At 41.6% G+C, this 287,273-nt stretch overlaps 10 protein-coding genes across 22 annotated transcripts in view; 7 read left to right on the forward strand and 3 right to left on the reverse strand.

Annotated features, from left to right (window-relative positions):
* The first annotated feature begins 28,034 nt into the window (after window positions 1–28,034).
* Window positions 28,035–80,924, forward strand: KCNG2 (potassium voltage-gated channel modifier subfamily G member 2). Of its 4 annotated transcripts, none has more exons than XM_088056583.1 (3): window positions 28,035–28,071; window positions 57,389–58,212; window positions 78,621–80,924. In XM_088056583.1, the coding sequence occupies exons 2-3, from the start codon at window positions 57,457–57,459 to the stop codon at window positions 79,413–79,415; spliced, it is 1,551 nt and encodes a 516-aa protein (XP_087912709.1). In that variant the 5' UTR covers window positions 28,035–28,071; window positions 57,389–57,456; the 3' UTR covers window positions 79,416–80,924. The 4 variants fall into 4 exon arrangements, with proteins under 4 accessions (XP_087912709.1, XP_005525393.1, XP_087912704.1 ...); XM_005525336.3 differs by lacking the exon at window positions 28,035–28,071 and adding an exon at window positions 28,353–28,450; XM_088056578.1 differs by lacking the exon at window positions 28,035–28,071 and adding an exon at window positions 28,662–28,731.
* Window positions 80,925–84,749: 3,825 nt separating this feature from the next.
* On the reverse strand, window positions 84,750–149,152 carry SLC66A2 (solute carrier family 66 member 2). Of its 2 annotated transcripts, XM_005525237.3 has the most exons (6): window positions 149,087–149,152; window positions 148,395–148,751; window positions 139,366–139,499; window positions 135,063–135,116; window positions 106,959–107,175; window positions 84,750–87,490 (listed from the first exon to the last, which is right to left on the reverse strand). In XM_005525237.3, the coding sequence occupies exons 2-6, from the start codon at window positions 148,595–148,597 to the stop codon at window positions 87,283–87,285; spliced, it is 816 nt and encodes a 271-aa protein (XP_005525294.1). In that variant the 5' UTR covers window positions 148,598–148,751; window positions 149,087–149,152; the 3' UTR covers window positions 84,750–87,282. The 2 variants fall into 2 exon arrangements, with proteins under 2 accessions (XP_005525294.1, XP_014110051.1); XM_014254576.2 differs by lacking the exon at window positions 135,063–135,116.
* Window positions 149,153–160,364: 11,212 nt separating this feature from the next.
* Window positions 160,365–162,969, forward strand: HSBP1L1 (heat shock factor binding protein 1 like 1). The gene is made up of 4 exons (XM_014254510.2): window positions 160,365–160,460; window positions 160,568–160,634; window positions 161,521–161,677; window positions 162,530–162,969. The coding sequence occupies exons 1-3, from the start codon at window positions 160,416–160,418 to the stop codon at window positions 161,631–161,633; spliced, it is 225 nt and encodes a 74-aa protein (XP_014109985.1). The 5' UTR covers window positions 160,365–160,415; the 3' UTR covers window positions 161,634–161,677; window positions 162,530–162,969.
* Window positions 162,970–164,600: 1,631 nt separating this feature from the next.
* Window positions 164,601–174,333, reverse strand: TXNL4A (thioredoxin like 4A). Of its 2 annotated transcripts, XM_005525235.3 has the most exons (4): window positions 174,205–174,333; window positions 173,898–174,071; window positions 165,608–165,711; window positions 164,601–164,883 (listed from the first exon to the last, which is right to left on the reverse strand). In XM_005525235.3, exons 2-4 carry the CDS (start codon window positions 174,048–174,050, stop codon window positions 164,712–164,714), a joined length of 429 nt encoding a protein of 142 aa, XP_005525292.1. In that variant the 5' UTR covers window positions 174,051–174,071; window positions 174,205–174,333; the 3' UTR covers window positions 164,601–164,711. The 2 variants fall into 2 exon arrangements, with proteins under 2 accessions (XP_005525292.1, XP_014109976.1); XM_014254501.2 differs by lacking the exons at window positions 173,898–174,071; window positions 174,205–174,333 and adding an exon at window positions 172,514–172,588.
* A 12-nt stretch (window positions 174,334–174,345) lies between these two features.
* LOC102112249 (uncharacterized) lies at window positions 174,346–182,637 on the forward strand. 2 transcript variants are annotated; one of them, XM_005525234.3, is made up of 7 exons: window positions 174,360–174,454; window positions 176,038–176,279; window positions 178,345–178,729; window positions 179,949–180,120; window positions 180,886–181,064; window positions 181,802–181,898; window positions 182,279–182,637. In XM_005525234.3, exons 2-7 carry the CDS (start codon window positions 176,085–176,087, stop codon window positions 182,433–182,435), a joined length of 1,185 nt encoding a protein of 394 aa, XP_005525291.3. In that variant the 5' UTR covers window positions 174,360–174,454; window positions 176,038–176,084; the 3' UTR covers window positions 182,436–182,637. The 2 variants fall into 2 exon arrangements, with proteins under 2 accessions (XP_087918493.1, XP_005525291.3); XM_088062367.1 differs by lacking the exon at window positions 176,038–176,279 and having other exon boundaries at window positions 174,346–174,454.
* A 1,835-nt stretch (window positions 182,638–184,472) lies between these two features.
* LOC102113754 (uncharacterized) lies at window positions 184,473–190,849 on the forward strand. Of its 2 annotated transcripts, none has more exons than XM_005525334.2 (6): window positions 184,473–184,583; window positions 184,898–185,282; window positions 186,726–186,897; window positions 189,157–189,335; window positions 189,543–189,639; window positions 190,479–190,849. In XM_005525334.2, the coding sequence occupies exons 2-6, from the start codon at window positions 184,901–184,903 to the stop codon at window positions 190,633–190,635; spliced, it is 987 nt and encodes a 328-aa protein (XP_005525391.1). In that variant the 5' UTR covers window positions 184,473–184,583; window positions 184,898–184,900; the 3' UTR covers window positions 190,636–190,849. The 2 variants fall into 2 exon arrangements, with proteins under 2 accessions (XP_005525391.1, XP_087916272.1); XM_088060146.1 differs by having other exon boundaries at window positions 184,514–184,571.
* A 3,809-nt stretch (window positions 190,850–194,658) lies between these two features.
* On the forward strand, window positions 194,659–199,317 carry LOC102113571 (uncharacterized). Of its 2 annotated transcripts, XM_014254507.2 has the most exons (7): window positions 194,659–194,688; window positions 195,063–195,116; window positions 195,618–196,002; window positions 196,734–196,905; window positions 197,914–198,092; window positions 198,596–198,692; window positions 199,068–199,317. In XM_014254507.2, the coding sequence occupies exons 3-7, from the start codon at window positions 195,621–195,623 to the stop codon at window positions 199,219–199,221; spliced, it is 984 nt and encodes a 327-aa protein (XP_014109982.1). In that variant the 5' UTR covers window positions 194,659–194,688; window positions 195,063–195,116; window positions 195,618–195,620; the 3' UTR covers window positions 199,222–199,317. The 2 variants fall into 2 exon arrangements, with proteins under 2 accessions (XP_014109982.1, XP_087915787.1); XM_088059661.1 differs by lacking the exon at window positions 195,063–195,116 and having other exon boundaries at window positions 194,667–194,688.
* Window positions 199,318–199,825: 508 nt separating this feature from the next.
* Window positions 199,826–207,970, forward strand: RBFA (ribosome binding factor A). The gene is made up of 7 exons (XM_005525233.3): window positions 199,826–199,979; window positions 201,014–201,056; window positions 201,660–201,836; window positions 203,118–203,230; window positions 204,417–204,501; window positions 206,156–206,226; window positions 207,266–207,970. Exons 1-7 carry the CDS (start codon window positions 199,870–199,872, stop codon window positions 207,681–207,683), a joined length of 1,017 nt encoding a protein of 338 aa, XP_005525290.1. The 5' UTR covers window positions 199,826–199,869; the 3' UTR covers window positions 207,684–207,970.
* A 14,180-nt stretch (window positions 207,971–222,150) lies between these two features.
* Window positions 222,151–251,107, forward strand: ADNP2 (ADNP homeobox 2). Of its 4 annotated transcripts, XM_005525232.3 has the most exons (6): window positions 222,151–222,222; window positions 227,778–227,938; window positions 228,123–228,242; window positions 232,736–232,825; window positions 236,099–238,529; window positions 249,223–251,107. In XM_005525232.3, exons 3-6 carry the CDS (start codon window positions 228,135–228,137, stop codon window positions 249,249–249,251), a joined length of 2,658 nt encoding a protein of 885 aa, XP_005525289.2. In that variant the 5' UTR covers window positions 222,151–222,222; window positions 227,778–227,938; window positions 228,123–228,134; the 3' UTR covers window positions 249,252–251,107. The 4 variants fall into 4 exon arrangements, with proteins under 4 accessions (XP_005525289.2, XP_014110045.2, XP_087915373.1 ...); XM_014254570.2 differs by lacking the exon at window positions 249,223–251,107 and having other exon boundaries at window positions 236,099–242,290; XM_088059247.1 differs by lacking the exon at window positions 249,223–251,107 and having other exon boundaries at window positions 227,778–227,934; window positions 236,099–242,290.
* Window positions 251,108–254,924: 3,817 nt separating this feature from the next.
* The window catches only part of RECK (reversion inducing cysteine rich protein with kazal motifs), a 46,076-nt gene continuing 13,727 nt past the window's right edge, over window positions 254,925–287,273 (reverse strand). For both annotated transcript variants that reach the window (XM_014254571.2, XM_014254572.2), the window contains 17 exons: window positions 285,650–285,735; window positions 283,951–283,998; window positions 274,939–274,972; window positions 273,873–274,070; window positions 273,245–273,512; window positions 271,621–271,800; window positions 270,519–270,731; window positions 269,622–269,758; window positions 269,010–269,150; window positions 266,902–267,090; window positions 263,357–263,479; window positions 262,720–262,891; window positions 260,734–260,926; window positions 259,343–259,553; window positions 258,002–258,075; window positions 257,140–257,295; window positions 254,925–256,171 (listed from right to left, as the gene is read on the reverse strand). In XM_014254571.2, the coding sequence (XP_014110046.1) occupies window positions 255,962–256,171; window positions 257,140–257,295; window positions 258,002–258,075; window positions 259,343–259,553; window positions 260,734–260,926; window positions 262,720–262,891; window positions 263,357–263,479; window positions 266,902–267,090; window positions 269,010–269,150; window positions 269,622–269,758; window positions 270,519–270,731; window positions 271,621–271,800; window positions 273,245–273,512; window positions 273,873–274,070; window positions 274,939–274,972; window positions 283,951–283,998; window positions 285,650–285,735 (2,633 nt within the window). In that variant the 3' untranslated portion in view covers window positions 254,925–255,961. The remainder of the gene's footprint in view (window positions 256,172–257,139; window positions 257,296–258,001; window positions 258,076–259,342; window positions 259,554–260,733; window positions 260,927–262,719; window positions 262,892–263,356; window positions 263,480–266,901; window positions 267,091–269,009; window positions 269,151–269,621; window positions 269,759–270,518; window positions 270,732–271,620; window positions 271,801–273,244; window positions 273,513–273,872; window positions 274,071–274,938; window positions 274,973–283,950; window positions 283,999–285,649; window positions 285,736–287,273) is intronic.

The raw sequence follows: 287,273 nt of genomic DNA on the forward strand, positions 1-287,273 counted from the left end.
GCTGTAGCTCTCCATGAAAACAAGCAGGATGTCTCCAAGTGATTTTTCATCACATAACAGAAGAAAAAGACTAATGCTTGTAAAATAGCAAGTCAAAATACTTCATTTTTTTTTAAGCAACCTGAATGCAGCATCCCGAGCTACCAGAGGATGACTGCTTGCAATTAAATACAAAAATGCCAGGGGTTGTGGGGCATGTTTTGTGTTTTCTTAAAACCCCACTTGAAATAATGTGAAATAACATCAGCTTTCTGGGTCACTGTGATGCTGCAAATCACTTGACAGCACAGATTTCAGCAGAGACTTGTTCTGGCTGATGGTCTTTGCCAGTCACGCACCTCTGGGGCAGCATTTAAGCTCTGAATGTAAACACAGCCAGTGAGCAAAGCTGGGCTTTGCTGGGTGCTGCATCCCTGGCACCAAAGCTGCCTCACAGTGCTCATGGAGGGATCCTCTGTTGGGGAGCTCTGGTGAGAAAAGCTGTATCTTCCTCCCAGCGTTACTTTGTGGATGATGGTTTAAGTGGTGGGAGGGAGTGGTCTGGGCAGGAGTCCTGAAAGCCATCAGCACTTCAGTATCTCTTAGCAATCCCTGCCACTCTCCAGTCCTTGGAGTTGGGGAGACCTAGCATAGGGAGGGTTGAGAGCCACCAGCACAGTGCTCACTGCCAGAGCAGCCCAGAAAGCATCAAGCCTGCTCTCTGCTGAAAAGTAGCCTTCTGCTCAGTCAGGTGGCTGTGCTGAGTGTACTGGTCACCAGTCTCTGCACAGGTGGGAGAGAAATGAAAACTGAAGATTTAATAGATGGTAAGTTATATGCCCATTCTAACGTGCCAGCAAGAAGTCTCTGGATGTATGAAGTTGTCACTCACTCCCACTAGCTTACACTTTTCTGAAGGTGCAGGAGCATCCTAGGAAAAGCAACAAATGTGCTTTGTGAAATGAGTTTAACGCTTCATTAAGTGACCTAGATATTTTGACTGGGTGTTTTATCCTGCCTTCTTGCCCTACTTCTGTACATTAGGTCACTAGCAGGGACCTGCTGCCAGTGAGGGCACTCTGACAGCTGAAGCAGACACCAGATTCCCAGTGAGGCTGTTGAACTCACTGGGCAGTACTGGTGTCTGAGAGGGTAGCAGGTGTGGAAATGAGCACAGAAAGGGCAACTTGCTTCATCAAGCCTTCTAAGCATGTCCTATCACTGCTGGCTAGGAAAGATGGCTCCTAAGGGCTCATGGTTGTTTAAGAACTAGCAAGAGCCATCATTTTGATTTAAAGACCAAGGGTTTTACTTTCTCCTTGACTTGCCCTCACCAGTTCTTAAGAGAATGAGAAGACATCACAGCTCTGATGAGGATCATAGAATAGTTTGGGTTGGAAGGGACCTTTAAAGGTCACATAGTCTATTCTCCCTACAATGACCAGGGACATCTTTAACTAGACCAGGTTGCTCAGAGCTTGGTCCACACTTTCCAGGGACAGGGATGTAGTGGGACCTGTGATAGAAGCAAAAAGCATTGTGTAGTGGCCAAGCTTTTCTCTTGTGCCTGTGTTGGGGACAGGAGAAGACGAGGGAACTGTTGCTTAGCACTGAGAAGCAAAAGCTTCAAGCATGCAGATACTTTCACATTTGTGCATATGTGAAGTAGGCCTTGAGTTTTCTCAGTGTTAGATAGTAACATCCTCTGTGAAGGGTGGGAAGTCTCAATTTTCCTTCTTGGCACTACTGCCTGCAGAATAGGTGACTGTCTTACAAGTGTGAAAATACACATACACAAACCTGGAGCTGTACCTAAAGATTTCTCAGCTCTGCCTAATTTTACTACAGTGAACACTGCAGTAGGTGACAAGTCAAAGAATAAATACATAATGGTCTTGTTAAGGAAGTGTATCTCATGTAGCTGAAAACTCAGCATGAGAAGACTGCCAGTTCTCACGACCTGCAGGCAAGCTTTTTATACATTTGTTTTTCCTATCCAATCCCACCTTCTGTTGTCGTTTCAGAAGTGTTTGGAGCCCAGCACCCAGCTTAGCCTCCTCTCCCTTCCCACTCCCAGAAATAGGAGGCAGCAGTATCCAATCCCTCAGGCAGTATCACCTACAGCCTGCATACATACCTGTACTGATAGGCTGCAGCTGCATGTCCTGTGCTCCTTCTGCTGACCTGGCTTTGAGAGAGAGAGAGAGAGAGACAGAGAAAATGACCTGTAGTAGCATCAGCAGTAACAAATAGTACAGATAAGTGAAAATACTACCTTTTTGTAGGCTGGGTGAGTACTTCCATGTGGAAAAAAAAACATCTTTCTTCTAGGAATTTATTCCTCATTGTCATACAGTGCTCATAACTATAAATGGAAAAACCTTTGCTTCTGGTCTTGCCTCCCATGAATTTCAACTCAGTCATTCCCAGAAGCTGTCAAGTCATTGTCCCCAAGAACCAGGCCATCTGCTTTCCTGGATCTCATCAGGGCCCACATGAATCCTGTTGTCTTTCTCCTCCAAGGCAAGAGCAAGTCTTGTCATCAATATATGCATGACAGAATGGCTGAGGTCAGAGCGGACCTCTGGAGGTCATCTGGTCTAATCCCCTGCTCAAGCAGGGAGGGTCATCTGTTCAGGTCCATGTCAGTGTCTGGATGTCTCCAAGGATGGGCTGCATGATTCCAGAAGCTTGTTTTCTTTCAAGTCCAGAACCAGGCACTGTAGTGGAGAATCAATCCCCTACCACACGTTAACGAGAGTGTGGATTTTAATAAATATGTGATGGGATTTTGAGCCACTTGAGATTTTTTTTGGGAACAGGATTTGAGAAGGATGTTAGGCACCTGGAACACGGGATTGCTAGAACCGTGGAGAAACAGACATGAACTATAAACCAAGCCCTCTTTTGTGCAAACTCTATTTCTGGTACAGCAAATTATTCCTTTCACTCCTCTCATTCTTCGTGACTTTCTCTTTTTGTTGGAGAGTGGCAGAAATGTCCTGTGACCTGATCCCAGGGGAGGTGGGGTTGGCATAGACCCCAACCCCAGAGCACTCAGATCATTTACTTGGTGAGATGGGGGCTGATTTTGACTCAGATTCTGTCGTGTGCACTGAGCAGAGGGTGGGTTTGATGCGTTTGCAGTACTTGACATCGCTGACTTTCACAGGCCCTTTTAAACCCCCTGGAGTTCTCAGCCCTGCAGGTCTCATGCCCACAGAGCCTGTGCTGCCACCCCATGAGTCAGAGCTCCCTTGGCAGAGGATGATTAATTCTCTTCTTTCTACACTCCATCCTAACTCTGTTCCCTGAAAAGACAAGGAGCCATATCTGGTAGATGGAAGTATGTATGACACTTCTAAAGATCTCCATCCCAAGATGAAGCTGGACTGATTTAGCCATTGGGTGGGTTTAGAGCCACTTTAAAGGTAGAGCAGTGAAACAACAGAGGTAAAAGTGCATTTTGTTGCCCTATCCTTGGGATGGACAGCTGTGTCCATGTGCTATCCTCTTCCACTGAGCAGTCCTCCATGAGTCTGCGTGTCTCACCAGGAGACTGGAAGCAGACTAGAGACAGACCTTCCTCCTGAGGCACCACTGCCATCCTTCCTGAGACGCAAACTCTCACCAGAGCTGGCAGACAGTAACCACATTGCAAAGCCATGTAGGTTTAATAGGCGATGACAAAACACCCATCCTTCTCTAAGTCTGCTCTTAGAGCAGTGCAGTTCTCCTCTGTCCCTTCTACATCTGCCAGGGGAAGCCTTGAAAAAGTGCATTGCAGTGACAGGTATTACTGACAGTAATCATGAGGAGAAACTTTGACCAAGGAGTGTCAGAAGAGCTGGGTCCTCCTTCCTTTCCCGTCTCTACAGGAGACTAACATCTCTAAGTCCCCAAGACTGTTTGCCTGTCAGATTTTGAATGTTGTTGCTCCTTCACAACAATCAAGCTGTTCTTGCTGTAGCACAAACTGTCACTGCTATCGATCAGTTGTAAGGGGCAAAGCCCATAGGCAACAGCTCCTCCCCATGCTGTCTTCAGGCCAGGCACTGGTGCTTTTCTGGCAGAGAGCACAGCAAGTCAGAAAAGCTTATCTTTTCAGACCTACCACTATGGATATGTATGACCCTTTCAGGACATAAGTATTAAATATGTCACTTAGTTCCAATACAAATAGTGCTTGGGAGATTCTCTGTTTTAATTAAGTGGATGGGTTTGGTCCTCAGAGAGCTCAACATGTCCTTGAGTGAATAAATGTTTTAATAATTCTACTTTGTCTCTCACAATCTTATAGCTGCAACCCACAGAAAAGCTTTCTTTTCCTTGACACTGAATACCAAATGAAAAACACTCCATCTGATTCCTCTGCTTTTTGCTTTCTGTCCTTGGATCCAAGCTCTCAGGCAGCCTCTCAGACCAGGGGAGAACCCCACCATATGACTCATGTGCACAGCAGCCCTGTGCTGAGTCCTCAGGACAGACAGAGCCATCAGCTGCATCCTCCTTGAGTCTCCTCCCTCCAGGGGCTCCCTGTGGAAGCTGGGTCACCTCTGAGCCTACCTCACAATAGCAGCTGTGCATCTTCCAGCATTCATCTACTTCACTGACCATCGCTTTTCCCTCGATGGTGGAAAAGGCTTTCAAAAGGATTGCTAGCACAAAGGACATCTTCCCCTGCAGCTGGCTCAGCAGCAGCCCAAGACACTTTTCAGTCCTTTGGGTTTGGGCATTTTAAATCTCTCTTCTTTTTTTAAATTCCTAAAACAGCTAAGGAGGTGAAAGCAGACCCCTGGTGGGCTGTGGGATGGAAAATAAATTCAAGAGTCTGAAAGTTGTGCATTACCAGAAGAACTCCTCTCACTACAGGGGCTATGCTTGGTGTGCATCCCTCTGAACATACCAATCAGGCAAGGAAAGGTGAACAAAGGCCAGATGCTGTTTCCTTACATGAGAGGGCCCTCAGTCTGTAAGGGGAAAGAAGCAAGGTTCCTTAGGTTAGAAATTCTCCTCTACAGAACGTGTCCAGGGCAGTATCAGCCCAACACCTACTGCTGTCCTTGTAGCTTGAACCCCATGCACAGGGCACCGAGCAGAGCCCCTGGGCTGCTCCATTACAGCAGGGGGCCCATAGGTGCAGACTGGGGCACAGCAGGGCTTAATTTCAGCTGTGGCCTTACATAACTTTTAATTGCCTGCATTTGACATCTGCGAGGCACTAACAGCCACGGTGGACGTGCTGAGGAATAAGTCCGTGAGTAATTCCTGTTTTATCCCCAGCTTATATCGTTTGCCTCATTACGGGACTGCCTGCAGCCTTCAGCTGCCTCCCCAGAGTTAATAGATTTCACACACCCCTGTGCCACGCTGAGCTCTCCACACAGACACAGCACAGCCTCACCTCGGCCCACCGAGCTGGTGCGAGGACAACCGAGTGCTTTTGACAATAACAAGAGTGCTGGGGAGGGACAGATTGCAAATCTGCTGCAGCTCACTCACCTCGGACTGCAACCGCCCTGGAGCAGCCCGGAGCAGGACATTTCGGGGCCCTCACTACAGCACCGTCATTGAGACGCTGGAGCATGTCCAGAGAAGGGAAAAGAAGCTGGGGAAGGGTCACAAGGAGCACAAGTCCAATGAGGAGCAGCTGAGGGAGCTGGGGGTGTTCAGTCTGGAGGAAAGGAAGCTCAGAGGGGACCATATCCCTCTCAACAACTGCCTGAGAGGAGATTGTAGCCAGGCGGGGGGTGGTTTCTTTTCCCAAGTAGCAAGGGGTCGGGCAAGAGTAATGTACTTCAAGTTGTGCCAGAGGTTTACTCGGATCTTAGGAAAAAATTCTTTACTGAAAGGATGCTCAGGCATTGGAACAGGTTGTCCAGAGAGAAGTGTCCAAAAAGCACGTGGATGTGGCACCAGAAAGCATGGTTCAGTGGTGGACTTGGCAGTGCTGGGTTAACAGGTTCAATGAGCTAAGAGGCCTTTTCCAACCTAAACTATTCTATAATTGTATGAGACAGCTCCTGTGTGCAGGTCTCTGCCTGGCTTTGGGTGAAGAAGGTCCTTGCAGTCAACATGAGCTCCATCCCCCAGCAGCCTCATCTGGAATCCAGGTCTTGGTATTAGGGGCACAAAATGTGTTGTTTTTCTTATATCCCCCCATTGCTTGTCTTTGTGCTGCAAAGAGCTGTGGGACACCACGGAGCTCCCAGAGAAACAGGTCCTGCCTGGTTGAAACTGCTGTGTCTCCCTTGATGGAAACCCTGGAGCCCTCCAAGGAGCTCACGAGGGCTGAGGACGTGCTCTCTGGCATCTCTGGAAGTTATTATGGACCACTTTTCAGATCAGAAATAAGAATGTAATTCAGGATCCTCTTCTGGGTCATTGTGGAAGTATTTGGAAACCTAGAGAGCACAAAGGAAGAGCTGCTTTCATCGTGCAGGGTTTCCTAACATGACACTGAAGGCTTGCTGCTCATAGCTCTCATGCTATGATGTTCGCTTGGCTTTCTTGAGAGATATTTAGCTGATCATTATCACTTAATACCTTTGTAACTGTAGATACTGCTGCAGCACTCCTGTGACACATTTCTGCTACTGGCTGTTACCAATTCTCTTTTCATTTAAAGCAGTGGGGTCTGTGAACTCCAGGAACTTCAATTGGTACTTTAAGAAAATGTGAATTTTCTTCTCTACTCCTTCAGGTTGTGAAGCAAACTTTGAAATCATGTCCTGGCTACACTGTGAAAAAGCGCAGCAGCTCAGACACAAGTATAACTGATGATTTTTAAACTAAGCTCACAGCTTCGTGGGGGTCTACACGCAATTTTGAATGTGAGGGGATATGAATAATAATAGTAGTCTTGAGGCAGCGAGGTATAATGAGGTAAACAATATGAGACTTTCCCACTGAGTTGAAATGAGACTCCTTCAAATCTTTTGTGAATTTTTGACACAGCTGAAAGAAATGTTTTCTGAGGAACACGTGGGCTGCAATGCTGGGAACAGGTTCTTCCAGTGGTAACAAGGATATTGCCTCAGAAATAATATCCAAGCATTTTCAGATTTGAATATCTTATAAATATATTCTTTATGTTCTGATGTGTGAGATTGGGCATGGGAGGGTGCATCTGTTTTCCAGCAGAGAGGATCTGAATGATGCAGTTTGAAGAGAGGAGCTACAGCTCAAAGATGAAATCTTGCTATGAAGTATCCTACAAAACAAGAAAACTAGACCAAGATTCAGAATATTTGGGGTGAGAGGGATGCAAATCATGCCACACACAAGTGACTTCAATGCAGTGGCGTGAATACGAGTCCCTCACAAAACTCATGAGTATCCTTTATTTTAGACAGTTCTTGCCCCCATAAAGACTACCTGAGATTCAGGCTCTCAGTGGAAATCATCTAGGGCAATCAGCAGAATTTCCATTTGCTGTTCCCATTATCTTGGCATTTTGGGCCAAATGTTTTAAAATATTTCTAATGTCCCATCTTGAGACTATCAACATGCAGTTCTTCATCGGTGCCTTCAAGAGGCCCAAGTTCAGCTGGCTGCCTGTGTGCACACAGACTGACTGATTAAAACAAAAGTATACTATTCTTGTTTGCATCTGCTCCTCCTCTGTCTTTTCACACTTTAAGCTAGAAGCCTAACCCACGTTAAAAATTTTGTGAGGTGCTGCACCTGCGTGAGGGCAAACCCCAGTACCAACACAGGCTGGGGGATGAAGAGATGGAGAGCAGCCCTGCCAAGAAGAACTTTGGGGTGCTGGTGGAGGAGAGGCTGGACATGACCCAGCAATGTGCACTTGCAGCCTAGAAAACAAATGCTGTCCTGGGCTGCATCAAAAGCAGTGTGGGCAGCAGGGCAAGGAAGTGGATTCTGCCCTTCTGCTCTGCTCAGGTGAGAGCCCAGCTGGAGTGATGCACCCAGCTCTGGGGTCCTCAGCACCTGTTGGAGCAAGTCCAGAAGAGAGCTGCAAACATGGAACATCTCTCCTGTGGAGACAGACTGAGAGAGCTGGCATTGTTCAGCCTGGAGACGGGAAGGCTTCAGGGAGACCTCATTGCAACCTTCCAATACTTAAAGGGGGCTTATGAAAAGGGTGAGAACTGACTTTTTATCAGGGCCTGCTGGGATAGGACAAAGGGTAGTGGTTGTAAACTAAAAGAGGGTAAATTCAGACTAGATATAAGGAAGAAATTTTTTTATGGAGAGAGAGGTGAAACATTGGAACAGGTTGCCCAAAGAAGCTGTGGATTTCACAGCCTGGGGGACATTCAAGGACAGGCTGAGCAGGGCTCTGAGCAACCTGGTCTAGCTGAAGATGTCCCTGCTCAATGCAGGGAGGGTATTAGACTAGATGGGCTTTCAAGGTCCCTTCCAACTCAGACTATTCTATCATTCTATGAAAAACATCAAGGCCCTGAAGCTGAGCTTCTGCACCAAGTTGATTTGAAGAATAAATTGTGAAAATATAAAAATAGGTTTTTAGCAGCCTGCCTGACAGAGGCAGAGACATTGTGTGGGCAAACTGTTCCAGAACACAGCTGTGCAATGGTTATTAAGAGCTGTACTTCCATAATAACAGTGCTGGGAGCTTTCCTCAGTAAAGAACGATAAGCAAGTTTCAACTTCATCCTTGCTGAGACCTGGAGGCAGCACTGTGCTTGGTTAGCTCTGGTGCATTAGCCTGTAATAGCTAAGCAATATACTTTGAGTGAAGGTTGAATAATAGAGTGTTTTCTCTCCCCTCTCCCCCCTCCCACTCCCCCACTTTACTTTCAGAATAGCATCTTCCATTGTTGGTTATTGTCATTATCAACTGATTTCCCCAACGACTGCTCTAACCATCATTTCTGGCTTCTGGGCATTAAGCAAAGATTGCTGCACCATAATTGGATTAATTTAGAGACTGACTTTGAACAGCGTAATTGATTTGAATTTTATTCTGTTTTCTCTAGCCACTTTTTTCACTGAGAATCTCAACGCCTGTAAGTCCAGGCATGGACTTGAGTCTTCTATAAGAAAAGCCTCCATAGTGGGAGCCCCTCCTTGCTAAGTGAGTACCTTCACCTGTGCTCCATGCATCCCTCCACTGGGGAGCAGTTCCCGCTGGGCTTCATGCCCCTTCTTTCTGCCACCTTTTGCAAGGGTGCCAGAGGAGTCATGGACTGTCTCACTTCTCCACCATCACTGCAGGGGCTGCTTCGTGCTGCAGGAGGTGTTTTGTTCTCTGACACGGAGTCTGTCACTGCTGTGACACGTGGGGACCAGCCTGCCCAGCTGTCCCCACATGGACCCTGCTTCACGGATGCTCTGCGGCACGCTTGCTTCTAACATCACAGGGGCCTTTCCAGGCATTTAGCTGCGTTGCTGCCATACCCAGCACAGCAAACCTTGTGTCCTGCCATGGTTTCTGACTGGGTTTTGATTGTGCATCTCACAGATGTGGGTGTGGAGTGGGGGAGTGCCCTGTGGATGCTGCAGCATCCTTTTCCTTAGAGTAATGTTTTGCTGGAATAACATCCAGCAAACTGATGCCCAGGAAGCTTTTCCTTGCAATATCTGAGCAATAATTCTTAGGGTTCCGCTTTGCCAGCTTCCACTAACCTTGCTGTTTGTACTCTTCATATGCCCAGATTGTCACAAACACTTCAATCTTTTGTGCTCTTCACTCTCAGGCTTTTGTAGGAGACACACCTTTAATTGGTTGCCTCTTGGGTTTTGCTTCCAGCTTTCCAGGTTCTCCCTGGTAGCACAAAGCCAAGAAAAGAAAACAGGACTCCAGTAGTGATGCTGTTGGGCACATGCAGTGCCCCACAAAAACTTCTCTTCCCAGTGCCTGGAAAACTTTATCCCTTGCCCATATTCACCTATTCCTCCTTTTCTGTCTCAGTTAGTCATGCTCCCCTCCTTACAAGCACACCATGCAGATGTTGAAATTGTGCAGGCTGTAACGCACTGGAAGATTTCTTCTCCCTCTTCTCCCTCCTCCACAAACATCTAAACTTATCCCAAACTACCTAGCTAATCTGTCTGTAAGATCCAAATGTCTCCAACATTTGGGGGTGTTTGAGTTTGGGATTCTGATTCAGGCTTATCTAGAGAAAACATTGAAAGGTCACTGTGTTTTAATTCATCCAGCAAATGAAGCTTGAAGGCGCTGAGTGCTACTGTAGGCATGTGCTGCCTGAAACCATTATCTACTTGCAAACCTGGTGGGACTAATTCAGGTCTGACAGAGTTTTATATAAGTATTGTTTCACTTTTAGTGTTCTCTTTACGTCTCATCACTTCTTCAAATCCCACCAAAGACAAGTTTTCTCACAAGATGATGCCTTGGCACATTCACTCAATGATATTGACTTCCCAGTGGCAGCAGGGGAATAAACCATGAGATTAAACTATCCAATCAATTGTGCTCCTGCCTGTGTTGTGTGCATTATTGCCCACCATGCACATCCAGCATTACACTCTGTGACCATTAACGCAGTGGGTGCTGTTAGACAATGAAATGTTAGACAGCAGCACACTAATAAAAGGTTTAATGAATAACATGATATCCTTACCAGCAGCTACAGAAGAGCTGGTCTGGGGAAACAGGGCCTGTGTGCTGGGGAATGTTGTACATGAAATTTGGATGTCCATGCTAATAAGCAAATGCTCCTTTATCACAGGGCTGGTGTGGAAACATCGACCTGGAGAGAAAACTGAGTTTGAGGAAAATATCTCCCTGTATTAGAGAGGTGGACAGAGCAGGCATTACCTCCCAACAACTCGCTTTTTGATGCCATATGGCTTAACATCTCAGCAGGACATTAATGCCAAGAAATTTAACATCAATTTTTCTTCACTGACGGGTTGCCAAGTGTTACTCCTTGCTCCCCAAATCTGACATTCAAATCTTACCTGCTGCTCTCTTCTGCTTTGTGAAACATGACACAAAACTGCACTTCCTCCCAAGGAGAGGTTTCAGCTTTGCAGCTGCCCTGTTAGGGTTTCTCACTCCCAGCTGACACCTTTCCCACCGATGCTCTTGTACTTGCCAGGCTAGAAAGCTCTCATGGACATCTTCTGGACAGGTCAGATTTGGCAAAGCTGGATTTGTGAAACAAGCAGCACCATTCTTCTGGCACAGACTCATTGCTTGTCCAGGAAAGACTGGAACCAAGCAAGGGAAAGACTGACTTCTGATGGGATGGGAGCTCATTCAAGCCCAAAAGAGCCTCACAGGGAGTGAGAAGCAATTACCCAGCCATGGACAGGGCAGGGGCATAGGGATGCCACCAGCCAGGCTCTACACATACAACTGGCTCGCTACTGCCTTGTGATGTCTCTGGAGAGAAGTGAAAGGCTGAGGAAGGGCAAGGGGACATCAGCCCCTTCCAGCTGGGCAGCTGAAGCTGCCCACTCCCAGCTGTCCTCTCTTGCACATTTTTTCTCAGGTTTTCAATGGGCCAAGTGGAGTTTCTTCCATTGTGTCTCTTGCAAGATCACTGTGCAAGTTAATGGTGTGCTGTTAGGAAAGGGGCTGTTGACATATAGTCTGACCTCCTCTTTACTTAAACCATTTATGTTTGCTTTGAATTAGGTTGTGAAGTCACTTTATCAACATTATTTATAGGTTTTATGCATTTCAAGACTGCTGCTTTGTTCCTAGGCTGTACTTGTCTCTTAATCTAACTAATCATTTAATACATTTTAAAATCTCTTCATTCTTTCTCATAAATCAAATCTTGGACCTTGATGAATCCATTTGCTGTGCTGATCTGAATTCTCTGTCTTTCATCAGATCTTCCTCATCTCATAAAGAAGTGAACAGGCTATTCCAGGTGTGCCTGTGAAAAGATTTCATCTATATATTCTAGTCTCATTATACATTTCTCTGTCTATTTTACCTTGTTATCCTGCATTGAAAGTGCAGCCACCTAAGATTCTTTCCATGTTGTTTCTTTGCAGTTTTATCTGATAGCACGTCTTAGATTTTTCTATCCCCTTGTGAATTAGAATAGCTTTTCATTTTGATTGCATTTTAATCCATAAATAGTATCTAATTTTCTCACTTTGTCCCTGTATTTTTTATCTGGGTGAGCTCCATCCTAATTTTTTCATGTCTTCTTTGTATTAGTAATTTCCCTCAATTTAATATATATGTGACTTCAATTAATATATTCTTTATTCTCTTCTCTAGACAATTAGTAAAAGCGTAAAAGAATGCATGTTATTTAACAAATGTCTCTTCTAGTGTCCCTGCCAACCTGCAAGTGGTTACTTCCACCATTTGTTTATAATGTTTAAATTTATTTATAAAAGATGTGTGATCATCCCTTAACCCTAGTAAATGATGTTGAGATGAAGATTCAGTGGACATTCTCATATAATATTCTACAAATAACTCCAAATATAATAGCAGAAGGAGTTCATATGAGATGACCATTTCAGTCTGCTTTGTCTGAATAATCTGTATTACACGTTTTCCCAGAGCTGTTTGTTTTGTAATGTTGCTGTTATCTATTAACCTTGACAAAAAGGGGTACTCAGAAAGGCATGGCATCTCTGTACTTTGCATTATTGACTGTTTTATTCTTAAGTTAAATTCTGTGGCTCTGAAAGAACATTGCATTTCAAAGGAAAAATAGATGGTCTTCCTTCTGTGACAAAATTACACCAAAATACTGGAAATAAAAATTACTTTTTCTAGCTTCAGAAGCTTCACAAAGTCTTCCCATGACTGTTTGTATTTACAGTTGTTGTGGTTTAGGAATTTAAACCAAGCCCCACTCGTGCCCCTCTCTCACTTCCCATTACCCCTCCAACTCTCCCCTGTGTCGTCTGGGGAAAGCAGGCCTGGAGACACAAAAGGCAAAGATCATGGCTTGAAATGAGAACAATTTACTGGAAACAGCAATGAGAGAAGCAAATGAACAGTAATGGCAACAATATTAATAACAAAAAGTGTACAAGTGAGAGACAGTTATTTACATGCCAAATGTTCACCACGGAATCCGACCCAACCACTCCATGCTTCCCCAATATGGAAAACGAGGTGAGGCAATGTAGAATAATCTCCAGGTCCTAGCCAAGCCCTCTCCTGCCTACTGCAGAAATCAACCCTGTCCTGGCCAGAACCAGGACAGCAGTGAAATTCATCAAAATTCTGTTACATCTGCTATGGAAGTCACCACCTCCATGGAAGGTAAAATACTGGGTTTTACAACACAAATCTGTGTCTTGTTTTTTGAAACATGGTTCAGTTCTTCCAATAAGTTCTTGAAAAATTATTGAATCCCTCTGTAGTTTTCCTTTTCACAAACTGTTATGTACAAGAATAAAAAAAAAAAAATTGGAATGAACTGTAAGCATACTGTCCCAGAACTGCAAAAAAAGGTCATTTTTCTGCTTCAAGAGGAACAAATTATCCCTTTTTCTTCATTTATCTTTGTATAAGCAACAAACTGGTGGATAAGCAGTTACTCATATTGCTTTAGCTTATCTCCTCCTGTTTTTTTGGCACTCCCTGCTTACAATATCCCAGACTTCACACTATCAGAAGTGATCTCAAGGCTTTCAAAGATGTGCATGTTTGTACAGAGAGCACCTTTTCCTCTCTTGTTCCTGGCTAGTGCAGCAAATCTGAAGATCCTGAACAATTTTTACTGATCTTTCACCTTCTAGAAAGCCTTGGACCTTGCCAAATTTCTAAGGTTTGCATCTGTGACATGGTTTCTTAGCCCATACTACCAGAGACCAGTTGGGTTTCACTGATTCTCACCAACTAGTGGTGATAGGAGGATACTTTCAGGTCCCTAGGACACACCTCCCATCCTGATACCAAAGAACTTCTGCAAAATAAGTCTAAGTGCTTGCAAAACAATTCCTTATCAATATTTCCTTTAATAATGGGGGGTGAGGTGGGGTGGGGGTGTTCCTGTTCAATTAGAAACAGACAAAAACAGCCCACACATTTCACATTACTATTATTTGCTTATTTAAAGATCACACCTGCATTTTGTGGAAGCAGTGCAAAGGAAGGATATGACACATTCCCTTTGCCCCTTTTTCTTTGTTACAGAAAATTTTTCTACACACCTATTCAGCATCACAGCTATTCTCCATTCATCATTCATTTCACTTCCTTTGTAACTGGTAGATTGAATTCTCACACAAATACTGTAAAAAAAGATGATTCAAAGTGCATAAAGGTCTCAGCTGAGTATTTCCTGTCTGTACAGACAGTTGTGCTGAGGGTAGTTTTGTAGGACCTGAAAAAGCATCAAATGTTTCCAAATGTTTATTTCTGCAAAATCAAACTCACAGCAAAAAACACAGTGTCAGAAATGCCTTGAATTAATGTAAAATAAACAATGAGACTGAAAAAAATGTTACTGTGGCACATGACTGTCAGTACACAGCCAAAGCAGTCCACAGGTACTGAGAGGCTGTCAGGGTACACACATTTGTTTTAGACTTTAATTACACAGACCAAGTGGATTGATCTGACAGAAAATAAAAAACAATTGTCTTCACTCAGTTCAGTGAGTATTTCCCACTGAAGTGATATTACTAAGTGATAGTACATAATTTTGCTAGGGCAACTTGACCTTTTTGCTTGTTTCTTCCTGGTAATAAGCAAAGCCAATTAATCCCACGTGTTGAGCTGATGAGTAATGGCTCCTTGTAGAAACAATGGTGTCACATGCCAGTACATACATCAGCATTAATCTCTATTAATCACACAGAGAACAATAATTTACTGAATTTTGTTGTTCAGTAAGCTCCACACCAAACCCCTAGACTGCTGAAACATTTTTCAGGAAACAGAACTACACTGTAAATTGGAGAATTGGAGAAGTGGATGGAAAATCTGTCATATTGCACACAGACCTGCTTAAACCTGTGCTGAGCTTCACTTCCAGCTCCACACAGCATAGAGACTGCTTTGATTGGAAACCTGTATCCCTCTTCCTCTGAGGTGCCATCTCACCTGTCTGCAGGCTGTCTTGTAAATGCAAGTGCACCCCTTGGCACACATTTTTTTTTTTTATGCTCACATGCATTCCTTTTTACAAATAGTAAAATATTTAAGCTAGAAGAAAGAAAATAAATGGAAACACATTCCCTAAAACTCCAGGAGCTGACCTGCTCCCCTTGCACATTGGCAGACATTTCTTACCTCCTCTGCAGGGAGCTACTTTTAAATGTGAAATCCTCTTCTGGGTGCAGGGTGCAACTACTGGCTAGTGCTCACTTGGATGGCTCTGTCAGACAGCTGGCTGCCAGGGGCTTCAAACACCAAGCCAGAAACACACACAAGACCTTGGCTTCTTCTTTAGAACACAGGGCATGGGAAAGCCCTCTGCTAACCCAGAGTCAGGGAAAGGAGAGTGATGGTCCCAAAAGGAGGGACATGCCAGATGCAGTTGGTAACTTTGCAATGCTCTGTCTCTCTCCACTCTCAAAAACAGCTGGTAAGTCTCTCTTTTCCCCAAGGGATGTTGTGATCTGCTCCAGGCACGCTGCCCAAAGCTGCTGCTTCCCAGATCTCCTGCGTTAACTCTGTAAGACCAGCAGTGAGCATCTTTGGAAGTGAACAGACAATTTTCTGTATCAGTTGCCCTGGCAGTCTGATAATTGCAATGGTGAAAACTGAACCAGGGGATCCAGAAGGGTTTTTGGAACAGGCTTTCAGGAGGTTTCTGACTCCTGTTGTGGAGCACCTTCAACATTCACAAAAGAGCAGTGACCTAATTGTGAAAAACTGCTCTCAAAGGCTCTGTCTCCTGTTTGCTGTTTCATGTCATTTTGGTGAATTCTTCTTTAAAGGCATTTTCTTTCCATTTTCTTGAAGCACTACTCTGGCTTTGTATTTGCGCCAACAGCCTTTGGGCTTTGTCTGCACTGAGTCTGGAAATCTTTCATTCCCCTCTCCCCAAGCCAACCATGTTCAAACAGCGCTTGTAGAGAGGTGCTAATGTGCTTTCCCAGGCCTCTTCAGACATGATTTAAAAGCTGGTACTTAAAAGCATAACACAGAGAAATGCATTTGCAAAAGGATACATTTTTCTTCTACTTGGAGCAGAACTATCTAATTTTCTCTGAGAAAGTGAGCCAGAAGTCATTTGACTTTGTGCATACTAGCTGAGTTATAACTTAATTGAGGATGCATTTTATCTTTGGGGGTTTTTTTAATCTTCTTTTTTTTTCACTGCTTCAAGTTCTGTGATGGCTCTCCTTCAGACTTTACCAGGCTCACCTCACGTCCTCTCCACCTGCAGATCAGGAATGTCAGTAACGTGTGATATACACTGAAACTGGATTAGTTTAGGATCCATTTGGAAGACAGTGCCTTCCATTTTAGAAATAAAACTTTATCCTAGTTTTTCACTGTCAGCTCCAGATTTTCTGTAATATTCAGCTCTTTGGATATTTCTTTCTTTCCTCTGAATAACTCTTTCAGACAATAAATTTTTCTGTCCGTAACTGTACATTCCTGTTTAATACCTTAATATTCAATCTTCTGCAGAAAAATGCAGAAGTGCATGTCAAGTTTTCAGCTTCCAGGGATTAAATAATCCATTCTTCCTTGCCTTGCAGAAGGCTTGGTACTTACTGAACTCCTTTCTTTGCTTCTACACCTTTGAACGTGCCGACACTTTTTTTGGGCTGAAGCTGTTCTCTTGCACTCCCCCAGACACAGCTGCCCTTCCTCTCTCCAGCTCCTTGATACACTGTGCTGAGAGGTCAAGCCAAGTGGCCACTTTGTGCCATTTGTTTTGGTGACCTTTATTATTTTCTCACCTGCCTTCAGCCTTTGGAGATAGACCACTGGTTCCTCTCATGTTCAGCCACTCGAGTCAATGTTTTGGTGACATTCTACTGTCTCATTATGGCACATCCAGTAGACTGAATACAGTTTAGCCTGTGCTGGAGCTTGAGGTACTGCCTGTTAGATAACAAGAGACTTGTGATGCCACAAGCAAATCACTTATGGAGAAAATAAGACACCTTTATGTTTAGGTGTCTAAATTCCAACATGAAATCAATCAGCTTGGATCCTCATCTCAACCCTCACTGAAACTCTTCTGGCAAGGAGCAGATATGAAGATACCTTCAAGGGTCTGTGCTGAAATGTTAAGCTGCAAATGTTGCTCTAACACTTTCCCTGAGACTGGTTTTCTTCAGGTTCTGGAGTACGTTGAGCCTGGAATAGAATAGGTTGAAGTTCCATACTAAACACTTTGTAACGCAAAGTGAAACAGTTTGGAGAAAATGCCATCTGTACAGCCTAGCCTGAGAAGCGATGGAGAAGCACCTGCCTGCAGCCCCCCTCTCTGTAAACTTGTTAATCAGAGCTGCCTGACTGCATGAATTTCCCAGGATGACCTCATTAGGCAGGTGCTTGCACTGTCCCTTTTAAGGTGCATTCACACCATGTGTGTGAGCAGATGTTGCTTATTTGGGAGCTAATGACCCATAATTTGTATGTAAGAAAAAGCTACTACTAAATACTTGCAGATAGAAATAATCTTCCCTGCTGTAATAAACTTCATGTGTTCGTGTCACAAATAGTGTAGTACCAGGGGGAGTGTCTCAAGTGCAAGCTTTTAATACAGGTATCTTTTGTTTGATAATGGATAGGGAGGATGCTGTTCTCAAAGAAAAAAAAAAAATATTTGTTTGGTTTAGTCAGAAATTTACTGAGTTAATTTACTTCCCATATATGAACACGTTCACACTCCTGGGCAATTGCTACATTATTATAAATTGAATTAAGTAGTAGGATAGGAAAAAAGATTTGGATGAATGCTGCTTTATATGTGTAGAACATACAAGAATCTTGAGCTTTATTGTGCTGCATCTTTTTAATTGCTGTCTCCTCTGAATGTTTTGGGTTTTTTTCCGCACTGACAAGCTAGTTGCTAGATGCTGTAGTAGCACAAGGTCAAGTCTGCCCAGCAATGGGGCTCTGGTACACAACATTCTTTAGATTTAACAAGGTGGTGTCTCCTAGGACTTTGGGTCAGTGAGAAGATAAACAGCTGACAGACTGACAGTGACATGAATTTCCAGTCAGATGGCTTGGACCCTCTCCTCCAGCTGTGGAAGGTCCTTTTCTCTCCCACAGTCATGTCCTAGGCAGAATGGCACAATGAGAAACACACAGAAAATTGGTATCATGCCTAGGTGTAAGCTGAGAAAAACCTGTTGGCTTCAATGGGTTTATAGAAGAGCACAGCATTTGTCTCAAAAAACAGAAGACTAAATAAGGAATAGTATCTTTGTTAATATCATAAATGGAGGGGGGAAACGTCAATATATTTCTCTTAAGCAGAAATCATCATTAACTGTGGACCTTTTTTAAATAAACCTGGAAAAGATGGGTAGGAGGAAATTGTAACCCTGCAGGGTGACTGTGTTGAGACTGTCACCTGATGGCCAACCGAAAACCAGCTATTGTAGCTACTTCAGCCCTTTCCAGGAACAAAGTCTGAAACTCAAATTATCATGGTAAATTGCTGAGCCACTCCAACTCCCCTGCAGCTGAAGGATGAAGAGCAAAGGGTGTCTTTTTTCCTGTGCTGCATTGGGGTAGCTCTTTATCATAGCAAGAGTTAAATGCCTTGTTTTCTCAGTATTTCAGCTTCAAAGTTAGGGGGTGCCAAGAGATGGAAATGCAACTGTTTGCTGTTCAGTATGAAAATAAAAAAGAAAAATAAGTAGATGAAGCTAATTGATCTACAACCTCCTTGCTTACAGTTTAGGAACCCCTTGGAGAATAAGATAAGGGGATCTGAGTAGTAGTGCTTTGAGAAAATAAATAATGCACCCAATGAGTAGTCACAGAAATTACAAATATTTGGAGGATGGATGTAGAAAGAAAAACATTGTCCTTACCTCACTGCACTGACTTCCCTAACAACACAGGAGAAGTTTCCAGCACCTTAGATGGCTTTTTGTTCTGCACTGGAACAAGATTAATAGTCTCTCAAAATCACCAGGGACAAGGCTGCCGACCCAATGGTGCCTGCCACCCACCTGCAAGGCATTGATTCTCTCTACAGCTCTGACCTGAGTGCTCCAACCATCCAGTTTCATGTGTAACACAGCTTTGAAGCCTGCTGAAACTTCCCAGTCAGCATCTTTGTAAACCAGGACATCCTTCTCTGAACTTTCTTCTGGGTAGAGAACATGTCAAAATTTTTACAATAGCATCTCTAATTTCTGAAACTACTCATGCTCAGTTTTCACACAACTTTAAGCAGTCTATTGGGTGTTTAATCGATTTTAATTTCTAGTTAGGCTTTGAAAAGATGTTTTGCAATATGTGCTGTAAGGAACCAATGGCACCATCAGGCTAAAATAGGGAAATAGGATTTTACAGCAAATTTATTATAATAAAGATTAAACTTATGCATCTGCTGAGTCACTTCAAGAGACATTAACTAAAAGGAAAAGTGCAAAGGTTCTCGCTGACATTTAATCTGTCACCTTAGTTTTAATGAAGACAGATAAGGACAGGGAAAAAGAAGACCGGCTACAGGTGAGGGTCTCCAGCCATGCAAACTCCGAGCTGTCTCAGCTGGAACTCATTTGAATGTTTCATGCATGCTCTTGGGCTCTAAAAGAGCTGCTACTTCTCCATTAAAACAAAAATGCTCAAAAAGAAAAAAACAATATAAAAAGGATTGCTGGGTTCTGTTTAACAAAACTGCATGGCCAAAGTATCTGAAAGAGGGCAGTGGAAAATGAGTGAAATTTTTTCCCTGAGGTTCTCATCTTATGAAAGCCCCAGCATGAAGCATCGTTAGATCTGCCTGGTATGAATGCAGTCAGGTTATAATGCGGAAAAGTAAGTCAATTTTGCACTCCCAAGCACTTCCGTCTCTGTCATGACCATTGTATGACAAAAAGCATTTTGCCAAGAAGCAGCCTTATCTTCTGGCTCAGGTAACTAATTACTGGTCAAGGAGGAGAAGCCTGTCAGCTCCCAAGCAGCACAGTGCCTTCTTTTCACTGAGCTTCTTTCATCATGAAACTGGCTGCACTTCAGAAAACAAGCTGAAAGCACCCAAGGAGATGGCTGCTCCTTGAAAAACTGCCTCCCTCCTCCTCCTTGCTTGTCCACACTTCTGGCCTGAAACAGTTTCCCCACTGTGGAAGTGAGAAGGCTCCTTCATCACAGTGAAGGAAAAGGAGCTGAAGGCAAACAGCTCTTCTGTGACCCCTCCTGTTGATGCAGCCCCCACCGGTGCTTCTGAGGGATCACCTCAGTTCTGCGAATTCTGAAAATCGTTTTGTTTTGGTTAGGTTTCTTTGTTGCCAAAAACATAACTGACAACTCTGGGCATTCATTTGGTGGTAATTCAATCACTCAACTTTCCTGACAATTTTTTGTTTGCTTGCTGTCAGCAGCTCCATTGCTATTAAGCAGTAAATGTGATAAGCAGTGTAGATAAGACATCAGTCTTGTTCTTATCAAGACTAAACACTGAGAAAAGCCCCAGTTATCACACAAATCTGCTTAAATAATTCTGCAGGTCCCATCGCTGAAATTACTCATGTTCTTCACTGCAGTGTCTTTGCTCAGCTTTGTGCTATAGCTCAGCCAGTGGCATTTAAAAGAAACCCCTATGGTTTAGAAATCATTCTATTTTACAACTGATGTAACGTACACCAGAGCTCCCTTTACATTCTTAGCAGCATCCTATTTTGATTTTAAAGACACACTGCTAATGTGAGCCATGATGGAATTAATGAGGTAACCACATTTACTCCCCTCCAAACCATCCTCCTCTGGCTGTCAGCACTGGCACTGTGATCTGTAAATTCTAACTCTCACATTTAAAAAGATCCACAGCTGACAGAGTTCACAGGTGACATTGACCATATTGCTGCCCTAAACTCTTTCCATCAGCTGGTCCCACCTCTCTCACATGCTGTTTTCATAGGTAGGATCAGGTTAGCATCCATCTGAATAATTTACAAACAGCCCACTGGTTGTTCAACCTGAATCCCAGAAGGTGACTGTGGATATTTGAGGTTTGTGTACAGCTGCTTGAGACCCACCTGTGGCCATCTGTTTTTCTCTCAAGCTTAATTGCTATGTAAAGAGCAAAAGCACTTTGGCAAACCTCACAGTTTTCTCCAATCCATGTTGTAAGCTGCTGGAATGGTATCTCTGTTGTTTTTTTATGAAAAAAAATGCCATACATACCAGCAACATGATACTAATGGCAACATGAGCAAATCATTTACCTGATTCCTGTCTGTTGAGTGGCTAAGTGGAAGCCAGAAATAGCACATCCTTTCCTGACCCCTGAAATTTGTTTCAAAAGCTCTGCAGCAATTCCAGCTCCCACTAAGAAGCAGGAAATAAAAAGACTTTAATAATATAAAGTCTTTAAAAAGAGCCAGTCAAATCCACTAAGCCCACTGACATCTTGCTTAGAGAATTCTGTGGACTGCATGCTCATTACATGTAAGAGTCTGGTGTTTCAATGTTATTTAATTTACTGTTTCTCACAGCGAACAGACTGGGGCAAGAAAAGCTTCAGGGCTAGCTCTCAATACAGTCTTTATATTGTGGCCTTGGCCACAGAGTGCTGTGCATAGTTAGTTCTGCATCAAATGCCATGACAGACTGAATGGTGCCATAGGCATCAATCTGATGAGTGCTTTTCCGCATCCTTTTTTCCATAAAATGAAAAATACCAACCCCTCTGCTAACTCAGGGAGTCCCACAGCCACTCTCTACCAGGTCCCCAGGACACTGATCACCCCAGAATCACAGCACACACAGGCTGCCATCAGACTAGCCCTTCTGTGGAGCCCTGCTCTGCTTCAGAATATCTACACTAGCATTGAAGTTCAGATTATTCTTGATTCTCCCCACTTAGTGTGTGTTGCTCAATAGGGCCCAGCCAGGGCCTTTCTGCAGGAGCTAAACTGAAAGATGTGCTTCAGCCACTAATGGGCTCTGAGGTCCCTTTGAGGAACACGCTGCAGCTACTCTGAAGAAAAAGCTCCTGAAAGACAAACATTGGACCCTTGGCACCCTTTTGCTCCTAATGCAGACACAGCCATCCTTCACTGTTTGGGCTCTGATCCACTTGGTAGCCAAAGTGCTGCGGTATGTGCACAGCAAGATTAACAGTGCAAAAATTCCACCCACCTGCATGCATGTCTGCAGAGGAAGTTACTGGGAAGTTAGTGAGTGGGGCTGGGAAATTCCTGTACACAAACTCTCCCTTGTACACCACTCGTAGTGATAATTCACTCTTCCCTGAAAACGGCATTTTCTCCTCCAACAAAAATTTAAATGATACTTTGTAGCACATTAAGATTCCCATGTTTATAAGCCTCCAGACAACGGGAATGCTGGATAATTAAACATTAATCTAAATGAACTTTCAGAGTGATTTTGTTAAACTTTTTCAAAATTCTGTGTAATGACATTTGGAATTAAAGGAGATGAATTTTTTTTCAAAATAAACTACAGTTTACTGTTGAAATCTGAATCAAAGAGCCAATACAAGAGCTTACCTTGGTTTAATGATCCATTTCAAGAATCTGAAACTAGTGAATTTGGCTTAATTTTTTTTTCTGAGAACAGCAGTGCAAATAAATCCCATAGAAATAATTTTGATATTATTTCCCTCTAACTGTCCTTGATTTTCAGCCAAATGGATTAGGATAACCTTTCAGAACACAAAACCTGTATTGAAGCAAATATAATACTTTGAGGTGAGATGTTAAATTTACACAATGAAATGTATTTAAGGAACAATCTTTCCCAAAGCAAGGCAGGATCAAGCTTAACACCATTGGATTTATTTTCCGTTTGTTTGGCTGCCTGACCACATCTTTATTCAGTAAGTGTGGTTTTGTTTGGTTTGAGAGGAAAAACATAATTTTCAAAATGCTTCCACTTTATGCTCTGTATTTCTTCCCATTTATAGAATGTTTTCTGCCTTGGTGTTTAGAGTGGGCAAACCCCCACTGTCTTTTCAGCTTGAGCATGGCTGCTGGGATTTGTTATACCAACAAGGAGGCGGACATATGTTGATTTTTACCTCCAAACCCTTTGTAGACAAGCAATTTTTCAGTGTGTGGTGTGACCTGAAGTCAGCGCCAGCCCCTGGGTTTGGCAGCTGGGTCAGATCCCTGCACAGTGACAGTTTTCAGCAAAAGTTTACATCTGACCTGGAAAAAGTTGAAACCTCTACACATTGTTGTCATAAGGCTCCTGTTTTGCTAAGTGTTAATATGTATATTAACACTTGTGTCTCATCTGCAAATCAAAGAGCCAAGTAACCAAGAGTTTCTTGTTTAGCAGAGTTACTTTCCCCTACACCAGCCCCATGACTCTGGCAATAAACAGACCCAGAAGAACATCAACACCCTTGTACATAACAAGCTTTCTGTTTCAGGGTAGGTTTGCATATACTACCTTAAAATTTAGTTTAGCTATAATTTGAAGGTGACTTGTATGCTGTTTGTTACGACTGTGTTCTTGCGACTTGATGCAAAAGATTACAGAGATATAAATTCACTGCTGTGACTCTCAGCAAAACTACAAAAACACAACCTGATGTCTAGCAGAAGAGGAAATACCAGAGCTGCCTGTTGCTGTAACTCACAACAATATTATTCCCACACAAAAAGGATATGGAGTGTTCACAAGCCATCACCACAGTAGCTCTATTACATCCTCCGTGACCTTCTTGATTTCCTTTTTCTTATTTTTTAATTTAACTCTTGTGATTTTCCAAAAACTGAGTAGTTTCCCCTGAAATAATTTTAAAAATCGACATTAATATAAAAGTATATCTGGCTTGCAACATGTTATATAATTTATATAAACAGTTTGCAGAAAACTCTAAATTCTCCTTTTGATACCTTTTTATACAGAAGAAGTACACAGAAAATATTATATTTATGTAACACATACACATGGCCATATTTATATAAAAGTATATGCAAGTTTACTGTTCTAATAGATCACTAATATTTTGCACATGCACACAACCACTTTAGTCACAAATAACTTGGGGGAAAAACTGCTGCATCTGCTGTCATTGATACAATTATATTATCCTTCCCTTCTGCACTGTTACTTGAAGTATAATTTCTTAGCTCTGAGAACCTTGTTCTGATCAACTGCCCCAAATGGAATCAGTTGCAGTCATGTAAATAGAAGTTCAGCTTAATTATTCTCCTGTTTGAAAAATCACTTTTACCTGAAGCAAGTGATGCTTCATTTCTCTCTCTTGTTTTCCCACCATCCCCTTCCCTCCCTTCAGCTACAGAAATAATTATCTCCATGACAGGTACCAAAATTCTGCTATCTGCCTCTCTCTCCCTTCAAAAACACACTCAGCAGCACTTTGTGACAATTGATCAAAAGTACTACGATAATAGTGTTCAACACAGTCTCCACAGACATATTCACTTACCCATCTCTGGGATTTCTGTCTGCTAGGAGAGCTGAAGAGTGGGAGTCAGGCTTCCAGGAGCTTCCTTTAGTTCTTGCCACTGTCTCCAAGGAGGAAGTTTCTATAACCATCTCCACAGTCTACACACACCCTAGGTGGCCAAAGTTCAGGTCACCATCACCTTTCTTTCCCTTTTTGTGACACCTTCTTTTAGGTAGACTCCTCTTTTTAACACATAGAATTCACCTCCTACCTGATGCCACATTTTTTAGGCACATGCTCTGCAAAAGCTTCCAATTCTCCACTTGGTCCCTTCCAGGTAGATGGGGATGGCTTTTTGTACGAGTTTGCAGCTAAAACAACTTGACTGACTGGGACACCAGAGTGAAACTGTAAAATTACAGCTTTAATGCAGGTTCTCACTGCCTCTGGCCATAGACTGTTTCTTTGGTCATTGATGAACTAATTTAACAGCTTCTCCATCTGTGAAACACATGTACTAATTCATGCATAAACTCTTATTCCTAAATACTACTTACTCCAAACAAGTGCTGAGAAGCTGAATGTATTTGAAGAGTGCTTACTTACAGTCAGCTGAAGCATTTTATTGACCTATAAAATCCCTTCTGGATTAGATGACACAAATCCTAAACCAAATTCATCATGGCAGTGCAACAACCGGGATGTTAAAATAACAAAAACAAATCAACAACAATAGCAACAACACAGTTCTAGGAGTTATTCTGTTGTGAGTCCAAAGGAAAAAGTATATCCTTTCCCTCTTCACAGCTCTGGGATATTATTCCGCCTTTTCTCAGATTTCAGATTTTAAAAAAACCCTGAAGTATTGCACTTAAATCTACTTTTTTTGCTTTATGAAGGTAGGTCTTGGTGAGCAGTGCAAGCAAGTGGCTTTAACCTTATTACTTTTTAAAAACATTTAAACATATTTAAGAAATTTTAAACTAATTGAAGAAGTGAAACAGAGGTGTGCTGTGTCTTCTGTGTTTGCCATGTCACTGCCACTGAAGCTGCCATCTGTGGAACAGAAGTAACAGCAGCACTGGTGGGATGGATTGGAAATAAATGGCTAAACACACCTGCAAAGCATTTAATCACACTCCTCTGAAATTGTTGGGACTTCAGATGGTGATTTCATTTGAAGCAGGACCAGGTCCAAGCAGAAAATGAAATTTTTTAACTGGAAGACTGATGAGGCTGCACCCACACACCTGTGTAAAGAGAGCTCCTCACAGAAAACCATATAAATGTGTTTTTAATTGAAGCAGAAAGGCTTGATTGTAAACCAAACTCAGTTGTATTTACCCCAAGCAAGCCCAGGAGGAAGAGTAAGAAGGAATGGTTGCTGTACCGCACTTCCATAGGCATGGACATGAAACAAAGCTTCAAATTTAGCTTTTGTGGCACACTTCTAGAGGCAAGGGTCTTCAGGAGGATTGGAACAGTGCCTGTAGCCTCCCTGGTGGAGCTGTGGGTGCTGTGTGAGTCGGGAATGGCACACATGATGACCTGGCCTTCAAGGAACAGGAGCACAAAGCAGCACAAAAGCAAGAGTACTGAGAGAAAAAGGATGGAGCCACAGACCCAGTTTTCAACATCAGATCTGCCAAAACTGCACTATTCTGGTCCTGTCCAAACCAGTTAACTGTTCCATGCAACCTTTTCCCCATCTGTTTAGAAAACTGGAACTGCATTATTTTTAATGGTAAGTGCCATGGACCCCATAAATAACATTATGCTATCGATCTTCAATATTACTCTTCACTATCATCAGTGAAGTAAAGAAACTGCAACTTAGTGGAGCTGGGGAGTGGGGGAGATGGAATACTGTTTAATATTTTGGAATTATTAAAAGTGGAATTACACCTGTTCAGTCATGCTCACTCTGCACTTCTGGAGGTGTCCAACCAATCTCCAGTGCAAGCTGAAAGGTAACCTCTGAAGACAGTAGTACCACCCCAGTTTGTGAATAGAAGTGAGATCCTAATCTCCATAGCCTTGTCAAATTACTTATTAGGAATTAGAGGAGGGGGGGGGCGAAGAAAGAAATAAATACCTCTGTGTATTTTAACACAGATTATTTTGAGGAAATATAAGCCATATGCAGGTGGGATAAATCCATGCTAAATAAATAAACAGAACTGGCACAGAAAAGTAACTGCATGAAAATCTCATGCCAGGGGAATTATGTTTCAGGCTATCTGTGCTGTCAAGCAGCAAAAAATGAAAATAAAAAGGTCTTGCTGTATGAGAAAGACAAGTGGTTTAAAATAGTTCTTTAACACTGATACAAACAAGGTCAGATATTGTGATGCCTGTCTCGCTTCCAGACTTCAGTGGGAAAGCAGAGGGGAGTGATTCATGGAGAGCATGCAAGAAGCAGTGCCAAAATGGAGCTGAGAAGGACATGAGCAAGGTCCTGTTTGTTTGTCTTTTCATAATGCAAGACAAACAGAATATGAAATGAAATTAGAAGGCAACGTACTTAAATTGGCAATTACTTCTCCACTGCTACCTTGAAAACCAAGTATTTTGAGAGCAATGAATTGTTCCCTTGAAATCTGATAGATTTTGTAGTGGATGTAAGCAATAATTAGTAAAAACCATATACATGTACAAAGAGAATCTCTCTAATAGCTACAGATACTACAGGCAGAACTATGTCCTGCTTTCTCTGAGACAGAGCTGACTCCTTGCAGAGACAAGGGGCTGCCTGGGACTGACAGTTTTTATCAAGTTTGACCTAACAAATTCTTGCACTTGATTCACTAACTGAGGAAAGAAACTAATTAATACACACGTAAGCTTTGCTTCAGTATTAAGAGGCAGAAATCAGGACAGATGCCAGAACTAGACAGAAATTTCCCCAAGAGGACAGGAAGGAAATATTAAAAAAACTCACTAAAATTAAAATCAATGAATGCCAGAATCCAAATAAAATAAGATAAAATAAGTTAAGACTGAAAAACATCTGGAGTAAGGTACTAGCTACAGAGGCATTTTGAAAAAAAGCAGGTGATAAAAGGAGACACCTCAGGAAATGCATTTCGATCCTTACAAATAGGCTGTAACTTGGGGGTTAACCGCTGGGGATTGAGGGGGGAGAGGGAGGAGTCGGGGTAGAGCATCCTCTTTACTAAAACCATGAAAGTTCCGAGTGTGGTGTGTTTTTTCTTTGCCCGGCGGAGCGGCATGCTGCGGCGGTGTACGTGCGGTGTAAACGCGGGCAGAGCCTGACCGCTCACACCGGCACCCAAAGGCTCGCAGATCGGAGACATCAGGCAGGGTAATGATGTCTCTGCCCGGCCGTCTGTGAACGCCGCTCCCCACCTGGCCCCCCGAGTGGTCCTGGCAGCCCCGGCACACACGGCAGGCTCCGAGCTAAGCCGCGCTCTGCCGCGGTCCCGTCCCTGCGCTCCGCGGGCTGCCGGCACCGCTCTGCCTCCCCGACGGGCTCCGGCTGCGCCGGGCTGGGGCAGAAACTCGGGGAAAGGGGCTCTCCCCGCCTTGGGAAGCGCCTGGCACGCCCCACGGGCTCTCTGACAGCGCTCACCTGCCGGCTGCACGGAGCCACCCGCGGGCTGGGAGCGGAGCTGGAAACTGAGCCGGGAGCGCAGCGCAGCCAGCCCAGGTCCGGCGCCCGGGGGAGCGAGTTCGCCGCCTCAGAGCGGCTCGGGCTCGGGCTGAGCCCTCGGGCAGCGGGACCCGCGCTGCCCCGGCGAGGGGAGGGGGCTGCTGGTTAAAGACATGAATGAAAGATGAACGCCGCTGCCCGGCCAGGACGGTGCCCGGCTGAGGCTCGCAGGGCGGCTGGGGCAGCGCCGGCCCGGGGCTGGCGGGGGCGGGGGCCGTGCCCCAGCGGCAGGCGGGGCTCCGGGGCCGGCGCTGGGGCTGCGGCGGCGGCGAGCGGGCCCGCGCCAGCCGGAGCGAGCAGGGAGCAGGGAGAGGCGATGGAGCGGGGAGCAGCCGGCTCCGGCCCCGGCCCCGGCGGGGAGGAGGCAGTGCCTGAGGTGAGAGGGGCTGCGGCGGGCGGGCCGGGGCACCCGCTGGGCGAGGGAATGGAGCTGGGTGGCCGCAACTTCGCCGCTGGCCGGCGGCACCGTGCGCCGAGGCACCGGGTCCCGTCCGTGCCCGGGCCGTGCGCGGAGCGAGGGGCGCTGCCGGAGCCGGGGAGAAGCGCGGCCGCCCCGCCCCGTCCCTGCCGCCTGCCCCGGGCTGGAGCCCTGCTCTGCCCTGCCCTGCGCTGCCCTGAGGAGCGGAGCGAGCGCGGCCGGCCCTGCCCGGTAAGAAGGTAACCGAGCCGTGCCGGGAGCCGAGCCGGGGCGCAGCCGCTGCCCTGCCCGGACTGCCCCGGAGAGCTGCTTTGTTCACTTGCCTGCTTGGGGATTTGGGGTGGCGATTCGCTTTCCTTACTGAAACGGGGCTTGCGGAGCTGTCACTGGGATGACAGTGGTGTGCCCGTGCGTGGAGCTGCACAGGGGCCCCAGGTCCTGTAGTTTTTGCTTAGGCAGAGCTCCCGCTGCTTTCCCGGGTCTTCCTCAAGGTTTACACAGAATTAAGTCTTCAGTCAGGCTGCATCATCTCCTAAATAATGTGTTTATCTAAAGCGATTAGGAGTTTCCGTTTGGATCCTAGGCAAAATTTGCTCTGAATAGGCATGGCAGTCATACTTAATGTTTGCTAAATGCATTGCTATCAATTTGAGTGCATATTATATCTATGATCAGACCATAAATTCTGAAGGAATATGAAGGGGCTGTCTTGATTCTGATCTACACGGTATGGTTTGAATGAATATTCCAGTTTTGGCACTGACCCTGAAAACAGCAGTTAAGGTTTGTCCCAAAGAAGAAGGTACCGGAACCATAAGACCCTTGACAAGCCTGATCCCTTTTCTTTTTGAAAAGGGAGTCTCTCCTTTCTTTGAAGCACTTGTGCAGCAGATACTTTTGCAAGAACTTCTTACTCAATCTTTCTCCCCAGGGTAAAATTGGATAGGTCCATAAAAAGTGGCAAACCTGAGGGCATTTTTTTGGTTCAGCCTGAAGCACAAAAGTTACTTGAGAAGAAAAGCTGTCTATTGAGTCTGCTTATCCCTCCCCTGGCTATTTCCTTGGTTCTGAAATGGCTTGAGGGTGACCTTCAGAGAAAGAAGTCAGCTTTGCTCAGAGGATTCCAAACCTTTTATTTGCCCTTCTTAAGGCTTCTCTAAAGCAAACAAGCAGAGCATTTGGAAGGAAACCTATGATTGAATATTCAGCAATTCATTTCCCTTGGGTAAAAGCTGATAGATGTTTTCACTTGTTTTGGAAAGGTTTTTAGCCGAGCAAGAAAGATCTGGTTTGACACTGCTAAAGTAAGGCATGAGGGAAGGCAAAGGAAGGTAGTATTTTTTCGGTACATCACTCCTGATGTGGGGAAACAGGGGTTAGAAACTGGGTGGACTGTTGCAGGGCTTTTTCCATTATACTTTTATTCTGGTGGGTTAATCAGTGTATCAGTTTCTGTGAAAACTCGAGACTCCTGCCTTTTAAAAAACATTAGCGATATCACCGGATATTTTCAGGCAGTGCATATCTGAGACAGTATGGCACTCACCAAGAGATTAACAGCACTTGGCCTTGTGCCTCTGGGCTTGTGCCTAATAATACATCGCAGGAGCGCTGCATTAACTGTCAATAAATGTTTGCCATCACTTCGCACTTAAGTACGGAGTGGCTTTAAAACAGCACAGAGAGAAAAGTTTCAGCTCAGTTTTAAAATGTGACACAGCCCTTTGTATGACTAACTCTCGTGGTGCCTGGTTCTATTGCCAGGGTCCCCATTAATATAGCCCAGCTTTGTTTATGTGGCTTTGGTTTTGAAGACCTAAAACACATGAGTTTATTTCTTTAATTTCCCCTTCATAACTCCATGTTGATAAAACAGGTGAGAGAAGAGTTTCATTAGAATTGCATGTCTTTGCTGAACTTAGGCAGGACTGTGATGGTCTTCAGATGCTTCTTCTTTGCCATTGTGTTTGATTCTGGGAGAAATCCTTTCAAATGCCTAACTATGATTTCAGAACACTGTAAGAGATTACCCCCCAGGTATTCAGACTGCACCTTGCGCAGAGCCCAGCACTGCCTGCAGTCAGACAGGATCAGTGATCAAGCCAGTGTTGGATGGATTTTCAGACACCGTGAAAACCCTTGGACTTCTCCAGCAGGAGACCAGTCTAACTGGAGAAGCTAGAGCCAGAAAAGCTGGTGGGAACTGATGATGCTGTAGCTGTACCTGTGCTAATATTGTGCACTGGTACTCTTGGTACTGGGTGAGTACCCAGGTGGGGAATCATTCCAGAGTATTGTCTTCTGAATGCTCGGCATAGCTTTTAGCTTGTGAACTTGCATGCACACAGCTATTTGATTGCTTGTTTTGAACAGCTGGGGGAAAGCCTGAGGTGGATTTGATCCCTGTGTCCTCAGATTGTTTGCAAGAAAGAAAAGGAGGCAACATTCTAAGACTGAATTAATGATAAAATAAATGTTCAATTTAAATGGTATTAAGAGAAGAAACAGGAAGCTGGAGATGGTGAAAACTCCTATATTTTAATGTCTGAGTGATTGAGGAGCCTTTGACTTATTTTAAAAATTACATGAGGAGTCAAGGACCAGAGTGTTAAACCTATGATACAGATGGGTTTCAGTAGAGGGTTCAAAAACTTTCAAATGCATGTAGGTGATAAGGATTGAGATTATTTCTTTTCAAACGTTTTGCAGCTCTGCTAAAATAATGAAGAAACCTATCAGCTCTGGTGCAGTACCTCTTTAAATACTCAGTGTGCCTTTAATTGCATGGAGTAACTTACTTGGTCAGTTAAGACGTTAGTTTTGAGTTACTCGACTTGCCAGTTTCCCTACTCAGATGAATGTCTTCGTCAGATTATAAGAGGTGTAATAATCAGTCTAGGGACTTTAATGGTTTGTTTGCATCAAGCATTTTTAAGAAACAATTAATTAAACATGACAACTTTAAGTTACTTGGTACTGCTTCCCTGGTGTATGCTGCCTCTGCACCACACGCCGGTTCCATTTCAAGAGGCAGTTTAGCCCCGCAGAAAATTAGGGTCTGTTGCTTCTGTTCCTCTTGTGAAGTGTTTTGCCTGTGGGAGACTTCTTCCTTGCTCCTCACTTAGTTTTGTTCTTCACTAGACTAAGATACAAATGCAAATTAAGATCCTGTGCACTGTGTGTAAACGATGAGCTGAGTGAAAAAAACAATGTTTGTGAAAGCTCTGGTGCTGGTCACAGTGCCTGATGAAAGACCAGTGGCTTTTCCCTGACTTCCCAGCAGAGAGGATGGACACTCCCTATGTTATTTAAGATGAGAGAGGGGCTAGAGTCCCTCTGCTTTCTTAATATTGTCCTTCTGCCCTCGCCAACTCAAAAATCATCCTGTGATAGTTTTCTGAATGCTGATGTGCTTTAGGATGAGTGCTTTATATCTTCAAACTTCCAGTGCTTTCATTAGCCTTAGGTGCATGAAGAGCAATTTATGGAGCATTTTTCTAATTATTAAATATTTAAAATCTCTTTGTTTTTTCACCCAGGAATTAAGATAAGAAGTATGCAGTCTCCCAGCTTCTTAACATGAACTGGCATCTCTGATAATTGTTCAGGTTCTACCAAAACAAATTTACCATTTTACAATCATTAAATGATAAAATCTAAATCTTTAAGGCAAGTCAGGGTCTTGTGGTATTTTTCCAAGTGACAAAAAGCTAAGGGAGGAATTTCAATTACTGTAATTGAATTAAGCCACTCTAGTCTATTCCTATTCCTGAGCAGAAAAGGTCCCAAATGATTTCCTTCTTCTTCTCTTTCAGGGTTCTAAATAAGTACTTTAAAAATAAGGATAATTAAGACTGTGAACTGTGATGCCAGGTATTGGTCAAAATAAATGTAAATCCACTATATTTGCAGGAGGTTTGCACAAACAATGGTTCTCCATGCTCTGTGCTTGGTTAACCAGTGTCTTTCTGTGCTCTCAGTAGAATTTGTGATGCTTGTTGAAAACAAGAGATCCAACTAAAGTGTGTTAAATTAGAGTTCTGCACAAGTTGCAGGAGGTAAATCAATGTTTGACAAATGGTAAGGGTATGAGCATTTAAAAGAAAAAATGTACTCAAGATCCCAGGAATATTAAAGCAACCTAGATGAAACAGAAATAAAACATTAAGAATGTGTCCTTTCAGTGTTGTTTCAAGAAGAAGAATTATACGTGTTGGTGTTTATGGAGATTATTCTCATCTTCTTATTCAGAGCTTTGTGTTTCTTGAAGATACAAATAATATTTAGACTAAAATGGTACCCACAAGAAGCACTTTGTAAATATTAATGTTGTGGGGGATTTTTGGCAATTGAGTTAGAGCTGTTTGTCTCAGCCATCTATAAATGGTTCTCTGAACAAAATAAATAGACAGATACCAGCTGGGCAGGGAGTAATGGGTAAGATCCATCTTAGTCTGTGTGCAGAGTAGTGCCAGGATGCCCACTGCTCATCCTTCGTGAATGGGAGCAGCTGGGGCCATGCTGGTGATGCCCTTCTCTGCCTGAACTCCATCATTCCTTTGGAGGGGGAAAAGAGTGCTGACACCCAGCAGGATCACAGAAGCATTTAGGTTGAAAAAGACCTTTAAGATCATGAAGTCTGACTCTTGCCATTACCAAGCCCACCACTACATTGGCTTTGTTTGGTACACTTGGGATTCGAGCATGGTCCTCCGGGAACTTTGGAGAGGATTTATAAACATGTTTACTTGTTTATGATATATCTTTTGCCATATTGCAATGTTTGTTGGGGTTTCTTTTAATGTTTTTAGTCACACACCTTCTTGGGATGGGCTGACAATGAGGTTTGCTAGATGTACTGTGAAGCAGTTGTGTGTTGGGCTGTGAACCAGATTCCTCACATCATCATTTTGTGCACATTTGCCCCACTGTCTGAGTTACAAGACATCTGTGATTTTGGAATGTTTAAGGATAAACTGGACAGATTAAGTAAAAAGGAGGAGAAGTAAACCAGATTTAGGATAAACCATCCTCCAGGGATTTGGCACAGCTGTGAGGATAATTTTTTTGTGCCTAGCCCTGTATCCCTGAAAACTATACCTAACTTCTTCAAGTCTAGCACTTTTCTGAGACCTTGGTATTTTATCTGTCCAGGGTGTTGAACAGAACTGAATCCTGAAATGGAAGCTTGTTTCCATTTACTTTTTAATTTCTAGAATTGGACCTACACTACTGCTTTTAAATGTTTGTCACATGAAACCAGCTTTGAATCAAGGAAAATACTGTTTGGATTTGAAATACCCATTTGTTTGAAAACTAGTATTTCTTAGTGCAGATCTACTTACTATGGTGACTTTGAGGGTGTCAACATTTGCATCCTTTCAGAGTCTTTTTCCCTTTTGCCTTCTCTTCCCCCTCAGTCCCTCCCTTGCTATGGCAGTGCAGGGATTGTGAGCCCTGGTTTCTGTGCTGTGTCCCATTCCTGGTTCAGGTGGCTTTGGCATTACTGGGGTATTGCTGGCCTGAGCTGGAAGGAGTTCATTCACAGTTAAACTCTGTGTTTGTTTACAGCTGAAGCAACACTGAACTGCATGAGCAATAACATAAGAACATCACATTCAGAGTCAACAACAATGGGAATGTGCTCGTTTAACCACACAAGTGATGGAGATTAATGAAGGGACCAATATGTGATTCCCGTTAATGGGTCTTGGCACAAGTAGTGTAAGGCAGTGGCAGTGTCTCACTCTCTGAAGGTGGTTGTCATAATGATGGACAGATTTTTGCAGTGTACAAAAAAAAAAATCTCTAGAGTTTTGTTTGGTTTTGGACTTCAGGGTGTTTTTTTTTAGCATGAGGGGTTGGTATGTTTCTAAGAATAAGAACATCCTGCTTTGGAAATGAGGTGGGAACAATTGCTAGAGAAAGTGCATTGTCAACACTGTGAGTCATTGAGTGTTCTAAATAGTAGGATGAAGGATAGACAGAGCTTGAGGGAAGATGAGGGGTTTTTGAAATTCTCAGAGTGAAGTGTGAGAATCCTAGGTACTCCATGCTGAATAAATTGTAACAGACATGAGGAAAAACAGGTGTTTTCCTTCAGATTATCGGTGCAATTTTTTTCAGCTGGTAAAGCCAGGAGCCCAGAGCCTCTATGGAGACTGCAATCACAATATAAATTAATTCTACAAAACTCTGAGTGAAACTCAAGCCTCTTTAGAGCTTTTCAAACATTATCCCAAGGCTAAAATCTGTATGGGTTAGAATTCTACTTTATTCTGACCTGTCGGGATGAAATTTTTACTTGGTTCTCAAAAATTAATTCTCTTCCCTCACAAACTGCCTTTGATAATGTTCCAAAGTTAAGGAAGAAATACTTGAAAAAGCAGATATTTCCCAGGACATGGAGCACATCTCATAAATTTTAGTGTCTAATTCTGACATCAGAAATGATTGCTTTTGGAGATCACTATAATGTGCTTCTAGTTAATGATGATTGTGGTACACCATCCAGACTGATTCTTGCAGTGAAATTGCAGTTATACTTTGATGGCAGAGGCCTGCTATGTGTCTCCATGGGCAGTCTAGCACCACTTTGTTACCATTACTGGACCTTTTTCCATCTTTTCAGACTGCAAGACCTTGTTGTTCAGTTGAGCTGTTAAATTTGATTACAATAATGCACGCTGATGTGCACTAATGCATGTTGATTGCAGTAATGCATGTTGACATATTTCTGAACTTACCTCCGTGCTCAGAATAATGACCAGCCTTACCTGCCAGGCTTAAGCAGTCAGTGAAGCCACAAGAGGCTTGTCTGTGGTTTCTATTGATGTGCATGAGTATGCTAACTTTGAATGGTATCATTTATATGATGGCTTTCACTGTACAGGAGCACACAGTAAAATCGTGACCCTGTGACGTTTAATCAGACATAGTTTCTGTGGCAGAACTCAAATTATTACATTCAGTCTAAGTTCCCAGCTAAGTTTTAGGGCTTTTTCCAGATTGCATTCAGTTGAACTTGTGTTCATTGTTTAAGGGAAAGTCATATCAGTTCCTTACGAAAGTCTCCTCTATTCAGCCTACAAGAAAGCACTAACAACTCTAGTCACACCAGCTCTAGTTCAGATAAAGTTGATTTGTTTTAATTTCTGTACCTAGAATAATTTTATTGCTGTGTTTTTGTCTATTGTGTTTTTCCAGGTCATTTAGTCAGACTTTGAGGAGTAGTTTTGAATGTCATTATATACTGTAAAGTCATCAAAGGTGTTTCAGGAAGGACTTTTCTGAGTATGACTTTAAAGCCTGCAAAAACTTTTGCAAATATATATGGATTAAGGAAGAGGATCAGAGTTATTTATAAAAGAGAGAGAAAAAAGAGAGAAATTTTGAAAAGTCTTTTCATGACAAGTTTAAGTAGTTTAGAAGGCTTCATTTCATAACTACTGATTTAGAAACAAAAGGTGGAGTCCTGTGAGACTGGGAAATGCACAGCATACACAACCTTTTCTTTATCCACCAGAAGCAGAAGCAGCATACTCTCCAGGCTTTAGAGAGTCCCAGCACTTTGTGATTGTAATTGTGAATATCCTCTTTCGTGTGTATATTCTTCAATGTAAATGTCGCTAAAATATTTCTCAGTTTAATATTGCATTTAGTGTTTCTCTAAAAGCCCGATTCTGAGCTCAGCCTCTCCTGGTGGTTGTATGAGGCTTCACACCATGAAGGCTTCCTCTGGCAGCAGAGGGACTGGAATTTGTTCTGCAGACTGCTGTTCAGGGCTCTTAATTAGAAGCAATTGGCTGTATGGCAGGGAAATGTTCTTTTTGACATGCTGAGATAAATCAAAAGAACCCATCCAGACCAACCTTTATGTAAGTGAGAGCCTGCCTCAGTCCTAGGTGTTTGTGCTTGTACAATGGTCTAGAGTTAAAACCCTCAGAGTTATGGATGAATAATACCAGATCACTCTTGGACTAAGCAAGAGTAAAACTTATGATTTTATTTCTTTTCCATCTTTAAAATAAAAAATTGTGAAAAGAGCTTACATTCAATGTCTAATCCTGACAGACTTCACCCTTAGGATCATAGAATCACAGAATATCTTGAGTTGGAAGGAATTCACAAGGATTAGTGAGTCCATGGAAACAATTTGTTCTATGGCTTCTCAATTTCCACTGCAATCTGCTAGTGTTCTTGCCTAATTACTTTTCAATTAAAATATGTGATTCTCACTTGGCTTTCTTCCTCCACTCTGAGTTCCAAGACGATGGTTCCCCATTTGGGTCAAGTGAGAGCAGCCTCAGGACTGGCCAGCTTGGTCTGTTTGTAGACACATATGATCAGGGATGCACTTTCCATCTGGAAGTCACTTTGGCAAGCTCTGCTTTTCTCCTGCAAGAAGGGAATCAGCTTAAATACGTTCAAGACATGCACTGACTTGGACTTGGCACAGCAATACTGTGTTTTCTGTAGGTGAAAATTTTAACTGAGCAATTGCAATCAAAGATTGGCTGCTTCTCTGCACTATCCCAGTGGCAATGGATAATAGAATAGTATGAGCTGGAAGGGACCCTTCATGAGTAATTCACACAAACAAACTCCTGGGTACGTTGGTGTCCTGAAGCTCACAAAAACCAAGGGGTTTCAAGAGTGGGTCCTTATAGAACATTGAAAAGCCTTTTATTTATTAAATCTCATACATTCTCTTTTATTTATCAAACCTCATTCATTCTAATGACTAGTTCACGGTTCTTGTGCTTTGTCATGTTAATAAGTGTGGTGAATCATTTTTAATAACCATTGCTTTTCTCTGTAAGCTCTGATAGCATCTGTGGGAGACTGTGACAAATAATACCTGTTCAAATGCTGCACATGTGGATATGCATGCTTTTTTGTTTCATATCAAACATGGCTTCTTGTTCAACAACCTACTACAATTCTAAATACTGGGATTTTTTTTTTAATTTTGTTTTTTAAAGATTATATAGAATTTAATTATTCCTCAAATGAAGGGATTCACCTTTAGCTTAAGTGAGAGAAGACTGGTGTATGATCCAAAACTCATACTTTGATACTTTTTAATAAACTGGCTTAATTGAGCTTATATATTTATTGAGTGTTATAATTATATATGAGTGTTACATAGTATAATATATATTATATAATAACACCATATATGCTATATAATAAAATATAATGAGTGTTATATTAGTTGAGTTTATATATTGAGTGTTATAAGGTGGGGGCACATTGCTCCATTCATGCATCAGCGTGAGGAACCAAAGTCAGATGAGGATTTGTCATGCTTAGTGGCAGCACCCGATTCTTTTCTGAAGCCTTGAGTCAGCATTTCTCTGGGGTCTTCTTGCTTCCTTCTTGGTCAAGAAGATTTTTCAAGCACATTCAGACTATCAAAGTTTAGTGACATGATTCCCTTTTGCTTCCTTGGCATCCTTTATACCACTCTTGGCATTCTCAAAAGTGGACCATTATTAAGGAGAAAATGTAATTGTACCACCAAAAGATCCTACTCTACAATTTTTTTAATTATTCTATGCATCACTGGAGATTTCCAGAGAAAATCTTGAAGCAAGAGACACAGCTAACGTTAAATTCAATAGCATAAGAAAGGTATAAAAGAAATCAGACCCTTTGTTTTCAGAATGTAAATGAAAATGCAGCATTGGGGTTTAGGGGTAAACTGCTCCCAAGAGCAGGATGCATCATGAAGGCACAGTATGAGGTTCTTTCTTCACACAATGAAGTGTTCTATTAACTACTGATTTTGTCATCTTATTTCCACCTATGAAAGCTAGTAGGCATGGTCCAACCTTGAGCCACCCCTTGCTGGAATTTCAGCTGAATGTATTCAGGTAGTCATAACATAATGATCCACTTTCACTTAAAATAAGTTAGTGTAAAATTACCACAGACTGGTGTTTTGATTTAAAATAGTGCCAGGTCAAAGTAGAACAAGAGTGTCCAGGCTGTTTATCTGAACAGTTTGCATTATTTTCTGTCCTCTGTTGTAACTAGCAAGAGTTTTCTCCTTTCATTTTGTGCATTCACCTACCCATTCACAGAGATAAGAGGTGTCACCTAAAGTGGTTTCAGAGTCACCCGCCGCATACTCATGGGACTGTCTCTGAATAAAGGTGTGGATCCTTGCCAGCTAGGATTGACAACTCCAGGTTTCTGAATGAACCCCTCAGCCCCATGTAGGGGCTGGATGAAGGGCAAAGGCAGGAGGGAGCATGACATTGTGCCCTACGCTGGTGGTGTCACGGAGCTTGTGTCTTGTACAGTAATAGTGAGGGTGGAAGATAATGAATGAGTGTGATAAGGAAAAGAGTGTCCCTCTGCCTTTTCCATAATTTCATCTGAGCCAGCTGGTAAATGCTGGAGTGCCAGGAAACAACATGTGGGTTTCCAGGGATCCAGTGATGGATTTTAACACATTTTTGTGTTGCTTATTTGCCGGTGTTACATTTTTGCTATACCAGTGGGTTCTCAACAGCACAGGAAGAAGTATATTAGCACAGTTATGATTAGGGCTTTGTAGTTATGTAAAGGCAGTCTCATTTATCAGGTTTTACTTCCCACCCACATTCCCTCCTTTGGTTTTTTATTATTTTCTTGAGTCAAGTGGCAGGCATGAACGTGAGAGTCAAGGCCTTTGCAACTTCGCAAAGGCAAAACGTGTGGAAAGTGATGCCAAAGTCCCTTTGGAGAGGAGGACAAGGCAGGCAGCCAGGGGATTAGGAATGCCTGCTATGAGCTGGCATGCAGGATGTGGCTGGAGAGAAGGCTTAGGTGAGACTGCAAGAGGGAGGTCTTGGCTGGAGCTTCATTTCAAAGCTTTTTGAGAGCGGGAAGGGCTGGAAATGGTTGTGTGTGTGTGTGGCTGTAAGAGCTCCACTATTGCACCAGACAGTCCTGACTCCTGATGGGCACTGGTGTCACAGAATGCTTCCTGGAGTCTCTCTTTGTACAGAAGAGAGCCCCAAAGGCACGTAGAAAACTTCTTTTCTCTTTAACATGTTACAGGGATAGATTTAGGCTGGGCCTAGCAGAGCCTATCCCCCTGCTCCCTTGATGCAGTGCAAGGGAATCAGAACATCAGGGTGACTTTCCTCCACCTCCTGAACCCTGTGTGCTCCTCACAAGAAACCAGAAACAAAAAGAATGTCACACACGGAGAAAGTCTGTCACTTCCCTCCACCAATCGCTTTGTGTCTGTGACACAGCCTGCCACGGACCCTCAAGGGACCATGGGTCCCCATCTCCTCACCTGGTGCAAGGTGTCTGCAAGAGAAGCACCTGCTCCTTTGAAGGGTGCCTAAGGCACCAAAAACGTATTTCAGTGCCTTGGGGTGGGGCGAGAAGACATTAACCTGCAGCTAAGTGAAGTGCACACCATTTTGGGGAAGGCTGAGCCAGTGGACTGAAGCGCACAGAGCTGGTTTCCTCCAGAGAGGATGTGAGTGCAGGAGGGATAGGCAGCAGCATATGGCAGTTCAGCTCTGAAAAGGCGCTGTGCAAAACGGCAGCTCCTTATTTAGCAGATCTGCTTCCTCTCTGGGTGCCCTGACTGGATTTTGTAGAAGACCTAATTCTTTCCTCGATAACTGAATGGGTTTGGTTTGGAAATAGAGAATCTCATGGTGCCTCTAACTGAAGATTTCTCCTGAAGTGGAAAGACACTATCAACTTCAAGGCAAATAACATATGTTTGAGAAGAATTTTAGGAGGCAGCATATCAAGATCTTAGGCCAAACCCTGAGAAAACATTTGGAAAGCATTTCAGAAGTAAGTAAATGCAAAAGATAGAATCATGGAGGGGAAAAGAAATGTCCATTTACTCTCTGCTCTTTAGCTGGACAAGATGCAAAAAAGGAAAATCTTTGCTTAATCATGAACACATCTTGGAAACACCTGCAGGCTGATGTTTCAAATAACCTCCTTCCTCCTGCTCTGAGTGTTCTGGAATGGGAAGCACAGGTGGGATGAGACTGGGGCTTAGGAGAAAGAGAAATGGTGTTTCTTCTGGCAAGTTGCACATTTTATTGTCATTTGAAGGACCGTAAGGTCGATCTCATGCCCTGTGAGTCACCTAGAAGTGATCAGGGAGCACTGCCAGGAGCTGGCAAGCAACTGATAGTAAGTCACTGACTTAACTAGAGTGATATAGTTGGAATAGACCCAGAAGGTCAGATATGACAAAAATAGCTCAGTGTAATTCACAGATTTTGTTTTCCTGTGCACTTTTATGGCCACACAGTTATTTTTCATGTTTCAAATCAACATAAGAAGTACTCATTTTCAAAGCAAAAATTAGAGCAGGAGGCATGCAGAGTATTTCTTTGGATTTCACAGCATGTTGCTAGTCTAGTATAAAATTTGCTGGCCTCGCCCTCCAGAAGGAAAAAAGAAAACAAAGAGATGCTGAAATAATCTACATCCATTTGCCTTAGGCAAAGCAGTCAGGTAATGTAATTTCACTAAGGGTAGTTGAAAAAGTGATGAGGAGAACTGTTCAGGAAATGGAAAGCAGTATATATTTTTCTAGGGAAAGAATGCACTTCTGGCTTTAGGGTTTGTATTGTGCACCCAAATTCTACTTCTAGGCATTGAATGACAGATGAAGAAAGACTGGGCAAGGCTAACTAGAGAGGTGTGCTCAAAAGTTGTAGTTATCTCTTGTCAGGGTGAACCTTATTTCCTCTTGCATTAGAATTGAGTTTCAGCAGACCAAAATTTTAAAGGTTTTAGAACTGCCAAGGATAATGAAATGAGATAAATTTGTGAAGGGAGAAGAAGCTGAGGGATCATAAAAAGTGCTGACAGTAAATTTAGTACACTGAAAGCCTAAGGGGTACACGTGCTACCTAGCACCAGGAAAGAAGCCTAATCAAAAGAAAGTTTGATACCAGTCCTTGTCCTAGAAGGTAAACAATTGTATGAGAAAGAGCATATGGAAGGTTAAATGTAACTATTGCAGATAGTCATTGTAAGTTTCAAGCAGTAAAATATTCAGAATCAAACAGAAAGAAATGAGAGATTTGAGATAGCCTTTGTTGGAACATAAATCAACTCATTGGAGAAGGTTTTTAGAAGAATAGATAGATGTCAGCAAAACAGAGTGAAATAAATTATGAATGTACCAATTACACAAGTTTGCTTGTTCTGTTTGCGGAAGCACATTCTGCATTTTATAATAGCCTCTGACCAGATTTATTTCCAGTGGATCAAATGTGATTCTTTTCATGAAGGAGCTGAAAATGTATAAAGGGATAGCAATAATTTACATTGTTGTAACTTAGAATATGTGTCTAAATATGCCATATCCTCTAGATCAAACAGTCAGATCTTGATTTGGCTTCTGGTTTGTTTATTCACAGCCATTCAGGTATAAAAAATCTGCATTTGTCCGTGTACAGATGCATTTGAAAAGCATTTTTGCATTTGAATAGCGGCACTGTTAATTAGCTAATATAGTTATATGGACATATTTTGTATGTACAAATAAGGAGGTGGTGAAAATGTAACCTTAAATATAATTTATTTTTGCCACTGTTTTGATAATTTAAAGAGCTGTTAGTCACTGCTTATTGAAAGCATCAGGAAGGCTTCATTTGTTGCCCTGTGTTTTAATAGTTACTCACCAGCCCTGCTGGGCTGGCACACGCAGCAGAGAATGGGGAGCAGGTGACACCAGTGCCCAGACCCAGACAGGAAAACTCAGGGTCAATCTCAGCTTCTGAACCAAGCACCAAAGAAAGCTTGCCAGGTAGGAAGGTAATTAAAATGTTGTTTCAAAAATCAATTTAAAGGCCTGTGGGGATGAGATAACAATGGCTTTGAAAGTAGGACCTTCAGTAAATAAATTGCAAATTATTGTTTCCAAATGCAGCTTCAGTAATCCATATTCAGTCAATTTATGACTTTATGGCTTAGATTTGATGGCTAAAATTGAGATGGAGTTTTGCAGTAGATAACAATTGCAGGTCAATTCTTTAGAACATACGACAATGACTGCTGATTTATATAAGCTACTTCACATAATGTAATTATGCAGGTGTCTGCAGAAGGAAAAATGGACCTGGTAATGAGGAGCTGGAACTGATGCACGATGGGTTGATGCGGCAAGACATTTATTTGGGGTGAAAGGGTCCTTAATAGGAGGAAAAGTATGTTGCTCTAGCAAAGAATAGCTTGGAGAGAGAGAGTAAAGAAACTGCTCAAAAGGAGAAGAGATCTGCCAGATTATGGGAAGTAAGAAAAGATCCCACAAGTGACTCCTTCACCTTTTCAGTATTAGTAAAGCAGCAGAAACCAGGCTAATGGGTAAAGGTGTTTTATTCATGCTTTAGAAAAAAAATTGAGATCAAGATTTGATTGAGGGGATCACTCATTAAAAAGTGGCATGGACGTAAGAGCAGATGTCTGTAAGGGAGGTGCTCAGCAGCAATGATGGCACTCTCAGGAGAATTTGGAATGAATATGTCTGTAACTTGTATAAAATTCCTCCCCACTGTCTGGGATGGCTTGACAGAGGTTGAGGAGTCTTCATTGCTCCTGTCTTTCTGGGTTGGAAATAAAGATGTTAAGGAGTGTGAAACAAGGTGGAAATGAAGCTACATGTTGTCTACTCTCTCGCCTTGTCCCCATCTTGCCCCTATAATCTGAGACTCAGTGCTCAAGAAGGCTCCTTCATAGTGGTTTCCATATTGCTTTCTCTTCTCTCTTTTGGTGGAACCACGCAGAATCCAGCAGGTGTTGCTGAATCTGAGGAACCATTGGTTCTCTGTGTGCAAAATCACTGGAGTCTGAAAATCTTAACAGGTTTACATGCAAAAAGACATTCTGCATCTTTCTGTATGGAAAATTAAAATACCTTCTTAATTTCGGTGTGTGTAGCCTGTCTGTACTGCAAGACTTCATCTGCAGTTTGTAGCTGTGTATTCATAAATCTTGATGACAGTCTGACAAACACACAATACCCAGGCATTCCAACACAGTGAGTGCTCACATAGTGCCTGTACATACATTATGAAAAGTAGATCGCTTTACTCTCATGGACTGGTGAATTAAGTGGTCCCGATTTTTCTGTCACTGTAACAAATTCCCAGTTTTGTCAAGTCAGTGAGAGTGCAATCTTTGCATAAAACAGAGGCAGGAGGCCAAAACCATGAGATTTCATGAAAAGGATATTTAGATGGTTAGGTTTAATTTATTTTTCATAGCTGGGCTTTGGTTTTGTATAAATACGATGAGTAGTAGAAATTCTAGGGTTTGGAGGAAACAGGAGCTTTTTTACTGTGGTTCACAGAGGATGCATTTTAGTTTAAAATCCTTCTGCTTTACCAGTCCAGGATCAGGAAGACTATTTGCTATTTTTAGAAAACAGCATTTATCCAGCAGCAGAAGAGGTAACACCAAATGACATTAACCCTTTCACTGGCTTCTCTTTTTCCATTTGGCTCTTGGGTGTGTGTATGTGCTTTGGAAGGGCAAGGACCATCATGTTTTCCATAATGACATTGTGTGACCAAGGTATCTCCCCTCCAAAAATAAGGAATAATGTGCTCTGTTTTTTAATCTGTACACACGTTCATACACACATTATAACTATGCCCAGACTTATTTCCAGCTGCTCCCCATCACAAGTACCTTTGTATAAGCAGACATCTGATCAAGCTACAGACACTGGAAATTCACATGCACAGGCTGGGTACGTGCAAAACCAGCATCTGCAGTGGTCACATTTAACTTGAGAATTAGGGAGTTATATTTATTTTATATATATTATTATGCTCTGTAATGCAAATTGCTGAATATGTTCAGCTTGGGTAAAACAGGAAACATTTAGTAATAAATATAGCTGCCTAATGTGAATCCTATGGAAACTTCTTCCAGGACAGTGTTTAACTTTAATTACAGACATTTTCAGGTTTACATGCATGGTAGAAATCCACTATTTTTTTTTTAACAGCACTTCTGCTGTTTCAGTGAGTATCTCACCTGCAGGAAGAGATCAGTTGATCTGCAGCACTGACTTTTGATGTAAGAGTGCCACACTTTAAAAAGCTATGAATATGGAGGATCTCTTGTCTCTGCCAAGAGATTAAAAATAAACCCCCAAAGGCAAAGATTCTCAAAGGACCTGTTTACCTAGGATACTTCTGGTTGCCCAAAGATGGCTTTTTACTAGCACATCATTCTTGGCATCCAGCTGTTGCTGTTGTGCCACATCTGCTATCCTCAGATATCCCAAGGTGTCTCAGAGTGCACTGGGTGCCTCTGTGCAGGCACCAGATTAAAGCTGCTTGTTTCCACTGGAAGCCAGTGGGAGCTGATGACTGCTTTGACCCTTCTTGGTGCTTCCTGACCTTGTGGTCTTGAGGGCTGGTTTTGGAGACCCACATGCATTTAGTGTCATAGATCTCATGTCTGTCATTTCCCTGCTTGTTGAGGGGAATGTATGGATATCTGTGTAGATATGCATATATATGGGGGAAATACAACATTTTCTATGGGTGTGTTTGTATATGTTTAAGCATGGGCTTAGTACCTGTTATGCATTTACTTAGTAATGGTTTTCTTTGGTGATATAGCAGACTGTGATCCTGATTCTGAGACAGAGAGAGAGCTTCTTACAAGCTGCTTGGCACTTGCTAACTTACATGAGAAGTGCAGAGGTTCAACATATGCTTGAATTAGGTTCTAAAATAATGAAGTATCTCCTTTATACCATATTGATCTCTATCCTTTCATCCTTCTCCTCTTCCTTCACACTGTAAATTACATGTTTCTTTTTTATTTAACAGTTGTAAACACAAAACCATCAAGTGATTTTAGTTTATGATCATATTTTATCTCAAAACAGTACCATTTACATTTCTTAGCTGACCACTAGAAGTTTAGGTAAGTGCTTTCTCTCTCCCACTCTTTTTCTGTAAACCCATCTGTGTTTGCTCATGTCTCATATTTATTTCACACTTTGTTTCCTTTCCAGATCATGAAGCTATCCTTTACAGCCACAAAAACATGTCTATAATGATGACAGAGACACAGAAATTCATCTTATGAACGGGGTTTACTGTGTAGCACTTGTAGGATCTTTCCAGTTCCGTCCAGCAATCCTTCCCAGGGGCACCTTCCACTCCAGCTCCTCAAAAGTCTGAGGACCTCTCTAGAACCCAAGTCCATAGCCCATTTAATTCCTGTTGATTCAGTTAAAGCTAGGCTTTGTAGAGTATGATGATACACTTCAGGACAAGGTTTCTTAGACCAAATGGGGTCTCAGGTTCCTGGCAGCATATAGAAGTATTCACCAGCCAAATAAAACTTTGCTGTTGAGAAGGGGACTGATTGAACTGGAGAGCAGCTGCTTAATCAGAGTTTAAATGATTCTGTATCAGTAAGCTACTGAGACTGAATACATTAAATAAAATAAGGTCATTTAAAGTGTAAAATAAAAAATACAAAAACAATTATGCAGTACAAATCAGATTACATGCATTCCTTTTGAGCATCTTCATTAAGTAGCTGTTAGCTACTTATTTGCTGATCTTTATTCAGATTTTTAGATGCTGATATCTGTGCTTACTTTTTATTTGATGAGCAGGCAACTTGGATATGAATTCATATTTTATGAGTTGTCTTTTAATAAAAAGTTTTCAGGAGGAGAATGAAAGTTATTTTGTTGCTTATTTCTTCGGTGTGTCTTTTTTGATAACAGTAAAAGTTGGCTGTTAGCAAAAAAAACCCAATAATGAAGTTTTGTTTGGAACAAATGCCCTAGGATAAGTAAAACTGAGGTAGATATATCTGGGGTGTTCTGCTGTATTGCATGATACAGGTATAGAGAGATGCTGATCACATAAGCCTTGTGCCTGATAATCACTTCTATTCACTGCTGTCGCTGTGGAGGGAGACAAAAGAGTTTTTGTAGAGACCATGCTCCAGATTCTTCAGTGTAGTAGATAAACCTTATATTTACCAAAGTACAGGCTTGGAATAGAGCTGGAGCCCAGCTTTTTTGTTAGTACCTGTGAAACGACTCCATTCTGTGATTTTTCTCATTTAGCTGAACATTTAGCTGGACAACATCCATCTTTTTTCCCCAGTACTGCAGTGCCCTAGCAAACACAACCTGATGAGTTAGACCAGCTTATTCATCTGCAGAGCACCTTCCAGGGAGCCTCCTTTGGCAGTCAGGGAGCATAGCTGGAAAGAAAAAGAGGTGCAAAATTATTCATACACTTGCCAGTCTCCAGCTTCTTTGAGACCCCGTCAGATCTTCTGGCAACACAAGGAAGTGAGAGCAGCTTTCCATTGCTCAAAGTGAAATAGTCATGGCTATCCTCTTAGCTGCACAATGAACTAGCCAGTCAGATAAAGGTGGAATGAAGAAGTAACTTCCTTAACTCTGCTGGCCCAGTTCACCATTTTGGTCTCGTTCCTGCTTTCCTTTGGCAATGGGATTGCCAGAGCCCATTGCCCTGTGTAGGCCTAGTTCTGAGCAAAGCCACCACAGCACACACAGATCTCTGGCATAATCCAAATTTGGGGTAAATTGATCTGCCTAGTCATACTGCTTTTTCTGATGTAAAGCCTGTTTCTGTGTCTCCATAGCAGCCCCTCTCACAAAGTGCTGCAGGGGGAACCTGCAGGGGGAAGTTAAAACCAATGAGGCAACCATGAATGGGGCCTGAAGTCCTAAACACCTCCTGAGCAAGGCCCGTGGGATAATGACCTCCTGAGTCTTTAATGTGAGCACCACAGACTGTGCAGCTCATGGAGCCTTCCTCATGGAAGGGCAAGGCCAGCTGGCAGTGAAGTAACTGGAAATCCCTCATCATCTCTCTGACCATAATAAGATTTAAAGCACGGCAACACAGGGGAAGAAACCAGCAGCTTTGGAGTGTTCCAGAGATACTGGGATCTGGCAGTGATTTATTGTTTGTCTCACTTGCAGAATAATATATGCCTTATGAGTAACAACATGTCCTTTTGCTGCATGAAAATAACTGTTCAGAAACAAAATCGTATCAGTAGTGGCAATGCTGTAAAATGAATTCCTTAGTGGTATTTTATCCCAATGTTTCTGTGTATTTGCTGGTATTGCAAGTGGAATGGTGGTGAGCAATCTGGCAGACACTGAAGGAATTCTGAACAGAGGAGAGCTTTCTCAGGGAGAACAGGAATTGTTCATTTGCTAGCCCAACTGCATAAAAAATTAGTGAATAAATAGCCACCCTGAGTATCCTTTAAAGGTCTGGATTGTTGTCATAGTGTTGATGTTACTGCCTGCTTTCACTGCCCTGAGAGCTCACCTTATTCAGTGGTTCATATAAACCTATTGGGTCAAAAACCTCCAGATTGAGCAGCTGGTCTTAGAATGGAGCTTCTCACACATCTGTCACTATAGCAGTTCTCTGGAAATGTTACATCAGAGTGTGTCTGTATGACATTGATTTACCAGGGTTCTCCAGCAAGATATCAGTGAAATATTTTCATCTATTGCATACATGAATAATTAGCCTGTCAGCTTTCCTCTTGTATCTGTTCCAGTGTTTTTGAAAGGAGAGCTGATTTAGGAAAGATTCACTATGATTGCTGAAGATACTGCACATAACTGGATCAGTCATATCTTACCTGATTTTAAAGCCATCATCTTCACAGTGGAATCCACTCATTCCCGCTGCATCGAGTAGATAAGTCCACTGAAATTTTATAGAGAACAAGGTCTTAATGCTCACATCCTCAGTCTGTGAGCTGACTGAAATAATTGCATTAGAGAAAGTGCAAAGTTTTCTAATCATTTTGGCTCTTTATGAAACATTAAAACTGGTAACATTATCAGATGATCCTTTAAGTGAGTGAATGTGTTTAGTGAATTTAAGTGTTTCTCTACTGTGTACAGCAGTGGCAATTCAGTGGATGGGAAAATGGGTTGCTGGTGAGAGAAATTAGAGATGCCTTAGATTATTACAGGTCATTTTCATCCTCTTCAATAGCAGGGTAAGAATGTGGAAATACATCTGTAAAGCCAAACTGCAAAAGACCTCTCTCTACCTGTTTGAGAGGGAAAAAACATAAACTGTGTCCCGCCTTTTCAGGAATGAAAAGAATCAGTGCTTCTACACAGGTGCTGTGCCTTTGTCCTGTCAGCTTTTGTCAGGAAAGTTGATGTTGCTACCACATTTGTCTAGGAGGAATCCAGGACTCAAGATGTAATGAAATTGACATTTTGAAACAGAATTTTGTGTTGAATTTATATAAATACACCTGGGGTCCTTTGTTAGCAATAGTATTAGTTTTCCTATTTATTTGAGCACAAATTTTTATTTTTTAATTTACTTCAAGCTGCTGCAGTATTTCCAGTTCACCACAACTGAAAGCTGCAAAATGTAGATATTACTGGGTAAAGACTGCACAGAATAGAAGTGAAGGGCTTTGGGAACTTCCTGCTCCAGGCAGTGGCGGTCATTCCTTGTGGAAATGCAAGTTGTGTACAGAGCAAGATCTGGAACACCTTCTCATTTGAAAACACATCTGGAGAACAGGATTCCTGAATTCTGTCCACAGCAGGGAGGGCAGGTAATTCTTGCTGCACCAAGCAGCAATTATTAGCACTCTGTCAGTATTCGCAGTGCTCACTGTGGGCATTATGTCAAGAACCTCCCTCTGTTTAGAAGTCACCTTATCCAAGGGCTCTGGAACCACAGCCATATTAATCTCATTCAAAAGATGTGTGTCCCTGTGAGTGTGGGTAGGGATATTGGGACACACAAGGCAGAACAAGCTGTGGGGACACCAGATGTGCACAAAGAGAGTGATGAGCTAAAGTGAACAGACTTTAGGCCAGGAGCTATCCTTTAACCAGTGTGTCTCTGAGAGAGAGCTTATTCTATTGCATGTGGACCTTTGTTTGATCCAGTTCCTGTTAACTCCAATCCGTGGATTAAAATTTACAATCTTAATGAGTCTAAATTTAAAAGGTCTTCTATGCAATGATGTTAATAATTAACTACAATCATGTTAAATTCAGAGGCAGAATTGTGTTTAAGTAGAGATGGGAATATTTTTGAGGTCAGTGCACAATTGATTTATGAAACACACATGAGAATAAGAACATCATCTGCAAAACAAACATGAAAACACATAAAATCCAGTGTTCACTAATTCAAGCTAACAAGAGAAGCAAGATGCATCTGTATACAATTTACCTTTCCTGTAAAGGATTTCATGTGGAAATTAAAAAGGCTGGATCTGTATCTGAAATCTGTGAGCAGTTAATGAGAGCATTTATTCATGGAATCATTTAGGTTTCTTCCTGGAGAAGACCCTCAGGATCACCGAGTCCAGCCATTAACCTGGCACCACCAAGTTCACCACTAAAACCATGTCCCTAGGTGCCGTGTCTGCAAGATCTCCAGGGGTGTCGACTCAACCACTTCCCTCAGCAGCCTGTTCCAATGCTTGATAAGTCTTCCAGTGAAGAAATTTTTCCTAATATCCAGTCTAAACTTCTCCTGGCACAATTTGAGGCTGTTGCCTCTCATCCTTTCACGTTCAATCATATGTATCTAACAACCATTCATACAAACCTGTGAATGGCCATGAAAGAGACCCAAGGACAGGTATAGTTATTAGGAAAAATGCCCCAGCAAATCTTTATGAACTTCTGAATGCTAAACTGGGACAAGAGTGACATCACACAGTCAAACCTTCTTATTTCTAGTCAGAAATCTAGTTGGTATATTCTGTACAAAATCAAGCCTATTAATCATGTGGGTGGGAAGCTGCTAAGTATAGAATTGCAAAAACCAGAAGGATGGATCAGAAAGAAAAGATCAGTGTTAAGAGCAGAGCTTGTGTTAAAAACTGCTTTTTACCTCAGCAGTGATCTGTAAACCAACTGGAACGCTTAACTGATAATTCTATGATTTTCACAGACACCAAAATTTGTTTGGATTTTTGTGCTTCCCAAATTTTGGCAACAGAAATGAGACAATCTGTTTAATTTCCTGGGTGAGAGGGATAAACAATGCTGTTTTAAAACACTACACAGTCTGTCACTTTTGCATTTGAAAGTACCATTCATATTGTATCTTAGGCCAGCTGTGGGTATGTAATCATGACTGGAGCAAATGCTTTAAAAACTGGATTTTGATGGGTTTTTTTTATTCTGAAATACAGCAATCTAGGAACAGGGAAAGAAATGTTTCAGATTGGCAACTAACTCATAGTACCTTATCTGACTAGCTGATTAAATGGGATACTAACAGGATTAATCAGTAAGGCTCTTAAAATAAACTTGTGTGTGATTCATGGAAGAGTAAAAGCTTCACCATCTACTGACTGCCAGTAAGGGTCAAAGGTGCTGTGTTCACAGGGCTCAATCTCTGTCCAAGCAAGTGCAGACAGAACATATTTTAATTTCAGGCTCTTGACACTTAATCCAAGGTTGCAGTTAACAGGAACTGGATCAAACAAATCTCCGCATCCAATCTAATCTTCCCAGAATCTGGGAGATACAGCTCTGCTCTGAAGTCCCTTCCCTTTAGCACATCATCCACTTGGCGCATATTTCGAGTCTGTTTAGTTGTTCAGGAAATATGAACTAAGGATAAAAGCACATTTTACAAACCTGTTTTTTTGCTAACCAGTTGAGGGTTAATTCACCTAAACAAATACAGAATGGTTTGAACACAATGCTCTGTTTTATTTTAAGTAGTAGTAATTCTGTGGGGAAAAGCTTTTCTGCCTAATCCTTGCAGTCTCTGCTTGTTTTTTATTTATAGTTCTGTTTAAGTGAAAAACATGTTTTAGGACCTTTGTGAAATCTTGAAGCTTGCTAGCCTGAACAGAATTCTGTAATTCTGGGTAGAATGCAAAAATAAGCAGTGCTTGCTCTGTCTGTATTTTACCTAGCATGTCTGCCTTTTGTCTGCTATGCCACTGAAGCAAATAGCTTCCTAGAAATAATAGTTTGATGCTATTTAGGGTACAAAGACAAATGGGCACCAAAAGCTTGTGGAAGTCCAGAGTAAGATTGGGTTTAGCTATGAAGATATGGGTGAAAATTCCATACCTTCACATAGGTAGTTGACCCAGATCCCTGATTTCTTAAAGATGTCACAATGTTCATACTTTCACTATAGAACTCTGGGAAGTACAGTGACACAAGATAACTCATAATCTGTCTAATGGAGACAAGCAGCTATGGGCGCATGTCAGAATAATTAATGTTGAGTCAAGTTAATTTTTTCATTTAACAAATTGAATTGTTTCAGCTAATTGTGTAGTGCAGGTTAAATGTGATGAGGGATGTTCAGAGAAGAAAATTATTACTTTTTTCCTCCACTGAATTAATGAAAATATTAAGGAAAATGTACACTCCTTGTATGTTATTGCATGTTATTGCATATTGTTACTCCATGTTAATGCAACAATGTCCAGCTTCACATGCTGAATTTTGCAGCCTTCATTACAGCAGGAGTCTCTTGGGCTTCTTGGACTGACTAATGCAGCATCCTCCTCAAGGCCCCCAAAACACTCTCTGGAGGAGAGTATCTTGGCTATTGAGCTCCATTCCTGTACAAGACCTGTACAACCTTTCTTTCTCTTTTAGATGGGGACATCTCAGCTAGGTGTGTAAGGTGTAGGTGTGTTCCTGTTACTCTGATGAGGAAGCAGACAAAATGAAGGGCTGTTGAAAATCCTGGTAGCTTTTCACCTTCTTGAGCTATTGCCCTCCCTAAGCAGGGGCTTAGGAGGTTAGGAATATTAAAGTTTACTGATAATAAATACAGAAATATGTAAAATTTGACTGTGTCCAAGTTGCAGTTCCCCTGAAAAGAGCAAGGTGTGGTTCAATCTCTTCTCCCAAATACCAAGAGATTGGACAGGAGGCAATGGCCTCAAGCTGTGCCAGAGGAGGTTTAGATTGGATATTTAGAAGCATTTCTTCCTAATGATAAGGTGGGCAGGCATTGGAACAGGCTGCCCAGGGAAGTGTGTGAGTCACCATTCCTGGAGGTATTTAAAAGACCATAGATGTGGCACTTTGGGACTTGGTTTAGTGGTGGACTTGGCAGTGTCAGGGTAGTGGTTGGACTCAGAGATCCCTTAAGGGTCTTTTCCAACATAAATGATTCTACGATTCTGTGATAATGAGTACACAGGGAGGCATAATCCCGTTCAGTGTGGACAAACTCAGAAGCTAATTCCCCAGATCCCACAGAGTCTGCCTTCTAGGCTAAGCTGCATCTGTTTTACTGTATCCTCCCAGTCTCCTTTTCAGTTTTGTTTTGTTGGGGGTTGTTTTGTTTTGTTTTTAAATGTGTGTATTTCTCACACCCCATCTGTTTTGCATTTTGGAAGCCTCAGGGGCAGGTGCTCTCTTCTCCATCTTTCCACAGTGACTGGCAAGGACTCAGGGGGAGTCCAAGTTCTGCTGCTTTACAATAAGCATAAAAGTAACCTGGATCCCCTAAGCCTCTTCGTCCATACTCTTAGCTGTAATATCACCAAATGTATGGTCAATTGTATGTGTAAGATTTAGTATTAAAGTGATTGTGTGTGCTGTGATTTATAAATCACATCACAGTAAGAAGTGGGAACTGCTGTGGTCCCAGGCAGCAATGCCAGGTTTCAGCACATCCCTGACTAGAAATGGCTGAGCACTGCAGAACTGATTCACTGACTCAACTCTCATTGGAATTGAGAGAAAAGTCTTGCGGTCACCCTAATATATGTTTCATGTTTGTGGCTTTAAATTATGACACAATTACCTGTTCTCTGTCAAATGTGTTTCATTTCACAAAGGAAATCTTAAAACATTAATTACTAAAAAATCTCATGCTTCCTCTTGATACTGTAGCACAAATGTAAACTTTCAATACTTTGTAATTTACAGCAGCAGTTAAAAGGAGACTGTTCCCAAAATCACAGAGTAGTTCAAGTAGAAAGGGACCCCCAGAGTTCATCTGATTTATCTGCCACTGCTCAAAGTGGCATCAGCTAGAACAGGTTACTTGGGACTGTGGCCAGATGGGTTTTGAATATTCCCAAGGATAGAGCCTCCCCCACCTCTCAGCATTCTCTTTCAGCCTTCTTCTGTGCACAAAGACCTCTGAATTCTCCCTGTTTTTCCCCCTGGCCACCTGCTTTAGTGTACAGGCACTTCAGAGCTGCCTGGTCAGGCTGGTTTCTCAGAAGAGGTGTGAGTGCTCTGCCCATGACACTTTCCCGTACCCTCGTTTATGTGCACACACTTCATGTGGCCTCCCTTCCTCACGAGGTCTCTCCTGCCATGGCATCCTGCAGTCATTGCTCCACCACTGCCTCCCTTCCATCACTGTTGCCAAGCTCTCCTTGCCAGACCTCTTGGTAGGGATGATTTTGCCCCATTTTTCGTTCTTATCCAGGGCAACTTGAGACCAGGGAAGCTGCATGCAGAATCACACATGACTTAGCTGCTGCCACACTGATAGAATGGGATAATGAGGAATGTTTGTGTGAGGAGCAGTTCTGGGAACAGGCAAAGTGAAAAGGCAGCAAGCAGGGAAATAGCCCTCTCTCCACTGAGGAAATAATTCAAGAAAAAGAGGAATAAGAGGCAGGTGTGTGCTTCTGACATTTATTGAGTCTTTAAAATCTTAGAAATACTTGTATTGTGAAGGTCTCAGCTGTCTGCTGCTGACAAAACGTGGCTGAACTTGTGTGTGTGTGTGTAGACATATTACATGTGCATACACAGATGGCCAAAGAAAGTACTTCTTAGTGAATAAAAATTGTTTGACTATACTTTAAAAAAAAAAAGAATCCACACAATGTATGACCCACCCTGTATATGATCATCAAACTGAAATATTCATACAGCATTTCTCCTACAGCACTTCAAAATTATGAACAACAAATATAGAGTCAAATTCTGTCCTTCATCCCTGTGATGGGCAGCTTATTCCAGACTGTTTTAATAGTCTTTCCTGCTCCCATGTGTTAGATTAAATAGTAGAAATGCCAACTGGATGATAATGTAGTATCATTTCTGGAAGTATTGGCTTTTAATGTTAATCTTCAATGGGATGCTTTACTGCAGGCATGTGCATATATTAGATAACCCTGGCACGCAGAGAGTATTTTAAGACCTACATAATTTTGAAACACCCTTTAATATTTAGTGAAAGTGATGATACATTCCATGCACATAAGATCAGAAGCAGACCTTCCAGGCTTGTTTTACTTCTCAGGATAGATGCCAAATTGGGAGCCCACAGTATTTTGGTTTCCTATAGGACAGTTAAAATGGCACCACAAGCTGTTCCACTGACATCTGAGCCTGGTCTTGGGCAGTCAGCTCACAAAGTAGAAGTGCCAAAGGGAATAAGAAATACAACTGTCTTCACATGCTTATCTTTTAATCTGAGATTAAATAGGAGATTTCCAAAACAAATGCTAACAACTATTATGGATTCTGGGATGTTGAACTGTGATGTGAGAAAATTCATTTTAGTGACTGAAGTCCATCATCTGGTGCTATCTGCGCTGTCCAGAATCAGCCTGTCAAATCACAGGCAACTTTAATTTGTAACCACTTCTCTCTCACTTTCTGTTTATCCACAAATGATAAAATAAAATAAAATAAAATAAAATAAAATAAAATAAAATAAGCTGTGTTCTTAAGTTTTAGATTTAAGCAACATTATTTTATATCCACAAAATAAAAGATGAACCCTCTGTAATTAATAGATTTTGTAGGAAGCAATATTCTTACAGATTTTCACATTGTGTTAGCTGCTGTTTAGAAGAAGGAAGAAGTGTGTGTAAGATTAGATTCAAAGCATTTCTGTGAAATTTATCTGGCCCCTTTTGGAGCAACCTGCTACATGGGGGAGAGGAAAAAAACAAATCCTGGCCTTGATGTCAAAACAATGTAAACTCCTCTTAGTATGTTGACTTGTGGAACAAGTGAGGCATGAAAACAAAAGTGCAGAGCCCTCAGTAGTGACAGTGAATATTTTATCTTACCAAGAGAAAGCAACAAGAGACCAAATCCTTAAAGCATATGCCGTGCTGACAGTGCGCTCTCGCTGTGACAGTAATGGTATTTGCAATCCCAGCTGCACTCAAGCCTGTGCTGTAAAAGCACCCATTCCTCAGAGTGCGTGTTGCCCTTTACTGGCCCTTAGCCAGATGAAGGAGCTTTTCTCTGTTGCTTATGTTGCCCTGTAGAAATGGATGCTTAAACAATTATTTCTCTTCCCTGAAGTGAAATTGGAGAGATTTTGGGATCACTAGCTCTTCCAAAATTTTCACGGTGCTGAAAAGTACCTTTAGGTGACTGTAGCTTTTTGCACATGAAGCAACCATTCTCTGGCTTTTTACAAATATCTGATGTAAATGTTGGTCTGAAATTCAGGGACTGGATCCTCACAGAAATGTTGAAGCCAAAGTACCACTGTTACTGCAGTGTGGTTGTTTGAGAGTGGTTGGCAAGAATGTTTAGAGGGTGATCCAGGGCTGTGACTAAAAGTATTCACCAGTCTCTGTCAGAGATAGTTTTGACCACGTCTAAAGTCTAGGAGTTGGTGAGCCGATTAAAGGTAAAGGAAGTTGCTCCTCTGGGAATGTGTTTGAATGTGTATGCTCTCCAGTTTTTTCTAGCACCCATTTGTTTGTTGTTCTCTCCTGGCTGAGGCATGAGATTCAGAGGGAATTAGAGAATGCTGCTTATAAATTATGGAGTTTCTGCCTCATGATTACCATTCTGTCATCAAAAATGTCAGTTTATCCTTCACTAGTCAGCTCTTTCTCAGTTTCTCCATCCTCTGCTTTAAATTGTTCCCCATCACTGCATCCATTCCCAGCCCAGGCCTTTGTGTGGAGACCCAGTCATCCTACACTGACTCCTAGTTTCTACTTCATATTTGAGCAATTCAGGAAGTTTTGGGTGATTCAAAAATGCAATTACATGGTAGCATTTCAAGACATCTTGGTATTGCTTCAGAGAGACAGCTTTGAAGAATGCATGCGATGACCTTTACAGAAAGTAAGGAAGCAATGTGGATTGTGGTGTGGTAAAAGAGGGATAAGCAGGAGGCACAAATTAAATCCTGGAATTATACGTAATTCCTTCTAAATGTGACCAGTTGGGTTCTGTGCTATCCAGAAGAACAGCAACCGGGTCACTTCCAGCTCAGCTTCACTCTGAAGTGTGATGTCCTGTTTTAGAGCTGCTGACAGGCAGCTTGGAACCTTGTCCACAACTGCAGCCAAGCCCACAGCAGAGCTTCCAGCAGTTCCAGGCTCCCAGGCAAGCTCTGGTTTCAGAGCATGCCCTCAGCTCCCACATATTCACTGCTATTGCTACCTAGGCTTGGTGAATTTAGGTTGGGAATTACCCACATTTCTGACTGTACTGTAAGTATCCATTTTTTCCTCACCCTATAGGCTTTTTGTAATAGGAACATAATGTAGATGGGCCAAAATAATCAAAAAACCATTCGCAACTAAGTTTTTTTATTAAGTTGCTAAACTGTAAATTGCAATTTATCTAAATGACTAGATTTCTCTTCTGATATGCATTGATGTCTGGGATATAGCTTAAACCTCTAAAAATTTATAAAAATGATAATTCACTGGTTTTATTTCCATTCAATCACTAACTAAACCCTCTAACAAGTAACAGCATGGCTTCTGACCTGATTGTAGTGTAAGCTTTTTCCCCAAGTGACTGTCAACCAAAGATAGCCCTAAAATAATGGGGGGAAAAAGGATGCCATAGAGAAGAGTTTCTAGGGAGAGGATAGGATAGGATTGTTATAATTTAAGAGTGCCCTGCTTTTCTTGTAATTTTAAAATTCTGTTTTACAGATAGACTTTCTGGTCAAGCTCCAGATGCTTTTGTTTGAGTAGCCTCAACCTCCCTATGGACTCAACAGATGTATCACGAAATGGCATTGCTCACTGGGAATGCAGACCCTGAGTTCAGCTCCCGCTCCTTCAACAACTTGGAAAACCTGTGTGAAGTGCAAACCAAGAAAGGATTCTTCTACAAAAAGGCCAAACTTCTGCATGCTGGAGAAGACCTGTGCTGCTTAGCCCGCTTGGATGACCGGTCCAGGTTTGTGATCATCAACGTAGGTGGTATTAAGTATAAAATTCCCTGGACCACCTTGGAGAACTGCCCCTTGACCAGGCTTGGGAAGCTAAAATCTTGCAACAATTATGATGAGATCATGGACATCTGCGATGATTATGATGTTAGCTGCAATGAATTTTTTTTTGACCGTAATCCTAGTGCCTTCAGAACCATCATGACATTCCTGACAGCCGGGAAGCTGAGGCTTCTCAGGGAGATGTGTGCTCTTTCGTTCCAGGAGGAGCTTGTGTACTGGGGGATAGAAGAGGACCACCTGGAGTGGTGCTGTAAAAAGAGATTGCGACAGAAAGAGGAAGAGGCAGCTGAGGCCAGGCTGTTTGAAAGGGAGATGGTATTTAATGAAGCTACGCAATGTGCCTTCCAGGACAGCAGCCGACTGAGTTTGTGCATGAGGAAGCTCAGGGATATGGTGGAGAACCCCCACTCAGGGATCCCAGGAAAGATCTTTGCTTGTATTTCAATATCCTTTGTTGCCATCACTGCTGTCAGCCTCTGCATCAGCACCATGCCAGATGTCAGAGAAGAAGAGGATCGGGTAAGTGCAGCTTTTCTTGAGGTAGAGGGTGTTTTGCATTGTTGTCTCCTGAGGAAATGTGACAGGCAAAATCACTCCAGCAGATATGCAGGTATTGTGTTCAGTATATATGAAGTGGAAGGCTGGCTGGGTAGAGCACAGAAAGCATTATGTCACTCAAAACTGAGGGAAGATTGGGTCAAACTCTGCCCTGCCAGCCCAGCTTAGGCAGTTCACACCAGCAGATAGCCTTACCCACCAGATTTGTTTCCTGACACGTCTAACCAGATGACAAACTAGCTACTCTGGGGATAAAAACCAGCCTTTCTTGTGGTTTAGTGTTTTGAGGTTAGGTTTAGAGCTAACAGATCAATTTTCCCTAAAGGTACTTTAACAATGTGAATGAACTCTCAGTGCGCCAGTGTAAAAACCACATCTAAAGTATTTTTGATGCTACAGGGTAATGTAAAGGCCAGGGAAGCTGAGGCAGCAACTTAACAGCAGAAACAGAGCAATTGTCCCAATTTTCAGACCTGCTTAGTATTCTCAAGCGTAAGCTGTGGATGATTCATGCCCTTGAAAATCAAGTCTTACAGATATTTTGTTTATTCTTTAGTTCATCAAATTTCCTAGGGGTTTAGTCCCTTCTCTGTGCAAGCAGTTCACTTCTCTAGGATTAATTGTATGTAGGCCAGTGAGAGCTCATCTGAAAAATGGTAGAGCAGAACATTCACATTTTCTTCACATGCATGCTGAAATGCAATCTGAGGAGTTAGCAGTGGGGACGTTTTGAAGAATTCATGCCCTCTCTAGTTTTACCCAAGTCCAAGCTTGACACTAAATGTTTGGGCTTATTTCCCAGCCCCCGTGGTCATTAAATGTGGTTGTGAAGTACTAAGACAGTACTTCATGCCATGAAGTGCAGCCTCTGAGATGAAGGCTGAGCTATCCTGGAAGCAGCTCCTCCCGTGTGCTGTCACCCAGGGGCTGGATGGCTTGTGCCCCACTGCCACGAGCAGAAAAGAGAGTGATCATCCCCAGACCAGAAACATTTAGTGTTATGCCACCTTGGCAGTAAAATGCATGCTGATGGAAAATGGATCCAGCTGCTCCAGAGAGACCCCCTGAGATCTCAGTCAGAGATCTGACTGAGCACCCTGTGTACAGTTAAAGCCACCCTTTGCTTGTGACGTCTGCTCAGGTTACATCTCAGCTGAGTAGTTTGATTTGGAATCAGACTCATTCAGGAGCAGACAGGAAAACAGATAAACCATTTGGTATGTTGACTGATAATATGATCTATTATCAGATCTTTATTTTAAGGGCTTTTTCTGATTCAAAATTTGAGGATGGCAGTACTGGGTACTAGTTTAACACTATTTTGTCCTGATAATGTTTTTTAAGATATAATTTCCAAGACATATGTCTTTTACTGTAATTAACCATCAGGGCTCCAGTATCCTGAATTCTAAGCACAAGGGATATTTTACTGTTGAAAACTGAGATGTATTTAGTGTTTAACTGTTCTCAGGTTTAAGTGAGAGCTGAACAATTCCTTTAAGAATCATGAGAGTTTAGGAACCTTATGTTTTTACTGTTGGTCTCAGCATAAATAAGGGCTCATGATAAAGGTTAATAATGTTTCTTGGGTGGAGCAGGATAATAATGAGGATAGAGCAAGCATATGAGAGAAGCCTGGATGTCTTAGTAAGCTGGAACCAGTACAAGAAGCACATTTTCATAGTCTAATGCAAGATTTTGCAATAAAGATGAATGCAGGCTTGCTCGTGTAAAGATGAATGCTCGTGCTTGCTCTGGTTCCCAAAATGAAGGATAAATAATAAATAATAAATAATATTTAGGGTACAAGCAACCATAAATTCCTACTGCAACATAAAGTCAGAAGGGTTAATGCCATCCTTGAATATCTAAGCTGGGGAGTATTAATAAGAAGCTGGAAGATTTTTTGTGCCTGTATGCAGTATTGGTGAGTCTGACACTAGAATACTGCAATTGGTTCTCACATTCATATTTTTAATGGTGTTTTGAAAAATTGGGAGAGGGCTAAAAACCTGTAAATCTTAGACACCTGGAGAAAATGCCATACAATAAGAAATTTGAACATTTCAGTTGATATAAATTATTGGAAGGAAGGGGATTGGATTAGGCACATAGGTGGGTTTTTTATGAGGGGAGAAGAACTGTATCTTTAAAAGACCTTTAAATTAAGCAGGGGGAGGATGCATGGATAAAAGCTGAATCCTTATAAATTAATATGGGAAACTATATGCCAGTATTTAATACCAAGGTGATTCATTACTGGAAGAGAATTACTAGGAAGAGACTTAGTGGATTTTGTGCTTCTAGATATTTTCAGTTAAAAGCTCAGTACCCTTTTGTTTAGCCCTCAGCTAAACAGATTCTACTTCAATCAAAAGAAAAACATCAATTGCAGATCAAGTTACAAAGGTGAAATTCCTGCAATACAGAGAAGATCAGAATAAATTATCCAATGTTCTTCTGCGCCCTTAAATTCTAAAAGCACAGAGGTCCTGCAAATAATCTTTGTTCTATGCTTTGCACAGGGAAGGTCTGTGGACAGACTGGAAATGGTTATTTTGTTTGAGACAAAGGTGGCTCTTTTGTCCAGGGGACTGGTAAAGGATCACTTCTGGCAAGGCAAGGAGTAGGCACCTGCCCACTTGGGATCACCTGTAGGGTCTGGAGCTGTGGCTGCAGACTCCCTGCATGTACTCCCTATGTGCCTTAGCAAGCCAAGGCAGCTCTGCAAGTAACAGGTGTGGAGACAAGAGAGCTTATGTGAATTCAAATTCATGGTAATTATCCTGAGCTGTATCCCCAGTATCTAGATTAAAATTTGTGCTCAGGGATAGTTCTTTGGTCTGGCTTTGCAGTCTCTTAACAAGCAGAAAAAAGATATGCATTCCTCCTGACTAAGGAACAAATAAATAGTAAATACTATTTCAAAGACACACCATACTAAGTGTGCACATTTTTCAGGTTTTCTGGCTGGCATTGTTGTTGTTTTGGTTCCATGTCAGGGCTGTCATGGGTGCTCTGGCTAGCAAAGAATGGCCTTTTCCTTGAGCTGGCATTACTACAGAAGACAAAAGCTCTTTGTGCCATCTATCTGTCCTGTTATTGCTTCAGGGAAAGACAGAGAAGCCAATCATGAAAAACCCATGCTGGAGAGCAATTTTCCATACCCTGATCCTCTAACACCATCTGAATGGACCAGCTGTTACACCCAGTAATGTCCTGCAGGGGTGTAAGCGACCTCACACAAGACGTAAGTGTGGGACCTTAAAAGTTAGAAGTAATTAGCAGGTGGGTGAGGAAATTATTTTAGGTACCTGCCTATCTCTTTTAAAATAGAGCAGAAGACTCAATCATACATTTTGTTAACTTTATTAGCTGCTCCAGGTGTTCTGGATGACAGTGGCAATCCCTGGTGATTTAACAAGAGTGGGAGGGCTCATGCTCCCCCTGTACTGTAGATTCTTGTTCTTACTAAAGGTCACCTTGATTCACCTCGAGTGTTACTCTTTTTTGGAAGCAGTATCATGTATTTCAGATGCTGCACAATTGTCAGCAGAGTTAACAGAATCAGATCCTGAACTACTTTTCACTTACCAAAGTAGGATATATATATTTTGTCAATTTTTTTCTCATTTAGCTTTTATTTACTGATTAAATTAAATAAAATCCAACAATCCAATAATAATATATATTATACTATATAATTATTATACTTATTATATTATTATAAATAATATAATTATTATATATATTATACTATGTATAATAGCTCCTTCTGGAAATTTCAGGAAAGGGACACTTCAAGTACGTGAAGAAAACAAACATGTGAAGGCAGTCAGGTTCTCCCATGTAAAGTAACAAGAGAATGATAAACTTTTTATTTCAAAATTTTCAGAATGGGAGATTTCAATGCAAGATTTAGATTTAATGGTGAAAAGTCTCCTCTAACGGCAAAATCTGCTGAGACAAAATCATAGCAGGAGCTCCCAGGCACCAGGCCCTTTCAAGACCACCACAAAAGTCACCTCCAAGACATAAAAATAGCCAGAATGAGTATCCTCAAGGCATTTTAGGCATATCCTACCTTTAAGTGGACTTATCACCTCTCTAAACAAATGGCAGGCATCGAGTGACTCAAAAAAAGCAGCTAATGCATCACTGAAGTCTTAAACTAGTTGGGGATACATTACAACAAAAGCTTTAAACACACAATAAGAGCTAAACAACCAAAAGACATTCAGAGAAATTCAGCTGAAAGCCAGATGATCATCATACTAAATTCTTAATTTTTTTCTTGGTGAAAATAGAAATGTCAACTATCTGAAGACAAATCTCTTTTTTGTTAGACAGCAAAGAAGACATCACAGAAGAAAAGGTGGAACTTTGAGATTAGTATCAAACATTCTGTCCTGATTCCAAAAACCATTTATAGGCCTGAGACCCCTGAGCTCAGTCAGTTGTAGCAGCACAGTGCAAAACAGGAGAAGCAGATCAGAGAGTTCCTTCTTCAGCGTGCTTCGTAACATGTTGGGAAAAGCTAGCCTAATGAAAGATGCTGTGATAGGAAGTTACAGTTCAATAACCTTCAGCTGAAGAACATTACAACAAAGAGACTTATAAATAATGAAGTTAATAATAGCTCGTAAAGAAGCCAAAACTATTTAACCTTCTAAGCTCAATTTACACACTGTGCTTCAACTTCCATAATGTTGAGGATGGGGAATAGGTAAATTGTGAATGTGCATTTTAAACGATCTTGTGACTAAAGGTTTCATTTCACAAAGGTACACACAAAAGTAATCTCAGACAAGGTTAAGAGAGTCTTGTATAATGATTCTCAATAGCTTTTCATAGACAAAGTGTTCTGTAAGAAGCTGGGTGAGCAGTTGACTGAAAACTGAACAGCTTGAATGTCTGAGCATTCTGGTCAGTGACACAGAGTCTAATTGGAGGCCAGTAACTATCAGTGTGCTCTGGGGGTTTGTACTGGGTCCAGTCCTGTTAGACTTTTTTATTAGCAGCCTGGAGGATGAAGCAGAGTGTACCTGCAGCAAGTCTGCTGGTGACACAAGCCTTGGACAAGTGACTGAATGGCTAGACAATTGTGCCTTGACAGGCTGGAGAAGCAGGCTCAGGAGGCCTGTGGACCTCAGCAAGCTCAGCAAGGAGAAATGCAGAGTCCTGCATTCCTGGTGAGGAACAGCCCCACACAGCAGGACATGTTGGGGACCACCCAGATGGAAAGGAGATAGGTAGAAAAGGACCTGGGCATCCTGGTGGACACCAAGCCAGCACTGTGCCCTTGCTGCAAAGAAAGGAATCGGTGTCCTGGGCTGCATCAGGCAAAGTGCTGCCAGCACGTCAAGGGAGGAGATTGATTTTTCCCCACAGCTCAGCACTGGGGAGGCCACACCTGGAGCAGTGTGTCCAGTGCAAGAGAGATACACACATGCTGGACAAAGCCCAGTGGTGCTTGCTATCCTAAGATGGCACTCTGCTTCAGACTCTGGAATTAGTCATTTTTATGACTTTATCTCTTTTCTGACTGTTCAGTTGTTGTTCTGAATGTGATACTGAGACCTTAATTTTTACTTAGAGCCACATGTGATGCATAAATAGTTTGTTTTCATGAATGAAAGTATTAATAAAATTGCAGCTTGTGTTTTTACTTTCATTGTGGATAAACTGTTCTAGAAATTACAGCACAGTCAACAAAAAACACGTATTTAAAAAAAAACCAACTCCCTGCTGGTGTTACAGATAACTATTTATAGTGTATAGGCACAGAGGGTGACTTTTTATAAAAAGAATCTTGGGAAATTGGGCTAACTAATTTCCCTGGGGATCATCTGAGAATTTGCTATACCAGTCTCAGCTCTGCTGTTTAAATGCGAAAATTATAAGCTGTAACAGTATCACCAATTTTGGCATCTGAACTGATGCACTCTACTTGTACCCTATATTGTTAATTTGCATTTTGTGTCTGCTCCAGACTCCTCAGGCCATAGCTGGCTGGAGACCAGGGAAAAACCAAATGAGTCAGTAGTAATGGTCACCTGCCTTTTCTATATTGCACATATTAAACTTCTTGCACAAAGAAGTTCCTGTAGGCACATGAGATACATATTCAGTTTAACATTCACATGCCCTTGCTTAAGGGATGTGGGATTCAGAGCACTGCAGAACTCTATTTTAACTAAAAGTAAGGTGTTTTCTTATTTTTTTTTTCCTTTCATAAGCCAAAGTAGGTTTTCTCCTCAGATAGTACTTAAATCAAAGTGGTAACACACTCCAAATTGCAATCTTTGAGAGCACCCTTTACTCACAGTTTCAGTTATCAGCAATAAGCAAATGTTTGCTGCCTTGTCAAAGTTCTCAGTTGGCCTCATGTAGTTCCATCAGCTGTTCTGCATAGTCCTGCCTTTAGATTGTGAATGCTTTGGGACAGAATGTCTTAAACACAACGTCTATGGCCATCACAATAACAGAAATAAAAACTACATCTACCTGCTGTTCAGGTACATTACACCTTCCTCATGCCTCACTTGCAAGGTATGTGTCCAGGCAAGGAAATTCTTTTTGCAAGTGAGACCAACTTAGTCCATGCTGAATCCAAACTGAGGTGTGACTGCAAAGTTCTCAAGTCTGAGTCACACTAGTGTGGTCTCCCAACTCCTTTCTGACAGTCAGAGACATTTGCTAGGCAAGTTGCCTTTCAGACAGCTCAGGTGTGTCTGAAAGCAGTGGGAAGTGATGAGGTTTGTTTTTGGGAAGTGATGTTGCTTCTGTGTATCACATAGACAGTGTTAAAATCATGGAGCTGAGAACCTCTGCACTGCTCCATCTAAACCGTAAGTGTCAGGTTCTGTGGGGCTTTCTGAGTGGTGTGCATCTTTTATCCGACTGCCATGGAATTTATGAGTGTGAGACCAATGGCAAAATGGGTTTTTTTTGCAAATATCAAGAAATGGTGATGTCCTTTGATCATTTTCCTGGGAGCTGTCTGTGAGCCATCTGTATGATACAGTCCCTAATGTAAAACAATACATTTATTTGATTTTGCTTTGTGGATCTGAATCTAAATCCCTCCTTTCCTGTCTGTCTAAATCCAGCTGTTATATGGAGCATATCTCAGCATCAGTTTATTTTGCTGAGTTCAGGATTGCTCTGTTCACACTCTGAGGTACTGGAGTCCCCAGCATCACTGCTGCACAGCTCACTGCCCTCTGCACCAGCTCTGCCAGCCACTGCCCAGGATCCCTGCTGCCTGCAAAGCCCCTGGAGAAATAGCACACCATGTGCCAGCTTTGTGAGCTCTTTCACGAGACAGTCCTTCCCCTTTGCAAGGCTGCCTTAAGCTGCTAACAAATAGTAAATGTTTGAAGGAATGACTGGCTGTCCTTGCTATTGGTTGTGTGGAGAGAGTGCTGGGTTACAACAGGCTGTACATAGTCATGACTACGATAGAAGAGTTCTCACCATTTCTTCTCCTTGGCTTATTTGCTCCTCTTGGGAAAAAAAGAAATTGCTTTCTGCAGTCCTCCCACCCCCCAAAAAAAAAACCCAAAAATCCAGCCTTTTTGCTTCATCAAAGCTCTCTAAACTTTGGCAGACATACCTGGTTGTTCTGTCACTGCAGCTGCCTCAAGAGCAGCTAAAGGAGCCATGGTCCCAGTAAGAGAATCATCCTCCATTGTATCAGGAGGGTTAGGAGGAATGTTGTATTTTCTTTCTCTACGAATTGCCCTTAGATTGGGGGTAGGGACACAGCACGGTGTGACAGGTTTACACAGAGTCCCTTAGTGAGCCTGCAGACCTGCTCAAAGCTCCCCCTCTCAGCAAAGTGACCGCCTGAGCTCTCCATGCCTGGCTCTCCCCAGCCGTGGGGCTCACTGCAGCCCCTGCTATTGGGCTGCTTTTCCCTGGTAAAGAGAGAAATCCTTACGGGTCAAGGAGCTGCCCTGGAAGACTTTGAGGACAGTACAATTAGATTGCAATTGCACATTTAGATACAATTACAATTTAGACTTTGGGAGCCACCTGAGATTCTCTGCAGTGTTTTAGGTTTAGAAGTAAAAAAAATGGAGAGAGTTTCTCTGCACTGCCTGGGAACAAGACAAGAGTTGACTAAGATAAAATCGCTTTTGACTTGTTAATAACTTTATTCTGTGCCAGTGAACTCTTTCAGTCTGCAGGATATCTTCTCATGAATAAATAGCAAGCTTAGGTCTTCTTTTAAATATTATATAAATATGCTGCAATGTAACATTAGTGATAAATAATTAAACAGCTAAAACTATTTCATAAAAGCATTGGTAACTTTGTCACATTGTTAACTGGTTTACATATGGTGCAGTGTGGCTCACCCAGCAAAATATGTTCCATGTTTAATTTCTTTTAGTATCTATCTGGTTCCACCACTATAAGATTCTATCCCTACCAGTGGGTTTATTCTCCAAACTTCCAGGCAAATCATTCAGGGAGTGTCTGAAGTAAACTCACAATAATAGACACTTGGCCTTCAGACATGTTTGTAAAATTACTGCAGCTACTCATCACAGCCCAAATATCCTGGGGGCACAGCACAGCTCCTCTATTCCACAGATTGCTCCACTGCCTTTTGCAGGAGAGCTTGGGTGCTGTGGGTTTATTGAGTACTGTCCAGTGTTCTGAAAAAGACAGCTCTTTCATTTATTTGAAATGACAATATAATCTGGAAATTTCATCTCAGAGCTCCAGGATACGTTGCTATCAATTCTGGAGGTTTGGAATGAAAGAAGGCAGGAAGATTTACATTTGGCTACACCTCATATAGCTGGCTAGGCTGAGGTAATGAGCTGATTCATGTGTGTGACACTTAGAAGAATTGCATTAAATCATTCAGCATTATAAATGCTTACATTTTCATTGCCTAGAGTGTGGCAATGGAGATGAAATATAGAAGTTTTTGAAATTGGGGTTTTTTTGCAGTATCCATGGAGATATTTATATTCAAGACAAATTGAGTGGTATACAGATGGGGGGAAAAAGTGGTTACAAGATTTTTTTGCAAAAGCTTTTAAACAAAGGTTTGAGAAAGGACCAGGAAGAAAACTATAAAGTTGTTGGATTTTCTAACAGTAAGCATGATATTAGTTCAAGTAAAAACATCAAAAACATGGTACTGAGTACAATCAGTCACGTTTTGATCTAGTCTGTGTAGCCCACTCAGTCATCAAATTTAATATATTTTATTTGAGGTTAAGAAGTTTTCAGAAGAAAGTAACTTCTGATGTAGGTACTCCTCTAAGACATTTGAATTAGTGCCATACAACATTCTTCCTTAATAAAAAGGCATTTTTCAAAAATTAGCTTCCTTATTGTTTAAAAAAATTCTCTTAGATCTCATAACAGCAGAAAACCAACATGAGACATCAAATGAGGCTTGAGATACTGTGTCCAGATTGATATCCATTTGGTAGGCAAACTGAAAAAAAAAGGTTTTTAAAATGGTTTAAAATCTGAAAGTTCTGCTTTATAGTGAGGCACTAGAAGTGCTTTTAATGCAGTGGGAATCATAATAAGAGAATGTCTGTGGGCAGCAGTGAACTGAAATAACTGAAAGCTGTGGCTGGACAAACCCATGCTCTGAATTAAAGTGCGTTACAGTGTGGGTAATTAACAATGGAAACCATTTATCTAGACATGCCTGCGTGCATCTCACAGAGTTTTTAAATACATTCTGTCAGTCCTTCTGAACATTACAGCTCAGCTCAGCTGAAGCCATGCATATGATTCATGAGCAACTTGGCAAGATCCTCTGCTCCACAGGGGATCAGCTCAAGAGCCTCTTCTGCCCTTCCAGGGCGGTGAGCCATTTCCATCCTGTCCCTGACTCACTGGTGCAGGAGGTGCCAGCAAGGATGCTGTACATCTTCTTGCTGTCTGGGGCTTCCTTGGCCCTCGTGAATATTCAGACCTGAAGGCATCATTAAGATGAAATGAGCAGTGACAGTTCATAATTGTGATTAAAGGCAAGGGCAGCCAGAAAAAGCTCAGAAGCCCAGAAGCTCTCTGAAGAGTGACGTGGCATAAATCTGGTCCCATGAAGGCAGCATCCTAACCCAGGTGTGTTGTCCAGCACTGACTGTGTTTGTAGGGGGTGCCACAGGGGCTGGGACATGCTACTGGAGGGGCCGAGGCTGTTCACCGGGACGTGTGCCAGCCCACCCCTCTGGCCATTCACTGGCTCTACCCTCAGCCTTCCATAAGTCACACACACGCAAACAATCCCTTTCCCTCTGCCCCATCTCATTTCCTGAGCCTGGATTCAAATAGGAAATACGGAGAATAATGTGAAGGTCCCAGCCATCCAATACATCCTGAGCTATGCTGGGAATTTGGCACCTGGTACACTGGGTAGAGATGATGACAAAAGAAATTGCAGCGCTCTTCCCAAAAAGTCCCTGCAGTGACTGTCTGTGAGCAGATGCTGCAGAGATTTTCTCCCAGTCTGCAGCTCATTGCCTTCACACACAGTAGAAATGTTGGGTGTTTTAAGGTAAGCTCCTGTATGCTGCACTGCTGTCACAGAAAGCCCTGTTTTTACTGTTGCCTTGAGCAGAAAGAGAGAATACGAAAGCAAGTGTGGTTTCGCCGTGGTCACATCCACCTTGTAAAAATCCATCACAACTTAGAGCACTTCAGTGCAAGGGCACTGTGGGAGCTCCCTGCCAGCTGTGCCTGAGCTGCTACCAGCAGGGAGGCAAATCTTCCCACAGGCAACACACGCAAATCCTTCCCTTGCTCTCAGATAAGAGGATAAAGGGAGGCTGACGGGGGAGAGATACAGGTTTGGAAAAAAATGTCAAAGGAAAACAGTAAGCTTGACTCTGTCCTCCTTTCCTCCAAGGAATTAAAACAGACACCCCCAGATCTTACAGCAGGTTACAGGGTTGCAGCAACCAGTAAAATTAATATGGGTCAGTAAAACAGAACTAGCAGTGAGTGGGAGGCAGAAGCAGAAGAGCTTCAAAAAAATGATTGAAAGAAGGGAGAAACTGGGGTAAATAAGAGGGAAAATACACTTTAAAATGCTAATAATCAGAATCAGTTGATATTTTAGTATAATTAGTAAGTGAAAGAGAGAGGAAGAACAAGACTGAGATTCTTTTTTAGTGTGAGACAAGCTTGAGGAGAAGATGGAAGGAGGATGCCAGGTTTAGGAAGACCACAGTTCTAGGCAGTGTGCATCTGTGAGCGCAGCCAAGTATCACCACAACATCTTTTCCCAGGTATTAGGTAGATGTGAAAGCATTGGGAATGTCACTGATTTGTCACACAGCTCCATCTCTTTTGAGCTGATTCTTTTGGAGGGGTGTGCAAGTGTTCCCATTCCCTGGGGAAACTGTTCAAACTGCACCTTGGCAAGAATTCAGCCCTGCTCTGATTCTGCAGTTTTATGTTGGTTTGGGAGATAGCCCTCATCTTTATTTCTGCAATCCTGCCCTGTCTGTGAGGATCAGGTGTGCTACACTTGCCAAGTGCCATCGTTCAAGCTTTTCCAAGTGACAACTGAGTCTGTCTCATTTTCAGAGCACTGGGATAGAAAATACAATTTTTCAGAAATCAGATTTGCTAAGCTGCAGTGTAGCTGGGCTTCTTCACGTGAAAGCTCAGGATCAAGCAATTGCTTAGATTTACAGATACTGGATTTTTTTATTTTTAAAGGCATTGTAAACTTCCAAGTCTCCAGTGCCTCTATCAGAGCTAGAAAAAAGAGGGGGCTGAGGAGAAAAATTTCTATTCATGTAAAACCAGGGGAAGAGGGGGACACTTGTCAGCAAAGACGCTCCTGGTGCTTCATTATTCTCTTGGGGAATTTTACTTTCAATTTCAGTGAAAAAGTGGGCCAAACCCAAGAAAAACATTCTGGAAATCTGGAAATAGAAAATTACAAGCTAATTTTAGTCAGAAATACTAAGAACATTGGTGTTTCTAAATTGAAACTGTTCTTTGGTGGACACCTTGTATTGGTGAAATCATCATTCCTTTTCCTGCCTTCCTGTCTCTGTTGGTGGCAGTGACTGATAACCAAATCCTCTGTGCTGAGCCTGAGGCCAGGCTGGGCAGGTCGTGCCTGGTCCAAGCACAGCGGGCTGTGCAGAAATCGTGGGCACACCTGCACCCTTGTGTGACCCATGGGTGTTTCCCACAGAGGGGTCAGCTGCAGGGCAAAGACAGGCAAGTCATATGGGCTGTGCTCTGTGAAATCCTGCCTTGAATGCCATGGGATTGAAGAATTTCAAATACAGCATCTTGTTTTCCTGGACCTGTGTCTTCCTGTGTAGCTTTTTGTCTTCAGACAGTTTCCCAATGGCACTGAATGGCTGTAAAATTGCCAAAGCATACCCCAGGTACAAAAGCAGTGTTTTGAGTTAAAATATTTGTTCAAGCAAATGGCAGTAAATCTATTCTTGTACATATAGATTGCAGTTCTCTAAATATTACAAACAGCTTGCTTATGTCTTACATTCATGCACAGACAAAAGCTGTGGACCAGCCAGGTGGGGACTTCAGACCCTGAGGGCCAACTCAAGCAGCACCAAGAGATCATTTCCTTTGCCAGCCAAACCTTATGGGCAGGCAGGACTTGGAGGGGTTCTCTGAGGTGCAGTTCCTTATGGGAACTACATCACACCACCAACCCTCAAAACTGAGAAGCTTCATGTTAAAGGTCTTCCCTGTTCTTGCAGGGGGTCTTTTTCAAAACTTCTTATGTCTTCTAGAGTCCAGGTTCTGAAAGCTGGTGTAGCTATCTCTTCTCTGGCCAGCACTGTCCTGTCAATTAGCAACGGGTTCCCTTTGCATGTAGCCAGCACAGACTGAGCATGTAAGGTCCGTTTCCTTCACCCTCCTACCTCCCCTGCTGGCTGCAGTTAATCAGCTGATGGTGTTGCCCTTCCCAGCCACTCCTGGACCACTTCTCCATAAAATGTTACGCAGGGTATATCGCTCCTCCTTATGTTATAGTATAGCCCCTCACTCGTGGGGTGTCAGAGTGGGAGACAGGAGCAGCTGGATACTGGAGCTCATATTGTCTCCTTAAGCTGCTCCCAGCCACGGTCACAGAGTCTGAGGAGCTTTAAGACATTGGATGTCTTGACACTTCCCCCAGCCTCTCTGGATGAGGTGCTGTGCTTGTTCCTGATAGGCCTCTGAAAATCAGGCAAGTTGACTGTGTTCTGTTTCATAGCTATTTCATGGTCTGTTTTATTCTTTCTGTGTTTCCTGCTTCTTGCTGATTTTAGGTTTTGGTTGCTTTCCATAAGGTAGAGCCAGAGAGCATTTTTTCCCTCTGACAAATACTGTTGCTTTTGGAGAAGTGTGTGCTAAAAATGGGAGCAGGGAGAGCTAGTTCAGAAGAAGGTATTAATGAGAGGGCATTTTGTGCATCTGTAGTGCTACTTTCTATTCTTCTCAACAACTCTACTGGGGCAAAAAGAGGGAGGAGAGTGGACCAAAGAATATATCTGCATGTGTCTGGGACAGTACACGAAGGAGGCAGGGAAATGGAAGAAAGCCTTAGGGTCACAGTAAGTCTTGCCTGGTAGGTAGGTGATTGAATCCCTTGTGTCTGTGTCTTTCTCCACAATTCAGATGTATATACCAAATCCATGCAGTCAGCTGTTAAGACATCTGTAGCATTTCCAGGGAAAAAGGTGTCAGTTTAACAGGTCACAAAGCTCAGTATTTGCATGGCTTAGGAAGCCAGGCCCTACTTAGAGTGTCTAATTTTGGTTGTACAGTTTGGGGCTGAGATGGCCCAAAGCAGCAGCTGCTTGTGGATGGGGCAGAGTAACTTAAGGAAGCACAGCTGGTTCCCTCTGCAGCCTCCTGGATCAGGAGTGCCATCCGTGTCTCCTGTCTCTTTAGTCTGCAAGAGTAGTCATTGGTAAAGTCCTCACGTGGTCTTCTCTTCCCTCTCATTGACTCCCAGACCCTTTTCCAAGATTTTCATGAACACAGCCATCTGGCTTCACAGTTATGGGTCAGAGGAGCAATTTGAGACAGATGAGAGGTACGTGCAGGTACCTCAGTAACCCTTGGCTGCATGGCTGCAAGTGAACAGCACAGCATGCAATTCCACAAGCTGATTAGACTCTGACTGGGTATTTTAGCACACCCTGCAGTTGCCTTCTAGCAGCTGCCATAGTCTTTTGGCATCTCCTTTGCTCCTGTTGGTGTTCCATGTTTATTTCCAGCTCCACTGGCAGGTTAAAAGTGGCAGGCTGAGGGGTCCTGAGAAGTGGTGATTTGGGGCTGTGCTGACTCAGGATCAAAGGAAATACAGAGGCATAAGCTGGTGTAGCTCCTGCCCACCTCCTTGCCCTTTCTCCTCAACAAAGACAGGTTGTAAAAGAGCTATCTTGTGTCCATAACAGGGCTGCACAAAGTTAGCAACAATCATCCCCTCAGAAGGCACAGGTTACCTTTGCTGGCAGCTGGGCTGAAGATGAAGCACGAACTAAGCGCGAGATATGGATCAAAGTGTGGATAGCAAGAAGCAGAGGACTCTTTCATGGCCCTTTGCTAACTTTAAAAACAGCAACTTTGACTTCATAGCCAGCCAGCTTTGAGGACAGGCTGTGCAGTTATCTGAATCATCTTTGTTCGGGAGCAGAAGGAAGTATTCGGAGCAGGCTGACTGCAAGTTCAGCCTGACCCCAGCGTTAATGGCAGAAGCACTGAGTTACAATCACTGTGACTGTGGGTGGTCAGAGCCAGGAGAGCTCCCTGTGCCCCAGAGGACAGGGTGGGATGCTGCCCTTCCAAGGTAGGTCACATCGCAGAAGTCGTGCGCTCAGTCCCTGCTGTGAAAATTATCTGGATGCTTTCACCAGAAAATCACTTTTCATCAGAAAATTGCCTTTCATCAGAAAGTGCCAGCGTGAGCAATACCTTTGAATTTTGTTATTGAGGCATGCTTCTGGGAATGTTGCTCTTTTGCTGGAATTTTTCTCAGGGTAGGCTTCTTCATTTTACAATGACAAGAGAGGGCAAATGACCCAATGCTCCAGGCGCTCCCACACTCTTGGGATGGAGCCAGATGCAAGCTTCCACCCTGCTCCCATAGGAGTAGAAGCTGGCTCTCTCCAAAGCCCAGCAAAGGCTCCAAGTGTTGGGCTGCTGAATAATTGGTAGTGGAGGTGTGTCTGTCCTCTGAGTCACCCTGCAGATGTTCATGGACACAGGTGGCTCAGCCTCCCACCCAAATCCAAGGGGAACACCCTAAGCCTCCGGACTGGGGACTGTAGGCAGACTTGTCAGCAGCCTCAGGGCTACAGGTTTCTTTGTCTGCAGGTCTCTTAACATGGATCTCTGATACCAAGATCTCGGTTGCATCAGAATTTCAAGTTCCACACTGTTGTTAAAAAAGAGTTTGATCTGATGTGCACAGAGAAACATTTGAAACGTGTGACCTGAAAGGTTCAAGTAACAAGGGGCAAGTGAACATGAACAAAAATATCATTTTAGAAATGTCATGATTTTTCAAGCTTATGTAAGTACTTTTGTATGCAATGCCTCTCATGTTGGGGTTTCTTTTTTTTCTTAACATATAGATTTGACAGTAAGGGAAATCTCACTATAGGGTCAAAGTGGGTTACATTGAAACTTCTTCCTTCAAAGTGCTGCGGAGCTGCTGACCTTACAAAAAAGTGCATGGAAAGCAACACAAGAACTGGGGCAGTTAGAGGTGATCTGGCTTTTGACATCTTCTAATGCAGAGGGATTAGAAGATGGTGTCAAAGCCTGCAAGAATCTAAGGAGGAGTCACAACTTCTTCTCAGGAGACCAGAGGACAAAGGCAGGGCCAAGAAGTCACACAACACACAGTGGAGAATTTTTCTGAGGTTCAGTACAGCGAAGTACAAATGAAATGGAACCTGTAAGTCAAATCAAAATGTTTCTGAAAGATGGGTGCCTCTTTTAGACAGGCCATACAGAACAATGAATACAGATGGATTTGAACTCCAGAGACACCATTTTTCCTTTTTGTAATTTTCCTCTTGCCAAAGAAACTTTTGGCAAAGAAAACATTTCTCCAGAAGAAAGATGCTGTGGTTGGCTTTTTGACAGCAAATTTCTATAGATCCTAATGAAGGAGACTCACTTAAATTTGACTGCACAGAATTACTCACCGATGCCTTTCTAACTTTCTTTCCTTGTGCCGTGTTGACATTAGTATATAGCCCCCAAATCCTGTGCAACTGCAGGTAATGTCCCACACTCAAGAAATTTCTGCAGGGAAAAAAACCCACCAAAACTAACAACTCACGGTTTGAAAGAAACAAATGGACACAGATAAATAAATATACACACTTTGTGAAGAACAGCTCTTTTCCCTGTGGTTCAATTTCATCAGTCTAAATATGAAAAAGTAGTGATAAAAATGTATCCATTAGATTCCAGGGTGAAGAAATTCTGTTACTTGGTATGAGGGCGAGCTGTTTTGCTTATAAAAAGTAAAAAGCAGTGTGTAGTTGTTAATGGACATGTTTATGGCCACAAGTTGCTATAGCTCGATCTTTTTTCAGAACATACAGATTTGATGAAGACCTATTTTGGGCAGGATGCCTTGTTCTGTTAGGACTTGTTTTTCTTGTATTCCAATGGCTGATTAATTCCTGTTTTTTTTTTTTTTTTTCCATCTGTGTGTGTGCCTTTCTGAGAATTTTTGCTTTGTTTTCTTGAACAGAAAAACCTCAAAAGCCCAAGCAGAATTACAGCATCCAGTCAGACTGGAACACATATTTAGAAGTTTTAGAAAGAAAAAAATTGCCTTTTTCTTCTTTTTTAACCAATGCTGTTGTCAAGCAGGAAAAAAAACAGCAAGGAAAAGCAGCTGCAACTGAAAGAAATGAAGTGCAAAGAGCATGAAATACAATTTTGCATTGCTGTTTTTGGTGATATGTGGGGATAATAATAGATCACACCTAGACTATATTAAAACATGGTCCAAGGGATAGGAAGACATTTAATTAGTGGAGAAAAGAGACCTCTGGCAGGTTGATTGACACACAGATCTGTTTTCTAAAAGCATGTTCAGACCCTCTTATTCTTAGGACAGCCTTTGGACAGGGCCTGGCTTGTTCAGATTGTGGTAGGTTAATAAGGATACTGAGCAAGTTGCTGGAGATAATTATGCATTAGCTGGAAGGGGGGGATTGTTTCATCCTGTTGAAGTGAACTCTGTGTAGTAGAACATCACTCCACTGTACTGAAAGTAAACATTTTGACTTTCATATTATTTGTCAGCTGTGGAGAGTGGGAAAAATGGAAGAAAGCCAGGGCCCAGCATCGGCTCTGGATAGAGGAAATTTTGGCTCCTCATTATCTTGATGGGAAAAGATGCAGCTTGGTTCTGCAGTGTTGGATTATCTGAGCTCCATATTCCACCAAGCTTCTTGAGCTTGGCTGAGCAAAGGCTGCCAGGCTGCTCCTGCACTTGTGTTTGGGATGTTGTTCTGCAGGAAGATTGAAGACATAAATAGCAGGGCTTTGGGTCTGTGAACCTACACAGGACTGACATGTCAGAGGTGTGGGAGAGCAAACAGAGTCTTCCAAAAGCCATCTTTCCTGGCAGCCCGTTAGTGAGGAACAGCCTTCACTCCTGTTTTCTCCTGCACCAAAACTCACACACAGAAGCACTTTGGAGAGGCTCCTTTCCATACGCAGCTAATAGAAAGTGCTGGCGGAATTAGGTGCCAAATTAGCTATTAATCACCTTAGTGACTTTGTAGGTTTGTTTTAAGGCTAAATTCTCCATAGGCTTTACTGACTTCCCTAAAACTTTTAGTGGCTTGAGAAGTCTATACATGTTCATCAGAATCCAGAACACTTCCTGCCAGACCTTGCCTTAAGGCAAGGTGTATCTGAGTTTCCAAGTAATGATGCACCTGCCAGAGAAAGCAAATTTGCACATTTGGATATTTATCTTGTCAGTGCTGTTGTTTTGCTCAAGACATAGCTATTCTTCTCTGAGTTGTCATCCTAACACCTCAATCTGATCCTTTTGAACACCTGCAAGGTTAGGATGAAGAGCCATTGCCCTTAGGTGGGAGATCAAGCACATCCTGATGAGAGATTCCCAGGCAGCAGAGCTCTGAGACAATATTGGTCTGAGGGCTGGTTTCTGGGTCATAAGGAGAGAAATTACAGTGGTACAGGCAGAGTCCTTCCACTGACTTTGTGAGCTTTGTCTCTGGCTCACAGAGGCAGATTTGTATTGTGGCGTGGAAGCATTTTGATTCTGTATTTGATAGGAGAGCCTGACAGCATAATTATGCTGTGATAGGAGGAAAGCTCCTAGAAACAAAATCTTGTATCCTATGTATTATGATTGTGACAAAAATACTTACTTATGACCAAATTAGTTTGGTGAGGCAGATATAAATTAAGCTCCTTCTAGTGTTCACACATATCAAAATTTGGAATTTAAAGACAGGCCATCTGAGCTACTATACTGGTAAAATAAGATTATCATTCCTCCCTGCAATATGCTTAAAATCTTGACAGTAATGGGACAAGTAATTTTTCTCTCCATATCAGCATGACCCCCTGGGAAACAGTAGGAGGTACATCATGTGCCAATTGAGAGTGGAATATAAAACAAAAATCTATAAACACAAGGCATTACCATTTTTTTATTGTGGTTACTACAAGGACCATAAATGCTGGCTCTGAGGATTCCTTTTCACATCTGTTTTTCTCGTTGACATCTCTTCAGTTATTGTCTCAATCTCCTTTTAAGTGTAAGATGTGCAGGGTGCCTCAGCATTTTGGTTATCATATTGAGGTAACCCAAGGCTTTGCATTCAGTGTGAGGACACTGCTGGCAGTGCAACATCCCTTGAAACATATCCAGTCCCACCACATTTTGGGAAAGGCTGCACTTAGTGAAGAGGGCAAATGCCTCATCAGTCTTTTGCTGCTTTCTTTCCAAACAGGGAAAAAACCTGTGCATACACACTTCAAGAGGGATGAAGTTAGGATGTGGTGCTGTGCATTAAAAATTTCCTTGGCTCGCTGGAGCAAAAGACTCCTGTGGCTGAGTATGTGGGCAGAACTGTTAATACATGTGCCAGGTTCTCAGCTTCTCCAGTGGTGAAATGGGGACCAGCTTGACACAGCCTCACCATTCTCAACTGATGTTTTATTGTTATAATTTGGCATAGGCAAGTAAAATAAGGTTGGGCATTGGGACCTAATACCTGCTGCATCCAGTGGGAGCCACACACCCCACGAGCCTGGATGGACTCCTTACAACAAACTGTTTCACAAACTGCTCAAACTGGCACACTGAATAAATATACACTTCCCTTAAATGAGTATACACTTGCTTTCCACACAAAGCCCCCAGAGCATTCACACTTTTCTATGAGCATTTACAGAGGAAACAGCACTAGCCCTATAATTGTCCACATCAAAATCTGTTTATTTAGTGAAGTTGTTTATTATTCAGCTGGAGGTACCAGGAGTGATATAGCAGAGAATTGCCACAGTATTAACAACCCAGGAGTGGCCATCACCACCAGCATTATTGTTTATTGCCTTTCCTGTGCACTGAGGCTGACTTGTTTACAAGCATAGTAACTAAAGAGCCAGAGCTCTCTTTATTTGCCACCAAGTGAGCCTGCAGGGAAGAGCAGGGGAAGAAAGCTTGGAGAAGGCATTGTGGTCACTAGTTGTTACAGGTGCAGTAACTAAAAACACTTGTCTCTCCATACCCTGCTCTATCCTGTGGTATTTTTTCTGTAAGACATGCCTTCATTTCTCAGTACTTTATATAAGCTTTTGACTGTAGGGGTAGTATGTTAATAAATGTTCACTGGAATATAAAATATGTACTTGTATTTAGTGAATAATAGATTATAGATCCAAGCATATCACTTAAAATGCTGTAGGTGTTTATGAGCTATTAGTAGGCAATTTATTATTGATCAAGAAGGGAAGGAAGGATCACAATTTTATTACAATCCATGAATCCTGTATTAATCCTTTTTAAAAGGTGTTCAAGTCTTGGTTAAAAATGGAGTGTGAGCCACTGGCCCTTTAGCAGTAGGCTCTCTGCCTGACAGTTGATAAGATCACACCAGGTTCTCAGCAGCTTTGGGACACTCCAGAGCACTGCTGACCTTTCCCACACTCAAACATGTATCCTCTGGTTTTAGTACCTCTCAGAAGCCATGATTTTGCTTTGGTACATCACGATTTGTATCAATTCCACGTGGTGCTTCCCTTTAAGAACTGACACTCTCTTTGTTTCACTCCCTGGCTAAATCTGCTTCTCCCCTCTTTTATGTGTCTCCCGCTCCTCTTCTCTGCAGGGTGAATGCTCACAAAAGTGCTACGACATCTTTGTGCTGGAGACGGTGTGTGTGGCGTGGTTTTCCTTTGAGTTCCTGCTGCGATCCATCCAGGCAGAAAACAAGTGTGCTTTCCTGAAAACCCCGCTCAACATCATCGACATCCTGGCCATTCTGCCTTTCTACGTCTCTCTCATTGTGGATGTGGTTTCCACAAAAAACAGCAGCAAGCCTGGCGGGGGAGCTGGGAACAAGTACCTGGAGCGCGTGGGGCTGGTGCTGCGCTTCCTGCGGGCGCTGCGCATCCTGTACGTGATGAGGCTGGCGCGGCACTCGCTGGGGCTGCAGACGCTGGGGCTCACCGTGCGCCGCTGCACGCGCGAGTTCGGGCTGCTCCTGCTCTTCCTCTGTGTCGCCATGGCCCTCTTCTCGCCGCTGGTCTACTTGGCTGAGAGCGAACTGGGAGCCAAGCAAGAGTTCACCAGCGTCCCCACCAGCTACTGGTGGGCTGTGATCTCCATGACAACTGTTGGCTACGGGGACATGGTGCCCCGTAGCATCCCCGGACAGGTGGTAGCCCTGAGCAGTATCTTGAGTGGGATTTTGCTGATGGCTTTCCCAGTCACGTCCATCTTTCATACCTTTTCCCGTTCCTACAGCGAGCTGAAGGAGCAGCAGCAGCGAGTAGCCAGCAGGCAGGTGCGCCAGTGGCAAGAGAACACTGAGTTCTCAGGTGGTGACAGTACAAGGGGGCTCAGTGCCACATTCCCACCAAGTGCTGGTGAGCAGGAGGGTCTGCCCTTGGCAGGCCAGTAAGCCAAGAGAAGTTCTTGACCCTGAAGACCTGAGGATATACATTGGCAGCACAAGATGCAGTGGACAGGGGAGGTCAGTTCTGCAAGAATACCTTGAACTGCATAAATGAGGGGCAGACACACGCAAGGTTTCTCCAAAGACCAACTTCTGATCTTAAGGGACCTCTGAAAAGTACCCCTAGAAATTCTACCAAGTCTACAGCTCTGCTCCATTGCTTTTCTTAGAGCTTTTCTATCGAGCAAGTATTTTTGGGTACGCCCAAGGAGCAGCCATTGAACACAGCCAGCCAGCAGAATGTAATGTGAAGCACAGCCTGTGCCAGGTGCCGTATGGCAGAGCAACCAGCGTGCCACCTCGTCCCTACCCTGCTCAGTGGCACTCCCTGGGCGAGGGGCTGCTCAAGGGGCTCCCCGTGCTGCAACGCCCCACAGCATGTTTGTTTTGGCAGCACCACCAAGGAACACAACCTCAGATAAGCCAAGGGGCGAGGGCAAGAGAAGGGCAGAAGCAGCCCTTCAGCTTTACCAGGGGCTTGCTTTTGTCTTCTACAGATGAGGCAGCACAGCCAGCTCTGAATTGTGTGTGACCAGTTTGCATTATTTAGTGGAGATGCATATTTACCATCCTAAGCTTTGTATCTTTGTCCCATGGCAGAAATATACATACAAAAAATCTTCCTGACTATGGTACTGATTAACCTGTTTTTTTTTCCTTTGCTAACAGTCAAACATAAAAAATACCATTACAAATGATGATGTTTCTCCACTTTCTGTTAACTATTTCCATCTCTCATGTATTGAGAAATGTGTTTAACAGGCCACTGAACCAGTCTGAACTACATGTAGCTGAAGAAGGCGAGGGTGATGTTAAACCAGCTGGTGATGTTAAGCCACCAGTTCCTCAGTGGTGGTGGCTGCACCGAGTGCAGTCACATGCAAACAGGAGTAGGGGAGCAGTACAGACCCGGTGAAGCCAGCGATACACCTTCAGTGGGCTCTGGCCTGAGCTGCAGTGCAGCAGCTGTGCTCTGTGTTAGGAGTAGCCTTTTGGTTTTGACCTCCTGCTAAGAAAAATACAATCCTGTCATTAGAACAAGTGTTCTGGCTCTTCCTGATTTTCCAAGGATTTAAGTCAGTTTAAAGGGAAAATGAATCATATGGTGACATCTGCATGTTTGCTTATTGATGCCAGCCCCATGCATGAGCTTTCCAGCCCCCACCCTGGAGGAGCTGTGTCCAAGTCAGGATGCTGTGTGGGTCTTTCCATGCTCCTACAGGTGGGATGTGATCAGGGAATGGAGGGAGAAGGAACCCAACAGTCTCCTGTACCTACACTCCTGTTTGTACTAAAGCCATGCAGTGTCACCCTCCATATCCTCCACCCACCAGGAAGGGAACAAAACCTGATATATTGAAGATGGGATTTGTCTGGTGTGTTGCTTTTTTGTTGTTGGGAATTTTTTGCCTCAGAATATGTTGTAAAACCAATCCTACATTAGCAAACTGTTGTATTAAACCATTCCTTATAGGAATGAAGCAAGGGAAATGGAAAAGTAACATTTTATTTTAATAAATTTTAAAAGCTTTGTGGCTGACTCTGCGTCTGGTGATTTGGGTGTGGGGGGAGGTGGTGTTTCCCCATGCTGATGTGACATAACACTTGTTACTTGCTGCTGAGCACTGCAGGAGATGGAGGCAGCAAAACTGAGCCCCCCCTACTGTGCAGGATGCACCTGGGTCAGCAAAGCCCCAGCTGTATTGAACTGCAGGCAAACCACACACAGGTGCCCATCCTTCATGGTCCAGCAGCACTGGGAACACAGCTGCTCCTTGTGCTGGAGAGGAGGGCCAAGGGCTGGTGGCTGGGCTGACTCAGACTCTCAGCAAAGCAAGGCCAGCCAGCACTGGGTTGCTATGACTCATGAAAGATTTTGGTTTTTTTATTCCCGGTGCGGGCATTTCTTTCATTAAGGATTATTAAGGTCTGACATCAGGGATGCAGCTTTGCAGCCAGCTTATTGCAAACCAGCAAAGGGAGCAGTGGTGGGGGGACAGTGTGGCCTGGTGCTGAGGGGCAGCACTGCATCTTCTGGTGGCATTCAGATGCTCAGTCTTAAGGTGGCACCCGACAGACTCACTAGGTGGACTCACAAGTTCACTGCTCATGGTGATTTGGTTCATGCACACCAGGTGTGTTTCATGCTCCTTCTCCAGTGTGAATGAAGTGACCACGGCTAGTGCACATGGAGGGTGCAGGATGCATGTCCTCAAGGTAGTGAAACCCAACAAACTGAAAGCACCCTTACCTTACTACTAGAAAAGCCATGTTGGAGTGGACATTCTTGCAGAATGAAGTTTCACACTTGCAGTGCTAGCAAATAACCATGAATCAATGCAGCTTTTGCCCTTGCAGCATGACAAAAACAGTGCTGGGACAGCAAACTGCAGCTCAGCAGCTGTGTAGAAAAAGACTGATGACACACACTGTATTATTGCTGTTCTCCATCAAGTTGCTATTGTCCTACAACAGTGAGTTCTTTGTATTTTTCAAAAGGCACATAATTAATTCCAGCACGCACAGAGTTTTAATAAAGTGACAAAACCCACTCATTATGTCTCCTAGTCAAAGCCTGTATTTTAATAAAGTTTCATTTCATCTATTGGGATGACAGATGAGGAAACAAATATAAACCAGGAACCTTTTAAACAAATTATTTTTGGAAGCTTCATAAAGTTGTGATGTGCACATTGCCAGACATAAAAGACACTCGGAGGAGAAAAAATTTCACCCAGGGCAGCTGTTGTTATGGGTGATGCTTATTACTTTTGATCAGCTGTGGGAGAATGTTGGTTTTGTTGTGTATGGTGGTTGGGTTTTTTTGACACACCACACAGATGATTTTAAGGCCATTTATCTCTAACTATAATATAAATGCCACACTGCTGACTGCAGGCACACCAGTGCCAGCAGGTAGTTATACCTGTTTCTTTGAACAACTAAGTGCTTCCCAGTCGTAGCACACTAGCTTTGCCTCAAGGAAAAAGAAAAAAAAGGAAACAAATATTCCTCTCTCTCATATGGGACAAAGATTTCAAATGTGAGCAAAGCCACCTCTTCTACATGTCAACCATGCTGGCAGCACGTGTGGATCTGGACCTACAAATTTTGGCAGCTGGCAACACTAGTCATGAAAACCATAACTCAGGAGAGTTAAGGATGTGTTAACTGGTAAAGGGACAGAGTTGATGGGAACATCATGAAGTCAAACACAACTTCAGCTCATACAGCGCATGTGCACAGCCACCTCCTACCACACAGCAGCCTCAGTTAAGAAAAAGCAATAATGCAAAGAAAAATGTGATGCTGGTGTCATCTCAACTGTAAACGGGACAGAGGCTGCTGTCCCACACTGCTGAGGCCAGAACAGGCACAGGCTATGGCATCCTCACAGCGGATGCTTCAGGGGGCATAGCATCCTTGGCCTTCCCTTTGCACCTACAAAGCACAGCCCTAGAGGACTGTGAAGCCTTGGCATGGAAGAGGACAGAGGCACGTGGAAGGGGTGATGGGTAGAGAAATCCAGCGTGGTGCTGCTGGCCCATCTGTGGCTGAGCAAAGCCCCTCACTCTCAGCTAGCACCTACCAGAGCCAAGTGCACGTAAGCCGGGACACGGAAGGGCAAGAGGGGGGGTCTGAAATGCTGTGTTTGCTGTCGGTGCATTTCTAGATGCTGACATCCACTTGGGACTGGCTGCTTTACAAGGCTGTTTACAGGAAGACCTGCCCCTGCCCCGGGGTGAACCTCACATTATGTTCTAGTTCCTGTCTTTTAATTACTGCTGTTGGCACAGGTATCCAGGCAATGTTTTATTTATTGGCACACTGTTGACTTACATATTGATGTCTTCTTTCTTACAGAAAGCCTCCAACAAAGCTACGATTGTCAGTCAGGTCCTTGAAGTCTGCTTGGCCCTCGAGCCTAAGGATCACAATCACATTTAACAAACAGATCATGTGGGCCAATTTTTGCTTAATACCCAGTACCAAATGTGAGCTTTATTTTATGTCTTAGAATGTTTTTAATTGCACCTAACTGCAATTAAACATCTAACTAACTGCAATCTCAAACATCTAACCATGACATTTCTCCCTCCCTGGAGCCGAAGTGCAGACCACTGCCTGCCATGCACAGCAGAGGGAGAGATTTGCCCTGAGGGAGGCCTGGTGCAGCACTGCATCAGCCAGCAGGGCCAGGCTGCTGCCCTGGCTGCTGCAGCACCCAGAGATGGGTTTCCCCATTGTTTCTTTTGGGGCCAGCCCCACCACTGCTTTCCCCTCAGTGAATGCCAAAGCAGCAGCCAGTAACACCAGCACTGTCTGGGAGAGAAGGTGCAGGCACTGCAAGTGTTGAGCAGGCTTGACTGCTCTAAGAACTGCTTGGGTCTCCACTGCCAGCAGACTGCAACAAAGCAGGCAGGGTTTCCTCCCTGCCCTCACATCCCTCCTCCTTCCCCCCCACTTCACTGGTTTACCTATCTTTACCTTCATGTTTTTGTTTTCCTTCTTTCCCTTCCCTTCAGGAATATCACCCTTCAGCCCTTTATTTGAGCAAGCTCAGTCTCCCCCACATCTCTCCTCCCGCCCTTCCCAACCCTCTCTCCTATGCCTCTAGCCCTCCCTCCTCCCCAGCTCCCCTTCTGCAGCTCCTGCAGTCATTGCACAGACCAGTACCAAACCACCTCTCCATGCCAGAGCAGCCCAACATCCTGGATCAGCAGCCTGGCAGGATCCAGGAGGTGCATAGCGGCTTCAACGCTGCTCCAGAACAGTCTTGGCTTATTTTCCCATCCAGAATGAACAGGGAGGGTGGCCAAGACTTCTCTTGGGGCAGCAGTTGGCCATGAGATGACAGACTCGGTGTTCTTCTGTGCAGAGGCTGCCAAGAGCACATCCCTCATCTGTGTCCCATCTTCAACCTCATTCTGCAGTCTGCACAACTGACAGTTCTTTTAAAGCTACATAATAATCTGTTAGTAATTTGTTTTTTACTGTGAGCTTTGCAAACACAAATAACTTCTGTGGTCTCAATGGTTAAGTTTACACTGGTATGCATGGAAGAGCAGGGGACAGAAATCCAGAATCCCTGCTGTGCATCATGACTTCAGGACAATTTATGCCTTGTGCTTACTCACTCATCAGAAGGAAAAACCACACTAGTTATTCATATCAACAATGCTCCTGACAAGATGATTAATAGTAAGAGTTAAGAAGCACACATTTTGTACCTGAACAAAACAAAGCAACACAGCATTTTATATATAATAGGTAATTTTTATTAAAAAAAAAACATTGCAACTGACAGAAAAAATAAAGTCCATTAAATGTGCCATACATTCAAAGAGATGTATTTAAAGTAAGCGATTTCTTACTCTCTGAGGTGATCATTGAAACAGATACTTCCTGACAATCAGAGAACAAAACAAAAGTTCTGTAACACTTTGTCCCTAAAGTACCTTGCAAGAAGTTCTAGAGTTCCTGGCCAAGAGTCATACTTGCTAAATGCCACATACAGAAGATGATTTGGACGTGGTTTCACTGGCTTCTCTTCCAGCATTTGCTGCTCTGGTGTAAATGAGACTGGTCTGCAGAGCTCGCTGGTTTAGGTACAGATGACAGACTCAAGAATCCACCCAAGGAAGAATTCCAAAAGGAAAAAAACAGAAATTGTTTTATCCTCAGTAATATCTGTAGTTCAAAGCCAAAGAGGTGGCCAAAAGTGTGCACTCCCAGGTGAAGCTATAACATACAAAAAAGTATGTTTCTTACGAACCATTAATTTCTTACATCCCTCTTTTGCAGAGTATTAGAAAAAGACCACCAAATACAAAAATCTTACCATTACAAGTTATTAAAAAAAAACCCCTTCAGACCATTAAAACACACAAGAAAGTGTTTGTTTTCAAACAGTAGAAATACAATCCTCATTAAAGCAGCATACCGGAGAAGCCAGTTGTTAAGTTTTCAATTAAAAAAGACAAAAGCCCAGATGTTCTTGTAACACAACCAGAACATTGGAGAAAAGAGGAACAAAACATTCACAGTCTGCCATGCTGAGTACATTGTCTTTGTAAGGTCACTTCAGGCCTAGAAGGGTATGGTATCGAACAAAGAGCATGGAGTCAGTGCCTGGGTACAGTGTGATTCCTGTCCACTGCACAGTCTGCCACCAATGAAGACAGTCCAGACTCAAATCATGAGGTTCCCAAAGAAAGTGTGGTAAAGGTCTGATTTACACACTGAAGTTATCAAGCCTCAGACTTGCTGCCACTGCTAAGAAAACATAAGCTCTTGGGCTATTCTTAGAGAAAAAAATTATTCTGAAAAATCTGTTGTCCACCTTGCCTGAGGCCAGACAGGACTCACGCAGCAGACGGAGAAAGCCATATGAAGGAAGCAGCACAGGCATAGCTGTTCCTGGGACCAAGGGCCTTGCTACGGCCTCCTCACATCACCTGGGACAGTTTCATGACAGCAGTGTCACAAAAGGAGCCCAGGGGCTTGGTCACAGCCCCCAGGGGTCCACACCACCAGCACCTGCACATCACAGACAGAGCACAGTGACCTATGCTGGCTAATAGCCTTTAGAGACAACATCTACATAAACTGCTTTTTCAGCTTTCTCATTCCCTCTCAGTACAAGGTGCTGAGTCTTCTAAAAGAGAAGAATCTCTTCTTTAAGTGCCTAAAAGTTCACAACAGTTAAAGGAAAACATGGACTCCTTCCTTGTTGGGCCAATGCAGGAAACACACCAAAACATAAACAGGTTTGGCATTGAACAATGAACACAAATCTCAGCCTCCACAAATCAAGCTGTCAGATGCTGGTCCTACTCCAGGGGATACAGCTTTTTCTCTGTCTCAAACTTCTTCATCTCTGTGACAATGAAAGTGGACCTGCTTCTATCTTTGTGGCTCAATCACCATCTATAAATACTTGCCTGGCAACACTGTCAACACTCATCTGCTGGCCCCTTGGTTTGGGAAAGACACCCTACAGCCCAGCTCTGTCCTGTGCACAGCTGCAGGGGCAGTGCTGCTCCCCCAGGTGCAGGGCAGGCTATTCCCACACCCCATAGTTTCAAAGCATGACCAGCTAAGTTCCCTACAGTCTCCTGCTGGCTCCTCCTTTTACCTGGACGCCTGACTGGCTGTGCCAGCTCTAAATGCGACTCCAGCACCATCAGACCCCCTCCATCATCTCCTCCATGTGTCCTCCTGCAGCGGGGATGAACACCTGCTCACTTTTAGCTTTAGAGCATCTGTGGCTGCTCACTGCTTTGCAGGGCCTCCCACCCCCACCTTCTCTCACCAGACACCCTTATAGAGAAAAGAGAAAGCTCCTGGATTTGCTCTTCAATACTTCTTCCTCCATCATGGAGATACTGAATGCTAGTAATATGCCACAAACTTCCCGCCAATATACAGACTTTATATTATATAAATAGGTAGAGGTTTCTGACAAAATATCCTATAATTTCTGTGGTGTAACATTTTTAAATAGCATTAAAAACACAAACCATCCAGCCCTTGTGATTAAATATACAAACATTTGTGAAGTAATAAGGCTCATAGGTACATATGCAAAAATAAAGTGCCCCTCCCCCCACCAAGAAACAGTTCTGTACAGCTAAGTCTGAAAACAGAGGAAGTTATGTAACCCAGAACCTCCCGAGCTGGATGTGCAGCCGTATTTTCCATCCTTGCTCTCATTTCTGCTTTCAACTTGGCAACACAGGAGTATTTACAAGTGGAAGAAGAGATGCCATGGCTGACTCCACTGACCTGGCAGCCTGCATAGCCAAGTTCTTCACAGGGCCTTGGTGCTGGCTGGGTGTGCAGTGTGGGACACGGGCTTCTGGGGGTAGTGGCTGTACAAGTAAACCTGCAACAGGATAGCGATGTCCACAAATACCTGCAGGAGTCCACAGATGGAGAACTGGAAAGGGGCCTGATTCAGGATGAAGTAAACAGTCTTGAACGTGTCCCCACTGGTCCACATGAGCACCATCTTGATGCTAAAAGACAGAAAAAAGGGAAGAGTAATTACTGAGTAGAACTTAGCTTTGGATGAGATCTGCTGTGCCAGAGGATCCCACCTACTGCAGCTAGGATTTATACCCAACGGTGGGTTGGGACTCCCCTTGACAGGGGCAGACAGCATGCCCAGTTGAGACAGGCAGCACTGTACTTGGAAAAGAGGATCAAATTCTCTGCTCCACAAACTGCAGGACTCTTATCTCAGCAATTACAGCTCCAAATACCTGTGGCTATGAAGGTATCCAACATTTTAAAATATCCAGCTAGAATATTTGCCTCAGTGGTGCTCTGTAAACATGACTGCCACATGCTGACAGCATTGACCATAAACTGAAGTAGAACAGCGCATGGAAAAGAACAGCAATTCATCCCAGCAGGTACTTCTTGTGTGTGCCATTCTGTGCTCATGCAAAGCAAAGTAACACACAGATTGCTCTCTCATGCATGCACACGTTTAGCATCTGCTGAAACAAACAAAATAGATAGAAGAAACCACTCCTTACTGCAGAAAATGCGTAACCAAAGAAAGCAGACAGACAGATTGTCCAGTAATACAGAAAGAGGAGAAATTACATGCCTGCAGCTGTTACTGGAAGAACAGCAGTAGGGATTTTTATCAAGGACACAGATCAAGAGCAATGCTCAGAGTTCCTTTTAATAACCAAACTTGCTTTCATCTTGTTCTTCTGCTAAGCATTCCCTGTCCTGTAGTCCAGCTCCTGCTCCCCCACATCAGGAGAAACTCTGAGGAATAGAAGCAAGTTCTTCAAACAGACCAAATTATTTTCAGTGTCCTCAACAAAATGTGAACAACCAAACCTGGAAGGCTGTTTCTGAGCTTCCTGCACTTTATCAGGAGAGCTTTTTAAGCAGCTGGAGAAGCAGCAGTGGACAAAAGCTTTGTAGTTCACAGTATGAGCACTGTACATGATTTGTCATAATTGCAAGCAATTTACGTTTTGCAGCACAGACTCCAATTCATCACACACACAGTCAAGCCCATGCAGCAGGGCAGGACTTAATCTTCATTTTTCAAACACTCAAACACAGGCAGGAGCTCACAGGATTTGTGCTTTGGGCACAAGCGCACAATGCCATTACAAGCCAAATGCTGCAGCCCATTCTTTCCCCACATGGGAAAGGTGACCAAGAGCATCAGTTTGTACAGCCCCATCACACTATGGAAACAGGAGCCTTTTGTAACTCGGGTCACGTAGCCCAGAGCACAAAACAGGTCTACAATCAGGACCTTCCACAGAATCTGTGTGGAACTGCAAGCAAGGATATGGGGTTGAGTTAGTAGTCACTCCCCAGCCAAGGTCATTCTAAAAGCGTAAATAAGTAAATCAGAGAAAGAAAACAACTGCTGAACTCTACACATGATTTATGCTTGGTGCAAACAGCCTGCACCACCTGCACTGTGCATGTTCCCAGTCACACCAAGTCACCTTACATCACAATTTACAGGACATTTATAGATGCAGGCAGTGGTCAGAATTGATGGAAATTTTAATTAGGAGAGCAGCAAACTCTGAGGGTAATAAAAACTGTCACCTTACTTGCTGGCAGTCAGTATTTCTCCTTCAATTTTAAGTGTATCAGTGTTTCCTGGACAACTGATTACTATTTAATTGTGAATCTGTCCTAGCATGGCAAGGGGCCCTCACTAAAAACACATGCTCAACCATGTTCAAACTAACTGCTCACTGTTGACAGCAGGGCAATACCATGAGATAACTAAATAGGAATTTAACAAATATCCTAAATACAAAGGATAATTGCCACTTATTCCCAATGGAGAAAGCCAGCTGGGTTTTTAAAGTGACCTTACAGTGCAGTGCAGTTGCAGAGGAGAAGATATAGAGTCAGAAGATGTACAACCTACAGAAGAGTTAACCCCCTCAAAGAAAGAATAATCAATTACTGAGGGAAAACTTAAGGACACCCACAGCTCAGCAGCACCACAGGAGCCAAGCACACCTCTAGCTGTGTCACATGCTGTGTCAAGTTTGCCAGAGCAAGTCTGTGTTTTGCTAGGAAGCCACCTGTGAACTCAGTCTGCAATACCGGCTGGAAAACCTGGTGCATGTTCTGACAGCCTTTGCATGTTCCAGAGCCCGCACTTCAGCTCATACATCTGACACTCAAGGACATCATCAACATGCCTGGAATTCTCACTAGGACATGACCACGCTCCACACACATGAAAATCTCAACCTGTCCTTGTCAAAAATTATCTTAAAAAAATGCTACAGGGAGTTTAAAGAGCTAATGCCACTGGTCTGTGGACCAAAAAACCATACCTTTCTCTGCTTGGACAAAGCACCAGCAAAAACCTGCAAATCACCAAGGTACAATGAAAATAAAATACAGAAAACACTTGTCATCCCACAACACTCAGCCCTGCAGCTGCACCAAAGTTCTCAGGCCTGATGCAAAATAATGACTGTGGGAGTGCTGGCTGCCCTCCCAGAGGAGAGGCTGGGACTGGACAAAAGGTGCATGGGGTAAGCACAAAGAACTCAGCAAGGAAATGGGGACAGTGTCATGTAAGAGGTAAGAAAAGGCAATGAAGGGCCACAGAGGAAAGCAAAGGAGACAGCAGAGGAGGCAAGAGGTTGGTCAGATGAGAAGAGTATAGAAAAAAGAGACTGGAACAGGACAGGGAATGACAGGAACAAAAATAGAACTGGAAACTTGGTACATAAGTCCTTGAAAATGACCTGAATTTGGGGTAGACAGTTTGTGTGGCAAGGTTTTGGTAGCAGGGGCCAGGGAGGCAGGCTACAAAGTGACTTCTGTGAGAAGCTGCCAGAAGCTTCCCCTAAGTCCAAGAGAGCCAATGCCAGCTGGCTCCAAGATGGACTTGCCACTGGCAAAGGCTGAGCTCATCAATGACAGTGGTAGCACCTCTGGGATAACATATTTAAGAAGGGGGAAAAAACTGTTGAACTACACAGCAGACAGGTGAGCAAAGTGAGAACATACAAGTGGAACAGCCCTGCAGACACCAAGGTCAATACAGAAGGAGGAGGAAGAGGTGCCCCAGGCACTGGAACAGAGATTCCTCTGCAGCCTATGATGAAGACCATGGTAAAGCAGCTGTGCCCCTGCAGCCCATGGAGGTCCACTGGGGAGCAGAGATCCACCCTGGAGTAGGTGGATACCCAAAGGAGGTTGTGACCCCATGGGAAGCCTGTAATGGAGCAGGTCCCTGGCAGGATCATGTAGGTCCATGGAAAGTGTGGCCCAAAGCAGCAAAGCTGGATCAGCTTCAGGACTTGTGACCCTTGTGAAGACCGATGATGGAGCAATCTGTTCCCGAAGGACTGCACCCCATGGAAAAGACACAGGGAAAAGACCCACACTGGAGCAGTTCATGAGGAACTGCATTCCATGGGAAGGAACCACACTGAAAAAGTTCATGAAGCACTGTCTCCCTGGGAGGAACCTCAAATGGAGTGGGGAAAGAACATGAAGAGCATGGAGAATTAAACAATGTGTGATGAACTGACTGCAACCCTCATTCCCTGTCCCTCTGGGCCATTTGTGTGAGAATGTAGAGAAGATAAAATAAAATTGAGCTTGGGAAGAAGAGAGAGGTCTGGGGAAGCTGTTTCAAGATTTGGGTTTATTTCTCATTACTGTACTCTGATTTTGATTTGCAATAAATTAAATCAATTTCCTTGAGTGGAGTCTGTTTTGCCTGTGATGGTAACTGGTGAGTGATCTCCCTCTCCTTATCTTGACCCATGCGCTTTTTGTTGCAATTTTCTCTCCCCTGTCAGCCAAGAAGCAGGAGCAGTATGAGTGCTCCTTGGTGAGTGCACAGTGAGCACCTGGCATCATCCAACATCAACCCACAATAAGGGTAAAGCTAGGGAATGAACAAAGAGGTGCGTACTGGTCCAGGACCCTCATCTCACCACTCCAATTACCCTGGAAAGCCCCCAGTACCCTCTCCAAGTCAGTACGTGTCTCACTCCTCCAGTGCCCACTCCAGGGAGAGGAAAAGCTACAACTGCTGTTGGCTCTCATCTCAACCTGCACCTGTTTGCACACACAGCCTCAAAGGTTCAGCTTGCTGAGAAACCTGTCGAGTGTCTGTGTGGCACCTTGGGGGAAACAGAACTGGCCCTGCCCCGACTACCACATCACAGGCCTGAGAAAGACTGGATGAAGCTTACACCATCAACACAGCTTCTGTCAAGTCCTAGTTTCCAGATTCTCAGTGCAATAGTAATGGCACTCCCCCCAGTTTGGGATTTGCAATTGATCTGTCCTTGCTGCATATGCAGATGTCACTTGCAATGCTGCAGCAGTGCGTGTGTGACTATGAGGGATGGATGGCATGGATACACTGACACTGTTCTCATACTTTGCAGCTATTGTGTCACTTCAGGATGCCACACTGCACAGAAGAGCCAGTTTTTGTCTGCAGCTTCTCAACTTTACCCAGTCACCTGGGGAAGAGAGGTAATTCTTATATTTGTTCTTACTTTTGAGATAGACAAGAAAGACACCATTCTACCTCAGGCAGATAGCTGCCTCTTACCTGCCCTGGTGGAGAAAAGAGCAGTGTCTGTGAAAAAGGGAACATTTTATCGCCTAGAAGAAATGGGAATTTTCAGCTGGTTGTGGACAAGAGGGGAGAGCACACCTAAGCCCTTGCTCCACTGCTCTATAGTAACCCGGTATTTGCTGAGTGAGTCATAGAACCATTAGGTTGGAAAAGATCTATAAGATCACTGAGCTCAACCATTAACCTAAACTCACCCAACCATGCCAAGTCCACCTCTAAGCCACACTCCTATATGGCGCATCTGCACATCTTTTGAGTATCTCCATATTCAGGTGGATGTCAACCAGCACTCCCAGGTCCTTTTCTGCTGAGGACCTCTCCAGCCACTCTTTCCCAAGCCTGTAGCTTGGGCTTGTTGCAACCCAAGTGCAGGACCTGGCATTTGGTCTTGGTGATGCTCAACCAACCTCAGCCCATGGATCTGCACCTTTGTCATGTGCCAGGTGTTGAAGGCTGGTAGATCACAGACTCTGGCGCACCAAAGTCTTACCCTTGGCTCCACAGTGAAAGAGAAAATGCTGCACTGCTAATGCAGAGGAGGCTTTGCTACAGTAGGCAATCAGGGCCCATCATCAACACTGCCTGAGACTGGAGAGCATGGCATAAAGAGGCTGTGTGCAGCAAAAAATTTCCAAGACTATCTCACAAAGACCAACTTCACACTCTATCTTCCTGCTTTCTGCAAAGTCACACAAGCCAAGCTGTTCTGTGCAGCACTGGCTACAAAACAAAGCAGGACTTAGGAGTAAATATTTCTTTCCCTAAATAGCCCCAAGCTAAGCTGGGAGATGCGGAAGGCAGGAAATGCTCACCTTGTCGATATGGAGGATATGCTCTAGGAGGACAGCACAACTGCTCTTAGCACAAATGAGAAAGCAGGTTAGGGGTGAGCAGTGCCAGAAAGCAACCTGGGGATGCAGAAATAAACAAATGGCAGTATTTGTCTGTGTAACAACAGAGATGCCAACTGGAGAGGCAGGAACTGCATTCAAATAGTTGGTATTGCCAGAGGCTGAGGCAGACTTGTGGTAAAAATAGCACTTCCCAGTAATGTACATCAGCACCGCAGTATCCAATGACAACAAACCTCCTAAAAAGCAAGCACCTTCCTCACAGCTGAGCTGGATAGAAGGAGTTGTTAATGTAGTAAGAGCCAGTGCCAAGTCTGTGTAAATTGCAAATGACCACAAAGAGGAAAAGCTGGTATTATTTCAACTATTTTTAAAATCTGAAAGAGCACTTATTTATTCTGCTGCTAGAATAAATTCTCAGAGAGACACCAGCCCTTCTGATCAGACACTAGGCTAGGGGTGGGTTGCTAAATGATGGTTTTTAATATGGTAATATGAAAATGCCCTATGGTGCTGCTCTTCTCTACCACTGATAGCAGATTTCATAAACAAGCTGCACCCGTCTTCATTTGCTAAATAAATTACATGCTGGAAAACAGTATTCACTTTTCTCATGGAATAACTTGTTTCATTCAGGTTTCCTGTATGCTGTATATTAATCATCAAGTGACAGGAACTAGAGGTAAAAAACAGCTACCAGTAACAGAGTATCTGCAGTCAGTCAACAAAACTTAATTTTTATAGATTTCTGAAATTATTTAGATGTAGAAAGAGCTACATTCAAAAGAGGAAAAAACCTCAAACCATATTCTGTTGCTTCTTTCTGTGGAACTATACTAGAGGCTGAGTAATTTACAAAACGATTATATCTGCCAGATATTCAGGTTCAATCTGCCTTATCCAGCACTAATACTATTCTAATCAAAGTTTTCAGCATCTTCATCCCTTCTGCACAAAACCTGGCTGCAATGGTGTCAAGTCTCTGATTTTCCCTCAGAATCTTTGCACACTCTGCTCAACATTAATCACTTGTAGATCATCACACCTTTCTTCTTTTTTCATCTGAAAGAACAGAACTTTTGTACCAAAAAGAAGGATCTTGTAAAAGAACATGAAATGTGAAGCCCCCTCTTCCACTTCCCTGGTGAACCAGTCTGCCTTAAGCCTGTTGCAACCATCCATCCAAACAGCAGCAGGGCTGCAGAGCAGCAGTTTGCAGAACACAAGCTGGGACTGAGCACAAAACATGCAGAAGAAAAAAGACACTTGCTTCCTGTTTGCACTGCAGATATTCTCACACTGTTGTGATGTTATGACTCTGCATGTTTGTAGCTTAACACACAAACCCAAAAATACCCTGCACGCTGGAAGACACTGAGAGAATCAGATATTAGACGGTGACTTCCATTGAAAAATCCTGTAGTGGTCTGAGCAGACATTTCAGCACAAACAGCAACAGGAGGTACATGTTGCCCTGATGTAATTACATCCTGCTACAGTCAAAAACTTAGGGCTAACTGTGCTCAGACACTTGATGAACTCAAAACTTCTAAGTTATGCTTGATAAGAGAAAAAAACACTATAGTTTATTGACCTTTACCTACATAAAGAAGATAATTAGCCTGGAGTCTTTGTTCAAGAATCAGTGGAAGTCCACAACTTCCACACATCTTGGCCATGACACAGGTTCTGCCAAATCAGGAAATCTGATTAGACTGACACAGTTTCACACATTTCTTCATATATTAGCACTTGACTTTCATACATGTTAAAACACAGTGACGAATCTTTGAATGATGGGATACAAAAACAGAATAAGGTAATTCAAAAGCTGACAATATAGTATTTTGTTCAGGAATTAAGTTCACACAGAAGCAGCCTGTCAGTGACTATTTTCAACACTGCATTTGGTTTTGGGAAATGAGAAAGAAGGTACAGAAGGTATCTTTCCAGCAACCTTTTAAGCTGCTACCTCCCACAAGTCATTTGCACAGGAATGTCTGGAAGACGAAGCAGATTCAGTTGTAACATCCTGACTTTGGAAAACTTTCAGCTCCCATTTGCAGCTCCAAAATAGTCTGCTTAGAAAAGACAGCAAGCATCCCTAACACTGCACTTCAATCAGAGGCTGGTCTGCCAACAGCAGTGAAACACAGACCAGAAAACATGAAACACGAATGCCATGTTATTTTTAACACTGCACAAAACAAACGAAAATTAATAGAGTATTTGTTTCTGACAAAATGCCATATGGCTTAACAAAAAAAGGAGTCCTCATACTAACCAAACTGCTTAGCCTGCCAAAAACTATTAAAAGGAAAAGAAGAAAAAGAAAACACACGGATCAGATATCCAAAGTGTCTGAAGTTTGAAAACATGGAAACTAAGTGTGCATACCCTAAGACAGGTCCTTCTGTGTGAATGAGCAAAGATCTTGTTTTAAATATTGCACAGCCAGCTGGGAATCCAAGCATGAAACTGTTCACTAGTCCTACGTGCCCTGCTTGGTGTGGGTGCCTTACCTCACTTCTCAGCAATTCCTCTGAGGCTGAAGCAGCACTGACCATCTCCAGAGAAAGACATTTGTATAGCCCCACAATACTAGCAGGAATTAAGAGGAGCATGCAGCAAGAGAGATCCAGCATTTATTTTGGACCTCTGTAACCAAGCTGAAGCAGTTGAGTTAAAGCCATATCCACAAGCAATTGATACCACAGTCAGCTGTAATCCAAGAGCAAATTTTCTAAAAGTTCCTGTTATTTTCAGGGACTGTACTCATCAATGAGGAAAGATGAAATGCGCTATTTCACTCTGAAACACCATCAGGCCAACAAACCCAGAAAGGTGCACCTAAACAAAAAAGTTTCACAGAAAAACAGGGTAAATGGGTATTTGTCAATATTTTTTTCATTAATATCTGTTTTCTAAACTCCCAAGAATGGCAGTGTTAGGCATTTTGATCCCATGTTGCATATCCACCCAAAAGCCAGTATTTATTAGAGCATGCCTATGAAAACACAGTCAAGGGGAAACTACAAGACATGCTGCACGGGGCCGGTAGACAGTCCAGGATCACTAATATGGCCTCCAACTATGCCAAGCATCTGTACCTAAAGTTCAGTCTGTAGGGGTGCAGAAACTGGTAACCCTTAACAGACACAAAGTACTTCGAGTACTCTACAACTTGTGTTGCAGAAAGAAGAGCAGCAGGTCTTAAACAGGACAAAAACCCCCGAGTTTTGTGAAGCAGCATGAAAATAAACCTCTTCTGTGGGTCAGAGGAGTGATTTGAGCCACAATTCACACCAGTGCCCTTTCTGCAGGAGACACATATGGATGCCAGCCAGACTGCAAAGCTCAGGTCTGCTTAGGCATGTGGTATGAACACAGATCAGACAGGCTCTGCTTCTGCTGCTGGTGAACTGGGAAGCTTGAGACCTACTGCCATGGCAGGGACCAGGCTTCCTCTGGTGCCAGGGCACAAAACCATGTCCTGCACCTCTCACAATAACTGCTGTCAGCTGCCAACACACGATACTGTCAACGTAATGAGGATGGTGTAGAGCACACCTAAATCACACCATCCTTCAACATCTCACTTGTGAAGCTGTCCTCGAGGATCTGTCCCTGCTTCCCTGTCTCTCACCTCCCACTAACAGCACTGCAGTTGGTGGAGCTGCAGGCACAGCTGCTGGCTCATGCTGCTCTAGATGCTCTCCTGCTGCCCATCTTCTCTCCAGCCACTTGGCACAGCCCACCCTGGGGCCCCACATCATGCACTGAAAGGTGGGTGATAAAAGGACTTGCTGCCATGCAAGGGCACAGGGAAACAAATCCCAGGAAGCAGCATTCCTTCCCATGGCTTGCTTCCTGCAGGGTGAGTTGGCATGCCACATCCCAGTAGTTGCAGCCTGCCCACTGCCAGGAGGGACATCCCTGCTATGTCCTGCAAGGCCAATGCCAAGAAGTAGTAACGTAATGTCCCTGTGCAACACCATTCAGTGTATTTCCTGCTCTAAATAACTTGGGACAAATTCAATTTGAAAGGTAATAAAAAGACATGAGGGAATACAGGTTTGCTTCAGCATAGCTATATATACCAAGGCTCAAAGCAATGCTTTTAAATCTTCCTTTCTTCCTGCCCTAGACAACCAAGAGATCATCAGACCCTTCATCCAACTCGAGGTAATATGAGCACATTTTCCTTCATCTTCATATGGTAACAAGAACATAGCTTGAGCACACTTCTAGTATTCTACTTTAATAACTGCAATTACCTCTTTGGTCAACATACACAAAGTAACAGTCCCACCTCTAGTGCTTTCCTTGTTCTAGATGACTGGAGTTCACTTGTCTTCAAAGCCAGCTTCCACAAGGACAAAACCTAATGATGTTGCAGTCATTACTTTTCATGAATAATTACATCCCTCAGTTAGTAAAAATGCTTCTCACATTCTAGGAAAACACTGGGGAAATTAAAATCCCAAACACACAAGTGGGTAAAAGAAGAGTGATCACTCAGGGACAAAGTCCAGATTACTGTCTGGAAAGAAATTATAGATATTTGCAAGAACAAAGCTTGCATTCTCCTCCATAACACCTTAGCACTGTAAGGAAATAATGGCAGACCTGGCAGTGTTAGGTCAATGGCTGTAATCAAATAATGTTAAGACAAGGTCAGTAATCTTAGAGGTTTCTTCCAACCTTATTGATTCTGTGAAATAACCCCTTGCAAGCTCTGTATGAAGGTATGTCACCACCTAATTCTTTATCTGGAATGCCAGGTTTCTCCCTTTGCTTCCACATGCTCATGTGCACACAGAGGTGCAGAAGTGAAGTTACTGGTGACAGTGACACACCATACACCTCTTTGCTTCTCAAAGCAAAGCCCAGTGGGAAGGCTGTGCTTTGTCAGTACAAAACAACCCTTTCTGAGCCACCTTCCACATTGCCACTGACCCATGGTGGCTGCAGAGCTTTGAAGCCCTGCTGTAGGCAGAAATTAATGCTGTAGGGAGGAAATAAAAGCATCATGATCACATCCCAAACACACTAGCATGAAACAAATCTTAAAATTTCAGCCCAAGTAGGATTTTTGCAGTTCAACAAGGATGGACATCCCCTAGCCTATCTTCATTACCAAAGTCTTGCCATCTGCTGCCTTCTACGCTGTAAGTCCTGTTTCAGGAAGTTCTCTAGTACAAGACCTAGTATCTTACAGGACAAGGCTTCCACAACTACCCTGAAAGCTTGCCTAACAATACCAGGACATCTGCCTAGGGATGTAATTCCCTTACATGATGTAGACATATATCATTCCTAGCCATCCTCCCCAAAACAAACTAAAACCCTACCTACCTTTTGGACTTGTTCAAACATGTTTTTCTGATATCAAGATTTTTTTTTCTTTCTACATTCCACTCAAGAATACTATGAGCACTTCCTCCCAATCTCAGCTTTTGGGAACATCATTCAGTATGTCAGTCTCTGTACTTCCCACTTTTCTTCTGTTTGCTTGTCCCCCTGTATCTGAGGAGCAGGGGACCAAACACACCACTACAGGTCAAATGTGAAAATCTCTGTAGCTGACCCACGCGCATCTGCCTGACTCCCATCACTCTCTACCCAATTCTTCCCAGCAGTCTTTCTGGACCACCCTGCAAAGTCACTTCCTGAGCTAAGGTTCCTTGCTCTCTTTTTTCCGCTGTTCTGGCTCATCTGTACTCAAATTACCACTCTGCTGACTTTACAGATCTTCATCACAGTCAGTATATTACCATTATGGCTGTTTGCATCCTTGCATCTCAACCTACATTTCTTCAAACTCAAATCTCAGTTTACTTCCATTCCATATTTCTAATCCCACTCACTCCTACTGCACTGAGGCAGACAGCTCTGCAACAACTAAGCAGGTAACTTAACCCACTTACACAACCGGCTGTGGTGAACTCTCACAAAACAATACAGGTGCTGGAATGTCAAGAACAGAGGCACTTTTGTTTCCGAATTTGTTAGGTAACAGGGGAAGACAACATTTTTAGAAAACTTTAATCTCTCCAGTATCTTCATGACAGGCTCAATTCACACCTTTTGTGCCTTGACCTGACCTTATCTATGCAAAATACCTTGCATGACACTTCCTTGCCAGAGGAAGATGAAGTACCTAAACTTAATGGAATGGTTTTGTAACAGAAGTACAATAAATTTTCTCTTGTAATTCAAATTCTCAGGGAACAGAGAAAAGCACCTACTGAGAGAGCACTCATTAAACATACCAGCAGAGCTTTATTCCTATTACTGTACAGAAGCCTTGAACTATTTGTAAAAGATGAATGCTTTTGGTTAGAAGTAATTTGCTTTGAATTTACTTTTTCAACTGAGGAGATGAGGTGCCAGGGGAAGAGAAATGAGGAAGAGGTTCAATATGGGCAAGAACTTTAGCAGTCCACACTGTGCTACAACCTTAGAGATGCTTAAGGGAAGTGGATACTGCTGCTCACACTGACAGAAGTGCTGGGAGGCTGAGGGAAGGAAGGTCTCCCTCCTGGATTTTTCCACCTGTCCCTTTCCTCAGCTCCTGAAGTTCTCAGATGTGTTGAGTGTACAGGGCACAAAGAACTATCTTTGGAGCCTCATACTGTGCTGCTGCAGGTCTTGAGAGAATAACTCTGGGGAGACACAGCAGGCAAGCACAGAGGTGACTGCAGTGCTGGCCCAGCTCAGAAATCCACAGGCCATAGATCTGCAGAGAGTCAAGCAGCAAGTGCAGGTCCTTGAACCTGGGTCTGCTCCAAGTGAAAAGAGGGTCTGGAGGAGAGAATCTACTTAATTCCTAGGATCAGAACAAAATAGTTTCAGTCCATCTGTTCACATGCTGACAGGACTCTGCCCTCATCCTGAGTGCATTGAGACCAAGCATGCCTATCTTCCTTGATGTAGTAACACTTTCAAGGAGGAAGAAATTAGAAATCTTCTGAGGACTACAGACTACTTTTCTTTAAACTCTTAGCCTTAAAACAGGCAGATTTGGGAACAGAATCTGATGTTCCTTTTGCCTACTAGAACTATTACAAATAAAAAGGTTAAGAGAGAAGACAAGCTGTTTGTAGTAAGCTTTACAGTTGTACAAAAACCTTGTCCATCTAGTCATGAAAATTGTTCACTGACTATTATGCAAACCTGGATGTGTATGCAAAGTCCAGAAATGAAAAACCTTGGAATATTTTACATAAAAGCCACAATAAAGGACAATAGCAAGCAGCTGATCAGTGCTAGAAGCAGAAGAGGAAATGTCATCAAAGATAAACAATCCCCAGAAACTACAAATGCTGGCTGGAGCCACAGAAGTAATGACAACAATTTTGTCGGCGCACAAAAAAACTAAGGAACTGAGTAGACAAAGGACAGATAATCACAGAACTACAGTAAATTGTATATATAGTTTAAAATAGGCAATTTGTAAGCACAGTGACAGTTCTGATTAGTGCAATAGGAAAGGCAGCAGAACTAAGGAATGGGCTATACAGCCCTAAGTACGAACAACTTTTAAGTAGAGCTACTAATTTCACATTTACCCAATGTAGCTCATGCTTGATTTCTCTATTTGCCAGGGTCCCATATTTAACTTCTAGGTCTTAACTAGTCCCTTGAGAAGTACTTTCTCTTTCATAACTTAGTCCCTATTACTGTCTGCACAATGAATTATGCAGTGAAAACTTGCTTCTTAGTTGGGTCAGATGATTTGAATCCACAAAACTGTATTGGGGGAGGTTTTGTTTGTTTGTTTGTTTGTTTGAACTAAATGGCCCTCACCTCTCACACCCTATTCCATGTTCTTTGTTCAATATATAAAGCAGCTGCTATTTTAAGAGTAACAGAAGAACTGCTTAATCAGTACCTGGAGGGTACAATGCCAAAGCCTGTGGGAAACAGTTCTCTCTCTACTCAGCATCTTCCTTGGTGTTAGTTCTGGACTGGACACAACTTACTCCTAACTCAGGTCTCCACTGTACTGGTCAGTGTCTGCTTTGTGTATGTGGCATACTCAGGAAAGGAAATCTCTCGCATAAGCATCCATTATCCCTACTCCTATTTCTTTGATTCTGTTCTCATACATGCAATTTCTGACACTGAGAAACAGGAGCTGAAAAGAAAAAAACCCGTAACATTCAATATGGCCATTGCCTGCATCATTCTCTTTTTACTTCCCTTCTTTCTAGACCTTTTTAAAGCTCTTTTCCAGTTAATTTCTCTTACTTCTTTATGGAGCCTCCCAAAAAAAAGCACAGACGTGTAACAAAGTCACCAGAACAGATGAGAATTGCCTCCCTTTTTAATCAAACTAAATTTATTCTGAGAAAGCTAATACATAGTTGGTCCTTGAGCAGAAACATGTACAAGTCTTGCCACTCCCCTCTAGCACAGGGGTTTGTTTTCTTTTAAATAGAATAAAAGAAGGAACTCAAAAGTTACTCCAAAGGAAGTAATTCACTGAAGCTGTTTCACTTATTCACAAATAAAAAATTCCCTCAGGCTAAAATATCCCAAGAAACCACAGTATTTTTAGACCACTTGCCCAATCTCCTTAAATCTAAAATCTCACTGAAGGAGATGGCCAGACCAGACATTGGTTAGCCAGTCCTGAAAAAAGCCTTCTACATCTGTTTATCACAGCAACTGGTTAACACAATACAGGCATTCACTGACATCATTCACAATACAGCTTTCATTAATCATCACAGCATTTGAATAAATCCAGGATTTGTCTCTGGGACAAACTGTTCTCAGAAGTCAAAAGTTACTCCTGAAAAATTATATAAAGAGCTGCACATCTCATAAAGAAAAAAAGTTATAGAGTAGTATTCAATAAAAGCAACCAACAATAAAATTTATCTCTCTAAGAAACATTGTCTTCTGGTGTTTTTAATATTATCTATAGAGGAGAAAAGTAAATAATATATTAAATATATATACATATTAGAATCATTTAATAGAATGTGTTTCTTTCATATGTCTTTATACCATACTCATTTCACTGGATAAATTTCAGATAAACACTTGCTGATAACAAGCTCACAGCTGCAGCACACCTTATAAAACATTTCTGAATGAAAAAGCTCCTTATAATTTGCAGCTCTTGACTCCAGCAGCTTCCGAGACAATAAATGCCAATTGTTTCTTCTTCAGTGATTTTTGCTTTTTAAAATAGGATAATCACTGTGACTGATCCAGCATTGCCACAGGAGGGACTAAATTAATATTTTTCTTTCATAGCACAATAACCCAATTGAATGAAATCCTGAGATTATCCTCATTCAGCCTTTTCAGACTAGATTTCTGAAGACAGTCTCCTATCAACACATAAGCAGAGTCACTGATTGTGTTGGCTGTCTCCAGGCAGTGAAATTCTGCGCCCCCGACCCAATGTCAGCCAAACACAGCAGTCAAAGTCATGCAGAAAGGAGGCTCCTTCCAAGCAGACTGAAAGCAGTCCATGAGCAAGGAGACAGACCTGGGAAACTACCTGCAGAGGGATGACACAGATTTTCCCTGGTTGTGTCCTTCCGACCCTGGAGCTGCAAGTGCATCCCTGAGCCAGGTACAGCAAGGGCCATCCCATGCCCAGGGTGCAGTCAAGGAAGAGACAACAGTGCATATCAGGATCTCAACTACTGCTGCAAAAAGACCTTGCTTTTTTGAACCCATATGTTTCCAAACTAACAACTGACGGGCACATTTGGGTAGCCAATGGGCTGTGGCTTCTGAGATTTCAAGATATGCAGCCCAGTCCTACTGCCAGACCTTTCTTGGACCTGGGAAGATTGTGCCATGCAGCAGCTCTGACTGAAAAGAAATGCTTCTCCATGGGGTTTGAGCAGCAGCTGGCAGTGAAAAAGGCTTACTGCCAGGTGATTTTTGAGAAGCCCTTGCAAAAGGCCCCCCTACAGGAATTCCACAAAAGCTGCTGTCCACACAAGGATGTAATTCTCCCAATGCACTGAACTCTGTGTGCAGCAATGCCAGATCTAGAGTCAACCTTCCTACCCTTTCCACTACCTCCTGTTGAACATCACCTTTTCTCACAAATGCACTTAATTAGAAAGAGAAAGTGACTGGGAGACAACTATCCTAGAAGGAGTGGGGACACAAAGATAAATTACAAAGTTCCTGTCTGTATGTTTTTTGTCCCAAAACAAAAGCAGTTAATAATACAAGGAGCATCAGATCCTGACTGTAGCATTCAGAAGCTCTGACTCCTAACAGGTGATAGAGGTGTTCTGGGTGTCAAATCTTGAAATATTTTACCATATAATATAAAGAAAATTTACAAGTGATGAATAATCTTTTAATGTCATAGCACCTTTTTTTTCTCAAACACTCTAAAGCTCTTTAACTTTGAGGCAGCTTTTCTCTTTTTGCTAACATAATCACTTATAATTCTAATCCACCCCAGTAATTAAAGTAATTAAACTAGTCTTTTACTAGGTGACCTGACAGAACTAGTTTAGTTCTTGAAAAGAATGGAGATTAAGTGAGTATTTCTTTGATAGGTATTAACACAATTCATTACAAAGCACTTCTGTCAAGTTTAGTACCATAATTTATATAACTACTACTGTACTATTTAGGTTTGCAACCATTCAGAAGTACCTAAGCAGGGCTCCAAGTTTTCATAAAGTACTCATTCCAAAAGTAATCAGGTGAATTGTCAAAGAGAACATGACGAAAATTTCTGCTGCTTTGACTAGCTTAGCTGTTTACTTAATTATAGGAAAATTTCCACCCATCAATCATCAACTCACAAGGACATACTACAGTAACTTCACAAAAGCTGTTACTCAGCATGCATCTCCTTTCTACTTTTATTGTTACCATTTCTTTCCAACTTCTCCTTTGGTCTCTGCTTTGTCAGAACAGAGGAGGAAGCTACAGGACCTAGTGGTAATAATCCTACAAAAAGAAGGAAAATGAGAGAGGAAGGGAAAAATGAAAACTTAAAAATAAGATGTGAGGAGCTCTATCTAGCATAACAGAGATATTAAAGAACCAGACTCATTCTCTAGGAGTAGGAGCACTACACGGCACGTAAGTGATTCCTTCACTCCAGCCATGCTCTATTACAATAAACATAATTGTCTAAGCTGCAAATGCCCTCTGGACATTTACCTCAGACACAGAGGACATTATCAGTAAGGGACTTTTCAGGCAGCAGCAAATGGAAATACAGAGGTGAGATGATAGGACCCTTTCCACAACAGGCTCCTAAATGGTATCCCAGCTGCCACTGCAGTCACCTCTCCCATTTAGCTATCTCATGGCCCCTGATCTCCAAGTTTGTTTATCAGAAAATGACTGCTAGCTCAAGTGTGAGATGTCCTCAACCTCTCACTTAAACAGGTGTTACTGGGGGGAAGGGTTGTGGGTTGTGTGGCCTTTTTTCAGAAATAAGAGTATCAGAGGAGTCTGGCAGGATACTCTGATCAGATAGGGCCACATACTGAGACCTTATCTCCATTTCTTTTTCAACAGTTAACCTTTATGGAAGCACTTGTTTGCCTAACAGCGTTAATGTATCAGCTGCTCTGTCCCAGTTCAGAGACAGATGCATGTTACAGCTTTTCTCAGCCAACCCATGAGGACCTGTGAACAACCACTTCTCTGGCAGTAGTAAAGGCTGTGATCTTTATCAGGGACACAGACTGCACTCCTGCACTGGGTGACAGAATTACTGTGGTTTAAGAAGTTACCACCTCCAACCAGTGTGGTGATTGACAAAAAGGTCACTATATAGAACAGCTTAATACTCATTGCTCTCCCCACTAAGCTTAAAGTCATAGAGACACTCAAAACTCATCTCTTTTTTCTTGCCACTGAGGCTTGCTAAGAGCATGGCTGGCAGACAGACATTTTGGCCCAGATCCCCAGTGCAATTGCTTCCGACAGTGTAACCATCCACACACGTGGTTATTTCTGCCTTGAGCTGTAAATAACTGCACAGAGCATGGGAATCAGCTAACCTGGGCATCAGCCAGCCCTCACCTGGTAAATACCCATGCAAGTAGGCTGACCACACTGTTACACGCTCCCTTCAGTGTTTCCATGACTGGGGTATCTTGATATGCTCTTAGAGAAGCAGGCACAGGAAATGAAGTTCAGAGGAAGTATTTCCAACAGCTCCTTCAACAGAAGGCAATACACTGGCAAAAGTCACTCACTCTCATAGGAGGAACAGCCCAGTAATGCTTAGAGAACATCCAATCAGTTTAGGATTGCATGGTACTACAAAGTGTGTGTGGTACCTGCAACATATATAAAACCACAGTTTAACCTGAAAAAAAAAAAGAGCACCAACATGTGAAGGAAAATGTGCTGCATGTGCTGCAGTTCAGCAGCACAAAGGTGTGCATTACCTCATCAGTGCCTAGACCCATCAATGTCCAATGCCACACAGAGTACTGCTTCAAGAGTGGAACCAGAGAGGAGAATGCATTCTGGAACCATGGGCACAAGTGATATGGAGCGTGGCTCTGCTTGACCTGGTTCTGTTCCACGGCAAGGAAACATGAGCTTTTATGCTATCTTCTCTTGACTAAATACAGCACTCTTTTGCCAAGCACTTTCAGATGAGAATTCTGCAATTCTATGCTTAGCAGTTTACAAAGAGCAAAGGGGTTTTTTTAAATCCTTTTGCTAATAGCACATACAAGAAATAGGAAAACTGAAACATCCTCAAGAAGGAGTTAAGGAAAAGCAAAATACTACCAGTGGCCATCATTAATATGGCATTATGATTCACAGATGAAAAAAAAAAAAGAAAAAGTCAAACCAGGGCACAAAAAAGGTCTAGTAGATAAGTTGCCTTCTGGATATCACAGGTACAGAATTTTCTAAGACAGTGGGTGCATGAAAAATACCCCAGTATTTTGGAAGCAATTCCTGACTCAGTCTGTACAAAAGGGACTCCAAATCAGAAAATGCCTGAAGCATCAAGGCAAATTTCTGAACATTTTAAGTTTAAAAAGATCTCAAAGTAGCTAGTATAAGCATGCTCAAGCCAAACAAGCACAGGGAACAATGTGAAAAGAGGAGAGAATTGCTTTGGTTTGGGGATAGCATAGTTAATTGTTTTGACCAAAGTAAAAATTGTCCCAGGAAATTTTAAAAGGAATGCACAGAAATCATAATGAAACAATGAAAGAGAAGACAGAGTCACAAATGATCACAGAACTCTACGAACTGAATCTGCTGCTGTATTGTTTCTCCAGACCAGTGTACTGATGCACCACAGTGAAGGTTTTCTCTCTCAAAAAAGCTCCACAAGTTGCCTTTGTAATCTTAATGCTACCACCTGAGTTATCCAATAAACAGTGTGAAAAGATAATCTGATTTAATGACTCAAGAGTGGGCACAAGATTAAAGTTTTCTGTCCCATATTTTTACAGTCATGACTGTAAAAGTCCTATTGGAGCTTTTGTAAATGTCAGTTTCAATCTTTGACACAAAAATAAATACTGATGTCATTCCCTACAAATGTAATGGAGTATGAAGAAGTGATGAGCAGACATGTGAGAAAAAGTTAATTATGTGAGTTACACTTACAGTTATAGGCTGCAGGCTCAAAACACTTTCATCCCCTTCATTACTTTTGATATGCAAGATCTCTTTAGACCATTTCTAATTACCAGTGTAGCACAGCTTGAGTAGAACTACAACATGTTGCTAATGGCAACAGCAGTGGTTTCACATGTTTACTTCACTAGAACATGTTTCACATTGGAACTCTCCAGCTGGATTTGGATAAAGGGTCAGACTTCAGAGGTGCTGTGGAACTCCCACTACCCTCAGCAGTGCTGCACTGGCACCTACTGAGAGAAAGTCTACTCTGATTGCTGCTGTGTTTTCAAGTAAAAATGGTAGAGATGACATTTCCTTCCCTGGAAAAGCATTCCCACACTGCAGAGACAGCACACACGAAGGCGCACACACGTGTTTGATGTGGGACAAGCACTGTACCTCATTCCTTCTGTCGATCTGTTCTGATAGTTGCGGTACAGCTGGGGGACGCCCAGCATGGCCTCAGTGAACACAGCAAGGAAGCCCAGCGTTTCCACAAAGAGGGAGGAGTCCAGCCACAGGTAAGTGATGTAACCAGTCACACCAGTGAAGGTGAGGACGCACTGCACATAGTCTGTAAACTTGCTCCAATGCCAAAAATAGTTCAAGTCAAAATCTGCAACAGAACAGGAATGCAAGAAGAATTAAATATGTTTTCCCACCAACTCAAAAGTTAATCAGGGTGGAACTGAGAACTGGGAAGCATAAGGGAGCCACAGTCTTTGGTGGAAGGGGTTAATAGAAAATGGAAATTTTCTATTTAAAATAAAAAATATTAGATTAAAAAAAATAAACACAAACCAATCAAACAAACACACACAATCACCCCCAACCTCCTCAAAAAAAAACCCCACGGAAACAACAAGAAAAATAATGAATAATAGTCCTGATTTCAAAAACATTTTTTGTGGGGTGTTTGAAAAAGAAACAAGAAAACAAAGGATTGCAAGCCAACAAAGTATTCACAGAGATAACTTTTCAAAAGAAAGGATTTCAAAAATACCTTCCTATATCAAACATGAAGGACTCTGGATACAGCTCTAATGGAGCTGGCATAGGAAATGTTTTACAGAAACCTTCCACTGTTAATAAGAGGCCCCAAGCACTGCAGTGCAAGCATTCTTTCTCTTAGGTGATATTATCGTTGCCTTCCAAGTGCCTCAATCCTACATACTTAGAAGGTCACCTGAAGTCCACAGCTCTGTTCTGTGGTGCAGTGCATCTGCCGTGGTGAAGGGCAAGATGCCAGTGCAACATCTACAGTTTTACTGAGACAGGTACAAGACTGAGGCAAGATTTTTCCTAGAAAAAACCTCTCACAGACATCACCACTTTCACTCCTAGGACAAAACTTTCCTCTTGCCTTTGCCAGCACCAATGAGTGCAGGTTGAGCACCCATTTCTGCATCCATCACAACAAAATGCTCAGCCACAAAACACAATATCCCCTCATGAGAGAAGGAGAGAAGGAACAAACCAACCATGGCATTTGCTTGGCACATTAACAGTGTATCACTGGAAGATATGTAGTTGTCTTATTGATGAATAATAAAATACACAGCCCTATAGCAATTGACTGTATAGCAATATATAACTTCATTTTTAACAAAAATGCTACAATAACTATTCGTTAGCAGGTGTTGTCCCTGCCTTCCTTTCTCAGAAGGGCCTACTTCAGACCAACTGGACTCTCTGAATTACCAACGTGATGAACTACTGTCCTAACAGGGATGTTACAACTAGCCCAAATCTGTGCAACACACAGCACATCACTAGAAGATTTCTGTTGCTGCTACTTCAGAAGTAGTTAAGAAAGCTACAGAAATAGTCCCACTGCTAACTCAAGCAGGGAAGACATCAACCTCCATTGACTAATGCTATAATAAAATTCAGTGAGATGGGAATACAGACACTTAGCTGCCTCAGGATACACAGACACACCAAGTATTACTTTTATTTTCTGCATCTCTTCATACCTTCATATCAATATCAGTCCGACCCTCAGACACCCTTTATTAACTATTCTCTTTTTAGTACCTGGCAAACCCACACCTCAGGACACCTTCAGACTGCACCCAGCCGAATCATTTTATTTTGCCACCCCAAGAGGAAGGACAACTGGCCAGGAGCTATACCCAACCTGCAGCATTGTCAGCCATCACCAAGAATTGAATGAAATTACCTGGGGCAAAACCACTGTCAACGTAAATGTTGACTTTCAGTATTTTATAGTAGTGGCCCCTCAGCCTCAGAATTCACAGACACAAGAATAGAATAAATTGATAGAGCTTTGTGAAGGCTTTCCTTTTTGAAGATGAAGGGCCCATGGCCCTTCACTCATTAAACCTTCCTACCAGCTGTCACATCTGCCCTGCATACACTGTTTTTCCTCCTGTGTTCTCTATGTGCTCAAGGATCCTTTTTGAAATACCCATCCCAAAATCCAAATCCTAGTTTCCCCAGTTCATTTTTATAATAGACACCAAGGAACTAAAACTACATGGAAAGAGCGGAAGCTTATGAAGTTCATGAAACCAAAAAAGCCAACATTCCCACAACTAATGTGAGGCAAGCTACAAAATCCATGGATCCATGCAAACACTTGAGCACAGAAGAGAAAACTGTGAAACAGGATTTCAGCTGAAGCAGAACTAATTACTTGCACAGAGATTCGCTTTTGCTCAACTATCATGATGCTATTAATCTCCATTTCACTGTAGTTTTTAAGTTCTGATTTCTGCTATAAATTTTGCTTGGTAATATAGTTAAGAAGGAAGGGAAGACAAAAGAGGTAAGAGCAATCATAACCTTGGTAATAGTTTTGCAGAAAAACATCTGAGTTATTGTAAAAACAACCCAATATATAATCACTAATTTCTCTACTTAACAGATGTATTCTCCAGATGCAGAAGTCTATTTTAGGATGCTACACATCACCACACTCTGCATTGCCCAAAAAAAAAAAAAAAAAAAGGCTGAGAATGACACACCTGACTTTCTGTAAGGGTTGCAGTTTCTTAGACCTTATTTGAAATGCTAAAATGTTTTGCCACACAGCCTTTTTAACCAAGTCTAAAGTTCATTTTCTTTGAGAAATGGTTTCAAAAATTCTGAGGGAAAAATGTCACATACCCATCACTTCAAGGTCCAGAAATAAACTGTGACTCATTTTTCCAAGTGTCTCCCTTCTCAAGGGGGTCCAAACACATTAGTTCTGTAATGGGAGTGATATTTTTTTAAAGAAAAAATGTTGATACTGCTGAATACAGTGACAGGTATATGCAAAAAAATTTCTTTTGAATGCTTAAAAAAAGTAGCTTTAAAAACAGAACAAAATTCATGTGTGTGCAATCCAGTCCTATCCCAAGAAGACAGGCAGAGGACACCAATCAGTGCCCCAGACTATGTCATCTGAGAACTGAACAAGGTTATATATATTATTGCACACATTATTCATGTTTGAAGAAAAGTATGAATAATAAATATCATATTAGGATTTTTGCCCCCCATCATATCTTTTCCTTAAAAGGACAAAAAAAGAAATCCAACTGTACCACCATTTATTTCTAGCAAACATCTTAAAAACTAAGTTAAATGTGGATGCATATCTTTCTACTCCCTGAAATGGGAAGGCACTGCCTGCACAGCTCACTCCATTCTGGCCAGCAAGAAATCCCTGATGTGGGTTTGTAACCACACTCAGCTGACACAGTTCAAGCAGCAACTCCTAGTAACTCTGATCCTGTGTGGATCAGAATTGGCATTACTGTGGTGAAAGGTACTGTATTTCATTACCCATGGCTGAGCTTTTTAAACTACTCAGTGAGTTACATTTCAAGCATGTTAATCCATTGATAGATGAGAGATTTATGTTGGAAAATCCTATTAATGCTGGGGGAAGGAGCAGCTCAGTAGGTTTTTTGTGCACTGACTGGAGAAAACTCTACACAGCTGGAGGGTTAAGAAGGATGAGATTAAAAGACCTCCTCTGGGAGGCACTTTGCATGTCAGATATGAAAAATGTAAAGCAGGCAGAGACAGCATTGTAAATAACAATCGTTATTACCAGTCGGGCCAAAATGCAAGTAGTAAATTCAAGATTCTGGTGTGGGATAGATGCCAAGTGACACAAAGAAGAGTCCACAGTATCAACTTTCAAGTGAGGATGACACAGAGGTCCAAACAGTTACATTATTTTTAGTCAAGAAACATTTTATACCAAGCCAGCTACCATGCTAGTTCCTTTAGGGAAAGTGAAGCAAAGACTTTGACATCCTAAAAATTATTTACTGTAGCTCTCAATTTCTCTTACTAGCATCTTATTTTGTGCCTTGACCTTTCTAATTCTGAACCTACATCCTTGCACTAGTCACTTACATTTGTCCTTAGACATTTGACCTGGTTCCTTCTTTTTGGTTGGTTCCTTCCTAGTTTTGAGGTCAAGGAAAAGCTTGCAATTCCCACTGCCTGTCCTTGCAAGGTGGGAGAGTTTGCATTTGAGGCCTTTGTACAGTTTTGACAAGGAAATAAACTCTTCTTAGGAAAGCTGCTGGTTTTACCCTCTCTCCCACTCTTCGTGAACACCACTACACCACAGTCACTCATGCAAACTGCTGTCCGTAATTAAACTCTTGACCTCCTGTATGAAAAACACTGCTCACTAACTCCTAAGAGCACGCTGAGCAGTCAGTCTCTACCCCTGAGTGCCCTTCTAAACAGATGAATCGGTAGTTAATCCTCCTACCCCTTGATACACAGTTAATTCTTATATTTTGTTAGACTGTGGTGCTGTTCAAAGGACATCCAATTTTCATCATCTGGCTGTGGAGCACAGTGCCTCCCACCTGACCTGCTCCTGCCACACTATCAAAGGAGTCCAGCCCGAGCAGTCAGATGTCCAACACCTCCCTCAACAACACTGCAATCCAAAACCTGGCTCAGATGCTATGAGAGAGTCTGATAACAGTAATATATCCAACCTGGAACAGTTACAAAATGCAGTGATGGCTGGGAATTATTTCAGGTTATTATCCATGGTCTGTTTCCTGTAAAATGTACACACTTTGAAGATGCAGGAGCCACAACCTGCAACTCTTTGCTGCCTGTAGGTCTCAGCCACTGGGCTACAGTACAACACTCTCACCCTCATCTGCTCTTCTGCTGGTCTCCAGAACTCGTGGTCTCTGCTGTAAAAGGGGTTCAGCTCTGAGCTGCAGGCAAATATGATGCAGCTCCTCATCCCAGCCCAGCAACAAGGGCAACTCTTTGGACAGCTGGAAGATGCAGACTTGTATCCCCAGGCTGACAAGAGAAACTAACTCAGATCTCTCATACTTCCAGTGAGTGCTCTAAGCTGTACACAGGTCCTGCACTCAGCTGTGGCATCTTAAAAATAAATTTTGCCACATTCTCTAAAGAGGACTTGCAAGGCACCTGCCACAAGAGGTTGGGTCCAGGCAGTGGATTCTGAAAAGGAGACTTTTACACTTACAGTTCTTCAGCTCCAGCAAATCCTCAGACATTTGCCTCAGGCATTATCTGTCTCCCTAGCAATCCTGATTTCAGCTGTCTCATCTAAAAACAGCAGCAGGATTGAAGAGAAACATGCTGGCTGTTTCTGACTAGCACTCCTCACCTTACTCATTCTGAGCAGCTCCCAGTAAGAACCTGGGCTTCTCTGATGCTCTGTTCTGAAATTCCTGAGTACCCCACAGCACACACAGGAAATAACTGGGGTGACAAGGGCAGTAAGACAATGCATGACTGTTACTGGGTGATCCAAAACTTTTTCTCTTACTCTCATCATCCACATATCCAGCTAGGCACGTTTCCCTTCCAGAAAGAATAAAGGAAGCAGCATTACGGACAGACAGTGAGAACTGATACATTTAGATTTTCTTTCCTCCTTTTTTAAGAACTGACAGAAACCTGCAAATGCTACATCTGAAGCCAGCATTTCTTTTACATTCACTGAGACTGAGAAGGGACTTGTTATCTTTCACTCATGGTACAAAAGAGAAGAAAGAAGAGCTTAGCAAAAAACTTCTGGCTCTAATCCAAACCACTGTATTTTTGAAAGGACATTGTCTATAAACAGACAATGCTCTTCATTCCTCAAACTCTGAGTTACTTTTACGTATCTGCTCAGCCCTGTCACTATACTACTTCAGCATCTCGCAAACATTCCCTCCTATCTGGTCTTCACACTGACCTGAACCCGAACATTGCCACTTTTTCCTCTCTAGCCCATGCAAGATGGGAGCAAAACATTCTGGAGGGTCTCAAACCTCTTCTGAAAATACCACCCAGCCTATACCAAACAAATTACTGTCTTCCAATGAAATCAATTTTTGACATCTCCTGACATGCAGTGGCTTCTCTTGGCCACATCTAGACTAATATCAGTTCATTAAAGCCACTCCTCTTAGTATCTGGTTCTCCCTAAGACTCAGCATGAGCCCTAGTCAACAAAAAGTAAACATCAGATTTTCATTTGAAAGGGGGAAAATGTCAAATTTTAATCGCATAGAAAAAGGATGAAAGACTGACCCACACAAACCTTGAAGATTCACACACAGAATCTTTGTTTTTAAAAGCTCAGTGGAGTTTTCAGTACTTGATGGGAGACAGAATACTTGAGATTAGAAGTTCAAGTCTGATGAAACCTCCTCTACATCAACATTATCCCTATCTCCCATCAGTCATCTTCTCTAGTTTGAAAGCAGGCACTTGCCTTGGTTTTCTTTGCCTTATTTTATGTAGTTTCACAAGCTTCTAAAATCCTCTGTGCTGGGTCTCTGTTTTGTCACATCAGGTTCAAGTTTTTTCCCTCCCATCAGGATTATTACCCATTCTTCTTTCTCCTTCTCAAAAACACTACACATAAGTGGGCTGACATTTTTTCAGCGCTATCCTGCCCATCCAGGGCTTCTCACTCATATTCCACACTGTCCTCCAGCACACACCTACAAGCATCAGCAACTCCTCTATCCTTCCCCTTTGGGCTCTGCTGGGTCCACTCTACCTCCTCACCAAAGGTAATTAGCAATTACATTTTACATGTGGTTAAGACACACATGTGAGTTACAACTACTTCAGAAAAATCTGACACGAATGCACTAGTACATATGAAAAAGTCAAATAATCCACACTCCATTTCTTAATACCTTGCCTTACCCATTAATGTGCTATTTCCCTCGTTTTACAGCCTTTGCTTTAAGGGAACCTTTGAATACCACTTAGCACAGTGGTCCTCACCAAAGATAATTAGCAATAACAGCTATCTTGACCATTTTGTGACCATTAAAGAGCAGCATTTTAAATGTTACAATTTATTCTGAAAGTTTTATTCCTGCTGCTAACAACACACATGACAATAGGAATGAAAAGCTAAATAAAAATATTCATACCCTGGGCACTTTCTGTGCAGCTGACAGCCTTCGCTGTGCTATCTGCAGTGTAATTTGCTCTGTACACAGCTTCAGCTTATGGGAGTCTCACAGAGAAGAAGAAAAAAAATTTAGAGAAAAATGCAGTTATATAAACCCACAAAATTAGGTTGACCTTTACCTCATCTTTGAGAATTTCCACTGTCTTACAAAAGGATGCAGAATTGTTTACATCAGTTGTGCTGCACCGATACCAGCCCTGTCAACATTTTAATTTGTCCGTTTATATCTAAATATGCATGTAGACACATACATGCCTCTTCCCCACAGCACTGATGATGCTGTAAGCATGAAAAAGAAACCAAAATCATAAAAACAAGCAGGGGAGAACAAAGTTTTGTTTTTGTTTTATTGTGGTTTTTTGTTTGTTTGTTTTTTGGTTTTTTTTGTTCTAATATAGAGGAAGTTTTAGCAAGTATGGTATCTGTGAACAAGGTTCCAACTGCTGGGCTTCGAAACTGCTGTTGAATAGCAGCTGAGCTGGCCAATCCTCATGGAGCAGTACAGCTCAGCTCAGCCATCTCTGAACATCACTGCAGAATGAGTGTAACCAACCTGGGGGCAGCCAGAAGCAAACCCTACCCCAGTCCCTCAAAACAAAAAGCGTACAGAAAAATACTCTGGACTTCTCTTCCAAAGCAAGGACATTTCTTGGGGTTCTCCAGATGGAAGATGCTTTTGAGGCAATCTTGCAGCAGGTACATATGCAACCCTCATACCACTGGACCTTGTGCAACATATGCTAACCAAATTCTTTGCTTCCCAAGTCCAGCTGAGAGGAAGAACTGGGTCTCTACTCCTGTTGTACTAGCAGGCCAATAAGATTAGGAGAAGAAAAAAAAGACAACCACTACACACACGCTAATACTGCTACAAGAGCTGGGCACTTAAGGCTAGATACAGCTAAATCAAGGTACTTACAGCGCTATATTTGCCCTGTAAAGACTGGCTTCTCCAGTAGCATCACTACTGCAACTCCCTACTGTGTTACTTCTACTCTTGCCTGTTCAGTATAGAAGTCTCTCTCCTTTCCATTCCAGTGTACTGACTGTTCTTCTTAGTCACTGTGTCCATGAGATTGTCTCAACAGCAGGCAAAAGCAGCAATTAGCTGACTTATGACCAATGAAGGAAAACAACCTAATAACTAGGCAGATAATGGGGCTTGAAAATCCACTGGAATAAGACAGCTGTGGCCCAAAGGATCCAGTGCTACAGAAATAAGCTCTGTATTTGAAAGGTGGAGTGAAAGCAGCATGAACAGCTTTAGAAGCCATGTGACTCAGAATGAGCATGGACCTCAGGAGGAAATCCTCCTCTAAAGTTGCAGCAGTGGCAGTGAAATGGGAAGCCCAGGGAATGCCCCATTTTGATGACTCTGGGCAGCCTCTGCTTTCACCACAAGTACTCCTGATTCTGGTCACCTCCTACACCAGGAACATCAAAAACCCCAGAGCAAGTCAAACTAAAGAAGTGCCCCAACCGTTCATGCGCAAGCAGAGCTGTGAAGTCAAGCCTTTGCTCCCAACTGTGCCAATGATGGAGGCGGCAGATAAGAGATAAGCTCACTCTTCTTTTGGCCAGATACGCCTTCCTATGCTAACTATAGAAAGAGACTTCTTTTTCTGACAGCAAGATAAGCAGGGATGATGAGAAAGTCATAGCAAGAAGAACATGTAGTACCAAGTTTCTATTTTTACAATAATTTTAACAATATTTTACACTATCATCTGCATAGTTTATCGAAGATATCACCCACAGTCCTAGCAGGCAGTACACAAAGGCCTCCAAAAAAGACTAAAATGGAGTAAGTTAAGCATTGCAGAGCAGGCAGCCTTGACTCTAAAATTCTTTTAGTTGGGAGTTATAAACTCTATATAAAACCAGTTTAATTTATTTTGAATAGTACTGAAACTTATTCTTTGCAGTTTAAGTCTCAGAAGATATCAAGACTACTATAATATTAGAAACAATATCCTCTTTCTCATTTAAAGACTGTAATTAAAGAAATGAATAAAAGTTCTTCTAAACATTACAAAACTAAGCTGTGCATTAGCCCAGATGCAGTTTGACTCAGATTCTAGTGTGCCAGAGATTACAATGCCAGGTTGCATGTATAATGCAGCAAGTTACTCCTAGAAATTCTGGAAGTAACTACCAGGTAAGACTTTACCACCCTTTGAACTGCAGATTTCTGAGAAAAATTCTGATAAGTGATCCCTCTTCTTCAGCCTTGTCTGAGCTTGACTTACCTGAGATCCTATCTCCTCTATTGTGAAGACACCACAAAAAGAAGGCATTTGTGAATTTTTTTTTCAGACATCAAAGTCAGACATGCATAAATGCATGTGTAAGTATGTACACAACACAAAGCTAAACACTCTTCATAAAAATACAAATTCATCTCCTCATTTAGGATTTTTGGGGGCAAGTTCAATCCTTGTTTTATAGGTAATCCACCACCAGCAAAGACAAATTCTAGCCCCAAAACTGGCCCTAATAATTTAGCATCCAAACAGAAGAATGCCTTGTGCAGCTGCCTTCTCTACTAAAACAATGTGATATGGCCTGCTAAACATCTCTTGGCCACTACCTCATTTAACCTCAGAATAACCCATTTTAGTGTCATAGTCGAATACTTTTAAGTTATCACAAGCATAGAGAAAACTGTAGGAAGCTTTCACCTCTTTTTTTCACTGACCTCTCTCCTCTGCCCAGTCCCTGTTACACATAGGAAAATGTCAGACAAGTTTTCTTTCATTATCTGAACTGCATTACAAAGATGCTAATATCTCAAAATGATGGCACAGTCTACTCCATTTCATAGAGCTTCCTTTCAAATATCTATTTCAGTTAATAATAATAATAGGGTAGGCTGGTGAAAAAGAATCCTTTTTTCAAAAAAATAAAAACTTATTTCTTGATTTTTGCTCTATGCTGGAATAAAAAGAAAGACTTCGGGAAATCTGAGGGAGGATGAAGAGAGAGGCAAACATACAGATGGGATTTGGGAAATCAGTTTAAACTTTTAATGTCTCTGGTTCAAAGTAAGGACCTTCCACTAAGTTCTTCCATGTCCTATGGCAGTGGGTCATGAAGCTATTATCCACTCAGATCTGGAAGCATCTCCTGCATTCTGACTAATTTTGACCAAATTCATTAAAATAATTTATGTATCTGTTTTTCTGAAAATGTGACCATTCACTGGTGACAACCTTTATCACCAACAATCAATTCACAAAGTTCTGGCCATCAGTAGCAAAAAAATCTCAACTTATAACTTTTTGTTTGCTACCATAAGTATCATTTAAGCATACTGAAACTTAAAAATGTAAAGGTGACTATGGAAATTCATCTGCTATTTAAAAAAAAAAAAAGAAAAAAATATATATATAGGTGAAGTTGGCAGTAATTCCAATCTCCATGCAACTTTCTAGGAAAAAGGGAATAAAAGGATTTCTGATAGCAGTTTTTCCAGAACCTCTGTGCCTGCAGTGTCCCCTCACAACAGTTAAACCAAAACTCATTCTATTTACAAGTCTGCACAGATCTAAATTACTGTACACGGACACCAAACAGCAGGAATTTCCACTGCACTAGCAGAAAGAATTTACAAGACAAGAGACCAGTAGAGAGTTTCACTTGAGTGCTTGCAGACTGCCTTACTGATTACAGCACTTGTAACTGGAGGAGCCAAGCGAGACAGATCTTCCCTGAAACAGAATTTCCCCTTCAACTTCCCAGCTGTTTAGTTTGACCAGAGATAAATCCCTGTTTTGACAAGAGCACTGTTTTTTATGTAAGGTGCACTTCTGAATATCATATTTTCTGAACACCTTGTGCCTGCAGCTCAAAGCTCCAAAGCTAACAAACCTTCAAGACACAGATCAAAAGGCAGTTGATTTAAATAAGTGGCTCTGTCATGATGAGTTTGCTGGTGACACAGGTGTGCACTCACAAATTGTTCACATTTCCCAGCAGAAGTTTAAGCTCCTCTTATCCCCTTCAATCTCTAACAGGACAACTCTTTAGCTCCCTGAAGCATTTCCCACTGAAGCCACAAAATGTGTGCTTTTTTCTTTCTTTTTTTAAGATTTTACACACACACAAAAAAAGAACAAGCCTGCATTTTAAGCAAGATTGATTCACTTATTTGGCTCAAAACATAATCCCTGTTCTGTCAGTACAAGTGGGGGGGCAAGAACGAGTGGGGGTAAAAGAGGATCAAGAATATCTTCAGTATTGCTGCTAAGCATCCTGGCACCCAGCCATTGCTAGAGGCAAAAGACTTTCGCTATTATGCCCCTTTACAAATATTTTACTTATATTTTTACTTTTAAACAGGACAACAAAAGACCTCCAAACCAAAACAAGCAGAAGAGAGTGCACTGGAAGTGTTCACCAGAGAGATGACTTCGCTACCACAGGGCACCAACCTTTTATCCCTGTGCAAGTGATTCTGGGATTTGCCCTCCACTGCTGTTGTCCCTTTCACATTTTGTACTCAGGAGCACAAGGGATGTGAAGAATGATGACAGGTGAACCATAAACAATGAGCTGCAAACAACAACCCTATCAACAAAACCCTCATTACATTTCTGAGTTCTGCCGTGAAGAAATAGTGAATTTCTTTAAAGAATGATCAGTTCTTTAACATCTACTGTACACAAAAATTAAATGAGGAACTTATGTACGAGACTATTTTAAGCCATTTTCATATTAAGTTTGCTCTATTCCCTAAGTGCAGCTACTTGTTCTACTACAACCTACTCTCAACAGGGGGTAAAGAAAGGCATTAGGGAGTAAATACCATCTCTGAAGACACAGTAAAAAATCTAATGTAAAAGACATTTTCTTAAAATAACTGCTCCTGATTTTTACATGCCAAGGGGTGCAAAGACAAGAAAGGGCAGCAGTGGAAAACACTGACATAAGCAAGGAGTCACTGCAAGTTTGTCATGGTTTGTATAAATGAACAAAAAAAATAGGGGTGATGGGAAGCAGAGAATTTCAAGACCAGCAACTAGTTTTTTTCCAAAGGCTATGCAAACTGGAGATAAGGAGGGGAAAAAATTTACCTAGCAACAACTGCAGTTTGTGACACTTATAAAGCAACCTACTAAAAAGCCACTTTAAGAAAGGAGAGGATGGCATAATTTTTATTATCATAGAGACAAATGTCAAGTTTTAAAGATTAGCTACGCACACATGCACACACAAAAAAAACGCAGCAAACTTGCAAGGGCTACTGAAGTGTGTGTAACACCAAAGCAGTCTATGTATTTTAAAAACAGCAGCACTGGTCCAGATTTTGATGGGAAAAAATCCTGACACTCATACCCTACACAAAGAAACAGAGATGTTCTGAATATTTAAAATGTTCCATCTCCTAAATTCTCTTCAGACTTCTGAGCTGCAATGGGTAATAGTAAAAAAACCAGTTTTAAGCAGCTTTTAAAAATAAAAAAATATGTCCATAAAATACTCAAGATCTGTCTTCTTTTCACAGATTTCAGTTTCTCCATGGAATCGGTCAGGATGAACAAGACACTTTTTTGCAAACGTACAATGCAAGTAAAAATAAATCTGTCAGAACTGAATTCTGGGATTTGGATTCTTTCCCCCACCCATGGGAGGGGACATAGGATCCTGATGCAGATATGTAATGCATACTGATCACAGAGCAGAGCAAAGAGAAAGTAGGGCACATAATAAATGCATCTGAAAGGAGACCTTTATAACTTCAGGAATAATGGTGCTATAGTTGTCCCCTCCACAAGGAGAGAAACACGCTGTTTACTAGTAATCCAAGTGTTTGGAGGGAGACTGTGTACACCCTGCCCCTCACCATAAATTCACAATTCACCAAAAAATAACACCTTTTCTGCTGCTGATTTGAGATGACACAGGAAGCAGAGTTTTTCATGAAGAGCTAAGTTACATCCTTCCTTCCCAACCTTGCTCAGTGTTATGTCACCTCCTCCTACAGATAGACTGCACACCATTCTCTTAGCTACAAGATAACATTCTGAAGCTAAAAACATTTGCTCTGAAGCATAAAACAAAATCAAATTTTGAAATGTGATTATGCACCCTTCTAAGGAGGACTATATTTGCCAACCTATTAACATCATTTAAATCACTACTGCATAGCTTTAATGAGTCAAATACTACATCTGAAGAATTACTGCCTGGTGCATTGGAGCCAGAGCTTAGAAGGCTTTGTCTGCTTCTGCAAGTACCGCTTTTCTATTTATTCAGCTCTGCTTAGTAAAAATATCTCATTTATTCCAACAACAAGAAACTGATTGGAGCTGAGTAACATCTGCTTTGTTCTTGTGTCTTTGAATAATGACTGAGAGTAAAAAAGAATAAGAAAAAAAGAGTAAATTATTTTTACTAAAAATCTATCTGAAAATAATATCCACTTCATTTGTTTTTTAAGAAGAAACATTTCCACAAAATGAAACTTCAGAACAAACACTGCAGTTCATTTAACTTTATAATTTAAATTAAGTCATTTTGCACTTCTATTTTAAATCAATTTTCAACCCAGCTTGTTACAAGTTACGAGTAAAACTAATGCAATATTTGACCATTTAATTAATTTTTTAAGATGATAAAAAATGTAATTTAACTGGATCATTACTAAAATATAGTTATTCCATTTACACATATCACCACATGAACCAAACTTTCTTCAATAAAGACACAAAATAATGTATTTTATTCCCATATTTCTTCCTTGGTAATTTAAATCATTATTTGAAAAGGCAGCTCCAACACTAACTTTTCTTTGCACAAAGAGAAAAGAAACTTTTACACTGTAAGATTTTTTCATCAGATTTAATGAAGTAGTGTGTTTGGAAGTGAAAGGGAGATGCTTTGGGAGATACATCCTCCACCTAAATTCTGTCTGTTCCTTGACACAATGTCCTGTACAACCCTCCAGCAGTCCTGGTTGCAATCTGGAATGTGGCTATAAGCCAGCACTGTTCTACACTGTGCTGTCACACCATTAAATATCTAAATATGCCCCAATATCTAATGCAATCTGAAATAATCTAAATCAGGTACATGCAACAGTAAAAAAGTATCAAGCTGGAAGGCAAGGGGAAGACGACGTACTGCCTGTCTCTGAAAACGGTCACATCTCAGCACAGATGAGCACAGTTGACACATAGGCCAAATCTGCTCCATCGCAGCATTCCCATCAAACATCCTTACTACCATTTCCCATAACAATGACCACCTCCCCAACACACAGGAAAAGAACTGACAAATAATTTGTAAACAAGTTACTTCTCTTCAGCATTTGTAAGTCACTCTTTGGGCATCTGTTAACTGCCAAACATCAGAAGTGACAACTTAGCATACACACCAGAAGGGTCGTTTGGTGTTTGTTCTTCAACACACCTTGGTTCATAAAAAATGATTCAAAAAATAAAAATAGATAAAGCTAGCTGTGAAGTTACTATTGCAAAAGAAAATCAGTAAGTAAATAAAACTTCACGAGGCAGGCAGCTTTCCCTGACACAGTGCTGATGTCAGCACCACAGAAGGCACTATTCATCTCATCAGACTTGAGATCTGAAGTCCAACCCACCAGACTGAGCCTCAGATTCAGGCCCTTTGCAATTCATGGGGAGACACTGGCTTGCCTTCAGCTTCTGCAGGCCACTCAGCAAGCTGTGGATGGAACCAGACAGGATGCCTTTTTTTGTTATGGAAAATACTGAGATTTCAGATGTTTCTCCATCCCAAGTCAGGAAAAAAAATCACACTAACATTAGAAGATGGGGAACCAGCAGTACCTAAAGAGCCTAAGGGTTGGTATGCGGGCTTCAGGCTCCCACTGAGGGCTCTCCCTCTCCTGTCTGCAGCCTGGCTTACCAAGAAACCATCAGGGCCATTTTGCTCGCACTAATACACTCTGTGATACCTGTGCAAGCAGGAGCCTCCACCTCAGTCTCTCGTACCTCGTCCAAGTGCCATGATAACTGCTTTGCAGCCGGTATAACTGGTGCGCTCAGCTCCAGTTTTCACAGGGCTAAAAACACTCAGGGGCAAAGACAGACACAAATTAAATGGGCAATGAGGGCTAAACAGAGCCAACTGCATGCACCTTTCTTGTGGTGGCAACAGGCAATCAAGAACACACAGGAAAGCAGGAGCACCTAAGCCCCCTGCCCGAATTCATCCTTGCTCAGGATTCACATGGGATATGGAATACCTGGGTTCTACTGCTCCATTTTCCTGCTTCAGAGATGAGACACAAAACAGAATTTCCTCTGTCATCTCTCAAACCAAACAAACAAGGGAGAGTGGCTAATATTTCTCTTCTCTGTCACTTCCTCCTAAAGTAAAATCCTGTTTCCATGAACCTTTGGTGCATCACCGCTTGCAAGTGGGAGTGTGGAGAAAATGGGAATCTTTTCAGAAAATAAAGCTATTACAAATTGTTCAGTCCAGGATGGCCGGTGTACTGCATTACAGGCTAAAAGCATGACATTTGTGTCAAAATAGAAAAGGGCTTATTTTGCTTTCCGTTTATACCGCAATGAAAATGGCAAAGCACTCATGTTTCAGTGAAAAGTTTTTTCAATCTCCAGCATAAGGAAATGCCTTGTTAAAATGGCATTATTTATAAGACCTTCAGAAGCACTGATTTATTAAATATATTCCCTATTTCTAGCTTACTAGAAACTAGAAACTTCATATTCCCAGTGATTTTTAAATAAATAAAGCTATTAAAACATATAGGACACAAAATGTAGTGAAAAAATACATCAGACTGTGTACAATAATCATGCTGTACCTTAAGCATGACCTCCACATAAAGCTCACAGAGCAAATTATGACAGCTTAGACATCCAATATCACACACCTGCCTCGTGCAGCATTTTAATTGGGACCAAATGAGTGCTACCACCTAGCTCAGCACTTCAGGTCACCTCACTGTCCATTCCTCCCACTGCATACAGCAGTGGGTATGGTTATCTCAACAGGCTCATTTCCAACAGAAGGCCCTAACATATCAATTGAGCAGCTTTCCCAAGTGACATCTGCCTTTCCTAAGGAATATGGTTAGAGAGTCAGCACTAGAAAGTGACTGCAAGCTATGCCCCATCTCCTGAACATGGCAGAACTTTAATACTGGCAGATGTTGACTCTGATGATGTGCTCATTTGTTGAACTGTTGATTCCATACCACTTACCTAAATGCAAAGGTAAGGTCCTTTAAAAACTCATGAAATCTACAAAATCTGGGTGTTCCAGAATCTATAACAAGATTGTAAAAATATGCTGCAACCAGAAGTTTTCTCCCGAGCAAACTGTCTAGACAATCCATTATGTCTGAGCAGGTAGCACTGGGCAACAGTGCTTCTTTAAGCACACACCATGCCAGCCAGTACTACAAGCCACTTAGGAAACTAAAAAAGCAAGCTATCATGTATCTGTACGAACAATTAAAATCCCCTCAGCCTGAAAATTTATTCTGAAGTCAGTGGGGAGCTGAGTCACACTATAAAAATTTTTTCACTTATATCTTTTGCACTGACCTGGCAACTTGGCCATCATCTAGAAAATCATAATTTCTCACTTTTTTGCTTACAGAAACTGAAAGAGAGCTGGCAGGCAGCAAAGCAGGACATCACCATGAAAGCCAAATAATTAATTGTCATCATGGCTCTAAACTCACCTCTTGCCTTCTTGCGTTAATAATGCTTTAATGTGCTTTCACTGGTGATGTCTGCCCCCTACAGCTCCTCAGCCCTGCTAGCAAAGCTGCGGGAGTGAAGCAGTACCCAGGAACAGGAAAGCAGGAGTTTGGGAATATCTAAATTTAGACAAATGACACAGGTAGGATGCGTGTCAGGGTGTTGAGGTTGCAGGCTGATGTCTTTGCAAGACTAGTACATTGTCTCTGAAAGATCATGGTAGTGGGAGATATTTTTTATTACTGGAGACAGGGGGAAGGGAAGGTAAAAAAAAATCACACCTATCTGCAAGGAGGGGACCAGGGAACTACAGGCCAGTCAGGACAATCTCATCCCTGGGATGGTAATGGAAGAAGTCCTCATGGAAGTCACTTCAAAACACAGGAAGGGTAAGAAAGTGACTGGGACAGCCTGTGTGGCTTTACCAAGCGCCAACTGCAACTGACCAACCTGACCTATGGGATGACAACCTTCCAGTATCTGAAGAGAGCCTACCAGGAACTGGAGAGGGACTCTTCAGCAGCTGTAGTGATAGGACAAGGAGTAATGGGTACAAATTGAAAGAAGGGAAATTTATGGTAGGTATTAGGAAGACATTTTTTACTGTGGGGGTGGTGAGATGCTGAACAGTTTGCTCAGGCAGATCCAACCCAGGCAAGTGTTGAAGGCCAGGCTGGATAACGCCTTGAGCAACTTGCTGTAGTGGGACACATCCTGCCCACAGCAGCAGGATTGGGACTAGATGGTCTTTGAGGTCCATTCCAACCCCTTAACATTCTATGAATTCATGGTTTTAAGAGCAAGAGGAAAGCAGTAAGTGTTGTTTACAGTGCCTTGAATAAGGCTGCTGACAGTCTCCTGCAGTAACTTTATTAACAAATTACCAATTGGTTAGTGGACAATAAAAAAGGCAGAAAATTGTCTGGATGATCAGGCTCAAAGAATTTCTCCTCTCAAAGGAAAAACATACAATTTACAACTAGTTACAAGGCAGGCAGCCAACAGTGATTAATACTAGGACTCTTTAATATCTTTTATTAACAACCTGGATTGTGAGTTTATGAATGCCAAATTAGGGAGAGTAAGCAATAAACAACTTCATCCCAATGGGAAGCAGAAGTGCAGATGCTGATCTTTTCCTTCTGCTGACCAGTGTCAGGACTTCAGGAAACAGCATGAAGTTGTGTCAGGGGAGGTTTAGCTTTGATATTAGGAAAAGGTTCTTCATTCAAAGGGTGGTTGGGATCCCCTGCAAAGAGGTCACAACACCAAGCCTGACAGAGTACAAGAAGCGTCTGGATAACATCCTCACAATCACAGTGTGATTCTTGGGGCTATCCTCTACAGGGCCAGGAGTTGAACTTCAATGATCCTTTTGGATCCCTTCCAGCCCAGGATACTGTATGATTCTATGAACTGACGACTGCACTGCTATTCAAAGGGATCTTAATCTGAGGATATACAGGCTGACAGGAATACCATGAAGTTCAGGGTTACTGTGCAGCTGGGAAGGAGTAACCACACACCACAGTACCAGTGCAGAGGGCTGATTCACTAGAGAACAGCTTCACAAAATAGCAGAGGATAGCCTGGCAGGCAATTTGAGCATGAGTCAAAGTGTACACCCATAGTAAAGGCAATCAATCACTTTCCAGGCTGTATAGTTGGGCAAAGGTGTGGCAAGCAGATGGATGGACATGTTTATTCCTCTCAATGCCCACAAGATACATTATCTGGAGTAATGCATTCAGGGTTTCCAAGTACAAGAAAGACGCTGGCCTACTGGAGTTACCTACTGGAGTGTACTCTCAGCAAGTTCTCAGAGGACATCAAGTTGGGTGGGAGTGTTGATGTGCAGGAGGGAAGGAAGGCTCTGCAGAGGGATCTGAACAGGCTGGATCAATAGGCTGAGGCCAAGTGCCTTCAGTCACAACGACCCCATGCAGAGCTACAGGATGGGGCAGAGTGGCTGGAAAGCTGCCTGGTGGAAAAGGACCTGGGGGTGCCTGCCGGCTGTCAGTTGCTGAACGTGAGCCAACATGTGCCCAGGTTGGGGCCAAGAAGACAAATGACCCTGGCCTGCATCAGCAATAGTGCAGCAAGCAGGAGCAGGGAAGTGTTTGACCCTCTGTACTTGGCACTGCTGAGGTCACGTCTAAAGTCCTGTGTCCAGTTCTGGGCCCCTCACTACTAGAAAGACACTGAGGTGCTGGAGCATATGCAGAGAAGGGCAATGGACCTGGGGAAGGGCCTGGAACCAAGTCTGACCAGGAGCAGCTGAGGGAGCTGGGAGTGTTTAGCCTGAAGAAAAAGGAGGCTCGGGAGGACCTTATCACTGTCTGTGACTGTCTGAAAGGAAGTTGTAGCCAGACAGGAGTCAGTCTCTTTTCCAAAGTAACAAGCAGTAGGATGAATGAAAATGGACTCAGGTTGGATCAGAGGAGGTTTGGATCGGATATTAGGAAAAAAATCTTTACAGAAAGGATTGTCAAGCACAGGAACATGCTGCCCAGGGTGGCAGCTGCGTGATCACATGTGAAGGAATGTAAAAGATTAGGTGTGGTGATTAGGGACATGGTTTAGTGGTGGACTTGGCAGTGCTGGGTTAACTTCCAGACCTAATGATCTTAAGGACCTTTTCCAACCTATATAATTTTATATATTCTATAAATAGATTTATAGATTCTATAAATAGAGGCCACCAAGATGATTAAAGGGCTCAGGTATAAGATGTACATGAAGAGGCTAATAGGACCCATTCAGCTCTAAGAGAAGGGTTCTTGCTGCCTACAGCTATCTAAGGGGGAAGTGTACAGATCATGGAGACAGGTTCTACTTGAAGGCACTTGAAGACAGGACAGGAGATAACAGACATGAGTTACAAGGGAAATTCCAATTAGATGGAAGAAAAACTTTATCACCATGAAGACAGACACTGGCAGAGGTGTCAAAGAGGTTGTGTAATCTCCATCTCTGGAGATACTCATAACTCACCCAGACAACAAGGCCCTGAGCAACCTCATCTAACTGGACCTCCTTCACACAGGGAACTAGGTCAAATAACTTCAGAACTCACTTCCAGGCCAAATTTAAAGAATGAAGCTCACCATTCGGATCTAGATATGATCAAGTATACAACAGCATGTGACAAGCTCAAGAAGTAGGCACCTTCAAAATCTCACCTCTACCAAACCAAAGCAGCACCTTCACTGCACACATGCTCCCTGTTGTGAAGGGTGACCAGACAAACCAGCTGTTTAAACATTTAGATGTTTCATCGCTGATATCATTAAAGCACCTAATTATTCTGGCTCCCACCAAGAAGGAAAATATTTTTTCAATATCTTTGTTTATTCACTATTTTCATAGCCCTGGAAGTGAGCTCAGCCTCCTCTCTGAAGTTCCAGTTCAGTGGCTCAGCAGACAAGTTTTGGAAACCCCAGAGCACCCTCATGTGGCTAGATGTTGTTACGAGTGCTTCCTCCATCTGAATTGTGTGAGGCACAACCAAAATACACATTTTATTCACAGGTTTATCTCCCCACCACACCATCAACTGCGCATGGTTCTTATGCCATAAATAATATTTCTGCTGCCACACAACTCTTCCAACAGACCCTGTTTCAAGTGTCTTCTTCCCACCAGAGTAGAGCTGGATGATTGGCCTGCCAGGTGGCTTGTCAGGGGCACCAGCAGCAGCAGCGGGCACCCCAAGCAGCACATTCCAGAAATATGGCACTAACCTTGCTCCTGTGAAGCCTCTAGGTATTACTGCTCATGCCAGGCTCGAGACCAACCTTCACCACCTCTCTCTTTTCTCCCCAGACTGAACAACTGTTTCCCCTCCACTTATGGTGAAATTTCTTGATAGTAGATAAAGGTTTTTTCTTTTCTGCCAGTCACTTTTCTTTTCTTTTTTTAAATAAAGGCAAGCTGGGTGAACAACAGTTGCACTACTTCTTTCCAGCTCTCCCAACCAATGCAGTGTGCTCCTTATGCTGCACGGCAAAGGAAAGGCCCCGACATTGCATACACCTCCGTCACACCACCTAACCCATGCCTGCCTGTCCATCCCCTTCCTCCTTGCAGCAGATAGGCTTTTGCAGTAGGCACGGGCCCTTCACATGCTACATTTAGCCTGGCAGATCCTCTTAAACTAGAAACATTATAAACACCAAATACACTATGAACAGTAAACTGCATTAAGAAGTTCATAAAACAACAGCCTACCCACATTTTCATGTCAAAGCCATTCAAAAGCAACAACAAGGCTGGTGCAAAGAAGCAGTCAAAAGGCTTAGGTCCAAACATACTGCTCTACCACCAAATAACATCTTACTGAAACAACTCTAACTCAGCAGAGATTGTACAAGACTGTGGTTGGCTATTTCCCTACTGTCTGTAAGCTGAAAACTTAAAGGGAGCTAATTTAAAAATGTGGTAGCAGCAAAACCAGAACACTGTCCTTCAGGTTCCCTGGCCTGATAACAAGTAAACACAAGTAATACCTTCTCAACTCCCTGTTTTAGGGACAGAGAAAATGTGTATTGTTTGATTACCATCAATGACAGAAGCCAAATGAATTAACATGTTATACAAAACATTACAAAGCTAATACAGTTGACAGAGGAAATTACAAATATTTTATTTATAAACCCACAATAGTTTGGATCAGAAAAGCCTTCTGCAGGACATCTAGTCCACTCTGTTCAATAACATGTTAAAAATTTAAAAACCAAGGACATTTTACTTTACAAAGTGGTACTTTGAACCTTGCTGATTAAGAATGGGTAAATTTTTAAACTGTAAAGAAGAACCAGTTTGACCACAACTTACTGTATGCGCTACAATAAAATAGAAGCAAAATGTTACCGTCCACACGACAAGAGATCAGAATAATCCCTTCAGTCCCTAAGACTTCAGAGGATTCTGTTTAATAACTAAAAGAAGTTGCAGGTGGCAGTTCCAATTTCTCAAGTGTTTTGAAAGAGTATTTTTTCCAATACAGCTCTCAAAGCACAGGAATGCTACTGCATTTATCACTGAATGAAAATATATTATACTTCGCATAGTGTAACAAGTCTGCTGGTACAAGAAGTGTGGCTAATATGAAACAACCACTAGTCACCATCTCCCACATACAAACTAAGGAGAGAAACATTAACGGTTAGATAACGTTTTCATTGTCAAAGGCACCACCTCTGATCTCTGAGTGAAGCCCAAAAGATTAAAATTTTTTTGTAAAGTTGCCAAACAAGAAGTTTAGAAACTAAAATTAATCAATGGTTATCAAAAATTACACACTCTAGAACCGTTGGCTTCATTGCCCACTAAAATAGAACCTGAAATGCAACTCACCCATCCACATTCCATGGTGGGCATTCATTCCATTCTCCATCCCACAGGCGACCATGACCTGACAGGTGGCAACTAGTCTTCCTGCTTAACTGTTTTAGCTGATACATAAGCTAAACTTGGAGAAAAGCAGTTTACAAACTGAAAGGAGCTTGGAGTTCACTGCTTCTATTTCAGACTTGCACAAGAACTTGCACAGCTGAAAACACTTTTTCCCCCAAGACGTCTGCTGAAGGATATTACCTCTCTGCCTACTAATTCTACTTTTATCTTAAATTAAGGTAAAATATCTAAGTTCCAAACAAACCCCAAAATCAGTAGGAACCTGTTCAACCATCATTGTGCTAACCAAAATTCTGGAAAAAAGGATTAAGTGCTACCACCCAAGAAGAGTGCTACAACCAGAAGAGACCTCTCTTCTGAGTTATGCTACATACAAAAGGAAAACAGCAGGTCAGCAGCCAAAAAAGCTATTTATCTGGCAGATACATGTCATTCCATTTTCAGATAACTGGCAGACCCAGTAAGAATCCACTATGAAGCATGCTGACTAAGAACGTAAGCCTTCAACTTGAGAAGGAGGACCCACGTGCTAGCATGAAGTAACAGGTGCTCCACAGCTCTCATACACTACTTAACTAGAAAGCAGAATTAAGACAGAAGTCCTTGGCATTTCCTGGACTCTGAAAAAATGCTACGTGTTTTTTTGGAAAGAAACCACATTTCACCACCTTACCTTTCTCCAAGAGGCAACTCAAGCATCTGTGTTTAGGTAACATAGGCCTGTGATAGCAGGCACCCTATCAAACATTCCTGAGATTACTGCCCTGTTCTGGAGATAATCAAATCACAGCAGAGCCTGTCTGTGCTGGCTCGAACATTCATCAAGTGATCACAGAAAGTGTAAGCAGCATGCTCAGGAGGAAGAAGCAGGGATGTCTGAAATTATGGATTTTGTCTCCATCATGCCTCATGATGAATTCCTACTTCCCTAGAAATGAAGATTTGCTGATGGGAAGTAGAGAATTAAATCTTTGCTTTGCCTGTATGCACAGCTTTTGCTTCACCTATTAAAGTATCTTTACCTCAACCCAGTAGTTTTTTCACTTCTAGCCTTCTCCCCTCCCACCCACTGCAGGGGAGTGAGTAGGTGGCTCTGCAGGGAAGAGCTGCCTGCTGTGGTGAGCCCCTAACACAGGATTATTCCCTACAGCTTAACTACAACTACTACTAAGTCTGCAGTTCACGAATGGAACAATACATCTGAGATCAGTTTAATACTTGGAATCTCTTGCCTCATAATTTACATATCACTCATGCAAGTAGTGTCAGGCTCTTCCACTTCTATTGCCCAGTTTATCCATGCATCCCTTGAAAAGAAATACCCTTAGGTTTTCTAAAGGTGTCCACCTTAACTCTCATGCAAAGCTGCCACCTGTCCCTCAGGCCTAAACCTGCTACACACCATGCATTACAAGAGTGACTTGTCCACCTGGATTCCTCACCACTTCATCTGTAAGTCTGTGGATTTATTCCAATTCTCCCTCTCCCCTTGTTCCTCCCTCCAGAGAACCACGTAAGACAATTGCCTCCAGCATAGGGAAATGGGAAAGTAAAAGAGTATTAATTCCTGACCACTGTGATCAGGAATGTGCTTTCATAGCACTCAGGTAGGCAGGAAACAGATTGGCCTCGTGCCAATGAGGCAATGCACATTACTGCAGAGGGTGTGTATATTTCTGGATCTCTCTCCTTAAGGAAAATACGAACTGACGTAGGCAGGGATCACAGATGCTCAGAGGCCTTAACGATCATTCTTTGGGTTTCTCCCTTCCCAGCTGTCTTTTCTGAAAGGAAAAGGTCTCTCTGGAATAAAGAATTTAAACTTATTCTTCCTTTTTATACCTTCTGAATAATACCAGATAAGCCTGTAAAAAGGTATGCCCTCCTACTGAACCACTTCCAACATTTTCAACAGATCAGAAAAGGCCACAGAACTTTTATTATGAGGCCCATTAGCCTGAGGGGCTGAATAAAGATTTACACTGAATGGAACTTCAAAGTCTGAAAGATACTATCTACTTGGAAACATAAAACTGACCCCAGAAAACAGACTGATCCAAACCCATTTTTATCATATTTTCTGAAAGAAAATTATTTTAATGTTGAACTTGCAATGGTTCGGGACAAATTTCTTATGAAGATAAAGGAAAAACTTTTTTAAATGAAACTATTCCCTCTCTCTGTGTCTGTAATTAAAAAAAAAAAAAAAAGTTATTTGTTCAACCCGTTCAGTATGCCAACAATTTCTAAGCTCCTTTTAAAAAACAAACAGTAGTGTTCTATTTGGACTGAATTATTCTGAAATGCTTAAATAATAAGTAACTTAGACCTCCAGCACAAACCCATACCTATAAAGAAAAACTATTTGCCAGATTTATGTTGGCCTCATTTGCAACATCTATTACAAAAAAACCAAAATTACGTATTAAAATATACATCAGTCTTCATCACTTAAATATTTACTTAAAACAAATTTAAAATTGCCCCTACATCCTTATAATCTCCATGTCTTACTCTCTTTTGTCTCCTGAAAGGCCTAAAAATTGATGCAGAGAAAGACATGGGGAAATAACTGTTCCCATCATACACAGAATTACAACCAAAGTGTCCATGCAGAAAAGTGCCATTTTCTCAGGCAAAGTAAAGCTGAATTCTTCAACTAGAACTTCATTAATATTTTTTTAAATCCTTTTTTTTTTAATGTAAAAAAACCCATCAAACCACAAAACTGAACAAAGCAAAATAAGCAAAAAAAATATGTTCTTTTGGCATCCTATTTTCTCACAGAATGCCATTAAAATCCCTTCTTCTGGACATCCTCTCCAAAATACTAACAAAAGCACTCTGAAATTAGTATAACAAGGATACATATAATCCTGAGTAGGAGGGATCAAAATCCTTCCAAGAGCACTTTCATGTTCAGTTACACACAGAGAGGTGGTGACAGCCCAGCAACAACCCTGCTCTTGTTGTTCCAGCTGTACAGGGAATTCAACTACTAGACAGCACAGCGCAAAAGTCAAGCACTTTCAATAAAACCCAGGTGTTGCCCACAGCCAGCAAGGAAATCTGCCTCTGCTGTGTCTCCAGGCATCAGCTCAGGAGCTGGACAGAGAAGCACATTGTGCATGCTACTTACAGAGCACCCCTGGAAAGACACTGTGCTCGCCTGCAAGCTGTGCAGGATGCCCCACTGAACCCAAATAGACCTAACACTGAACAGAAGAAGTCAGAGAGCTGATTAAATAAAGTTTACATCCTTCATGGCACATGTAATGTAGTTGTGCTGTTCTAGAATATGTCAACACTGTGATGGTGTTGTTGAACAACACAAGCCAACTGATGCCCTGAGCTAAGTAAAGAGCACAGACAAAAGGAGAGGTGGAAGTGTGAGTTATTCACCAGGCTGTCACACTGCCAGTGGAAACCATGCACCAGATGCCTGCACCTGCTAAATTCACATTAATATTTTCTCCTTGTTATTATGCAGATGTAAGCCTGCAAAGTCACATTACATATACACACAATTTACATGTTTTCCCCCCTAAAAAGCATTTAGTAGTTTAAAATATTTTGCAACAGGCATTCAATGAATCTAAGTTTTTGTGGTTTCATTAGCACTAGTTTTTATTACTAGTGTTTTAAAATTTAATGTTATTTGATGAGATTCTGTTGAGTTAAAACCAAGGTTGAGGATTCAGTAATACAGCAAGTTTTAAAACCATCTTCAGAGAGGGAAGGAAATACCAGAAATGTCCTTCAAAATGTTCAGCTGTCTACCTAGAAAGAAAAAAAAAAATTCAACAAGTCCCATCCACTTTGAGGGTCACCTGCCACACACTGAAACCACTATAAGCAACTTTAAACAATATGGGCTCTTTGGAGTAACGGTAATGCTTTGTTAATTATTTAGCAATTTTGTTACCCCAACAGTCTCCAACACTCACAGGACTCAAAATATATCTATGGAATTCATATTTTAGCAAAACAGCTTAATACACTTATTCACATTTGTTCTATCTCATCATGAAACAAGAAACAAGCAAAAAACACAAATTTCAACTCAACTGCAGCTTGCTCAGTCTCAGCAGTTGCCATGCTACCAGGCATTAGGTAAAACTACATACCTGAATTAGAAAACAAAGGAAATAAAGCATTAATCCTTCAGAACTGGAGATACTTCTTTTTAATCTTTCCTTTGCCAAGAAAAAAAAGGGAAATAATTTTATTTCTGTGTGGAATCAGAAAACCCTACATTCCTGGGGACCACCTTACTGTCAATTTTTTAGGTCACTCAAACTGCAGTAACCTTCCTGCACACCCTCAACGCTCTCTCAGTACTGACTGATAGAAAATCACTTTTCAGAGTCATGTGACAGAGATAAAGGCTTTTTCAGATAACATGGAAAAACAGTGGCATTAAGAGGTTTCTTGAACTACTGACAACAAAACAAACCTAAAAGCAATCTCAGGGAGCTCAGCAGGAGTTCAGTTCTTATTCAAGGAGAGGCACTAAACAAATGCCTCTGTATTTATCTAACAAGTTCACCTAAAATTCGTTGCTAGCCCAGTACATTTTTAGATTAATTGTTCAACAGCTCTACAACAAAATAGCTTTCATAGATCATCTTCAATTGCAAACATAATTTACTACATGATCAGAAAAAAGAAGTAATATAAGCGAGAAAAAGAAAGTAATATAAAAAACCTTAATTTCTGAAGCCTGTAAGTATATTGAAAAAGTTTTTACACCACTCAAATATTCAGAGAAAATTTTAAAACACCAATTTTCTCTTCTTGAGCAGAAGTTTTCATTAACACTCATTAAAGGAGAACTGAACTCCTGCTGAGCTCCCTGAGATTGCTTTTGGTCTTACTTAACCTAAGCAGGGACGGTCCTGTAGCTTCAAGAAAGCACTGAGGTTAATACCACTCTTGGGCAGTTTCTCAGAGCTAACTCCAGCTTGGTTAACTGCGTGTTGAGAAATAGAGACTCCACTTTTGCCACAGTAATGTTCTTCTGTGCCCTGGATACTGCCAGTTGATCCCTCACTAACTCAAGAACTGCAACAGAACACAACTGGTATCAATGGAAGATTCTGAATTAGTTCAGTTAAAATCAGTCTAAAAGTTGACTTTGGGGAACTTCTGCATCAGCGTAACTTCTTCAATGCAATACCCCAACTAATTTAAAACAAAATTATAATTACTTGACTAAAACTGTCATTCCAAACTATTAAGAGTGGAAAAAATACTGCAAGGCCGGTTTGCACCTAATCCTTCCTGTTCCTTAGGTAAATTAAACAACATAGATTTCAACTCCAAAACTGAAGATTGGAAGCTCTCACCTTGGGTATTACTAATGCCCAAATAGCAATTTTGCAGCTGCTCCATAATGAAAAAGAGAGGAATATTCACAAGGATGCATGCATTTTACTTGAATATCAAGTGGCACATGAAATTTCTTTTCTAGCGTTCTGCACCCTGCTGAAAGATACTTTAGTATATTTCATCATTTCCTCCAGCATTAGAGCTGAAAGATGAGAACTGAGTCTGAAGAGGTGGATCTCTGTATCATGCAATATTTTGTTTGTCCAGCTTGGGGAAGGAGTAAAGAAGATATCCTTGAGACACACAATGTGGTCAGTTCAACTGCCTTCAAAGAACTGGTTTCTGAAATAGAACTGAAAGCATCTTTTCCTCTTTTCCATGAAAGTTAAAAGTGAACAGGTGAAAAATTAAAGAGAAAAAAAAAATCAGACACCAGGTTTTAGTATGTCAAGAAAAGGTAATGCAAACATTCTCTATAGAAATGATCATGCAATCATTTCCAAAAATGATCACAAAAAGTAGTAAATCATGAAATATGCAGTTAAGGCGACAACTTCATGCAGGATGGGCTTGTACTGTACATACCCAGATAGGATCTCTTGGGAGGTGCTTTGATTTCTTCATCCTTACTATCTGCAGCTACATAGAAAAAGAGTTGAAAGGGAAGAAAAAAAAAAAAAAAAAAGAAAGGAAAGACAAACAGACTTTTATGATTAAATTCAACAGCAGTTATTTGAGTTACAGTTTAGTCAGTTAGTGCATTCTATTCATTAAAAAATAACAGCCAGACCAAAACATGCCAGAAATTTTATTTCCCATGCTTTCTATAAGGCTCCCACCCCACAATGTTAAGGTAAGACTGAGCAGTAGGAAGACCCAGAACATTCTCAGTGCACAGCCCAACAGCAGTGTACCTATGAGGGGAAAATAAGGGCTTAAAAAACAATGAAACAGACAGCTTGATTCTGACTTTAGATTACATAAACTCAAACTTTTCAAGATCAGAAAAAACAAGCTGTTACCTCAGCAACACTGGGTGTGTGGATATATACATATAGACAGCTGAGACAGTAGTTGCCTTGCCTTGGTGGAAAATGCTGTTCAAAAATACCATCACAAAGCCCAACATCAAGAAGGAGAGAACAGACCTCATCTGCAACCATGCTGCATGCTAAACCTTTTTCACGCTAACGTTCCTCTACCAGTCAAAAACTGTGTATGATACAAAAGAGTTTTCCAGTGCCAAAACCAAAGCTCTTTAAAAGATCAGAGGGCTATAATAAGATAGAAGTTCTAAAGCAGATTAAGTCAATCAGCAAAACCAGATGAATGAGAATAGGAAATCATCTTCATGTAAAAACACAGGAGGCCATGTTCTACTTGTGGAGTCTGGGCTGCACAAGTAAGGAGAGACATCCAAGCATCTCCTTTCAACAAATGCTGTCCACTGGTTTTCAGTATAGTTCATACATTCAGGGGGCTCAAAAATCTTTCACAATGTCTTGGACATAACTAGAATCCTTGTTGGAGAGAGACGGGAGGCTGATTTGGGGAAAGAAAAAGAAGGTTCTTCACAGAGTGTCTGTCTCTCCAAGAATGTGAAGAAACTGCTCTGGCCTGTCAACATTCCCAAAAGCAACCAGATGTTTTCAGCTGTCTGTATCTGTGACCACCTTGCTTCAGCCACCTCTTGGTTCTCAAGTCAAGACATAGCATATGCACATTTTGCATTTCAGTATTCAGCTCTTTACCATGGTAGCACCGTCATGCCCCAAAATACTACAATACTTTGGAGAAAAACAAGAACAAAATTAACAAGAACCCTGACCCTTTCTGTACTGAGCCAACAACGCAGCATACATATGGCTGCACAGATACAACTTTAAGACTTGGGAACAAATATGGAAAACTGTTGTTACAACAATGGTACCAGGAGATCTGCAAGACAGCAGTTAAGATGCAGTGACCTTAAATACAGGATAAAAGATGAAAAGCTATTTTTCATGCCTGCTGATTTCATCTGAAGACTCCTTCATGTATCTTCCAAAGACTCTTCTTGTATCTTCCTTCATGAGTCTTCCAAAGACTCCTTCATGTATCTTCACATGCAGGGGAGAGAACTGTCCTATCACTGGGGGTTTTAACATCAAATTGGGGTATTTGTTGGTTTTATATTTTGCCTGGTTTGGGTGCTGGCTTTTCCCAATCTAAATTGCTACAAAGAGGCTACACAGTCCAAGTTTTTTAAAAAAAGTAATAGAACAGTTGGATATATGAAGAGCACTTACTCTGTTTTCAATTAGTATATACAGAAGGATAAAGTCTATGTATCCAAAACAAAAAATCAGAGAAGGCAGCAACAGCACAAGATGGGTTGCACCACTTTCAAGTTAATTTCATTTTGCAATACTAAAAGGGAGCAGCAAAAAATCTCATCATTGAGAACTAACTGTGAGAAGGGAAAAAATTAGAGAAAACTCACGCAATCTTTTTAAGTTCTTTATATAGAGTCTAAAAAAAAAAATTAAACATTACTAGAAAATCTAGGGAGACTGCATTTCTCATGATATGATAGCTAACCTACAAATCAAAGAACAAGAAAATTGACTGAAAGGCTTTATATGTTCTTAATAGTTATTGACATTTTGGGTATTTTAAGCCAGTAACACCACAAAACAGGCTAAAGAATACAGAACAAGCTTGTCAGGATTTGAAGAGATTGCTTCTTAATGCTTCACGATAGGAAGCATTAAGCTTCTGAACTAGTTATTACTTAAGGGACCTAATTTGTGAGAAAAATAAAAACAAGAAAGGCAATTCCCACATAACTGAAAACACACTGGTAAACATACACTTATGCCACCTGGAAAAAGTACCACATTTAACAATAAAATAAGAAAACAGCAAACTCCCTTCCACTGAAATATTCTATTCTTTCTAAATATTTTGGATTATTTTGCCAAAAAAGGGAGGATAGAAAAGAAAAATGTTTAAAATTAACACCAGCCACATGAGAAATAATAATTATATTATCATACAGAAATACCTTCCCTCAGGATTCTGCAAGGGTAACCAAAAACAATGACTTCAAACCTAGCTCTTCACTGCCCCAGTAAGCTGTAAGTAAAGAAAGTAAGTACACATTTGTCATCTTGCCTAGATCACCATAAAACTTAAGAGATAAGATTAGGTGTATGATTAGAAACAGAGTTCTCACTCCTACTAGTATTATACTTGAAACTTATCATATTCTGTCCAGCTTGAAAGGAGCTTTGTATGCATCTGTATGTTTATTCTGAGCCATCATATGGTTGTCCTTACTAAAAATCAATCCCATGTAAGAAAAATATTCCAACTGTTCTCAGTGTTTGTGGAAGGATGCAAACCTTCTGATGAAAACAAATAATTAAGGACCACAAGTAGGTAAAAATCAGTCTCTCAAATTCCATATGACAAACTGAGTTTTAGGAAAAAGGATTAAATAACAATGCAGCCTTCAAGAGTTTCTATCATCTGTCAAGGGAAGGACTGATTACCCCCTAGGAGATTGTATGTCTTTCAGAGAGAGTTGCTTAAAGAGCACTATATATTAAATTGAAGAGCCTCCTATTTCTGTCCAAAGGTTACTGACGGAGCCTGCAAGTGTGTGTGTGTAAATGTGCACAAGAACAATTTCCTCTCAGAAAGTGCAAACAGAGGAACCTCTCCATCGCTCCATAAAATGCTAGCACAAACAGCAGAGGAGGAAGAAAGCATACATGCCCCCTCCCAAATGCTTCCTGGATTTTACCTGCTGCTAAATCTGACTGAAAGTAGTTTTCAAGTTGTTCATCCTGCCAGACTGAAAACCCCAGTGAACACAGCAGCTGGTGTTTGGAAGCTGGAGTGCAGCTCCTCTTCCACATGAATTCACTTACCTGAATAGTTTCTCACTACAGTTCACAATGAGCAGGAATGGAAGTAGCTTCCTTAGCTATTAGATAAATTACCCTACTGCACAGCCAGGAGCTGCTGCCTTGTAATGGTGACTGAGGATATCTGGAATTGGATCAGACCCTCGATTATTAGAGAGTGTGGAAGAGAACAGATGGAGAGAATAAATTATACATCCTTAATGGCAAAACAACTGACAGAAAGCTGACAGTGTTAATTCTGTTCTTGTTGGCAATAAGCTGTTACATAAAATGTTTTAAGTCAAAGTCAACACAGAGAAACAAAAACCTACCCATCTCAGATTTCTTATCTGCAGGGGAAAAAACAAGGACTTTGCACAAAGACTGAACATTTTATTAAACAGAGAATGATAGTCCAACCCAACTGAAATTATCAATAATAATGAAATTAACCAAAATAAAAAATATGGGAAAATTCCCATAAATCCCAACTAATCCCACACTAAAGCCAAAGGAAATGGTACACAAAAAGAGACAGTTTTGCAGCTATGATAAAAAGCACACTGTTTTCTGATAGTTAGTAACTCAAGTGAATAGAAAATTATCTACAAAAGCAAATGTTTGCAATTGCAACATTTAGGGAATAGCGTAAGATCATAACTAACAACTTGGTAAAAAGCTGAAGAAATTAACTTCTTACTCCAGCCAAGATCTTTAAAAAAACCCAGGCTACCACAATAGTGTAACAACCAGCTCTATATTCAGAGTGTGGTGTGAAATATTAGGGAGAATTCCAATTTCTAGACTGAACCAAGACCTGTCTGAAATAAAATTTCAGCTGTATATTTTTGTATGGGAAATAAGCAGTTTCAAAAAAAAAAAAGTTCAGAAAGCGCTACAGTGGGAAGACTGGGGTGCAAGAATTTCTGTACTAAGTAGAGCTCACCATACTTTCAGAAATATTAATCCTGAAAAAGCCAATTCCCGTCACTGACCTGCAAAAGAGCGGCGTTTCACATTCATCTCATTGGACACCCGAACTTCAGTGCACAGTTTCAGCATCAGTAACATTGTAATGATCATGATAATGCTCTGCCACAAAAGAGGGGATTCAAAACGCCTTCCAAACCTAAAAGAGGAAAAGAAAGTATGTAAAACATCTAAGCACTGGAAAAGGAAATGCTAACAGGTATGGAAGGCTAAGGAAGTCAGAGTCACCAGATGCATCTAGTTGCACACACAGTAGCTCAAAACAGAAGTATCTGAGAACCTTATTTCAACATCCCAGTGGACTGATCCTAGAGGTGCTGAAGAGAGAAGCTTAAGTCTTTGCTTCAAAAGCCAGCAGCAAACTTACTGTTTTGAAAGGAGAATCACATTCATAAAGCAGTACACCGGTACAAAGAGACCAGAGAGTTATGCCACATTAACACCAGTTATGGGTGCTCTCCACACACACACTCCAAAGATTCCACATGGACTTCGGTGCAAAACTTCTCTTTCTCAATTTTTCATTTTTAAATTCAGTCATAAAAACAATAGCACTTGCCCTACGAAGAAATAAATACCCACAGCCCTGTCTAGACATCTGAGCGAAAAAGCCAGGTCTTCAGAACATGCCAACTATTTAATAAATTTTTGCCTATTTGGACCAAGATTGGGGGAAGCAAGGAGGTACAGATAACATGTCATGGGAGCTTCCGAGCACTTCCTTCACGCAATAGAGAGGGTGAACTTGGATTGTGGCCAGTCTTGACTGAAGATCTTACTCTTAAGTGATTGCACAAGATTCTGCTGCAGGAAAAGGAGAACCCTTCAGTGCAGAGCAGTAATGCTCCAAGATCCTCTTCTTACATTACTTGATGAAAACTCAGCAATCCCCACCACATACTCAGTAAGTTCACAAGGGGTAAAGGGTGGAAGCTTATCATGTGCAGCCCTTGAAGCACATTGCATTTACAAAAGGAGGGTGACACACACATCACAGTGAGCTGCTTCTTTGTGCTCAGTTCTGCCAGGTTTTATGCCTTGAAGACAGATATGCTGAGGAAGTGATTTGGTCAGAACATATTGCTATGCTCCCCAGCTCCTTCACCTGCACCGTGAGGCACACAGGCTTTCTAAATCTCCTAACAGCACAGTTACTAAGGTCAATCTTTGACCACATCATGCTGACCAAGTCTCAAGGCTCACAGGCATTGCAATTCTTGCCCTCTTCTTGACAGTTCCTGTCTCATAGCACCCTGCCAGAATGTAATTTGTTATGCTTGGGCTACTTTCACTGCCGAACTCCATGCTAGTAAAAACCAGCTAGGTTCACCATCATGCTGTCTCACACCACTGTGATTCCACTGCAGCCATTTCACTAGAGAGAGACTTTTTGTTACGAGTCAACTAGCAAGGAACAGGAGAGAGACTGGAAAGTCCTTGCCTAGCTTCCTAGGAAATCCTGAGCAGCAGAGCCAAGCAGCCACATCAGTGAAAACGGCCAAGTATTTCCTGCCTAATGGCATACTGTTGAGGCAAAGTACAACTCCTTGAACCTCCACACTGTGCTAGAGGGCCCACCAGTAACTACTGAAGGAATAGCAGTTCTGTGACCTTTAGTCCCCCACTTCTTTCTACCCTCAATGGAGCCATTACTGTAACAAATTTGGAGGACACTATGAGGAAAGAAATAAAGAACCTATCTGATAAGCATAATCATAGGCAGTGTGTGCTCTGGATAAGGCTTTCACTGCACTAATTCAAAATGCAGGGGAAAAGAACAAAAGTTTGGCCTAGTCTATGCCCCAGGCTCATGATTCCAGAGCTCATTTAGCCTGTGTTGCTGACTGTGGCCAAGTTCCCCTCATCTACTGGAATTCAATACTATTATATTTGTCTCTTACCCAGACTTACTGAGAATTACAGAGCAGTTAACTATAAACCAGTTTACACTGGGTTTAGAAAAAACATCTCAAATTTGAAATGTATTTGCATGTAAAAATACAGTAATGCATTTAAGAGAGGCTGAGTTAGCAGCACAACAAGTTAGAAGCTGTTACGATGGTAAAGCCAGCCATAGGTCACTGCAAGGTTAGTTTCTCCCTGTTGATGAGATTATTGGTCATTCACTAATGAGTGCCTCACATAAGTACTGCTTGCCGTATAAATACCCACTCGCTACAAACACAAATAAGCATAGCCACCTGTTTGCCTCATCATGACAATTTCTCATGAATTTCAAGTATTGTGCAGACCCTCTCCCCCTAAAAACCAGGTGGGAAAAAAGGTAAAACAAAACTCACAACACATAAGAGAGTTAAAACAGAAATTTAAAAATTCTTATGGGAATTTCAAACAGTGCAAACCACCTGTAGGGTTTTTCACAACCATCCAGTCAAAGACAACAAAGGTTATACAACAAAACATACTCACGTGAAATGTATCTCCCCAAACACCAAACCCCAGAATGAATCTTGCAGGCAACACAACCTTCTAACTAGATCACATATACAGTCAACACACAGCTGCCATGGGCAGGCAGAGCAAACTACACCACATGGATTACACCACACTACCTGGGCAGCAAGACTGAAGGGAATAGCACTGGCAAGGACCACTCTTGAGTTCTTGAAGCTGTAAAATTAAAGCCAGAACACTCATTTTGCTCATGATCATGGACACAAACACCACTCCAAGCTGCTAACCCTACTTTGCATTGGAATCAGGGCCTGCCAAAGCAACACTAATCCAGTTTAAGACTCCTCAGGCCAGCTTGCTCCAGGAGCACTATGGGATGTAAGCCCTGCAGGGAGAGCATGCCATTCCATGTTCTGTTTCCTTTCTGCCTCACAGACATTATTACTGGCTCTGCATAAGCAGGAGCCAGGAGAGGAGGAACATTAAGGTAATTAAAGCACCTTATGAGAGAAAGATCAAGAGCCTTAGGATACTAGAACAGGCTTGTGGAAAAGATCAGCTTTGAAGTCCTGGGAGTGCAGGGTCATCACTGTTATTCTGCATTTTCATCCCCTAACTACAGTGTTGTGTAACAAAGTGAACAGTCACACTTGCAGTATTCAAGGAACTCAGACTTCATATGTCAGACTAAAAAGAGACAAAGAGCTTTTGCACTATTTACTTCATTTGTAAAAACAAAAGAACCCTTTATTTCCTGTACTAGTCAAATATGCAAATAAAGGTGGGGAGTGGCTTATGTGTTATTGGTGTTTCCACAGCCTTCAAATGACTAATGCATGTTCAGGGTGATGAAGACAAGAGAAGTGCACATTCGAGCCAGAGCAGAGACTAACCAGTTATTGAGAAAACAACATAATTTCATTGGTATAATTCAATTCTGCAATAATCCTGCTATTCCAGTCCTGGGCCTACTTGAAACAGCAAATGCCAATTGTGAAAAATAAGCCAAAGCTAGACCAAGCATAAAAAGTTTGCTTATCACTTTTCCTAAGAGATCTTTGAAAAGAAACTGCTTTTGGTGCAGCCAGATCACCATCACCCTGACCACTCTATTTCCTCCTACACTCCTCCATGCTGCTCCAGCTTTCATCTGCTGTCTGTTTTTCAGCTCTTTGGGAAAGTCACAGATTTTAGGCAACACAGAAAGTACACAGGATACAGCACACACTACCAGGATCAGAACAGATAGTCCAGGGTAGCAGCATGGCAGCTGTCCTGAAAGTCATCCTGTACAATTACAGAATTTAACCTGTAGGATTTAAGCAGGAAGAAGAAACAAACAAGTTTTGCAACAGGATATTTTGATACAAGATTCCTCTTGACGTGTACACTTCCAAGACTTTATGCATCATGCCAAACCAAGCTCCTCACTTGGGCATACAAAATTCTACTTTACTTTCTGCACTAAAAAGTAGCACATCTTATCCCTGCTCTCTGGCACTTATACAAAGGAGGAAGAATTGTGTAACACTTTTGCTCTCAATATCTGAGCAGGCCATACGTAAGACAATCTTTCAAAGTTGTAGTCATTCTGTCAGCTTGATTCATAGCATCATCCCACATTCCACACATGGTAAAAGCTGGCAAGATCCATTTTAGTAACAGAAGCCTTAAAAGCACAAGTTCCTCTTTCTCACAAAGTCCTTCAGACATCACTGCTTTGCTTTCTGAAGCCAGAGCAACACCAGACAGAAGGGATCTGGTCCACAAGTGGCTCTGTAGGTGTTACAGCATAATAAATACCTAGGGATCTACCCCTGACACAAGCAAGTTCACAATTTCTCTGTAAATTACCTCCGGTTCCATACTTAAGTCTCTAAACATCTATTCTTAAACAGGGAGCATATTCCATTGACTCCAGTACAGAGAGGTCCCAGTTCTAGTGATACTGCTGTTTTAAGACTTTTTGTTTCCGGTCAGGTGATGTGGAACGGGTAAGACGGTTACCTTTGCTCAAAAATAACACAGTCCATAGTCTCCATCCTGTCCCTGGCTGTCAGAACTTGGTGCCATGGTTTGCCTTAAGGCAACTATTTTGTGAGAAAAACTACAAAACTGGATGGTTTTATTTTCTGTTTTTGGATTTCTGTGGCACTGCTGTATGAGGACAGCGTCCCATGGAATTGCAGCTCAAAACCTCTGGAAAGGACACTGTCTTCTTAGAAAATATACAAACCCTATTACATAATGACATCCGTTTTACAAAACTTAAAACTGAAAAAAAAAATCCTAAAAAAATTCTGGGGATAGCAGGCAACATAAGTACTTTTGGCTGCACTTAGTCAAGATACACATAAAAATGTTTACACTGATTTTTAAGAAATTTATAGTTCCTTTTCCTCTAACTATTTAATCTTATTTTAATATTAGAAGAAATTGTAATTTATCTCTTCATAAGCTCTCTTTTAAAAAAGAAACAGGGAAGGGAGAGAGGGGGAAGAGAGGGAGAACTCACAAGTAAGTTTCTCTGCATCCTCCACCCCCAACTGATTACACAACTCTCACCCGCCTTCTCATTCCTGTTCTCCATCATGACAATGCAAAGCTACTCAGCTGGCAGCCTGCAGGCTATTCGAACCCAGAAGATGTGTGCACCTCGGTCTAGTGCCACAGGGAACTCTGGATCCATCCCACAACTTCAAAACAGCCTGGGACAGCTTAAACAGATCATTAATCACCTCAAAGCTCAGGGTATCCCTTGAGCAAGAACACAGAGCTAACTCATGAACGTATAATAAGACATAAGGCACAGGCTATCAAAAATAGTAATGAAGTGTTTAATTAAAAATGTAGAGGGAAGAAAATTGCTATCAGGTTTTTTTTGGAGTGGGTCATATACTTTCATATGCACCAGAACTACAAAAGCCTGCAGTTCTGCACTGCCTCTCTATGTCTATCCACAGTGCAGACTTTTCCCAGGCTGACCAGTCCAAAGAAACAATGACCTGTGGGGCTGGAGAAGACAGACAGGAGAAGCAGTACTGACAATAGCAGGACTAAACAAAGGGGCAGCTGATGTAGTCATAAATCATATCCAGCAGCTATACTAGCCCCCCAAGATAAATATTGCTTTGACGTGTTAGATAAAACTGTAACAATAGATTACAACTAAAAATAGTTAAATTGGTATCAAATCTGCTACAGCACAAAATCTGCTCTTCACACGGGCAGAGACTCCCTTGTGTGATGTTATAAGCACAAACTGCCTACTTTTCAATTTATTTTTTTTAAATCCTCTTTAAAAGGGCAAAAGACTTAAACACGGCCAAACTTGTAGTTTCTTTTTCCTAAACAAAAGCCATGCATGCATAAATAAAATAAAGCAGAATCACACCCATTGCTATCCATACCCTGTCTTCATTCTTCCAGGCAACCCAATGTTTTTACATGAAGTTCTGGCACATGGCCGGAACACAGCAAGGCCAAACACACATAACTGAAAGCAGAAACATCTCTTTAAAGATGAGATGTTGAGACATTGTGTGAAAGAGAAGTATGATAAATGGATACTGTATTATTGTCATCACTAGCAAACTAGAAGTTCTTTGGGCACGCCCTGAAATTAAGTGATTAGATGTTAAGAAAGACAAGGAGAGGTATTGCACTGAGTCCTCTTGACTTCAAAAGATGGCTTACCAGTGAAGACAGTCTAATCAGAGAAACAGAATTTGTGGGAACAGGTAACTGGAAACAGGATTGTTATCCTTGATCCCAAAATAGTACTTCGTTCCTTGGCTACTGTCACAGTGCAATCTACCAGCTGAAACTCTATTGACACATAAAACATGCCAAGATCAGGAAGTAAATACTCTATTTGGAGGGGAGATGAAAGGTCAAACTTAACCCACATTAAACCAAAAAAGGATAACCTCTGAAATAACCAAGCAGAGTTACAGAAACCTGTGGATTCCGTCATACCACAAAGAGAATGTGAGGGAATTGTCCCCATAGCTGAGGAGAAGGAAATATAAAAAAGCCATAAGGGAAAGGAGGGAAGGCTGGATCTGTTACAAGTAACACAAATACAGAAACACCAGCACTACCCAAGAACAAAAATTCTGAGGCATAAAAAGGTATAACAGGCAGGAACAGTCTGTCCTTGTGAGCCTCAAATTCAGTACATGAAATTTCTGGGAAAACCTGGAAGTAACAGAAACAAATTATAGAAATGTCTTTGAAGTTAAAAACAAAACAAACAAGTAAAAAACAATAGAAACATCATCCATCCTAGGAAATAATTAAGTCCTGAAAACCAACACTATTAAAACTTGAAAGTTTTTAAGGCCTAACAATTTATGTAGTTATTTTTGGATCAGGGTGGAGGGGAAGTCCAGAAAAAATTACTTTGGCTCAAACCACATGCTTAATAATCAGAGGTAACTAAGAGAAACCAAATTAAACCAGGAGCTATATGGCAGTAAAGTTTTCAGAAGAGAGACTTGGATTAGTACTGGGTTTGTTAAAGGGAAGGAGATGTGAACTGATACTTGGGGGAAAAAAATTATATATAGAACAAAATTATTTGTAGGAACAGTTCTGTCCTGGCACCAGGATGGATTAAATTATTTAATACATTTAAAACACAATAAATAAAAACCTTCTCATTTCCTCCAAAAACCATTACATATACAATTAAAATAATTCTGCTGTTTATGGCATTATTGAGAGCATTGTGTCCCAGATAATGCATCGGCCATAGGTGACATTAACCAAATAATGCAAAAGTTGAATTGCCAAGATGCCCGATGGGTGCATTCTAACCATGCTCACAGAAATCAGAGGCTCTTGCCCTACAATCTTCCTTTAATCATCCAGATTCCCTCGTAACATCCACCCTCAGATGCTGTTTTCATGACTTTCTGGTGCTAATAACTAACTACCAGGGATGCCTAGTATTTCAGACAGACAAGCAAAATATTCTCTCCTGGGAGCACTGAACTACCACTATGCAAGTACCCTTTTAGTTCAGCAGAACTAGAAAGAGACAATTCACTGCAAGTACAGAGAGAAAGGTTTCTGCAGGCTCCTGCAAGAAGCCATTCCATGCCAAGCTCCAAGGTGACCAGAACTTACACAGTGCTTATACATGTCAGGGAGTATTACGTGGCCTAACTGCTCACTGTAAAACAAATACGTACTCCTATCAATATAACTGCATTCTCTCTGAGGTATCGACAAACCTTTCAACAGTGACATAAATTATAACTTTGCATTGTTTGCAGTATTTATGCTTTCACATATCTCTTAACTAGATGTACTTAAAATCAATTCCAATTAAGGATCTTCCTGTTTTTCCATAGTCTGAGTCTCACTTAACAGACGCACTCACCTGAGTTACCTAGAAACTGCCAGCATCTCCATTCAGGTGTAAGTCATTTCTCTATTTTGACTACCTCCAGTAAAACCAGAAATCAGACTATTTCTCTTTCTGAAACTGCCAGGTCAGGCTTTTCACTTCTCCTCCTCCTGCCAGTTTCTCTACCTCCCTCCTGCTCTCTGCTGTCTCCATATACTTCTCCCCAGGAAAACACAGCAACAAGTAGCTCTGATCTAGTGATGACTCCTCTGTTTGACTGCCAGCTTGTGGTGCCAAGAAAGGGTCTCCTGTTTTCCACTCCAGCACAGCACTTTCATGTTGCATTTTGCTGTAGCAGAACCCAGGAAGCCATTATAGAGTCAGAGAAGTTTCTTTAAAAAGAAACTGGAAACCAACAAACAGATGCAGCCTGTTACCTATCAGTTCTTTATGGATTAAAAAGCATTACTTTGTAGTCAAAACAGAATCACAGAATAACTGTCCTTAGTTGCAGTAGTTGCCCAGACTATTTCATCTTTGGTTTACCAAGTACATTCTCAGTGGTGTAGCATCTGTATAAACAGAAGCAATGAGCAAGATTTTAGTAACAGTGATTCACAGAAATCAAGCCCTAATAACATTTTCTTTGTCCAGGATCACAGGACCTAAATATGGAAAGAAACTTGCACTTAAGTATTGAAAGTGGTGTTGAAAGAAAAATAAATTTGCTTTTGAAAGGCAGCATATCTTTTCCTTACTTATCCAAGATTAAAAGTTTCCGTCTGTAGTTGTGTATGAAGACCTACAAGTGAACCCCTCTGAAGCCAGCTGGTATCCCAGGGAAATGCAAGAATATATGGCAAGTGTTCCAGTGACGTTAATGCCAACTAGACACTCGAATAAGTGTATGGTACCGAGGCTTTCACTTTGAAATTGGAGACAGAGTAGCATGAGAAATGTAAAATACAGTCAGCAAGAAAAAAGACCTGACTTAGCATAAACCTCTTTACCAACAAGTTAGAAAGTTTCATCTTGGAAATCAGAGTGCTGATAATCAGATCTGGCAAGGGGAAGAGACCATGCTCCCCAGCCCAATTCATTCTACTTAACATACTCACACACTGATGGAAATACAGCATTTAGATCTTCTAGAAAAGGGAAAACGTACATAAAACATTATTTCCTCAAATATTCCAATCAAAGCTTTACAGCTGGCAAGCAAGCACGAACCTTTAGAACGGAGCAGAAACACAGCCAACTTACCAAAAAAGTATCCGCAGAATGTTTGCGACCAGCAACACCAGGCAGACGTAGGTGGAGAAGCCCTCCGCGTTCTGGGTCCGCCGAATGTCCCGGTACTGGGGGATGTAGGGCACGACGCCGCCGAACACCATGGCCCCCGCGGCGCCCCACGACACCAGCTGCTGCATGGGCACCAGCAGCCACTCCAGGCCGCCCGGCTCCATGCCGGGGGCGCGCGGGGAGGCGCTCAGGCTGAGGGATGCCCTCAGGCTGAGGGTGCCCCGCCGCAGCTCTCCGGCCGGGGCCGGCTCTAGCCACGGGCGGGCTCCTGGTTGGGATGCGGCACCATGACTGCGCCCTCTCCCGCGGGGCCCGGACCTGGGGAAAGGGACGGGGCGTGAGCCTGGCTCTGCCGGGGGTGGCTCCGACCGCTACCAGCCGGGCGCTGGCGAGCCCGGACCACCGCCCTGCCGCGGGCGGGTCGGAGCCGCCCCCGCTCCAGCCTCAGCCCGGCGCGGCACAGGGGAAGCTCGGCCGCGGCACGGCAGCCGCGCCGCTTCATCGCTGAGGAGAGCGGCCAGCGGCCGGGCAGGGCGCGGACACGCGACTCCGCCGCCACCCCCGCCCGGCCCCCGGATCGTGTCTCCGAGGGGGCTCCTCCATCTCCCTCGCCCACCCCGCCCCGCGGACAGGCACGGCCGCCCGCCCCGCACCTGCTCCCCGAGCTCCGGCCGCCGCCGCCTCCATCCCCCGGCGCCGCTCCGCGGGCGGGCAGCGGCGGCCGGGGCGGCCTGTGACGCAGCGCGAGCGGCCCCGCCTCCGCCAGTGAGCGCCGGGGCCGCCCCCTCCTCCGGCGGGGAGCGGCCGCGGGCCGGCCCCGGCCCCTTCCACCGCGCTGCCGCCCGCGGGCCGTACCGGGACACAGCGGGAGGTTCGGCGCCGGAGGGGGCTCGGTTCCCCTGGGCGTACCTGGACACCTTCTCCTGCGCGGGCTGCGCTGAGCTGCCGCCCCGGATCCTGCTCCCCTGGAGTTAGGGAAAATTCCATCATGCCTCGTGGGCAAGGGGGAATGGCTTTAAACTGAAAGGGGGTAGGTTTAGATTAGATATTAGGAAGAAATTCTTTACTTTGAGGGTGGTGAGGCACTGAAACAGGTTGCCCAGAGAAGCTGTGGATGCCCCATCCCTCTAAGTGTTCGAGGCCAGGCTGGACGGGGCTCTGAGCAACCTGGCCTACTGAAAGGTGTCCATGGCAGGGAGGTTGGAACTAGATGCTCCTTAAAGTTCCTTCCAACCCAAAGCATTCTGTGGCTTTCTGAATTACAGCGGCCGAGGAGGGAAAATGTGCATCTTCTACCCAAAGCGGGGCAGACACAAAGTGACCAGGGAGACTACTGCTACTTGCACTGGGCCAGCAGAGGACAAGTGCTGCAAGTGCTGCGCACAGATGTTGTGTGGAGAATGACAGCATAGACACTGCATCCACCTCCTACAGCTATACTTACAAGGATGGGTCATCCACCATGCATCCAAGGGGCTGCACAGCTGTCCTCAAAGCTTGTCCCTTGGGCTTCCCATAATTCTAGCCCAGACATGCTTCCTTCTACCTTGTAAGTGCCCCTGCTGCTCATCCAACAGGTAGGAAATGAGATGGATTTTCCGGCATCTGTGTGATGTATTCTTTTGAGTCCTATAGCAGCAACTGCAAGCTGTGAGTCTTAAAGGGGAAAAGGAGCTGAATTAAAAATAGAAATGTCTGTTTTGGGACTTCAGAAGCCTTTTGTTTACTTCCTGCATAGCAGCACCTTCCTCAACTGCAATCATTTCTTCCACTGGGCCGTTCTTGCAGCGTATGTGCAGCCCATGAACCTGCACACTACCACAGAATGTATTTATTAAAGGCATTCTTGGCATACCGTCACACAAACATCCAAAACAGCCTCCTATGTAGATCAGGTGACTAGTGATAACATTGGTGCTTACCTTTCCTACAAGGAACTAGCAGCTCTGCTACTTGAACAAAGCTCTATTCCATTACACAAGACTTAATAGTTTGATTGCTTAAGTTAAAAATATATAGTGGATGTTCTGAATTCTGATTTTTGGATGAGGATCGTCAAGTTCCTGATTTCATTGCATCTGACTCAGAGAGACGATAACAATCCAATTATGTATAAACTGCATTATTTAAAACATTTTATTATTTAATGGCTCATTTTTCATATATCACTTGTGCATTATCAAGCAGTTATTCCAATTTCTTTACATACTTTCCTTGGAGCCCTTAGCACATTATTTTTCCTTAAGTACAATGGTCTAAACAAGCCTCAAGTTGAAAATATTAGAAAGCAAATTTTCATTCATGTAAATACAAGCATTTTGAGAAACCACGAAGAAATTATCTTGAGAAAATAGGTATTTTGAAGTAATACCTTCTACCTAAGTAGAAGAAACTGCCCGAGCTGGCACTAGATCTCCAGGTTAGCTTCCAGAATGATTCCAGGATGCTCTTAAGTCTATGCAGTAACAAATTGTATACAATCTTAAGATTCTAAAATACTCAACTGGAAACAGCTGCCTAAACTTAGGTTGTTTTCCCTTACTTGAAACTGTAAGGGTAAAAATCGTGAATTGCAGCATATTGCTGTGTGAACACAATTCAGTTCTGGTCACTGAAAAACGTCCTAGTCGTTCAGGAGTTAATCCATGGATGTAAGCTAAACTGACCAGTGACACTGGATACTGGGTAGGAGGAGGAATGACAGGTTGGCTGAACTCCTCGGGCTGAGCAAATGCCAGAATCGAGGAGGAACCCTTCAGGTCTCAGGACATTCTAAAAGGCCAGGCTCAGGTGTTTTTGGTAGTGATACCATCCTGAGGTGCTTGCTGCCTCTGGCATAGCATCCTGCCTGGCACAAGAACATCCAACCACAGCAGACCCAGCAAGACTCCAGTAGGAGAGTGTGCTGGAAGAAATTTATCTAAACCTGGGGTGATAACAGGCGATTGGAGAGTCTTGCATCATCAAGGAAAAGTTCTGCAGCCTGCAGGTCTGAGTGCAGTCACACAAGAATGAGCCTTGTGAGGCTTCATATCAAAGCAGATTTCTTTATCTGGGAGATAGTAACTGAGAGGGAGCTCAGAAAGACCGCTCTCTTGGTGTAAAAGCAGAGCCTACCCTAGAAACAGTACTGTTTCACTGCCAGACAGCAATCCTCTGATTCAAGTGAGGAGAAAAAGAACAGGTACATTTATTTTTTCACGCAGACTGGCAAAATTCCCCCATTAGGAAAAAAAAAATCTCTATCCTAGAACTACATTACCCATTCAGAAAACAGAAGCAGACAAAGTTTCACACCAGATCTTTGAAGACTAAATTAATCCTTTTAGGACATCTGCTGTAGGAGAGTTGAAATTGATTATGTGAGCAGCTCTAGCCACCTAGTTATGAACTAGCTTCTAGCAGTTAATGTTTTGATGACAAGGTAGAACCCAAACCTCCAAACATAATGAGAACTTTAATTTATTTCAGATTAATATGATAAGAAATGTTCCTGTAGTATCTTTGGATATGGTTTAAGCAAGCTGAAAATGGTGAACAGACACGGGATGTTTTCAAAGGGCTTTTAACTTTAATGTTGGCAGAGGCAGTATAAATTACTATATAAGGTTTATTTTTTGCAAATAGGTCCACTGACTTAAAAAAAGTAAGCAGAGCCCCATTTCTACAATTGGCTCCAAATGGCCATATTCCTATCAGGGTGACACTGGGACCAACAGGACACAGGAATGAACCACCCAATGGACCAGCTTCATGACAAGCCTTAACCACCTCTTTGCAGTTTTTTACAAGGAGGAGGAGGACAGCTGTTGGTACTTCACTTGTAGCTACTGCAGTAGCAAAAATAGCAGATTGCTGCAAGTCTCCCAACCAGTCTGTTGTTCTGTCAATTGATTTTGAAAGATGAATATTAAAATTATTTTATATTCTACATTAGAGAAATGCTGTTGCACAGAAGAAAGCATATGAAGTCCCTGCAAGACCCTGCTAAAGCGCAGATAAGCTCTAAGTTACTTCTTGAACACATTGCACACTAAACATTGTCATAAGGATAAACTGAATCCCTATGGTAGCCAAATTCCCTTCAATTATCACATTATATATTTCATTCTACAACTACAGCCACGGGGAGATTAAAAAGAAATATTCACTGTACTGTTCATAAAACAAGTATATGGGTCTTCAGTGTCTTGAAATTGGCCTTTCCTACCATAATGTATTATCACTAAATCAGCTGGTCCCTTTTCTCAATTTTTAAATTTTTTTAAAGCAACCCTTGTTGCAACTGGTGGCAGAAGCTACCTCCTGGCCCCTCCTAGCGCTGGTGAGCCCCTGTTTTGGCAGCTGATGGACAGAGTCAAGCTAGCATTTATAGGAGATACAGTTTTATTGCAATCTTCACCTCTCTTCCTTTCTCCTTCTGCACTGGTCTTTGCAAACGGAACAGTGAATATCAGCATGAGTGGAGCAACCACCTGCATGCAGAGGAACACCCTCTGCACTTCCAAGGAAGAGCTCTGACAAACATGGCCAAGTCTACAAGCCCATCCCTGGGCAGTAGTCACATGCTTTGCACTGGGGAGCAGGAACCAGGTCCATGGAGGTTGATGATTAGACTCCTCTCTGTACTTGGACTGCTACCATCTCCACTGAGAAATGGAGAAAAAGCCCTAAAGCAAACATTCCAGAGCAGGAATCAGCCTGACAGCTGGCAGAGATACATGAACCCTTCTTAAAACCATTACAGCTTTGTAAACAAAGGGCAAAGTTCAGAGTGGGAAAATAAACAAACAGCAGTCCTGGTTCATCTTCTTACCAGAGTAAGCAGCTACAGGTAAGAAGCTGAACCAGGAGTGCTTAACCCACAGTCTGATCTTCTGTCAAACAGGTCCAGCTGGCTGCTATTATTTCTTCCCCACCTGCTCTGGGGATGCCTTTGGTGTGTCCCATGGCCTCAAGGTCACCTCAGCAGTTGGCTGCAGCAGAGGAGTCCATAGGCAGCTCCCAATCCACCTGCATGTCCTTGCCCATGTCCAACAACACAGCCAGAAGTTCTCATCTCAACAACCTTCAGGAGCAGAGCTGCTTTCTCTTAAGAAAATATGTGATAGAGGAATGTCTCCACAGGTGGGATCTGCACAGTGTGCCATGGCAAAGTACCATGCAGGCTCCGTTCACTGCTGATTCAGTGCATGGTGCTCAGCATCAGAAGGGACAGGATGAATTTTATTCCATCATACTAAAATGGCTATATTATTAAGCTGGTTTTTGTTGGACTTTTCTTCACATGATGCAGAAAGAGCTCTGCACCATCTCCCTCTCATGCACTTCACTCCTCCCTGGGGCAAAATGCTCACTAAATACATCAGTTGTGTTCCACAAGAAGCTGCTGATACCAGAGAGTGAGCTGGGAAAGAAGAAATGTGGGTTGATCCTAGTCAGCAGTGAAGCCTCCACTGCCACTTGCTCACTCACTCCTTCCTGCAGGATGAGGCAGAGATTCAGCAGGGTGAAGCCATGGGAAAAATACCTATGGGTTGACATAAAAGTCTTGTAGTGAATAAAAATAACATAAATAAGTGATGCAAAGGCAACCACTCACCACTTCCCACTAACAGATCGGTGCCCAGCCAGTCTCTGAGTAACAGCTACTTTGGAAGAAACTTCCTGCCCACAGCCTGGTTTTATTGCTGAGTGGGATGCTGTGGGTCCAGCATGTCCTTTCCATCACCTGGGTCAGCTGTCCTGGCTGCTTCCACTCTCAGCCTCTTGCGCACCCCCAGCCTGTTTGCCCTGGTGGGAGGGCAGAGTGAGAAACAGAGGCGGCCTTGATGCTGTGCAACCACAGTTCAGTGAAGGCTAAAACGCTGGTGTGCTGCCAGTGCTGTTTTGGTCACAAACACGTCACAAACACAGCACCCTACAGGCCACTATGGAAAAAGCTGACTCTGTCTTAGCCAGAGCCAACACAGGGCATGAAATGCAATTTGGGAGATCCTCAAGCTGACTTTATCCCTGAACAAGTGAGGGTGCAAATGCAGTGTCTAAAGTGTCAGAAGAACTATCCCTAGCCTGCTCTGACTCAGCTGTGGAGTAAATAAGAAGCAGAGAGAGAAAAGAAAAATGACAGAGAAGCTATAGTTTCATTATGATTTGAAACCACCAGGTGACCTGGAGTCAGTTGCACTACAGCACACAAACTGTTTTTTCTTTCTCTGTTCTAGGAGAAGGACAAAGTACTCCTGGTGGCATTTGCACACTGTAGCACACCTGGCTTGTTTCTGTTAGATAAGCTCAACATCCCCAGTACACTTAAGAACAGAACAAAACTAAATTTATGCTCTCCTTACCATGAGCAGAGTGCAGAATGGGGAAAAAAAACCGCAAAGACCAACTTTATTGCAAAAGTAATACTTGAGTTGAAGATAATTTAGACAAGACAGAAACAAACACTGCAGAGTGATTTTTCTGAAACCCCAAGGAGCTGCAGTTACAGGTTATTTTATTATATTATTTTGATTAATACAGCATCTATCCCACAGAGAAAATTAACATCTTCAAGTGTCCTCTGAGCTGCTCTGACCAGCCCCAAGAGTGGGAGCAGTCTTGGGGGCCTATGCTACTGCACCTCTTCCCCAGCTGTGGAAGGCCAGATCTCCAGTGCTCTTCTGTTCAGCTGACGCTTGTACTACCTATGCTGGCAGTGTCCCTAGGCACCCTCTGGCCCCTCTGCGCCCTTGTAATTTCAGATGCCTTTTGCCAGGCATGCTTGGAATACGTACCCAAATGACTCCTGCTGGAAAACACCATGTGGAACACTAAATGGAGCTGAGGTGGGAGGGCCTCCTACATTACCCAAACTGCATAAAATACCTGTTGTAACTCTTAGCACCACCCCTCTGCCTCAAATGTCTCACAGAAGAAGCAGGCAGGCCACTGCCAGTCAAGGTTTCAGTCTTAAGAGCATATTTGCAAAATATCTTTGTTTCAGATGAGAAAGGGCAGGCTTTTTCTCCCAACAAAAAAAAAAAAAAGGCCAAAGAATCAGATTGCCACACTCTTGGCTTTTCTTATTACTGTCACTGCTCACTGAACACATCTTGCTGTTAGAGCATGTGTCCTACACCCAGTGTTCCCCTGTGTTATCACCCATATTTTCCCAAATCAGCTCATATTTTATGCACCCATAATAAGTGTTTTCCACTAATTCAAGGTGAATCTAAACTGCCTGTACCAGGGAAACACTCCAGTTGTCTCCTCTGGGAAAAACTGTGTCTGAAGCTGCAAGGAAACATTAGCATAACTGCAGTTTGGTCACAGGAAATTTTACCCACAGTTCTTTACACCTTCTGGAAATGCAAAATGGGAATTTTCCAATTAACTACTCGTTCCTTTGCCCAGCTTCCAGCCTCTTCAGCACAGGCTCTCTTTATCAAATATTTTAGAAAAATATTCTTTCCATCACACACGGCATCACATGCCACGTTTAATATCTGTGCACAAAACGCGCATTCTGCTCTGGACCACGAGGTCCCTGGAATAGAGCTGCACCAGGCTGTGGGATCTGAATATGTGAGGTCAGCTGCCTGTCCTTGTGCCACAGGGGCTGCCCATCCTGCCCTCGTAGCAGAGCCTCACCTGTTACACACTGCGCCTTCTTCGAGAAAGCTCCGCTGTGCACGTGTGAGGATGAGGAGCAAGGCCACAGGGTGGTTTGAGCACAGCGCCCAGATGCGGTGTCAGGCATGCCAGCAGCAAGCCACAGAAACAGACCCTGCTCCCTCTCCCATCAGGGACAAACACCTCCAGCTCCCTCCTGCAGCCTTTCAGGAGGTGAACTGCCTAGTGAATATTCCTTCACCCTCACTAGCCAAAGACAATGGAACAAGGCTGGAGCCGAAAAAAGCATGGGAAGCAACCAGCTTCCTTCTCTTACCAGCCATGTCCAGGAACACATAGCTGGAGATTTCTGGATCACCACATAATAATTCAGTCAACAGCAGCTGGGCAGGTGATTTCACAGAGCCATGAATTACACACAGCTCTTCACAGAGCCAAAGGATGCCACCACCACCCACCACACCAGCCTTCACAGTCACATTTCTGCTGCTCCTGCATTTATCCTGGTGCAATACACTTAGAGAGAAAATTACACCCTGTGATTTGTCACAGCTACTTAGCAATACACGATGCACACAGCACACACTGAACATCTGATCAAGATTATCCTTAACCCTGTCAGTTTTCTTTTTGAAGAAACTTGTAGAAAGGGGCTGACTGAAAAATTTCACAATAAGGGGATTTGTGAGCAGCAGTCCCAAAACAGAACACTTTTATTAAAGGCAGACCATCCCTCCATCAGGGATCAGGTTTCCCAATGGTTGGAATTACCCTTTTCTCTTCAAAGATACAGAGCCTGAAATTTGAGCCACGGGCAAACACCCAGGCTTTCAATATTCACCTCAAATGACTTTGTCTTTCAAAGGAGCACCAGCTGTCAGACACCACTGACCCGAATGCCTTTTTCCCTGCCTGAGGCATTTGCATTTCACTCACCACGTCTTTCCATGCTTTTAAATAACAACTTGTTAGTCTGTTGATGTTACATTATGAAAGAAAAGCGATGCCTTCACCAGGAAGTACTCCAGTGGAGCAAGCTTTCAGTGAACTGCATTCTACTGAATCAAAAGATCAGGTAAATCTTTTAAGGTTCAAGTTTGCTGTAAGAAGCATCAGCTCCATTTGGGACTGTTGCATATAAAAGCTGACGACCTAGCAAAGCCAGATTTTTTTTCCTGTACATTGCATCCCTCTGAATCAGGATGCCAAGTGACACAAGAGAAGCTACCTGAGAGGGAGAGACCAAACACAGTATGACTCAAAGACCCAGCCCAACAATTTGTCAGCAAAAATACCATGATTGTGGTGCAAGCACAAACTTATACCTAGCCCTTTTCTCTTCAGAGAAAACTTTTAGTATTGACTATGCCTCTGCCAGGAAGAAAAAAAGCAAACCCACAAAACTTGCAGTGCCATTTGCATCCTACTTTCTTACCTGCTGCCAAACTAGCTGCCATGTTGGCCCAGGAGCACTTGCCTGCTTGTCTCCTTCCAGGACTAAATTTCCTGTTTTCTTTCTTACCACACATGTAATATTCAGCTTCTCTTTGAGATGTCCTCTCTGACCTCACCTCCATTCCAAAGCAACCCTGAGCCACACATGCTTGGAGTTATGTGACCAGAGGATTCCCTACCCCTGGTATATAAAATCTTATTTGTCAGCAAAGAGGAGGGAAAGAGACTCTATTTAACATCCAAACAGCAAGAGTAATGCATTTCTACAACAGTTCTTCTATCTTGCCACACCACAGACTTTTACAGAATGGCAGTGAACTTGGAGCTTAGGTCTTATGAATGTTTAAACATGCTTTTATGTCCTATCCTGCTACCTTGACTTCTCCATCCAGCAGTGGAGGAACTGGAATTTCCCTAGGAAAGAGCAAGGGAAACATGCTTTGGATACCATTTCAGCACACACTGTGAAGAGTTCACAGCACAGGTCTGCAATACTGAAATAGGATGGGAGCAGATGGCACCTCAGCCTCAAGGTCATCTCATTTTTTATTTTTACTTCATGTTCTTCATATGTCAAGAAGACATATTTAGACTGAAAGTGACTAAAGTCTAAGCTTTTTACTGAAAGATAGAATATTTTGGCATGGAAAAAAGAATTTATGTTGGCAAATCTTCTCTTTTGCTCCCTTCTCAACCCCCTCCTCAGGACCTTTTTGTACTCATTGTCTGTTTTTGTACTTATTGCCAAAATGAACTTCTTATTATCCTTTTAGTAAATTAAGCATACTTATTGCAGTAAATACTCTTATGTGCACTGGTGGTTTACTGGTTCTCAGCTAGCTCTCTGCTTTTGAAACAAAACAAAACCAATGGGTCTTTGCTCAGCTTCCCTTAGCCCATGGGTGCATGCCCAACAGGGACTATGCTTTTCAAATATGGCTCATCTTACATCCCCAGATTTCAGACCTCAGAAATGTATGCAGCAGCTCAGTTCTGAACTTCTAAGCCCTCTCAGAAGCGAGAGGCTAGAGGACAGCAGAGCAAAACCAAGCATGCTAGTTCTATTATAAGTAAATTAATTGTAAAGCAGAGTCTGTTTGGTCTTGCCATTTGTCTCTTCTATTCTTAGGCTTTCTGAACTTTGGAACTTTTCCATGACCACTTTTAGCTTTAAAGACACTTACATTTTTATTTCATAAACCCAGCTGTGCACTATTGGCCTAATTCAGCTCCAGATCTGAACTAAGAGGGCCATTCACATCAGCTGCTGAGCCCACAAAGTAAAAGAACCAGACCTTTGAAGGAGGAAATGCATGGTGAAATATTTTTCAGTCTCTTTCACACTTTTAATTGCCTGTCCTTCATTGCTGTGCCAGCTGGGTATTTTTTTTGCTGTTTCTTTTGACCTGACTGACCTACCTCACAAAAATGAGGAGCTAATTACAGAAAGTCTTTATCAAGTCATGCTTGTTTTCAGTTGAACTCTAACCTGGCCATTGCTAAAATGTGGCTCTATAAAGATGTAGTGGGATTCCTGCGAATTGATTGGCTGTATAATGCTTGCTCCTCTGCATTTCCAGCTGGTTCCTTATCCCTGCAAGCTCTTCACTACAAATAGGACTCTATGGCTTTGTTCAAGATAACTGGGCACTAGCAGACAGAGCCACTTCAACTGCCTCTGGGGGGAAATACTGCTGTGTGAGAGAGAAGCTTTTGTAGCGCTTCTGGAAGGAGGGAAAACCAGGAAGACTATGGCTGTTATCAGAAGTAAAAATGCAAAAATACTACAGCTCTGCTACCTAGCCTTAAAGGAAAGAAGATTTATTATCGACAAATAAACAGGTGAGAAGCACCAGTTGTTCCTTTTTACTTATGCAACAGAACAAAAAGGCTGTACTGTTGAAGCTAATGGCTACATACAAAAGCAAACCCTATCTACATTGCATAATATTGTTCAAATTCTTTGATGTAGAAGCTTCCTAGAGCAGTAACACTGCTAGAATACTCAAGCTTTGCAAAATGTGCTTGATTTTTCTTTGTACAAGGGCAACCTGAAAGAGTGGGAAGATAAGGCCGTACAGAGAAGCCACAATTATGGGAAGCAGGTAGCAATTCGGAGGTTGGCTTTGCTGCCAGAATTTCACCTCAGAGATTAACACACCCTCTCAAATGAGGTGGGGAAGGTCAAGAAGGAAAACAATTAAGTTTATTAAGGAAGATTCTAAGTGGTAGGCTTACAGCAACTGAAGTCATTCCTAACTCAGAAATTTCTTGTGGATGAAGACACATATTTGGCGTATCTAGCATATATAATTACTCAAAGTAATTGACTAAGGTAATTTATTGCCCAACAGTGATATGCTCCTAACAATACACAGTAAACTGGAAACCTCTTCATTTACATCGGGCAACACTCCCAGCATCCAGAAGAAAGACACCTCTGTAATAGCTGCACCAGGAGCTTTTTACGCTGTGCAGCCCAAAAGCCACGGATGACCTAGATACTGGTGCTGCAAGATGCACCGTGCGACTCTTCCTGATGCCTTTAGTATTGTCTCGCTCGACACTGCAGTGCAAGGAACTTCAATCACCACGGTATTTTTACCACTCCATCTCACAAAACTAATTACGCAGGGGAAAAGGAAGCAAACCTTAAAAAAACAGAATAAAAAGTTATATACATATATATATATAGTAAGACCTCTTAAGATCAAACCTCTAAATCCTTATTTAGTTACTGCCGTACGGAATGATGATTTCTTCGGCAAATAAAGGATTGGCAGTTAAGGATTCCCCGGCTCCCTGCGGAGCGCTGCGGGCGGGGCCGTGCGCTCGCTGCCCGCCCCGCCCGCGGAGGCGGGCGGAGAACCGGGGCCGAAGCCGGGGCCGGAGCCGGAGCTTGAGCCGATGGCGGCCGCCGAGCCGCCGGGAGCCGTGGAGCTGCCGGAGCTGGTGAGCGGGGCGGGGAGCGGGGCCGGGCTGGGTGGCCTGGCTGCGGGGCTCCTGTACGGCCGGCGCCTGCTGCTTCCCCTGTGCTTATTTCCATCCCTTCCCCGCAGGCGGAAAATCTGCTCTGCCGGCTGCAGGAGAATTTTCAGGCTCTGACGGAAAAGTTAACGCTGAGAAATATCCTCTTTGGAACGTGGGGTACCCGAGGTTGGATTTCGGACCCCGTGGCTGGGGCCCCCTGCGCGCTGATGGGTGCGGGCGGGGTCCTTGCTTCTAACAGGGGATGGGCTTCTTTCTTAAACATCAAATTAGCGTAGAGTAAGTGACATGGCTAAACACCTATGACGTAAAGGCACCTGACTTCCCCCCCCAAGCCTGTTTATATATCTCTTTTTCTAAAGAAATCCTAAAAAATGTTTTACTGCAAGTAGCAAGGTAATCTCTGTGCAGCAATTACGGGTTTCAAGTAAAATAAGCATCGATGTGTAAAGATTCTGGAGGTGCATTTAAAAAAGCATCCGTCTCCAAAAACGCAACTTGAACAAGCCACGGTTTAAAAGCTGTTGGCCCGAGCATGACAAGGTGAGGCCTCAAAAGGAGAAAATCAGACCTGAAGGGGCTCTGAGCTTTCTCATTACATGTACTTAGAGAAACTACCTCTGCTTTCTGAAGCATTTATTAAATTTTTTTTTCAGAAATTTGACCTTCCGGGAAGCAGCTGCTTCCTCAATGTTTGTATAGCACTCATATTCTGATTGTGTAGGTTAACGGTATGGTATCACCTAAAATAGTTCCTCAGAAAGAAAGCAATCTCTTACACAGTTCATTGACTAATATTTGCAAAGGCTTTTGATACTAAGAATTTGAAGGCTTATTTATCTGTCCTAAGAGGATGTGGGATTCTGTTCTAACAATACCATCTTGTGCATGCTTCATCTTGCATTAAACTTGAACAAGTAAAAGGCTGGCACATCTGGAACACATTTTGTTTTTCTTACAGAAGAAAAAAACCTGTAAAATTGTAGAACTCTTATTGATAAATAAGTTATCTTTAACTTTTTACTGGAAGAAATGGGCGAGCGCATCAATGACCTTGAGAAGCGTGTTGCTGACCTGATGACAGAGGCTGGGGTAGAAAACAGCAATGAAGAGTTGGGAGTAAAGACACTTACTTAAGTTTTTCTGTGTTTTATACATTTCCACTTAGTTTTGAGTGATGGGTGAGTAATGGTGTTTACATATTTAGTATACCTGCATTTTCTTGGATTTGAAAGTGTAGTTTTTAAAAATATATTTAATATACCTTGGAATTTTTTTCTGCCAAGAGCCAAAGCATGCAACCACTTTTGCAAAAGAAAAACTGTCTCTTGCTGCCTCTGTTCCACCTGAGTGCCATATACAAGGGGGTAGTGCTAACTCACCCCAAGTGTGTGAGCCGAGGCTGTCCATTCCTAGTGAAATGTGTGTGGCTTGAAGTGCTCTTGCCCACCATTCTTGTCCCTCAGGTATGCCAACCTAGTTGAGGATTCTCACTGGTGTAAATTTATCTACCTCTGCTTTTAAACCTGCTACAGCTTGCCAGTGTGGCTTGGAGCACAGCTCTCACATGCACTCACCCTAAACACAGCAGTAAATTATAGTCAATCACTTTATAATTATGCTACATTTCAGGATTGTGTTCTGGATTTTATATCCATCTGTTGCAAATGCCACCCTGATGGATGCCTGACTCTGTGCTCTTAGAATTTGAGGCAGCACTGCTTCCGTGTTCTGTGGCTGCAAGTGATGGTGTCTTCCTGTTGCTGCACAATTTCCTGATTCAAATTGAGACACATCAATTATTCTTGTCATTGGAACTTCTTACCCAGCGAAAGACATGAATGTCTGTAAATATTCTGAAGTAATTTAGGCATCTATTAATTCTGATGCCTTTTGCACAAGGTACGCAATAATTTTCAGAAATGCAGAAAGACAATAAAGATGTATTTAAGTGCACAGAGATCTTCCTATCTCCATGCTGAATCATATTCATGAATAAATCACTAACCTACTTATTCACTGTATCTTTGCAGGACTGAAATGAGGATGTGTTTGAGGAGGATTAAAGGGAGAACAGCACAGCACTGACTCTAAGATTCTACAGTCAAGTGTCACACTGACAAAAAATGTTAAGAGAAAAAAAATGTGTTTGCATCATGTCATAACAGAACCTTGAAAAAAAGATTTTAAACTATTTCTCCAGGAAAAAAATAGAAAGCTGTGTTTGTTCATCTAAATGGGGCACTGTATTTCCTGGAGCTGATAAAGAACTGTTAGTTCCAGAGAAGGCAAAGCCACTATTTTGCATAGAAAACTATATCCTATATAGTGAACTTACCCAATCACAAATGTTTTCAATGTATGAAAATGTATTTATTTTAATATTAAAATAATATTTGTTGCCTTTTTAGCTTGTATGTTCTTAGAATAAACCATTCTGTATTAAAAAGATGACAATATTTGTAGGCTACAACTGCTTAGTTTTTGCTCTTTGCACAAGCCCAGCCACAGCTGTGCACACCAGTGCAGGTAACATCACCCAGGTATTTATACTGTGACCATTTCAGTTCTTTAATGTTACCTGTTTTGATGAAAACAGTTTATTTTATTTAAAGACCTGGAAATAGATGAGGAATTCTAGTTACCAAGCATGTCCAGAAGAAGAAATTGGTAGCTGGAAAAAAGGACATCTGCACTAACTTTAAAGTGGTTGTACACCAAAGCATTGGTACTCTTTGCAGGGAAGATTTAGTTTGAAATATAATGGGAACCTTTTACCATAAATGCAGAAACTGAAGCATTGCCAGGTTCACAGAATGCCTCAGCTAATGAGGGAGAAATCCTTCTATTACAGACTTCATTAATATCAAAAAATCATTCCAATTACTGCTTTAATCAGTGTAGACATGCACGTACTGTCAGACTGGGGGAGAGATTAGTATGCTGGAGGACAGGCTAGAGAAATGGGCCAGCAGGACCTTGATGAAGTTCAAAATGCCAAGCTGGGCAGGTGTGAGGGGCTGGCTGGCACTGCTCTGCAGGAAAGGGGTCTGGTGGAAAGGCTGACTGAGTAGGCACGGTGCCCAGGCTGCAGCAACTCACTGGTCAGTGTTAGCACAATAGGGCCAGCAAGTTTTTCACCTCGCTGGGACACCACACCCACAATATTCTGTCAGTTTGGGGGCTCCCCAGTGCAAGAGATGCAGTGGTGACAGGGAGGTAAAACACAACCACCAAGATATAGTGGAATACAGCAAATACAAGGTTTGGGAGAAATCTGTTAGTCCGGCCTTAAGAAACAGCCATGGCTTCTTGCTGCCAACCACCATCCTGTGGCAGAGCACGGGGAACAGACACTTGTTGGAGATGTTGTACACCAGGGTTACTCGACACAAGCTGAAACACAGAAAACACCAGCTAGATGCAGGGAACACCTTTTTCAACTATGAAGGTGCTCAAACAGCAGACCGTCCAAAAAGGCTGAGGAACCTCCATCCTTAGGGAATGTGGAATCATCTAGGATGGATGACACCTTGAAGGTCATCTAGTTCAAACAAGATACTCAACACTAGACACAATCCTGGGCAACCTGACCATGTGGAACCTACTATGACTGGGAGGCTAATGGCCCCTTCCAACATAAATTATTCCAAAATCAATTAAACCAGAAAAAAAAAAAAAACAAAAAAAACACTCCCAGATTAACTTGAGCAGAAAATGAGACCCTTTTGTTTTACTTCCTTCACACTTTCTAAATCCTCTACAACACACTTGGTAATAGAAGTAAATTCTTTGTCTTGTAACTGAAAAAACTTGAGTGCAACTCAGCTTTATTCTTTTTTTTAAAAAACAACTATAATATAGTTTTCTCAGATATTTGTGTAATAAAGGCAAACAAAACCAGTTGAAATATTTTTCTGCAAACAGGCTTTTTGTATACAAAATTATGTAATACCAAGAGGACAACAAAGGAGAAAGTCTTTAAAAAAGAAAACCCCAAAATTCAGCTACAATATTACTGCAGCCAAGACAGTTTCAGGGTTTGAGGCTTCTACTTCTCAAACAGAATTAAAATCTTTTAAATAATTTAAATTATGCTCAAAATTCAAGGACTTGTAGGTTTTTTTTTCTTTTAATATACATATATGTACACACATACACAGAAATAAATTTAAGTGGACATAGGATTATGAAAAAAGGCAGCCCAAAGAAACATCAATATCTGTATTTAGTGGAATAATCTTTCGGCGATACCACCAAACCTCGACCTTTGCGGGCTCCTCTATAAACAGTTTCTATAATGTCAATCATCTCCTGCTTATCTTCCATTGCCCAGTTGATCTTGTTGTTATTACCTGTACCTAAATCAATCATGATGTGTTTGTTCCTTTAAAGAGGAAGAACAAAAACACAAGTTAATACGGTATTCCAATTCTGAAAGAAATCTTATAACACCCCCCCCAGTGCTTTGTAGGATCAGAGGAAGCCCTTGTAACATAACCAGGCTTGCAAAACAAGCATTAAAGGAAGAATATCCCCTCCTCTCACTCAAGCTGACATTTTATTGCCAATTTTTAAAGCAAGAATAAGGACTCCAAACTTTCCTCCAAAATGGCTACTCAGTGCAATTATCCTTCAGCATATTCCTTATTATTTGTATTTCTTTGACACCACTGTCTATATCCAGAGAGAATTCCATGCTTGTCAGTAGAACATTTAACCTCATCAATATAGAAACCTTAACTCTAAAAAAACCTTATTATTTTTGATTTGTCTTGAAAGCAAGTCTGGCAAGCTTGACTGCTGTATTACTACAGCATTCTCTACAGGAAGTTTGAGATTTAAAACTATGAACAATGGATAATAAAACATTTTTGGTTAGTGAAAACCATAGTTTTCACTATCACTAATTTGCACTCTATTATCAAACACTCTTACCAGGCTAATTGGAAAATAAGCCACTTTCCTATATAATCAGTTTACTCTTCTGTAGAGCAATGAAAACACAGGCATCAGTGTGCTCCTATGCATTTGGAAACTATCTGCTGAGACACTGTATTTGAGAAACAGGAAGTTTAAATGGAAGTTTACATTCCAGAACTATCACTTACCTGAAGAAAAACATGACGGTACACGGATCATACAACTCGTACATCTTGTTGAAGTCTGGTACTTCTGTGATGTCCACAAGATAAATAACAGCAAAGTTTTTAACCTAAACAGAAGAAAACAGGAAATACAAAAGCAGTATGTATTACCAACTAAAAGACATAAGCTTTCATTATTATAAGGTTTTTTTTCCAAATTATTAAGTCATAAAATCAGAATAAACAGCCTTGCTTTTATTGTTAACCACAATAACCAGTTAACATAGAAAATATTTTTCAATATAGCCAAGAAGCTTATTTCACAACCAGTGTCAACAGGAAAGATACTATGCTAAATCAACATCCAAAGGAACAAATGCCCTTTATATAATACTGAGAACTCACAGTAACATGCACAGCTCTAAACAAGTAGAATAACTGCTTTGTGCAAGCCAAGCCGACACATTTTGCCTCTGCCATCAGCTGCTTATGGACTTCAGAAAATGAATGATCTACAACGCCCTGGTGCCTGCCTCCAAGCATTTTTTCCCTCTATAACATCCAATTTATCTAACAAGACTCATTAAATGAAAAGGAAACTTATAATTTAATTTAAAAACTGGTAGCTTTCTTTGAGAGGTGCAAAGCTAAAACTTAAAAGTGTAATTGCTAAAGAAATAAAGATCTTGATGAGATGCTATTGTCTGGACAATTCTGGTAAAACTGGCTTTCATTTTGCAGTTACTCAGATGCAAAAGAATCCCTCCCCTCTAGTGTCACAGTCAATGCCTTCATTCCTGCAAGAAAACCAGGTCACATTTTTGTTTCCCCAGATGTTGAATACTTGTCATTAAGTGGAATCAGGGGAAGTTTTGGTTTCTAAACACAGCTCCTAAGTACACAGCAGAAATTAACACACGCACACACATTACATTTTAAGTCAGAAGTCATACAAATTGCACAAGCATTCAACTGTAAGGTATATTATCAAATGCTCATGCAGTTCACCAGGAGTGCACAATTGTGCCTCCCCATCCTCAGTTACCTGCTAACACAATTTTGGTCCCTCCCATTTGACTGCCCAGAATTACCAGCCTGAGGTTAACACACATGGTCTAAAACCTATGACAAACTCACTGCTCATGACAGTACTTCCTACATGTTAATTTTGCTATCATAAGTCTGGAAATGCTATGATGAGTATAATATCTGCCTGATGGAACAATATTTTTTTTTAGTTCACAGAGCAGGATTAGTTTATATGAGAAAAATATGATACATTGTGTAGCCTGTACATAAACATCCTAGCAAGCACTTTACTGAGAAAGTACGAAGATGTTTATTTAGCAAAAAAACCCTCAGAAGCACAGAGTAAATAATTTTTTATGGACTTCTGCTTCAAGACAGTTTCAAAATTATAAAAAATAATCACACTTCAAGAATGTAAGTAAGTATTACTAGCAAAGAAAATAAAATCTCTTCTGGAGTGAAACAGCATTTAAAAATTTTACTGTGCTTTTATGGAGCCAGTTATAGTCCTAGATTCAGTCAATATTCTAATGAAAATGTCCCATTTAAGCCATGTTCTAAATTAGGCAAGAGGTAAAGCCTTGTAAACTGAAACAGTCATACTATCAAAGCCTCTGAAGGGATCCTTCACACCCATTTCAATTTTACATTAAAGACTTCTAAGAACTTTAATGGGATGTTCAGAGTCAACACAATTAAGCCCAGAAGTGACTGAAGCTACTCCCTGGTGAGCCCTGGCAGGCAAAAGATAATTGTGGGGGTTTTGGTCCTTTTTTTAGAAAACAAAACACCCGAGGAGCCATTTTTATTTTATCCTATTATTACTTCTTCCACCCTGCTGGCATTTTTAGCATCAGCAGCACACCTTCACCATGTGGGGAAATTTCTACAACACATTCAGCAATTTTGACAGAGTACAACATCTTTAAACAATTACTTCATTTGGAGGTTGGAAAATTATTCTAATGTAAACCTAGAATTAATAAAACACTCTTAGGACCTGTTTTGTTTGGTGAAAGATTAGTTCAAGATTTACATGTTGCACCAGAATACCACTCCAAAAGCACTCCTAAACCAAAATTTTACTTCCAAGAACTCTGTACTCCAGGTAGTACTGGAATAAAAACCCTTTTAAAGTTAGTTTGACATTATATGCATTTAATTTAGTTGAGCTGTTGCAGAACCAGAAATGCTTGTCACTAGCAGTGATCATCAACAGCCTAGGATTTCATACATGAGAAACAGACTATAAAAGTCTTAATTTGTTATATAAATCTTACTAAAAAGGACTGGATCACTCAAATCATCTTTGCACAGCCCATGTGCAAGTCATCACCAGAATCCAAGTATGCAAGACATTCATTAAATCTTCCTTCTCTCTGACCTACTTTTATAGAAGTGAAACTGATGACAGTCGCCTGCTTAAAAGCTCATATTAAGTCTAAAGGAGACCGTAAAGCTGGACTTAAATTTGAAATCAAAACTTTAAAAGTGGCTCTATTCTTTACCCCTTGCTTTTCTAATTTCAAATTTGGCAAGATTGACACTCCAAAATGAGTTGGCTCACAAGCACATTGAATGAGGGTGTGCTTTGTTGAGTTTGGACACTGGCTGCCAAGGATAGCAACATGTCATGGAGTTACTTTACCTTTAAGAAAGTTTAAGTTGCTGGGATCTGCCTGGCGTCTTTTCTCCTGACCAATTATCGGTCATTGCTGAGAATTGACAGCAGTTTAGGCCATTGAAAAGTGAGATCAACTTGTGAACCCTACCTTAAAGTGTAAAACCAGAGCTCTCTTGGCTCTCTTTGTTTCCTGGCTGGGAAGGGCGGCAGAGCCCCAGGCTTCCCGCTCCCTGCCCAGGCCATGCGGCCGGGCGGGGACTGGGCTGGGCCCAGCGTCTCCCGGCCGGGGGATGCGGGCCCTGTGGAGGGGGTTTTCTCCGGGCTCCGGCCGGGCCGGGCCGAGCCGATCTCTGGCTCGGCTGCAGGTTTTTTGCTGTGGCTGGATTCACTGGAGACTGCTGAGTGAAGAAGGAGAGAGGGCTCTGGGCCTGCAGCGGGCTGGGCGCGGCGACTACACTCTTCAGAGCAGCCATGAGGAGCTTTCCATCGCAGACGGCTCCAGCTCCTGCACCGGCCGAGGCCACAGAACTACCTACAACAGCCTGGGCAAGATTTTAACTCTTTCATTTCCCAGATGAGACTTGCGGATCAATCTTTTTATCCAGACAGAGAAAAGAGAGTGATCAACATGAAAAGAGACTTTATAAACTACTAGTGACAGGAAAGAAAAAAAAGGTAGAGAATTAAGAAGATGCTTTAATTAAGCTGAAATATCTTTCTGTTAAAACTATGGAAATGGACAATAAGGTCTTGAAAACGCTCCTTTAATTCATGACAGTAAATAGGGAGGAATAGAGTGTTCAAAGTGTAAATTTTGAGTAAAAAGTAGAGTAATTATGGTACAGTGAAGTGCTGGAAGATTTGAAGCCTTGAGAGGCAATGAGAAAACTGTTTTCTGGTGAAGCTCACGGAAACAGATGAAGAAGACTTTTTGCCTTTGAATAACTTATCCTTAAAAATCCCATCCCTAGACTCATGGCCCATACACACTTGGGATGTGAAAATGGGAGGAGTGGGCTCTAATAACAGCAGCTCTGGGCAGCTAACATTAGAGCAATGGAAAACTATAAGAAAAATAGTTTTTCTTGTGAGAAACTCCATAAATTAACAGGAAGAAACTTCTGTTTCTCTATAAAGACTGGTGAAAAGACTGTAGCAAGAATTGGGACTGTTTTAACCATCAAAGTTCCAAAGGTTTTGTCTCTTTTGTCATGTGAACAAGGGAATAGTGGGTAGACAGGGGATGAAAAGGTTTTTCTGGAAGTTTATTCTGGTGTTCTTATTGTAGTTTGTCAATAAACTTGCTTTCTTTTTCCCTTTTAAGTTTTATGCCTGTTTTGCTCTTGTTCTAATCCATATCTCACAGCAAGAAATAAGTAATTTTCTTAGTTATTGGTTTAAAACCACGACACAACAGGAGATTGGGATTCAGGCCTGAGGAGGGACTAGATATGAGAGACATAGACATGGAGAGGGTGATGCAGAAGAACTGCAGTGGCCTATTTAATGTTTAGGGGCTGGGAAATTTAATGTGCCAGGCTGGGCAAGCTTGTCACCAAGAGGCATTTTATTTCAACATGAGACAAACCTTGCAGAGACTCTCTTTTTGCACAGTTATCGACCAGTTTTAGAGCCTGAAGGAGCAGCTCCTGTCTCAGACGCAATATTGGAGCCAAGACAGCAGCAGTACAGAGCAGCATCTGAGCCGGCTTCACACACAGCCAGCTCTAATTCACAAAGCTTTAGCTCAGGCTTTGATTTAAGCAAAAGCAATGGAAGTATTCATGGATTCAGACTGCTGTGGATGTGCATGGTTTGTGAAGACAAGCCAAAGGTTGACCTCTCCCTGTTGGGAGGTGAATCCATTGCTCAGAGCTGTCAGCTGAAAACCTACATTCCTGTACAAAATCAGCTTTGCTACCATGTCAAGGCAGTGGTTGCTAACAAGTTTTCTTTCTGACTTGTAGGTTGTAACTGAGGATACAGTATGGACACCTCAGAACTAGAATAAAATGCAACTCTAAACAAGCAAACCCCACTAAATACAAGCAGTTGCAGTAGTTACAAAGGAGACTACACTAAGTTTGCTCATATAAACAGAAATTTACTGTAGAGACGATGAAAAAAACCTTCTATTTTAGAAGCTGAACACATAATAACAAGTTTATTCTGAAAGTGCTTATCCTCATAACGTACACTAAATACAGTAAATGTGTTGTAGTAAGTCAACTGCTTTCTGAAGAAAAACAAAATCAAAACTCTAGTAAGAGACCTCCTTCTGGGCAACACCTAACTTGTGCAACAACTGAAGATAAAAGCATTTTCAGAGACAGATATTAACTATTTCTGACACTCCTGACTTCCCTTATCTGTCAACTCAAAACTTTCTCTGCCTTACTAGGCCATTGGAGCTGCTGTTCATGGGAACAGGATAGAGTAGAAAACCTAAGTCAAACAGCAGCATGAATTCAGAATTTTATGACTTGCTTTCAAAGGCTGGGCTTCAATTTTGGTGGTTGTTTTCCCCCTTTTCCCCAATGATGGTAGCTTCAAAAATCAGTCTAACCAATCTACACTGCTGAATATGCCTGAAGAAGTACATTACTGCCTGGCCACAGGTACAGGCTGTCTTAATACTTCACAGAACTGTATCTGCCTGAGGATTGCCATGAAATATTTAAACTGAATGGCTCAAGACTATAAAGCAGAAGAATCTATAGGACTTTTAACATCAGATAAAGATTCTGTATCCTGTCTCCATGAAGTTCACACATTTTGCTAGTAAACAGGAAACACAGATATAGGAAAAGATCATATGCCACGGGACTCATTTGTCCTCTGAAGTTATCCTCCCTGACTTTCTTTATTAACATTACCCTTCTAAAAAATAAGTAAATTAATTCCTACAACATGAGATTGACACAGAAATATGATTAATGACTAGGATGAATGACTACAGTCATGAAGTTTCTTGAAATTTCTGTCAGAGGTAATACCCCTTTTTTTCAGTTGTTAAGATTTCAGCTGCCTCTGAAAAGCAACCCTTACAGCCCAAATATCTAAGGAAATCTGAAACAAGATCCAAGATTCCATCTTCTCATCTTTCTAACCAGTTACTAGACAGTGTTTAGAAGAACAGAATTCTACTTTATGGACAAGAAACTCACAGGAAAAAATACAGGAACTGAGACTAGCTTTTGCAACAAATTACTCAAATTGAAGGTGGCTGGCAGACTTGCATTTCTGAACAGAGCAAGTACAAACCTGAAAGTCTGCACTGGCAATATTTATTTGATTTTTTCTTCTTGCTAATTATGCTGTCAGTTTAGGTGAAAAATTTCTAGGGGAAAAGAGAAAGACGTTATACTGCCAAGAGGAGCGCTTACAGCTAATGATTTTGAAAACTACAGACATCAGTAAATGGATTAACTTTGCTTTTAATTACAAACACCAGTAGCTGTATTAACTATATGTTTTTTTTAATAGCTACCTCTTTCTCTGCCCCATCCTCTTTTCCTCTCCCACTTTTCATGTACCCTTAGCAGAAATGCAGAAGCACAACTAATGTTTGAGGAAAAGCCACAGCTATTCACACTTCTGATTGTGGTTAAGTAAATGCACAACATTTGAAAAATCTTCACTAAGAACACAGTGATCCAATACAACAATTACCTGATTTATACTATTCAGTCATAGATAAATAATTTCTTAAACAAGGTGTATTAATTTAGCAAACCAATCCCTGTATTTCAGGGGATAAGCTCTTATAATTATGAGTTTTCTTTAAAGAAAAGAAGTGTATTTTTGGAAAAGGTCCTTAAGACAAAATTTATGAAACTCAATTCTTGTTTCAATCAATGTTGAAAATCCTGACAAAGCAAAAAAAAAAAAATCTAACATCTCAGAATTACAATTTTTTTTGACATTCAGTGAAATTTTGCTTCTTTTTCATGTAACACTAGGGGAAAAAACCCAGTCAACTGTAAGTGAAGTATATTTCAGTGAAAATAATCTACTTTGTACTTTCATATAGCATTCTAGTTTATTTTTCCACAAAAGGATTCAAACTGAAAAAAAAACCCTGTTCTCCTATCATAAAGTACTGATAAACACTACTGCTACCCAAAAACATGCTGCAGTCTAAAATAATATTGCACCAAGGTAACAAATGTAAAATACGGCCACATTGTCTTCAAACGTAGCCTGCAATTATAGCACATTAACGTTCTGTATTATTGTCTAGAATAAACACCTGGACAATTGGAACTTTTACTCACTCTTTAAAACAGCAGAGATCCAAACATGGCTTGTAAACAAGAGGATGAGGTAGGATCTCCCCCTTTAATTTGCCATTTCTGCAGAGGGAGATTTTTAAATAAGAAGTTACTTTGTTCTTTCTTCCCCCAGTCACCCCTAGCTGCTGGCAGGTCTGCCGAATTGCCAAGCATCCTGCCACAAGTCCGCACTAACAGTATCTGAGCATAACACTCCCACCAGGCTGAGCACAAAACAACTGAATTAAAACACGTCAAAACTCTTTACTGCATTCTAATACATCTCAACCCCTGGCTGCAGGTACAGATATTTAATCATGGGGATTTTCAAGACACAAGTTATTTTAAAAAAACTTCAGAAAACAAAGTAAACCACAAAAACAACTCCATGTCAAACTATGCAGCATGCACAGAATTTTGTACGAAGGCAGTGAAGCTGTGGATGCCCCATTTCTGGCAGTGTTCAAGGCCAGGTTGGATGGGGCCCTGAGTAACCTGATCTAGTGTAAGACACAGCACGAGAGTTGGAATGAGGTGATCTTTAAGGTCTCCTCCAACCCAAACCATTCTATGATTTCTGTGATACTTGGCACTTTTTCCTACCCAAGTTATCATTTCTGATTCAGATTTTTTTGCTTCTTTCTTCATGTGGTTCAGATAAAGAGCTGTCAATATTCTACATCTATCACTTCACAAAACCTTTAGCAAATATGTGAAAAGGTAAATTATAGCTGATTGTGTAATCTAACAGTCTAATTTTTCCTATCTATGCATCTTTCTTAAGCAAGTGACCAGCTGCTGATAATCATTCAGTTTCCATCTGAATACAGCTGCGGAGTTCGGCTCTTAAAATTTAATTCAGTCCATGCAACTCAGTGGAATGCTATTGGTCTCCACACATTAATGACAGATTAATATCGCTAATAAATTAATCAGGATTATATAAATAACAGATTAATCAACACCATCCCGCACGTTTCGCGCCTCACCATTTTTAAGAGCCGAAACGAAGGTAACTTTTCAAGTTATTCAGATGGAAACCTGAAAGTACCACACACTTCCATCGTAAAGTGAGAGTGCTGCGCTACCCGGAGCAGCAGCAGCCCCACCACCGAGCATTGTTTCTGCCTGAATGCCGATGCTCATTCAGTGACGGGCTATTAACAGGCAGCAACCTCGATTTCCGAACACCTGCGATGCTCGTCTCAGCCCGCGGAATACTGCAAATACCAGGGCAGTCTTTAGGAGACACTCGTGAAACCACACAGCTTTCCCTAAAGCCTCCTAAAGCTGGGATAGCTGTGCAGAACCCGTTATAAGCAGCCCCAGGCTGCAAGCAAGCCATGGGGAACACTGAGCTCAGAACGAGCAGAAAGCTCCCGTTTACCTTCTCGGCGATGCTGTACAGGACCTCATCCATCTTCATGCACGTGGGGTCCCAGTCGTGCCCGAAGCGGATGACCACAACCCGGTCCTCCTCCGACAGGATGGCCTGGTCCACCTGCCACCCATTGTGCAAGTGCGGCAGCATGTACGACATGCTGGCGGCCGGCTGGCGAGCCTGCGGGACGACAGGGATGCCGCTGGAGCTGACAGCCCGCCCTGCCTGCCCTCACCCCGCCCGCCCGCCCCCTCCCCGGGCACCGAGAGCCGCCGCGGCCCGCCCATCCCGCCGCGGCCCGTCCCCAGCGCACCCCGCGGGCGTCCTTCCCTCAGAGACACGGAGCGGCGGCAGCGCCGGCACGGGCGGGAAGCGGAAGGGCGGGCACGGGAGCGCGCGCGCGGGGAGCGGCACACTTCCGGTACGGCACGGGACGGGGCGGGGCGGGGCGGGGCGGGACAGCCGCGATTCCCGACGGGAGGAGATCCCGCCGCCCGGGAAACCCCCACGGGAGGGCAGCGAGTGGTGCCGCTGGCCGGGGACAGCCACGTCCCGCCTCGCAGGTGGGATGTGGAGCTGCGCCGTGGGGATCGGCGATGCCGGCTAGCACGGGGAGGGCGAACCAGAGGTGATCAGAGCCCCAGACTCTGCTGCTGACCTCTCCATGTTAGTACAGTCCCCGGAGCTCCATGGGATTTGATTGAGGAGATACGCTCAGAGAAGCTGTGCATGCCGCATTCCTGGAAGAGTTCAAGGCCAGGTTGGACAGGGCTCTGAGCAACCTGCGATAGCGGAAGGTGTCCCTGCCCATGGCAGAGGGGCTGGGTCCAGCTGATCTTTAAGGTCCCTTCCAGCCCAGCCATTCTGTGATTCTGTGCCATTGGATCTCCTGGTTGTGGGAGGTTTTTTCAGTCTATTCACCAGCAGCAATGACCATTTTCATGCCCCAGCCCCGCCCCTGCCGTGGCAGCTGCGCTGCCCAGCCGCTCCCAGAGTCGCACTGGGGCTCCGGGAGCTCTCCCATCGCTCTGGGGATCAAAATCTCTGGGAAAACGTTCCAGTGGAAGTGGTCAGCAGCGAAACCAGCACCTTCCAGCACTGGGCTCCAGAATGGAGCCACTGGCATAGGCCATCCCAGACCAATCTGTTTCCTTAATTCCACAGTAGGCACTCATTTAAAAAGTTAGCTTGCCGCAGGCAGGGAGAAAAGCATCGTTTCCACTATAAAAATTCCACGCAAGCTGCAGCTTGGGCTGTGGGGAACAATACCAATTTGTGGCAAATAACTTTGCCCCACAATTGCTGAGCTCTCCAAAACCTATGCAGGTCCTCGTTTTGCTTTCTGGCCTATTTAGGACATCCGGCGGCGGGAGGAGGAGGAGGAGGAGGAGGGGAAGCGAGGAAGGAGAGGCAGCCCGGTCTGACTGGAGGCAAGAGCAGAGGCAGCGAGGGCGGTGATCGCCGTGCCGGAGCTTCCCTGGAGCCGGCGGTGGCCGGGCAGGGCAGGGTTAAGCGAGCGGGGCTGGGCCGGAGCGGGGCTGGGCCGGAGCGGGGCTGGGCAAGAGAGGGGCTGGGCAGGAGCGGGGCTGGGCAGGAGCGGGGCTGGGCAGGAGCGGGGCTGGGCAGGAGCGGGGCTGGGCAGGAGCGGGGCTGGGCAGGAGCGGGGCTGGGCAGGAGCGGGGCTGGGCAGGAGCGGGGCTGGGCAGGAGCGGGTGTGCCCAGCCGCGGGCAGCAGCCGGGAGCCCCCTGCAGCTTCCAGCCGCCGCGGGATCGAGCTCTGAAGGGCACGTCCTCAGAAAGACACCAGCCCTGGTTAGCGATCTGGTTGTTGTTCAGTTAATTAGTCTTGTTCATTAGAGAAGTTTGTGGGAGGAATTGATCCTGTATGACGATCCTGTTAACTTTAAGTGAAAACTGAGCTAGGAAAAATTACGTAGGTTTATTTAAGATTTCTCTGCAGTGCCAGGACCAGAACTTAGTACACGTACCTTATATCAATGATTTACGTATGATTATGACTGTCTGCCTACATGGAAGCATATAGCCTTATGTAAATACAAAAGGAGAAGAGACAACTTAGTAAAAAAGAAGGAACTTAGTGATACTGCAGATGATACCAAAACCAAAATTGTCATATTCTTGACAGGTATTGCATTTAGTGCACTGGACAAGACATCTGATAACTGAATAATTATGTTCAGGAGCAAAGCATTGAGCCTGTTGAAACTAATTCCCTTGATGTCTGGCCAGTCAAATTTGGCTTACAAATTTATTCATCCAGTTATTGCTTGTCATGGACATCGCTGTCACAAAAGTGTGGTTTACAAACAGTGGTACAGGACACGCCCACATAGTGCTGGAAGACGAACAATAAGTGCTGGGACCAAGGTTGGTATCTGGAGAGCCCCCTTCCTTCTGTGAGGTTCCTTTAAGTGTTTTTAGTTTCCTGCTATCAATGTGACTTTTTAAGATTGTACCTGGGACGAGCAGAACACCAGTTGTTGGACCAATGCTGCAGGCAATGAATGGGTCCTGTGTGCATCAAACATGGCTGGAATGGTGGCAGGCTCAACATGCCCACACTCATTAAAAGATCCATCAACATGCCACTAGCCTGTTTCTAGTGCACCAGCTGGTTTGTTTATAGCTAGAGGCTTCCTCATGGGTCACCTTTCTGCTTGTGAAGTGTAGGAAGTGCTTCCAAAGTGAAAGCAAGTCTGTCTCTGCCCACCATGTGTGGTGTATTGTAATGGGGTAGGAGGTGGTGATGAAAGTAAATGGAGTAATACAGTGCTGCATCACTGGCATTTGCCAGTCACTTGATCATTCTGGTGCCCAGTTTTCCCTGGTTAATAGCATAAGGTTTAGCTGCCATCCAGGATTGCCATAAAGCTGGACAATGCCATCACAATATGACATCAACTCCTCTTTTATTCTGTGCATCATTCATTCTGAAACACAAATCTAGTTTATCCTCGTAATGTTGAGTGATACTCTTTAGAAATGCAGGCACCTTTGCTTTCTTTGGGAAATTTGCACAGTTTTGACAGCCACACGGGGCTGACAACTTCAGCTGGCAAAAAAAAAGATGAGAGGTATATAAAAGCACTGTCTTACTTTGCAATTTGGTTGCAGAGTTCATCTCATTGCTTTGTTTGCTGCTTCTGAGAGCCAGATAGTATTATCAGAGACATTGTGGTGAACTGCAGACCTGTTCTAGCATGGAGGCCCCTTCAAGCCCACGTACAGCAGCAGACTGAAACTGAGGCAGAAGTGCACATCAAGGCCAGGATAAAACAGCAGTACTGGTGCTGAGATTATAACCATTTAATAGACATGGTTGGGATAAGTCTGAGTTTGCTCAGAACAAGAGTAAATATGGTTGACAAAAACTTCCAATCTACATTGACACCCTTTAGTCACAGATTGGAGTTCTGATTACTCACAGAAGGCTTTTGTGAGAGGTGTGAAGCAGCAGGACACTCTGTCCAGCACCGTGTGCCAGAATAAATCAGCATACTGCTGTGGAAAATTGTTGTGATTCAGGTAGCACAACATCAGGTTCCCTGTACTCAATTCTAGGACATAGAATGGGATGGAGACTGAAAGTCAGTGGAGCACAGCGAAAAGAATTGTAGGAAATTAGGCACAGCTATTGTTAAGATATTCAGGAAATTTTCAACTACCATTTTTGCCAACAGGAACTCGTAATTAGGTGTTTGGTTGTGTGTGGAGCCCCTATCTTATTGCAGAGTGCACTTGCAGGAGTGCTGTAGAGAGGTCTGGGCTCAAAACTCTCAGGGCAGAGGAAAGTTCTCACACGAAGGGCTGTTATCAGTGGTATCACCTCTAGTGCTCTTCCTCACCGGTTCAGCATATAGGCATGGGTGGGCTAAATTTTGCATGAGGTAAGTTCAGGTACAGATCTGAACATTTAAAACACTGAAAGCAAGCAGTCTAACAGCTATCCAAGGATGGCCCTTCATCATGCAAATTTGTTAGACCTAAACCATCCCTGACAGATATTTGTCAGACCCACCTGGGCCTCAGTGCCACCCTACATTGCCTGTGGCTTCACCAACCATAACCAACAGGCAAGAAGTTTAAGTAAATTTCTAGCAGTCTCTGTTTCATAGCACTGCTTATAGAAAGGCGTTGGTGAGTAAGCTACCAGAAAAGTTACTGGTTTTGTATGAAATCATATTGATTCTGGATTAAAATCAAACTCTTTGAGAAGAACAGCTTGTGGTAATGGATTTAGATGTAAGAGTGTGGATATTCTTTGGTGTTATAGTCTAAATCAGCACTTGGTAAAAGTACTTGGAAGTTGTCTGACATACCACACTAGTACCAAGTGACTGTGATAGGAATGATAACTTTTAAAGGAACATCATGTCTCGTTTCAGAGTGTTTTCCTAAACAAAGGAACATTTCTTCTATTCCCCTGTTGCAGGTCATGGCACAAGGAGAGTTGCCGGGTGTTTTGATTCTGGATGTTGGAGGAACTCATGGCGTGCTAGAAGACCTTGCAGCACTTCTGAAGAAACACTTTCACCTTATCACCATGAAGGAATTTCTTGGAAACAAAGAAGAAATGAGCAAAAAAATCCAATCTGTTTTTGTGTTTGAGTGCAGGCCAACTATTGATCGTGAGCTTCTAGAAAGCCTGCCTAATTTAAAAGTAATTGGAAACTCTGGGGTTGGAGTGGATCACTTAGACTTGAAAATGATCTCAAGCTTTGGTGTAAAAGTGACCAACACCCCAAACGCCGTGGCAGACCCAACAGCAGACATAGGAATGGCCTTGATGCTGGCCTCTGCCAGAAGACTAGTGGAAGGTAATGCTTTAAAATTTCTTGGCCCTAGCTACTTCTTTGGCATACCTCACTTTTGCTGTGATAGAGATGATCTTTCTGAATCAATATTTGGGTTGCTTTTTCAGAAGCCTTAACTTTCAGAGGCATCTACTTCTCCTATGTCTCACTTCTATTTTGGGCAACAGTGACAAGAGTAAGGCTTTTGTCTTTATGCACTTGAAAGTCTTGTGATATCCTGTTTGGAATAATGTCTGGGGCTTAATTCTTCTCTGGTTGTTCACTGGGTAGGTTGTTTGTAGCTGTAAAAGCTGAATACATAGTGTATCCAAACTGAATGTCACCACCTTCTGTCTCCCCTCAAAGGAAGCATTAGGAGCTACAAGAAGATACAAAGCTTTAGCGACCACATCTCCAACTCCAGAGCAGTAATTAGTATAAATTCTTCTTTTTCCTGCCTCTGTGATGAGTTTGTCTAAACCAATGGGTTGCATTTCTTGAAGAGATCAGCATTATTTTTGAAATAGAAGATAATCCTTTTGACAAAGCTGTTACAAGTTGTATCACCAGCATTAGTTTGTGTCCCTAAAAGCAGGTTTTTTCCCCACTCCCTTGCTATGCAGTGCCCTTCTGGGGAAGGAAGGTGTCAGTAGAGACTTTCACAAGAAGCCACCTCTGTCTTCAGGGACTCATGGTCTTCTTGTCACTGCTGCTCCACCCCGAGATGAAATACCATCTCTTTCCCCATGATGTTTTCTCACTATTGCATCTTTTTGAACCTCATGTTCTTTGTATAAAAGCTCACAGAGATCCCTGGCTGAGCTGGAATTTGAAACCATCCCTATTCAAGCAGTGAGGCTGCTTTGGGTTGTGATCCAGGAGAGAAATGGAGATATTTACCCCCACTAAAAACAAAAGTGAAGTCAATGCTTGCAGGGTGGTTTCAAATAAGCTGTTTTTGAACTTCCAAGAAAACACACCAGCTGTGGAAGAGTTAGTTCCCCAAGGAGTCATTCCTCCCAGCACAGTACCCACCCCCGCCATTACCCCAGGATCCAACTGTGTTACTGGTTTCAGACCTAGGTGCAGGAATTGGCACCATCCAGGCCCTTATGTAAACTGGTCAAAATCAACAAAGGTTTGTATGGGGTGCTCCAGAGCCCCTCTGGTGTACCAACCTTTTCTTTCCCCCAGGCCTACGTTTATGGTTGATTTGTACGATTCAACATCTATTTACATGCAGGCTGCCAGATTGCCCTGTCTCCAGACACAAAGTATTTTGCTGTTGACTGGCTGGGAGTAGAAGTAACCAGAGCGACACTTGGGATCATTGGGATGGGCAGCATTGGATACAAAGTGGCTCAGAGAGCCAGAGCCTTCAACATGAGGATCCTGTACCATAACAGAAACCGGAGGTAAAGACATCTGGTTTCTGTATTTAATTGTCCAGGGGGCAGTGATGGAAGCCACAGCTTTGCTCTGTCCCCAGCCTTCCTATGCACTTGTGAAAGTTGTAAGCAGTGTGATAAACACCATTCTGCCACCACTTCCTCACTTTGGCTCCCTCCTGTTTCCCCTGCACTTGCCCTGCCCTGGTTACCCACTATCAGTTTGAAACAAGGACAGTGTAAGCATTCAGGAGATGTTGTCCAAGCAAGCCAAGTCTTGTGCCCTTGTGGCACAGACTCTTCTTCAGGCTTCTGGCAGCATCCCTGTTCCTCCCAGCCAGCCTCCTCAGCCTAGCCAGATCACTCATCACACTGGCACCAATGACAAAGGTCTTAATTTCTCGTGGATTTGTAGTTCCCTTTATTTCACACTTCATTTCTTTTCAACCACAAGTCCTAACTGGCATGTCAGGCAAGGAAAGGCTCCACAGGAACTGGCATAGACACAGGAGAAACGAGCAGGGTCTGGCTGTATCCCCAGCCTCCTAACCTCATATTGCCTGTGTGCTTTGCTTTCACACATACATCACTCCTCCAGTGTCCCACCACTCCTGTAGCCCACATCTTTTCTGCATCCGTTCCACCATCTGTGCCTATCAATGGCTTATCCTTTACATTGGTCTTAAACCTCTCAGTTTCTGTGCTTTCTGGAGCTCTCCTAGGGCTGACCGATTGTTAAACTCAGTTAGAAATAGTTGTGTCAATTCAGGGATGTGTGCATTTTTCCTTCAGAAGAAAGGAGGAGGAAGAGGCTGTTGCTGCCCACTACTGTGCAAAGATGGAAGACTTGCTGCTGCAATCTGACTTCGTTATGTTGGTTGTGAACCTGACTCCTGAGACTCACAAACTGATTGGGAAAAAGGAACTGGGGCTGATGAAACCCACAGCTACTCTTATAAACATCAGCCGAGGTAGGAGGTTCTGAAATCACTGTTTGTGGCTCCACACTTAAAATTGTGTTTTGTCTGATTGTGTTACAGACATTCACCTCTCCAACCTCAGTCTGTGATATCCCTCTGTTATTTGAGTCATGAGGTAGCTGGCAGTCTACAAATGGGTGGCTTATGTGGATCATATGCTATGTCTTCAAAGGTCCTATGGAAATTAGGGATGCTCAGCAGATGGTTGGTTCTCTCTAGCCTTATTCTAGAGACAGTGGGTTTTAGTGAAAATAACTGAAAGGTTTATCATCAGCAAGGGAGAACAGGGTACGAGGGAAAATATTAAGCAGCATTTGGAACAGCAGTGTAGAAAGGAAGACTCACATGGGACGGCAGATTGGTTGGCACTGAACAAGCATATGAGAGAGATTATCGTTTCAGTAAACAAAGCAGAGATAAAAGAGTGGAAAGTCTGCAGAGATTAAATGATTTGTCTATAGTAATACAGGAAGTGTCAACATGAGGAAAAGACTGTAACTGGTCTCATCGCAGGAAAAACCTTATGCAGTGGACCCTAATCATCCTGTAATTAAAGATTAATAAAATCTTTGGTTTGTTTGGTTAATGATTATTAAAAAGACATTCTATTTTCTAACAAGATGATGATCCTCTAGTTTTTCTCACTTGACCCTGGAGACCTTCCACCTCTCATGGGTAAAAATGTGTTTATTAACTCATCAGGATATCAAGATTTCATTTCAATGCAGGTGCAGTTATTGATCAAGTTGCATTGGTAGAAGCTCTCCGGAATAAGGTTATTAGGGCTGCAGCTCTGGATGTGACATACCCTGAGCCTCTGCCAAGGTAAAGAAACTAGTTTCCCATTCTGTTAATCTGAAATGTTTTAAGCTGTGTTCAAAGTGTGCTCATAGTTTTGATCTCCACAGGGAGAATCATTGTGTAAGGGCAAAATCTCAGCCTGTCTTGCACAATCGTAAATAAACAACAAGTTATTCCCCTTTCCCACCTCTGTCAGTTCTTTGCCAGCCTGACTCATGGGCCAGGCAATGAGAGAGATGGATGGAGGGGAAGAAGAAATGTGTCCCAGAGCTTTGTGCTTGTTCTGTGCTTTGGTCTGAACATGCTGTTGCTGTTTTCTGAGGTTCAGTTCTTCACAACTGGGATGGGATGGCAGCAGAGTAAGTGCCCTGTGTAATAGATTCTGTTCTTTCTGTTTCTTCCAGAGATCATCCTTTATTAAATTTGAATAACGTCATCATAACCCCACACATTGGAACCGCAACAGTCCAAGCCATCCATATGATGGCAGAAGAGGCAATAGCAAACATACTGGCTGTTCTCAATGACCAACCCATTCCAAGTGAAGTGTTTCCCAAATGATGAGTGCCAAATGATGCCACTGAATCTCCTGTGTATGGGAGGGCACTATTTCTTACTGCTTTTAAGCTAAAAAAAATAAAGCAACCTGTTCCTGCACTGCTCATCATGATGCTGCAAAACTGTCAGACTTGATTTGTTCTGTTACTTACAATTCCAAAAAATAAAGTGAAATTAATAAAAGAGATTTGTTTGAAGATTTTAACTGAGCAGTTATGCATTTTGATCTCTTCAGTCTATTTCAGTGAATACCAATGTTCTGTTCCCATTTCTTCTTGCTACATAATGACAAGCACATGCACCAGGCAGTTTGTGTAACACTTTCAAATCTGTTGAAGATGAATGAGCATTGATTCCCTGCAGAAATTCGACTGTATCCATGTCGAGTTTCTCATGGGTCTTGGGTCTTCAAAGAGACAAGAGCAGTAGTTGGTTGTAAAGTTGTTTATTGCATGAATACATCAGTCTCGAAGGTGAAGAGTTCAGAGTATTAAAGTCTGTACTAAAAGCTTTCTGGCAGAGTCCTGATGTTCCAAGCAGCAGCAGCACCTTCTTTCCTTCTTCTTCATTCTTCTTTCTGTTCTCTCTTCACCCCAATACAGGGGGGTTTTATTTATAAATCATCCAATCAGCTAAAAATGCGATTCTAAAACAGTCTTCCTACACCAATCTGAGTTTAATATTAATGTGAGAAAGTAGTGTCGGTTCTTACCCAAAATCTATGTAAATTTTTTTATCTGTTTATGCAAATGATTCTATCTGTTCTATCTAGAATGCAATCAATGTTTTGCTATGTTTTCATTACACCTGGAGCTAAGTTAATTTTGTAAAAGGTAACACTACTGAACTTTAAACTAGGCTTTAGGGCATTACTAGGGCATTTACTAGCTAACACAGTCTCTTAAGGCACTTAAGGCATATTTCTATTTACTTAAAACTAAAACACTCCTACTTCATGTCTGTGGCTTAATATATTTTAGTTTCTCTAAAGGCTCCAATTCAATCCCTGAATTCCTTTCTCTCTCTGAGGGACTCAGAGATGCTTCTATTCCATGCATTCCAACACGTCCTGAAACATTTTTCAGACAATACTCCAATATTATATTTTTATATGAAAACAGTGAAGAAATGTTCTTTAAAGTGGTCATCGGCCTAAGGTTTTCTAATTTAAGAAGAGCCTGCTTCATCTACATGATAAAGCAAAGCCAATAGTTGAAAAAGTGTCTGTTTTTCATGAGGGGATCCTTTGAAAACCAAAGTAAATTCCAAGAGATTTAGCTCCTCCATGTGGACAAAAAACATGCTTTTATCTTGACTGGCCATGAAAGAAAGGTAGAATTACCATTGAAATCACGGGTAAAGGCATAACCTAAAGTAAAATTAGTGCTCAGTCCTGATTTGCAGCCCAGGGCCAAGCTTTTTTTTTTTATATTGTCTTTTCTATTAGCAATCAACAAATTCAGAAAATTCAGTAAAGTGGTTGTCACCTCCATAAAGTCAGGACGACTTTCCATTGTTTTGCAACATGGTCAGGCTCCCTGAAGGGATGGTAAAATGAAGTTCTAGCACAGGAGGACAGGCCAAGAGTTAGACATTCCATTGGAAATAGTGAAATAATACTAACATGGCAACAGAATTGCTGCAGGATTGCTATTCCAACATCTTCAGCCCCTGAACACTCTCCCCACAGCTCTTCCCAAAATTGCTATAGAAAATCAAAGGTAGCTATAAATAGTCTGTGAAAAAACAAAATAACTGTCAATTTACAGACCCTCTCAGGACCAAAACCAGATGGTCAGGGATTCTGGAAAAAAAACCAAACCATTTAGAGTGCATACATCCTTCTTGGAAAACACTTGCCTAAGCATATATTATTTTGTTATTTTGGTTATTTAAGATTGGCTCAGGAAAAAGCTCTGCAGTCACTGGGGTCTCTTCGGGACAGGTGGCTGCAAAAAACCTCTGCAACGAAGCATTTAAAAATTAACCTGATAATTCAAAGTTCATGATGAAGCTGTGCAATTTATTTTCATGACATAGATTTGGTCCAACATTTTTCTAAACTATTTAGACGTGATACTTTGTGATTTCAGGGTAGCAAAGGAGATTTATTGCACTATTTACTGCAGACTACTGATGGTCTGAAACTAAGTAATTAATGAGAAGTGTTGTGTTTTGGGCATGGTAGCAGTAATACGAAATCTTTGATCACTAGGACAGAACTTGTTCAAACTGCTTACATGAATACCTCTGTGTGTGTGTGTGGTGGGCACCTGTGTGTATAATTGGTAGCATATTTAAAAGAGCTGCTTGCTTGTCTTGGTTTTCTTATCTTCCTATGTGGTTTATAGGACCTCTTGACATAAATGTCATGAAACAGGACATGGCAGTGATTATTCTTTAAAATGTCTGGAAATAATAATATATCTTTCTTCTGACACTTTGTGTCTTTCTTCTTTGTGCAGATCATGGAAGGAGGAGAGCTACCTTGGCTTTTGGTAAATGAAATTGGTGGCATACGTGGGATACTGCATAGCCATGTGCCTTTCCTGAAGAAGCATTTCCACCTCATCACCATGAAGGAATTTCTTGAAAACAGAAAGGATGTAGGTGAAAAGGTCCAAGCAATCTATTTGTGGTGGCACAAACCAGTCATCGACAAAGAGCTCCTCCAGAGCCTGCCAAACTTGAAAGTGATTGCGAATTCCGGAGTGGGGATGGATCACCTGGATCTGAAACTTGTAGCTAGCTTTGGTGTGAAGATGGCTAATGCTCCACGTGCTGTTTCCAGCAGCACAGCAGATACTGGGATGGCTTTGCTGCTAGCATCTGCTAGAAGACTAGTGGAAGGTAACATCTCAGTTCTTTTGTGGCTTCTAAAGATCATACAAGATTTACCTGCCATTAATTTGACTTTTCTTAGAGTTACCTGTAGTGCACATGGTTTTACATAAAATGTGAAAATGTAAGTATGTTGGCTTGGCAAACAGAATATTAGGTATTTTCATATATTTTATGTATAATAGGTGTACTTAAATGATTACTTTATACACAGACATGCATAGCACATATTTCAACCAGGTATAAATAAAATGTGATGGTGTTACAGTGCTATGACAAAAAGTGGGGGGTGCCAAAGATGAGATGATCACTGAAGTCACAGGCTGGCAGGAGAAATTAGTGTGGGAGGCAACAGTGGGGCAGAACAAGGTTACATAGAATCATGGAAGATCCTGAGTTGGAAGGGACCTTCACAGCTGATAGAGGCATGGGCATATTCTTGGAGACTGAAATAGATTGGTGCAGAATTGGGGCATTTGAGGGGCATTAGAGAGTAATGAAGCAGCCTACTCCAGTTTTTGTTAATAGCATCCTTTCTAGTTTCATCAAAATTTTTTTATTGCTATTTTGCCAAATAGACCTACCCTTGGCTTGGTTAGAATGCCTCCTTCTTCGGGAAAAAAATCCTTCAGATTTATCCTTTTATATTTACCTGACTTTGGCTTGCCATCTTTACCACAGCATTCATAGAAACTCAAAGGAGATTTGTGTCCCTCAAAGTATGTTTCTACCTCACAAAAGGGAGACAGATTAAAAGGAAGATTAAGTTCTTGTTCCCATCTACTTAAACTATACCTAGTGGCATTTCTGATAGCTCTGTCCAGACATGACTGAGTTTTTTCCTGAGTATTTTTTGTATCCTTCCACAATATCCTGCTTGTGTTTTGGAAAAGATGGCAGTATCAGAAGACTGAAATATCGAATGGCTGTCACCTTGCTAGCAGTGCTGATGCTGTGTATACAACTGTATTTTATGTGTTGTAGAACTATCCAGATTTGTGTAGGTTTCACAGGTAATTACAGAAATTACCAAGTTGAGATTTTTAAAGAAGTCACACTTTTCTTTCCAAGGAGAGTGGCAGATGTGAACAGGAAACCAAATATCTGGTGTTGTTCTCCACGTGACATCTTCAAACTCTGCATTGTTATTGGCAATAATAATTTTCATTGTTGATGAGGAACACGGCAATATTTTCATGAGTCTAAAGCAGTAAAAAAATTTTTTGAGAGATGATATCAAAAGGCTTTTTGTAGTATGGTGAGAATAAATTGGAATATTGTTTATAAACATAACAGGGAAAGATGAGCATTATGGAGTTACCTAGGACATTACAAAACCATGTGCTTGTAACCATTAGAAGTGTGCCATAGTAGCACAAGTCCAGACTCTTTTGCCTTGTTCCTCCATGTTGCACCCCATTAATTTCTCATATTTATGTGTTTTTCTTACAGTCCATAACATTTCCATTTCTCCAAGTATGGAGTACTGTGAAGCTGATATTCTGGGAGTTAAAGTTACTGGAGCTACTCTGGGGATCATTGGCATGGGCAGAATTGGGTATAAGATTGCTCTGAGAGCCAAAGCATTTGAAATGAACATTTTGTACCACAACAGGACACGGAGGTAAAGATATATCTTGACCCTAATTGCAGCAGAAACTCTTCCAGATAGTCAGTATTTTCTTTTCAAGGAGTTATGTCAGAAATATAGCAAGAAATGAAGGAATAGGGCCAAGATTAAAACAAAAGAAAAAAAAGAATGGTTGCCTGAAATCAGTCCAGTAAAGAGTTACTCAGTGATTAAACATTTGGAAATTTAATTTTGGTTTTATATTAGAAATTTCAAGGTTTCCTGCAGAAAAATGGAAATCAAGCTTATACTTTTTTATTCTTATCACATTGTACTATAGTGACAACATATCTATTTTTCGTTCATGTTTTTCCCCATATTTTGAATTTCAGGAGGGATATTTTTGAAACAGTGTCTGGAAACTAGGAAGCATATACTTGGCACAATATGATTGAGAGCTGTTCTTAAGAAAACCTTGTTTCTTCTCAAGCCAGTAGGAATTTTAGCAAGTATTTTGCTGGATTTTAACCCTTTATTTCTAGCCCCTCCGAACTTGTGTAATTGGGAATCTGAACTTTGTTAGACATTCAGCACAGTAGTTCTTCAGTTTAAAGCGAGCAAGACCGCCATGAACAACTCAAGGCCTTTGCAATCAGGCAAGGTGCAGATAATTAGCAGAACAAATATGTACTGCTATAAACTGTGACCTACCCTGAGAGAACTTTACTCCTCTGTGACTGAATGGAGAAGCTGCAGTGCTAGGATGTGGCTTTCAGGGATTTTTCCCATAAGCAGACTGCAGGAAGAGGGTCATTGCTTTAGCTAGCCTTAGGCAAATCACAAGGGTGAATGAGGCCAGGAATTTTTAGCCATGCTTGGAATTCCTGTTTCTTCGGAAAAACAGCTGAGCAAACTCAGATTTAAAAGAAAATACTCCTTAAGATCTCTCAGAATTTCTTCACAAACCACAAAAAAAAAAAAAAATTAAAATGCACAAATCCCTTTATTCTTTTTTTTTTATCTGTATTATTCTTGATTCCCTCTGTTTAATATTTTTCAGTCTTTAATATTTATATAAGAGTGCTGTGATGAATGATCAATGCACAGTGCAACAGAAATTAAAAGCCTAAAGTACATTTATACTTTGCTTGTGTGCTGAATCAAGATGCACTCTGCATGCTGCAAAACCAGCTGCAGCTCCTGTCTGTTCTTTTCCCACTTATTCTCTAGTCATTGATCTGAAAAAAAAGCAGTGATGTGCATTTGTTAGGAGAGACATGGCTCAAAGTTTCATTGAAGTTATTTTCTTAGTGTGACCTCTTCATTTCTAGATTAGGGAGGAGATAACTTAAAGCCCTTCTCTTGCAACCAGAAGAGAAGATTGTACACATGCTCCCCTGTCATTGCTTCTTTATTTCCCAAAGTTCAGACAGCTAAATTTACAAAGAACATGAGAAATGGCAAGTATTCTTCTGCACTGTAAAAAGCTGAAACTAAAAATCTCTCTACTCTGGTAACTTTTTTGCTGATCACTTTATTCTATGAAACAGAATGGGGCAGCCAGGAGCCTGGTAAAGAGCTTGCTGATTTCACTCATAAAAAAAAAATGACAGGCTTACTGGGAGTGCCAACTGTATGAGGACCACTGCCATGCCCAGAGCTTGCATGGGTGAGTTCTGGTGAATTCCACTCCTCTGGTTTGAGCAGTGACTGCATCCTTTGAGGTGCACAGGGGATCCTGGAGAATGGACTGTGTGCTGCCATCCGCTTCAGTGCTCAGCCTTATTTCATTTGCAGACTTCATAGAAGTCCTTGGGACCCTGCCACGTAGGACATGCAATGACTCATACAGACACGGCTCCCATATAACAGGGAAAAAGCTGGTTTTATTCTTACAACTTCAGTATTTATAGATTCTTGGCAATGACCAGGGATTGCATAGTTAGGTTACCACCTTTCCAATCACATTGGTCGTGCAAGATGTCCATCAAAGGACATGTATCAGAAAGAATGTATACATATCTATGTTTAAAAGTCACTGTCCTGGGAAAGTTTTTAGAAACTATGTCAACAAGATCGAAAAACTGAGTTTTCAGGGTGACAGGACCCTGCACTGGAGTGGCTGAGAAGCAGGCATGCAATCTATCCTGTGCTTTAGGGCTTGAAGCTTTCCAGAAGGATCTAAACACCAAGCTGAGAGTAAATTCACCTTTGTTTGCTATATGGATGTGATAATCATATATTTTAGTTGATATACTGGTGATGTCATTGAAGAAAATGTTTCCATGACTGAAATGTTTTTTTCCCCACTAGGAAAGTGCAAGTGGAGCAAGCCGTCGGTGCCACTTACTGCAAAACTATAGACAGCTTGCTCCAGCAGGCAGACTTTGTGATGCTGGTGGTGAGCCTGACACCTCAGACACACAAGCTGATCGGGAAAAGAGAGCTGGAGCTGATGAAACCCACAGCTACCCTTATTAACATCAGCCGAGGTACCATCCAGATCCATAGGCTGGCCTCACAGCGTGGTCCAGCTCCTGCTGTGTTCACCGCAGCACCGTGCGCATCCCGCACAGCTGGGGCACATGTCGAGGATGATCGGGCATGGCGGGAATTCCTCCCTCTCCCCTTCCCTTCTCTCTGCGCTCTCTGCTCTTCACCTTCCAGGTGCGCTCAGAGACACTCTTACTCCACACCAGGTGCAGTAGTTGACCAAGAGGCGCTGGTGGCAGCTCTGCAGACTGGTGTTATCGGGGCCGCGGCTCTGGATGTCACCTCCCCAGAACCACTGCCCAGGTTGCCATCTCTGCTTCTTTCTCGGGAAGGATGGGCGAGCCCTGCTGAGGCCAGACGCGTTCCTGCAGCAGGCAGGAAGCTGGTCCCCCTGCCCCTGGCATGAGTTTGGATAAAAGTGCCATGAATACGAATGGGATGCAGCCCAGATGTTGGAGCTGATAACAGACCCAAGGGAAGCCTGGGAGCCAGGAAACAGCAGGGGGCAGGGGAAGCATTAAACCCAGTTCTTAGAATCACCATGTGAAGCTGCAGCAGTGCTTCACTTGCAAATCGCTTTGTTAGAAAATGCAGCTTGCCGGCTTTAATGAGTGGAAGCTGCTTGAGGTCTAAGACCTGCTGCATAGCCCGGAGATGTCCTTCTCCCACAGGCTTCTTTCCACAATACAAGGCTGAAGTACTGCAAACCTGTTGGGCCCAGAGGCTGCTTAGCTTCTCTAAAAAGACCACTCTATGGTGCCTTTTGGAGCTAACTGTGCTGGCTGCATTTTGTATTGTGGGGAGTTTGGTCTTCTTGTGCCCATGTGCAGTGTGCAAATAACTACAGCTCGGAGTGTTGTGTAGGGTGAGTGTGTCAGAAGGGCTTAATCCTGTCTTCTGACATAGTTCAAATTGCTGCCTCGTGGCAGAAGTGTGTTTCTGGAGATAAGAGCTGCTATGAAGTCTTTATGTGTCCTATTACAGTCCAAAATTGCTTCAATATAGGTGGTCAGGCTTTCTGGGTCCAAGTGAGACTTGTAAAGTTGTATCAAATTAACTTTAAATACAGTGCAAAAGCTAAAGTAAGACTTCTCTTTATTTAGATGAACGACTATAGTTAACTCTTTTTTCTTTTCTTCCAGAGATCATCCATTGTTAAAATTAAAGAATGTCATTATAACACCTCACCTCGGCATTAAAACAGACAAGGCCACCTACATGATAACAGAAGAAGCAGTTGAAAACATCCTAGCAGCCCTGAATGGTCTCCCCCTACCCAGTGAAGTGCTCCCTAGCTGATGTGTGAAAGGATTTCACATCTCTTTTTATTCTTCTCTTTCTCTTTTTATTATTATCTTTCCCCTCCACATCAGCTCTAAAGATCTTTTTAAATATAAGAATGTCCATACACTAAAGCTTGGAAGGAAAGAGTTTGCCATCCTCTCAGTTGTGTTTATGTACTTCCTGTTGTCTAATACAAGTCCAAATGACAAATAAACCAACACAAACAGTGGCAGTGCTATGCCTTTTGTTACATAACTGACTTATGAATAGTGTGGTTATTTATCAGTAAAATTTATAGTAAAGTTGCCATTAAGTGCAGTCAGGATTTTGCCTGGAGCCTTATGCATCTTTACAGAGCCTTTGTCTTGCAGATGATTGTCACAGGTGCTTGACAAAATACTTACTCCCATCATTTTAATGTATGATGATGTTACCAACTCTTGCAGCTCCAGGAAACAAGACATTGCAGCTTTCCTGGCACTGCAAATTGGCTGTCAAGAATTTCAAGACTGCCCCAGAGACCTCCCTGCTCTCTGAGGTACAGGTGCCCAGTGTACCATTCATTGTCACTTGTAAAACCTTGAAAAAATGAGTTAAATTTATTCTAAAATAAAAAGCTAAGCAATAAATTACAGAGCTGAAAACCAAGGTTACTATACAATAAAACAGAAAAGAGAAAAAAATGCCTTTTCTTAGATCAATATCCTAAAACCGCAAAAACCACACAAGGCTTTTGCACATGCAAACATTTCTCAAGAGGTAAAGAAGCAAACAAAATCTGATACAGTACTTCACTTCTACTTAAACAATTGTACATGTTTGGCATTTGCTTGGGGCTTTACTCCTACTTCTGCATGTATTTCAAGAATCTGGGCTGATTAGTTTCAGAAGTGCTCCCTGCCAGTGGGGTTCTTTACAGGGGAAGACACATCTGCCTGTAACTCACTGGAGTGATAAATTGATAAATTGGTTTACACACAATGCATTCAATCTCATGATTACTGAAAGTGTATCCAAAAATGCAGTGGCCACATGAGAGAAGAGATGATCCATTACAACTCACTCCATTGATTCAGGTTTTTCTAAGTATTTTGATGTGCAAAAAGTACATTATCTAGAATAGAGTGCTGATACAGGACTCTACTGGGAAAGCTGGCCTTACCGACAGCAACTAGACAGGCTGATACCAAGTAACACTTTATGATAGTTTATAGTCACTGAAAACAAATGCATCACTTGGTTCGGCCTGGCCTGAAACAATAAGCTCGTGAATACAGATTTCCTGCCTCAGCTTTTTTTTGCCCTACAAATCCTATTCACATATAATATTGCCTTATAAAACTTAGTGTAGGCATTAGAAATGTATGTCTTTATCCAGCTGCATGCGTAAGCTAGTTTGTCCAACCCCCCTGGGAAATGTATGCATTACATTGTACAAAAGTCTTTTGGGGTAACGCAATACTTCAAAAGCCTAATCCTTAGAAACAACTATTATGCAAGCACCTTGCTAACACTGCAGGCATCAGCTCACCCTGCAGGATTACATGGATACCAACAGCAATATTTAACGATGGGGATGAAGTCCACGGACTATGCAATACTTCTCTCTATGTACCCACAGACCTCACTCATTTCAGAGTGCCCTGTACAATGCTGGTGTATCAGATTCCTTTCTGTAAGAGAAAACTTACACACAGCACCAATGTGCACACAATGTAAACACAATACCCGGAGGTCTATAAGGTAGTCTGCAAACTAAATCTGCTTAGAACATGATAGTGCACTGGTGCAATTGACAACTTCTTTCACACATGATGCTAAACAGATACATCTTCTGCAGAGTTGTCTCAGCTCCTGATAGTAGCTTGAAAATCAGATGTTCAAGTTGCACAAAACAGCTTTGAAAACATACAATTGTCTCCACATCTAACAGCATAACACACCCATTTTCTTGACATTTGATACATATGTCCTGGATTTTTGCTTGGAGTAACATTCCTTTGACTGTTATTTTTTGGCTCCTCTGACTAATTCCTGCTTCATTTTGTTCATTCAAATGTGTGGATTTGATATACAAAGGCAAAAACTACTGTGTTGCCCTTGCAAAGGTTTTTCTTTACCTTCAAGACTAAAATGTGATAGGCCTCCTTCATCAGACTTGTGTTTTTGAGAGGGACTTTACAAGGGTCCTTCAATCTCAGGTGAGCAGTAAGTTACAAGCTTACTCATTACATCTTATCACCGAAGCAGTTTGGAAACTTCTGATGTGAAAGAGGTAATGTGTAATCATTTTATGTTTGCTGGGGTTCTTTTTAAAGGAAGAAAATGCAAGTAAACTTAACTAAGAGTCCAATTAACATGCTGTAACACCATATTGCTAATTAATTAATTATTGCTTTAAAGTTTAACTGTTTGAACTTGAAATTCATGTAAGCAACTGATACTCAAAAATCATCACCAGGATAAGAACAGTTTCTGGTTTTGTGTAATTGGTATGAATTGTTATTATATTTTATTTTTTAAGTAGCAATTTTATAGAGGATTGGTGTTAAACTTGACTGTCTTCATGTTCAGCATATCAAAATGTGTTTGACAGAATTCAAGAAGACAGCATTTTGTAATCCATTCTTTTGAAAAGCACTACAGTGGTCAGGAGAGACACAGCAGCACCCTATGGCTGGTTTTTCCATAGTGTGAAAGGAGGAAGAACCCTGGATGCCCACAGCAGTGATGTGTCCTGGCTCCTGAGCTGCTGTGAAGCCAGAAGCCAGGCATCCTCCCAGTGGATTATGAATACCTGCACAGCAAGGGGAATCACTTCAGCACAACTTTTGTGAGCTGAGAACTGAAGTTGTACTTCTCAGTCCCCATCACTGGGCATGGGGATGGAGGTAGGTGATTCTTCCCCTCTACTCTGCTCTTGTGGGATCCCACCTGGAATGTTGCATCCAACCCTGGTGTCCTCAGCACAAGAAAGATGTGGACCTTTTGAAGTGGGTCCAGAGAAGGCCACTAAATTATCACAGGACTGGAGCACCTCTGCTACAAGGACAGAATGGGAGAGTTGGCGTTGTTCAGCCTGGAGAAGGGAAGGCCCAGAGGACACCTTATAGCAGCCTTAGAGTATCTAAAGGGGGCCTGCAAGAGAACTGGAGAGGGACTCTTCACAAGTAGTGAGAGGAAAAGGGGAATGGCCTTAACTTGAAGGAGAGTAGGTTTAGATTAGGTACGGATTTAGATTTGAATGGAGAAGATTAGGAAGAAATTGTCCTCTCTGAAGATGATGAGGCACTGAAACAGGTTTCCCAGAGAAGCTGTGGATGCCCCATCCCTACCAGTGCTCAAGACCAGGTTGGATGGGGTTGGATGAGCATCCTGGTCTAGTGAAAGGTATCTCTGCTTGTGGCAGGGTTTGGAAATACCAGACAGGCTTTAAATTCCATTCCAACCAAAACCATTCTGTGATTCTATGGTACAGACCAAGTAACCTTGTCAGAAAAATTCTCACACATTCTCAGCTGAAATAGGCACGGGACTGCCTGTAGCTGGGATAACATCTCAAGTGTCCAAGCACCTGAGCCTACCACAGCTGCTTAGATCTCAAAGAGAGTATTTGAGGGTATTCCTAGAATTATATGAGCTGGAAAAGATCTTCATGTGTGCAGTGAGAGCTGTCACTGGTGTCTGTCGGTCAAAGACAACTCTTCATTTTACGTTAATTCATGTGCACAGAGTGTAATGGCCAGCAGAAAGACCAGACCACGTCCCGTTTTCAAACAGTGTGGAAAACAGCACACAGGACGTTCATGCAAAATCCCGACGATACTGAAATCAGGAACAGCACAAAAAAACCTCTACAAAACCGCACCATCACTCGTGAGCTCCCATTGCTCTCTCTCGGCTCCCCGAGGGATTGGGGTGCCCGTCCCGTACCCTGGCACAGCCTCACCTCCCCGTGGCCCCGCGGGCGGCCCGGGCGGGGTGCGGGCGGCCGGGCAGTGCCCGCCTCGGCGGCCGGTCCCGCTCCGCCCCCGCGGTGCGACAGGGGCGGCCGGGACGGCGGGCACGGTGAGTGCGAGCGGCACCGCGGGACCGCCTCTGCCGGGCGGGGACGGGCCCCGAGCCCCCCGGGGGCGGCGGCTCCGGGGGCAGCACCTGCGAGCCCCGCCCGGGCTGGGAGCGGGGGGCATCTCGCCCCCTCCCAGCCGTCCTTCAGGGCCCGACGGAGCTCTGCGGCCGCCGCTCCAGCTCCTTCCTGTCTTTAGTCCCAGCCCCGGGACAGAGGCAAACGCTCAGCCCGCCCTGGGCAGGGAGAACTTGCCGGGACATCGCGCTGCGGGGGCGGGTGGTCGGGGCAGAGAAGCGGGAGCGGTGTGGGAGCATTCCCTCGGGCTGAGGGGGTCTAGGCTTTAACCTGAGATCACAGCCTTGGCTCTTTGCAGAGTCAGCAGAGTGAAGAGTTGGCAAAGCACTGAAGGAGACGGAAGAAAGAAAGGGTAAACTTAATGTTCGTGGGTAACTCCAAAGTTCACAGTTGACAATTTATAGCTCTGTTACATTAAATGAAATTTTTACTGAGATAATCTCATCAATGATAATTGCTTAATATAATTGCAGAAGTGGCAGAACTTGCAGAATAAAAGATATCTTTCCACTCATGTGGCCATGTTCTTAAATTATCAAGACTTTGGCTTTAAATATCGAACACTGAACAGGAGTTAAAACTGGTTGCTCATTTGTTTAAGGGTTAGAATACTTGGTATGCCAGAAATGTTTTCTTTTCTTATTAACAAGATTATATAGAAATCGAACATCCTTCTGAATAACACAGGGAGAACCCAAAAGACTTCTGTGTGTGGGAGTGGTTATCTTTAGCCAAATCCTTCCTCAAGTGGGAAAACAGCACGTAATTGAGCCAATCAGTTTCTGGGTTTTAGGGAAAAATTTATAATGGATCACTTCAGACCATGTCGTTTTCTTTCTCTGTGCTTCTGTAGGGCATGGAGGGTCAGGAACTGCCTTATGTGCTAGTTGACACTATAGGAGGGAGGATTGGTGTATATGAAGACCATGTTGGATTTCTGAAGAAATGTTTTCATCTCATCACCATGAAAGAATATCTTGAAAACAAGACATTTCTCAGCAAAAAGATCACAGCTATCTATATGTGGTATCACAAACCAGCTATTAATGAAGAGCTGCTCCAGAGCTTGCCTAACTTGAAGGTAGTTGCGAGTTCTGGAGTGGGAATAGATCACTTGGACCTGAAACTCCTCTCCAGCTATGGTGTAAAGGTGTCCAACACTCCATCTGTTGTTTCCATTGACACTGCAGACATGGGGATGGCTTTGTTGCTGGCATCTTCCAGGAGACTTGTGGAAGGTAATAAATGGTATTACTCTTTCCATGGAAAAGAAGACTTTGAAACATGCAGAAAATGTGTGCTGATGCAAAAGTAAGCTTAAAACTAGAAATACGGGAAATAGGGGAAAAGGAAGAAGTTAAGACAAGTCTGTCTTGTTGACTATAGTTGTCATTCTACTTCCAAATTGACATATTGGCAAGGTAGAGTTGCTCCTTCTTTGGACAGCTCTAAATTCAGGCCCCTTCTCCCTCAACCCACAGCCAGTTAATCATTGTACTTGTTCATTGCAGTCCTGCTTTTCAAGTTATAATAACAGGGGATTAAAAAAATGTATTTTCAAGGAGGCTTGAAGCCTGTCTTTTCCAAGCTGCCGTGTATCTGAGTCATTACGAACAAGCTGTCCAGAAATCTGCCCGCCATGCTCTGTGTTTCTTTTCCCTGCCAACCTTGGTGTATCTGCAGGGAAGCTGGGAATGGGATGGCCTTACTGCTGCTTTGGCCTTACCTTCCTTGCCTCCTTTTTTGCCAAAGAGAGGCTGGGTATGTTTCTGTCCTGAGCAAGAAATCAGTGTCAGCAGTCATGTGTACATGCAGCATTACTCCCTTCTTGTCCAGAAACACGATAACAATATATTATTCCTCCTGTGCTTCTGCCTTGTCCTACGATAAAAAGTGTGGGGGGTGGGCAAAAGCAGCCAGATGCCAGAACATCCCTTACATTACATTATTCTTCTTTTTCTCTTCCAAGGCCATGAGATGTCAGTCTCTCCCGAAACAGAGTATTTCCCTGCTGACTGGCTGGGGGTTGAGGTTTCTGGAGCAACTCTGGGGATCGTGGGAATGGGCGTCATTGGTTACAAAGTGGCTGAAAGAGCAAAAGCCTTTGACATGAAGATTTTGTACCACAACAGAAATCAAAGGTAAAGCTGGTTGCAGCTCCACGGCAACTCTATTTTGTCACTGCTTTTATGTATTATTTGTACTTTTCACTGTGCTTTCACTTTTTATGATGCTCTTTATTTTAAGTGGAAGAATACATACACTTGTTCCAAGATGGTCATTGATTTCCCAGTTTATTCAGAAAGAAAGTCAGGAAGGAATGGGAGAGATACACCTCACTGTTGTGCCTGTTAGTTTGGGCTCCTGAGATACTCCTGCCATGGTGGTGACATGGCAAAGGACTGGAAAGGAGAAAACTGGGAGGACTTAACTCCTGTGATTTGTGTGAGGCAGGGATTCAGGCAAAGACATCTCACCTTTCTAAAGCCACATGACAATAAAGGACCAGACTTGCCAGTCTGTTTAATGTCTTCTAGATGAGGTGTATGTGCCCTGTGCCCCTGTGTTCCCATCAGGCCCATTCCATTATTTTCTTTTGTGGGAATTTGATGAGAGCCAGCCAAGCTGGTCCTGATACAGATCGAATGCACCAGCAGGTCCTGCAGCGTGTGGTTTCAGTGAATCAGCACTGATGCACAGCACAGTCAGTCTGTTGCTGACATAGATTTGGGAAGATTTAACCCTTGCCCTGTCTTGTGTGTTTCCTGAGTAATTTTCACATTACTTATTTAAATTACTTAATTTTCACAAGACATCAGTCTTGCTTTTGGGTAGGAAACGAATCCCCATTATAAGCAGAAATTGTGACACAAATGTATTTGGTTTATCATTTATTCAGTGCATTTATGTGATACCCATTTCTTCCTTTCCATCCCCAATGGTGTAGTGTAGAACTGCACATTTGTGTACAGTTCACTTGGTATTGTGGGAAACAGCTTGACCTTTGTCTTTACTGAGTTTCAGACAAGCAGCTAATTTCTTTGCACTACACAGTGAAGGTAACAGTAAAGAAACATTTTCTCTACTGGTGATTTGATATTTCCCTCGTTTCTTGCTACTGCAGCTTAACTTTGGGATTTTCCCTTCAGAAAAAAGGAAGAAGAAAGTGCTGTTGGAGCTGTTTACTGTAAGAAGATAGATTATTTGCTCCAGCAGTCAGATTTTGTGTTGCTGGCTGTGAACCTAACACCACAGACACACAAACTGATTGGAAAGAGGGAACTGGGGCTGATGAAACCCACTGCTACTCTTATTAATATCAGCAGAGGTAAGGTGCAGAATAAACAAAACTGCATTAAGGTTTGCTGGCATGATAAGTCTTGGGAAAACCTCTAATACAGAGTCTATCCTTCTGAAATTTTCCTTAAATTTTCTGATTACTAGTTTCTTTAGACACCCATGGTCATATCTCAGTAAAACATTTAAATGTTCCCATAATAATGAGAAAGCAGGTCTCTGAAATGTTGGTGAGCTTGGAGTATTAGAAGCCCATGTGTGTTTGTATATCTCCTACTTAAGCCTTTTATTTATTTAGTTCAGTGTTGTTGCTCACATACACTAGGGTGGCACAGCCAACTCTGATGCCCAGCATTCTGTTTTGTGCTGCTAATTCCCTGCTGCACATAGCCAAGCTTCCCCCTCCCACTCCACCACACTCTGCAACTGCAACCGTGGCCTGCCCTGCCATTTACCTGACCACTATGCCCAAAAGAATGCTGAGAGGACAGTAAGGAACATGAAAATAAACATATCCTTCTTCCTGTGACCCAGGTCTGGTAGTGGATCAGGATGCTTTGGTGGAAGCCCTTCAAAACAAAGTTATTAAGGCAGCTGCTCTGGATGTGACATATCCTGAACCTTTGCCAAGGTAGGACATGTATTTAAGTTAAATACAAAAGGATGTAAATGTGATGTTCAAACTGAGTAAAATTTTGTGAGCATGTGAGAAGTTGCATAATTTTGTTAGTAGGAGTACAAGAGGTATGTGCATTAGTCCTGCTGAAACCGTGTCCCTAATCCTTCTGTCACAGCTAAATAAAATTCACACTCATTCATTTGGAGGTTTTGTTGCATAAAGCCCCACCAAGCTAGGCAGCACATTGAACTCCTCTGAATACGCTTGGGTCATGCAATTAGGTTTTGTTTTATTTTTAATTATTATTTTCTTGGATGCCCTGCAGGTGATGAAATAACAGATGAATGTTCTGTGAGTGACTAGCTGAGCATTTCTTTTCCTCTCCAGGGATCACCCTTTGTTAAAGATGAAGAATGTTATAATAACTCCTCACATTGGAAGTGCCACCAAGAAGACACGCTGGGTTATGATGGAGGAAATGGTAGAAAGCATACAGGCAGGCCTGGCGGGTCTTCCTGTCCCTCGTGAGGTGCTGTCCTAAAGCAGCTTGCTTTTAGGATTAATGCCATCAGTGCAGAAACAGTTATTTGATCACTTTTCCTGTAATTATCCCACAATGTAATGCAGATAAAATATATAAAGTAAAGGTTTAATGTATTGCAATGCCCCAGCAGCGGTTCTGTGTGGAAAACTGCAGTGTTTTGTCTTGATCTTCAGTGGAAAACTCCAGAGCACGGAGTCTTGCCTGAGTGTCATTTACTCTCGTCGCATCCCCTTACAACTGTGTGCCGATGCAGCAGCGAACAGAAGGACACGTAAATCGTGTCTTAGAGGGATCTCCCGGCACAGCCACAAGCGCAGCCGGCGTGTGGGAGCGGCTCCTGCCGCCGCTCCAGCAGCAATCCCGACCCTCGTGTGCATCTTTCCTCCCCGGCCCAAAGCGCCGAGCCTGTGCACAGGCTCTGCGTGTGTGCGAGCCCTGCCCGACCTGAGGGTGACTTGGCCTCTCTCCCTCCTTCCCTCACTCCCTCCTTCCTACTCTCCCTCCTTCCCCCTCCGGGACCGGCCGGGACACCCCCGGCCGCCGGCCCGGGCCTCCGTGCCGACAGGGGGGGCCACAGCCGGAGCCAGAGCCACAGCCCGAGCTGAGGCGGGAGCTCGCCGGGCCGGGCCGGGGGCCAGGGCAGCGATGTGGGGTGGCCCGGTGGCCGCGGTGCCGCGGTGGTGCCGAGCCCTGCGCAGCTCCGCAGCCCTGGGCGGCTCCAGGAACATGCTGCGGAAAATGTTCCGCAAGAAGAAGTAGGTGCGGGGCCGGCGGGAGCGGGGCCGTCCCGGAGTGCAGGGCCCTGCCGGGGTGGGCTGTGGGCGCCGGGGCAAGGGGAGTAAGGGGGGCTGTGGGGCTCGGGCGCTCCCGCGGCCCCGGTACCGCGGAGGGGAGAGAGACACCTTCCCCGAGCCGCCGATCTGAGCTGGTCGGCAGCGGCTGAACGTGTGCGCAAGAATGCAAATGGCCCTGGCCTCTATCAGCAGTAGCGTGTCCTGCAGGACCAGGCCACTGATCGTCCCTCTGTGCTCTGGCCTCGGTGAGGCCACACCTCGGGTGCTGTGTCCAGTTCTGGGCCCTTCAGTACAGGAAAGACATTGAGGTGCTGGAGCGTGTCCAGTGAAGGGCAGCGGCGAAGGGTCTGGAGCACAAGTCCTGTGGGGAGCAGCTGAGGGAGCTGAGAGTGTTCAGTCTGGAGAAAAGGAGGCTCGGGGGGACCTCATCACTCTCTGCCTATAAGGAGGCTGTAGCCAGGTGGGGGTCGGTCTCTTCTTCCAGGAAACAAGTGACAGGATGAGAGGAAATGGCCTCAAGTTGCACTAAGGGACATTTAGATTGTATATTGGGAGAAATTTCTTCACTGAAAGGGAAGAATGGTCAAGCAATTGAACAGGATCCCCAGGAAAGTGGTGTAATCAGTGAGTGTCCCTGGAAGTGTTCAGAAAACGTGTGGAAGTGGTGTTTAGAGACTTGGTTTAGTGCAGGACTTGGCAGTGCTGGGTCAATAATGGGACTTGATGATCCTAGCCCTGTTTTCAAACCTTAATGATTCCATGAATCTAAAGAAACCTGAGAACTGTTTTTTTCCACCCCCTTGCCGTCTATGTGCAGCTTCTGCTGTGGATAGGAAGCATTGTTCCCTGCACCCCAGCTGTGAGGAGAGCTACTTGCAGGAAAACCTGGGTGTTGTGGTGTGCTTTCAGGCAGGTGGAATATTAATAGCACAGGGAGACCTTATTTCTCTGAGCTGCTGAAAGATGAGACTGTTTTCCTTTCTTTTTCCCAAAAGAAAGAAGTTCTGGTATGACAGCCCTACCCTGGGATCACAAATGGTGAGTGCAAGCTCTTAAGGTGATGTGGTTTTTTGTCCTAGGAGGAAAAGACTTGTGTTTCTGCCATTGGTTCTAACTTTGAAGCAATTTCTGATGGAGAAATAGCAGGATTTTGTGAACAAGCAGTAGGACTCCAGTCTGACTGTGATAGGATTGCCATTTGGCTTCCTATTACTGTTTGCTCTTCTGCACTGATCTTTCATCCTTTCCAGCATCAGCGCTCTCTTGCACACTCCTGAGCACTGACCAAATTAAAACTTCTATGATCTTAGTTTAATGAATTTTTTTTAATGTTTACTTTTTCAAACAAGCAGTGCTTTTCAGTCAATACCTGCTGTATTTGAGAAAACAGATCTATGGAGCTCTTTAACTTGCTACAAAATACAAAAAGAACTTTAGAAACTTTGACTGTAGTACAGAAATGTCAGAGATTTTGTGAACAGAAGCATTCTTTATTGAAGCACTTGATATGTAGGACCTATATAAAGCCATCACAGCTGCAATAATGAAATAAGAGCATACTTAGTAAAGTGCATGAAACTGTATATGGCTGCCTAATACAAGTGTGTAACTACTGTTTAATGTGTTTGTTTCCTTTTAAAGTTGTATAAACCAACCAACTTGGACTTTTTAATAAAAAATGACTTGACACAAACAAGGAAAGAAGGTAACACGCGCTGCAGAGTCTTGAATGGTCTTATTCATAAAGCTGTGTTAGAGATGGCGACTACCTGTGAAGTCAGTCAAGAATTTTATGATCTCAAGCTGGAAATCTGCAAGGCAAGTGCCAAGGCTACAGCTTGTGCTGAGCCACTCTGATTACATTGCGAGGTTGGCATGGACATGCCAAAGGAGCTCCCCTGGCTGTTGTGATGTGTGCAAGAGGAGTTTTACTGCATTGCTTCTGGTGTGGCAGAGTGCAGCAAGATCAGACTCTGGAGTACACGTGAGCAGAGCTTTGCCACTGTAGTACCTGGCTTAGGAGACCTTTGCCACTCAAATGCAAGTGCAACTCAGGCCAATTAAATGGTGATTCTCATGATACAACTTTTTTTTTTTTTTCTGTTACTCAGGCATAAACTCCTTGTCTTGCCCTTTCAGAAGGAGCTTTGTTTTACCAACATAAGTAGTTTTCCAAGACTCTACTCTTGCAGATGTGTGAGAGTTGTCATCTCTTTGTGTCACCCACCAGCAACGTTACTGGCAGAAGACCTAAGTGATGCATGAGATTAGTTCAAAAAAAAGGGCCAGCCTAAGAAAATGTCATTGTCAAGCCAGATCCGAGAACAAATTGAGATTTGTACATTATTGTATCTAGTGGTGTCATAATTTGTGGAATTGAAAGGGGTGTTAGAGTTCTGATACCAGAACTAAATGAGTCTCCACATTCTTGTTTGTTGTCTGCAGTTTTTATCTTCTATATTTGTTGTTCTGTAAAGATTAAATTATACCAGTGTTCGGCTTAAAAGCTTGGTGGACTTAGCTTTGATATTAGAAGTATGGAAAAAAAATGGTACCTCATAGCATCTATGACAAAAGGTTTCTTATTCATGACTGAAATAGGTGTTTTTGCCAGCTGAATTCATTCTGTTGTCAGACAAGTGTTCAAAATTACATGGTCAAGATGAGTCTTTTGGCTCTATATATGCAATATCCTTCACAGAGTATTTCTGTCTCTAAGGCTTTGAGGATTGCTTGTCTCAGATCATATGTCTGCATGTAAAAATGCTGGCTGGTGTGGGCAAGACACAACACTTTCAGGAGGCGTTGCTATAAATTGTATAAATTAAACCATTTATAAGATGAGAGAGGGAAAGAAACAGCTTTCTTCTCAATACAATACAGATTTTATAGCTGCACAGTGTTTGTGCTGCACTAGGACATGTCTGGGTGTAGATCAGTCCTGATATACTCATGAACTGATTCTGGTCTGATAGCATTACTTCTGTTTTCAAAAGAAATTTTCTGATAGGCTTTCTGCAATCCATCACAGACTTTGTTGTATATGAAGTGTGTGTGTGTATATATATAATTTTAAAGGCAGATTTGCCTTTTTTATAGGTGTCCCTGTCATCCAACTTTTCAGCATGTCGTGTGTACTGGAACCCTGCTTCCACTATGGAGAAGGAAAGTTATGTTGAAAATGTGCTGCGAAAGAGTGCTCCACGTATACGGTACTGCTGTGGGATAGTCAGGCCACTTCCTAAATCCAGAGCCATTTCTTAAGTATTTCTGACAATCTAGACCTGATCTATTTGGATGCTTTAGGTTTTTAGATACTTGGAGTAGAGCATCTCCTGCAATGAGCCTCACAGGGAAGGGTGGCTGTGTCAGGGCAGCTGTGTGATCTTATTTTCTGGAGCACAGCTGGCTTATTTGGCTTCTGTGCTTTCCCAGGGCAAGAGTGGACCGAGTAGAAAGTAACAGGAGTGTGGGTGAGGTCTCACTCCAGTGTCCTGGTGGTGGTGGCTGGACAGACTGTGCAGGACAGTGGCCCAGAACAGGATGCTGCACAATGGACTGATAGCTGCAAGGATCTCCTTGCAGATTCACTGGGCAGTTCTGATTGCTAAGGGATGATTTGGACCTCCAGAAGAGATGACTGTTATTACAGAAATTCTTGACAATACTGGTACTGAAAAACCCCCAAAACTGAGATTGCTACCATGTACCGTGATGTTTTTGCCCATTTTTACAGCACAGAGTCTGGTGGTTTTTCAGGGTATCATTGAGATTTTTCTCTTCCCCCTTTTCCTTGGCTTTTCCTCTGCTATCAAGCCAGTCTGTTGGAAGTTCAAGACTTCATCCATGTGGTGCATGGCATAGAAGCATACTTGTGAAGCCATTTCCTTTCCCACTGTTTCCCTAAGCTGTGTAATTCCTGCTCCAGCATAATGCTCTCTTCTACTCCACAGCTTCTACTCTTTAAGAAGGAAAGCTGTTGGCTGGGATGAAGACAAGGGGAGCTCTGTCAATCCTTCCTGCAGCTAGCATGTTGGATAAGTTGTCTTGCCCTGCTCTGAGGGCTCTATCCCCCACTTATCCCTACAGTGGGGATAAGGATACCAAATGAAGTGGGAAAGACATGTGCCAGCTTCTGCATACAGATATGAACAAACCTAATATCATCAGTACTCAGCTGGACCTGCAGCCAGTAGTTTCTGTATGCTATGCATTCGAGGTTGGGTTTCTGCAGTGATGTATTCCTTAGCATTAACCTGAGTAGCTCCTCATCAGACTGAAAGTTTTGCAAGCTGTATCTTTAAATATACGCTACTGTTGGATTTAATTTAACACCTTCTACTTGTCCTGGAGATGCTATACTGATACTCACGCTGGTGAATGCTGTGTTTTTGCCAGGTATCTTCTGAAAAGCCAGCAGATTGTAGGAAATGTGCCCCCAGTGGTATTTATAAAAGACAAGGAAGCTGCAGCTGTAAAAGAGGTAAATCTAATCTTTGACTCATTGTACAAATATAGTGACTTAGGAGAGAGCTGATCCTTTAGTTGCTCTACCAGTTTACATTAAAATCAATCTTTTTCTAAAGTTGCAAAGATCATTTTAACAAATAATCTTGAGTAAGATTGATGCCTATATAATATGTAGAAAAATTGTAGGCAGTATCAGTAGGCCAGTGAAGAAATTTTAAAAAATTAAATCACCATTTTAAGAAATAATGCAGGGTTGCCTGGTGTATATGATTATAGAAATGAGGTTGGAGCTGTTTTCCACATTTTAAATATGTGCTTTTAAGATTCAATTGAATAACCAGTGATTTTTTTTTTATTTTTTTCCCTATATCTTTTTCCATCTGTTAATTGTTAAAATGTTTGTAGGAAAGTGCAAATCTTTGCATAGGGGATGTAGGCTTATTCATACTACATTTTTTTTTCTTAACTTTTGAAATTGTGTTTATTGTTTCATGTTTCTTGTCAAGGTATTGTTAGTTTTAGCTCGTTGACATATTACTAGAATACTGATGTTTCCTAGGAATTTGCTGTGGTTGGGACTGTGAAGTGAAATGTCTAAAACAGTGAGATTTCCAGAAGAAAAAGATGACACTAATGGGTAGAATTTGATGAGAAATGTCTCCTCAAGCTGTTGATGTGAACAGAAGTTAAAAAGAGAAAGTTCATGTTTCTGTGCCCTGAGGTGCCTTATTATTTATAATAGTGTTGCTGTTACAGCCAATTACTGTTAGACCCTTATGGGCTCCTGCAGCGTGCATGAGCAGAGCTGGAAGGCATAAAAAGAATTTCACATTCTCTAGAAATGCAATGAACTGCTTGAACTTTCTGTGATCAGAAAAGTTCTGAGTTTCACAGAAGACAGGTAAAAACCCTCTTTATATCACTTCTGTCAGGGAATGACACTGGGGAGAAGATAGATGGATCATTTTCTCCCACTTGGCAGTTCATAAGATTTATGTCAATCACAGATTCAAATAACATGCTGAACTTGGTTTTTAAGTATTGTAAGTAAGGGAAAAAACATCCCATTTAACTCCTAGAATAATACAATGGATTAGAAGGGAATTAATGTAAAGAAAAGCTGAAATGAAATTTCAAACAAGAGAAAATTTTCACAATTACATATAGTCTGTAAGCACTGCACATAATAGATTTGTAGCATTTACTGGTTAGATGCCAAGTTAAAAGGGATTTGTGAACTCCATAGTTGCCTATGAGAGAAATGCAAATTTCCAGAAAGGGAGAAGAGGTAAAAAAAATCTCTGTGTAAGGATGTTATGAAAAAGGATTTGCAAGGCTGAGGTAAGAACAAGTAAACCAAAAAATATATCTGTCAGACAATCCCTAGCCAAGGATTCATAATGCACATATGGCAAAAAACTTCATAGGAATCTCTGGATCCACTATTTGACAAAAACATCCAGGCAAGAAGTATAAGCAGTTCCATGTAAAAGAAGGAAAAGGCTGTTTTGAAGTTAAATAAATGACTAATTTTTTTTTTTTCACTAAATATTCAAACATAGAAAAGAACATATTTGCTGTTGGATACTTGTCTGTTTCTTGTGTAGATGGGAACAATGTAGGTTTAAACAGGATCCTTAATATATGTTGCCTTCATGTGTTTGCAGGTCGAGGACTTACTGGCAATTGCTGATTTTGGACCTCCAGAAGAAGTAGAACCATCTCAGAATGATTCAAGGTGGGTCTTTTTGGGTCAGAATTGTATGAGTGTCCACATTTTCATCTCTGCTGGCCAATTTAAATTGGGTATTATTTGATGTAAGAGAACGTATATTTTAATTAGATGTTACATTGTTACTCACAGACCCAATACTTGTTCTGGTATTAATATCTTAGTTTTTATGAGGGAAATATCTGTAGAATTTCTAAGAATTCAAGACCTGATGTGTTGATGATAAACAAAATTTTAAAAATGCTTTGCAGCAGTAATATTTGTTTCTTGCTGATAATTGTCTCATGAGGATGAAAACTGCATTTACCAGTACTGCTTTACTTGTTCACTTTTTTCTGATCTAAGTTTGATTTGTTATACATGGATTGCAAGTTTACTGGCAAATCTCCCTAAATTAATTTAACATTCTTCTGTGAGGGATTTTTAACCATTGAGAGATAGGGCTGAACAACCTATTGGAATAGTGGTTCTGTGGACTGGATGCTCTCAAAGCCAACAGCCTTTGCACCTGGATCCTGCAGTCTGATGGTAGAAATGCTGTACCTCAGCATCTCAGAGGATGGTCCATCAGGTGTGAATCAGAAATAGCTTCCTGTGGGAAGTAATTTCTGTGACAGATTTCCCAAAGGGCACCTAACACCTTCCTCTGTGTCTTGGTGAAATAGTCAAGTCCAGCATGAGGTGTCATATCGCTCTGATGTGTTTTGGGCACAGGCTGCTGCTTCTCACTTCTTGGAAGAGCTGGGAGGAGTCTTGAGTTCCTTGGGGCTCCCAGGTCCAGTGCTCACTTATGTATACTTTTTCCCAGAGACAAGCAGTTAAATCTGGCATGGTGTTGCTTTATTGGCTTTCTCCCATTAAATCTGTTGACACAGACTGTTCTTGGACACATGATATAGTGGTATCTCTTCCTTCCTAGGAAACACAGGGCATTAATAAAGTTAAACTGAAAAGTCCAGTTTATTTCTGTGTTACTGAAGTTGTCAAAAATAGAAATGTATGTGGGGAAAAAAACCCAAGCCAATACTTGTTTTCTTTCCCACAGTAAACTCTTCCCTTCAACAACTCAGTCTTCAGATTCACCCATGCGGTCTAATCTGTTTGGTATTGATCATGAACTGCTGAATAAACAGATAATGGACTATAAAAAAATGAAAGTGTCCAGGCATATAGAAAACATTGCGTGGACAGAGAAGCAGCAGCAGCAACAGCAGCAGCAGCAGCAGCAGCAGCTTTCTAAGATTAAAAAAAAAATGGAAAAGAAAAAAGCAAGGAATCCTCCTGACGATGACGACCTAATGCCACAGAAACACTTACTGGATGGATATGAAGCTGATTACTGGGATGATAACACTGAATCAGCCTCAGACTATGAGCTGCACGATGAATTGCAGGAAGAGGTGAATGAATTGGAGGTGGATGGTGACAAAACTTTACAACAGTCTACTGGTAAACTGAAATAAAGTGAAAAGGTCACTCACTTCAAAATGAAGGCTGCCAATAACAAAAAAAAAAAAAAGACTGCGACTGCTATAGCTACTGGAAGATTTATTTTGTACATGTTTATTTCCTCATTCAAACTTATAGATTTGCCACATATGAGCAGGTTTGCTAGCACCAAGTGTGTAAGAAAAACTGCCAATAGTGACATTCTGTTAAGCAGCTTTCAAGCTGCTGCAGTTGAAGGGACTTTCAACCAGAGAGCAGTTTTGTAATGATAAAATATACCTATTGCAGCACTGAGTTAAAATTTCTTGCAGTTGTGTTATTTCCAATAGAATTATGATTTCTATATTGCAATATTTCTTTTAATTATTATCTTTTTAGTGACCTATATAAAAGTTACCACTAAGTGATGGTGCCTATTAATCTGATATCAGGAAGGAGGAAGGAAGCAAAATAATGACAGTTGTGTTCAGCTTCATCACACAGAGATGAGGACAGGGTCTTCTCTAAAGGACCAGTCTAATGGGGGAATATTTTCTGCAAGAAGCTGAAACTCATTGAAATGATGGCCAATAAAGTTACAACGCTGGAAGAAAATAAATTCATAGTTGTACAAGGGGAACTGCATTCAGGAAAAAATGGAGAACTGCTCATCCATTGGGTAAAATCAGACAAAACGTTGACTGTGACTTAGAAAATGTATTAACAACTTGAAAAGCAGAGAAAGAGCAGCAGGGAAGAATGTCCCCGAAACTGAGATTTGAAAATGAATAGGGAATCATATAAAAAGTAAGAATAAAACTGAGATTTGAAAATGAATAGGGAATCATATAAAAAGTAAGAATAAAGCTTTCTGACTCAAAGCACATAAAAAAATAATAGCATGAGTGTATAAAGTCAGATGGCTGCAAGCTTCAAAGAAATTAAAATGATCAAGGTAGTAAAAGAGAACTCTACCAGAAATACAGAAAATTTAATTCCAGTAGTTAATGGGGAGGTAAACAAATCATGGGGGAGGTTGCCCATCACAAAATGGTTTGGGTTGGAAGAGACCTTAAAGATGATCTAGACCCAAGTCCCTTTTTTGGGACAAATTTTCCAGCTATGAGATGAGTGGGTTTGTGGTGTGCTGGATGAAGATCTGGCCAAAGGGCAGAGCTCAAGGGCTGCAGTGAGCAGGGCCACATCTGGCTGGTGACTGGTGACCAGAGGTGCTCCTCAGGGCTCCATTTTAGGGCCAGTTCTGTTCAATCTATCTCTCAGTGATCTGGATGCAGGCTTGAATGCACCATTAGCAAGTTTGCTGATGATTCCAAACTGTGAAGTGCTGCTGGCCGCTCCTGAGGGACAAGAGGCCTTGCAGAAGAATCTGGGTAGCCTGAAGCATTTAGGCAAACATCAGTGGCATGAAACTGGATAAGGATAAATGCCAGATTCTGCACCTAGAAAGGAGTAATGGCAGGCACAAGTCTAAATTGTGAGGAGCGTGTGGAGAGCAGCCCTGCAGAAGGGGTCTGGGGGTTCTGGTTGTCAGGAGGCTCAACAGGAGTCAGCAGTGTGGGCCTGGGCAGCCCAGGGGGCAGACCCTGTCCTGGGATGCATCAACACAGCTTCACCAGCAACTTCAAAGAAGAGATTATCCTGCTGTACTTGATGGTGTGGCCTCACCCTGAGTGTTGTGTGTGCTTCTGGGCCCTACAATTTCAAAAGGATGTGAAGGTCCCTGAATGCATCCAGAAGAAGGCACCAAAGCTGTGGAAGGGGCTTGGCAGGGTGTCCTGTGAGGAGCAGCTCAGGACTGGAGTTTTCTTGTTTTGAGAGAATGAGGCTGAGGGGCAACCTTACTGGTCTCTACAGCTTCCTGAGGTGAGGAAGGGAAAAAGGTCCCTTTTTCCTGGGACCCAGTGCCAGGTGATGTGGGAATGGCTCAAAGCTGTGCCCCTCAGAAGAGGTTCAGATTTGACATGAGGAAGCATTTCTTTACCCAGTGGGTGATCAAACCCTGGAACAGGCTCCCGAGAGAGGTGGTCAATCCCCCAAGTCTGTCAGTGTTTAAGAGACATTTGGACAAGGCCCTTAATACCATGCTTTTTATTTTGGTTAGCCCTGAAGTGGTCAGGCACTTGGACTCAATGATCATCCCTTACAACTCAGCTCTTGGATTCAATTTGATTTGATTAAATTTGATTTGATTTGGCTCTTGCTTCCTCCTCCTTTCCTTACCACTAGATGCTCAGGATATCTTTGATGACATTTCTTTCCAGCCCTGCTCTAGAAGAAAGGATGGAATAGGCAGTTGTGTCCCAGCTTGGGCATTGGCTCTATCATTTTGTAGGAAGGATGCACGTACCTTTCAATGGGGGTGAGAGCTGTGGATCACATAGAGAGCATTAGATCACCTGAACACATTTGCAAAAAACACTTGGAAACTGTATTTTTTGAAAGTCTTCTGTGTTTACCCAGTTTAGCTGGGCTTCCACAGGGTGGCAAACCCCCACATCTCTGACACTTTGATCAAAGATCTAGGCTTTGAGATCAGTCCCTCAGTCAGGAGCAGGAGGTGCTTCAGAACTAAATGGTTACAAACTGTTTGATGTGAGCAATACATGTTCATTTCCCTGTGGATTTTTTTCCTCCTTTTACTCAGCTGTAGAAATACCTGAACCATTTCCATTGGAAAAACCTGTTAAAACACAAGACCCAGAGAGCAACAGTGCTCGATCAGAGCTGAGTTCCTTCTGGCTGAAAATGCTGTCTCCAAAGTGGCCAGCCATCAGTGTCTACAGGAGAGCACGTGATCAGTGCAGGCCTTCTGCCAGGGTCTTGGCTGTGCTTGTAGGCTTCCCTCCCCTCTCCACCCACCACTCCTGCCCAGGGCTCTGGGGTCATATTCCAGCTCAGCCTGAGTGATGCTGTAGGTGTCTCTGACACTGCAGAGTTGCTCTCTTGGATAGAGGACTCAGACATGGATCATAGCTTGTTATGCAGAACTCTGGGCATAACATAGCAGAACTGTTCCGTTCCATTCCATTCCATTCCATTCCATTCCATTCCATTCCATTCCATTCGCTATGCTCACCATAAGTCAAATAATGATGAGGCTATTATTTGCCTGAAATACCAAGGCTTCTTCATCTTCAAAAACACGTTCAAGGACACATCTGTAAGATTACAAAGGGGAATGGTATTTTATTTTTGTACCTGAATTTATGTTATGTAATTGTTTTTTTTTTCTGAATCTGTTTCACAGCTGATGCTTGCAAGCATTAACACAATGCACACATAGCCAGGAGCAGGCTGGTGCATTCTTCACTTTAGGTTGAAAAAACATCCCTTGCAGTCTAGCAAAGAAAAGCTACAGAAGCACAGAGAGCAGCAGCAGAAATACAGGCCAAATCCCTGTTTCCTGAAGAGTGAGGAATGAGAGGAATGAGGATTGGTACTGACTACATACAAAAGAAGAAAGCAAAAAGGTGTGTGGTACCATGTGGTATTATCCAAAGTAGGACACATATTGATGACAAGCACACATTTTGCCTTCCGAAATGTGCTCCACTGTGCTTCTTGGCCAAGGATGAATGAAGAGGTGCTCTTCTGCCTGCCCCACATTTGTGTGCTCTGGAAGAGCTGAAAAATGGCAGTAAGCCATTTAGCATCCAAGCATCTGGATGGGGCAGCAAGCCTGGAGCCCTTCCAAGCAAGGAAGGAAGGCTTCCAAGGCATCAGAAGCAAGAAACCATCGGAAAATGGAGTGATGTGAAGAGAAGAGCTCACTCTTGCTCCGAGCCTGCAGCGTGCAGAAGAGTCAGAGGGAGCCAGGGCACCAGTAGCGCTTGGGAAGTGCAAGGGCAGCAGGCAGGAACAGAGTATGGGCCCAGAGGAGCCCTGGCAAGGGGCTATGCTCAGTGCTGCAGACACTAGGCAAAAAAAGCCTTATAGAGACACTTGCTAGCCCACCATGGGGGAGAAAAAAAGCCTTCCTCCCTTCAGCTGCAGGGCACAAGAGGCCATCTTCGAGATGTATGAGCAGCCTGGAAGAAAGGGACTGGAGAGCCCTGAACAATGGTCATGCTTGATGCTGAAGGGGAAGGCAAAAAACCCCATAGACTAGTGCCAATCTGCACTGGGGAAGACTCCTTCCTGATCTCAGTGCTAGCATCTGGCAATTCCCTGAGTGTGTGAGCAAGACCTGCCTCTTCAATGTACAGACTGGTCACATGTCCCAGGAGATTCCCAAGCTTTGTTCTCCCTCAACCTGGAGCCTTCACCACACTTTTGCCTCAAAAGCCAAACTGTAACCAAATGTATTCCATTGTCTGGAATGAACAGTGCCAAGAGATCACTATGGAAATAACATAGGCTTTAAAAAACAAGGTGGAGGAGGTGTGGTAGGAAGGCTGGTTATTTTCATACCTAGAACATTTAGATCTATGCCCAAAGCAGTCAGGCAAATTTCAAAACTATAAAACAGCCCATTGTTGCTATCACACTCACATCTCCTTTTCCCACTGAAACTAAGCTGCCCAGTTGGCTGTGTTTATATGGGATCCATCCACAGGGTAAAACTTTCAAAGCTCCTTGGTGACTTAGATCTTTCTGAAAGTTATTTGTGCACCTCCATTCATGGGGAAATGTTCAGAACTTATACAAAATCCTGATAAGTCACTTCCTTTAGGATTTAGTATTTTGAGTCTTGAAAGAAGAAGGAATGTACTATGCTTGTAATTTTCTCTGTTGGTGCCAAAATGGATATGTACAGTTAGACTATGTAAATAAGGGGTATTATATCTGATTGTGGTGATGTGAGAGGTGAAATATAGGGTTTTGGTTTTCTCTGTGTGAACTTTGCAGAGGCATAGAGAGCATGCATGGTTTCCTCATCATTCCTCCCAATACACCAAGGGGCATTTGCTACTATACTGTTGATGGTGATGTTGTCCTTTTGGAAAGAAGTGCTGGATTGGTTGTGTCGTTAGCCATCATTTTCCTTGCACTTCAGTAGCTTTTTTCCTTCCTTGGACTTCATCCTTGACATCTTGCTTGAAAGTGATGACAGCCCTCTCAGCTGTTGTCTTGCCTTGCTAGTTGTCTTCTTATTCCATAGGCCCTCCATGCCCTTACTGAACTGCTTCAGTCTTTGTTTGCCTTCACCTCAGATGGAATTTCTCCTACTTGAACCTGAGGAATGAAGAATATCCACTGTGGCATAAGTGACTTTTCACCAGGGCTTTGCGCAATGTGTGCCTTTTCTACAAAAATATCTTACCTGACACACAAAAAGGCGTTATACAATTTTTTTGTAATGTTTAGGTGGAGCTTGAGTGACTCTTGTCATACATACCTCTGTTACTAATTGGTGTATAATTTTCTCATTTTGATTTTAAAGGTATAAGTTGGAACAATATAGAGCACATGCTCAGTGAGCGGTGTTCACACCTAGGAGACAGGTAGCTTTTGGGATGGAGGTGATTTTTGGTGTTATAATGAGCAAATGCCATCCAGAGAACACATTTTTAACAAAAATTAAGCAATTGCTAGTTCAGCAATCAATATATCTCTTGTGTGGCAGATGGTCTGTGGTTTTTTAGCTGTAGGACACCATTTAGCTCCATACAGGCAGTGATTTACAACTTAGCCTGCCTGTGGTGTGTCCACTCTGCTCCACCCTCCACTTCTTCTAAGGTCAGCTCATGAAGCTCCCCCAGTGTTGCCAGCATCTAAAGGTGCAGGCTATGTTTGCTGGGGGAACAGATTCCTTACATGCCAACCACATTCCACCCTGAAAGTTTCCTTACCATTAAAACCTCTCAGGATGTGGATATAACTTCAGTTTCAATAATCTTTCTCCAGTAATTCCAGTAATAATTCCACACTGTATTGCCTGTTCGTGCCTCCAGCAACATTTGCCTTCTCCCATATTTCCAGGCTGGAGCAGAAATCCATGTCCAGTCATTTTATCAATGGATGTCTCCTCCTAGGAAAGGAAATACCGACAGCCGGAATTAAATTAACTTCCATTTTAGAAGTTTCATTGGAGAAATGCCAGTCACTGAGAAAGCTCCAAGAGGTGAAACACTGGTGGTTCAATGTGGTGCAGTTTGTGGCACTGCTGTCTGTGGGGATAAGCTTTACTCTCCAGGACTGTGAATAAAGGTCACTAAATTTTTAAATGAATCCTGTGGGTATTTGGTAAAGAGGAAGGTTGTTGCTGATCATGCTTGTGTGGGTAAGGATGTGGCTGGCCAGATGGCCATTCAACTCCAAAAGGCCATTGTTTCTCTTTAAGAGTCCTTCACACCTAGAAGATAGCTGCCAAAAACGAATTACTTTTTTTCCTTTTGTCCACCTGAAACCACATGAGATTGTCAATATGATAAAATTACTGATGATATTATTCATATACAAAGAAATTTCATTGTCTGGGTTTTTTAAAATTGATGAACGGTGCCTAAAGGGGGCTAAAGAGAGCTGGAGAACTTTCTACAAGAGCATGTAGTGAAAGTGCAAGATGAAATGGCTTTAAACTGACAGAGAGTAGGTTTAGATTAGATATTAGGAAGAAATTCCTTACTGTGTGGATGGTGAGACAGTAGAATATGTTTCCCAGGGGTGTGGATGCCCCATTCCTATTAATCATAGTTATGCATAGAAACAAAGTGCAACTGAAGGTTTGAAGAATGTCCAAAATAACAGACAAACAAATTAGTAAGAAAAGAATGTGGAAATAAACTGCATAGTAATCAGGAAATTAAACTGAGAGCTTGAGGGAATAAGTTCTGAAGGTTGAATCTTTGTGACCTTTATGATGGGGCAGCGCTGGTAATGGTTACAGAGACTCCTAGAGGGTAGTTTTAGATTAGATATTAGAAAGAAATTCTTAACTGTGAGGGTGGTGAGGCGCTGGCTAGAGGTTTTGTGGAGAAGATGTGGATGCCCCATCCCTGCAAGTGTTCAAGGCCAAGTTGGATGGGGCTTTAAGCAATTGCCCTGCCCCATGGGAGGAGGTTTGGAACGAGATGATCTTTAAGGTTCCTTTCAAACCAAGTTGTTTGGTGATGCCATTTTCTATTTATATAATTTATAATATTTATAACATTTATAATATTTCTACTATTTATTATATTTATATTTATATTTATATTTATATTTATATTTATATTTATATTTATATTTATATTTATATTTATATTTATATTTATATTTATATTTATATTTATATTTATATTTATATTTATATTTATATTTATATTTATATGTGTTGGGGGTTAGGTGTCCCTCCTTTTGTTCATTCTCACCTATAGAATTTTCACCATTGGTTGCGGGGAAACCTGAATGTTGGTACTTATTGGGTGCTTGAGAATACAAAGAGTTTGGCTGGGCCCGGGGGGGAGGGAGGCAGGTAAAAGGGAGGGCGGGGGCAGCTGCGGGGGGGTTGGTTTCTTCAGCTTCAGAGCAGGACATACCCAGAGCTGTTGTTGCTTGGAGAAAGGAATTCGCCATAACCCAGACAGAGCTGCTACTTCTTCTGTTTCTTTTGCTTCTGCTTCTTCTGCTCATTCCTGCTGTTCCAGCTGGATGTTCCTCAGAGTGCTGCTGGGGTACCGGGACTGCCCGCCCGAGGGCGTTTGGGAAGCAAAGCTTCTCCTCCATCCTTTCCTGTCTCGGCCGAGAATGGTGTCATGGGGTCCCTGGTTCTGTTTTGTTGTTAATGCTGTAGTTATTGTTTGTTTGCCTTGTAATACGTACTAGTAAAGAACTGTTATTCCTATCCCCAGATCTCTGAGGGGCCTGAGAGCCCCTTAAGTTAAAAATTATAATAATTCGGAAGGAGGGGGTTGACATTTTTCATTCCGAGGTAGACTCCTGCCTTCCCTAGCAGATACCTATGTTTCAAACCGAGACAAAATATATATGTTGAGTTTATGCACTTTGTAACTATTACTAGTAACACTCTAAAAATCTAATTCAAGACAGGAGAGTGGATGTTGAACCAATTATTTACACAAAGTCACAAAGTGTCTCAGTAGCAGGGTCAATGTAGAAACTTCTCTCGGCTCAGTCGATTATAGAGACACTTGAAGTCAGTATCAGTAAACACATTTGTGTTATCTAGGAAACAACTTATTTTTCTGCACCCTTTCCTATGTTATCTGACTCCTGTACCAATACTGTTCCACAAGACAGTGAATAGTTATTCCAATTAACATTCATTCTATTAGTTAGTTGTAATTATATGATATTATTATATTATTATAGTTATTCTATTATATATAGAAAATATACAGAGCCTTCTAGTAGATGTGAAGCATAGCTCTTTTAAAGGAGAAGTCCCTAGGCAGCTGCATAGCATGAGAGTTCCAGAGAACTGTGAGAAGGCTGAAGAAATAATGTCTGGAGGACTTTCATGTTAGTAGCTTCAAACTCATTCCTGTTTTTGAAAATAGGAACAGAGCTAGGCTCTTCACAATCACCCCTGGGTGCTGTGTTTTGATGTAATTTTTCCTAATCATCACCATGCTGCTCCTCCTTTGCTGGCACTGAATCCAATTGAGTCTGTTCAGCTCTGTTAAGGCAAATTTCACAAAACCCTTATATTTTCTTGAGCACTTTTTTGTCAGCTGTGAATCTGCTACTGTCTGCAACCTTTACAATTTTCCTGAGATTCCAGCAGCCTTCATATGGACCTCTCTAGCCAGACTAGTGTGTGGCAAACTATCACAGTAAGATAAAATGAAGATCCTAATTTTGATAAGGCAGTCTTGGAATATAATCTAAATCAGCCTCTTCATCTATCTTCTTTTCAAGCAGTGCTTAGAATTTGAAGGAAAAAAAATTGTATCCACCTAAATTATTCAGAATTTGCTTAGAGATGTTGATGAAATCAATCAATTCCTTCTCCAACCCACATATTTTTAGCCAAGACCAGACATCAGAAAGTTGCTTGCTGTCCTACCAGCTGATGTATGTACCTCTCATACTCAATATAAACCTAATATTTCACAACATATAAGGTAAACATTTCTGTCCCCATTAGGAATATGTCAACGAGGAAGGAATATGTCCCCTTTCTATCTGAAAGGTTGTAAAATGCAATAATCTCTTCAACTTTTTAGATATTGTGACTTGGATTTGTATGTCAGCTTTGGAAGAGGGAGAAGCTTCACAGCCATTTTTTCACCTATCCAGCTGAAGAATCTAATTTCCAAGAGCAAGTCTGCCAGTCATCAGTGATGGGCATTGGCCAGGCTGTCTAGAGAGATTGCAATGACTCGGCAGTAAGTGGCCTTTATCTCTGAGGGTTTAGTTTGGGGCTTTTTTTTCCCCAGAAATATTTGAATCCCCAGAAAACCTCTGAATCCATGAAAGTTAAGGGATTGCTCATGCTGTTATGCAGCTAAAGCATTCTAATTTTAAACTTAAGTGTGTGTTCTCTTATGCAATGGCCAAAGGATCTTCAACCCCAGATATATTCAAATGCGACTATTGTGTTTTTAAAAAGGAACTAAGAACTTCTTGAGAGTGGCCATAAACAGCATATTCAATGAAAGTGTTAGTTATTTTGCACTTAAAGCTGTTACCTTTTAAATGAATAGGAAAATTCCTTTATGTATGAATAGCACAGGTCAAGCATTAATATTCACTTAATTATTTCATGTATGTGTGCAGAATGCTGGCTGGAAAAAAAGAGGCTTTAATTTATTTCAAATAACTGCAAAATCATTGTGCAGGGACTGTCCAAAGTCAGCTCTTCTCAGAATTAGCTGAAATACATTTATTTTATACTTGGCCAATGACAAGGCTTGTTATTTGTTTGGTTAGGTAATTAAAAAAAAAACCAAAAACTTCACTTGATGTTAAATCTAGAGACAACAAGCCATTAATTATTCTTTTATAGGTTAGTCTGCAGCTCTGTTAAACATCAATTGTTTTCTGTTTTATCTCCCATCAAATGCTCAGCACAGGAAGCTGAGCTAAGATGGGGTAAGCCAATGTTGCCTATCCTTAAAGACTACAATCCTAATACTGTGGTTATATGAATGAATATATACATGAGTTACATTTATTCTCAGAATTTGATAAACAGTATTTCTGAATAAAGAAATATACTTGATATGTAATATGTACATAATTCAGAAAGAAGCTATATGATCCTGGTTTATAGGAATGTCTGCTTGATGGGGATCATAAGAGAAAGGCTGGGTAAGTGAATAGGAATCTGCATGTATAAGTACTTATTTATCACACAAATTACGTGTGACATCTAGCACTATAGGAAAGTTATTTCCTGGTAAAACTTGAACAAGGAGAAAATAGAGGTGAGAAAAATACAGCTTATTCTTTTCATATCTTCTCTGGTTTGTTAAAGTCCAAAATAATGTAGAAACATTGAAGTTCTAGTGGATTTAATCAACCTTATTAACCCTACTGTGTAAACCAAATGTGCACTCCTACAGAGTTAGTCATCTACCTTTGGTGTTGGTAGACATACACCTCTGTACTTCCAGAACAACCTAGGGAAAATTCTGGCTTCAGCCAGAATCACAAGTATGTGAGGCAAACTTTTTCTCTGGGAATCTTTAAATTTTTCTCATATAAAAATATTCATATTGAACTAATACAACTTTTTGAATATGGTTACTTTTCACATAATGTCTTCTTGCCTGGCATTGTTCTTTGCCTTTTTTTGTGCTTTGCTTCTTGGTTTCCTTTTCTTCTTCTAGGAGAGAAACTCCTCCTTTCATGATGAAAACCTGTTTGAAAAGCTATGACATTCAGATGAAGTCTTTCTGGACTTCAGAGGAATTTGGGAAGGTCTCCTGCAGGAAGCAGAAGGGTGGGGTTGCAATGGGAGGCTTGGCACATGGCTCCTTTGGAAACTTCCAAGGTCTCCTGTTTCTCCAGAATCATGGCAACACTATAACAAGTGATATAATGAACACCTTTTTTTTAAACATCTAGAATAGACCAATGAACATGTTCATCAGGTAGTTTTAAAGATGATCACTGAGACCAGTATGTGCTTCTCCAAAAGCATCTTCTCCAAAAGCAAGAGGACATTATATTAATATAAGTCGATGTAGAAAATGTACTGGAGAGTTGAAGGGAAAAATATTGGCTGCAAATCCCTGTAAAAAGATAGAGCTCTCCTCTATCCTCTTGCACTTCCTCAGTAGAGTCATCTAGGTCAGTACTGGTTTGGGATCGTATTCTGGGACCTAACAAAGGCAGCTATAGAAATTAATTTTCCTTACTGTCCTATAGACTCTGAGGAGTCCCTTTTGCCAACCCAGCTGTTGGCTGTACATCTGCACTTGGGTGCACTTTGCTCCCGCTGTTCTGCTTGGAGATAGCTAATGGCAAGAGCTGAAACTCTGAATTTTGTGCACAGGAAGGACAGGACAGGACTAAGGCACTCACTGTGACCTACCAAAGCAGTCTCTTGCTGTTGTCACTTCCTCCCCACCTGAAGTGCCCAACAGTATAAGCAAAAATATTGCTTAATATGTAACTGTTAAATGTAACCTGTTAAAGTATCTAAACAACTCTCTTATGACAGCAAAGTTACATTCACTAAATTTCTTGATGTCCTCCAGCTGGAGGAGTACTAATCTTCAAATACATTCCCAAAGAAAACGACCAATCCATTGGATTTGATTGGTCAAAGCTATTACTTTCATCTAAAAAAACCTGACTTTTAAACTTGCTTACTCTTCTTCACATTGTGTGTTTCTGACTTCACTCCGTTATCCCCAAGCCCACTTATTTTTATATTGCAAACCTATTGTTGACTTGCAGGAAAACTGAATACATACATTGCTCCTCCCTCTCTTAACCTGATCCATTTGTATTCTTCTAAATCCTCCTCTTGAATTGATTTTGCAAATTGCTGTCCTTCTTGGTTGTTTTGTTTTGGTTTTTTTTTTTTTTTGGTTTGTTTCTTTGTTTGGTTTTTTTGGGGGGGGTTTGTTTGTTTTCTTTACAAGGGAAGGAATTTGAAGCCTGCTCACAGGTTTCACTTTGGAAACTCTTAGGGATGAGCTGGTGGCTGATGAAGCTACTTCCAATGTCTACAGTTCAATGTCAGTCCTACAATGAGAAAATGTAACCTCCTTCCCCAAGTGAATGAGCACCAACTCCACCTGATTGAAACATGACCCAATTTTGCTGGAGCGCACTGCAGGATTTGGCAGCTGGTGATAAACAGGTAACAGATTTACAACTGAAGTTATTATGTGGATACATTTAATTTGTCCTTTTTATAAAGTAGCTCCTGCTTTTACCACCTGTTAGGAGACACTTTTGATTGGTCTCAAAAGTCATCTGGACATGACCCTGGGCAACTGTCTTCATGTGGCCCTGCTTGGGAATGTGGGGTTGGACCAGATAGCCTCCTGAGGTCCTTTCCCACCTCAGCCATCCTGGGGCTCTGTGAAAATGAGGACATATCCTACAGTTTTGCTGGATTGTTCAGCCATGAAAGACCCGTTCACAAATGTTTTTGCTTAACCTTTCCCTTAATCTCTTTAACATATCCATTGTTTGAAACACTTTGCAATTATTGCAATTATTCCATAGCAATGGAAGTCTAATGTTGTTGATTATGCGGGAGTCACTGGGCATTTTCATACTGGCAGAGCCATGTTAAATTATTTTACTTTATGAATTATTAGACAGAAGTTAATACCTTTATTTTAAGTGCTACATTTAAACTAAGTGGGACATATCCCTCTTCACTCTGTAACATTTTTTTGCAAGTAACAATTTTTTATATTGTGGTCCTATATCTACTATGGATACTTTATCTTTAAAAAGGGGATGGCTGCCCCTTTTTCTGTAAATGCTTTTACCTACAACCTTACTGCAGATACACTGTGCTGAAAGTATATGGCTAAGGAACTTAGTAACAGAAAAAAACCCCAAAACCTAATTAAGTTTCAATGTACTTATTGGAATGTTGACTGCAAAGATAAATAAATTTTGTGGCCACTGCTGCAAAAAATAAAAAAAGGAATAATTTTCTGCCAAAGTGAATGTTTGGTTTGTATTACTTTTTGAGAAGATACCAGTCAGTTTGGTACTGTGGCCTTCACAGGCGTTGAGTGCACATTGACCTGCGAGTGAGCTGTGTGTAGACCAACACACAAATCGTGTGGCTGCCCAGGCCCCTGGGAAAAACTCCCTTGGCTTCCATTGATGAGTATCTCACTCACACGGTGAACACTTAGGGAATCTCTAGTTGAAGCCATTAGTTTGTGAAGCCTTTGGAAATGGCCTGAGCAAAGCCAGGTCAACCTTGTGAGGGAAGACTGAGAGCTGTGCCAGGAAGATGGTAAGGATGCAGGGAGAAGGTCCTGATGTACCAAGCATGGGATCCAGTATGATCCTATATGGTCTCTTGTCATGACTGGCCTCCTGCTGGCTCTGGTGGCAGAGCCACAGGGTCTCGGTGGTGGAGTCACCCATCCTGCTGCTGTGGCCACTTGTCTTGGTCCCTGTGGTATGGCTGTTGCCTGCCTGCTCAGGGGATTGGCTCTGTTTGCATCTTGTGTCCGTCAGAAACCATCCGCCATCATGGGAAGAGCGCAACCTGTGTTAGTGGACAGGCATGGAGACGTCTGGTAGAGAGCGTTTGCAGCGATGTGTCTTCCATCACACCTCAGAGCCTTCCAGCACCATGGGTGTGGCAGTGCCACGCTCCCGGATGGCGTCACCAGAGGGGCTCTGGGCCCAGGCCCTGCCCCATGCCTTGCTGGCCGAGTCGCCCCAGCCCAGCCCCGCCATGGTGCCAAGGTGTGTGAGCCCTGCCCACAGGAGCTCCTCCAATGGAGAGCCTTCCCGCCAGGCCTTGCTTTGCCTCATTGGCCAGTGTGGGTGGGCGTGGCCTCCAAAATGCAGCAGATGCAAATGAGGCTCCACCCATCATCCAATGCTGCCCAGTGCTGGGTGGTCATGTGACAACCTGGGCATGCTGTCATCAGGCTCCTCCCTAGTGTGACGTCACGGCTCTTGCGAGAGCACTCAGTGCTGCCCCTTAGAGGTGTGAAGGGGCGCAGGTGAGTCCAAGGCTGGGCCCCGCCCCCAACTGAGGTCCCGCCCACAGCCCCGCCCCTCCCATCCGGGGAGCCAATGGGAGCGCTGATCGAGTCTCTCCCCATTGGCTGGCCGCCTGGCATGCAAATGAGCTTGAACGTCACTTCCTCTGCCAGATCGAGCGCCATTTTCTCTTTCTGGCGGCTGATGCGGCGCGGATGGCGGCGCGGGTGGCGGGCGCTGAGGGAGGCGCGCGCGGGGCCCCGGCCATGCTGCCGCCCCCTCGGGGCGCGCACTGAGCGCGGCCGCGGCGCCGGGCCGGGAGGCGGAAAAGCGGGAGCGGCGGCACCGGCGGCAACGCCGCGGGCAGCGCCGGAGCCTTGGGCGGCGGGTGGCGGCGGTGCGGGACCGCGGCGGGCGGCGGCGCGGGACCGCGGCGGGCGGCGGCGGCGGCCGCAGGAGGAGGAGGAGCGGGAGCAAGAGGAGGAGCAGCGGCGGCGGGGGCTCCCCCTGCAGCCCGGCCGGGTACGTGCGGCGGGGCGGGGCGGAGGGCGGCGAACGCCCTGGTGGCTGCGCTCTTTCGGCTCGGCGGGCGCCGCGAGCTCGGAGCGGCTTCCCCGAGCGGGCGGGAAGGGACGGGACGGGTCCGGCGTGTCCCCATCGCGTGAGGCGCTTTACACGGGGACGCTCCCCCGCTGCCTCGCCGCCGCTGCCGGCTGTGAACAGCTCGTTATCACCGCACTTCTCGCGTTTGTTGTTTAATTCCAGGTCGCACTTCACCGATGAAGTGTTTAAGGAACCAGCTTAATGGCTTGCTCTGAAGTCTGTGGATGAATAATTTTCTTTGCTTTTAATGAATTGTTTAAATTTGAAGCAGTTTGTGGCAAACTGTAGCGTGGGCAGGAATGGCACACCTACAGAACCAGCACTTCATCACCGGATAATGGAATCGGTTAATGGGATGTAAAATTATGTGGAATATCCTTGTGGTGCCTCAGCAATGCATTCGTTTAGGAAAAAAGTTTATGAATAATGTAAATAAACACAATTCACACAGTGCAAGCTATGAAAACCATTTGAGTGCTCTTGCTTTGTGGTCGAGAGCAGGTAACGGGGAGTTCCAGTTGTTCGGGTTTGTAAACGGAATAAAAGACACGTGTCTGACTCCTGCTGCAGTGGTTCAGTCCTGTACTGTCAAAGTTAGGAGCAACAACTCACTTTCAGCTGATAAAATTGTGACGGGTAAATTACTGGGGAGGAATTCGTTGTTTCCCTTAACAATTTTCTGGTTTTTCAGTTTTTCAACAAAAAATTTGTGTTTGTAAGAAACAGTTGTAAAGAGCTATAATGAAACACTTAAAAAGATTCTTGGGTTATTGAATCTATATTCTAGAAATCCTAGTGCTCCTTTTAATAAACTTTCTCTTTAATTTTGATCAAAAAAAGGGAATTTCTTCAGCACAATATTCAGAGGAACTGGGTAAGAAATAAAGTACATGCTAAGCTGTAGTAAGACCTATTATAAGGTGTACTCTATATGATAAGCTGTAATAATTTCTGTGGTTTGTTTCATGGAAGTTTTATAAAAACAACATTTCCCAAAAATTACAGCAGATCTTTAGAAACAAGGAAGAATACACACAGTTTTGTTATGCCTTACCTTTTTCCATTGGGAGCTACTGGATTTGGGCTAAGTGTTACTGCTGGTGGAGCTGGTTTGTGTTTGAACACTTCAGTCCTTCTGAAACCTGTTACACAGCCCTAGGTTTTTGGTTTTTTTTCAGTTTTGTCCTCTTTCTGACTTGTTAAAGTTTTGGATTATCTGTGTGGTGGACTGTTGTGTGCATTTGTACAGTGCAAAGTTTTGGGGCCACACCAAGCTGACAAAGTGCAGCACAAGTGCAGTGGTACTCCATCCTGGAATAGCTGCACTCGGGGTGTGACTGTTCTGATCACATGCACAGGGGGCTGACAGATCCTGCAGGATTTGAGTAGGCTCTATGCAGATGCATATATCACCTAGAATAAACTTGGATCCTGCAGGGATCAAGGTTTCAGGTTCTGGCCGATGCCCAGAAGGGACTCCCAAGGCAGTCAAAGCATTGTGAGAGTTAGTGCTTTTGGAAGGTTCCATGAATTGAAATGGTAGTGTCCCTTTATGGTAGTGTTCCTCTGTCTCTTACCAGTCTTGGGTAGCAAGGACTTGGTTGTGTGTTAATGAAACCTTCACAATAGTTATTTAAATCACAGTAGTGGAAGTTTGTGATCTAAATTTGCTTAGATTTATTAGGTAAGATGCAGGTTGTTGTGCTGCATCTTCATCTCCATCATCACATATATTACTGCTCTTCATTTTGTTGGCAGCTGTTGAATGATGGTCATCTTGGTGTTGGGCAAGGTGACCTTTTTAACAGATGTTTATATGTTTTATAGCCATGGAAACAGCAGAATTATTATGACTCTAAGAGATGTATGATTTGAAATACCCAGAGGTTTCTGGTATACCTGGACAAGGAAGAGTTAAGTTTTTTTCTCTACCTGAGTTTTCTATTAAGTTGCCCTTGGATAGAAATTTTAATGTATGAAGATAAAGAGACAAACTTTGTAAGCTTTATTAGAGTATTAAATTTTTTTAAAATTTGTTTTAAATTAAAACAGATAAAAAAACAAATAGGAATAGCATTCATCTAATCAATCAACTTTTTCTTTAGGAAGCTTTCTTCTCTCTCCCTCCATAGGTTGGATAAGCTTTGATGGTGCCGACATAATGTGCTTGTAAATCCGGTTGGGTCTCTTCCAGAAGGCAGAGATAAAGAGTCCAGAAAATGGAACTGACCATGTAATGTGTGGTTGAGCCACATCCCCAGGCGTGACTTCTTAGTGGACTTTTAAGCTTATTAGAAACAAAACAAAATTGATGAGAGTAAAATTTGGCATTGCCAAGCCAAACGCTGATTCTTCTAGGAAGTTTCTTAGTGTGCCTGTCCTCCTAGCTGTGCTCTCTGCCCTCCAGTGTCCTTGTTCCTTGTGTTCTTAGAAATAGATCACATGCTTTCATTCTGGTTTCATGAATGAAGTAGTTTTTATTGTTTTCTGAGCTGATACTAAATTGTCAAGTTCTAATGAGTTTACTATAATGAAATAATTCTTTATTGGTGCTTGTCAGTTCTGCTAACTGCTGAAGTACAAGCTGGTAAACAAACCTTTCAAAATATTCCAACCCAAATGCTCCAAACCTATGAACTTTTATAAAGGTCCTATAAAAGGTACAAACTTTTTAAAAAGACCAAAGTCTTTTTATAAAAGTCTCTTTCTCAGTTACTAGTGACAGTTACTAGGTAAAAGTTACAAAAACTATGAATGATTCAATTTCCAAGGCAGATACTATGAAAGGACAAAGTTTCATAAGTCATTCATAATTTCCCCACCCTAAACAGTTCTTTGAGCAACAAACTAGTGAAGGCCAGCCACTTAGGAACACATCTGGAGCTCTTGCTTCTGTACAGATTATCTGGTGTCTAAAAGGGTTACATTATGGCCATTTTCTCTGTGGATCTTCTAACATGCCTCTTTTCCTGAAAACTCTAGAAATTCCTGATTACCTAGTTCACTGGATTTTGCTGGAAGTACTTGCATGCCCATTGAATGCATGGATTCACACATATATGCATCCTCTTTGTGCCTGCTCCATACCAAGTCCATTTCAATTTGCTTGCAAATGCTTACCTCCTGTAGGATCACAGAAGTGGTGTGGATTTCATGTAAGGAAGAAAGCTTTCAATGTGAACACAGTCTGTCACTGGAGGAGGTTGCCCAGAGAGGCTGCCAAACCCGACTGGCCGAAACAGAGTGCTCTGGCTGCAATTAATTACAGGAAGCTGAACTTGGTGTCCTCTTGAGGTTCCTTCCAAGGTGAATGAGAATGGGTCTAAGAAGTAGAGTGAATAGGAACTCAGCATTTTGTTATGACTTCTTACTTTGAGAGGTGCAATGTTAGTGTTTTGCTTTTTTTTTTTTTTAATGCAGAGAAATGATAGTAAAAGATAGTTAGCTTGTAAGTTGGTATCTTTGACTACTAAGATACTGTGCAGACTGTTACCCTGTCTTTTAGGCTAGTCTTAAAAAAATACTGCAGTACTGCTGGAAGGGAAGAGTTGCATTTGTAATCTTTGAAAAGCCAAATGTAGTTAGTTGAGTGTTAGAATCTATGATAACAAATGTAGAAAGGAAAGGAACCTGTAGTGTTGAATGAAGTTCCACAGTGTATATAATTATGGAGATGTTATCTGAACAAGAAACAAATGCAGAAATAGCTTAATGGCTAAAATGCCTGAGCAAGAGTTGAATAGCCTTAGAACTGAATTTGAGATATCAGCTGCTAAAATTATTCTTTTATTTTGCTAAAAACTTGCCTTGGTTCTGTTTATGAAATGACACTGAGTCTGAAAACTCAGTGCATTATCAGTTTTTCTGGAAACAACAATTAAAAGCAGTGAAGGATAAATTGTTGTCTTTTAGGTGGGCAGCACACTAAAATGATCAAGACTCTCGGTAACCCCAGTTTGGTTTTACTGTAGTCCTTTCAGGTTGAATTTGCTGGTTAAGAATGGAATGTGGACAAACAAATGCATGGAACCGAAGTGCAAACTATAGTGTCTGAACTACAAGAAAAATAAAATGCTAGTATGAAAATGTGGATAATAAACTGCATAATAATTAAGGAATTAAACTGAGGGCTCGAAGTCAGCTTAGAAGGTTGATCTTTTGTGACCTTTATGGTGGGGCAGTGCTGGTCTAATGGATAGAGAGACTCCAGGAGGGTAGATTTAGATTAGATATTAGGAAGAAATTCTTAACTGTGAGGGTGGTGAGGCACTGGCAGGGGTTTTCCAGAGAAGTTTTGGATGCTTGGTCCCTGGAAATGTTCAAGGCCAGGTTGGATGGGGCTGTGAGCAACCCGGTCTTGTGGGAGGTGCCTCTGCCCATGGGAGGTGGTCTGGAACTAGATGATCCTTAAGGTCCATTCTGAGAGGAATGACGGGTTTGTCTTTACAAACAAGCTGATAAGGTGTGCTGATAAGGTGAAACTATCACTGGGAGATAACAGAAATAATGGTATGGATTCCATTGAAGGATGAAAGAGGCACTGAGGAAGCACCATGAAATCCACAGGAGTATTAGGTGTTCCGGGAAGTTTGTACCTCTCAAGTACCTCAGCCAATGAGGAAAGAGAGAAGGGACATGTGGCCAGGAAATCAGGGTAAAAAGGAGGCTGCGCCCTCCAAAAATTTGAGAGACCCCAGGGGAATGCCCCATGGCCCCTTCCTTTATTCGAATAAAGAAAAAAGGACACCTCTGTCTCCTTTTTGGACATAAACCTCTGGTGTTTGTGGATTAATTTTCCTGACAATTCAACACAAACCATTGTGTCATTTTGTGATTCTGGTGTGAGAGCCTTTAAGATCCCTACTCCCAGGAAGGTTATTTAAATACCTACTGAATAACACTGCGTGTGATTGCACATGGTGACCTTTGGATTGAAGACCAACTGCTTGGAAACTGGAAAATAATTTATATTCAAGTTTTTTCTGTTACAGTGGTGGTTTTGGTGTGTTTTTCTTTCTCCTGGGTTAAAAATGTCAGACTGATTACTGGTTAAGAAGACTGTTGAGGTACATGGATGTTGCATACTATGCCTTGTAGACTGTTTCTTATTTGTGAGCTAAACATGCCTCAACAAATGCCTGCTTCAGATTCTTCAGTAGTGTCAGCATGCGAGTTGGAACACTGAAATGGGGGAACTGTTTGCAGTGAGCCTAATGTATTGAACCACGTCTCCTGGCTGATCTGGGCATGGTGGTGTCCAGTTAGCTCTGTTGTTACCTGCACTGGACCATGGGTTTGATGTGCATAACCTGCTGTCATAGAGGGACTGATCTTAAAGCTTTAACTGGAGACTCTGCAAATTCCTGGTGGACTTCACTTTGAAAAGAGTGAAATTGATTTTATGTCAAATTTTTGCTCTTTGCATTTTGAGAGAATACTAGTCCAGTTACTCTGATCTATTCCATTCTCTCTAGGTTCCTGTTCTACACCCACCCCAATGGTATCAGAATGTCTTCTGGACTGCTTGGTGATAAAAAACATTAGAAAACAAGACTAGCATCTGTCAAATGGGGTTCCCTCTCCATTTCTCTCTACACACCTTTCCTTTTGGGGGAGAAGAAGCGAAGAATAGTATGTGAGTTGTTTCAGTTTTAATTATTAACCCCTCAATTATATGTTTTGTATATAAGTTAAGGTTTGAGGGGGTTACATACACACTAGAGCATTTTTTGTATGGTTTGTGGGGTTTGTTTTTTTTGTGTTGTTTCTCTTTTTTAATTTGTTTCTTAATTTTTTTGGTTGTATTTTTCTTCCCCCAGGAAAAGTGCAAAATGTTTCAAATTCCTGTTCAAAACCTTGATAACATAAGGAAGGCTCGAAAAAAGGTGAAGGACATTCTTGTGGATCTTGGGCTTGACAACTGCAGGGAACTGTTGAAGGTAAAGCATTTGAAAGAATGTAAACCAATCTGAAATGGAAACTTCTGATACATATTTCACTTCCTGGTGTATATGTGATGCTTTTCTGCCATAGATATTTTTTGGGGGCCCTTACTTCAGGGGTTACTCATTACCTGACTGCTCCTACCCAGGGCAGGAATTTAGTGTATTAGTATGTAACACTGCAAGGGGGTGTATTTCTTAACTAGATGTGATACAGATGGTGCTGCATATTCTGTTAGTAATGTTTCAACAAAAGGAAACAGTACAGCTTCAGGAAAAAATACCGCGTACTGATGAATTGTTATTTGTGTGCTATGCAGCAACTTTTTCCAATTCTTTTAAAATCTGAAGCAGATGAGGACCTGAGTCTCCTCAAAGGCATCCCATCACATATGAAGGGCAAGCCTCTGAAGAGACATGCAAATCATAAGTCTTTCTGAAAATAGATAAGCCTTTAAACTTTGTGTCCAGTGAAAAATACCAACATGGTCTTACTGAGTTGTAGTTTGGTTCTGCATCTTAAAAAGTACATGCAGGTGTACTAGGGCGATTAAGATAAACCTAGTACTGCTGTTGCCACCTCCAGAAGAAAATTCTGTGCATCAATCAGGAAAAACGGACACCATCAGATTGGAAAGCCTAATACCAAAAAAGTGCAAACACAGGAATGTCATGCCATTTCTTAACAATAGTGTATTTCAGTGAGCTGGTGCACAGGCTTTTTTGGCTGTTGAGTATATTCACAACTGGATGTTGACCATAGTCAAGAGGTTGATTGCTTCTGTATGGCAGTACTAAAGTAGGCTTAACACTCTGTAAGGGTGCTGTTGTGTCGTTTGAGGTGGTTTCCTTCTGAAATTCTGTAAATAATTGGAAAAAAAATTGTTCAAGACTACATGCATAAGCAATTTTGGAACACTCTTTGTTATTGCAGTTGAACAGTGTTGTATATATCTAAATGTTGTAATAGCTCAAGGAAAATTATAATGTCTAGTAATTTCCATTTACTTGCTGTTTTTATTGTTAATATTGTTCTGTAATCACACTTCTAACTTGGAGGCTGCATCTGTCTTGAACGTTTGAACTAGCAATGTTTTGATGGTGACAGGTTTTTACTGTGAAATTGCTTGTGGTCTCTTTGATTGTTGCATGGACTTCAATGGTAAATAAGTAATAAGTTGTTCCACTTTTGGGAGTATTTATAATTTGCATTTAATTGATTTTGCTTCATTTTTAATAACTGGTGGTAGTGGGAAACCTGGCAGACATTTCCACTGTGGAAAAACCTCTATGAGATTTGGGCCAAAAAGTACCACATTGTTTTGGTTGTTTTTTTTTTTTTTGCAAATAATTCTCTCTCAACCAAGTTCATAACTTCAGTTTGTTTTTTGCAGGTAATCTGAGACTAGTTTTGGTACAACTTGAGCAGTAGGAAGAGTGGTTTCTATAGCTTGATTTGTACTTGGTTCATACAATTATGGTACTTCTTTTTGGTAGCATGGGGATGTGTGAGGTTTTAATCAAACTTAAAATCATAGAAGGCCTTGGGTTTGATGGGATCTTGAAGACCATCTAGTGAGAAGTACCTAAAGTTTGTTTGTTTTCTCAAATATTGAGATTGATTTCTGGACTTTTTATGAAGGGGGTGGACAATGTAGGAAGTGGATTAAAATATGATATGCTGCAAATATGACCTGCATCTGGTCTTAACATTGGTCTTGCACTGTTGTTATAAGGCATGATAATGGACAGTAGTTTGTGTGGAAGATGAAGGAATATCATGTATGACTAGTTCATCTCTAGCTTAGAGAAAATGGATTAGTTTTTAGCTTAATTGATCTCTGCTAGGAAGAAAACATGAGCATTTTGGCTGGAGTACTAGTTTGATTCTCCAAATAGTGTGTTTAACTACACTGTAAGGTCAGAGGTTTTCCTTTTATAAACGGTTTCAGCTTTTCTAACGTATTATGATCTTTAGGGCCATGAAGGTGATCAGAGGATGAGAGCACCTCTGCTCTGAAGCTGAAGACATATTGAGAGAGCTGGGGTTTTCAGCCTGGAGAAGTCTTTGGGGAGACTTCATTGCAGCCCTTTTTATACGGACAGATAGGGGCAGCAGTGTTTTAAATTGAAAGAGGGTAGGTTTAGATTAGATATTAGGAAGAAATCCTTTATTCAGAGGGTGCAGAGGCAGTGGCACAGTTGCCCAGAGGAGCTGTGGATGCCTCATCCCTGGCAATGTTTAAGTCCTAGTTGGATGGGGCCCTGGGCAACCTGGTTGAGTGAGTGGCATCCCTACCCATGATGGTGGGGCTGGAACTAGATAATCTGTAGGGTCCTTTCCAACCCAAATGGTTCCGTGTTCTATTCTATGATTCTGTGTCTTCGTTTAAACTCTCAGCTTTTTGTTTTTGTTATGGAAAACCATGATAGTTTTGATATAGAGGGGAGAACAGTTCTTAGTTTAAAAATGTTTTTCTTTTCAACTTAAAAATAACTATTATGCATAAGGATATTAGTCAGGCTTCTCAGAGGGCTTTGTTCCTTTCTTATTACCTTTCCCTTTTCTTGTTTTTGTCCCTGCTGGAAGTGAGAAATGTGGGAAGGGCATATCTAATTAGTGGATCTCTGTTTAAAGCAAGGCTTCACAACAGCCATTTGCACCACTGACTAATTGTATTGATAAGAATGGTTATTTTTATTAAAATATATTCCTCTGTAGGAAATAGCCATTTCAGCAAAATTATCTAGATGTATTATGTGTGTTTGGCTTGTGGAAATGTGGTGTTTAAGTGCAGGAAGGAGCCTGTCTCTCAAACCAAAAACAGAACAAGTTGCAGATAAGCCATAAACTTTAAGAGATCTTCTAACGTTGCGTAATTTACTCAAGTATGTTCTACTGAAAAAGTTTTAGTAAATCTCAAGTCTTTATTTTCTCTGTCTAAAGTTCTGGGATTTCTCTTGTTCTTTTGTTACATGCAAGAGTTCTTTCTAAGGTTCCTGATTGTGGTGGGGTTTTTTTTGTTTTGTTGGTTTTTCGTTTGTTTTGGTTTGGGTTTTTTTTTAGGTTTGGAAGGAGGGCAAATACATGACTCATTCAGTGTCTAGGTGTTGATTAGATTGTAAGGGATGTATTTATTGTTGCCCTGAACTTTTCTGGATTCTCTTTGAGCATACTTGATGGTTGAAAGTTGAAAAGGTAGACAGCGTATTGCAAACTCAGCTGCATGTTTCTAAATTCTTGAATAATGAAGTTAAAATCAAATTATCACTGGCATGACGTTCTGGGCTACTGTAACCTGCTGAACACACAGGAATGCTCATATTTGCATGGTGCAAATGGGCAAGAGCCTAGTGTAGACAGAGCCTGCATTAAGTAGGATTCTGTATTTGATTGTTGAAGCTTTGTTTCTCCTTGTTGCTGATTATATTCTGTGTTGCTGCTAAATTTCACTTAACACAAACTATTAGATTTATGAATTCCACTCCTTTTGTAAGGTCATCCTATCTTAAATGTTATTTATTATCTGCATCTGCTGTTGCAGTGGGGTTTGGTACAGAGATGGAAATCATGCCTTCTTTAAGTATCTGCAGAGTTTTGAATGAAGAGGGATTTGTGAAAGGGAAGAATGTGAGGGGAGAAGAGATGCAAGTTTTCTATGGGTAAAGCCTGGATTTGTAGCCTGTGTTTCATCCAAGCATTCTGGTGTGCTGTTGAATCTAGTTTAGGGACTTCAGAAATGCCCAGTAAACAGGAATCTAGGTGGGTTTTTTTTTGGTTTTTTTTTTTCTTCCATTAAGTTTGTGTTTAAATATATGTGGGTCTCAGGAATCTGGAGATGAACTTAGTATTTTTAGGATAGTAGCTGACTTTTGCTTCAGGGATGTGAACTGCTCTGCTGGGATTAATTAGAAGAAGGCTGTTAGGACAGTTGCTTTCCCTGACACAGTTGTTGAAAACACAAATATTTTTGCTTTTGCAGCTTCAGGAAAAGCAGCTCTTGGAAATCAACTGTGAATGTCTTTTGTTTTTCCAAGTTAAAAGTATAACAATGCTATGCAGATTTAGTACTAAAACCTGTTGCAAAGTAAATGGTAGTGGTAAGTTAATAAATGGAAGCAAGTAATGAAATATTACTGATGAAGGTAGAGGGGGAAAATGTTTTAAGTGTTCACAGTGACCTTGGCTGGAAGCAATGGAATTCAAGTGTAAATATTTTCACTCCCTATATTATTTTCAGTAACTCTGAAATGTTCAGAATTCCTACTCTATTACCAGGCAGTCAGATGAACAAATATTTGAGGTAAAATAAATTAAAGATGGTCAAAGAAGTAATTTCTTTGAATAGAGTTTTGTGTCTTCCAAGTCATCCTCTCTTTGTGTGGGTTTTTCTTTCTTATTTTTCCTTATTTTCTACTGAGAATTTCTTAATATTCAGAAAAGACTGCAAAAGCCTTGTTTTAATTTCTTGTTTTTATTTTACTTTTAGAATCTTAAAAGTTTTGATGCAGGTGAAAGCTACTTTCGTAACACTTCATGGAGTGATGTCTCTCCTTGGGAGCCTGTGGGCAGAAGGAAGGTATGTATATTTGTGACTCAAATTCTGGGTAAACATGTTGTGTAGAGTTGGTGAATTTCACAATTTTCAGAAATTGGAATGCAGCTTTTTTATGGAAAAAATAGTTGTGGGTTTTGTTTTTTTTTTTTTTTTTTTTTAGTGCTAGTAGTTAGGGAATAATCTTATATTTCCTGCTTATTTTTCCCTGTAATGCAGCTGGTTATGAGGACTTCAGTTACCATTTGCAGTCTTTAAGGATACAGCCCTAAACATCAGTGCTAAGATGTCACACTGATGTTCTGCCTTTTAGCCTAACCTAATATGTAGTCTTAGCATGGTCTTGTGTGCAGCCTGGCTCCTGTTTCATTGGAAGGGTGAAAATGTGATTGCATAGATGGAAGGGTATTAAGATGAAATTATTATTAGTGGCAGTGGAAGGCTTTCCAGTTAGAATTGTGTATGTGAAACATACACAGTGCCTTTGGTTCTGTATAGCTACACTCTGCAAGAAAGGCAGGGTTGATGTGAACAATTCTTTAATTGTATATAGTTTCTAACATACTGTGTATAGAGCAGAGGAGTATGTCCAGAAAAAAAGCTAGACTTGTCAGTCCTGCTAAGACTCTTGGAGCCCCTCATTGCCTCCTTACAGAAGACCTGTCAATGAAGTTCAGTGTGGAGCTGATAACACGTTGCTTTGGAACAGAGTTGCTGTGCCTTTTAGATACTAACCTTGTTCCTGTCCATTTCCTTAAATAATTTTGGTTTATTAATGTGTATCATTCACATATCATGCTGCCTAGATTTGGGAAAAAAGAAGTAGATCCTTCAGGATGTGTTTTTCCAAAGTTGTTGGCATAAGGGGAAAATAAGTTGTTTCCTCCTGTAAACTCAGTAGGCTGGAGAAGATGTCTATGTAAGTGTTGGTGGTTTCCACTGTTCATACTATTTTTAGGAAGACATTAACAATTCTGAAAGAACTTTGGTTTTTTTTGAGGCTGTTCTGTCTTTCTGCATGATTCTAGGTTTTGGGGAATGTGAGACTACACAACAGAAAGTGTCATTATGTTCTGGGGTAGGTTCTTTGAAGGAGGACTAATTTGAGTTTACTGCAATGTCTCTACTAAGCCTTCTTTTGGATTCCGTTTTTATAGTTGAAGGTTGTGTTGGTCAATCTCCAAGATGCTTTGTTTTTCCTAAGTGGCTTGTAATTCTTGTCAAATTTTCTATAAAACTGGCATGCCATTAATAGACTGTGGTAGCACTTGTGAACAGAAAAAGCAGATGAGTATGCAAGGAGAACATGCTTGGCTGAATGGTTTGTAAAGTGTCTGTGTGGAAGAGCTGTCTTTCACAGATTATGAGAATATCAAAACAGCGTACTTCCGCATGCTTCTGTTCTGCTGAAAGAGAATTGTTTGGGAATTTTTTCTTTGTCATTTTACTCCTTCAGAAGTAGTGAGGCATATCTTCTAGTAATGTTCTGTGTGCTTCATTAGTGTCAGTGGCCTTTCTTCAGGTGGGATTGCTTCAGACTTCAAGATTGATGCGTCTGCTGATTTGCTTTGTTGCTATTTACTAGCAGCTGAGATTAGACACCTAAAGAGTATAAACAGAAGATAATTCAGTGATAATTAGCAGTGTGCTTCTTCCGAACAGCCTTAGCCAGCCAGTGGTGTTGTCTGACCCAGTCTTTTGAATTTGGAGCATAAATTTTGGTTATCATCAGGAGACTGTCCTAGTACTGCTAGTAGATGGCTGACTAACTTGCATGGCTATATCCCATGGCAAAAAAACCCATACCTGCACTGTTTGTCGCTTTATTGGGAACGGCGAGAACGACACAGACTCTTGTGGAGTCGAACTGGAGAATTTCTCCCAGTTTATTACCTCAGGTCTTTTTTATAGACCAATACATGAAAAGTACAGAAAAAAACCCCTCTTATTGGTTAGTAAACTAACACATCACCATTATTGGTTAGTGGAGTATACCACCCCACCCCTCGACCTTCTCTTGAAAGAAAACAAGGAACAGACAAACAGCACCTGCAAGGCTGTTTTCTATCTCTGAGGATTGTTTTAATTCCTCCTTATGAATTCCCAGGCCACTTTCCCAGGCAAGACTGAGAAAGTTATGTGGCCTGCAATTTCACAGGCACTGTGCTCCCTGCTTCAGAGTTAGCATCCATACACTGTTAGTTGTAGTACATACCTGCACTGTTAGTTGCAGCTGCAAGTTGTGTTACTGTTCTTCATGGTGTATCCATGAGATATGTGTGATCTAACTGGGCTGGATGCTGTAGCAGCAGAACAGCTTGTTCCCTCTGGGTTCTGTTTCATGAGGGCAGAAATCAGTGGGGTGAGAAACATGTCTGAGGGAACAGACAGATTCTACTAGATTTTTGAGAGTGCTGATTTGTCGCATGGCTGTTGCTGTGACTGATTCTGTAGTTTTTGGCAGGAACCAGGGTTAACTTCTAGGAAGTTGATCAGAAAAAGGAGTTGATGGAGTTTTTCAGTAAGAGCAAATAATGCTTATATAGATATGAAAATCAGTGCTGTCATGTGACATAACTCAGGGAGCAAACCACTGCTTAGTGCAGATAGATGTGTTCTTAAGCAGTTAAAATACTTTCCTGAGAAGAATATGTATGCTCTATACTGAGTGGTTTTGAGGAAATTTCCTAAAAAATTACTATGATGTACTGCCCAGTATGTGTGAATTAATACAAATTGTATATATGATTTCTTTCTATTATTATTTTGGCTCCAAAAGAATGTTCTTAAAAAAATCAGTTTTTTATGGCTTTTGCTGGGAAGCTACTTCTGGAGAGTTTTCAGTGAAGAACAGGCTGTTGAAATACAGAAAGAAAATCCCTGCCTGTTATGTCTTTTCTTTTTTTGTCCAGTAGATAGGAGCTGGCTCTGAACTAAATAATGCTTTATAAGTGTTATATTAAAAGGGCTGCTATTCCTGTGTGCAGTGGGAATACAGATTCTTCCTGGATTGTTCTGTGACTCCTGTTTTTAAAAACAGGCTGGCTTAAGAATTATTTCTTGTGAATTAGGGTAGAAGTAAACTCATTTAAGGCTTCTTAGTAAATTACTACAAAATAAAAAAGGCACAAACATTTCTCCCCTTAAGTATGTCATCTTTAAATGTGTTTTTCACACCAAGAGGAAACTGTGAAGATATGCTATACATCCAGCGAAGACATTTTTGACAGATGATAGTGCAGATTTAAACAGATACCAGTGGCTGTTTCTAAGTGAATGTTTTTCTTTTGTTTGCAGAGATATAGAACCAAGCCGTACTGCTGTAGCTTATGCAAGTTCTCATCCAAATTGCTTACTTCTTTCAAGAATCACTTGCATCGTTGCCATGAGGACGAAATTGACCAAGAGATGGTGGTTTCTTGCCCAAAATGTACATTTTCTTCTCATCCCAAAGTAGTGGGAGAACACATCTGGATGTTTCATTCCTCTAATAAACGAATACAGAACTATACAGTCAGCATTTTGGATGGCATGAAACAATTTAGGAGTGACATCATAAACTTCACTTGTCTAAAATGTCAATTCACAGATACCTTGTATTACAATATGAAGAGACATGTGCTGATGAACCATTTTGAAAACTTACTAAATGTATATTTCGGTGAGAAATGTGATGAAAGCACACCAAATTCATTTGAGTTCTACTGTAAAAAATGTAATGCTCCTGCAAACAACCCAGATTCTTTGATGTACCATGTACTGACAGCTGAAACACACAGAGACCTGGAGAACAAACTTCGATCTCTGATTTCAGAACGTCTTAAGAAACCTGGATTTGTGAAACAAATGTATATTGCTCCAAAGCCTGTCCCAGGTGTAGCAGCAGCCGCCGCTCCATCTGCAGGACCTGCTGCTGTCCCAACAGGTGCTGTGACAGCTCCGTCTTGCATCCAGGTTGCATTTGCACAGAATAATCAAAACCAGAGCATGGTGCAGACACAAGCAGTTCAGAACACAGTCGGACCAGTGACTGTCCCAAGTGCCTCTGGCAGCCTCCCACAAACCACCTGTGCTCCTGCCGCTATGTCCTTGCAAGTTGCTCTTGTGCCCAGCAATCCTCCCGTGGCTCAGAACAACCTTGGTATTCAGCCATCACCTTCACAGCCCGTCGTTGTTTCTCATGGGCTCCCTCTTAATCATTCTGTTGGGACTATAAATAGAACTGTGGCCCCTGCAGTTCTTCCTCTTAATCAGCCAGTGAGGCCTGGGCTCTTTCCTGTTAATCAACCCATTGGTACCATAAACAGTCCAGTTCCAGCTGGAACGCTCCCTGCTACTCAACCTGTCAGCCCTGTGAATCAACCAGTTGCACCAGGAGTCCTCCCTGTGAATCAGCCAGTTGCTCCAGGAATTCTGTCTGTCAGCCAGTCACTTCCTGTGACACAGACAGTTGGGTCAGGTCTTCTCCAGCTTAACCAGCCTGTTGCCTCTGGGGTGGTTCCTGTCACACAGCCTGTTGGACCTGGGTTCCTTCAGCTTAATCAACCTGTTGCCCCAGCAGTTATCCCAGTAAATCAGCCAGTTCAGCCTCCAGTTTCTCAAAGTACGGCTTTTTTGACCGCGGGCTCTGTACTGAGGCAGTTGATTCCCACTGGCAAGCAGGTTAATGGGATACCTACTTTCACGCTGGTCCCCGTCTCAGTTACTTTGCCTGTACCTCCTGGCGGTGGAGTGGCGACTGTGACACCTCCGCAGGTGCCTGTCCAGCTCATGCAGTCGGGGTCAGTGGCTCAGCTGTCCCAGTCACCAGCCAATGCTCCCTCTCCTCCCCTGGTTCCGACCTCTGAGAATGTATCCTTACAGGCCTCCCCGTCTGCTCCTGAAACAAGCCAGGCCGTTAGACAGGCCAAGCAGTGGAAGACCTGCCCTGTTTGTAATGAGCTTTTCCCGTCAAATGTCTATGAAGTGCACATGGAGGTGGCCCACAAACCTTGTGAAATAAAAGTAGAAACCCCAGAACCTCACAAACTTGCAGCTTGCGCACCTTTTCTGAGGATGACAGAAAAGGCGATCCGGTGTTACGCTTGTAAATGTTTTCTCTGTGAGGAAGAGCTCATGAAGCATATCTTCATGCATGGCTTATCTTGCTTGTTTTGCACAGGTACTTTCTATGACTTAAAAAGCCTTGTGGAGCACAACAAAACTGCACACAATGGGAGAAAGCAGTTGCATGCAAGTTACAGCAACAGAGGAATTCAGCTAGGTAATGATGCTCAGGGTGGCCTTGTGTTTCCACACTTCGATTTCAACACAGTGCTACCAGACGAAGACATGGGTGAAAAGGAAGTACATTTGGCAGTTCTTGTTGGAGTATATTCAACAATTCTTGTCCCTGTTTACATCAAAGTGAAACCTCAGACAGCGCAAGTGAACAGGAGATGCACCAGAAAAATGTTCACCTGTCCCTTTTGCTTAGGTACGTTTGCTGGTCGAGAAACCTATGAAAAGCATTTGAAAGAGAGGCATCATATAATGCCGACTGTGCATACGATTTTAAAGTCTCCTGCTTTCAAGTGCATCCACTGTTGTGGTGTGTACCCTGGAAATATGACTCTGACGGCTATTGCTGTACATCTGCTCCGTTGTAGAAGTGCTCCCAAAGACACCAACTCGAGCCTGAAGATGCAGCTTGAGCGCACTGAGAGGAAAGAGCTGCTGTTTGTGAATGGTGAGAAGCATATTTCTGTGTTACTGAAAAGAAAGCAATCAGATTCCTGCTTTGTTACAGAAGACCAAAGGAATAAGGAACAGCAGCCTCTGGGCTTAAGTACTGGCATAGCTCTGTCTCCAGAGAATGAAGTGAATTCAGGGGTGGTGCCTTTTAAACGACAAAAAATTAGGACTGAGATGAGGAAGGTTCCTTCTAGTGAGGATTTCCGCTTTCTAGCGGTAGATCCTAATCAGTATGATCACAATTCATATGAGGCACAGAGACAGTTTTTGTCAGACTACTTTCACAAGAGGCCATATCCTTCTAAAAAAGAGGTGGAATTACTTTCCTTGCTGCTATATGCGTGGAAAATTGATGTTGCATCATTCTTTGGAAAAATGAGAAATAGATGCTTAAGGGCGATAAAACGTCATAGACCGTCTGTGCTGATGGGTTTCAGTATGTCTGAACTAAAAAACATTAAGCACAGTTTGAATTTAAAAGATGGACCATTGGATGTGTAACCCAGCTTTTTATAATAGCTAAAAGCAATCCATAATTGCTTACTTACAATTTAGCAGTTTATTATATTGTTTAACTTGCAGACTGGCCTGTTGAAGGGTGCAGTAATACAAAAAATATCATTCACTTGTGACTGTTATTGTGAAAGGCACACATAGTTGTGTATTTTGAAAGCTAAAACCTTCAGACTTAAACATCTGGAATTTGTTTTAGCTTTTAGCTTTTTACCTTTCTTGGGGGTAGTGTTGTGAGTTGGGTTTGTTTTTTTTTTTTTTTGTGATTTTTACTTTTTGGGGGGAGGATTGTTTTGTTGTTTTGTTTTGTTCCACTTCCATTTCTTTTTCTTCCCCTCCAGGATCCCATTGCATTTTTTTATACCACCATGTAAAACTCGTGTCCTTATTAAAACCAAATTTTATTTTATTTTATTTTTCTGCAGTGTCAGCTTTTCTAAGTAATGAAATGTGTAATGGTGGTTAAAATAACAAGATGAACTATGTGAAAAAGATGTATTTGATTATTTGTATTTTTAAGTCCTGATACTTTTGAACTATTTCTGGTTTATCTACTGAAGAAGTGATTGCAGCCATTACATCCATTGCCCCTTCAAATTCCCAGTGCACTGTTAGCAGTGAAATACATGACATTGTGGTTTTTTCCTCAGTCAGGATACTTGTGCCTGTTAAGTCTGGTGATCTGTAGTTCCTGCTGAGTATTGATATGGTGAGGACTGAGGGGCTTTTGGGTGCCCACTGAAGTGTTACAGTGAACTGACTTGAAATGGTTGTGTTACCTGTTAAATAGATCTTGCTAACCAGAAGTATTTATCCTTTTCATTAGGTGTTGAGGCCTGGTTGTTTATCTATTGTTCAAAGCTTGGCAGCAGCACTTACTTTATTTTCTTTTTCAAAAAACAAAGCTGCTTTGGAGAGTGTCAAATTGCTTTGATACATGGAGTATATGACCTCTGTCCATATGTGTAGAAGCCCTATCCAAGTATCACCCAAATTTGGTGAAAAGTCTGACATTTTAAATTGCTGTTTTATGAGGTAGTAACTGAGCAGAGCCCACTCCCCAGCAAATCAGATCCCTGGCCTGAAGTCCCTTGGGTCAGAAATGGTACAGACTAAACCTGGGTGGATTGGTAGCATCAAGACTTTTAAGCTGTTGAGTACATGAGCCAGTGATATTCATGTAGTGGTTGGTGCTTGTTGGCCTTCAGAGGGCATCACAATAGTATAAAAACCAAACAGATTTACCTTGAGTATGGACTAACATCTTTGTTGCAGATTACAGAAAAGCTGTTGGGAAAGTTCACTTGAATTGAAGCACAACCTGGTGGCCACATCGAGGCCTTATTGAGTACTTGTCCTTTCTCGGATATGCTTGTTCTGGCTTGTCAAAGAGTGCCTCCAATATCAACAGCCAGTTACATAATAAATAACCTGTAACATGCATTGGGTTTATTTCCTCCTTTTCATCCCCCTCTCCCCAGCCTTCTTTCTAAGAAGAAAAAAATTAGAGTTCACTTGTGCCAGTGATAGAAGGAAAGGGTGATATGCCCAAGCTTCTGTTTTTTAAGGTAGTAAGTAGACTTTTGCTCTGTGCCATAGTTTTTAAAGCAGATACAGAATGTTTTATTGCTATTTCTGAAAGGGTGTGACATTTTTAGCAGCATTTGGTGACTTCCTGCCTGAGGTTCTATAAGCTGTTTGGAGTTATATTTTGGATAAAATCTTAATATTTTCATATTGATTGCTTCAAAGAGTTTTAATGTGTATGTAACATATGGTTACTTAGAGAGAACCCGCAATTTGGAAAAACCTAGTAATTTAATAGCGGTGTTAAACAAACAGTATTTATGGGATCAATTCTGTGCCCCACCTCAAAAAGTGATTGAGAAACGATGTGTTCTTATGGCCTCATAATAGCTCATTAAAAATTAAGAAGTAAAATATACTTGGCCATAGCACACAGTTCATGAAACCTGTTCAGAGGGCTTTGGGTGAGGAAGAGAGATGCGCTCTAGAAGTCCTGAAATGTGAGCACTTACTCTTGCTCTTACAGCCCCTGCCCTGTAAGCCCTGTCTTCTTTGGGGCGGTTCTGCTGGTTCTGGTGAGACTCTAGCATGGGGGAGTTTGGCAGTGTGCATCTGGGAAAGGCTTGCTGTGAATGGGGGAAGATTGTGGAGAGAACAACGTGGCTGTGGGGAGCTGGGAAGTAATTTCGTGGTTCATCCGTGCTTGGGGGACCGAGGGAACAATCCCGTCTTTCCAGAGTTTTCCTGCATAGTGTCCAGTGTTGATGTTAAACATTTTATTTATTGGATTTTTATTTCACAGTTTCAAATAAACCAGATTTTTAACTTTCTGTTAGGTGTGTGTGCAAATGATTGCATATCCATCCTCTAACCTCTTTTAATACATTAAGAGAACTTAATGTGAACATTTCTTTTGGTACAAAATGGCTGTTGAAAGAGACAGGAGGGGAAAGTAGGAGAAAGTAAGATGTAGAACTTGGATCTAGATGCTTCAGGTAGATCTTAGTGCATATCGTAATTATGTATTATCTCAGATATTAATAACTGCATTTTTTCTTAGAGACTGATATTCCTAAATCTTGGTACTATTTTCCTATCACTAAATGCTTGTGCTCTTGTTAAGTGGGTACTGTAGAAATAAAAACCAGATGAATTTTGAATTGTGAAAGTGGTGACTGAGAACATAGTTATGGTTGTGGTTTTCAGGAAAGCCAAGGAGCTTGAAAACAGCCAAGTTAGAAATCAGTGGCTTTAAGTAAATCAGGCTTTTTGCTTTAGGCTTTTCATGGGTGAAGTCATTCCAATAGAAAGTGTTAGGAGAGACACTGCTGCCCCTGCCTAGGGCTCCACATAGGCAGTGTGGTAATTGGCTCTCTGGCATTTTTCTGAGGACAGAGCCTCACACTGCTGGGATATGGGAATGGGAGAACAGTGGAGCTGCCCTCTGCAGCAGACTTTGCAAGTCCTTGAAACATGTGAAGGGAGCTCTGGTCCACTGTGAAAGAAGCCCTGTTGGGAAGAATGTTGATTGGCTTGCAGGATGACTGTTGCAAGTACTTGTTTCATACGGTACTGAAAAAGCCCCAGATATGCATGTATTCTGCTTCTGAAATACACTGGTGTGGAGAGCGTTGTGCTGCCTTGAGTTTTGTGCTTGTGAAATAGTGTGGTAACATTACTTGAATATGTAGTAGGAAGGTGTATTATATTGTATATAATTATATTAGTATTATATTGGTGTATATATATATATGTTCTTCTGTATAAGCTCATGTGCTGGGAGTTAAGTGAATATTGTTTGGTAAACTGACATTTTGGAAGGGACCAATAACCAAGACACCTTCATGGTGGGCTTTCAATACTGTGTTCCTGTGTGAAATGCTACCTGCCTTCATGATCACATCCAACTTTTTTTTCCCTTCAGTGTTTAAAATTCAGAAAACCCCAGATGCTTATTCAGGTAGTTGTTGAATATAATTTTGTGTGTGCAATTTGCAACAAAATTATCTATAAAGCTATATTTCTACTGCAGCTGGCTGTGCCATTCTCAAACATATTTCTCAAGCTTGAAAACATGATTGTGGACACCTTTTTGTAGGAAAGATACTTGATGCTAAGTAGGAGAGTACAGATACTTGAAAAAAAAAAGTTGCAGTCTAATAGCAAGGGGGATGCCCTCCCCAAGAAACCCAAGAACAAATGAAAACCAAACACCCGCCCTAAAAACCCAAACCAAAACAAAACCCCCACAGAACCAACAAAACCCCAAAAACAAAAAAGCCAAAACAAAAAAAACACAAACCAAAAAAAAACACCCCCAAACCTTAAGAAAATTAAAAGATTCCTGTCTTTTTTTAAAAGTCAGGAGACCTTTGATTTCTCTGCAATGTGCATGTGAAAAAGACAAATGGAGTATTCATGAATGAAGGAAGATTTTGTGGTATTGCATTTAAAGTCTTAATACCTTTAGTGCCTGCTGTCTCATTCCATGTCTCTTTCCAGCTGTTCAGATCTGACAAGCAACCTGCAGCTGTGACCATTTCTCTTCTTACTTGGGTACCAGACCCCAAAATGTGTGGGATTGTTCTTTTTGCTTTGCACTTGCCCAGTTTAATGTACTGAGTGCAAGAGCATGTCTGTGGTTTGTGTGTGCTTACGGTGCTGCCCCATGTATTTGAGGAGCACGTGGGCCATGTGCCCATCCTCTTTAGGTCCACATCAACTACTGTTCATCAAGGTTTTACCTAGTAGTGCTTTTGAGAGCAGCTTGTAATAGAATGAGGGGAAGTAGAAGTCTCAAGAATCTTTGCAGGTATTGTTCTTATTCTGTCTGCTTGTCCATGAAGCGGGAGCGAGGCAGTTGCTGCAGTCCTTGAAGGCTGAGTTGCAGGTGGGGTGTGCATTGAGGTGCACCAAGTAAGCCAATGACACACAGCTGACAGCATGTGTGTCATTGAAAACCATCAGGCTTGGACTTTCCTGGAGAAAGATCTAATTGTATTATCAGAGACATTGTCAATTTGGGTTATAGTTTGTTTGGAAATGAAAAAACCACTAAATTTTGAGTGAAGTGAGTAGTCAGTAAAGCAGTATTGCTGTCCATTTGCTGCATGGGTGTGAGACAGCCTTGCTGAGGAACACATCTGCTCCGTGATTCTCGTACTGGCTGCTGCTGTATGAGTAGCTGAAGAGGAATGCGCACTTATGGATGGATGGGAAAATGCCGAGACACCAACTCAATCACAGTCAAGGTAATGTAGAAGAAGGATTACACAAAAGTAATATAGATTTTTAGTTGTTCTTTGCAGTCAAAGGGGTGAGAAATTCCTCTGGCAGTTCCGAGTCTGCTGAGATGTAGAAGATGCTCTCTGGTGGACTGGGCTCGTTAGCTGTGTTGTCACACAGGGTATATATGCCGGCAGTGTCATCTTTTAGAAAAGATGATGCAGAAAGGATGCTGTTTGAACCTCTGCGAAATACTAACTTTGGGCACTTCAGCACTTTTTCATGTGTTGTGAAATTATTTCCAGGTCATGAAGGGCAAGTGCCCATAGCAACTTAACTGAATAAGTCATTTGCTTATCATATAGATACAATGACATTCATCTGCTGCATGTCTGTGTGCCCAAGTTCTGTGTGATTGATTCTGTGGTGGCTGCACAAGAGTGAGGTGGGCTGGTCAGCAGCCATCCTGCAGCACTGTTTTGTTAGCAGAGAGAGCAGAGTGTGAGTGGTACAACTAAATCTTTGTCTTCTTGTGCTTGTTTTCATGGAATTATAGGATGGTTTGGGCTGGAAGGGACCTAAAAGACCATCTAGTTCCAATCCCTTGCCATAGACGGGGACATCTTCCACTAGACCAGGTTGCTCAAAGCCCCATCCAACTTGGCCTTGAATGTTTTCAGGGATGGGGTTTCCACAACGTCTCTGGGCAACCTGTTATAGTCTCACCAACCTCACAGTAAAGAACTTCCTCCTGATACTTAATCTCTTTCAGTTCAAATCCATTCCCCCTTGTTCTGTCGCTACATGCCCATTTAAAAGGTTCTTCTACATCTTTCTTTCCACTCCCTTCAGGTACTGGAAGGTCACAAATATGCCACCCATAAACTTCCTCCAGGGTGGACAATCCTCTCAGCCTTTCCTTGCAGAAGAGGTGCTGCATCCCTCTGATCCTTTGCATTTTGGAGTAAGAGTTCATTTTAAGGTACCTGTCTGGACTGACCAAGTCAATAACACTTGTTTGTGTTATTAATGCTTTGAAAAGTGAAAGTCTATTAATCCAACTTGTTAATGGAGGAAGAGCTGCCGGGCAGCCTTGGTGCTGAGAAGAGCCAGTATTGTACATGAGGAACTTGAGTGCTGGGACTTCATAAACAGCATCATGATGTACAAACAAGCGTGGACAAAGGTCAGTCAGATCCACCCAGCCCACTGCTGCTCAAGGCCAGGGGTAGCCTTGGCACAAATGGAGGGTGACGTGTGACCACCTGTGCATTCAGCGTGGGATCGTGCAGAGCCAGCGCTGGGGTCAGGGCTGTGAGATTGAGAAGGGTCAAGTGTGATTGGGACAGGAAGACATTTTTAGGTTGAGCTTCAGCTGAGGGGAGGTGCGTGAGGTGGCTGCTCTGGGTACAAAGGGGCTGCCACCCACCAGTGCAGCCCAGCACTGGGCAGTCTCTGTAGGAACCTGCCAAGTCCTGCAAAAATGTATGTCCTGGGAGCAGACCAAAGCCCAGCTAACAAGGGTAGGGCTCCTGCTGGGTCAGAGCATGGAATGGTGTTTGGAAGTGGAGTGGCAGCTCCCTGTTGAACACTGCACCAGGGATGGCTGCTGTAGGTGAATTCCCAAAACACCTCTGTTAGGGCAGTGGCTGTGCCTCACACTCTGCAGTTTCTTTGTGAAGGCCTGGGTTTTGCTCAACATGGCTTTGACCAGGTCCTTGCAGGAGTGAGGAGTATGAAAAGGATCGGGGGTTGCTGGATGCTGGGGTGCTGTGGGAGGGGATGGGGGAGCCTCTCCAGAGCCCCTCTTGAGCATGAGACCAAGCTGGTGATGCTGCACCAAAGGGGCTGGGGCTGGCAGGTACATGGAATCTTGGACAGAGCAAAGGACACTTCTGCCACTGGATACTTCAGATGCCATTTTTGTTCTTTAACAGATGAATTAGAAACCTTGGACTGGAGGCTTTCTAATAAAAATTGTTCAACTAAGAAATAAAATGTCAGATATTTATAAAATATTTTAAAAATAATACAGATATTAAAAAAATGCACGTACTGTTCTGAATGCTTTAATTTTGGAGAGGAGGAGGGAACCAGAACAACAACAGCAGCAATAAAGAACTCTTAATAGTGCAAGGCTCTTGGGGAGACAGAGCTTAGCAAAATGATAAATTAATAGAAAATTAAAGACATTTTCTCAGAGCAGATGTTTCCTACTGTTTCAGTTGCCCTCAAGCACATGTTCCTCCGTGGCAGTGAGGTCAGCTGTCATAGAAATACCCAAAAATCTTGGGTAAAAGGTAAAAACCTTGAAATATCCCAAAATATGCAATTTGTGTATCTTCATCTAGTTTTGGAGTAGGTGGAAGAGAAATTAACTGGCAGGTTTCTGTTACCAGCATAGTACTTTTGCTTTGCACTACTCTGTGGTTGAGCATTGTTAGATCTGCTTGTGGTTTTGCTGGAGTATTTGTATCATGCTGAGAAGCACAGATTTCTCTTCAGGAAATCTGCAGCCATAAAACCTTTAAATACAGTGACATTACTATTAGAAGATATTTAGCTGGGGTAGCCAGTTTCCTGTTGCCTCTCTCTGGGTGGGAGGAGGTGGATTCTTAAGGATACAGGAGGGCAAAAATTAAAACATGCAGCTTTAGACAAAAGAATTCACTAACCCTATAAGCAGAGCCAGCCCAGACCAGAGGGATAAGTTGTGCTTGGAAATACTGTGTTGATGAGAAGTCCTGAGAAGGGCAGTAAACCCTGCAAAAGGGAATTACTGGGGATTTTTAATTTTTTTTTTTTATTTCCTTTTTTTTTTTTTTCTCTCCTTTCATCCATACTGCTAATTAAAAACATATTATTTTCTTATTGTGCTTTGTATGATAAGTCAGCTGTAAGGGAGAAGCAGAGGGCTGGGGTCAGGCTGGACTGGATGGCTCAGCCCAGAGGCACCCCTGCCTCAATTTACCTCCTTTTTCGTTTCAGCAGGAGATTATATACATTGTGCCTGGGTGGTCACACATCAAGCAAACCAATGTTGCTCTAGTTTGAGAGGGGGGCACTGTGCCCTGATGGTCATTGTTGGGGACATGTGGTGATCTGGGGCTGCGTCCTGTCCATGCCCTGGACTCCTCCTCGCTGGTTTTCCCAGTCCTTCCCTTGTGGAGGCCCCCAGTGCCAGATTAAAAATGGTGCTGACATCTACTGGTCGTTGTTCAGATATTAATGCACTCATTTGCTTTTCCCTCTTCAAATTAAGACAATAATGCTGAACTCACTGTTATTTATGATAATTTCAGGTCTGCACGAGAATTCTTTGAACAACCAGGGTTTTCTCAAAAAAAAAAAATCTTCAAAATATTCACTTCTTTGTTCACAAGTGCTGAAACCTTGACAGTGTGTCTGTGTATGTGCCTGTGTCCCTGGAGTACCCAGTTAAATGAACTTTTTGGATTGCTGGTGACAAAAATTACGGTTATGGATTTGAATCACTTCCATGCCAATCATTCAATATATCTATATGTGTCCTTGATGTCAGGTATCCTTCCCAACTGGAGAATTACGTTCTTGGGGCAGCCCTGAGTATGTTTTGATAGGCATCTGCAGGAGGAAATGAATTTACATAAAGCAAGGGAGACTTAAGCCTGTGCAGATTTGAATGCAGTGGCACAAAAAACAGAACTGAAGTTGTAGGAAAGTGTTAGCTTTAAACAAAACCAACTGAAAAATCCCAAGGTGCCTGCATTCCTTCTAAATCAAAAGCAGTTGAAATGTAATTCCCCTTGTGCTGTGATGCCACCTATGGGATTTCTGTGGGGAGCACAACCCTGTCGCAGCGGTTAGATTTTTAATCTTAGGGTTGAAGGTTTATTTTAAAACCACAAGAGCACGCTGTCCTCATGAGTCTATCAAAACAAATGTTTCCCACTCTGTACTTAGCTATTTCTGTATCGAATTTCAGGAAAGTTGGATTCTTTCTCAGAAACTTCGGTGTGTTGCTGTCAGCAATTACAGACCTGAGCCCAACACTTCATATGCTTCCTGTCCAGAGGCATTTCTAATATGCCTAGTGCATACTAGATCTGCCTTGTAAAAAAATCATCAGATTTTCAAATCATCAAAATACAGTCTATGAAAAATCTTGTGAGTTTCTGCAGACATCACAGCAGTGATTTTGAACCTGTGACATTGATACGTGTTCTGGAGAGCAGAGGATTTCTGTGTTTAAAGATTAGCATTTGGAGCTATAATTAAATGCAAAATTCAAAAAACAGATCTGTAATACAACTAGTCCTAAACTCTAGGCAAGTGACCTGAGTGTTAAACATTCAAAGTAGAAACACCTAGGTTAGGGCTGTGAGTCTTTTGCTAAGCTGTATATTTTGGGCAAGACCTTTTGTTTCACAACACAGAAAAGGCCGTAATATATGAGAGAAGATATGTACTTTCAGGAATAAGTAATAATGTATGGAATGGATTTTCAACTCACTTGATTCTTTTCAAACACAGAACTGTTGTCACTAAGTTGTGGGTTGGATTGCCCAGGTAAAGTACAGAGCTCCCACTCAAGCCAGGAGGGCTTTTGGATGTTTAGTAACCACTTTCATCCTGATTGGGAAGGACTGGATGAATTCAACCCTCTTGCTCAGTGAGTGCCATCTTTTTTCAAGGGTGTCAAGTAGCTGCCTGGTTGATGCAGCACAGCTCTGTGGGATGGCTGCAGGTGGGTTGGACGCACAAAGTAAAACATTTCAAAAATATTTGATATTTATTATGAGTAGATGCAAGAGGGATTTGTTTATTTATTTATTTATTTATTTATTTATTTATTGTGTCAATGAGAACAAATGGGCATTGGAATAATCTTTCCAAGGGAGAAAGTTGTGGATTCCCCAACACTGGACATTTTTAAGGCTGAGCTTGACTGGGTTTTGGGCCATCTTTACACTGTGTTTTCACCAAGTAAGACTGGACCAGATGATGCCTGAGGTTCCTTCCAACCCAGTATTCTGTGATAATGTGTTGCTGCAATAGAATTGTTCTTGAATTAACTTGCAGAGAGAAAATACATCATGGAATTCAAATTCAAATACTGTAAATGACTACATTTTAAAAGTGCAAGGTAAGTGAGGAGACCAGCAATATGGTTAGCATGTATGGTGGTACTTTTCTACTACTTTTCTACTACTCAGCTTTATTGCAGAATTTAGAGCATTGTTGGTGTGGGAAGAAGCAGAGTCACCTAGATCCCAGGGCTGTGTTCCATCATGTGTTGAGTATCTTCAAAGATGGAAAATACTTTTAACCTCTCTGGGTAACCTGTGCCAAGTGCTGTTTTTACCAATCTCACAGTAAAAGTCATGTTTAGACGAAGTTTGAGGTTTCTCATTTGTGCCCACTGCCTCTTGTCCTGCCAACAGGGTCTGCCTTTCCTAACACTTCTGGATAAGGAATGAGTCCTTGGAAAATGGCATCTGCCAGTAACAAAGAAGTCAAAAATCTGTTGCAGCAGGCAGTAAAAATGTATTGAAGATCAGCAGCAGCTACACATCCATTCACTAAGAAAAAATGCTCCTGCTATGTTCTGGTAGGAAACTTCTCTGCTGTTAAAAATCAGTGCATCAAAGGATGGCACAGTTGCTACATCCACGCTGCCAATGCCTTTATCTTCACCTGGATCAGTTAATGGCTGATGGGCAGCACTGTTGTACAAAGGAAACTTGGGTGAACTATTCCATTTGGGAAACTTGGCATTGAGAACAAGGACTGAAAAAATTTTTTATTGCAGTGTGGTCCAGTGATGTTAACTCAGTCTGCTTTAATTGTGTGTATTTGCTATTTATTTACTCGTTGAGTGCAAATGTGAGTGTGCTGCTTCTGACTATAACAGAAAATGAGCACAAGGTGTGATGGATCATGAGTGACACACCAGAGCAAGAAGGGCCACAGTAATGGTTAACATTCTGTGTTTCTGTACTGCACATGCCCTTGATGCAGCAACAATGATGTGAAAAGTTCAAAGAGCATTTCCGAGGCTCTGGCCCTTGCTCACACCCATGTTTGCCTCTGAAGTTTTTTAAACAGCTGCCAAGAGAAACTTCTCCCCATGAACATAACAACAGATGCTTGTTACCGGATTGTAATCAAGCCTTTGCATATTTTTGAGTGTGCTTAGACTTGACTAAAAATCCTTCTCAGAATAATGAAAACCATCTCAGTTCCATGTATCATTGTTGTTACAATCTGGACTGTGTTAGCTGCTTTGCCATCACGACTGACTGACCTGGGAGAAGGGTAACTCAGCTCTCCTCCACAGCTTGGCCTGCTCTGTTCCCAAGCTGTGGTTGCTGACCAGCACTTCCTGGCTGTGCCATCTCCCAGAGCAGGGCTGGGAAGGCTGTGTAGAGATTGTTGGTGATGACACATCCTTATTACATGACTTATGGATGGAAAAAGTTTCCATCTCTCTTTTTTGCTAGTCTCCATGATAAGCATTCTGTTATGTGGTTTCGTTCTCCTGACTCTTCCTGCCTATACAGTTTCTCCTGTTGAAACCTTCTGAAGCCAGAAAGGAAAATAGGATAGATTTAATTTTTTCTACTTTGGAAATGTGTACTTCCATTTCTCACATCCCCTTTGACTCATCTGGGCCTTGAGTGAGGTCTTAAAGCTGTGGTGCAGGGACACAGCAAGTGCTGCATTATGGATGTGAGCAGCACTTTGGAAAGTGCTGAGCCACGAGATGCTGATAGGGAATTTACATTGCCACTTCAAGCTTGTTAAAGAAGCAAAATGCACAACCTGCCATGTTCAACACATGCACAGGGGATGTGTATATATAACAGCATTTGTTTTCCAGCATGAAAGCCAGACAGGCTGCTGCTTGTATCTTGTTTTCTGGCCAAGACATGTCCCTGCTTCTGATCTGGATGAAGCTGATGGTGCCCACAGCACTGCTAATGACAGTACAGCCACAGTTGCTGCATGGAATTGATGGCTGCAAATATCTAAACTTACTTTGCTATGCCAGAGGCCCCGTGACGCAGCGGTCGGGGGGTGGTGGCTGCTCCTGACTCACGCCAGCAACAGTTGGAAGCTGCTCTTACTGCCCCGAGCAGGAGGGACCAGAGTGAGAAGACCAGCGGGAACTCACAGAAAAATGAATTGCAGCTGAGTGCGCTTGAGAATGAAACCATCCAAAGTTATCTTTTTAACCTTTTTGCATGCTTATAGCCAGACAGTACCGTGTACAAATTATGTAGTAAATCAGGGTCATCCTGCATCTTTGATTGCCATTTGTACTTGAAATTCAAACTTAAAAGTATTAACCCCTCATATTAGGATTCTTTACTAAAATAAATTGCTAAATTCTCTACAATAGCCACATGTGCTCTTCCTGAAGAGGCTGATATGGAGCCTGATACGGAGCACTGTGATATAAATATATTTATATGCATATGTATGTGTATAGTTGTGTGTAACCATGCATATATGTGCATATGAATATATCTGTATTTACTGAATGTTGCTCCTGCTGCTGCAGCTTAAAACTTGGCTAAAAAGGAAATTTATATACCAAACTGTAGTAACAACCCATCCAATTCTTCCACTGTCAGCAAACAGTGCAGAATTGCAGAACACCAAGCTGAAGAGCAGGCTTTAATTTGAAACCTGCCACATTAGCACTGGTGAGAACTTCTGTTCTGCTGTATATCATAACCCACTGACTGAATCATTTAACCCCCTAGGACTATTCAGCAGTGCTGCAGAGGAATGCTGGCTTAGAAGGAGAGTCAGAACTGGATGAAACAGATTGAAAGCTTCTGTATATATTGCACTCATGCTGAGAACTGAGCACAAAGAGGCAAATTGAGAAACCTTGCCAAGCACAACAGAAGGCATTTGCAAAAACACAGGGGTGGCTCTTTACAGCAAGAAGCTATGGAATGATGAAGGAGTGTCAGAATTACAGAGACATCAACACACTTTGGCTGAGGTTACTCTCCTTACTGGACCAGGCCAAATGAAGCAGAATCCAGCTTTGGGGAAGGCAAATCAGAGAATACTCTGGGGGGAAGAATAGATTTATTCTGTTTTAAGAAAGGACTGAGATCTAGCAGGTATCTGTTAATACAAGTTTGAAAGTAATTTATAGGTTCACAGGTGTGTTCTTTATATATATACACATACATACATACATACATACATAGACACACCTATAATCAGAATTGTTCTCATATATATGATAATCTAATGAAAAAATTATGGTTAACGGCCTTTTTTTATGTAAGTAATGGTAGGATTACTGCACTATTTCAGGAATTACTACGTCTTCAGGGAAGGCTGTTCTTTATTTTTTATTCTCCTTTATGTCCTAGGAAAGGCAAAAAATCCTTTTACGAGAGCTTTTACTTAGATATTTCACTGTTGCCTGAGGTCTAACCTTTTGGTTCATTTAGCATCATGGCCAGCTGTATCTTGAAAATTTCCAGTTGAGGTGACTCTACCATGTCCCTGGTGAGTTTATTCCAGGGATTTGTTGTTATCACTGTAAAAAAAAGTCTTTCTTATATTGAGATTAAATGCTCACACTTTTTTCCATTAAGCAGTGCAGATACAAAGTCTGTGAAAATTGAGAAAGGTTTTGGGCAATTGATATTTTCCCAGTTTTCAAAGGAAGCACCTTTGCTTTCAATATTGATTCTACACAATTGGCCATAATGCAAATGTTGGTAGCATTTAATTAGTATAGAATGGTAGCTTCAAATATAACTGAAACCTTCAGCTTCATGGTATTAATTAGCATATAAAAAAAATCAGCAAAAGCTGATGTACTACTTAATGCCAGAAGCATATCCTTTTGACTGTAGTTGTGATAACATGAGGCAAACCAACCTGCTAGGGCTTGGAAACGTTCTCCTCACAGAGTTTTTGTTTGTTTATGGGCTAAGCTCTCCTTGGCTTATGCAACAGGCTCTGCAAAAGTTTGCAGCCCAGAGAGACCTGGGAGAGAGCTCAAAACAAGCAGTCCCTGAACACCTATACGGGAGGCAGAATGCCTTAGCAGTGGTAGGTGCAGCTGCTCTTAGGAGGTGACAGTTTCCTGCAGTTGTCCCCTTCATTACTGCTCCACGTGGAGCAGCAGGAGCCACTGTCTCACTGTATAAAAGCAGCAGTTCAAAGAACTGGCAGGAAGTTGCAATCAGGTCTTGCACAACCCTGGCAGAGAAATCTTTTTTCCCCTCATTGTTACTTTTTGGAATTCACTTGACTATAGGGTCACCTTACAGTCCAGACTTCAAATATGAAACACAGGCCACAGTCTCACAGAGCATTCATGTATTTGTGTTTGCTCATGTAAATGCTCCCAGGGCTTCCTAGGAGTAGAGATGGTGGGGAAAAGTTTTTAAATATTCTTCGTTATGTGTAAAAGGAAGAGCTGGAGAAGTGTCATGAACTCAGTAGAGATGTATAAATAACATTTAACCTTTGAACAGAGAGACACACGTGCAAATCTCCAAGTGATGACTGTGGGTAAAGCACCATGAAAGCAGAGCATGGGAGAGGAGAAGGGCTGTGAAGTGACACTGCAGTTCCAGGTGTGATTTTATGCCCGCTCAGAGCTGACTGTTCCTCACCTCTGAAATTCAAACAGCAGCTCTTGCTGGATTCAGAACTCAGCCAGAAACCTCTCGCTTTTACCCACTCTGGAATTTGTCCCTGTGGCTGATCCTCTCCTGGGGGTGTACAAAGGGCACCTCTGGCATCTCTGTTTCCATGCCATGCCACCCTGCTGGGAAGCACCAAACTAAGCAAAGATGATGGTGGCATCTCTCTGGAACCAATTATTGCCATTGTTGGTTTTCACCAGAGAAGCAAATAATGTTTTGTAAATGTTTCATCTGGGTCCTGTTAGAAAAGCAACAAACAGGCTTGTGCTGCTTTGAAGTGCCCTTGTGCTGTCTCCATTCCTTTTAAGTGAACCCAGATTTCCACACAGATGGTGACAGAAGATCATTAGCACTTTAATGGAAAACTCCTCTGAAACCTGTATCAGATTTGTCCCCTTCAGGTTCAAATTTCCTAAGTTGCAATTAAGACTGGGCTTGGTTTCTTCTATTTTTTATCCCCGTTCAATTGAATTCAAAACCCACAAGTAAACAGTTCCTTCATTCCTCTGAGGTAGTCCAAAGTCTTGTGAAAACCTAGAAAATATTTAAATGCTTTCATTCATCCAGTAAACCCCTATACAGTCTGAATGCTGGACTTCCATTTCAGAATTTAGGATTCTGTGAAAGCTCATTGGTTCTGTACATATTTAACATAACCTCTCAAAAGCATCACTCTCTTCTAGCAAGCAATGGACACTGACATAAATAACAGAATTACAGAACCTCTGGGCTTAAATTCTGCTTTCTCCAGATCCATTGCACAAATTAAGACAACTTTGTGTTATAATTTCTCATCAAAGAAAATTTTCACAGACATATAAATTTACCGTATATTCCACCAAAAGCATGTTTTTAAAGCTCTTTACTGAATTTTCCAATGTGGTGCATATATTATATATATGTGTGTGTATGTGTGCGTATTTATATTTATTTATTTATTCTTGAGACATTTATAATTCCTTTCTTTTTAGTAGGCATCAGATTTGCTTCAGCTAAATGTTAGGCAAGCTAACAGGCTACACATTGAAGAGATATTTGCTAATGATTTGGAAAAAATAATCTGAATTGTTTGAAGTTTCTGAGGCTATCATCTGAGCCATTTCAGTTCAAAAAGCTTTTCAAAAATGCATCCATTCTATTTCTGTGTCCAAGTCTAAAGAATCCAAGTAACAAATCTCAGAAACAGATGGATTATCAACATACTCAAGTCTTCTGTTTCAAGACTCAGATGATTTATGTGCATGAGTCTTCCTCAAGGTATTTGGCAAGAACACTTTCACCCTTGAGACCCCCTTGACATCTATTTGGGAACATTATCTGTGTGAGTCATGCATGTGTGTAAGTGCAGTTAGTTCTAAGTGCTTCTTTTGGGAGAGAAAGGCAAATATATACAGTGCTGCTGAATCCATAAAATTACATGCATGCTACTACACAAGGACACAAGACACAAGTGTTTATTAAAATAAAAAGCTTTAATGCTTTTGCATTTAAAAGATTTAGCAGAAAATAATTGCTACAAACATGCTACAACATACATGTTTAAAAAGTTTTCAGTGCTTTCTTTCAAAGTTCAGCATTTTGGCAAAAATAAGTTTTTCTGTATATACTTCAAAACTTGGCTATCATAATACTGATATAAAATACTTCATGTAGAGTAAAGTCAGGTGCATAAAATACAATAAGTAATAAAACATACTGTTTGTATAAACATTTAAAGTATAAATTTAATTAGATAACATGCAAATACTGCAATATTTTAAATGGCACTTAAATATAGATACTGAGATTCTTTATAATTTTGCATCCAATATGAGATTCTGAAATGTACAAAACTATAAAAAGAACACATCTCTTCACTGAAGTCAGGTACCAGCATGGAGCTTGATTGTCATTTTACAAGCAGTGAGCCCAAAGTCTTGCAAGTCTTCACTAGTCCAAGGAAAGATGTCTACTGAAATAGGCCCAGGGGTAATTAGTTTTCTTTATAATAAAATATGAAAGCATATTTACATGAGAATAAACTTAAATTTTTGGTAAGGTAATTAAGTAGCAGCAATCTGTTTCTTCCAAAAATGATGTTTAAAATAGGTGCATGCTTTCGTTGTCACTGATAGCATCTGAATAATATAAAATTAGCATTCTTCAGTAAAGTCAAAACACTGTTTAGTTCATTGCTGGAAAAACCCTACAAGATCCCTTCTCCTGAAAATCATAAATCCATAATGTCAGAACCTTCCAGAGCATATTTATGCTTTCCAAGATCCGCGGAAAACAATCTAATTGTGCTGAAACAGTCATCTGACTAGTTATGAATAAGAGAATCATCTTTTCACATTATTCAAATACTTCTAGTCCTTCATTGAAAATTGAAAGTCCATCAGATCTTGCACGTTTTTTTGTTTTCTGGTTCAGTGATCAACAACTCCAAATGTCCTTCACAATAGGAACACCACAATGCTCATGCATATTTCCCAAGCAGTTATTTGTACTATCTCCATGCTGATGACAAGGTGAATAGAAGGCTTATGAACAGGGAGTGCAGAGCAGGCACCACTTGAGCAGAAGCAGAAGAAATGCTAAATGAAACTTGTACTTGAGATGCAATTAGAGCTGACAGTGGCACGTGCGACGCTAATGTTGGGCTGTCCGAATTGATCAGGGACTCGATCTTTTCTGCTTCTTTATTGCAGGCTTCAATCTAGAGGGGAAAAATGTTACTATTTCTCTTCTTACCACGTAAAATGCCAATGCAAAGGCATTCCCATCAGCACACAAGATTTAGATAATTTTGGGGAGTACTTGGAAAACAGATCAGAGGTCTCATCATAGACTTTGGTACTATGAAAACTCCTGTGGAAGTTCTGAGTAGTAGAAAAGGAAGAGGAAGGAAGCTCTATACAAGTTATCATGGGGTGATGTGTTTTGAATGTTGATGCAAAAAAGCCCACAGTGAATTATCACTAAAGAAAGTGCTTCTAAAACTGAGGCCTGCCTTCCTGATTGACCAGCTTACTTCCTTGAAGTCTGTAACAGTGGAAAAATCAAGATTTTCTCCTTCCTGGGCTGCTTCTTCCAAATCAGAGAAAACTGATTTTGTTTATGGGAAAGGGAGAAAAGAATGGAAGTAATAGAACCTGAGAAACTGCCGGTTTCCATTCCCCCACTGACATGATGATATTAATGAATTTCTGTTAGGAAATTCACTTTTTCCACTTCACTTTCTACTACACCCCAGAAAGGAATTTAGCAATAAAGTCTCTTTGAAAGTATTGGAAACTGCCTCTGGTGAAGGTTAAACTTGACAAGCTTAATATCTGGAGGTCCAAAGCTTTGAAAGTTGTGGAGTGTCTAGTTCAGCAATAGATGCCACCAATGAGGTAAGCAGTGCTGGCCTCTGATTTCAGAGTCCTCTTCCCCCCAGGAATCTGACAGCACCTGCTGCAGATGGAGTGAGAGCTGACCAGGCTGGTAAGACTTTCCTTCCTAAGTTCTGGTAACATTTTGGGCTATTTCTGCTAGAGGAGGAGACAGAAGTTGGAGCCGAGTTGGATCTAACAGGGCATGAGCAGTCAAATAACACACAATGTATCTGCTTGATAAACAAGCACCATCGTGCAAAAGTGAAACAAATCCATGCTGGGTAAGTCAAATAATAACAGCATCTACCTGCAATGGTTTGGGGTTCTGATCCACAGGAATGATGAGAATCACAATTTCTGATTCTATGCTTAAGTATCCAAACACATCACACTGCGGCACTGACACATGCAGGCGGATTTTTTCAAGTATGTCAAGTACTGTTATCGGCTTTTTATTGGTTACCTGGAAGAAAACAAAGAACTCTGCAGATGATGTGATATTATGGAATAGTCTCCTCCTCAGTTTCAATAACATTATGTCATGCCAGAAAATGTGTTTCAGCCATTAAACTACTCAGTTCTAAACTCTACTCTAAATGCTAGCAAAAGACCTAAAGGATTCAATGCTTCTAAAACATCACACGATAAATGATTCACTGATTCTAAAAAAAACCTGAAAACCAACCCCTCCAAAAATTCTTCACGGTCACATGTTGTAATGTATGAACTGAGAAGCTGCATTAGCCACTGTGTCCCAGGTGCCATTAGAAATGACAACTGGACAACACTCCAAGGTGCAGTCATGACCCAAGAGACACTGTTGCTCAGCAAAATTGGTCAACACACAGCACCTACAAACACATCATCTCTGACAGAAAAGCAGTAGAATCACAGATGCTGTTCCTGTATAATTTGTCTGCACTATTACAACTCACTTAAACTGCAAACCTGAGTTTGTTTGTTTGTGCCTACTCTAATTCTGTTTTGCTTTGCATTGTAATTCAATTTATGACTCAGGTAAAGAAATAAAGGAAAGTAGAAGAAAAAAAACCCCCAAGAATCACAAATAACAACTAAAAAAAATGGCTTTTATAACCTTTCAGGAGGAAGTGCACCATAACTTGACTTTTCATATACCATTTAACATTAGGCATGATTGAACTGTTTACCCTTGCAAAATTATCCAGCTTGTCTTTGTCATATAAGATTCTCAGCATTCCAGCACATAGTGGACAGCAGGCTCCTATGTAAATTAAAGAAATCTCAGTAATAAAAACAAGTAGTCTTTTCACTTTTAAGTAAGCAAGAGTCAAAATTTGAATATTAACTGAGAATGAAAATAGCAAAATTATCAAAGCAAAGTAAATGTTTCAATTTGACAGTAGAATTGCACATTTCTAAGATTTTTTTAATACTGAAAACATTTATAATGCAAAAGCAGTCACCTTTCAACACACATTTACTACTATCAGCATGAAGCAACAAGATGAATTTTCATTTGCTTTAAGATCCTTCATTATTGTTAGCTAAAAACTGGAGGTACTGTGTACAAGCCTTTGTATAGATGCATGCATATCAGCTACAGAAATGATGGATTTCAAGAGCTGATATAGCTAGGAAGTGACAGAAGCATTTATATGTATTGCAAGCATTAATTGCTGCAGTTGCACCATGTTGGAGCTTAAAATCTTTAGGTAACAAGTGAGAAAAAGTGCTTGTCTGACAGACATCGTATTTCTCCTACTGTTTTTCCTCACCATGTCAGAAACCAAAGGGATAATATTTCAGCTTCCTATCCATGTCTGTGTATTAAATCCACTCTCCAACTTATATGTAATTCATATTCTCAGAGTGACATTTACAGTAACAAATGTTATTAGAAAGCACAAAGATCCTTTTTCAAAGGGGGTGAGAAAGGAGAAAAATGAATAAAACTCTTTTGTTTTAAGAACAGAGCTCTTCTTGCTCTGTGTATTATTACCTGTGATTAGCTATTGTTTCATAAAGGAAGCGCTTATGAAAACAACAAAAGACTGGTTCAAACCAGCACGCTGCAAAACTGCTCCTGCTGTCTTCCACAGTACTGTGAATACATATGGTATTTTACTCTGTCTTCTAATTAAATACCATCTTTGTCCTTCTGGGAACCCTATGCTGATGACAGCTCAGCATTCCGCTGTGGTATCTGCGCTGCCACTTCCGAAAAGTTACTCACTGGATTCCTAGAAGCATCCTTCCCCGGTCACCACAGACCTCATTGGTTTCTCCCAAACCCATCCCAGCTGCCAGTCTCTAAGAGACTGAAGGAGCATGCCTCCTAAAGCCAAGGCCTTTCCAACTCAGGTTTACTCATCCTAGTTCTGATACTGGCTGTTCTAACCCTAAGCAGAGTCATTACTTTACTCTTTCTGTTGATATAACATCTTACAGCCTATGTTTTGTTCCAAGTGTCGCCCCATCTATAGCCAGCGCCTGGAATGCTCTCCCCTCTCGGCAGTGAGCTGCCCCACCTGGTGCAAGGATGGGTTTGCAGCCCGTGGCAGAGAGCTGGGGACACCTGACGAAGGCACACTCGGAGTGGAAGCCGTAGTCGGAGAGCACGCCCACGGCCTGGCAGTGCCCGTGGTAGTCCACGGCCACGCGGTCGGCGAAGGCGGCGCAGACGCTGCCGTAGGTCTCCCCGTTGTGCCCGCACACGGGCTCCAGCGACCTGCAGAAGGGCTGGAACACACAGCAACAACAGCTGTCAGCTCAGCCCCGCAAACCCCGCAGCCGCCTCAACACGAGGAAAACCAGAGCCAAGGGGAACTCGCTGCTGGTACTGTCAAACCTCTGGAAAGGTGGGGAATCCAGAGGGGATAACCTGCCGGTTTATGAATGGGCCATAAATGAAAAGGGTAAGTACTTCACGAAGGTGACAGTCTGAGAAATGCACAATAAAGTTTATTTCTTCATTCAGCAACTTTTGTCCTGTGCCAATGCTTAAATAAAATGACCATATTTAAATTAACTTATTAAATAAATTAAAATAATTTAGTTTTTATTTATTTTTAAATACCTTAAAGTATTCTATTAATAAAATTAATTTGTTCACAACTCAATAGTAGTTTATTACTTCATCTTGGTGTGGTTTTGTGTGCTTAAAATTTAGTGTGCGTGTACATGTATTTCTATCACGTTATTGTATCTTTTTATACATCACTTATTAACCTACATTACTCATATTTGTGTATGTGTTACTGTAAAGTGACAAAAGTAGCTTGTTTAACACCACTGTAGAGAGTGGTGGGAGCAAAAACTAAACCTAATTTTAATCCTTCGCCAGGATTAATATGGAGACTAATCCAATGCAGACTAACTAGAAAATTATTACAGTCACCTAATCTCTAAATAGATCCTGAGCAATGAACTTGGTAAACCTGGGGCACAGTCACACAAAAAGCTAAAGACTTTCTATGACTGGGCATTATTTTATATTTCAACAAGTTAAAATTGGTAAGAATTAGCATTTAAGTAATCAAGAAACTGCACTAATTACTGCAAACACACCTTAGTGTGCAAGCTTTATCAGCATATATAGGAAGATATAAATATCGAGAGTACCACCCCCCAAGAAAGCACAAGTAGAGCTTCTGATTGGCTTTGAGACAACTGTTAACTAAAGCAGAGAAACACCTGACAAAATCATGCAGATTGTGAGATTATTTTTTATACTAGTTAAAATTAAATTTTTAAATTACTGCTTTTTATTAGAACATATTATAAGTGATAAACCCCAAAAAAGAATACTTAAAAAAGACCCAAACAAACAAACAATATTGAAAAGAAAGAAAAATAAAAATGGTTAAGTTGAACACCAAGGAACAAAGATTTGATACTTATTGCTAGAACCGCTTCCTACCTGGCATGGTCCTCGGTATGCCAAACTTTTTCCTTTCTGGTACAAAGTGCACAAGTTAGTGTATTCCACATTGTCTGTGTCACAAACAGGATCCCGTGTCTGGTCACAATTTAACTGCCTTGGCACACATTCATGCTGGCTGCATTCAAACTTCTCAAAACTGGTCAAGCAAACTTGTTTCTTTGGTATGCACCTGTAGAAAGTCATAATAATTTCATGTCATGTCATGGGAGTTTTTTTTTTAAAGTCTCAAAACACTGAGGGAAAATATTTTCAGTGAAATTTTCTCCAGTGCTTTAGAGCTAACTGTGGCTCAGCAGAGCTGCAGGAAATACAAGTGATAAAACGCTCTGAATAGCCCATTTCAGGTCTCATCACAAACCTGGAATGGTTTCACACCACATTTCCTCAATGCATGTCAACACAACTACAGTTTCCACTAACATTTCCCTTTTACCAAGATTTTTTCAATGGATTATGGACAAAGGCTTGGATAAACTTCTTACCTACTCCCATACTTCATTTTGTAAATGAATATTTAAGAACAGCTAGGCTAGAGAAAACATGGAAATAGCAAGAAAAAAAGATTCTAATGCAGAGGTCTAGTCTCACGCTTCTCTGAGAAAGGGGTGAAAACAAGACCTACAAGATTATATGGTTTCAATTACAAATATCTGGATTCTTGCTTTAGAGGTTCAGAATACTGTACAACAACCCTCTCTGCACAACCCTCTCCTTCTACCACCTATGCCACCACTGGATAATGCACAATAGGTCTTTCTTCTCTGAGTGCTGCGCTCCCATGCATTACAGACATGCCTTTGATATTAGGGAAGGCTCAGAAATTCTGAGATTTAAACGCTTCACTAGTGGAATGTAAGATCCTAAACATATTCCAAGTGCATCAGGGGCATTATCAGATGAGCATGTTCAGTCTGAGCTACATTATCACACTAACCCAGAAAAATGTACTGTGTACAGTCCTTTACTGAAACTAAAAGTTGAGGTTCTAAGCATAATGATGAATAATTTTGAAAAACTGAAAGCTTCTATGTACTCTCCAAATTTCAAACATAAAATGTAAAGAAAGTTTATCCACAATGCAGCTTTGAAATTCCAATTTTGAAAGCCTTTATGGCTGCAACAGCTACAAAACTACAGTGTTTTCTCAGTATTTTTCTGCATCATGGCATTTTAAATGCAGAAAAAGGAAAAAAACCTAAAATTACTACAATCAGCTTTCATGAAAGCACAACATTACACAACTTATTTTGATGGCTTTCTTTCAAAACAGAAAAATGAACTAATTCAAAGGAGACTGCAGTATTGCACAACACTGAGAAAATTGAAGACAGAGACCAATATTGTGAGCCACAGACTTTGATCTCTGTAAGAAAGGTCAGATTTTTTTTTTTGCCTGACACTAGTACAAAGCATATTTTTGTTTTAATGTATTTGTCTATGCAGATTTTGCTTTTCTTGATATTGAAAAACCAGAGATTGCACAGACATAGTTTTCACAAGATTTTAGTCTAAGTAAAAAAAAAAAGGGTGATTGTTATTTTCCTGTTTTAGAGACCAAAAGCACAGATTACTGACTGAATAAGCAAATCTTGAATTCAGATGTTGGTCGGTCTTCTTTGTAAACTAGTAAAAGAAAGTGTGGAACAAAGTAGTAAAATGACAGTTATTGCCATTTTGACAAAATCTGATTCTCTGACTTTTGAAAGTGTACATGAAGTGTCTTTTATTGCTAAAATGAGATCTGCATAATGAATTTAATTGACATAGCACTACAAAAATGGAACCAACAACTGGCAGTTATTACAGTCCAATATTACTAAGATAAATAAAAGCAGCTACTTCAAACAGTTATTTTTACTGGAATAGCCCCAAAGCAGAATGTTACAACGCATTCAAACACGTAAATCTGCTTTATGAGTGGACGAAGCCAAAGAAAAGCTGAGAAACATATTCTGCTTTTACCTTTGATTTTTATTACAGGGGTTTGGGTTGCAAGGATCCTTGGAAATACACGATCCAAATTCGAACTGGTTGTCCTGGAGCCCGACGCAGCGAGCTATGCATGCGCTGGGGTACGTGCGCCCGTTCTGGCCACAGACTGGGACAAACTGGTCCACACAGTTACAGGGCAAACCTGCAAGAGCAACACACAGAACAGGGACTGGGTGCACACTCACTTTCCATGACACAAGATACACAAGGCGTCACTGAGGTGTCTCTGCCTCCAGCCCTTTCCTCTCACCTGTCATTTAGCAATGCTGGAGCCCACAGGCATTTACAAGGAGCAGGAAGGGAAGTTTGTGTCCTGCCTCTTTGCTCATTCTACTCAGCTTTCTCCATTTTCCCCCTAAATCCCTCATCTCTCATCCCTAGTGCATCTACTTGTTTTTACATATTGCTTGAGGTTTTATTTTTCCGTATTGATTTTCTTTTTTAAAATATGTGCTTTTCCTGCAGTGCAGGTTGGACATGAGAAAAAGAAATAGTTAAAAAAGCATTGTAACAACAAATTATCGAGCGTTTTCCATTAATGCTGTAGAAAGAATTTAGTTGATTATCCCTGCTCTAAAAATAGAGTTTTCATGGTTTGGAAAGGTACCTGTAAACTTCCGACGCTCATCCTCTGAGCTGTGCTCAGTTAGACACTGACGTGTAGAACAGATCAAGTTTCCAGCAAAACAGGAACAGACGTTGCAATCTATATGAAAGGATGTTCCATGGCCTTAAAAGAAATTAAGTAAATACATACAATTAATGCAAATACACCAGAAGACTACATTCTCTTTAATTGTTTTTGTAATTTCCCTTTTCAGTATATTTTCCACCTGAAATTTCCATCCTTGGTTTTTTTTTTTCAACAGATTTCAAGTTTTGCTTTATTCACTTGAAGTCTGTTCACATGTGGTTTTGATTAATCAGTTAACCACAGAAGCAAGCACTTTGTCCTTTCAAAGCCTGTATAAATTAGGTTTTCTGTTTGTTTTTTTTTAAAGAACAATAAATTCTGGCTAGCAAGTTTCATGTTTTCTTAAAGGTAAAGCTTTTGTAAAGACACATTCTTCTAAATTAAATTTACATAAGACTCCTAAACTTGTGTCTCACACACAAAGCACAACTTGTATGTGTCTATCAAGAGGTAAAGGTGCCAATGCTTCATTCCAACCTTCATTGGATTGGAATGTATTTTATAAGTCAGTAACATTTTCACGCCTGAATATAAGAATCAAACTGCAGACTTAGGGGATTTTTCTTCAATTTATCAACTCCAGTTTGGTTTTCTAAACTGTCCATATGACTTCACTGTGATGTATGTTTTATATCAAATCAATTCACGTTGATGACAGACTGATCTATCCATAACCAAACTGGTTATCAAAGACTACCAAAAAATACACAGCTCTTGAGGAAAATGTAATAGTAATCATGCCTTTCAAAATAAGGTAATTCCCTCTAATCTCTTTTCATAGGGTCAAGAATGAGAATTAGAATTTTAAAGAAAATATTACCCAGGCACAAGGAAACCCCTCAGATCTAGAGCAATTCAGAAGAGGTGCTCAGAGACAAATGAGGGGAGAACAAGAGGGAGGGGGAGAGAAAGCCTCTGTCACACCACAGTACTACTCGAAGGACCAAGGAATTGGCCAGCAGGGAAGAAGAAAAGCTTAGAAGGTAATGCCAAACACAGGATCTCAGGTGATTCTTCAGATTAGGATCCACCTGAAAACTGTGCAGGGCTATTGTCTTTCATTGTCAAAGTGTGCACACAGCACAGTCCTCATCAGTAATCATTTCACTGGCTGGAGTCAACTCACAACACAATCAACCCAGCATCATTCAAAACACTCAGCGTTGTTTTCTTTATAGAGAATGGTTTTAAAAGACACAGTTCAGAGTTTATGTCTAAACCCTGGCTTTTTACAACTGTCATATAAACCAATTAAATATAGTTACTACAAAATATTTACATGGTGACCATATACTTTTAATTTGTTGCTTTCTAACATCTAACACATCATCTAACAAATTTGGAACCTAGTAATTTTTATCTTTTATTACATAATACCTAGAGTCTTGATCACCACAAATACTTCATGAGTCACTATGGCAAAAGAGGAAGCTGTCTGGTTTTGGGGTTGTGGTGCTTTGGTTGTTTTAAATGGACAGCACTTACTGAATATTTACAGCTACACATATTCTTATGATTACCAGAACAAATGAGGGCTGTACACTGCAACCATAAAATACAAATACAGCATCAGATATTTTTGTGATTATTTTCACCAATAATCTGAAAAACTGCAAATTTCCTTGGATAGAATGGTCCATGAAAAGTTACAGTCACCACTTAAAAGCTTCAAAAAAAAAAATCCGTTAACTGTATCTTAAAAGTACCCATATTGACCAGATACTTTGTACAACTGCCCATCAAATATATTGTTAATGTCAAGATGTTTTCAGTGCTTTACTTCCATGAACGAATAGTAGCAGTTCTGGGAAAAAAAAAAAAAAAAAAGAAAAAAGAAAAAAAAAGTTTTAAGCATGTTCAGCTGCCTTTTATATTCTTTGTACAAACAACAACAAAAAAACAGATTCCAAAATCCCCCATTCTATTCCATGGAATACTGCAGGCAGACTTTCCTGAGTGATGAAAATAATTGTACAATTGATTACTTAGCTCAACTTGGTATCTTTTGTGAGAAAGAAATATCCCAGTTTCCTGCTCTTTCATGGCTTAGGGTCTGGTTCCCAATCTGAAAATTATGTTTATGACAAATGGAACTATAACAAGTGCCTTGCTTCTTACGTTTTACTTAGTGTGAAAGTAACTCTTTACCATACGGTAAAAAAAACACCTCAATTATTTTGGACTCGTGAGATACCTTAAACTTGCTTTAGCTCTTCTTGGACAACAGTCTGATAGTAGTTTAAAAGAGCTGATTTATAGACACTGAACAATGTCCAGTGCTGAGATATATAACTGTTCACTAGCAAAAACATCTCTTGCTTGCTGATTCAAAGACACCAACTTCAGACAACTCACAGCTCAGTACAGACTCCATTTTCTATTCAAGACCTTTCATAAGTTTTCCTCTACCTTAGTAGAAGCTTTTTTTTTTTGTTTTACTTTTCCAAGATTATAATGCCAGTCTGTGTGACAAAATACACATTTAAAGTTCTCATGCAAAGATTAAATCTGAAAATAAATCAATATAATTTTCTAAGAAGCATCACCTGTCACATCTCCTTAAATTCCTTTAACTGTCAGGTTAGGCAGAACCCAAGTCATCCTTGTTACCCATGCCAATTTAAACTCTAAACAGGGAGCTGCCATGGTGAGAAAGACTTTAAAAAAACAGCGTTCAATACACCTTCATCATCATCATCATCATGTATTTGCTTACATGTTCATTTATAGGCATCTGTCAGCCCCATTGATAAATATCTTAACCTATAATTCTTACTTTATGTTGAGACTGTGCAAAACTTATTAGGGGATGTTTAGTAGAAGAGCCAAGGAAAAGGAAAAGGAGGAATTTAGATGAATCAAGCACAAGCAGGAGGATGTTTGGGAAAGCAGTCTGCCTTCCTCACTGAACCATACACCTATCACCACAACCTATCCTGTATTTTTATCCAATCCTATTTTTACACTTTTAAGATGTGTGACTCCTACTCTGAATATGTGCATGAGTACTAACAAACCTTAAGCTGGATGAACCAATAAGTAGGGAAAGAGGTCTTTGTGCCAGTCACTGGAGTGGAAACACAAACCTTGTGAGTTCATGGGTCCAGATGCCACAAGCCACTGGAAGGAAGGAAAAAAACTCCAACAAATGCAAACCAACCCCCCACCAACCATTTGGAGCTAGTAAAGAAACCACCCCATGCTAAAAAAAAATGGTGTACTGAGAACACCCTTCACACAGGACTGACTGATTGAGACTGGCACAGTTCAGTCCTGATTCCAACAGTGAAACCCTCCAGCATATGTAGACTTAACCCAGTATTAAATACAAGGATGCAATCATCAGCTTTTGTATTTTCTGATAAACTCTGAATTCAGATCCTCTGTGTCTTCTCATGTAGCTCAAAATTCATCAGGTGAGGAGCAGGTGCTGGAGGCATCACCGCTCCATTACTTACTTTTCCTTTGTCCTCCAACAATGCACGATTTCTGGAGGTCAACACAACGCATCTCCATACAATTCTCCAGCAAACCACTGTGACCACAGGTACAAATCTTGTAACACCCAACATCACCAGCTGAGGATGGAACTTGGATAAGTGTACCTTGTCGGACAATAAAATCAGAAGCTTCTCCCAGTTTGCAGCCTGCATGCAAGGAAAAATTTCAGCTCTTAAGTAGTAAACACGTGGGCACTACTGCAATTAATTACTACACTGACTTGCAAAAAACATAAAGTGCTCTTTGAACAGCCTTACTCTTGCCTTTAAATTCACCCATTTCACAGAGGCAACAAGTAGCATAAAAAAGAAGATAGTTGCTTGAGAGAGACAAAGTTCTGAAGTACCTGTGAAGATGTTACTTTTAAGAAATAGACTGGAAATTGCAATAATTCTCAAGTATTTTATTTTTCCAGCTCTGCAGTAGTATGAAATGTGTTATATGACAAATACTACACATGCTTCACTCTTTCCAATACAGAATTTGAATTAAAGGGTCTCACAAGCAAAGCCCAGTCATTTCTTCTCTCTCACATATTTTATTGTGCCCTTCTTTTCTACTTGTATCTCTCAAGTGAACACTGAAGGATTCTTACAGGTAGACATGAAGAGTTGAGAAAGGGAGAAAAAGCAGGAAAAGTGGATTTAAAAAAGGAGGAATGGAACAGAAAAGAAAAAAATAGTTTTAAAAACTGCAAGAAAAAGAATAAAATAAATAGCAGATTTATATAACAGATATATAACAGATTTATTTATAGCAGATAAATAAGTCTTCAAGGGGTGAACTGCAACAAATCCCCTGAAACTTTCAGCCAATAAAAAGACTGAATAAAAACACAGAAGTCACTTTCCAACCTTCAGAGGAAGCAAATCGTCTCTTCAAAAGCTCTGTGTGAGCTTGTTTTCAGATGACTTTGAATGACTTTTGCAGCAAGTGAAGACAATACAACCTCTACAATAATAAAGGCTCAGCTTTCCAGGAAAACAAAAATATTTGTAAGGGTCTTAGAAGCATAACCAAAATAATGTCCCTAGGCTCACACAAAGAATGAGCTGAAGTCTATCTTCACTTTTAAAAGAGCACAAGTAGAGCAGATGTATGAGTGAAGCAAAATCCAGCTTTCCTCTTTTTTATTAGGAACCACTGGGGAAACTGCTGATCAGCCACAGAACTGCTGGAAGAAAAGAGGCTCAGGGAGCTGATGTTGAGACAACTATGGCAATGTTCTCTTATCACCTTCTCTAGAAAGGAGGCTGCTCCATGCAATTCACTGTAAAAATCAGTGTTGCTCTCACTTGCCCAGTCACACCCATGTTCAAGTGGTCGCCAAATGCACACCTTCTGCTCTGCTTCAAGAACCACAGCTGACCCTGCGTGTCACTGAATGACACCTTCTGCTTTTAAAGGAAAGGGGAAAACCGTGGCAAGCACTACCAGTGCCTAGGACAGAACAATGAAGGGGTTGTACAAGTCGGACATTGCAGAGTCTCACACCTCCTTGTGTAGGTTGCTTCTTAGCACCCAACCCTGCCATTTCCAAGTTAGGTACCTGAAACTTTGTGTGAGGCTCTCTCCCCAGTCAGCTCACATTTACTCGTGGTGCAGAGGTTAGATAACATCAGTGTTCTAAAATAGCAGTTCCCAAAGGACCATAAGTGTCTTTCTGGTGAGGTGCAACCACACCAAAAGTGTCACTGAAGGGAGCAGAAGCAGAAATGCTGTTGTCTGCGTGTCCAGATGTCTTTGGTGGGAAGGGCTGGGTGTTGGGTCAGTGGGAGGGGAGCCGTGGCACTGTGCATCTCTTGGTTCCTCTGGGTTGTATTCCTCTTTTTTCGTTATTTCCCTTTTCATCATCATCACCAACACATTCATTATTATTAACTTTAATTCAGTGACTAAGATGTTCCTCCCCAGGCCAGAGGGGAAAGGGAGTGAGCGGCTGTGTGGTACTCAGGAGCCAGCCAGGTCAAACCATGGCACAGCAATTCACTTTAAAACCTTCAACAACATTTCAATGACATGTTTGTCACCAAAATTCAGTAAAAAGAAGCCTAAAAAACCTTACCTGGCACACACAAATATGGAAGACACAGCTCTCCAGATTGACATCCTTTTCTATTTACTTCACAAAGCTGATTAGCTGCACATGGGTTTGGATTACATGGATGCGTGACATCTTCTACAATGGTGCCTAAAGAACTTGGGCCTGAAAACAGAATATACATCATCTACACTGATTTAAATGAGGTTTATTTCTTTTCAGCAAAGCATGACATTTCTTCTGTCCAGTAAAATCATATTTTTGACAATCCTGTGAAATGTTTTTTACTTTAATTATAGATCTAGAAGCTTGATATGACCAGGTAGTTAACTTATTGTAATAGTTTAATCCTCAGTCCTGGAAATAATGACCCAGATGATCCTTCACATGCAAAATATATTTCCTTTATCTTGTCTGCCCAATAATTTTCCTGTCACATATGCCCAATACAAGAAGGAACAGAAGCAATGGACTATGGCAACTTGAAAATTCCAAATTTCTCCAATATACTAAATAAAATATCTCAAATTCAAAACTATTTTCTTTAAAATAAATAATGAAGATTATTAAAAGTAATGACAAGCATTCAAAGTATCCTGGTTTCTAATTTTGCTGCATAGGAATGTCAGCACTTACTCAGGTAAGTATCCAAGGGTATACAGTTCTCCAAGTCGTCTGTTGGAGATAAGAGCTCACAAATACTCTCAGCTGAGTGGCCTTCAGGGAATTTATTATGATCGCCACACTTCTTCAGTATTTCCACACAATCTGATCTACAGATAAATAAAGAGACAGGACTTCATGAAGACTGCTTGAAGAAAAATGGGCTTATATGAAAAAGACTTCTTTCCATGTTATTCCCTTCCCTGAATCCACAACTTTCCCAATATGCCTCACAGCAGAGTGTTTATACACTAAATATGTTACATATTTATACATAAAATATGCTACATTTTATGTAGGAGGAACAAATTGTGACACAAAGAAACTACTGCTTGTACTCCTTTTTGATTTTGGGCTTGGTGATCTTCATTTTCTATGGCATCATATGCATGTATCTTCCAAGACCAAGCATTTTCTTCATTTATTAATGTCTAATATGAGTTGAACTCTACCTCACTACCTGCACTATTAACTGCTCTTTTTTCTACTCAATTACCTACTTTCAAAACTTATTTAAAAAAAAAAAACCTTTTTTTTTTCAGACCTTTGTCAGCTGAAAGTCATCAGTAGATCCCAAAACCAAAAAAGAGGAAAGACACCATGGAGAGCCAAAAAAACCCCTTCAATAAATGTATTTTTTCTTTCACTTTATAATGCAAGCATACACATCTATCACATTAACAGGCAAACATCTTAATTTACAGTGATGGAGATTAAAGCAATGGCAATAATTCAATTTCATATTCCTTCCATGTTTGCCTTGCCATGTTTTCCTAACATAGCAAACACAGTCCTACAGCTTTTTAGTTTTTCCTTAAAATCCTTAGTAAAACCTCTCAAATGTTTTTTTGTTTTCCCCACAGTACTTACTTGCAGATAATACTTCCTCTAGATTTGCTGTGACAAGGTTTAATCTGCAGGGAGCAGGCAATTGCCTTCCACATTTCTGGTTGGCATTTTTTAATGTCAAGCACAGGAATATTAATGAATGGCATCTTAATACTCCCTTTTTCCCATAGCTTCATGTCATTCATGGCTCCCTGGTCTGACTGAGTATTGCAGCTTCTAAAAAGTTCTGTTGGTCTTAAAAAGGAGAAGGTAAGATATAGCATGTATGAAAGAAAAAGAAAGTACCACACATTTTCCCTTTTCAACATAACAGCTCTACGTCCTTCATATGGCTTGCTTTTTGTGCTATACAAGCAATTAATCCCTCTCACAGTTCAAGATCAGCAATCAACTGAAAGCAAGATCAGAATCAATTTGAAATCTGTCTTTGAGGAAGACAAGGTCTTTAAGACTCAAGGCTGAAACTCCCTTCTCACCTCTATCTCTTAGATCAAAGATCACTTTATTATTTCTCACCTTAAGTTGACTTAAGAGCAAATATCTTAGATAGCCCAAATATTTATGTAAATGTTTCTTGGTGAATCACTGATGCAAGTTGATTTACCATTTATATTTAGCCAGGCTTGGGATTCTGGAAACCCAGCCAGTGAATAGCTATGAAAATTCAGGGTTTTTTTAAACTCTGTAACTTTGCAATTACTTTCAGATACCACTTTTAAATAATACAAACCCACAGAAAGATCTCTGCAAGAAAGGAATTTTGAAAACAAGCAACATGTAAATTAAACATACACTTTAACCTTATTTATAACATACAACATTCCAGTAACCATGACTGACTTGTCTATGCAGTAAGACAGAGGAATATGCAGAGGTAACGCACTGTGACATTTTACAAGTTCATGGGTTAACTTTTATTCTTGTAAATTTAGTTACATCTGCTGTTGAAGACAATTCTAAAAGTTCAATCTAAAGAAAAATTACTTATTTCCAAATTAATTAAAACCATATTTGCAGAAAGAAAGCTACATACAATCTCAAAATATCTTAAAAACATTTCATTTTATTTTTGAAATCAAAGCATAGGAATTCCTTTATAAAATATTCAGTGTCTCTCTCCTACCTGTTATTAAAATTAGTGCAGTAAGTAAGATTTCTACAGCCCAGCTGACAAGGTTCTCGTACATCTGCTAAACAGGTCAACATGGAAACTTCAACTGCATTATACTCACAAAAGCGATCAAATTCTTGCCAGCTCTGTGAATTGCCCCAGCTCGTGCTATAAAGTTTAGTGCAGAGCTCTCTGAAAACAAAGAAGAAATAGAGATGAAGAAAATAAAATTAAAAGAACAGCCATTCAGATATAGCCCATCACTTCTTTGCTGCTCACCAGAGAGGATTAATTAGAGCCCACAAAGTCTGCAAGGGTACCCAAATGTAGTGCTCAAAGCAAGTAATCCGTTTTACTCAAGTGTGTCAGCACATCTTTAAGTTAGTAAGACTGAAAGACTTCAGGATATAAAACTGCAAAATCCAATAAAAGCATAACACCTGGAAACCTGAACTTACAACTTTGAGATGCAAACTATCCCAGCTAATTTTACTGGTAATGAATCTGACATCAAAATGAACAACTTCTAATACCATCCTTCAGCTTCAAATCACACTTTCTCCTCCTACAGAAATGACTGTCAACCAAAATACATTCCTTCTTTTGCCCTGATGTTTGAAACAGGGATACTGTTTGCTGCCCTTGTTTTGAGATGTGTCTTGGTGTCCAAAATACCCAGCTCACTTTGTTTGCAGCAATGTCCTACAAACTACAACTGCCCCCATCACAAGGTATGGAGCTTCACTGTACTATTAGATCTCCTGCCTACTGAAAACTTGATAGAAAGATACATTTTAGAACCCACTGTCAAAATAAGGAACTAAAAGATACTTTATTAACTATCCTATGCTACAACATTCTAAGAAATAATATAACTCCAGGGCTCTTACTACTAAACTCATTGAAGGTCCTGCTGCATTCATGAGATGTTGTTACTGGAAACTTCGATAAAAAATGAAGTAACAGCTCAAAAATGTTTGCCACACATTAATGCATTTAAAATGGAATCATCATCTATTTTTAAAGTGGACAGAAAACCACCCTAGACTAAAAATGCCTCAAAAATTTGCAAGCATGCAACAATTTGCTGAAATTTACTTTGTTTTTCTAAACATCAGAATAGTTAATTCCCTTGTTTAATTACTAAATAGCCTAAGTTATTTTTCACTGACAAAAACCAGAAGAGCATCTAGAAAGGAATACTGCCAAAGTTTTAACAAGAAGCAACCAGGCGCTTGAGAGTTTGTGGAATGGATCGTCCTTTTGTCTCTCTTCAGCATCTCACTAAGACCTCTTAACCAGAGGCTGCAATATTGGCTGTTATGGCCACAAGTATGGTCCAAGTTTCATTAACTCACTGTGTCTGCTCTAATAAACCAGTGCTAAATGTGAGAAAAGGTTGATTCCTCTCTAAAACAGTATGTTTTGAGACACAAAGTACTGGAATACTTTGTATTTTCCCATCTATATAGGAATAGATTACCCAACAGATTACTATCTGGTTACCTGAACCTGTATTTTTCCTAAGAATTCCAGAATTCCTATTCAATGTACAGCAAGATTCAAGCAAAGGTTGGAAACAAGACAAACTCCTAAGCACTTTCACAATTGGAAATGAGGTTAGAGAGATACTGACCTACATGTGGAAGAATTTGCTTTGGAACAGCAATGGAGCTTAGCTCCATCGAGGCCTGTTGAAGGTGGAGGGTGCACAGTGACTCCTGGGTGAACAGATCTTGAGCTCTCAAGAAAACATTGCCAAAGTGGGTCCTGAGGGAGAGGCATGGTTTTACAGCCTTCTATAAGTCCATCAACAATTTCAAGCTCTGTTTTCATTGACATTAGAATTCTTTTACAAGCAGTCTGACATGCATAGTCTTCTGCTCTATCACAGCAATACAAACCTGTTAACAAGAGTTAAAAGTCAAGCACAAAACAACATTAAAGATGTACAGCAAAACAGCCCTGAGAAATAAAAGTGCCGAAAGGTTCTCCAAAGAATCTCAAATAACACTGCTTCTCCTAAACAGATACAGAATCAAGTCTGGAAAAAAGCTACAAAGCCAATATGTTAAAATGAAAAGTAAATAAAAATTAATAATGCACCTAAACCCAAAAGTTATCATCATATAAATTCATATAATGATAGTAATACAATTTATATGACAGACTTCTAAAATAACACGTTTTATATAAAACGTACATGAAGTACATTTTCAGTATCTTCTACAACTTTCAGTAAAGAAGGATTTATTTGTACTTACTGTCTGTAGGGTTTCTCATTGGGTAAGACTGTGTGTAGTTATTCACGCAGTGTATAAGCTGAGGGCTGATAGATGCACAGTAATTTTCAACTGCTTTAATTTGTGACGGACCAGGAGAGGAATCTGTCCGAAAAATTGCTTGGCAATATTCCCGGCAGTTCGTATGGTGACCTGCGTAACTGCAACAGACTGACCCCACTGGGGAAGCAAACAAACAAACAACAGAGAATCTATGGGTTCTTACACAGAGGAATTAAGAGATGAGCATGTCTGTAAAACACACAAGGATGCTCAAGGAAATGAAAAACAAAACAAAACAAAAAAAAGAGAAATTCTATGCTCTATTGAAATATCTCTGTCTACAGAATGACTGGAAATATCTGCAACTAGCCAAACTACATTTGTTTGTCTGGCAGGAGAAAAAAGTCAGTACTAAAGCTGCCTTGAACTGAAGAACAGCTAGCCAGCTGAATCTCATTTTCAGCTGTTTTGTTCTTATTTTAGGTTACCAGACGTGTCCAATAATTGCATTATCAGAGAAATACTACTAATGAACAAACAAATATGAGAGCAGTATCATTGAAAAAATCCAGACAGATGGTGTTGGTAATTCATTGTTATGACATAACATATATATTATAATATTAACTATGTTGTTAAATATGTGTAATAGTTCTTGAGAACAACTTTACTAGAACTAATTCTAAGACACTGATTTCATTTTTTTATAAACAGATATCAGGCAACAAAACACTTGCATGCTTCTTCAAAATTTCAACTACACATTTAATTTTGCTACTCAGCACACATGAAATGAACAAGCAGAAGAAAAAAATGACAGAAAACACAAATACAGTTACACAAATTAAAAACTGATATTAATTATACAAACAGCCAAAACCCTTTATTACTTGAGTAAGAAAATTCACTCATGTGGCTTTTGCCACATGATGGGTCTGAAATCCACATGTTTGTGTGTATGTTCACCCACAGAATCTCTTACAGTTTAGAGGAAAAATGAATGATACAAAGGAAAAACAAAATAAACTATTCATTATATACTTACTTTCATTTCTGTTAATACAACTAAAGAGAGCATTCTGAAATCAAAACAAAAGCAGTGTTACAAGCCAGAAAACTTCAAATAAATATTTAAGTATCCAGTCATTTGTTATAATGAGCTAATAAACCTTTGGTATTACTTGCTTCAATTAGATTACATTAAAACAAAAACACTACACAAACAGTGAAACAAGGAAATTAAGAGATCAAGGGTCACCAAAGTTCTGTGTGCACTCATAATAAAAGAGATAAATATTCAAGCAAACAAGTAAATTGGAAGACTTTCCTGGACTAACTTAGAAACAGAGTAAACTGCTATAACAGAGTGTCTCAAAATGTTGGGATTTTTTTTAACGATAATTTTAAAGATTCTATGTAAAAAAAAAAGAATTCTGCACAGATGGATGCACGCAAATAGTAAATCTAAACAAAATAACTCCATTACAATGTACCTTAAAAACTAAAGCATGCAACCAGCTCCCTTGAACTGAAGCTGAAAAGCACAGCTGGAGGATGTAATCTTAAATGCCAGAAGAAGGGAAACACACATCCTGCTGGCTTTGTTTCAGAGGTCTCTAATCTGCAGACCAGCCATAGATTGGTTTGAGCTGGAAGGGACCTTAAAGCTCATCTAGTCACAAACTCCCTGCCATGGGCAGGGACATCTTACACTAGACCAGGTTGCTCAGGGCCCCATCCAACCTGGCCTTGAACACTGCCAGGAATGGGACATCCACAACTTCTCTGGGCAACCTGTTCCAGTTATACTCCACCCTCATCATAAAAACATTTCTTCTTTGTATCTAGTTTGAAACTATTCTTTTTTAGTTTACAGTCATTCAGCTTTACCCTATCGTAACAAGCCCTGCCAAAAAGTTTATTCCCAGCTTTCTCTTAGGCACCCTTTGGGAACCAAAAAGTGCTATAAGGTCTCCTGGGATCCTTTTCTTCTCCAGACTGAACAACCCCAGCTCTCTCAGCCTGTTTTCATAGGAGACCACCTCTCTTTGTGGCTCTCCTCTGGACTCATCCCAACAAGTCCACATCTTTCCTGTGCTAAAGACTCCACACCTAGATGTAACACTCCAGGTGGGTCCCACCAGAGCAGAGGGGCAGGATCCCCTCCCTCACAGCTACTGAACTCTTGCCAAAAAACCCACAGTCTTCCCCACACTGAATAAGCACATTTTCAAATAAAAAAAATGAAATACTGCAAACAAACTGTCTGGAACTCTATGAAAAGATGAAGTCATGAGGTTGAAATTCCAAAATGTAGTTGCCAGTTATCAAAGACTAAAACTATATGATTGTAAGGAGAATTTGAACCTCCTCCATATCTAACTTCTACAATTGTCAGAACACCAGATTATAGAACATGATCAAATTCATAAATATAGTGACAAAACACAATCCTCTTCTTCAAAAAATTCCTGATCTCCATTTCCCCATTTTTGTTTATAATTAAACAAATTTGTATTTCACACAGAAGACAGTATCTAGAGAAGGAAAGAGAAACACCATCAGATGGATCCCAAGTCATGTGGGATTAAAGTCTTGCTTCAATACAGGGAAGCACCAGATGTGCTACTACCTCTAAGCGAAGGAAGAAAGCTCAAAATGCAGACCTAGTTCAAGCTCAGTAGTTCACTAGATTCTTCATCTATCTTAGTTACAAGTTATTCACTGCATTGCAAAGAAGTGGGTACCCCAAATAATCTTGGGGCTATTTTTGTGCAGATCTGTACTGCTGCAAACAGACTAAAATACAAACGTGTTAGGAATTAATGTGATGATTTTATTTTTCCTTTTGTCTTAGATATTGTTTTGTGTGCAGGAATTTGTTTTTCATTCATATTTTGTACTTGCTTTCTTCTGAACACAAGATTTTAAACAGGACAGTCTGTATTACTGCAATGAGCAGCATCAAATTCCTTCTGTTAACACTCAGAAATTAATTTAAACCTTGGGTAAGCCATGGCAGATGTGGCAACGAAAGACCCTAAGAGAATAAACACAAATCTAACTTGAAAGAGTGAGTTATTTTTCCACAAACAGCAACTATCTATAATTCTAGTGATCACAAAGGTACAGATCTATTGGTACACCTTGCACAAAAATTGAAAAATCTGCCTTACATAAAACAAGGCCCCAAATCTCATAAAGCAGCAATTCAGACATTTTATTTTCATGACAAAAATATCCTCTACAATATTTCAGAACTTTTTCCCAGAAGCATGGACACTGCATTATTTCCCTCAGATTAAGATGTATTTGCAGCAACATTCCTCATCCCAGCAGCACATTTTCATCTGATTAACTTTAGATTTTTCCTTCTTTCCTACACACAAACCAAATCCTATTACACATCCATCTGTGTAACATAGATGAGGGACAAGAGAACTAATGGAGAAAGAACACAGAGATGGGGTCACCATCTTCACACCTGTAAAGAATAGATTTATACTGCTGCCAAAAGGCTCATGATATTTTTGTAGGACCATGTAACCTTCACTATGGATGCCAGGCAGAGGTCAGCAGAAAGAGGCCTTGTTTTGAGGTGGCCACCCGGTTTCTTTGGCACCTGCCACACACAACACTGCCCCTAACCTGACTGTCCTCAGAAGCTGCTGAAATTTGACTTCTCCAGAGCCATGCTGCATGGAGCACTGGAAGGTGGCACACAAACCAGCCAGGCAGAATGAACACCACAACTTTATTAATGAATGCACTGGGACAGCAGAGGCTGTCTGCCATGGTCATACCAGGTACTTAACCATACTGTTAGCACAAACAATACTTAGAACCATACTCTAAAACTGCAATAAACTCAGATAAAAATTTTCACGTTATTTAGAAGTTGGATGATACAAAAAAAGTGATTCTAAAGCAGTTCATGGATAATAGTGTCACTTGCCCTGCTCAGAGGACACAAAAGAAAGGAGAATGTTGAGAAGATTATGGTATCTACTAATATTCCTCCTCTGAAGAAGGGCTCAAATTGAGACAAAATTACCTTCTCACAGCAACTTCACACACCAATCTTATACAGGCAGGAAGTTCCAATCTAATAATAAATCTTCTTTCTGTATTTTGAAACTACAGTTCCACAGACTGCTGAATCCCTGTAATAATCCTCATGTTTCTGTTAAGAGGAGGTGGTCTGGCTTCTCTTTTCCACCTTGTCCCCATTCCTGGCTGTAGTCTTGTGTATGCCCTGACACCATCACCTTGTCAAGACCTGATCTTTCTCATTAACCCTGATGAAAACCCATTTTTCTCATCCCTGAGGATTTAAGTCAGCTATACCAACAGGTATAATACTATGTTAGAACAGAACAGAACAAGCATTTTTTAGACACTGTCTTTTAGTAGAACCTGCCAGAGGGACAGTAAGGCAAGGAGGGGGAGGGAATGCGTGTGAAAAATAGCAGTTGCAGGAAGGCACAGGAAGAACTTCACTGAGTTGTTACAGCAACTCACCACATCTCACAAAATTGTAAATATCTGTAGCCATCACAGCATACAGTGCTAGTGAGGGTGCTGACCTAGTTTTTTTGGGTAGGTGTGGGAAACTGTTCAGTTTATGTGAATGTATATACCCCTCACATGTGTGAAGGGCATAGCTACAGAGATATGAGATAATCTTAAATAAAAAATAAATTAAAAATTAGTGTCTCATCACCTGTTTGCTCATAAATCTGTTAACAGCATTAGACAGTCTGATTTGAATTACTAACTGCAACTTCTTTTCAGAACACAAGGTTCATGTCCATCTCTACTAAATTAGCATTCATATTTAAGAAATCACCAGCTTTTCTGTCCACTCAAGGTTCCTTCTGAATCTTTGAGTGAACCGACAGTGAAGAAAGACACAGCAAACAAAGCAAAAGGTAAAAGATAGATATAGATATAGATATAGGCAAGGAAAAACAAAACCAACCAGCCAACTAACACAAAAACTAAAAGAGGACAAACGTATGTTCTCTTTAAAGCAATGATTCAGTCATCAAGATTTGGGAAAATTATGGTACAAAGGCAATACTGTGTACACACATAGTCTGATATTCCATTTTTAACTTGTGTTGAATACTAAATAAAGTGAACAAAGATGGCAATATCAAAATTTCTAAACCACAAATTATTTTTCTTACTTGTGCACAAGTCCCATCTTTCAGACTTCTCTTATTTGTAAAGCCAGGTGTTTCCAAGCCTGGTGATTAAAGCCAGTCAGACTACAAGCAGAAGGAGTGGAAAGTGGCAGGTGGGCACCAGCAACACAACCATGTACACCTTAAACCAAAGACTCTCAAGGATTTCTTTTTGGTTTTATGGAAATTGAAAAAGGCTACTGAGGTTTATGCAGCAGAGAACATTTTTCAGTCTTCCTCACCAGAACCCCCCGAAGGAAGATTTTAGCCAGTACTGCAGGACCTCACTGGTTTCGCTCTTTTTGGAGCTCATCAGCTGCAGGTAACGGCACAAAACCCAAAAATGCACGCACCCCAACACAAACAGAGCAGAACATTTTGCTGAAGGAAGATATCTTCTGCATTGTGAGACATGCTTTCATATTATAAGCACATTTTTTCTAAATGGCTGCCTCTTGTGTCTCGAATGAAAAGCAACAGTGAAGCTGTTGTTTCACACCAGAAATTAAAGAGTATTTTGCAAAAAACCCACAAAAATGATTTTCCTCCCTAAAAATTATCATTATCTACTAACTTTGGCAGAAAAATAAGTTCAGTACTATTGTCTTGGGCAACCTAACTACAATAAATATTTGAATCTAGATCCTATCCAATTAAGGCCATCTTAATTTATAAATATTAACTGCAGTTAACAAATACAATAGTAAAATGCTTAACTCTGTGCAGTTAAGCACAGAAAACACTCTTGATCTCTCCTTTACTTCATTTAATCTTTGAATTTATTGAGAGAAGATAAAAGTCAGAAGGTAACATACTTAGGTTTAGTGGAATCAGCTGAAGTGTAAAATGATGGTGAACATCTGTTAAAAACTTTAAAAACTTGCAGTAATAAACAAGTAAGGTCAAGATTTTCCTCTATTATGTAAACCAGTGAAGAATTGAGAACACTTGCACAGCGAGGTAGTACAAAATTACTGGAACTCAAATTTTGGCAAGATCATTGAGTGTTCTATCAACCTTCTTTGAAGAGCAGAGAATAGAGACAAAAAGCACCAGCAGATGACAATAACATTATCTACAATGTGTAGTGTATGGTCAGAGTCCATCCTGAATTCATTAAGCAGTACTTCCAGAGGCCACACACAGTCCTGTGCCTTAGGAGTTCATTAAAACTATTTAGGAACCTTTAGCTAAACAATGTCCTCAACAGTTCCTTGAGTTATTATCTGTTGTCTTGGAATAATCCACACAAACAATTAGATAAGAGCTAAAAACTGATGACTGCATTTTTCAGTGTGAGTCATTAGTAGCCAGCATTCAGCAATATCTCAGCAAAAAGCAGGATCATATGACCCTAGAAGAAAAAATCCAAACCAATACCATAGCAGAGTGAATACTTTTCTGAATCCCCACTAAAGCACTTGAAGCTGCAGGCACTGCATTTTAAGTTTCTGTGTTTAAAAACTGTAAAATACCAAAGTGAGATTTGGCTAAAGAGTGCTCAAATCTGTGGTAGCAAAACTACCTTTAAACAGTCCAGGGACACCAGAAGTGTTCACCACTGTGCATCAAAAGTAGTTTTAAGAGCAGAGGCTAAATAAGTGGTGACATTTCCAGTTGCATTTCAACTACTTGGGAGATGTTAATAGTGCTCAGCTGCAGTAAAGCTCTCACAGTGCCAATTAACTAGAGAAGTTTGAATGTCTTATTTGGAACACATGAAGTAAAAACTGGAGCTCTTAATATTCAGAGAGGTGAACTCACAATATGCAGTGCACAGACTCAAGAGCTGCAACCTAATGGAAACTTTAGTGCTACCCTTTCCATGCACAGAAGAAAGAAAAGCGATCTTAAGCACAGTAATAAAGCCTTTATAGCTTATTCTAAGATTAATGAAGTATTTTAAGTTGCTCCTCCAAGCATTCCTTCCATGTGGTCTTTTATAAAATGAACCCCCACTTTACACGAAAAGTTTTAAAAATACGAAAATGAGAAAATCCTAAATACAATCCATACCGTCTCCACTTCTTTTTTCTTCTTCCTTTGACTATTACCTACCTTCTTTTTAGAGGAAGATGAACAGGATAACAGAAAGCTGGAAGAAGTAGTGAAAGATAAAAGAATTGAGGTGCACAGAACTAGGGGAAAATTGAAGACTACAAAATGAGTATCTCAGAAGCAGAAGATGGAAAAAAGGACTATTAGAATAAAACCTTCAAAAGAAGGCAAATAAAATACCTTTTGGTAACACTCAAAAATACTGGGCAAGTTTTGTTAAATTTATTCATTTCTGTATGCAGTGCTACTTGAAAATAAAAAATTGTTTAACAGGACATGCCATCATCAAAGCACTGATAAAAACTGAATATTTTATTCCAACACAATATTTTTCTAAAATGTGTAAAATCTCCAGATTAAAATAAACATAAATATTTACAGTAAAATCATGCAGAAACATATGATCAGCTGGAAAAGCACAGTCTATTAATCTCGTGAAAAGCTGGCACATCAGTGCTGAAGTGACTCTGTTACTGCACAACCTGAGACTTCACTTGGTGACTTCAAACTTGGTGACACCTCCTGCATGGAGTTTGGCTTTTTTCACTGCTCTGAACCCTATGCCCTACCCCTGAAGATTTACCTCCCTCACTAACTTAGTGGAAGGCTGAAGGGTAACTCACCAAGTTGCCTACCTAATCTCAAAAGATTACAAAAGTGTACTATGCACAGTTCAGACTATTCCAAGCAGTTTGTGAAAATGATCTGGAAAATCCTTATGTGAGAAAGCTAATTATGTTAAGAAGGATGGTAAGCTATGAGAGTGTTTACAAAAAAGGGAATTATATTTTACATCATTCACTCACCTAGTTTTTACTTTTATGTCATGTACTTAATTATTGAATACTTCAGCAACAGACTTGAGAGCTGATTACCAAGCACTTTGATCTATACTGCTTGGATAATTGGATCCTCATTTTTAGCAAAGTATGAATTCTTAAATGCAAAACCAGATACAGTATGTATAACAGTGTATTTATGTGACTCACATGCAATTTCTGATCTCCTGTCACCTCTTTCAGTTTGAAGTAGCCATTCCTTCCCCAGTTCAGTGTTTCCCAAACTCTACTGAATGCAAAGTACACAGGACACAGCAGCTACTCACAGACCACAGAGGGAGCAGGACTTATACACCAAAGCAGCGAGAACAATATTTTTTTTTTTTTTAATGAGAACTAATGACAGGGTGTGGGAAACTGCAGGCTCCCTCCAAAAGTTTTATTTGGAATCTTCAATCTTAGGCATAACTTCCTTGAATTTTATATAACCAATTATTTCTTATTGGCAATATTACTCTACAACAATTACTTATTCAATGCTCCCAAGAGCGTTTTTAGTATTACTTTCCATGAGCACCCATAAGCCTGGATACATATGAAAAATCGTTGTCATACAAAATTTTATCATAACTGAAGATCTAGAACATCTGATACTTAATTTCTGCCCCTGACACACTATTTGTGTCTACAACACCTAGTCATCATTAAAAGTTCTTTCCTTCTTCCCTAATCAGAAGACTGATTTCGTCTACTATGATTTTTCTCCCTCTCCTCTTTTAGTCTTGCACAGATAGCAGTCATTAAGGTTTTCTGTACAATAACAGCAGGATTACTCTTGATTAAGACTGAGATGCCCAGTTTTCAAACTTCCAGATAAAAACTGGAAAAGTAAATACGATGACTATGACCGTTTTGAAGTCATTCTTTATTCTCTTACCTTTCCTCTCCCGTTCTCCTTCAACCCATACTGGCCAACCTCCTACAGCAATGCAGAAATCCAGAAAAAAAGAAGGAAACAGACCAGCATAATAGAGGAGAAGCTTGCAGATGTTGACAGTATAGCATATTATAGCATGAAAGGAGACAGAACTACTTAAAATGAAAATGCATTTTTAAGAGAACAAGCTACGGCAACTTCAACCCACACTAACTTCCACAGTGAGGAGTCCAAGGAAATACTCTGTAGATCGCTTAGATAAAAGGTCGGAAGGGAAAATAAATTTTAAAAACATAATTCAGTGCTTCCCGGAAAAAAACAGGAAAGCTGCTCCACTTCTGTCCAAATCAAAAGAACGGAAAATTGTCTGCTATCCTGAACTCTTGATTATGAGCAGAACTGATGCAGGACTACCTAAATTAGGGCAGAAGGAAATGAGATGAAAGGGGGTGGGAGGAATCTGGCTTTTAATTAAGACAAAGATCAAAAGAAAAGCAGTCCTTGCAGAATAGCATTTCTACACACTGTGTTAAAAAGAACACAGGTAAAGGCAGATTTCTGAAGTTATCCTGATGATTAATTTTATGAGCAGAACAGTAAAAATAACTGCAAGCATCAACAGTTTCACTGATGTTACAAAAAATTATACATTTGAAATTGTTTGTATTTAGATAGAATACTTAAGGCTGTTCTTTCCTGAGTTTATTTCTTTAGGTCACTTTTAAGCTGACTCTCACAAGCTGAAAGGTTTCAGACAGATGGAATGATCACAATGAATGCTGACTTTGCTCAAAACTCCTATGAAATAAACTTTTTGGGAACCCAATTTTAAATTAATTGCAACTTTTTCATTTAAATTAAGGTATATGCAAATCTAAAAAAAATCCAGAACTTGTTTACAGAAGGTGATTATACTTTCACAAAAACAGTAGTGTGATAATTCACATTCATATGAAAACGAGCACATTCAGAAATACAGCTACAAAAAGACTGAACTTTCCCTCTTCTACAGGATATTTTTTACAGAATGTATATAACGATTGATATAAAAGTTGATTTTATTTTCAGATGTATTCAGACACATTAAAACATACCTCATATTCCTTCCTGCAGACCTTTAAAACATCATTTTTTGCAGAAGCCTGAAAGACAGATAAATTTCTCCATTTGTAGTAGAAAATAATAAAATCACGTTGTGAAATAAAGACAGTTCTACTTTTAAATTAACTGCAACAACAATGGATTCATGATCTATTAAAATGTTCCTTTAAGAACCTAAGGAATCCATGTAAAGCTTTAAGACAAAAAAGCAGATGCCATGATTGTTACTATGACATTTAATGAAAACCCAAACCCTCATCTTTCTGCACCAAGTTAGTTGATAGAGGAAGCACACACAACAACCTTGGTTTTGTGAGAGGTTTGCCAGATTGCAGAATACAGGAAGCATTTAAGAAATGGAAGAGCTTGAGCATAAAGATCTTCCCATTTTCCTTGCTGATTTATCACTTGTGAGTTGCTTTCCATTCTCCTCCCTCTTGTATGTTCAGTTCTCTGGTTCCCATTGTCAAACTGAGTTGCAGAAATTCTCCCCTCAAACTGCAGATCCCTTTGTTCTATACAAAAGCTCACGCTCCTTTCTTCATGACAGATATTCAAAACTATAATAACTACTAACATGTTACTTCCCTCTCCAGTAATTTAAAACGCTTGGGTAAAGTCTGACCTTGGACCTATTATATCACTGCCTTCAAAATGACTCTAAAACCTCTCAAGCTCCAAGGATCAAAATTAAAATCCAAATATTTCCCATTATTCTTAATATTTGGCAGGTATTTAGATTTTAGTACAAATTAAAAAATATAGGAAATGTTTTAACCAGAGTCTGCTAAAGTACAAAATATAGCTAAGATTCTGAAACACCAGTCTGCAATCAAACAATACAACAGATGATTTAGAAAATAATGAGAAATGATGTAACAATCATAAGATTAAATTAATAGAATTTAGTAAGACCACAATAAACAGAAATGTCTTGATCAGGTCTGGAAGACACTTAAGCATCAGGACATCTTTGAAAACATAGCTAAAAAAACGTGTTTGAGAATAAACATACATCCTCTTTTCTGAAGATCAAAAATACCCAGCTTGTTTTCTCACTCCTCATCTCTCTCCCACACTACTCATCTCTTGCCACATAGTTTAAACTCTGTGCTTTTGGGTGAAAGTAGGACTTTTTTTGTTATGACAGTTTGCAGTAGGCTGCTTGGTTAAGATTAAAACTACACAGGCAACATTCACAAATATGAATATTAAGTACATCTGTGCTCCACTAATGAATTACAAGGATGATGATAAACACAAACATGCTTCCAGATTTTGAAGATGTTTTTAAAGCCACTAACACATATTTAGGGGAAAAAGAATAAATCACTAAATGCTTCAAAGATTTTTAATAAAAAGGTCATTGCCAAATTTATGAATTATGCTTAAAACTGTTACTTAACAAAAACACCGGCTCTATTAACACCAAAAAAACACTCTTCTTCCATCTGATGAACAAAAAAAATCTTTGAAGAGGCATAAAAATCTGTTTGGGGCTGTAGCCACAATGTTGTATCACTAAACAAGACACTACAAAAAAAAAGAGCCTTAGGATCAGCCACATGTTGCCTTTCATTCAACATTATTTTAAAGTAACGACTTTTATGTAGAGACTGTGACAAAGTCAAAATTAGGTTTAAGAGAGCTGCAGAATGAGTCTGGATCCAGTCAGTAGGGTGAAAGCCTTACCTGCTTACACGCTTGTCGACACTCCACAGCAATAGCCAGCTCACAGCAGCCTAAACCAACCCACCCGTCAGACTTCTTCAAAACTCCTTGGGAAATAAAGACGACAGAACTTACTAGACTAGAAACTATGCCACCATTTTCCCTTCCCTCTGCTTTTCAAATTTGATAATCCTGTCCCCATTCAAGAAGCCAATGCATAGATTACATTTTTATTTGAATTCCAAACCAACTTTAAGCAAAAAGGACAAGTCTGTGTTTTCATAAATACTGAAACTAGCAATTAATGAAGTACCTTCCATACACTGAGGTTAAAGATGCTTTATATGTTCAATAGAAATATTAGATTTTGATAATCTATCTAATCTGAAATATAAAACAACTAAAAACATCAGGAAAAAAATCTCATTCAAACTGACAACATAATCTTTTACAGATACCTCCTGTTGTTTGTTTCAACAGCACATTTCTCTACCAACTTTGCCAACGCAGAAAATGTTCCGTGTTCTTTCTCTGTACTTCCTGTGATGTTTTTGGTCTGGACGGAGTTAAATTTCTTCAGCTGAGCTGGCATGGGGCTATGTTTTGGACTTCTGATTAAAACAGTGTCACAGTGATGTTTTAGTTACTGCAAACAGAGGCAGCATCCAGGCCTTTTCTGTCTTCCATAGGGACTGACAAGCACAAGAGGTCAGGAGGGGACACTGCCAGGACAGCTGACATTCCATACCATGCGGCACCATGCTCAGCCATAGAAGCTGGGGGTTGAGGATGGCAGGGGCTGTCCCTGCTTGGGGACTGGCCAGGCATCAGTTGGTTGGTGGTGAGCAATTATTTTCTTTTGCATCACTTGTTTTTCTTTGGTTTAGGTTTTTTCCTCCTTTCTTTCTTGTTTTTCCATCCATTTTTGAATTATAAATTGTCTTTATCCAAACCCATGGGTTTTCTCACTGTTGCCCTCTGAATTCTCCCCTCTCTCTCACTGATGGGAGAATGAGCAAACACTTTGTAGTAATTAGTGTAATTAACCTTACGGGGGTTAATCCACAACACTTCCTCTATCATTTATCTCCCCAGCAACATGGTTTCATAGCCAGAACTATCTCCAACAGGAGTTTCCCATCTCCCTGTCTCTCTTGATCCAATTATTTCACTGTTTGCATGATCCTCATTTTTTACCATCAAGTTACATAGAAACATGGTGAGAAGCAAATTGCTGCCCTAAGTTGTTTCACCTTCTTAATTTAATAATAAACACAAATTTTCTAATGTTTTCCAAACACCAGAAATAAAAGAATGCATTCCTGTATCTATTATCCATGTAACTTTAAAAGACAGAAATAAAGGGAAGGCTTGATCTATGCAGCTGCCCCGCAGCTCTGACAAACTTCTTACACTCTTTTTCTTAGGACAGGAGGTAGAATTACTCAACTTGAACGACTTGTTTTTGTTATAGATATTTAAAAAATAAAGCAATACTTTATTATATATAAAAACTTTATTCTTTATGCAGAAATAAAAAAGCAGAAAGCAGAAGAATCAACAACTTAATTTTAAAAAAATGCTGTTAAGCCTAGTGGAAATGCCTGTTAGAAGACCCATGTGGGATGTCCAGCTTTAAAAATGG

Source organism: Pseudopodoces humilis, chromosome 1 (assembly GCF_049639895.1).
Source record: "Pseudopodoces humilis isolate 2021_Gansu_Grassland_sample_001 chromosome 1, ASM4963989v1, whole genome shotgun sequence".
In the NCBI taxonomy this organism is placed as follows: domain Eukaryota; kingdom Metazoa; phylum Chordata; class Aves; order Passeriformes; family Paridae; genus Pseudopodoces; species Pseudopodoces humilis.

Excerpts from the sequence above, each read along its gene's own strand:
- ADNP2 (XM_014254570.2), top strand. The coding sequence starts at position 228,135 with ATGTTTCAAATTCCTGTTCAAAACCTTGATAACATAAGGAAGGCTCGA. Across the intron at positions 228,243-232,735 it reads ACTGCAGGGAACTGTTGAAG|AATCTTAAAAGTTTTGATGC; the intron begins GTAAAGCATTTG and ends TTTTACTTTTAG. Across the intron at positions 232,826-236,098 it reads AGCCTGTGGGCAGAAGGAAG|AGATATAGAACCAAGCCGTA; the intron begins GTATGTATATTT and ends TTTTGTTTGCAG.
- RBFA (XM_005525233.3), top strand. The coding sequence starts at position 199,870 with ATGTGGGGTGGCCCGGTGGCCGCGGTGCCGCGGTGGTGCCGAGCCCTG. Across the intron at positions 203,231-204,416 it reads AAGAGTGCTCCACGTATACG|GTATCTTCTGAAAAGCCAGC; the intron begins GTACTGCTGTGG and ends TGTTTTTGCCAG. Across the intron at positions 206,227-207,265 it reads CCATCTCAGAATGATTCAAG|TAAACTCTTCCCTTCAACAA; the intron begins GTGGGTCTTTTT and ends TCTTTCCCACAG.
- TXNL4A (XM_005525235.3), bottom strand. The coding sequence starts at position 174,050 with ATGTCGTACATGCTGCCGCACTTGCACAATGGGTGGCAGGTGGACCAG. Across the intron at positions 165,712-173,897 it reads TGTACAGCATCGCCGAGAAG|GTTAAAAACTTTGCTGTTAT; the intron begins GTAAACGGGAGC and ends TCTTCTGTTTAG. Across the intron at positions 164,884-165,607 it reads ACCGTCATGTTTTTCTTCAG|GAACAAACACATCATGATTG; the intron begins GTAAGTGATAGT and ends TCCTCTTTAAAG.
- LOC102113754 (XM_088060146.1), top strand. Across the intron at positions 185,283-186,725 it reads TGCTAGAAGACTAGTGGAAG|TCCATAACATTTCCATTTCT; the intron begins GTAACATCTCAG and ends TTTTTCTTACAG. Across the intron at positions 189,336-189,542 it reads CCTTATTAACATCAGCCGAG|GTGCAGTAGTTGACCAAGAG; the intron begins GTACCATCCAGA and ends ACTCCACACCAG.
- LOC102112249 (XM_005525234.3), top strand. The coding sequence starts at position 176,085 with ATGTTCAGGAGCAAAGCATTGAGCCTGTTGAAACTAATTCCCTTGATG. Across the intron at positions 176,280-178,344 it reads CAATAAGTGCTGGGACCAAG|GTCATGGCACAAGGAGAGTT; the intron begins GTTGGTATCTGG and ends CCCCTGTTGCAG. Across the intron at positions 181,065-181,801 it reads TCTTATAAACATCAGCCGAG|GTGCAGTTATTGATCAAGTT; the intron begins GTAGGAGGTTCT and ends ATTTCAATGCAG.
- SLC66A2 (XM_005525237.3), bottom strand. The coding sequence starts at position 148,597 with ATGGAGCCGGGCGGCCTGGAGTGGCTGCTGGTGCCCATGCAGCAGCTG. Across the intron at positions 107,176-135,062 it reads TCCCAAGAGATCCTATCTGG|ATTTTGACTTGAACTATTTT; the intron begins GTATGTACAGTA and ends GTTCTGTTGCAG. Across the intron at positions 87,491-106,958 it reads AGATCGACAGAAGGAATGAG|CATCAAGATGGTGCTCATGT; the intron begins GTACAGTGCTTG and ends TCTGTCTTTTAG.
- KCNG2 (XM_088056583.1), top strand. The coding sequence starts at position 57,457 with ATGTATCACGAAATGGCATTGCTCACTGGGAATGCAGACCCTGAGTTC. Across the intron at positions 58,213-78,620 it reads TCAGAGAAGAAGAGGATCGG|GGTGAATGCTCACAAAAGTG; the intron begins GTAAGTGCAGCT and ends TCTTCTCTGCAG.
- HSBP1L1 (XM_014254510.2), top strand. The coding sequence starts at position 160,416 with ATGGCGGCCGCCGAGCCGCCGGGAGCCGTGGAGCTGCCGGAGCTG. Across the intron at positions 160,461-160,567 it reads CCGTGGAGCTGCCGGAGCTG|GCGGAAAATCTGCTCTGCCG; the intron begins GTGAGCGGGGCG and ends CCTTCCCCGCAG. Across the intron at positions 160,635-161,520 it reads GGAAAAGTTAACGCTGAGAA|TGGAAGAAATGGGCGAGCGC; the intron begins ATATCCTCTTTG and ends TTAACTTTTTAC.
- LOC102113571 (XM_014254507.2), top strand. The coding sequence starts at position 195,621 with ATGGAGGGTCAGGAACTGCCTTATGTGCTAGTTGACACTATAGGAGGG. Across the intron at positions 196,906-197,913 it reads TACCACAACAGAAATCAAAG|AAAAAAGGAAGAAGAAAGTG; the intron begins GTAAAGCTGGTT and ends TTTTCCCTTCAG. Across the intron at positions 198,693-199,067 it reads TATCCTGAACCTTTGCCAAG|GGATCACCCTTTGTTAAAGA; the intron begins GTAGGACATGTA and ends TTTCCTCTCCAG.